The sequence below is a fragment of the Mustela putorius genome, unplaced genomic scaffold (assembly GCF_011764305.1).
Source record: "Mustela putorius furo isolate JIRA1106 unplaced genomic scaffold, ASM1176430v1.1 tig00000174_pilon_pilon_pilon, whole genome shotgun sequence".
NCBI classification, from domain to species: domain Eukaryota; kingdom Metazoa; phylum Chordata; class Mammalia; order Carnivora; family Mustelidae; genus Mustela; species Mustela putorius.
The window spans coordinates 43,463,271-43,735,513 of record NW_025421304.1 but is presented as its reverse complement, the minus strand read 5'-3'; the positions used below and the strand labels follow the sequence as shown (position 1 = coordinate 43,735,513).

Sequence of the window (272,243 nt, the reverse complement as noted above, 5' to 3'; positions counted from 1 at the left end):
CACCAAGCCCGGCCCGTGGCAGCATCCGAGCGCACGCACATCTCTGTGTGCTGGGCTCCCGGCCGGCGGACCCAGGTACGGTCTGCGCCCGTACACGTCCCCACGCCTGAGCAGGTTCGGTTCCCTAAATCCAGAAACAGCACACAGGCGGCGGGGGCGCCCCTCCTGGTCCCTGTGCCCTGGGGTCAGCGTGGCCTGAGCCTAGAGCCCTAGCGTTCCCGGCAGCCCAGCATTCCGCTCTCTCTGGAGGGTGCCCCGGACAGGGTCCCCGCGCTCAGGGCCAGCAGCAGACCCCACTGGGAGAGCCCCGCACTCACCTTCACCACGGACAGCACACCCTCGTTGGTCTTGGGGTCTGTGCGGACAGTGAAGTGTCCGCTGGGGTCGCCCTCCAGGATGGTGAACCTGGCCGCCCAGTTGGGGGAGCCTGGCAGGTCCCTGTCCTCCACCTCGAGCCTCCCCACGTCCACTCCGCTGACAGCCTCTGTGACCTCCATGAAGAACTGTGGGAGCCCAGCCCTCGTGACTGCCAGGGCTGTGGGGGGCGGGGAGGTACTCCGGGCGGGGCTGCTCTCCCCAGTCCCCCCCAGCCAAGTCTGGGGCCCACCCAGCCCTCCAGGGGTCCCCAAGAGCCCAACTCTGTGGGCGCAGCTGCACGCCAGGCACCCGGTGGTCCGCCTTCCCCTGGGGGGCAGGGCTGACTGCTCCCTCCCGCACAGCAGGCCTGGAGGGAAGGTTCCTTCCTGCTCCCCAAGGGCCGTGTCTCCCCAGGGCCTCTCTCCCAGCTCCTCCGACCGCTCGCGCTCATAGGGAGCGTCTCTGGCTGGGGTTTCTGCCTCAGCCACACAGGGCTCCTTCTCCAAAACCTCCCGTCTCTCGAAGTCCCATGTCCCCGCCAGGAGCCCAAGGAGGGAAGGGCGGTCCCTAGCAGGGGTGTGGACGGTGGCCCCACCTCGTCCTCCGTGAACCCAGGGGCGTTGTCATTGATGTCCTCGAGGGTGATGATGGCCGAGGCCGTGGCAGTGAGGCCGTCTCCAGACATGTCCGCCACCTGCAGGGTCAGATTGTACACGGCGACCACCTGGGGGCATGGGACATGCAGTCAGGGGCCTGGGGGGTGAGCTAGGAGCCCTCCCAGGAGAGCCCTGTGAGCACCTGGAGCCCCAAGTGGGCCCCAGCGCCCCACCCTCTTCCCAAGCAAAAGGGGCCAGCTGCTTTCCAGGTCTGACCACACCACTGCCGACCCCACGCTCTGCCCCAGCCTGGGAGGGGGCGAGATGTCAGTTACCAAGTTGGACACGATCCACAGGGCACCCTGCTGCCTGCTGGAGGCTGAAGGGCACCAGCAAGCTGGGTCACTGCCCTGGGGAGCCAAGTCCAGAGGCAGGGAGAGAGACAGACCCCTAAGATGTCCTAAGGCTGTGCGGGACCAGACAGCTGTGCGGGTGGCCATGGGGAAACTCCCGGAGGTATCAGAGCTGCACAGAAGGCCAGCAGCGAGGGGCCCCAGAGGTCTCCCCAGAGGAAGGCTATACAAGAGTGGCCCCAGAGCGTCACTGGTCACTGTGTAGCCCCTCGCAGGGCTCTACCCGAGGCTGGAAAGCCCGAAGGCTTTGTCGGCAACGAGGCAGGAGAAGCTTCTGGCAGAACACAGCCTGAGGACTTGTCAGGGCTGGCGTGGCTCAGACGGCCTTCCAGAGCCTCCGTGGAATGCACCCTACAACCAGCCAGGGGCAGAGGTGTCCCAGCTGAGCGTGTGCTCCGAGCCCCTGGGAGCGCCTGCAGGCAAGGGGGGTCCCCTCTGCAGCAGCGGGAGGCAGCTGGGGCGGGCAGGGCTGGGGCGGGGGCCCATTGCAAGTGAGCTGCCTGTGTCAGGCTCAGACGGCCAACAAGGTGAGCAAAGATAGGTCGGGGGGCCCTGGCTGCCCCGGCCCCCCAGCATCCGTGGCGGCACCCTGGGGTCTCACCTCACGGTCCAGACCCACTTGCACGGTGCGTATGTCCCCCGTGTACTCATCAATGCTGAACACCTGGGCACCGCCCTGCTCTAGGATGGAGTAGCGCAGGGCTGCATTGTCGGTTTCCGGGTCGTCAGCATCTGTGGCCTCGGCCCTGGTCACATAGGTGCCTGGGAAGACAGGGACGCACGGCAGCAATGCACACGGGCCAGCCCGGCCCCAGGGTGTGTCCCGACACTTCCCTGTGGCCCACCACGCCAGGTCCAGCCCCCCATTCGGCCTGCACAAACTTGAACACTCAGGCCTCGCAAGGAGGCCTGTGTGACCCAAAGAGCTGACACCCGTGTCCCCCAGACACGGACACAGCCCAGGAGGGGGTGAGAGCCCCAGGTCAGCTGGGGAGAGCCGGCTGGAATCCCTGAGGCCGGCCCCAAGGAGACAGAGGCCACGGGAACTCATGACTAACAAAGGTAGAGAGACATGTATGTACAGGCGCGAGTGGCACACACAGCACACAATACACACGTGCGCACATCTGTGTACAAGGAAGCACCTCGCCCAGCTCTGCCAGCCAGAAGGGCCAACATAAGCCTCCTGCTGGCCAAATGTGGGACAATTTGGGCATCAGAGTGATGTTTGTAGCGAATCATAACCCACTGAAGGAATCAGACTCCGAAAGTCCAGAGAAATTAAAAACAACAACAACAAAATAAAACATGTAACATACAATGGCACATGCATATACAGGGGTGAAGTGCTCCCATAGACCGGAGAGCCCACTGACAAAGGGAGGAGACACCCCGGAGGGAACCAGGGTCTCCCAGCCCGACGACAAGAGCCACCAGCAGATGCCAACATGGCTGGGGGAAGTTTAAGGAGTAACAGGTACTTGCCCAGTTTCAGAGTACCTTACAAAAGATACCTATTAGTTACAAAGGGAAAAAAATAAAAATCACAGTGGAGAAGCCTGGCAGACGCGTTCTTACGAGGCAGATCAGAGTCAACGTCTCCAGGGAGGGGACGTGGGTGCCTCCTGATACACGCACCAAGGAGAAGGCAGCATCGCCCCCGTGCGAATCCCGAATCCAGCCACACAAACCCACACTTTGACAAACCCATGGTCTTCAAGTAATAGTCTAAGTGCTTCACAGTGTCAGTGCCAGGACCCGGGAAACTACAAATGCTGCGGGAAGAAACTGAAGACGACACAACGAAATGGCAACACATCCCAGCTTCATGCATTAGGAGACTTTAAATACATCTCTAAGATTTTGTGTGTGTGTGAACCATGATACATCGTACGTATGAGCCACATTTGATACATTGTACGTATGTGCACAGGAGCCACGTATGATACATTGTATGTAACATTTTTATATGTTTAAATACATTCTTTTTTTGGGGGAGGGAGAAGCAGAGGGAGAGAGTCTCGAGCAGATGCCACACTCAGCGTGAAGCCTGACCCTGGGATCATGACCTGAGCGGAAGTCGAGAGCTGGAGGCTTCCTTAGCGGACAGCCACGCCGGCGCCCCGGGAGGCTTACTGTGGGGAAATGTCGGTACTACCCGAAGTGATCTACAGATTCGGCTCGATCTCTATCAAGATCCCAAGGACAATTTCTTTGCATAAGCAGAAAAACCTCTCTAAAGTTACAGAGAATCTCAAGGAAATCCAAATAACCGAAACAATCCTGAGAAAGAACAAAACTGGAAGCCCCATAATTTGATTTCAAAATGACTCCAAAGGTACAGCGACCAAAACCGTGTAGTGTGGCCATGAAGACAGACGATGGAAGACAGACCAATGGAACAGGTCAAGTAATTTTTGGCCAGGGGCCGAGACCATTCAAGGGGGAGCAGAGCAGTCTTTCCAACAAGTGCTGCGGGAAAGCATGGCTGTCCCCTGCGGAGGAACGAAGCCGGACCCTTGCCTCGTGCCGTACACACAAATTAACTCCAAGGAGATCGAAGACATAAACGTGAAGACCCAGGACAGTTACGCTCTTGGAAGAAAACAGACGGCAAACGTTTCACGACATTGGATTCAGTAAGGATTTCTGGATAGGACACCAAGGGCACAGGCCCCCAAAACTAGACACACTGGGCTCGTGAACATTGTCAAATGCTGCGCATCAAAGGCAATCCCGACCACATAAAAAAGGTAATCCACAGCATGCGAGAAAACATTTAGAAACCCCGTAGATATATCCGTAGATGTCAAGGGATATGCAGGCTACACAGAGAACCCATAAAAATAAACAACGAAAACGTGGCAAAATTCAAAACCGTGCAGAAGACCTGAAGAGACATTCCTCCCAATAAAATAGACGAACGGCCAATACGGACATGGAAAGAGGCTCCACATCGCTCGTCAGGGAAACGCGTACCCAAGCGACACCCCCTCGCCTGTTAGGGGGCACACACCTGTCAGGGAGCCTACTGCTGAGAACGACCACCTGAACAGCAACCCTGGCAAGGACGCGAGTGCGTGGGGGCCCCTCGCGCTGCTGGCGGGGGCGAGCGGCCCAGCTTCCAGGGCAAACAGCGCGGCCGTCCCTCGGCCGTCACTCACGGTCACCACGTGGCCCAGCAGTCCCACTTCTGAAAGCGGAGCCTGGAGACCTGCTGGCAACAGCAGAATCCACAAGAGCTAAAACGTGAAAGCAGCCCAGGTATGCGCCTGCGAGTGAAGGGGCGAGGCGTCCGCATAACCCAAGGGCATTCAGCTCGAAGGAGGAGGGAGGTCCCGGCGCCACAGGAAGGACCCGGAGGACAGTGGTGGTCTGCGAGACCAGCCAGTCGCAGAAGGACAGGACGGCAGGATTCCGCTGGTAGGAGCGCCGTGGACAGACTCACGGAGGCCGGAGCGCCCGGGAGGAGCGGGGCTGGGGGAGGGGCAGCGGAGTTGGTGTTCGATGGGGACACAGTTCGGGAAGGAGGAGAGCGCTGGGGACGGCGGGGCCGCCCGTGCAAGACTCTCGTACCCCTGAACTGTCCCTCAACACCGGTCAGGACGGTGACGTTTGCACGCATTTGAGCACAGCAAAATTTTCTTGGAAAAAACCGTCTGTGGCTTAAAGAGCTCACGGCTAAGGAGCGCGGCGGACGGGCCGTGCAGTCCCCGCTCGTGACGGGCGCGAGCCGATGCGGCGCAGAACCGCACTGGTTCTGAGTCGGGCAGGTCGGCCGGGCCACGAGGTGAGGAGGCATCCGGCACCCGGCGCGCCCAGCCCCTCCGAGGACAGGCGTCCCCGCCGGCGGAGCAGGGCCGGCCGGCAGACGCGGGAACTGGATCCGAAGGCCCAAGGCAGACTGTGGACGACCGCGGCGGCTCACAGTCCAGGGGGCCCGCACTACGGGGCTGTGCCCACGGTCAGGTCTTTTGTGCCGGCCCCGCAGCGCTCACAAGAAACGGGGGCGGGGGTGCAGGAGGAAGCCTGGGGCGCGGCCCTGTGGGTCAGGCAAGTCTCCCTGAGTCCGGGGCAAGGAGACCTGGCCACCCACTGACGCTCGGGGGTGCGGGGGAGGACGCCGCCCTGAGCTGGAGGGACAGAACCCCAATAACCCTCCAGGCGGAAGGCTCGGGTGCACAGGGACCAGCCCCTGCCCCTGCCCCAACAGAGCCTCGGCGGGTGCCACGCAGTGCTGGTCACCCTGGCAGGGGGCAGCAGCCGGACGGACGTCCTCCGGGCACGGACCCCGCGGGGCTTGCTGAAGCTGACAGTGTCCGTACCAGAAGCCCCAGGCCGGGGAGACCGACTCCGCCCGCTGCCGCTTCCCCAGGCCGAGCCATCCTGCGTTCGCAGACGTCTGCGACCTCCCTGCCTCGCTCCGGGGCTTCCACGCACAGAAGAACAAGAGACTGTCCTCAGGGATCCAAGAGCCAGGAGCCGCCCACCCAGGGCCCGGCCAGCGTGCAGCCGCCAACGCGCAGAGCCGCTCCGGAGAAGGGGGACTGGGGATTCGGGAGACGGGGGGACCCGCCCCCTGCTGTAAAGGCATCCCCGGGCTGAAACCCTTCGTATGTGTCGGTATTAACTTCCTGACACTGAGTGTTACGCTGTGCCGAACTTATTAGGGCGAATTCTTTGAGGGTATCCGGTCTGCACCCAGCAGCCCAGAAAAGACGGAGACAGGAAGAAAAAAAGAAAAAAAACAGTTTAAAGCAAACAAGATAAACTTCACATCTCTATCGCTGTACTTTGCCACTCTCGTGCAAGTCTCAGAATATGCCCGAGTAACAAGAAGTAGGGACGCCTGGCTGCGTCAGTTGGCGACGTGTCCGACACCTGGTGTCGGCTCAGGTCACGTGCTCAGGGTCCTGGGATCCAGCCTGCATGGGCTCTGCACAGAGTCCGCTCAGGGCTGTCCCTCCCCTGCCCAGGGCTCCCACAGTCTCTCTAAAGTGAATGAATCTTCTTAAAAGTAGAGATCAAAGATTATTTTATGTCTTCAAACACGAAAACTGAGATGAAGTAAAAGAAACGCGAGTGGCCAAGCAGGCGCCCACCTCCCACGAGCCCACGCTCCCTGCTCAGGCGCACGGCTTGCCCTGCCCGTGCTTCCACCCAGAGCTCTGGGAGCGGGGCGGGAAGGAGGAAGGAGCCGCTGTTTGCAGTGACGTCCGTCCCGCCTGGGACGGGTCAGGCAAGCGAGGCCATCCCGTAAAGACTCGGGAAGGACGGAAGGCTTGTTTGGGATCACAATGTCGGACTGGAAGCGAGGAGTGGGGTGACTGCTGGGGGGGGCAGGTTTCCTTCTGGGGGGCGAAGCACTCTAGAACTGGCCGCAGGGACCCGTGCCTGTGCCATTGCCACGGACCCGTTCCCTCCGTGTGGAGCGAGCGGCTGGGCCACGAGGACTCAGCCATCCCGGAGGCCTCTCCAGGGAGACGTTGGGGGTTGGGGATTCGTATTGAAATGGGAAGTGACTTGAGGTGACTTGTGGAACGTCCCTACTCCGGAAGCTCTGAAGGATCACAGAAAGTGCTGCTGGAAGGACCCCCGGGCCTTCGGACGGGCCCAGCGCCCCTCCGCCCCAGCTCCCCCTCACCTGGGACGGCCCCCTCCAGCACCCGGGCCATGAACGCCTCCTGCCGGAAGACGGGCCGGTTGTCGTTCTGGTCCACGACCACGATCTCCAGGTCCGTGGGCTCCTCCAGCGTGGCTCCTCCCCGGTCCAGAGCAAAGGCCCGCAGCTAGCCAAGCAGAGACCAGGGCTGCTGGACCACCCCAGACGAGGGTGGTCCCTGCTGGACCACCCCAGACGAGGGTGGTCCCCACCAGGCCGAGAGGAGGAATGACAAGTGACGACACAGGGCTGGAAAATGCCCCCCAACAGAGGAGAAATGGCATGGGGTGGGGTGTGCCCACGGCAGGGGCAACGTCCCTGTCCCTGAAGGCCAGCCTGCTTGCCCACAGCTTCTCGTCTTGCCTTGGCTGCTGGGAAGCTCCCGGCTGTGCTCCCTGCGAGACCGAAGGCGCACTCTCCCCAGCGCTCCCACCCCCTCCCTTCTGCCAACTGGGTTAGGCTCCTCTTGGAGCTTAATAAGTAGAAAACACTTGAAATGAAACCACGTCCCACACTCTTGGAGAGAGAGGGCAGGATCATTTCCAGGTGAAATCACGGTCCTGGAGACTCCCAGGAGCCAAGAGCTTGTTCTTAAGATCTGAGCGCAGGAAACCTCAAGTTGGAAAGTCTCCTCCCCCAGGACAGATTCCAGCATTTTGGAGAGACGGGGCTGGGGAGGGCTGATGACTCCGCGGCCTCCCTCTGCAGCCTCCTCCTGGCTTGGCTCTTCTCTTCCCCCGCCAGCCTTTGTCTCAAACCTCACCCGCAGGGGGTCAGTCCTGTGCCACCTGCCCCTGAGAATCAAGGCACAGCTGCCGTTGGCTACCATAGGATTCCTCACAACACCCCACTCCCACCAGACGCAGCGGGGCTGGGGGCAGCGCTGCCGTGGGGGGTGAAACCACACCAGGGTCCAGTGGTGTTTGCTGGGAGGCTCACAGCCTCCCTGGCAGGACCAAGCACGCCTTCCCGGGGCCTCAGTTTGTGCATGCTCATCTGTGCGATGGGAATATAAACCCCAACACCTTTGTGCTTCAGGTCCTAGTCCCATATCCCTGTGCCTACCTCCTCATGAAGGACACATGCCCTAATGTCCCAACCCTGGGCCCAGGAGCCCGATGGAAGGCCCTGCTTCCCGCCAGCCCTCCCCACAGCGGGCCCCACCCGGAAGCGGTCTGTCTTCTCCCGATCCAGCATGGCGTTCAGGAACACCTTCCCTGTGAACTTGTCGATGGAGAACACGCCCTGGGGCTCCTCGTCCACACCAGGACCCTGGATGCTGTAGATGACGCTGCCCAGTGGCTGCTTGTCCGATTTGATCTGCCAGGGCAGAGCATGGGCTGGGGAGATGCCGCGGAGGCAGGGTCCTGCCCCCTCCCGGCCTCAGCCCCTCCCCCAGCTGGGGGGGGGGACAGCTCCGCCTACAGCCCCACAGGGCACCTGTCCCCAGTCACACAGCTTCAGGGGCCCATGGGGGACAGCCCAGCCTCCACTCTGCCCAGGACCCCCCTGGCCCCTCACCTGCACCAGGGGGTACGGGAGGCGCTTGTGGTTCTCGGACACACTGATGGGGGGGATGACCCAGGCTCTTCGCACGCGGCCCAGCGCGGGGGCCCGGCGCCAGGGGTAGAGGGTACTGGGCCTCCTCTGCCGAGGGACCCCCAAGGACAGGCCCAAGCTCTGCAACACAGAGGGAGACAGCGGTCAGTCACGTGGTGTGCGGGCCAGGCCTCCGGGAAGCCCACCATCAGAGCCTGAGCTCGTGGCCCTGGGAGCCCCTGTGGCCCGGCACCCGTCTCCTGTCCTCGCGTGGGAGCTGCTGGGACCAAGAAGGCCCCGGGCCTGAGTGTTTGCCAACCGGCGGGGAGACATGGAGGCTGCTCTGTCCCATTCGTCCCCAACAGGCCCAAGGGAGGCTCCCAGGGGAGCAGGGGGTGCTCAGGGGCAGAGGCAGAATGGGGAGCAAACCAGCCGCTTGGAACAAGCTGCGGGAGGGGTTCTCCCAGGGACATTTTGTGCGAGAAGACTGTGGTCAGCCGGGTGGGGCCAGCAAGAGAGGCGGATGCTGGGGGTGTCTCTCCCCGTGTCCAAGGCTCGATCGGCCAGAGCTGGGCCGTGAAGGCATCGAGCAGTCCCCCCGGTCCTCCGCGAGGCTTCAGCTGGGTGCCCCGGGCTGACCACGCCACCGCGCCTGTGTGGAGAGAGAGTGTGTGGCCTCCACTCACAACACTTCCAGGAGGCGGGCCTTGGTGCTGGCTCTTCGGGGGTCCACAGGGGCTGCCCCCAGGGGCATCTCCTGGCTGCTCCGGGGGAATGGAGACTCAGGCCCCCATGCGGCCGCCCCCGGAGCATGGAACAATGCCACACCCACACCCTGGTTCCTGGAACCCCGGGAGGGCCCCCCTCCCTCTCCACACGTCCAGGGAACTGGGGTGCCTGGGCCTGTGGGACTGCCAAGGGAGGGTATGCCATATGGACGCCTCCCAAGCCCTACCTCAGGCCAGGCGTTGGGCTTGGAAGGGCCATGAAGGAGCAGGGGAGGAGGGGGCACCTGTGGTGCCGAGACTCTCTCCAGACCCGCCATCCGCTCTCGTGGCGACCACAGACAGGCCCGCTCCCCCAGCTCAGAAGGAAAACGGTGGCCCGGAAAAGGCACCTGTCCCGTGACTTACGGGCAGAGCCGGCAGCACCCCAGAACACACCCCGAGCTTCACATCCCGGGACGGCCCTGGTTCAGCTCTGTGGTCTCTGCAGCAGGGTCCTGGACAGTGTGGGCTCGGGCACTGTGGCCGCCTGGGCACCAGGGTATCCAGGGGCAGAGTCTGGCTGGACTCGGATCAGAGCTGTCAGGACCCGGGGAGGGGTCCAGGGGGGCCCGGGGGGAGGGGCTGGGTTGGTTGCAGGAGAATGTCAGCGACGCACTGTCCACTGGTCACGCCCACCCACACGACAGCACCTCGACAGCTGCCTCCTGCCCTTCCCCAAGCCCAAGGCAGGCCTGGCCAGATGGGGGTCTGCAGATGGACACCCCTGCCCAGACACCAGCCCTCGGTGCTCTGGGGATGTCCCTAGAAGCTCTCAGGCCCCACTGAGGGTCTCCAGGCCCCTGGGCCCTTCTGGAGGGGCGCTCTCTCCTGCTCAGGTGGACAATGTTGGCTCCCAGGGCACCTCCAAGGGGGCGGGTGTGCTCCGCGGCTGCACTTTGTCTCCTCAGCCCCTTGAGCTCACCCCCCAGCTGCCGCCTGGGGCCACACAGTCCTCAGAGGGGCATGGGATGGGCTGGCCTTGTGGCTCGGGAGGGGGCACCGGTGACAAGTGAGGGAGGTGCTTCGGGGCGGGAAGGAGACGCCGGCTGCCTCCACTCTTCACCTGGCCTCCCCTGCACCCAGCGAGGCTTTGTCTCGGCCCAGGGCTGGCCCACAAGGAGTTTGGACACACTTTGTAGGCAAAACAGCAGGAACGTTCAAGAGACCACTGATCTCTCCTTGGGGCCCCAGGCCACCTCCTCAGTTCTGGAATCCTTCTGCCTCCCCATCTGAAATCCCAGGGGCCGGGCCTGGAATCCAGGGAGCAGTGAACACGGATTAGAGAAAGGACAGAGCCAGGGCCAGGCCCCCAGGCTACCCGCAGCCTGACAGATGGCAGCGCTGGTCCCAAGCCTGCCTGGGGTGGCGGGGGCTTCTCGCCAAACCCAAGGAGCACAGACCTCTTCTATGTCAGCATGCTGTTCCTGCCAAGTGGAGACCTGTGTCATCACGCTAGCCAGCGGGCACAGGGTCTGCTTCCCGAGCGCCCCGAGGCCAGCACAGGGCATGGCATCCTCCCCGTCCTCCAAGCTCGCTTCCTGCCCCTCCCCTGGCCCTCTCTCAGCACTCACAGCCCCTGGGCATGGATGAGGGCTGTCTCACGTCCAGTTCCCCAGAGCGGAGCTCAGAGGGCCTGAGCCGTTGCTCAAGCCCACAGAGCCGGAGAGCCGGAGAGCTAGGGCACACAGCAAGCCGCCCAGCCTCCACGTGGAGATGGGGAGCGGAGAGCCCTGGGGTGGCAGGGTCGGGGGGACAGTCCGCACACAGTCCTTGATCACAGGCTCCTGGAGGAACAGTAGGTAGGGGACGCACTCTGCCCCGTCCAGCCACAGAGCCTCCGGCTGCCCCCTACCCCTGTCTCCACCAGTGGCCTGGGCTGATGCTCTGGGACGTCCACCAGTGTGCTGTGGGGCAAACGCGATCGCGGCACAGCCCAGGGGTCCTGGGTCCCAGGCTGTCCAGGGCCCAAGTCCAGGAGGTCAGCAGAAGCCACAGAGCCTTGGCAGGGGCCCCTGCCCAGATCAGAGGCTGCGGTGGGTGGGGTGGCTAGGCTGGGCCACAGCCCACTTCCGGCTGTCTGGGGCACTCAGCTAGTCTCAGTCCTCCTGTCCCCTTCCCAGAGGACGTGGCTAACTGCGGGAAGACCCAGGAGCCACCTCGGGATCATGGCACATCTGGTGCCAGGACAAAGCCAGCTCACACAGACCCCAAGCACACAGACAGAGGAGGAAGGCTGCCACGGAAACACCACGGAGTGGACATGGACCCACCTGCGCTGTCCACCCTCGCCGCTGCCCGGGTCGGGCCAGGGCCAACCGGTGTCGTGGACCCACTTCCCCACTTCCCCCAAATGATGCACGACAACACCCCGTGCCTTCCCCTTAACCAAGCCCCTGACAGCAGTCTGCAGGCTCTAAAGACACCCAGACCATTGTCCCCTTACTGGGCCGGCCCCCAGCCCTGACGCCGGCCCAGGGGCTCCTGAGCCCTGAGCTTCCCACTGCCCACTGTGGGAGTCCGCGCTGCCTGGGTTCAGCCGACGGCTCTCTGCTTCTCCCCCACAAGCCCCTGGCGGGCTCAGCACATGGAATGAGAAGGCACGGCCCGGTCTCCCGGGGGCCTGTGAAGCAAGCCGACGCTCTGCTGCCCTGGGTGGCCACCCTGGGTGGAGAAGCTGCTGACCTGGGGCTGGGGGCCTGGGTGTCAGGTCAGGAGAGCCTGCTTTCTCTCCCAGCACTGCTGGCCTCTAGGGGCCCCAGCTGTTCCCTGAAACCACTGCTGAGATTCAGAAGGCAGGCGCCAGGCCTGAGCTGGGGGCGGGGGTGGCACTGCCTCTGTGGCCCAGCTTCCCAGAGCCCCGTCCACTGCGGTGACGTGACTGAATCCGGGGAAGGGAACGTCTCCTCTTGTCCGGTGCAGCCGGGTTCTGGGGTTAACCCGACGCCTGGGGGTGCACAGGCCCCTCCCACGCCAGGTTTCTCGAGTTCTGGGAACCAGGCCGGAGGACTGCAGCCTGCTGGAGTGTGGCTAGGGTCTGCACTTCCCACCAGCTTCCCAGGCCCGAGCCCCTTCCCCCCAGGCTGGAATCTGGACCACCCCGTTCCTGGATGGCCCGGCAGGCATCAGGCATGCCAGGAATGGGCCCAGCTGCTGCCCTGGCCACAGACACCCCTGCATGTCGCCCCTACGTTCCCCTGCAGCTGCTGCTTCAAAGGAGGGGTGAGGGGCACAGCAGCGGGCTGCTGGACAGGGCCAGCTGTTGGCCTGGCCTGCCCTCTTACTGCGGCCCACACCACTGGGGGCCCCAGGTTGCCCTGCCCGCCAGGGAGAGGACAGTGGTCCCAGAGCCGGCTTCCCTCTGCTGCCCCTGTGACGGTCACACTACTAGGGGGATGATGACCCGTCTCCATGCTGGAGAATGTGGCCCCGTCTGCAGCTGGGGGCTCTGTCCCATGTTGCCCTGGAGGGTCACACTTTGCCAAGTCCCAGGAGCACAACTACACCCTTGTCTTCCTTCCAGAAGCCACATGTCTCACCGGACCCGCAGCTTAGGTCCCCTCCAGCAGGTCATGGCTTTGCCCTGGATCATCTGGGCTTCCCCATCTCTCCATCATACTCAGGTGGGGTGGGGGCGCAGGGCTAGGCACCGTGATGAGGACAGCGTGAGCCTGTGGAGGCTCTGACTGGCTCTGAGAGCACACACTAAGCCCACTGGCTGAGATTTTAGGGGACCCAGGCAGGGAAGGGCCATGCCTTGTCCAAAATCACCTATAAGCAACAGATCAATGCAGAGTCCTGTCCCCATGCCCCCACCTAGGGCTCCCCCGAGACAGCTCTGCCACGCCCAGACTGGCCCGCCGTGGGGGCTCACGGAGGCAGAGGAAGGGGCACCAGGAACAGCCGTCGCCTGCCATGTGGCTGGACTGGACAAACCAGAGCTGCGCCGGGTGGGGGCGGGTGGGAAGGGTCCGGGCAGATGCTGGTGCTAACCTGAGCCACGCTGAATGCAAAACTCGAGTGGCCCAGCCGCAGTGGCTGATCCCCCAAATCCCTAAGGCCTCCAGCTGTGGGGGAGGGCGGTCATTCTGCCATGGCTCCGGGGAGGGGGGAATCTGTGAGGGGACTACGCCCCTCCCAGCAGCAGAGTTCTCCTGGGGCCTGGTCAAGGGTTCACACCCCAAACCCCAAGCAGGACTCCAGCACGTCCCATGTACTGGGCCCAAAGGCAACGGGGGGTGGAATGCTGTTCCCGTGGGGGGTCCTGAGAGGTGTGCAGCCTTCTGGAATGGACCTCAGTGTGGGGGGGGGCATAGGGTCCTGCAGGGGGATGCCCAGAAGACCCCCAGCGCAGCGTGGCCACCAGCAGAGGGCTGGAGGAGCACAGGGGGTGCCAAGCCAGCCGGCCGCCGGCAGCCCAGGCCCAGAGGGGCTGCTGTGGAGAGGGTCGGGGAGGCTGAACGGCCGGGGCGGCGGGGACTGGAGCCGGGGGACAGGGTGCCCTGAGGGACCAGTGGCTGGGGGGTCAGCCGACGGGCACCTGAGCAGCTTTCAGCCAGAGCTCTGTGGAGGCGGGAGGACCCCAAGGCCTCCAGAATGGGAGCTGCTCCCCAGCGTCGGGCACTGCGGTTACCTGTGGGCGCGTGTGGCCTAAGCCCTGCCACGTGGACACTAAGGCCCGGCGTGATGCACAGCGGCCCCACCCCGGGCTGGCCTGGTCGCGGGCTGGGACCCTGACTCAGCCCCGTCCCCCTAGGCAGGCCACAGGCTCTGCTCCCAGGCCCCAAGGGCCACCCGGGGGTGGGGTGCCCATGCTGGGGTGGGCAGCGGCCTGTTCCTTCCACCCACCCTGCTCCCCCAGCAGAGGGAGGGGGGGGGACGGGGGGGGGCCAGCAGTGTGGGGGTGGCCGCCATAGGTCCCGGGGAGGGGCTCCTGAGCACTCCCCCAAGGGCCAGCGGGTTCCAGAGCTGCCCCTGCCTGCGGCGCACAGGGTGGGGGTGTCTCGGGCTCCAGCCACGACCAAGCAGGGTCATCTGCCAGCTCGGCGGGGTGTGGTCAGAGCTCAGGGCCCCCCAGCAGGGCTGCTCCCCCGCCGCCGGCGCTCACCAGGGCACCTCCGGGAAGGGCCGGGCGGGTGGTCTCCCGCGGCCCCCCAGCTTGGCGGGCCGGCCAGTCGGGGCGGAGGCGGTGACCCTGCCGCCGGAGAGCCACTCGCCGGGCACCCACCCGGGACTCCTCAGCTCATGGGTCCCCCCAGGTGGCCAGGGCTAGTCCGACAGGGCAGGGGGCGAGGGACCCCGCGCGGCCGGACGCCTTACCTGGGCCAGCAGCCCGACGGCGAGGAGCAGCGCGACGTCCATGGGCCGGCGGAGCAGGGGCCGAGTGTCCGGCGTCCCGAGGCGGCCTCCTGCTCCCACACAACCCGGGCTGAGTGACAGCACAAGTGCGCGGGCGGGGCGGGGGGCGCCCGAGTGAGTGACAGCACGTGTGCGGGGGCGGGGCCTGGACGAGAGTCAGCACGTGGGGGCGGCGGGGGCGGGGCCGTGTGGTGGAGCGACAGCTGTGCCTCAGGCGGTCAGGGGCGGGGCCTAGGCTGAGTGACAGCTCGTGTGCGCGGGACGAGGCGGGGCCTGGACGGAGAGTCCGCAAGCGCGCTTGGCGGGGGCGGGTCAGGGGCGGGGTCTAGGCTGAGTGACAGCACATGTGCCCGGGGGCGGGGCCCGGGCTGGGAACAGGAGGGCACGAGCGGACGGGTGGGGGGGCAGGGGCGGGGCCTCAGCTGAGTGACAGCACGTGCGCACGGGGGGGCGTGGCGAGGCTGGCCAGAAGCAGCCCGGAGGGCGGGCCTGTAGAGGTCGGGCGTCTGCGGTGGGAGGCAGAGCTCCCCCGGGTCCAGCGGTGACACAGGGAAGCCTGCCAGGGTGGGGGCTGGGCTAGGAGCCGGAGTGGACTGAGTCACTCATTCCTTCCTTTTTCCTGTTGTCGCCCCCGAATGCAGCAGGCCCACTCCTGCCTCCGGGCCTTTGCACTGGCTGTTCCCTCTCCCTGCGGTGCTCCTCCCCAGGCTATCCGCCCCCCCCCCACCAAGGCACGTTGTTGGCCGCCTTGAGGGCTCTGTCTAGAGGCCACTGCCACTAGACACTGCCATGCACCAGGCGCCCCGCATCTTAGGGCACATTCTGTCCCTGCTGACCCTCAGGGCTAGCACAGAGCAAGGTCCCGCATAAACCTAGCTTGGGGTTAGCCCTCCCCACCCAGCCGGAGCACTTCCTTTCCTTCCTCCTCTGGCTTGCTGGGTGGCTTCCCATCGGGTGGGCAGGGGTCTGTGTGCGAGCGCCCCCACGGACCCAGCACGCGGGAATGGACGGTGGTGAGTGAAGGAGGAGGACCCTGTGCGCCAACGTGTTTTCAGGTTTTCTTTGGAGCAGGAGGGGTGGGGATTGTCACGGAGCAGGTCCCTCTGCTCTCCTGTCCAGATCGTGGGCTGGTGGAGCAGGTGCTGAGCCATCTGTGCCCGTGGCCTGTCTGGAAGGAGGCCAGACTGCCTGCAGGAGGCTCTGGCAGGGACTCTGTCCCTGGCACTCAGTCCCCCAAGGTGGGGAGTTGGCGGGGAGCCCCTTCCATCTCCAGGCTCTGAGGCCTCACCATCCTGCCTCTGAGGTTAGGGACCCCAAACATGGGTGGGGCGGCCCTCTGAATGCTTTGGGTTTCTGCCTCCTGGGGCTAGTGTAGGGGGAGGTAGGGGGCAGGTGACTGAGTCCCCCTGGTTAACCTCAGGCAGTCTGACAGGGGCGAGGGACATGGCTGGGAGAGGTCTCTCTGTTTGCCGAGCCTTCCTCCACAGTGCTCTTGGCCACTTGTCTCTCATTCAACGGTCTCGGGTGGTCGGGGGGGTTCCCAAGGGGGAGGGTAAGTCAGGTCCAGTCATGCGTGAGCACCAGGGTCAAGGAAGGGCTATTGGGAAGCAGTGTGGCCCCCACACTGGTGAGCAATCCTTCCAGGGATGCCCTCCTCCTGGGTTCCAGTCCTGGCTGAGGCCCTGTCGTCTTGCTCTCTGCACCAGCCTCAGTTTCCCCTTGTGTCCAAGGGAGGGGATTGGGTTCCAGGAGCATGGATGTCTTGTCCATGGGCTGTCCAGGGCTGGTTCACTCTCCTTCCTAAAGGGGTTCTGGCCCCTCCAGAAGAGCCCTCTCATTTTCCCATGGACTTGGGGCATCCTAGCCTCTGGACCGTCCACCTCCTGCACCCCATGTCTGTAGCTCGGACCCCCCCCCCCGGTGGCTCGTCTTTCCATAGCTCTGCAGCCTCCTTTGGGCAGGCCCGCGGCGTTTGGTCGCCATGAGCTTCCCTTTGGGGGGCCTCGTCCCCTCCAGGACCCACGACCAGAACCCCGGCAAAGGCCAGGGCCACTCCCATGCCCTGCCCCCAATCAGGACCCCTCTGGGGGGGCCTGCTTTGCCTCTAGCAGCCAACACCATGCCTTTGGCCTTCTGTTCTCGGACATGGAGTGGAACACTTGGGGGGCCCCCGGGACACCTGACCTGAAGATCTCATTCAGCCACCAACTGTGCAGGAGCTTGTCCCAGGGGACAGACCAGGTCAGGGCCCAAGTGACTTGTCCCTACCAGCGGGTACGCACTGAGCGTCCAGCCTGGCTTCCTGCATGGGTAGCACCACCAGGTCTACGCTGCCTGCAGCCCGCCAGGAGCTCGTGGGGCACAGAGAGTCATCTTCCCAGTGAAGGTCAGTTCGGGTCTCGTGCCCAGAGAACTGCCTGGTGTGAACACAGCCCCTGGGGCTGCACTGGGGGGCACCTGCCCACCTGGGGCTCGAGCTTCCATGGGGGACGGGGACTCGGACAGAGGGTGGACACAGAGAGGAGCCTCTGGGGTGCTAAGGGAAGGGGGTGCCCTGACACCAGGTGTTGGCCTGGGCAGAGGGCGGCTTCCTCGTGGAGATGCCCTGGGGGTGGCTGGGTGACAGTGGTGAAGGACTCCCGGACGCCGTTCTCCCCCACACGCGGCTGTCTCTCGGGGGCCCTCACTTTGGAGGCAAGAACAGGGAGTCTGGATCCGTTGTCTGCCACGCTGGACAAGGCCGGGCTGGCCTCAGGGACCGCGGCGTCACGGCCGCGCAGGCCGCGCCTGCCCTCTGGCGGCCTCAGGACGCACTGCAGGCGGCGGCCCCCAGGTCTTGGAGGGACCTTGTCTTTGTTCAGAAACCCAGGGACAGTGCTGCCCACACCGAGTTGTCATTCCCACACTTGTTTTGAACGTCTCGGATGCTCGAACACCGGAGTTCAGCAGGCACACTCCTGCCGATGGCCGGTCACAGGCGGCGCTCGGGAGGGAGGCGGGGGCGGGCAGAGGTGCGCGGTGGGCCCTTGGTCCCGGCCTCCAAGCCCCCAGCCGCTGGGGCTGCGCTCCTGCTGCCCCGCCGCCGCCCGCCCTGCAGCTGCCCCTTGCTGATGCAGATTCCCGCCAGCGAGCGGCCCCAGGTCCCCCGGACGCGGTTACCCGGGCCCTGTAGGTGACAATCAGCCCTAAGGCCTGGGCGGGGTGGGTCGGGGTGGTGAGGGAGGCCAGGTGTCCTCACGGCTCCGGGCGCCAGCAGGGGGCAGCGTGGCTCTAGGGATGCCCGGCCCAGGCGGCGGAGAGCGGGCTGGTTCTCCCACTTGTGGCCCAGAGGCCGTCCCAGCTCGGTGCTCAGGGGCCAGGTCCTTCTCGCCCCCACCCCGGACACACCTGTGGCTCCCCAGGCTCCTCTGGAAACGGAGCCGCCCGTGAGTGACCCTGCAGCCCCTCAGCCGCCCCGGGGCAAACAGACCCCAGTGTGAGGCCCTGCCTGCTGCGCTCCCAGGAGGGATAAGGGGACACTGGCCATAGGGTCAGCGCAGAGTCCTGCCGGTCGACCCCAGAGACGGCCTTGGGCTGCCGGCCCCTCGCCCACCCCTGGCGGGGCCTGGAGCAGCTCGTCTGAGGCTGTCCCCGCGCTCGCTACAGGCAGCCTGGACTCCTCCCGGCGGCTGGTCTGGATGTGCTGGGGGCAGCAGGGCCAGCGAAGGCTTGGGGTATGGCCTCGGCCAAGGGGCCCTGACGTCGGCCGAGCCCTGCCACCCCACCAGAGCCCCAAGCTCCTGAGGTCAGCCCAGGAGTGCTCAAGAGCCCAGGTTCAAGGGAACACCCTGGGCACAGAGGCCAGAGAACAGAGGTCACGGTGCAGATGGTCAGGTTTTAAAGGAATTTGTAAGCTGTCTGCAGAAGGTCAGTTGTTGTTTTTTTTTTTAAAGATTTTATTTATTTGTCAGAGAGATAGCACAGGCAGGCAGAGACAGAGAGAGAAGCAGACTCCCTGCCGAGCAAGGAGCCCAATGCGGGACTCGAACCCAGGACCCTGGGATCATGACCTGAGCCGAAGGCAGCTGCTCAACCAGCTGAGCCACCCGGGTGTCAGTTTTGATGGAGAAACTCCCTTCAGTAAAAACTCACCAAGACAGACCAGGGGGCCCATGCTCCCCAAGCCCCTAGGGCAGGTGTGTAGCTCCCCCAATCCTGCTTGTTCAGTCTCAGGGTGCTGAGGACCCCGGAGAGGGGACGGTGTGGGCAGCTGCCTTCAAAGCCCGGCAGGAAGCCGTGGGAAGGCGGGAGGGAGAGCACAGGCCAGAGACTCGGGGAAGTCCACGGGCGGGGGCACGGCGGTGTGAGACCCTCTCAGGGCAGAGGCTCCAGGCTGGGCATCCTTCACCAGCGTCTTTGCCCCTGGCTGGCCGGTGGGCGTTGGCAGGAACTGGCCTGGTTTTGGCACACGGAGCAGGGAGCAGAGAGCGTGTCCTCAAGCAGGGACCAGGAGGGGGGACCCATCGGGGACTCGCCCCCTTCTTCAGAGTGGCCGGCCTGAGTGCGGCTGGGGAGGGTCCCCACTGGAAGAAGCTCCAGGACACCTGGTGGCCCGTCCTTCCCCACCTGGGGGGCAGGGAGGCCAGGGCCGTCCCTGGGGCCCTGTGGGCTGTCTGCAGGGCTGCAGGCTGTGCCCAAGACCCGTGGTCCCGTCTGCTCATCTTCCACGCGGCCCAGAGAAGCTGCCAGTGAAGTTGCGTGTCAGCCCCTCCTCCGTCCCGGGGCGGGTGTCCCTGAGCCAGCCCAGTGAGCACCAGCCCAGTGAGCACCAGCCCCGCGGCACTCCCAGCCCGACAGCTGGCACCGCCGTCTTCCGACCAGTATCGAGCAGCTTGGCGACAAACGCAGGCGTGGAGAACCCCAGGGGCTACACGAATCGCAGTAATGACCACTCAGCTGAAACCCGCCGTGGGAACAGAGGCGTGTGGTCCGCTGCTATGTTCGCCTCATTCTGGGGCCTCTGGGGCTGCTCTGGTGGACGCTGCGGCCGGAGGGGCTGTGCCCATGGGCAGGGGCTGCCCACGCCAGCGACAGGGCCCACGAGACAGACACGGGGCCGCGAGCCTTGTCGTTGGCACTTCTCTGCCAGACAGATGGACTCGGGGCAGCAGGGCCAGGCTGGGGCAAGATGGGGGGCAGGTGTCCGGCCGAGAAGCCCCCACCACGGCCAGGACTGCAGGCGGGTGAGCGGATTCCCCGCCTCCGGGAGAGAAGGGGCACGCCTCGGCCGTCCTCGGCCGTGCTCACGCTCCCTGCCTTCTCCTGGACACAGGGGCCTCCGTGCTCCGACCCCGGCTCCCCCAAGTCGGGGGCTCTGGTGGGTGTCCAGGCTTGCCCAGGCCTGAGCCCCACCCCCCACCTTCCCCATCCCTCTTCCACTTCCTCCCCAAGCTGGAAACCCTGGAACATTCCAGACTCCTCCTCCTCCACCTCCCATACTCAGCCTCCCCGAACTAGTGAGCACCTCCTGTCCTTTGGCCCTTCTGGACCCTGCTGGGACCCTGTCCCAGCCCCAGGCCCTCAGGGCTCTTTCCTGGGCACCCAGCTCACTCCCAGCACCTTCCCCAGTTCCAGAGAGGCCCTGCTTTCATGCCAGGCCACCACTCTGGCCCACTGTGGGGTTCACAGCCACGGAGGCATGTGGGCAGCCAGGGTCCAGCACCTCCGCCCCCTGAGTGAGGCTCCAGGGGGCAGGACTGTACCTGGACCTAGTTAAGGTCCGCGTGACCGCATCTGACAGAGAGGCCCCAGCTCCAGGAGCGCGAGGAGGGGACGTCCACAGACGCAGTTTATGACTTCGCAAAGTGCCCGAGTCTCCTCTCCTTGGGTGGTGGTCTAAGCATGGGTGATGGCCTGTGCGCAGACGTGTCTTCCCTGGCGGCTCACCCTGTCTTTGGTCTCTCCCTGGCCAGGGGCTCCATTCCTGCCTGGAATGAAGTCATGGGTGGTGGCATGGCCACTGAGAGGAGCAAGTTTCAGAACTTTATAGAGAGCCTGTCCACTAGCTGCTCCCACAAGATAAGCCAAGGCGTCTGCTGAGCTCCGGGCATGTCGGCGAGGCCGCGGAGGGTCCGGCCGGGCTCCTCTCTGCACAGAGGTGGGGCTGACTTCGGTGACCCCACGCAGCTGGGCTGAGTGGGCCAAGCGGGCCCGAGCCAAGCGCACTGCAGGCCGGGCCTCTGCTTCTCTGTCCGGGGGGCTGCCCGGCAGCGGGCGGGACAGGTGGGCCCGGGCTGCTCATGCGAGTGAGGGTCACGCCTGCTGGGGGTTTCCGTAGGGTACACACACCGTGGTGTCAAGGACAAAGAAAACCCTAACAGCACCATTAAACCAAGGCCCATGAACTGGGAAGACACAAAGACCCAAGGTACCAGAAGCAGAGCTGTAGGGAAGCGGGGAGGGGCGTCCTAGACCCGGGCAGCCCGTCATTTAGGAGTGAGGATGAGGCACCCAGGTATGTGAAGGCGAGGCCGTCTGACCGCTCAGACAGTCGCAGAACATTATTTATTACAAGGAAATGCCCTGAGCCAAGGTCACTAGATTTACCCACTGACTGTAAAGATAAAGCCTATTAATTTTCGTTTCCAAAACAAGAGAAGACAAACTCTGGAGAAGGTATCAGGACCACCGCGGGGCGGGGAGGAAGATACGTGCCGGCCTCAGGGGCCACATATGGCAGAGCCATAAACTCAGTGGGAAGAAGAACTCTCCACATTACAGCTTTTGAAATTTTAAGGGAACTCAACAGACATTCAGTATTTACTTATTTATTATTCGAAGTCCTCTCCATGCCCAATGTAGGGCTCAAACTCATGACCCTGAGATCAAGAGGGGCCACCAACCGAGCCTGCCGGGCGCCCCAGAAATTCAATTTATAATTCCCAAATAGGCAAGGAGAAAGAAGTAGAGAAGATCATCAATAAAACAAAAAAGAAGGCAAAACAAACTGAAAATCCGTAAGGCGGTGGGCAGAGAATGCAGACCGAGATTGCAGAAAGCGGTTCAACCATCGGTCATCCCGACCAACGGACGCAACGCAGTAATCGCGGGCGGGTTGTGACTGGATTTACAGACCCGCGCTCTGCTGCGCGCAGGAGCCACAGCCCAGCCCACCCAGACAGCGAGGACACGACACAGGACGGGGGTCTGAACACACGTTCCTGACGGGAAGAGCAAGGTTTCTCAGTGAAAGAAAACAGGAAAAAAGATAGAAATGTTAACTAACAATTCACCAAAAATAACTAATAATCGTGAGTAAACGGGCCAAAGAACATGGCACTGAGACACCCCAAGGACGGACAAACACGCCCGCCGTGCGGGGATTTTAATGGGGCCGCTTCCTGGGGGATGAGGGGGACCCCAAGGTGATCCCAAGGTGACCACACTGTCACGTGTTCCATCGCTTGGCCATGTAGGGGGCACGAAAGGCACCTTGGATCTCTAAGAGCCGGGCCCACAGGCCCATGCGCGGGATGCCGGGAGAGCAGCAGAACGGGGAGCCCTGGCCGGTCCCCACTAACTCCTGGATGGGGAGATTCTGTCAAAGTAGAAACGAAGTACCATGTAGCAAAGCATGACGACAGTCCCGGGGCGCAAGAACAAGCCGACGGTAGCCAGCGGGGGGCCCAGCTGAAGCCGCCCGGAGTGTCGGGTGGCCCTTGGGAGGCCGGACGGAGCGCGACAGCATTAGCTGCGCAAAAGCAACCACGGTGAGGACGCGCTAAACGGACTCCGCCGCCGCCGCCAACCGAGGAGACACGTCACCGGTGCTGTGGGGCAGGGCGCGCAACGGTGACGTGTCAGAGAGGACAACGGACCCGAAAGCCGGACGGCAGGGGTGACGCGGGCTCTCGAAGAAGCGACATGCGTGGACAAACCGGCAATCACTGAGGAGACCGACGGGTGATTAAAGACGCTCCCCCCAGCCTCGTGCCCGGAAAGCCCGCGGGCCCAGCACGCCTCGGGCCGGCTTTACCTTCCGAATCCTGGATGAAATGCAGGCCCAAGGCCCATATCCAAACCCCTAGGGGAGAAGGGTGTCAGGGTCCAGTTCTCCAGAGGTCTGACAGGCACAGGGGCCACAGCATGTGGCGCGCCACTGGGCTCTGGGATGGCACCGAGCAAGGCACAGACACACGCCTGGGGTCCAGAAGGACCGCAGCCCGCTTCCTGTCCGCTCGGGCGGCGGTGACCCGCTAATGACAGACGTCCCCGGGCAGAGGCGGGGAGTCCAAGGTGCGGGCGAAGGAGGAGGGTGGCTTGCCAGCGGCGGCGTTGGTGACCGTGGAAGAAACCAGGACCCGGCAGGGGCTGCAGACGGAAACCCGCACTCACGATTCCAACACAGCCCAAATCGACCTGGGACCGACCCTCTCCAGAGACGGGCCCAAGTATCACGGAGGGACTGTGAGCGGCCAAGGAGCCTGAGAACCGCTGGGCGGGCTGTGTTTGTGGACCGGGGGGACCCTGTGTGACGACATCAAGCCATTAGCTTATAAATCCCATCACCTCGGGGAACTCCTCGAGTAAGGCTTTTTTTCTTCTTTGAAGATTTTTACATATTTGGGGGCACTTGGGCGGCTCAGCTAGTGGAGTGTCTGACTCTGGCTCAGGTCATGATCCGGGGTCCTGGGATCGAGCCCCGTGTCCAGTTCCCTGCTCAGTGGAGAGTTTCTCCCTCTCTGCGTTCTCTCTGTCTCTCTCAAGTAAATAATTAAAAAAACCTTAAAAAATTTATCTACTTATTTATTTATTTGAGAGAGAGAGAGCACGCATGCACAAGTTGGGGGCAGAGGGAAAAACAATCTCACACAGACCCCCCGGCTGAGCGCAGAGCCCGACACAGGGCTGGACCCCACGACCCTGAGATCATGCCCTGAGCTGAAATCAAGAGTCAGATGTGTGACCCAGGGGCCTCGCCAGTAAGGTTTTTTTTCAAAAAGGACCTTTTCAGCTGGTCTTAAAATTCAGATGGAAAAGCGGAGGGCCAAGGACAGCCGCGACTCTCCTGAAGGACATGGGGGCAGAGCTGTGCTTGGGGACAGGGCAGAGTTCGGGAACAGCCTGGAGCACGCACACCTGGGTGCTGGGAAGAGTGGAGCCACGCAAATTCCGTGGACAAAAGGAAGAACCAGTCATTCCCACAGGACAAATCAGGGCCTTTCACACCACATGTGAAAACCATTTCCAGTGAACTAGGGGCTTACACGAACAAAGCAAAGCTTTGTAACTTTAGATGAACATATGGGAAAATGTATTTAAGAAGCTGGGGCAGAAAGGGACTTTTTAGACAAGGAAAACCAACCATAAAGAAGATGAATGCATTTAAACACATTAAAATTTAAAAACTATTCATATCGATAGATACCATTAAACAAAATAAAAGGCATAACCAATGCATAATCAAGAAAATTACCAACCAAATAGGAAATGGGCAAAGAACATGAACAGGAAATTCACAGAACAAAACCTCAAATGGCCAGTAAATGTTCTCAAAATACCCCACCTAAGCAGCAACTAGGGGAAAGCAAATTAAAATAAAGAGATCCAAATAAATAAAATAAAATAAAGAAATCCCATTTATACACATCCAGAACCATGGCAAGAGGCAAAGTCTGTCCCTCTGTATGGTCTGGAGGCAGTCTACGTGGCACGGCCTTTTTGGGAACAGGCCCATGCCAGTGACCACACAATCGGTGAAGGTGCCCCGTGGCAGTGGGTGAGCCCACCGGGCGACTCAGAGCTCAGGTCTGCGAACACAGTGGCAGTGGGATGGCGTGAGGCCGGCAGCGGGTCTGTGTCGACTCTGAAGGACACGGCATGCGCACCTGCATGGGCCCCCCTCAACTCCTGGAGGACGGGGGTGGGGAGTGCTGTTGTTACTTCCTGAGCAGGGTATGACGCAAGTCCCGCTGGAGGCTCAGACCTGATGGGCTGCGTGGACATGGCGCTGCCTGGTCGTTCTCAGTGTTTAAAATGATTAAAAACAGATGTTCTTGATCTCGTGTGAACAGATTCCAGCAGTCGGGGTTGGGGATGCTGGGATCCCGTGCAGGCTGCTTAGGGAGCATGGGGTCCCAGGCTGGAGCCTCATGCCTCCTGCTGCTGGCTCCCAGCATGGCCCTGAGCTCTCCTTGACCCGGCTCTGGGCCTCTCTGGCCACTGCGGGACCACGGGCATCTGACCCCGGCAGGTAGCTTCAGGACCTAGACCTGTGTTGTGTGTAGACATCTGTGTGCACGTCTGCGTGTGTCCGTGTGTGCATGTGCACATATGTACCTGGATGTGCGTGCACAGCTGCTCAAGCGTGTACGTCTGCGTGCCTGCCTGCGTGTGGCACGCACACCCGTCTGACTGGTGCCATCACGTCGCCTGCTCGCTAAGACGCGGCCCCTCCCGGTTGAGGCGGAGCTAACAGGTGTCCCAGGTGCATCAGACGCGGCTGGCGTTTCCACGGTTTTATTGTGTGCCGGCGGGGAGAGGCCGCTAGGCCGGAATGAAGCCAACTGACCGCTTCCCGGCCTGTAGCCGCCACAGGGCACCCGAAAGGCAGTGTGCCTGCAAGCGGAAGGTTATGGGGTGCTCCCCACCAGCCGACGACAGACACCGGAGCCTGGGAGGGCCGCCCCTCGAGGAAGCACGGACGTGCGGTCTGCACACAGCTCGGTCACGCCCAGAAGTGGGCACGCGAGCTCACAGATAGGGTCGCCCGTACGTCCACGTTCATGTGCTCACCCCCACGTGCACCTGTGTGCACACGCCACACGCCTGCGGGAAAGCCCCTGTGCCAGCCCATGCAGAGGGATGGAGCCTTCCGAGGGCGCCGAGGCCGCCTGACCCAGCTCCAGGCGGAGTGCCTTGTGGTCTCGGGGGAGACCAGGTTAGGTGGGACCATGGTCACAGTGCGGGGACGGCACCACCTCGGAGATGCAGCCTGGTCCCCCCACCATCCCGAGCCCGTTCCTGCACCCCAGGTTTGGGGCCAAACCCCTGAATGAAGGTCCTGGAACACCCGTTTGGGACCGAGGGCCACGTGGGAAACCCCCTTGCCGGGCCTGTGGCCTGCACCAGGCACAGGGAGCGACCTTCAGTGATGGGATTTCCCCCAAATCCTCCTGCCCTCCTGCGTGGGCGCCCTTGTCCCTGTCGGCCTGAGACAGACTCGGAGAAGCATGTGGGCTGGTGGGCCGGTGTCAGGGCTGTCCCCAGGCCATGCTGCCCACCGAAGTACTTTCCCCATAGAGGGGTCCCCGACCCGGAACCCAGAAGAGGGAGGGAAATCGTGGTCGCTGGGAGGGAAGGTTCATGTTTGAACAGAGGACACGCTGTCCCCCGCAGGCAGGATGAAGGGCTGCTCTGACCTCTGCGCAGAGGCTGGGGTGGGGACATGGGCTTGAGGGCACAGCAGGCCAGGGCACAGCGGTCCCAGCACAGTGTGCACTGGAAGGGCCGCCCAGCAGCCACGGCCAAGCATGCAGGACCGCAACCCTGAGCAACTGACCAGAGACGCAGGGTCCACGAGGAGACGACAGTCCACTGTGGCTGCCACGGACACGGGGACGCCAGCCGAGTGTCCGGCAGCCCAGGGCAGTCGAGGGGCGGCAGAGAGAGGTGGACACAGGACAGACGGTCACCAGGGTCACATGACAGTCAGGCCACGCTAACAACTAGAACCACAGTTTTCAAATTCACTGTTCAAGGCTTGAATCTTCTTCAAAAACCTTTTTATGTAGAAACCCCAGACGACACAGAAGGGAGCTGGAGGTTCAGAGCATGAGTGGATCCCAGGGGCCCTTGAGTAACTTATGGCTGGCCTACCCAGCCCAGGGGATGGGGGTGCGCAGGGCACCGTACAGGTGTGGGAGTGGTGTGTGCCCCCCCATGGGGCTGCTTCTGTCCATGGGGCACTGCTGTTTTCACGGAGATGCTATCCTCCCAACAGACCCGAGCAGAGCCCGGCTCCGATGCCGCTCCCCGACGGCAAGGCCAGCCTTCGCGTCCTAGGACCTGGCTCTCAGCGCCACCCGCCCTCTGTAAGGCCCTCCCACTTCGCCCCTCGGGGCACAGGGGCTCGGGGGTGGTGTCCCAGCCTCAATTGGATGGGCCGGGGCCACGGTGGCAGGCCACTCTGCCCACAGACACACCTGGAGCGTCCAGTCCCCAGGCCTCCACCCCCACCCCGACACCAGGGGCATCTGTCCTGACCCCAAGGGCCCAGCACGGAGGACTTCTCCCAGCTGGCCAGATGTCCATCTGGGAGCAGCACGGGAGGAAGTGGATGCAGATGGCAGACACAGAAGGATCTGAATGTGGATACCGTGGCCGGGGGCTAGCCACGCGCCTGGGTGAGTCCTTGACCACCAGGAACCCTGCACGGCTCATGTGGCCCCAAGGAACTAGACATACGAGGCCCGGCGGGCCCGCAGCTGAGCAGACACGGGAGGTCAGTGGGGCACGGCAGCCGGGCCTGCGCTGACCCTCAGCTGCCCCAGTCCCATCACCAGCTTCAGGGCTGCCTGGCACGGCCTGTGAGGGAGCTGGAGGGGCCAAGAGGTCTTGACCCACGGGAGGCCGTGCTGGGGTCTCCAGCCTCAAGGGACTGGGCCCCAGGGAAGCGAGGTCCTCAGGCCTTGGTCAGAGCCAGAAAAGCCAGCCTCAAGTCATGATCAGGGAGACCGAGGCAGCAATGATGCTGTTCGGGCCGGTTCCCCACCCTGGGGGCCCCAGCTCTGGCTGCCCTGGGGCTACCTGTGTGAGTGTGGACACCCCCCATCTGGACACGCCAGGCCCACAGGCCGTCTCCGCTCCCAGCAGGCAACATGCAGGCACCCTGGACCCGCCACCGCCTTCCAACAGGCTCAGCCCTGGGGTGAGTGGGCGGCGGACACCCCCGCAGGACCCCTCCAGGCGGACCGGAGTCACCGTGGCCCATCCCCAGGGCCCCTGTGCCTGGCTGTGCGCTGGAGTGGAGGGCAGGAGGGCCTGGGGCTGACAGAAAGGGTTGTGCCCGCAGGGAGCCTGGATGTGTGTGGGGGGAGGCCAGCCTGGCCCGGGGGAGCCTCGTGACGTGTGGCCGCACGGGTGCGGGAAGGGGGCTGCGTTCTGGTCCTTAGACACGCGCGTCCCAAAGACGAGTCAAGGTCCTTCTGTCGCCTCCTCAGCCGAAGACGACGACTGTTTGTTTTGAAACTTGATAAAAATCATAGCATAAACCAAATAATTACATAATATTTTTGGGAATCAAAATGTTCAGCACTGAGAGATACAATGTCAGATCAGCGGGATTAAGTGAGGACCCTGCACGGCTCGACCTGGTTTCCCCCAGTGGCATGTGGGTCTAGGTACCACGAGGAAGGCCACGGGAGCTGGAAGCCCGGCCACGTGGAGTGGGTGTGGTGCGGCCAGTTTCCTGAGTTTTGCTGGGAGGCCTGCTGCCCTCGGGGACACCACTGGGCACCACGGGGCCCGGCCGGCAGACGGTGCACGGGGCCAGGCGCCAGCGTGGGGTGGGGATGGAGCAGAGGTGCGACCGGAAGCCAGCCTGGGCTGACGAGGCCTCGCCGTGCCCTCGCTTCGGTCGGCCCCACTCTGTTCCCTCTGCGGGAGGCCTCTAGCTTAAAGGGGATGCTGGCTCACTGGTGCCCGGCCTCGGGGCACCCTGGTCACCCGGGTAGAACTGCCTGACGAGGTTCCTCTTGTTGATCTTCCCCATCTGGTTCCGCGGGATCTCCTCCACCAGCAGGAACTCCGAGGGCACAGCATACGGGGCCAGGACACCCCTGTGGAGATAAGCAGCCTCTGAGCATCAGGCACTAGGGGCCTGGACAGCTCCCGGGATAAGCATCCTCATCCCCCGGGACCCCGAAGCCTAAGCATATCCCGTGCCCGCTCTGTGTGGCTGCTGTGGACGCGAACACGGAGATGTGGCGGCCCGTGTTCCAGACCCACCCATGGGCAGAGGCCAGGCCTCCTGGAATGGAAGAGCAGGTCCCACTCTGGCTGTCACAACAGCAGGCCGCGGCCAGATGCGGGGAGCAGGCAGGTGGACAGAGCCCTGGGCTGGTGGTCCCGTGGGCTGGGGCAGCACTCCCCACAGAGCCCCGTGCTGAGCAGGGGGTGAGGCTAGTCTGTTGGTCCAACAGCTGCTCTGCTGCCTGTGCCCCCACGGGGGCCCTGTTAGATGGTGTGTTCTCCGGCGAGGGGCCCCGCGGACGGGTCTGACCACCCCCAGGCTCTACTTGGAAACGCCTCCTTAGGCGGCAGGCACTGGTTTTCTCCGGAGGCCCCGTCCAAACCACCAGGCAGTGGTGGGTCTGGGGCCGGCAGGTGCGTGTGGCCTTCCCGCCCGCAAACTGTGGGGGCGAGCTCAGCCACAGGGGCGGCACTGTGGTGAGCTCACCGTGGGTGGTGACAGAGACCCTGACTCTCCAGTCCTTGCCAGGTGCTCCTCCCCTTCGTGGACGGGGTCCACGCGCACACCAACGCGCGTCAGCAACAGCCCGCGGAAGGCATCCCTGAAGGCATTGTCAGCCTGGGGTGGCTCGCGTTGAAGGCAGCAGCTCAGGCCAGCACAGGGGGGGGGGGGGCGGAGCGGCTCGGGGTTCAGGTGCTGGCTCGTCAGGGCAGAGGGTGCCCCCACCCATGGTGCCGGCAGCTACGGGAAACAGCCGGCGGCACACAGGGGAGGGCTGGGCTGGACTTGGCAGGATAAGCCACGGGACTGTCCAAGGGACTCTGGTGGCACAGAGCTGGCATTAAGAAACAGCCCCTCGGAGCACCCTGGCCTCGCTGCCCAAACCCCGTGTGTCCAGGCATGTGTGCTTCCCCTGCAGCAGCAGCAAGCCGATGCCAGGGCCCAGGGCAGGAGCCCCGAGACTCTGCCAGCCCCGTGCTGGGCGGTCTGGTGAGCGGAGCGCCGTTCCCCTTGGCCTGGGCCAAGCACCCTCAAGAATGAGGCCAAACTTAAGGCATTTTCGGACAGAGATGCCGACAGTCCCCGGGAGGCCCGGCAGCAGAAATGAGCGGGCAGCTGCCGAGGAACCCGGGCCCGGGGGGCACAGGCTGGGACACACGTCATTTCCTGGGGACTGAATCCTTTTGGAGAGACGACGCTGGGGCAGAAACACGCCGGTTTGAGTCACGTGAATCCGGTCATAAGGAGACTTTTTGATAAACACCGCAGAGGACTAAAAGTGCATTCGGTCTCCCTTGTGACTTTCCCCGTGTCCTCTCCTGCAGCTTCCGCCCCTGCAAGAACCCGGGACAGGACACGCACCACGCAGAAGCTACGTGCCGATCGGCTGTTCTCGGTGAGCGGGAGAGTCTGTTCCAGGCCAGCCATGCTAGGAAAGAGGCGAGCGTCGGGGCAGAGCCGCGGAGGCGGGCGGCCTGCGCAGGTGGGGGCTGCACGTGAGAGCCCGGCGTCAGGAACCCTAACCGCGGCCGCTTTGGGGATAAGGGACGAAAGCCACAGGAGTTAGAAAGTGACGGAGAAGCATCGGAGGGATGGCCGGGGCCCGGCATTTCCAGAACGTGTTCGCACGGCAGACGCCAGGGGCGCCCGGGGCGCCTGTGAAGGGCCGAGCTCAGCGAGCGGCAGAGCGGAGCCGTTTGGGGAAAAGCGGTCTTCCCGGGGCCGCGGGCCGCGGAGCAGGTGCTCTCCGGGGAGGACGGGCGGCCTGCACACAGTGAGGACGGGACGCTAAGCCAAAGCCCACCACTCCTCTGGGGGCTCATCAGACATCAACTGTGGGTCAAGACCACGCATCCCGGGATTCCCTTTCGGACTTGGTATCTCAGGGATAGAGGGTAGTGGGTGGGCCGCGTCCCGGGCACAGACGTGCTGCTGTCTTGCTCTATGCCTCACTCACTGCCTCGCAGGGACATGTGGCCTGAGCCTCCGGCTCTTGGCCTGGGGAGCACCGGCTGAGGGAGGACTCGTCAGAAAGGAAAAACGTGGGAGAACAGAGTTGACAGAGAGGGCCACTCACTAAGGGCCACATCCGAGAGGCGGACCTGCCCCACCATGGGCTGTGTGGCCTCGGCGTCGCTGCCCAGCGGCTGCCTGGCTTGAGGACACAGAAGCCTGGACATCGGCCTCACTGTGGGACAGTCCTGGAGACAGCAGTCAGCCGCTGGCCCTGACCTCTTAGGGGTGTCGCCTGCCCCCACCCCAAGCGTACAGAGTACCCGCCTCAGGTCTTCCCGTGGCCACGGTCCCAAGCCTGACCCGTGTGCACGGGCTGCCCGAAACCGGACCCCAACTCTCGGCAGACAGCTCCGCACTGGTGACTGGCGTTTCATCGAAACCGCGACGGCGACTAGAATACCCTCCTCCGTGGAAGTCCTGCTCCCAGTGTGTGTCGGCAAACCCAGCGGAGCGCATCGCGCAGCCACGCTGGCCCTCACGGAACAAGGGCTTCTGCTCCTTGCGGAATCGTGCTGGACGAACCCAAAATACCTTCAGCACCAAGGAGGGAGGCACGTTGGGAAGGAGGGGTGCAGAGAGACAGCAGAGGAAGCAGAAACTTCCCAGACTGGAAATCAAGAATTTGGGGGACATTACTGCGTCCTGAGCTTGGGACCATGGCCACATGCCTGCAGCCCCCACCCCCACGATCCTTTGGGCTCTGGCGTGACTGGCCGTGGGGCACCGTAGGCACGGGAAGGGAGCCTCTGGGTGTCGGCACATGGAGAAAGCCTCGGAGCCACGGCGCGTGGGCACAGAGGCCTGGGGACGGTCTAACGTCAGACGAAGCTGAGCCCGCAGGGGCGCACGGTGCGGTGGGGGCGCAGGCCAGGGGAGAGCTGTGGCCCCAGCTCCCAACGGCCATGTTCAGCACAGGGTGGGTAGGTGAGGCTCTGTGCCTGTGGGTTCCTCCCGGAGCCGGGGGAACACCCTGTGCCCCTGTCCTGTGCCTGGGCCGCCCACCCTGTGGTCCTGGCTCTCTGTCCCTGGCGATCATCACACGGCTTTCCTGCAGCCCTTTGTGTGTTGGGGGCAGCCTTGGGAATGTGACGTGTCACCTGACCTCCAGGCACCCCCTGACCCTGAGATGGACAGCGGCAAGACCCAAGTCCTCCCCACCCCACCCCCGCCCATCCCGACCCCGCGACAGTGCGTCCCCCCGCGCCCTCCTCCAGCCCCCGCCTGCCCCTACCTTGCCCACTCTTTGAGCTCCCTGTGGGATGGGGAGTGTCCCTCTTGAAGGGTCACCACTGCAGTGACCCGCTGGCCCCACGTCATGTCTGGAACTCCAATCACGGCCACGTCTGTGGACAGAGGGGAGGCCGTGCTGACCACCACGGCCTGGGGACTGCCCACGGGGTGGGGTCAGCATGGGCTCAGCACAGCTGGTCCTCCCGAGGACGGGGCGAGGCTGGTCCCCACGTGTCTCCCAGGTGGAGCTCGGGGTGGGGCTGGTTTTCCTGAGTCCCTGCCCTCCCTGCACTGCCCAGGGGTGGCGACAACAACCAGTGAGCCCTGTGGGGGAGCCTCTGCCCTCTCCAGGGTCCTCAGCCTGTGACCTGAGGTTGGGGCAGGTCTGGGTAGGCCCCATGAGTCCTGGACCAGCAAGCACCAGTGCCCACTCTGGCACAGGCAGGGGGCTCAGCCCACGGTCACAGCGAGCAGGCCGGTGCTGCTGAGGTCAGGCCGGGACCCTGGCCACAGTGCCGAGGTGGGGGGCATGCAGCCGGCAGGCAGAGGGTCCCCACTGGGTGCAGCCCAAGGGCAAGTCACCTGCCCGGGTGTGTCCACAAGCAAGCACAGTTGGAGGCACGTCTGGATCGTTTCCAGGACGGGGGCTCTGCAGCCAGCTGGCCGTCGGGGGTCCCTGCCACGGGGCTGGGGGCCACGTACCTGTGATGCTGGGGTGCGCCAGCAGCAGCCGCTCCACCTCCAGGGCGCTGACCTTGTAGCCACCGCTCTTGATGATGTCCACGGACGTGCGGCCCCGGATCCAGTAGGTGCCGTCCTTAAACACTGCCGTGTCGCCTGAGGATGGGGCTCTGGTCAGCGAGACGTGCGTCCCAGGGCCCCGCCTGTTTCGAGGGGCCCACGCGTGGAAGCAGCGTCCCCGCTGTCCCAGGCCGGCTGCCCGCGTCTGCGGCACCGACACCCCCACACGGAGACCCGGGCTGGGACGGCAGGGCACGTGGGCCGTTTCGGGACAAGGCAGCAAGCATGAGGATCACCGGCTGTGACCTCAGCCTGGGGTCTGACCGTGGACGGCTCCGTGCAGGCAGCAGGGTCCCCAGCGGCTGACGGAGTGGAGACCAGGGCTCTGAGGTAGGACAGCCGCGCTGTCACCACCCAGCTCGGTCCCTTCCGGCCCTCTCAGGCCCGTGCAACAGAGAGAAGAGCCGGCGGCTCCCACCGGCCCACTGTGGGGTCCTGGTCATGGCAGGGTCCTCGTGGAGAGAACCTCACTGCAGCTCCTCCCATTCGTGGGGTCTCCCGGGCTACAAGCAGTCCCACGGACTCTCTGAGGCCCTCCTGTCCCTCCGCACTCACGGTGTGGTTTCCCACCGGGCTTCCCTGCATGCTGGCTCCCCCGGAAGCCCAACTGGGCCTATTCCAGGCCATGCTGGGCAGTGGGATGGTCAGTGGGATAGGGGCCAGCGGGGCCCAGCCCAGAGCAGGGAGGGTGCAGGGGCGGCCGGCCTGAGTGTGTGTGTGGACACACGTGGACGTGTGCACGTGGACATGCGTGTGGACCCGTGTATGGATGTGTGCGTGTGGCTGTGTGCACATGGACATGCCCCGTGCAGCCACCCCGCCGGGCCCCTGGGAACAGCTGGCACTGCCCACCTGTGCTCCCGCGGCCCGAGCACTGGGTCATCAGCTGGGACACAGCTGGGGTTTCATCACGAGTCACGGCACCCACGCAGGAAGGCACCACCCGTCACCTGCCGCTCCCTGACCCGCCGCTCCCCGGGCACGAGCCGGTCTACTAAACCAGACAGACGCGGTATGTGGGCAGGTGGCCGGCTCACTGATCGTGGCGTGGGAGGGCCAGGCTCCAAGAGGACAGGCCACGGGCGTGGCGGGTTCTCTCACTGACAGGAGGCAAAGGGAGCCGGAGATGCTGCAAGTGCCTCAGGGGCGTTGTGACCACAGGACGGCCTGACGGGGTGGCCGGCGGGAAGGCTGCAGGGGTGCGGGCCACAGGGAGGAGTGGGGCGGGCGACCTGCTGTGGGTGTCGCGAGGCCCACTGTGCTCCCCATAGCCGGGTGCAGCCCCTGCTCTGGCTGCGTCCCCTCCCCACTGGACGGTTGTGTGCACCCCCGAGAGCTTCCTGACCGCCAGGCACCTGCTCCTTAAAGGCACCAATGGGCCCAGTCCAACGGTCACTGGCTCGTGCTGTTGGACAGACACTGCACCAGCCCCGGGTCCCTCCAGGGCTTTCCTGGCCCTGCTCCCAGCACCTCCGCTCACCCAGAGACCCTCCTGGGTGAGGGACCCTGCCCCGGGCTCAGGTTCGTCTCTGGTCCTGCCAGCGACATCCCGCACTGCCCAGATCACGGCTGCTGAGGCTGGGGGGCATCTCCCCAACATGGCAGCTGCCCCCCAGGCTCTTCTTCCAGGCCTGCCCTGACCGCCAGGAGAGGAGGTGGCTGGCTCTGGCTCACCTCCCCAGGTGGGCCTGCCCTGCTCTCCGGGGACCCCTCTCCACACTGCCTGGAGACCCAGAGAAGCCGGCCACCTCAGTTCTGAGCGCAGGACCTTGCGGGGGAGGGGTGTGCAGGCTGATCAGGGGACACACTCGGAACCGAGGCCCAGTCCGCAAGGCTGCTCGATGCCCCGGAGACAAGGGCCCTCAACGGCCTTTCCTGGCCCTTCTGCTCTGTTTGCTGGATGCTAAATCCCAGCAGAGACGATGGCTGAAGGCCTGCGCTGTCCCTCGAACTCCCATGAGTCTCTAACCCACGGGCAGCCCACTTCCGGAGGGCAGGACGTGCTCAGGGCCAGGACAGGGGTCAGAAAGGGGGGTCCTGGGCAGCAAGGGTGGGGGCCGTGCGTGCGAGCCCGACATCTGGGTGCGACCGGCCAGCCACCTGCCGTGCTCCCCAGCGGGGCAGAGCCCTGAGCGCAGGGATATGGGGAGGTTCTAGGGAAACAGCAGAGCAGGAGAGTGGGGCAGATGTGCTACAGCATCAGGGGAGGAGCTGGTAGTCCTCATGGATTCCGTGGGCCGGGTGGCGCCTGCCACCCGCAGCAGGAAGGAACACTGCCTCCCAGACACAGGGGCGCGATGGCCACCCCGACCCACATACACACATGCTCAGAGGAGGCGGGATACTCCCTGACCAGCACACCCACCCGGGCTCCCGTGGGGACCGGAGCCTTCCCTCTGGCACCACGTGATGCACTTGAGGTCCGGCCTGGGGATGGAGGTCCCTGCCTCACCTGGGACACCAAGTCGCCTGCCCTGTGGCCAGTGTCTGGCCCTGCAGCTGGGGAGATGTGAGCTGAGCCTGGCCGGCGGCACCCAAGGGCCCTGTTTTGGGCAGTGACACCCAGCCTGCTCCGACCGCCGCAGGCCACACGGCTGGAACTCCTCCAGGGAGCCTGTCCCGTGCTTTCCCGGAGCGTCTGCCTCAGGAGAGATCAGGTGTGGCACACAGAGCCCCGGCCAGGGGACATGATCCCAAGGGAGTGACGCAGAGGGAAGAGGCCCGTCCCCAGAGGGTCTGCTTGTAGGGTCTGTCTTCATGCCGTTCTCTGGACAAGCAATGGGGGTGGACGGGACAGAAGCGAGGCCGCAGACCAGCACGGACACACACATGAGGAGGGCAGTGAGCACACACAGCTGGGCACACGCGTGTCAGGCTGGTGGGCCCGGGGTGAGCCCCAGCATGGGCTCTGGTGTCTTGCTGGGGACGAGGATGTGGACACTGGGCAGAGGCCGTCCAGCTCGCCACCCGCATCTGCCAGCGAATGTCTCCCGATCGCAAAGAAAACACGTTAAGAAACCGCTGTTCGGTTTGTGGAGAAGTCTCTGCCTCCCCTGGGGGTCCCCCAAAGCTGAGTCACCCCAGTGTCTGTACACACACGATGACTCCACGAGTCTCAGGAAGGATTCTGCGCTAACTCGGCACCCAGAAGCACGCACAGGAACCCCTGCTCTGAGGCCTACTCCTGCGCCACTGAGGTCATCTGTCCGCCAGGGGTCAGCACCCCATGCCTGCTGGGAAATACCCGCCCTGCTCTCTGGGGCGGAAACGGGGGTGCAGGGCGGCAGCTGCACCCCTCTGAGCCTGCACGTCAGGCCCCGTAGGCCCCGCGAGCCTGGCACGGGCTGTTCCTGGCATCGCCCCCACACAGGGCTGGGGGACAGGGGGCAGGTCGGGGGCAGCTTGTGTTGGGTCAGCTCCCCCTGGCCATGGGGCAGCTCGGCCTCCCCTGTGTCCCTCCTGCTCTCAGCCCTTGGGGGACAGCCAGGCTCTGCAGGGCAGAGAATCAGCCGAATGGCTCCCAGGACCACAGGCTGTAGTGTGCTGAGCGCCAGCAGGACGGACGTCAGAGTCAGAGCAACCAGGGCGCTCGGCTTGTTCGATGTGGACTCGGAATGAGAAAATTCTCCTCCCAATGTTCCTGGAGGGAAAGGTCGTATGGTGCCAGGAAGGACGGGGCCGCGGAAGCGGGCAACGGATACGGAGGGTTTCTAACCCTGGAGTCTACCTCGCCTGCCGAGCAAAGACACTACGGGACACACGCCCCCCTGAAGCGCATACCCACACGCCTGCCGTCAGGAGGCTCCTCGGGACACAGCCCCAGGCTCCGGAGCAGAAGGGCAGGAGGCAGCTGCAGAGGGGCCTGGGGGGGCGGCGAGCACAGGGGACTCCCAAGCAGGCAGGGTGGCCCTCAGGGAAACAAGAGGACAGAAGGACCCCGGTCCCCAGGAGCCTCGGGCCTCACGGTGCATACATGGCACTGGAGCCACGAAGCGTGGCCCCTCCGAGGGGAGGATGGGTGTGAGCAGCTACTGCTCTCAAGCTGGGAAAGCCAGCGGCTCTTCCGGCCATGCACGTCACTGGGCCTCCGCCCATTCCCCCTGCGCCCAGGGGCCTGGGACTGACGAGGGACGGTGCGGCGACCACGGGAGCCAGCCCGCGTGCAGCTGGAGCCTGATGTCGGCAGCGGGAACGCGGGTCTCGTCACCACTGGGCACCGCGTCACCGCACACGGAGGCCCGTTCCTGCGGGTCCAAGACCGGCTTCACGAGGGCAGAAGAGCCCGGGAAGCAAAGGACTTTGACGCCAGACGACACAGTACGGCCCCGCCCAAACCTGCGGGCACAGCGGCCTGGCCCTGTGCGCGTGCACCACCGGTCCCGCCGAGCGTCCCTGCAGGGGCGACCCTGCCTCCTGGGTCAGCGAGGCACATGGGGCGTGACGGCCGTGCCCTCCACGCACCCACACCTGCGAACACGCAGCCCGTGGCCCGGTTCCTAACTGTGACTCACCGGCCAAGATGGAAGCCCTCCTACCAGAGAGGGAAAGCAGAGCCTCAGCTGCAGCCAGACAGGGCGGGAGCAGAGCAGACCCCGCATCTGTCGGGGAGGCGTGATGTCAGCCCAGCCTGTGCCCACTGTGCCCTGAGGGCAGCGGTGCTCACGGAAGGAGGGCGGAGAGCTCCAGGGAAGGAAGGGGTCCTCCCCCAGGTGACCGCGGCCGGTGGCTGCGGGAGCCCAGCACGCTCACAGACGCCACCCGTCCCTGTTGTCACTCTCTGGGACCCGGTTTCTAAAGGCCTCCCAACCCCTGCGGCCGGACACCTCCCAACACGGGCAGCAGCCCCCACGGCTGGGCGCAGGGGTCTTGCCTCGCACTTCACAAGTGACACCGCGGATGTCTGTGCCTGGCTCTGCCCGCCTCTCGGCTGCCCCTGTGATGGGGTCCCTGAAACACTCCTGACCCACGGCCCACCTGCAGAGGGAACGCAGCTGCCTCCCAGTCAGGATCTTTTAAATGCGGTGACAGGGGGCGCCTGGGTGGCTCAGGGGGTTAAGCCTCTGCCTTCGGCTCAGGTCATGATCTCAGGGTCCTGGGATCGAGCCCCGCATCGGGCTCTCTGCTCGCGGGAAGCCTGCTTCCCTTCCTCTCTCTCTGCCTGCCTCTCTGCCTGTGATCTCTCAAATAAATTGAATCTTCAAAAAAAAGAATAAATTCGGTAACAGGAGTCCATCTCTGTCTCTGTATTTCTCTCGCTCGTTGTGAGGAAGTGAGACCGTGTCTTACGTATTTTCACGGCCAGCTGCTCTGCTTCCTGGGGATCTGCCGGTCGCCTCTGCCGTTCCCCCAAGGGCTGCCCGGGCCCCGCGAGTGAGCCACGGGGACACGGCTCTGGAGAGCTCTGGAGCGCTGACGCCCGCCAGGGTCCCCTCCGTCCCTGTGCCGGTCTCCGGGATGCCGGGCTCTGGGAGGGACGTCACGTGCGTGCCGTGGAGACGGCAGGAGCCTGTGATGCTCTAGCGGCTTCTCCCGGGGTCCTCGCTGCCCACCCTTGTCCCCTCCACCAGGGCACCGATGTGGAACAGGCGAGCCGTTCACCAGGCCACGTCCTGACGCGAGACAGTGGACGACGGAGCATCGTTAGAGGAAGTCACAGGCTGTCTGCGTCCTGACCCTCAGCCGGGTCTTTAACACAGAACCGCTCGGCGGGAGGCCTCAAAGGCAGCAGAAACTGTAATGTCTGCTCACTCGGTCCCCCTCCGTCCCGTGCCCGCGCCTCCGTGTCCTCCCGTCCGTGTCACCTCCACCCCGTGCTCTCATCCTCATGGCCTCACCTCTGTCCTGTGTCCCCACCTCTGTCCTCTGCTCTGGCAGCAAAGCCAACAAAAAGGGCTGAGGCTGAGGGCGCCCGGAATCCCCGGCCCACTGCCCTGGGCTAGCGCTGGGGCCATGCGTGTGTCGAACGGCTTCTCTCCGGGGCGCTGCTGTGCCCGTGAGTCAGGGTTGGGAGGAGATGCCTGTGGTGCTCGGCAGAGTTTCTGGGGGTGACGGTGGGTCTCCTCTGCAGCAGCCAGGGCTGCTGGGGCCTTTCCGAGGGGCTCCTTGTGCATCTGGGGAAGGAGGGGACGGCGGCGGAGCGGAGCGGGCAGGACTGGCTGGTGACCTCTCTGCTCCCGTCCCGAGGCGGGCCAGGCCCTCCCCCAGGCCCCCTGCAGCAGCTCTCCGGCTCCCGCCAGGATCCTGTGGCAGGAGGGCTGGCCAGGGAAAGGGTTAAGTTTAATTTATCCTGATTTCTACTTAATATCGCGTCTCCCTGCAGGAGCAGCAGCTGCGAGCTGATTGCGCCCGCACATTATGCAGCCTGTGTCGCTAATGGCCTGTGACAAAGGCACACGGCTTCCAGGCCTCACCCCCGAGAGCCAATTAAACACACACGCTCCCTTCCTGTTTGTGGCGCATTACAATGAAATTAAACTGAATTTCCAAATCATTTTCTCCTAAAGACATCTCTTTACAATAATTAATGCACGCTATTCCTTTCCAGCTCAAACATGCATCGGCAGCAGCGAATGAACGTTCTCATGTGGACAGCCCCGCACTTGGCCTTGGGGCCACAAGGTGCCAGCGAGCTGCGACCAGCGAATCCACAGGGCTTGGAGTCCCGTGCCCGTAACGAAAAACTCTTTTATCTGAATTTAAAAATAAAAGATGGTGGGCACAAAGCAAGTCGGGCTTGCACACCGGGACCACTCAGAGGCTGCGGGAGGGACGTCCAAACCCACATAATGGAGAGAGGCCCGCGGCCAGGCCGGCTCACAGGAACGCCGCGCTTGCCAGGAAACCAGCTGGGGGTGTTCCCATGCTGCCCGCACCCGTGCACAGGGACAGGACGTCCCGAGAACGGGACCAGGGCTCCCGGAGCCTGACCCCAGAACACTGCTCCCCCGTCAGGTTCCCAAGATCCAGCCTTGCTCTGAAGGCTGACACACGTCCACACTGCCAGCCCTCCCGAACCACCACGTGCCCGCGTCCTGTGCCCGGCACGGAGGGACGGGCAGCCTGGACACTGCCCCCAGCGGCTGCCGGGACGCGCGCTTGTCAGGCACAGGGCCGAGAACCCCAGACATGCCCCGGGACCACGGGGCGGACGCAGGACTGGCCAGGACCACCCCGTGTGGACCCAGTGCCACCGGCAGGGAGACAGGAAGGGGGTCCTTGACACCCCCACCAGGAAGACCCTCCACCGGCCGCCTTCAAACCAAACCCTCACCTGTGTCAGGAGCCGTCACAGACCCCGAGACTGCCAGGGTCCACGAGTCCCTGCTCTGCCACTCGGTGACCTCAGGACTGTGACAGCAGCAGAGGAGAGGGGACACACGATCTCCCACGCCGACCCGAGCCCAGCGAGGCGCCCGAGCAAATGCTGTGTGGCCGCGAGACTAAGAACACGGCCGCCGTCCCTCTGAGAGGCGCGCAGCCCCCGCCCCCCGCGGCCCCGCAGGACAGGGACGGAGGCAGACTCGACGGTGGGGCCGCGCGGTGGTGCGTGGAGCAAGCCTCTCTTTTCGGAAAATACTGTCCGGAGAGGACTGTGCGGCGGCGCGCTGTCCGCAGCGAAGTCGGACACACAGACGGGCGGGGAGAAAGGAGGAACCGCCCAGACCCACCACCGACCGGCCGGGAGGTCGTTCTCAGGGAGCTGCCACCGTAGAACCCCACCACCGACCGGCCGGGAGGTCGTTCTCGTTCTCAGGGAGCTGCCACCGTAGACCCCCACCACCGACCGGCCGGGAGGTCGTTCTCAGGGAGCTGCCACCGAAACGTTCAGCGTCTGCTGCCAAGTCCCCATTTCGGGACCACCGGGGCCAGGAGGGAGCCGGGGGACCCCGAGCAGCTCTGGGTCCTGCCGGGAGGGACTGCTGGCACACCACGCACGGGGCCCCGGGTGTTGGGGCAGAATAACGGAAAACGACCCAAAAGAACAAGAAACCATATTCTGCCAGAAGGACCTGGATCCTGGGGGTGGGGACGGGCGAGAGGATTTAGAAAGCGGCGGCTCAGGGCAGGCGGGGAAGGGCCGGGCGGCGCTCGACATCCAGGCCCCGTCGTAACCCTCCTTCTAGAGGGTGCGGGGGCCCTGGGGCAGGGGAGGATGCAGCCTCAAAGACAGGAGACACAGAGTGCATCCCACGCCCTCTCTGCCCTGGACAGAAGACCCTGGGGTGCCCAGGCTGCCCCCGCAGGCCCCTCCTACCTGTCTTGAACCAGCCATCCTCGGTGAAGGCGCGTCTCGTTTCTTCTGGTCTGTCCCAGTATTCTCGGAACACAGACGGCCCTCTGACCAACAGCTCCCCTTCCTTCTCCTTGAACCCCGGGGTCACCTGCAGCATGGGAGACAGTGGACCCCTCTCAGGAGGGAGGCTCCACCTGCCTTTCTCGTGACCCCCTCACCACACCCTCTTCTGAAACTGGACACATCGTTGGAAATGACTGAAAATGTATCTTTCAACACTAGACCTCAGGTGGACATCATGGCAGTGAGTGTCTCCGTGTTCACCCTCTAGACTCGAAGCCAGGAGTCGCTGACCCATGTCACAGGGCCTGGCTGGATTCGAGCTGCCCGTCCACTTCTCAGAGTGAGCTCCTGGCATCGAAGACTCTCCCTTTCCAGCGTGTTTCCTGCACACTCCATGGCACAGGGGAGGCTCGGGGACATGGCCAGACGCCACAGCACCCACAGAGGTCCGGCGGCTCCCATGGGGCCTTCCGGAGGTGGTCCCTTTGCTTGTGGAGAAGGAACCGAGCACGCAGCCACGCGAGAGAGGACGGGCCGGCCTCAGGTGCCTGGGACAGAGGGCGTCCAGATCGCGTGGGGAGCGGCGGGGGCGGGGGGGTTCACGTCTCGGCTGTGAACACAGGGCAGGGCAGCGCAGGAGGGAGACGGGGCTTTACAGGAAACGGAGAAGGGCTCCAGCGAAGCCAGGAGAAGGCACAGAGCACGTGCACATGTGGAGGCCCTGCGGGAGCCTGTCCTCACACAGAGCGAAGGTGACCGAACAGAGGCCAGGGACCCTCCGGTCTGAAGCTCAGCTCCCCCCCCCCAGAATGGAAGAACCATCCCTTCGAAAAGGCTGTCAGACTGCCGGGCTCATTGTCTGAGGCCTGGACGCAGGCCACACTTCCCAGGCCAACAGCCGGCGGCCAACCAGAGCCGGCCCCGCCCCTGCAGCTCTCCGCGGACACCGCAGCCCACTCCCCGCGCCAGGGCCCAGCCCTGTGCCCGCCATCCGGCCTGCCTGGAGGATGTGTTTCCCAACCAAACCAGACTTGATTTCACCTATTTTTCCCACTGCTGCCCTTGGTCTGATCCACTGCCAAGGTGAGACCATCTTCTTGCTGGAGATGGGGGACCTACTTCCAAGCATCAGCCTCGAATCCCAGATCCAGGGTAAGTAATGAACAGGGGACGCCTGGGGGGCTCCGTTGGTGAAGCGTCTGCCTTCGGCTCAGGTCATGATCTCGGGGTCCTGGGATGGAGCCCCGCGTCAGGCTCCCTGCTCGGTGGAGTCTGCTTCTCCCCCTCCTCTGCCCCTCCCCCGGCTCATGCTCTCTCTCTCTCTCACAAATAAATAAATAAAAATCTAAAAAAAAAAAAAAGAAGAAGAAGAAAGTAACATTCAGAATGGAGGAAAAGACACAGACCCGTAGATACAGAAGAAACAACAGAACCTTGGCCAGCTGGTCTCGGCTGAGGAATTACCAGGGAACGTTCCTCAGAAGGGAAACAGTGCCAGAGTTAACACGAAAACTCAGAAATGAAGTAAGAATCAGTAAATACTTGGGTGAGTAACATGGACCGTTCTGTTGCTCAGCAGTTCTTCCCAACAGTTTAGAAGGCAGAAAGCAAACACGGTAGCTCCGATCACGGGCTTTGCCTCCGTGCAGGATTCCACATGACAACCAGGCCGCACAGGGAGACAGCAAAGTGACCGGGATTCTGTGCCTGACCAGGCTGCAGTCGGGCTCCCGAAGCTTCTCCTAGGCCACCTGGGCCCCTCCTGTGACATCCGGTTCTAGCAAGAGCCCCACTCCGTCAGTTCAGCAGGAGCTCCCCCACCCTGATACCCCGTCACCCTCAAATCTGCCCTCACCCCCAGAGGACATCTGATCACCCCAGCCTGCCCTCAGAAGAGATCCTGGTGGGTCGGTTTAGCCAGAATCCCCACTCAGCCCTGATGTGTCCCCTCAGCAAGTCTCTACCCGCTGACCCCACCCGCTGCTCGGGAGTGAACGTCCACGGGCCCGTGCGGCACTCAGAACTGGGAAACCCGGCTGCGGGGGGCCCACAGCTTCCCCGGGGTCCTGAGTCCCTTCCGCATCACCACCTCCAACGAGGGTCACTGAACGTCTTCTCTCTGACCGTAGGAGTTCTGCTTCTCCAGGACTGGTGAGGACTGGTCGAAGCAGATCTCAATACGTATCATAGCCCCCAGAACCACAAAACCCGTCCAGGAGTGTAAGATCAGGAGCTCGAGTACCAAATGACCGTGTAACACTGAGGAATGAGTTCAGAGAGGCCTGAACGGGCAGCTGAGCGATGGGGAGCCGAGGGAGCTACTGTGGGGGGCAGCACACAGCGGCGGGAGACATTCGAGCATCTCAACCACCGGGTCAAATGTGAGCACTGCTCTGGACACGCCAATTGGAAGACTGCGGACTGGACTGGAAAGCCGGACGTGATCCAACCCTACACCGTCTGTGAGAAACTCACCTCCAGGGCAGCGCCACAGGCAGGTGAGAAGCAAGGGGACAAGACCACGCACAGCACGGACACCAATCAGAGCAAAGTACACTGACCACAGCTTTGTCAACACCAGGCAAAGGCAACATACGAGCAAAGGACTGAGGACAGAACGGTCAGGTCACCGACATGCCAGAACCATTAAACACGTGCATTCACCAAGGAAGAGACTTTCAAAATACATCAGCAAAAATGCAAAAGCAGAAACAGACAATGATGGTGGGGGAGTCACGTATATCCCCGCACCCCCCACCCAAGAACTGGACCGACGCTCAGGGAGCCGTGGGACCGGGCAGCACCGACCACGGTCCGTGGCCTGATGTCTGTGTCGCAGCACTACCAGAAGCAGGCGCGTCCACCAGGAAGGCCACATTTGGGGGCACACACACGCGTTCACAAATTTAAAGGAACTGGAATTGTATCCAACAAGCTTTGACTATAACAGAAATAAACTAAAAACGAGTAACAGAAAGATAACACTCTCCAAACACTTGGAAAACAGACAACACGCTTCTAAATAACCCATGAGTCCAAGATGTCTTAAGGGAAGTAAGAAAATTAGGAAATAGTTTGAACTGAATGGAAACGAGAACATCCGAATTTGTGCGGGGGACGGGCAAGCCCCCACAGCTGAGGAAGATCTGGCCGGCAAATGCGCGAACTGGGAAAGGGGAGAGTAACAGAGAGAACTCACGGAGTCCAGAACCAAGTTCTCTGAAAAAGGTTCGGTAACAGATAAACAACGCGGACGAGTAACAACAAAAGAAGCAGAAGACGCACCCCAGACCGCACAGTGTCCACGAGAGAACGGGCAGGCGCCACCCCAGACCGCACAGTGTCCACGAGAGAACGGGCAGGCGCCACCCCAGACCGCACAGTGTCCACGAGAGAAACGGGCAGGCGCCACCTCAGACCGCACAGTGTCCACGAGAGAAGGAGACACCGAGAAACACTGTGTGCAAAAATCCAACAACTTAAATGGATCAATTTCTCAAAAACCACGCTCTACCAAAATTCACCCAAGATGCATTAAAGGACCTGAACAGGCCTATAACGATGAAAGAAAATGAAATCATAGTTAAAATCTTCCAAAAAAGAAGCCTCTGGGCCCAGATGGTTTCACTGGTAAGTTCTAGTCAACATTTCAGTAAGTAGGTAATACCAATTATATGCAGAAAGCACGGGAGGGGAAATAATCCTCAACTCACTTTATGATGCCAGCACTACCGATACCCAAACAAGACAAAGAAGCACAACAAAAGGAAACCTTCGACGCAAACACCCTCCGCAAAATGCTGGCAGACCCAATCCAGCACATCTAAAATAAATGACACACCACAAGCAAGTGGGGGATGTCCCAGGAATGCGAGGCTGATTCAATACTAGAAAATCAACCAATGAGATCTACTATATTAGCAGCCTAATGAGGAAAAACCAGTTGATGTAAAAAAGCATCTGCAAATACGTCATCTAGGGGGGCTCAGCTGGATAACCATCCGAATCTTGATTTCGGGTCAGGTCATGATCTCAGGGCTGTGAGACTGAGCCCCACGTTGGGCTCCCTGCTCCTTGGAAGCCTGCTTCTTCCTCTCCCCTATCCCCTCCTCCAGGAAAAAAAAGAAAATATTTCATCCATTCATGCTAAGAACTCAACATATCATAAGTAGAATGGAATCTACAAAAAGTCTACAGCCAATGTTATTTTTTTTTTAAAAGATTTTATTTATTTATTTGACAGACAGATCACAGTAGGCAGAGAGGCAGGCAGAGAGAGAGAGGGGGAAGCAGGCTCCCCGCTGAGCAGAGAGCCCGACGCGGGGCTCGATCCCAGGACCCTGAGATCATGACCTGAGCTAAAGGCAGCGGCTTAACCCACTGAGCCACCCAGGCACCCGCCAATGTTATTTTTAATACTGTTCCCACTCAGCATCACACTGGAATCATCAGGGCAATTAAGACAAGAAGAAGAAATTAAAACACACAGATTGAAAAGGAGGAAGTAAAACTACTCCTACTTGGAGAAAACATGACTGTTGATATGAAAAGTCCTAAAAAACCTACAAAAATCCCTTCTAACTCTAAAAAGAGAATTTAACAAGATTGCTAAAGGACATGCAGCCAATATACTAAAGCTGATTATATTTTCATACCCCAGCAATGAACAGTTCAAAAACAAACCGGAAAGTCCACACCTGCCGTGACTGAAGAAGAAGGAGAGGAGAGGACGGCGGGAGGAGGAGACAAGAGAAGGACCTGGTTCTAAGCCCAGCGGGACACACAGCAAAGCAGACCTAAGTGAGCGCGGAGGCATACCATGTTCATGGATGGGAGACGTGGCATAGGGGAGATGTTAATTCTCCCTAAACTGATGTAAGGTTTAATGCAATTTTATTTTTTTAATTTTTTTTTTTAAGATTTACTTATTTGAGAGAGGAAGAAAGAGATAGAGAAAGTGAGCACACACACACACACACACAAAGAGAGAGAGAGAGAGACGCAGGTTTCCAAGGAGAAGAGCCCGACACAGGGCTCGATCCCAGGACCCTGAGATCATGACCTGAGCCGAAGGCAGATGCTTAACGACTGAGCCACCCAGGCACGTCGTTAATGCAACCGTAAAAAATATGTATTTATTTGAGAGAGAGAAGGAGAACGTGAATGATGGGAGGGGCAGAGGAAGAAGAGAACCTCAAGCAGACTCCTCGCCGAGCAGGGAGCCTGACGTGGGGCTCGATCCCACAACCCCGATATCATGACCTGAGCTGAAAGCAAGAGTTGGATGTTTTGAGCCAACCAGGCACCCCATATTTAATGCAATTTTGATCAAGATCCCAAGAGGACTTTTCTTTTTATTAAAGATTTTTATTTATCTGTTTCTCCTCTCTGAGAAGAGAGAAGGTCAGAGGGAGAAGCAGGACCCCCACACAGCTGGGAGCCGATGCGGGACTCGATCCCCAGGCAGTCGCTTAACTGACGGAGCCATCCAGGTGCCCCCAAGAGGACTTTTTATAGATAGAGACAAGCTATTTATAAAATTGGTTTGGCAGGTGGGGCTCCTGGGCGGCTCAGGTCATGATCCCAGGGTCCTGGGATCGAGCCCCACGTTTGGCTCCGCTCAGCAGAAGTCTGCGCCTCTCTCTGCCGCTCCCCTTGCTCATGCTTGCTTTCTCTCTCAAATAAGTAAATAAAATCTTTTAAAAATAAGCTGGTATGGCAGACAAAGTAACTAGAGTAGCGAGGACAACTGAATGAGAATAAACTTGGTGGCATAGCACCATCGTTCTGAGACTCACTGTAAAGCCACAGTGGTCAAGACTGGTGTTGGAGAACCAGACACACAGACCGATGGGGAGCATACAACCTGCGTACAGACCCTGCTGAACGTGTGACGCCCGCCACAGGTCCAACACCACAAACACAGACACTTCTACCACCCCTAATTCCTGCCCGATTTGCCAGGGAACCTTGGCTCGAGGCAAAGCAAGTACAAAGTAAGATACACCGTCATTTATGCACCTCTGCCCCGCAAAGGAAAAATACAAAGCATTTTATTTTTCAGGGAGAGAGAGAAGTCAAGCAGCAATATGAAGGTTGAAAGACATACCCCCCGTCACACGCTGGCTTACGTTCCCGACTCATCGCACAGACCCTGGACTACACAGTCAATCTGATTTCACTCACTGACGCTCATGAGTTTCAGAGACAGGAGAGCAGTGATACCACGAGGGAAGACGACCATCTGAGGGGAACACTGCCAGAAAAACGAGCGACGTGAATCCTGCACAACACAAACATCCGCTCACACTAACCCATCGCCTGGACCAGCAGGTCACAAGCAGAGCCAGAGCCCAGCAGGGGTTCCGACGGACTCAGCATTAACACCCACCTCTGCTGGGAAGAGAGAAGCTCTAGGCACCCCAGCTGTTCCCAAGGACATGTGGGTGAAGGCTGGAGGGGGCAGAGGGCCAGACCCGGGTGCCCGGCAGGCAATACACGCAGCTGCTGTTCTCATAGGGGCCTCTGGTCTTCGGGCATCGCACCTCTGCATGAGTGCCCCCCCCATCATACTCTGACCAGGGGCCGTGCTAGAGAAGCCCCAGGCCTGGAGGAAGCCTTCTCATCTGCAAGCAGCCTGACCGTCGTCTTCTCCATCAGCAGCAGGTTCGGGCAAGGCCCCAGACACCCACCCACGTTCCTGACAAGGGGTCTGCGGCGGGGGACGCACGGGACAGCGGGCAGGGGGCTCTGGACCACGGAGGCCAGTGAGGAGAGGCAGAACCCGAGGCAGAGGTCTCGGGCCTGTGGGCCTCTCCTTGGCTGTGGGCTCCTGCTGTGTCCTGGTGAGTGGCTGCCCACTCCTCAGGCCTCAGATGTGGGCTGCACCAGGAGGGTCCGGACACCCACGCAGGATAAGCCCACGGCAGGAAGGAGCCTCTCAGGGGTTCCTGGCTGTCGGGAACAGCGAGGCACGGGGTGGCTAAGTGCCCGCAGACGTTCATGGGGTACGTCAGGGCCACCGGCCTTCCTCTTCCTCGTGAAGCTCCCCCGTTGGGGGCAGGGCCACCTCCCACCTGTTTCTTGCTAGAGAGGGGGTCAACCCACCGCCTCCCAAGAGACCAGGGACGCACGGCTGCTGTCGGGCTGCTGTTCGTCCGAGGTGAGGGCCTCTGTGGGTCAGTTTGGTGGCCGGCCCCCGACCGTCACAGGGTCAGCGCCGGGCCCTCAGGCACTCCGCCCCAGCCCTGGCCCTGCTGTGGGTCATGGGCAGCAGCCGGTGGCATGCGGCGGGAGGAGACGCAGCTGGGGAGCCCGGGAGATGCTGGTGGCCGTCGGGAGAAGAAGCAGCTGAGCCGGCTGCTGACCACAGTGACAGCTTGCATATGGATGAACAAGATATTTGATTTTTAAGGGGAAATCGAGGGAAGCGGAGCTCGCTGAGGCTGCCCCGCTCCAGCCTGGACCCCGGCGCGGCGTGTCTGCGGCCTCAGCCACAGCAGATGTTCCTGGGTGACGGCCAGCAGCGACCTTCCGCTGTGCGGCGCTGGTCCGCTGACGCACCCGGTGCTGCCGGCGAGCACTGGGTTCTCTCGAGAGTGAACGAATGGAAGACAAATACATGGATAGAGACGTATTTTAAAGGTGAAGCCGGCGGGCGGCCATGGCTTGCGGAAGACGCACCCCGGCAAACAGGCACGGGGTCCCACGGGCAGCCGTGGGATTCACTGCAGCCCCGCAGGGAGAGGGGACAGAAGCCAGATGAGACCGTGGAGGCAGAGCAGGAGGCCCGTCCAGGTGGGGGGCCCGCGTCTGCAGCACCCCGACTCCTGCCAGACAGAGCTGTGCAGAGCAGGAAGGACGGGGTGCCCTGGGCTGCCACATTGCCAACCAGCCACAGTCGGAGCAACCCCACGGTGGGGACTCGGCTGAGACATGCCAGTTTTACCACACAGGGACCAACAGTGGCAGCCCAGACTATGCCCTCTGGGGCCCACAAGTGAGCCACTCTCCTGAGCCGTCCGGCCTTTCCCAGACTCCAGACCCACCCCGCGGCCACGGCCCTGGGAGCCCCAGGCATGTGCTCCTCCCCCTCCTGCTCTGGGGCTGTGGGAGCCAACGTGGATTCTCCCTCCTGTCTGGGAAGCACCGCTTGGCCCAGCTACCCCTCTGCTCCTGTCCTCCCCAACGGCTCCCGTCAGCAGGGCTGAGCCCCCAGAGCCCCCCGGCCACTCCCTCCTGGTTCCTGGTCCTGGGCTCTGGCTAGAGAAGCACCACGGGCTCCCGGGCTGCAGGGGCCTGGGGGAAACCTTGCTCCACACTGCCCCTGGGCCAGGTGGCTCCAGAGGACACCGTGCCTGGCCCAGAAGGAGGACCCCCGCCTGCCGGCTGGCCGAAAACAATGCATGAGAGAACCCGAGTCAAGGTGCCTCCGGCAGGCTGGCCCAGGGGTTCTCAGGGAAGGCGTCCTGGGCATTGCTGTGCTTCCTACTTCGTCAGCACCCAGTGTGCTCCTGCTCAGGCATCTCTGTCCCTGAGAAGTGTGGACATCACGCCTGTCCCTCAGGCCTTGGGTGGCATTGCCAAGCTCTGGGTCCCCTCACTGAAGAGCAAAGGCATCACCTGAGCCCAGACGGAACCCCCGTGAAGGCCCCGTACCTGACGTCACCTGCTCAACAGACAAGAGGAACTGATGGCGGTGGGTGAGAGACCCCAAGCATCCGACACAGGACATCCCGGTCGGTGAGGGACGCCCACGGTGCTGGAGGGGTGGGGCGCACGGATGGCAGGTGGGCCCGGGTGGGGGCACAGGCACGGCCGGTGTGGAGCCTGCCCCACGGCAGGGAGGGGAGCAAGTGCGGGCTTGGAGCCCTGTCACCACCAGGGAGGACCGGCCCTGGGAGCCTGGTGAGGGGCTACGGGCTGGCCCTCCACACGGGGCCCAGGTGAGGGGTCCCGGGCAGGCAGAACACCTTCCTCACGTCACTGCGAACGTTATCACAGGGTCACACCCAAAAGCACCCTGACCCGCCTGTGTGCTCAGCCGCCTCCTCGACCCCGACTTCGGACACAGACACGGAGACCACGGATGGGACCAGTGCCAAATGGGAGAGCCGGGGCCGTGGGGAGAGACGCGGCTCACCTCTCCTAGCAGAGGCCACTCCCACGGGGCGTCCAGCCCAGGCATCAGCTTAGACCGTCTCCTTCTCATCAGGATCCCAGCCCCCCGGCCCCCGAGGTCTTCTGTGATTGTTATTCACTTGCGATCAGCCGACTGTAGCTACGGGCGCTCTGCGAAAGACAGGGACACCCCTTCTCCTGCTTCACCCTCGTGAACTCAGAGGAGCAGCGAGAGCCCGCGGTCGTTCCAGCGGCCGGCGCGACCTTCACGTTCAGGGCTCTGGGAGTCGTCCACGCCGGCCTCGTGAGGCTCCCGGAGCTGGCACAGCCACCCCAGCTTCATTGAGTGGAGACAGGGCCCCGCCAGCACGGTACTTTGAACCAGATGGCGCCTACAACCACCTCCGTTTTCACAAGGGCTCTGTGAGGCTGTTTGACCCCACCTCATGGTGTCCCCGGTGGACGGAGCCTGGGGGCAGCGGGGCAGAGCCCTGGAGGTCGGGCCCAGCACCGTCCACACGGCCACAGTGCCTGGAAACACCAGCAGCTCTGCTGTCCGGAAGGAGCCATCCCCGTGAGAGGGGCTTCAAACCGGAAGCAGAGACCCTCACCCTCTGGGGCTGGGTGGCCACGGCCACAAGACGCCCGCATGCTGCCCACCTGCGTCTCCCTTTCGTTTCCTTCTGCGTGGAGCACGTAGGGGCAGCCTTCCTTCTTCGGGTTTTCTGAGACTATGCGCACCTCCACGGCTGGCAGCGGGGTCCCCACGGAGCCTGCGGGAGAGAGGAGAGGGCTGCACAGAACGCCGTAGACGCCAGAGCCAAGGGGACAGGGCTCAGCTCCATGTACGCAGGTGGCCACCCGGCTGCACGGCTGCCAGCGCTCACAGCCGCCCACAGCCCGTGAGGCCCGGCTCTGGACACTCCGCCAGCTTGGGGAGGCTCCCAGCACCTGGGCTGGAGGCTGGGGCTGCTGCTTCCCCACGAGTGGCCGGCTGGGCAGTAAGGGCCCGGGGGCATGGAGGACTCCCGCACACGGAAGCCCAAGAGGGATGGGGCTGGCCAGTGGAGAAGGCCGCCAGCATGCTGGTTCATTTATTAGGCACCTGCGGTTTGCTCCCGAAGCACCTGGTGGAGTCCCCATAATCCCCTAACAAAGGACCTACGTGGCAGAGGTCCCAACACCAAAGGTTCCGCCTCTGGGAGGACCCACATGAAGGACTTTAGGCACTTTATCTTAACCCCTGCAATCAGTGAGCGCTTGTCCCGGGACTAATGCCTGGGGCACTGACTCTACCACCTGACACCTGCTCAGGATTCCGGGACCCGGACTCCGGGGCAGCTCAGTCCCACGGCTGCGTGTGCTGGGATGGCACTGACTGTCCCTGTGGCCTGATTTCTGCATCTGAAGTCGGGGCTGGAACCAGAGGGCTCTCAGCTGTCCTATCCCCGGTGGCCTCATACCTCCACTCTGGTCAGAAGCCACATCCTTGCCGGTGGGGAGCACAGCAAGCAGCTCCCTCCCAGCCCTGTCTTCTCAGTGTGCTTCCAAAGGATTTGCAAATCCAAGTTAAATATACGTGAGACACAGTGAATCATCACAAAGCCGCAAAGCCACACAACCCATGGCTTTCTGCACATTCATGACACTGGGAACTGCCCCTGCCATCTGGTTCCAGAACGTTCCGTCACCCAGAAGGAAACCCAAGCCCTCAGCAGCTCATCCCCTCCCGCACCCCCCACTCCTGCCTGCGTGGACCTGCCTGGTCTGGACTTTCCCTATGGAGCCTGGGACCCGGCCCTCCCCAGGCCTCTGCCGGTGCCAGTGCTCACAGCCTGGGGCCACACAGGCACCGGGACACGAGAGACGCCGGCCGGGAAGCGAGGGAGCATCATCCGCAGTGTGCAAAGGAGACATGGGGACCAGATGGGACGTCCTGTGAGCCCAGCCCCTCCAGCCCCACTCGTGGCCTCGCTTGCACCGCCAGCAAAGACCAGACGCTGCTCCACACGTGGTCCAGACACGCGTTTGGGTGACCTCAAGGTCGTTTCCTTCTCTAGATTAAATGAACAGTTCCTTTCCTTGTGGATTCTTTTCAGCAACAAGCTTAACTCCTCCGTTGCACACGCTGCTGTCCCCTGGCATCGCGCTCACGCATAAGGGCTGACTGCGGCTCGGCGGTGGGCTAGGGCCCAGGGTCCTCACACGGCTCCCAAGTGCTGTTGTGTTAGGGCCGGAGCTCAGCATGACCTCGGTGTCAGCCCTCAGTGACCACAGTGTGTGGTGGTGACTCATGACGAAAACATGTTAAAGCCACAGAACAGGTTTGAGGGAGGAGGCCCGTGTGGTATGGGAGCCAGCTAGGAGGGGCTCAGACGGGCCATGTGGACCCCGCCACATGTCCTGACAAAGCCGCAGTTTCCTGCTGCTGCACCGGGACGAGGAGCCGGAGCGCCGAGGGCACATGGAGTGCAGCCGTCGGCTGATTGACCCAGTCACGAGGCCGGGCAGAGGCAGAGCCCCTCGGCCGCCGAGTAGGCAATCAGAACGAGCACCGTCCGCTGCAAGAGAACCTTCCGCAGGAGCCCGGCTTTGCTCAGAAATCAAGGCCGGCTCTTCCTCCCCTGTCCTGCCGAGCTCTGCAGGGGGAGGTACGTGGGCCCCGCTGCCAGCCGGAGAAGGGCAAGGCACCACCTGAACACCGCCTACTTCTGAGCCAGTCACAGCGGACTGGTCATCCCCAGATGACCACTGACCGGAGCGTCCCACGCGCCCTCTCCTGGAACCCCGCAGAGCTGAGCTGCCCACCACCACCTTCTGATGAAGGACCTGACTCAGGAAGAGCAGATGGGAGAGATGCCCAGGAAGGGGGGTCCCCCAGCTCCTGTGCCCCCAGGGCACCCCCCAGCACCTCCTCTGTGCACCAGCATCCTTAGGGTTTCTATGGAGATCCCACAACTCATGAAGCCAGCGGCCACTGACTCAGCCCGCAGCCCCTCTCCCCAGAGGCTCTGCCCCTCCAGTTGGCCCGGTGGTCCCACGTTGTCTCCTTCACACACACTCAGGTGCTGGGGAGGGGCTTCAGTGAACAGTAAGACCCCCTTGTGGCTCCCATCACCTAGAAAATTCCAAGGGTTCCAGGACCTCAGTACCAGCTATGGAGAGAGACCAAATGTCTATTTCTTACCAGAAGAGGGTCCTCTGACCGTCCCCCTGAGCCGAAAGCACCAGCCTCCGCACTCACGGTCCTCCTCCTGCCTTTCCGTCCACTGCCTTCTCCTTCGGACACTTTTTAAAAAGGAAGGAACCCTCTTCCCGGCTTCCTCCTGCTCGGCTCTGGCCCCTTCCCCATCTCAGGAGTGAACGCTGTCATGGCCATTACGACCTGCGAGGGAGGTGCTGACGGAACCCTAGCTGGAGACAGCATCAGACACGACTGACATCTCCAGGCAGAGACAATGGCCACAGTCCCGTAGGCCCGGGGTACTGCCAGGTGAGGGTCCCGCACGGCAGACGCTGCAGTCGGTGCGGGGCAGCCCTGGCTCCAGGCCACGCCCACCCGCCCGAGTGGGCCAGATGGAGCAGAGCCATCAGCAGCAGCAGTCTCCTGCCCCCGTGGGGACAGCACCCCCCTCCTGTCCTGTCCTGCCCCTGCGAGGACAGCACCCCTTCTGGTGTCCACCTGGGTGGCGGTGTGGGCCACAGTCAGATGTGCGTCTCGTTCTTCTGAATCTCTCCAAACCGCTGTTGGCTCTCCCCAGATAAGCGTAACTGGCCTGCGGCCCTGTCCAGCATCTAGGGAGGGAGGCCGCTCTGCAGCTGGTCCCGAGAGGATCAGAAGGGGCCGCTCGGGTCCTGGAGCCCCTGGCAGCGTGCCACGGAGCCCGCCGCAGGAGCTGTTCGCGCCTCTGATCTCCACCTCCAATTACTGCTGATTAGGCCTGGCCGCACGAGGCCATGAATTATTCATCCCCCTTCGTGGTACCCGCCAGGGACACAGAGAAGATCAGTCAGAAGATCCAACCCAGATCTTGGCACGCGGCAAACGATACTCTTCGTGCAGCAGGTCCCTCTTTCAAGGCTGGCTTTGCCCTATGCGCCCGTCAGCCTTTGAGCACCTTTAATGGACCCGGTGTTCACTGCATGGACCGTGACAGCCACACTCAGAGGCCTTGCAGGCAGCCGGAAGGAGAGGCCGGGCTGGAGTGACCCTGAGCTGGAAGCAGGTGTGGGGCCCAGGGGCGGGGGGCGTGGCCACGTCCCACCCGATACCAAGGAAAGCCCTCAACCAGGTTTCTCCAGAAACGACACCACTTTGTTCTCTAAACTGAATAACCAGCATTGTACTCGACCGCTGGTGGCCTGCTTCACAGACACGGTCACGGGCATCTGATCCCGAGGCAAAAGGAGTGACTGCACCCATGTCTGCACGTACCTCACAGTGTCCTTGAGGCCGGGTCACAGCTGTCGCCACCACCTCAGACCCAAGGATTTCTGCCTAATAAACCTTGGGAATCGGAGCCTTCGTGTTCTACTCTTCCTGGAAAAGGCCCCGTGAGTTGGGGACGCTCGTGGGACCTCTGTCCTGACCTCTGCTTTCCCCTCTCAGCTGGGGGTGCTCCCTCCAGCACCAGGGTGAGCCCCTGCTGGGCCTCCCTTGCACAGTGCTTCCCGTCCTGGCGCCTGGTCTTGTTTGCTCTTCCAATGAACCAGGGGGTTCCCCAGGCCTCTCTGCTCCCTCCCCCCGACACCATGCACTCCCGGCAAAGCAGGTGTCCCGGGGCAACAGTGCGGATGCCCGCTCCGCCCCAGGCCAGCCGCACAGCCCCGGCCACTTGTATGGTTGCCTAAAGCCTGTGTCAATGGGATAACGTCACCCGTGCGTCGGGGGCTGCTCTGGACACAGTGTGGCCGCTTTTGGGGAGGCTGAGTACTCACCCACCTTCTGACCAGCAACCCCACCCTGGGTGTTGACCCACGAGAAATAAAAAGGCACGTGTTTGCAGAGGACCTGCACACACGAATGTCTACAACAGCTCTGCTGGTTACTGTCCCCAGACACAAGCCCGTGTCCTTTGGTGGGGGAGCAGGCTAAGAAACAGTGGCCTGTCCATACATGGGATTCTACTCAGTGAGGGAAAGGAACCCACGTCCACATGGGTGAGTCTTGGACACATCCCGGTAAAGGACCCAAAGGCCATGTCCTGTACGAGTCATTGTATGACATTCCAGAAGCAGCCCGACTACAAGAGAGAACAGACGCGTGCTGGCCTGGCCTGGGGCGGAGGAGGTGCTGAGCCGTCACAGCCGACCTCACCTCAAGCCTGGGTCGGCTTTTCAAAACCTGTTTCCAGAACCTCATGGAAACAGACATGGGCAGGGTGAGCGTGACTGAGTGTGCGAGATGCAGGGACGTAATCACGGAGTCAGAGCTATGCTGCTGGGACTTCTCCTGTGCTGTGGGCTCCCAGGGCTGGGGGACACGCCGCGTGGAGACCAGGAGAGCGCCGGGAGCGGAGCGGGGCACATACACACCTCAGGCTGTGGCTCTGTCAGCAGGGTCCCTGCTAAGGAGCCAGGATGTGCAAGTCTGACTTAACGTTAAAGCATCTCAGGGAAGGCTGGACAGTGAGCCCAGGGCACGGAGCCCTGTCTGCTAGCAGATCATAGGGGACCCCCCTCCCCCACAGCCCGGGAGGCACTCTGCTGAGCACATGGTCCTAGTCATTCCTGTTCTTCCCATTTGTCACCCGGGAAGGACACTGGTTTCAAGGACACCTTTCTGTCCTGTCCCTGATGGCCATGTGGGAAAAATGTGAGTGCCCACGGGGGACAGGCCACAGCCGCCCCAAGTAAGTTCCCTGGCCCGGCAAGGCAGCGTCCTCCCCGGCCCGGCCCAGCTGAGGGCGAGGACACAGCCAGGAGGCTGCTTGTACCTGGCACACGCGTGGCGGTCAAGGGGTTGGACAGGGCCATGCCGATCTCCGTCATGCCGTAGCGCTCCAGTAGAGTGTGGCCTGTGATGCCCTGCCACCTCTCCAGCACCGGCAGGGGCAGGGCGGCGGACCCTGAGACCATCAACCTACGAGCACAAGAGAGGCAGCCTCAGCTTCCTGCAGCCAGCCCTGGGCCGGACAGTGCCGCGCTCTCCATGCAACACCAGTGTCCCCAAGCTCATGACGACAACGCCCGCCGGTGGCTAAACCCGAACTCTGTTCTTTTCAGAGTTTGTGGGGGCATCATCGAGCAAAACAGGTCTTCAAAAGAAACAGGTAGGGGCACCTGGGTGGCTCTGTGGGTTAAAGCCTCTGCCTTCGGCTCAGGTCATGATCTCAGGGTCCTGGGATCGAGTCCCGCATCGGGCTCTCTGCTCAGCGGGGAGCCTTCCCCCTTCTCTCTCTGTTTCTCTGCCTACTTGTGATCTCTCTCTGTCAAATAAATAAATAAAATCTTAAAAAAAAAAAAAAAAAGGAACAGGTAACTACAATAAAAAATTTTAGGGTCTTTGGAGGCGTTCTTTGCACACGACAAATACGTGGTCTGTAAGTGGCCCTAGACCACAGCTATGATAGTAAGAATTTGGTCTGGGGGGTAAACTGCTTCCAGGTCTGAGGAGCAGGAGGGGCAGCCATGGAGACCGCCCAGAGCCGAGCACCGAGGCAGTTGGTGAGCTCGCAGCACGACACTGGTCACTCGCACCACACCGAGCGCGGCCCGTTCACGCCAGCCAGGCCGTGGGCTCTGTGTGCCGTGAGAGGCTGTGCTTGCCACGGGACATGTGTCATGGGGCTCTGGTCCCAGCAGAAGTCGCCAGGCCACCTACCTGCGTGTGCACGGTCTCAGGGCTCACACCCGAGCAAGAATCAGGCCAAAGGGCGCTGTGTCTGTGAGCTTGCGAGAGAGCAGAACAAGCCTCATGCCACGGAAGGGCCCGGAAGGTCCAGCACATGTTTGTCAACGGGGCTTCGAGGGGCAGGGTAGGGGTGGGGGCGCTCCATGGGGGAGGGGGGCTCGAGGGCCAGAACGGGGGGCCTGAGACCTCGTCCTTCCAACTGGACCACGAGACAGACAGAGACAGATGCAGAGAGAGACAGAACACGGACAGACGCGCAGGAAACGTAGCTCGCTACAGCTTTAAAGGCTGGAGAATACTGCTTCCTACCACTCGGGCCTGTTTGGCTGAACATACACGATGTCAGCTGCCCTCTATGGCCTTCGGGGCAGGAGAGCGAGCCGCTTCCATTTACCTAATTCTCTGCTCACAAACTGCGCGGACAAAAGCCTGGACGTGAGGCTGGGTGAAATGTCTGTCGTAATAATCCGTCAGCTTGGCGTAGATCGTGGGCACCGCCATGAACACGTTAATCCGGGGGCTCTCACCACCTAAGAGCTTTTCCCAAACCTAGAGAGGAAGCAGGAGGGGTACCGGGAGCCGTGAGAAAACTCGCACAGGCTCCGACGCGGAGACGCGGCTGGCTCCCGCACGGTTCCCCGAACACAGACCGCCCTCCTCCCTCCGTTTTAAACCCCGGACGCGGCTCCCACAATGAGGCGTGTCACCTGAGTGACTCTGGTCGTTCTTGTGGGAGTCCCCCGTGCCGGACACTGGCGTCCGGCTGCAGGGTGACCTGTGAGGGGGGACAGTCTGCAGGGAGAGAGTAGGGGCACGGCTCTGGCCTCGGGTCTGCTGCCAGGAGGGGGGACGCACCTCCCCCGCTCCCAGGTGGCACTGGTGAGCCTGCGGGTCGGCCCTGGGCCCGGCCCCAGCCCCAGCAGACGTGCGGAGATGGTGGATGCGTGACCATCCGGTGAGGTGAGGAAAAACCACGTGCATTCTGTGTTTTGTTGGGTGGCAGATGCTCCCTGTGTCCATACTGATGAGATGCCCCAAGGCCTCCCTGTTGGCAGGTGTTCCCCAGTCTTAGAGAAACTGGCGCGACGTCCCTCTCGGTCTTCACCACATCACTGCCGAGTAAGCCTCCGGCGACCAGACCTCGCTCCAGAGTGTTCGAGGGGCCAATCCCGTGCGCCCTGACCCATAAGAGGAAGGGCTGCGTGGAGGGCGGGCGTATTGGGGGAAATAATACCATTCTTTTAAAGACAACGATCAGCACCGCCACACTGCGAAGCATTTAGGGAAACAGGAAAAAGTGACCCATGATCATGGAGAGAAAGTCAACAGAGGCCGACCCTCAGAAGATCCAATGTTGGAGTTAATCAGACAAGGGATTCGAGGTCATTACAACAGACAGGCCTATGGAATTTTGCAGAAAAGATGAACAAAATGAGGGAAAATCAAGGGTTTCATCAGCAAAGTGGAAATACAAAAGAGAACCATTACAAAACAGGAGACGTGCTTTCTGAAGTCAGGAATTCACTGGACAGACTCGGATGCAGACGGGGCAGTACAGAAGGACGGACAGAAATGGTGAGACACAGGCTCATGGAAAAGGTCCACACAGAAGGAGGACAGCACAGGACAGAGCAGAGGGAGGAACGTGCGGGCCACAGAGGAAGCACCGCATGGCACAGCTGTGGGCCTGGCAGGGACACCCCGCGTCTGTGGACTCGTGGCCTCGACATAGACCAAACAGTGCATCTCCCCAGCCTGAGCTGCAGCGTCAACGCGCCCCCCCAGATCCCCATGGAACCGTGGCGCAGAAACTGACCGGCTGACCCGGCACTCACACGGGAGGGTAGAGACCCGAGAGAGCCACGAGGAGTGTGAAAGGGGGAATAAGCGTGGAGGACTCGCACCTCAACTCCTGACCTTGCTCCGGATAAAACTGACCACAGCAGCGTGGTGCCGGTGGGAGGCCAGAGCCCCAGATCGACAGACCGACCAGAGCCCAGGATAAGCAACACTTGCACGGCCCGTTGTCTGTTTGTAAAGACTCTGTGTATTTATTTATCTTACAGAGAGTGCGCACGTGTGAGCGAGTGAGCATGGCGGAGGGGCAGCGGGAGAGGGAGAAGTAGACGCCCCGCTGAGCGCTGAGCCTTGTTGGGTGACTCAGCCTCACAACCCTGAGGTCACGGCCCGAGCCAAAACCAAGAGTCATGGGGCGCCTGGGTGGCTCATTGGGCTAAAGCCTCTGCCTTCGGCTCAGGTCATGGTCCTGGGATCCTGGGATCAAGCTCCACATCGGGCTCTCTGCTCAGAAGGGAGCCTGCTTCCCCCCCACCCCCTGCCTGCCTCTGCTTAGTTGTGATCTCTGTCTGTCAAATAAATAAATAAAATCTGAAAACAAAAAACAAAAAACCCCAAGAATCAGGCACTCAGCCAACTGCGCCAGCCAGGCGCCCTGTGGCCGATTGGTTTTTGACAAGAGGGAGAGCCCTCACTTCAGCTGGGGAAAGACTGACCTTTCCAAAAGACAGCACAAGGGGGACTGAGCAGCCACCTGCAGAGGGACGGATTCCAGACCTTTGCCCGACACAAAAATTCACCCAAAGTGAACCAGAGACTTAAATGCATGAGCTCAAACTAGACAACTTCTAGGAAAAAATCTCCATTATTTTGGATGAGCAAAGATTTCTCAGATATCACACCAAAAACATGATCTATGAAATTAACTGATACAATGGATTTCATCCAAACTAAAATCACGTGTTTCAGAAGACACCATTAAGAAAATGAAGAGACAAACCAGACTGGGAGAAAACACCTGTAAACATCCGTCTGACGAAAGACGGACGTGTGGAGTGTACACAGAAGGCCGACGATTCAATGACATCAACAACCCGACACAAACATGGGCCAAGGTCTGAAGATCTCACCAGGAAGATACAGAAATGCGACAGAGACCATGAAAAAACGCTCAGCATCACTGCTCATTAAGGACATGCAAATCGAGGGGCGCCTGGGCGGCACAGTCAGTTAAGTGTCCAATTCTTGGATTTGGCTCCGGTCATGATCCCAGGGTTCTGAGATCAGGCCCCATGTCGGGCTCTGCACTCAGTACAGACTCTGCTTCAGATTCCCACTGCCTCTGCCCCTCCCTGCCCACATACTCTCTCTCAAATAAATAATCTTTAAAAAAGAAAAAGAAATGCAAATTGAAAGCACAGCAGATCTCACCTCCTGTCCGCTAGAACTGGAACAATTACTTACCACAACAATAAGGACTGGCCTGACGCGGAGAGACTAGGGTCCTTGCAAACGGCTGGTGAGAATGTAAACAATAGCCCATGTGGAAAATAGTTTGGAAGTTTCTTAAAATACGAAACATAAACTTGCCCTATAATCTGACAATTCCATTACTGCATATCTCTGTAAGGTAAATGAAAACATGTCCACACAAGGGCCTGGGTGCAAATTTTCACGGCAGCATTATTCTTAAAAGACCCAAACTGGAAGCAACCCACAGTCCACGAGACAGTTGCTGGGCAAACAGAGCACACGTACCCACAAAACAGGGTGCTCTTCAGGAACAAAAAGGCAACCGCTGCCCCGTATCCTACAACGTGGGTGAAACTCTGAGGTGTTTTGCAGAAAGAAGGAAGCCAGACATAAAACACTGCAAGCTGTAGGACTCAGTACACACACATTGTCCAGGAAAGGGACTGTGCAGAGACACAGGCTGATGGCGGTCACCAGGGGTGGCGTGGGAGCAGGGAGTGAGACAATGGCTCTAGACAACTCTAGATTTATGAAGAATCACTGAATCATTTGCAACAGTGACTTCCAGGGTGTGTGAATCACACCTAGACAGAGCTGCAAGAAAGACATGACACTGGAGGGGAACACGCTGGGAGACTGGGGAGCCCAGCCAACGAGGACACAGCTGAGGAGCACATGGGAAGCGCCGCGGGAAAGGCCTGGCAATCGGTGTCGGCGCTACAGGCTCCGGACTGCTTACAGCAACAACAGTGACGACGTGTTGTGAAGATAAAGGACGGAGTAATGGACAGACATCAAACACACAGGAAGCACAGGTGCATTAGGGAAAAGCCTCTGACATGGCGATGGCCAAGAGATAAGAAGGGCAACATAGACCACCCGCTCGGAGCTACAATGAGACATCACCACAGACCCCAGAGGCACTAAATGCACAAGGAGAGAACTTACAGTGAATTTCACAATTGTGATGAGATGGACAATTTCCTTTAAAAAGCAAAACTTACCGAGACAGACACAAGAAACAAAATATAAACATTAGAAGTCTTGTATCTGTTAAAGGAATCGAACCCTTAACTAAAAGCCTTCCTGGAGAGGTCTGGCCTGGACGGCTTCCACGGTGAGCTCGAGCAGACACTCAAGGGAAGAAGAGCTTCAGCCTCACACAAACTGGCCCAGGAAGAAGCCCTTCCCAAGGGAGCACTGTGCCGACATGGAAGCCCAGCGAGAAGGTCCCGAGAGAGCTGCAGACCACGCCCCTCACAAACACTTGTGCAGAAGCCTGAGCAAAATGACAGCAAATGAAATGCAGCAATACAGAAAACGACAGTACATCCCAACCGAGGGCGTCTGCTGCAAGGCTGCCAGGCGAGGAAGCTGGAAACACGGAAGGAGTGTGTGAGCAGACCACAGTGACGGAGGAAACACACAACAAACGAAGGGGCAGATGCCACGTGATCATCACAGCAGACAGAGCCATCTAACACTCTATCCTCGAAGGTAAAAGCTCTCGGCAGACAAGGAGGCGCCAGGTAGGTCCTCCAGCTAACAGGCGGCATCTACAAAACCAACAGCTAGCGTCACACTTAGCCGTGAAATGTTAATGCCTTCCCCAAGACTCTGAGTAAGTCAATGATGGCCACACATTACTGCTTCCAAATCAGTGCTTCAAAAGTAAAAATTCTCTGTATCACAAGACACTGTTAAAAAAGACACTGGTTTGCGAAACAAAAACCAGACTGGAGATTCACAATATATCATTCTGACAAAGGCCTTCTATCCAGAAGATATAAAGAACACCTACAGATCAGTAACAAAGACATGGCTCACTTTGAAAAGATCTCTGAATGACCAACAAGCACACAGAAAGGTGCTCACGAGAAACGCAGATTTTATAACAAGAGTGAGGGCACCGCACACCCAGGAGGGCGGCTGAAATGTAACAAGTCCGAGCAGCTGAGCACTGGCAGGGTGGAGCCCTGTGGCCCTTGTCCCCACGGACAGAAGCACAGAACAGAAACGAGAGTCGACAGTTTCTCAAGTTAACCGCACAGGACTCCCCAACCCAGTAATCCTACTCCTGGTACCTACCCCAGAGAAATGAACATACACATCTCCAAAGAGACTTCCACAGAATGCTCCTGGCAGCTTTTCTCCGAAAGCCAAAACAGAGACCATCCCAAATGTCCAGCCACAGGACAGCGATGCCAGCTGCGGGACTGCGATCACGAGAAGGAATCGGCTGTTGCCGTGTGGACGCGGATCAATCTCAAAGGTATTACGGGGACGCACGAGACGCAGGAGCACAGTCACCGTGGGCCCATCCCACGCAAGCTTCAGAAACAGATCGGCTGCTCTTAGCAACGAGGTGGCGGTCTTTGGTGGGGCGGCTGGAAGGCGGCACCACAGACCTCCCGGCGGGCCGGGAACATCTCATGTCCAAGCTGGTGTGCCCCACACACTCACCATGACACGGTGAACCACACACTGAGATCTGTGAGTCACACTGCATGCATACCACACCTCAACAAAAGGAAGCGAAAACACACCTGCGGATGTGATGAGAACACGGAGCAACACAGAGCAACACGGTGCCACACGGAGCCACACGGAGCCAGCCCCACCCTCACTGTCTTGGAGGAGTCTGTTGGTCAGGCCAGATAGTGTCTGGCACCAGCAGGCACAGACCCAAGAGAAGCGCCCCCAGAGAGATCCCGATGAGAATGTCCATAGCAGCTTTATTCATAATGTCCCCAAACTGGAAACAACCCAATGTCCTCCGTGGTAGTAGGGATAGCGATGGAACACAACGCAGCAACACAAAAGACCAAGTGACAAGCGACGTAGCCCAAGAATGAATCCCAGTGCAGCGCCATGAGCCGCAGGGCACAAGGGAGCACGTGTTGTCGTGTTCATTCACACGAGGAGTACGCGGAATAGACCCACGGCAACAGAGCTGGGCCAGCGTCCGCTCTGGTGGGTGCGGGGGAAGGGTGCTGAGGCAGGAGAGGACCTGCCGGGGCGAGGAGAAGATCCTCTGTCTTCACCTGGGTGCAGGCAGCAGCACTGGGGGCACAGGCATAAAGGCAGATGCGGCACATGCCTGATGCACACACAGCTGAATGTGCGCACATCATCGTCCGTGGAAGCGAGCCTTCCCGCCGTTCAGACCCTGCGCCCGAGCTCTGGGCGGTGAGCCTCAGTGAGTGCGGACGACAGCAGGTGCCCTGGGGGACTGCTAGGCCGCCCACCACTGGGAAGTCTCCCGCTCACCACCACAAAATGGGAACCTGAATCCCATCTCTCAAGCCAGCCATGAAATCTCAGGGGATACAAGGGACAGGGAACATGTTAAATGACACCATCGGATGCAGTCTGCAAAAGGACACGCAGTACGACTTCTTCAACAACACACGCCAGGAAGACGCAAAGGGAAGCCCGCGGGGGGGGGGGGGCACACCCAGCAGGGGCCGGGCGTCCCCGGGATCCAAGCCAGGCACACTGGAGGCCACGGGCAGCCCTGGCACTGAGGACCTTGCTGGTGACACCTGACATTGGGGGTTCTGGCTCGTCACTCCATGATGACAGCACCGTCACAACTCTAAGAAAGAGCATCCTTAGCTTCAGGGATGCAGAAAGCATCTGACACGGAATGGAATCTGTGGTTCCTTTCGATCGACCTGACACAGGAGAGGACGTGTCCGGCCGAAACAAGAGCGACCCCAAGCCCGGAGCCGCCGAGGCCAGGTGACAGTGCGTGGGCAGTCATTGTGTCGCCGGGCTCTGAGACACAACCGACTTTAGAAAGTTTTAAGACTTGATGAAGGGGGTTAGATTAGGTGATCTTTCTCAAGGCCCCTAAAGCTGATACGGTACAATTCTCCCCAAGCACAGACGTGAACTAATATTTATTAGCAAGAAGATATTAAGAATTGATGTTCAATCAACATTTGGTATGACCGAGGAAGTTCACGTAGGTGAACACAAGCCCACTTTCTTATTACTGAGCAGAGAAGCAGAAGCGAAGATAAGAAATGGGTGTGGCGAGCTTCCTGCAGCTGAGCCGAGAGGAAAGAGCTCACGGCTCCGGACCACGGTGTACCAGCCACGAGCAAGGATGGAATCCGTGGGGACAGGACAGCTGCCTGACAAGGCCCCTGTGGCCCAGGTGTGGCCATGAGCTTGACCCGCCGCTCTCTCTCCCCCCACACACCATGGCACCGATCTCTGCGGCCACCACCGACCCAAGCTCTGGAATGCAGATTTGCTGGAAATTCTGGGTAGCCTCTTACTTCCCACAGGCTTGTAAAGCCATGGGTCCGCCAAATTGGCGCTGCCCATCACTGGGGAAGATGTGGCCTTGGATGAGGGCAGCTGAAAAGAGTGTGGCCATCCTGATCTGGCTAAGGTGGAACTGCCCAACGCCATGTGGCACTCCTATGTGGGGCCGAGCTGTGTGCAGACCCTGCCAGCTCCTGGTCTGATGAGCCCCGACAACACCCTCCCCTTGGCCAGGCCTCGTTCTGCCCCCCAAGGTCTCACCTGTTGCCCGGAGCATGTGGACAAGAGGACTCCCAACGGGACAGACTCCCACATCCCAGGGGAGGTACCAGGGCGGGGGGCTCCTCCCGAGCTCACAGGCTGCCTGGCACGAGATGAGGAAGGACAGGCCCCACAGGCGTCCGTCCACTCTGGGGAGCCCTCGTCTGGTCCCCAGGCTTCACACGCAAGGCTACAGGAAGGAGGGAACACGTGCTGACTGGTGCTGTGGTCCTCTAGCCTGGCCTCCGACCCCAGCACACAGGTACACACCAGATGCCACCTCCCGAAGGCGCCTGTCCTGGCACTTACCCAAGTCAGCAAAGGGGGCAGCGGCTGCCCTGAAATGCCACATTTCCTCCCCGCGGTCCCAAACCCCCAGAAACTAACACGCGTCCATCTCGGGATTCCGTGCGCAGAGCGAGCCCCCCAGAGCCTGCCTCTCGCTGGCAAGAGCGCTTCCGAGGCAGCCGGACCGCAAAGCCCTGCTGTGCTGTGAGCTGCCACAGCAGATCAGACAGTGGTTCCCAAACCAGGCTGCCCACAGGAACCCCCATGGGCTAGCAAACTTGCTGAGCTGGGACGCCGCCCATCACGGAGGCAGCCTTGCGAGGGGCCCAGGTACCTCTCTCACTCACCCTCTCCCCACTACGCTCTGCTCTGTCACCAGGACGGGAAAGAGAGCTCAGGTGTCAGCCCTGTGGGACTGCTGGGCAGGTGGGGGACCGCAGGCAAGGCTTAACCAGCTGAACACAGTGACCCCGAGGGTCAAACCATCACTCGTTTTTTGGCAATCCTAAACAACATGGAAAGCTGTTCTTGTGTTCTGAGGTGCTCCAGCCAAAAGTGGGTGATGAGGCCCCGGCTCCTGCGGTCTGTGCGTACACCCTGCCTGAGGAGCCCCCACACTACAGCTCCGACCTGAGACTATGGGAGTGTCATGCGCTCTGCCCCCCTCCCCCAACTCTGCAGACACCCTGATGTACATTCAGCCTGAAGACACCCCCCCAACCCTACCAAGATGCCCACTGCTCAGATCCCAGAATGAACTTGGTCTGGGGTCACAGGTCTCCTGGGGCAGCATGGTTATGCCAGGAAGAGTGTCCTGGGCAGGGGTGGGGACCCCAGCAGCCTACATGGCTGAGCCCCTGAGAGCCCCAACCCCACGTGACCAGGGTTCTGGGGCAGCTGGCACAGCCTCTGCCCAGTAGGCAGGTTCCCAGGAGGTCCCACGGCACCACCCTGATTTAGTGCCTTTGGCAGAAATTTCCCCCTTGGCCAGAGGCGGAGATCCTGGGGCATCAACCAGAGGAAATCCACGGAGACACAGGTGGGACACGGCCTCATCAGCAGCTGGCATGTTCCGCAGGCTGTGACGGCGCACTTGCTCACCCACCTCCCCGCCTGTCCTCACATCAAGGCCATCTCACGAGGCCCGATCATGGGCCACGGAGAGCCTGTTACCCCATAGCTGGTCCATGCCGGGCTCAGCGCAGGAGCCCAGGCTGTCTACCGCCACCGCAGAAACCTGGCCCCACCTTACACAGAGTTCCTCAGCAGAAGCTACGAACTGTCTCTTAAGCCCACATGGTGCAAAGCAAAGAAGCTGTCGCTGCTAATTTACACGGAAAACTGTTGAGCGTTTCCAGATCCCCCTCAAAACCTGAAGCTTCTCTGATACCTTAGAATTCATCTTGCTAAGGGATGCGCAAAATAAACTGAGAAGAAGCACAAACGTTCACAGACACAAATGTGTACACACCCAGACCTTTGCAGGAAAGTTACTGTTTCAAGGATGATAGACTTTAAGTGGACAGCTGTGTTACACTGTATCTACTTACATTCTTCTTTACTTGATACTAAAAACCTTATTAAACCAACAACTGTACCCCCTCCACGGCTGAATGCCTGTGCCACAAATCCACACACTCACAACGTCCTTAAGTGAGGCAGCACACCGCGGTTGTGAGCTGGCCGCCCACCAGCGCACCCTCGTTGTTGCTCGCACAGCGAGAGGGGTCCACGTGCCGTCCACTCGCCCACAAGTGCCAGACCCTGCACTGCTTTACGTCCTCGGGACACCCCACGAACAAAAGGGGCGACATCCCAGGGGAGTGAGGAGATGTGCAGGACACCTGGCCAGAGGTGGTGACCAAGGCAGGGGCAGAAGCAGGGCCGTGGTGAGGAGGGCAGAGGCCTCGGGGAGCACGGCTGTGGGCGCCTTTACTGCAAGAGAGGCTCGAGTGTCGGAAGCGGGGTGGGAGAGGCAAGGGGACACGGAGCGCCCTCGGAGACGAGACCCGGGCTAGCGGGCTGTGAGGGTACCAGGTCCGGGTGAGTTGCCCGGGGAAGCCCAGGCTTGGGTTGGGGGGTGGGCAGCGCTTTCTTCCTGTTCCTTGTCTGTGGTTTGGGGAAGAAAAGGTCTCCTTGGTCTCATACTGCTGCCCCGAAGGGTGTCCCTGCCACCCCCACCAGGCGCATACACGTCACTCCCAAATCAGGAGCTGGGACATGGGGACTTTCACATCGGCCAGTGTCGGCTGTCTGCCACTGGGGCTGCAAGTGAGGGTGGGTCAGCCTCTCCCTCTATTTAAAGGGAACCTGGAAGCTTAGGTCTCCAGAGATCGGGTGCTGCCCCGCCCTCTTCCTGCCTCTAAAACCAAGCCAAAGACAGGGGACCCTGGGCAGCACGGCGGTGGCTCCCGAGAAAGGCTGGCCACTCGTTCAGGTCAGGGCAGCTGTCCATCCAGTCAGGGTTGGGGAGAGCAGGGCCCTGGGTCAGAGCCCTGCCAAGAAGGGGCGTGTGCATGGGGGTGGGGGGGTCACACATCACATCTGCTGGGAGGACTTTATGTCTAAAAGCGGACAGCGCCCCAGCCTGTGGCCCCAAAGGACATCTGCAAGCCGCAGACACTCTGTCCACATAAGACCACTTGGGACCCTGCTGCTTAGGAACAGACGTGCGTGGCTAAAGGGACGCGCAGAAGGCCCCAAGCCCTCCCGGAGCCGTGCCCTGGGCTCTCGGGGCAGGTCCGAAGCAACCACCTGGGCCCGAGGGCCTCCACCCCTTCTGTCCAGTCCACGGCGGCTCCTTCTCTAACTCCTGCCCCCGGCCGTCAGCAGACAGGCTCACTGGCTCATCTGAGGTGAGCTCCTCCCGGACTGAAACTCTAGCGGCCGCCAGAGAAGAAAGGGTCCCCTTCTCCATGCTCTGTCTTCCTGGGAGAGGTGTCCGTGTCGGCTGCGACGCCCCTGCTGCGTGCTGGGCCCTCCGCACATCCCCGGGGCATCGCTCACACTGCTCCTCCTCCCCAGAAGCCGAGACCGAGGGTCAGAGAGGCCGAAGGTTGCCTGGGCTGTGCTGCTCCGTGCGGCTGAGCTGGGGCTAGGCCAGCCCGCCCCCAGAGCCTCCCTCTGGACACCCGTGGGGATGAAGGCTCTGGGCCGCGAGGGGAAGACGGGGCCTATGGCAGGCCGGAAGGCGGACGCTGCTGACCGCTGGAGACCGGGGCCCTGAGGCGCCTTCGGGAGGGCTGCCGGGCAGGGAACCCGGGCTCTCCCTAACAGACCATCCGCTGGGCCAGGAGCCTTCAGGCAGCTTGAGTGCTGGGTGAGCGCCTGCCGGAGCGCGAGCTCGGTCTCCTCCGGCTGGGACGGCCCCCCTCTGTGGGACAGCTCCCGCACAGCCATCAGTCCACACCAGGAGCCTGGCCTCAGGGGTGCCCTGGGCTCTTCACCTCGGCAACCTGGCTATTTGGTGTTTTGAAAAGTAGCACGGCATGACCTGACCGTACTCTTTTCAAGATCTTCCCTGTGACTAAAAGCTCTGTTCATCACATAAATTGTAGCAAAAGTCAACGCACATTTCAAAGCGCCAGGCTTCAGCATCTCTGCGGGGCGAACGCAGGCAGCCAGCCGTGCCGGGCAGCCCCTCCCAGGGCACAGGCCCAGCCGCTTTCTCTGGGGGCGGTGGGAGAAACCGAGGCTCAAACAGAGTCCAGTGGCAGGTCCGCACCTGACCAGGTCTGTCTCCCCTGCTGGGCTGACTGGGAGAGGAAGGAACACCACGCTACATACGCACACATCGGGGACCAACCAAGGGCCCCAGCTGCATCTCCTGCTCCAGAACAAAGGAGAGCTGGTGTTCTTGGCTGAGCAATGGGACCAAAATGTCCTGTTCTAATCCACGTGGATACACCCCCTCGTGTTCTAATCCACGTGGATACGCCACCTCGTGGGGCAAAGGGACTCTGCAGACGCAGTTAAGGCTTGTGAGAAAGCAGGGTGCCCGGGCCACGCAGACGGACCCCTGTGCTCACGGGGTGCAGAGGCGGTGGACAGAACTGTGGTGAGGCGGCAGAAAGGCAAGAGCATGGGGCCGCGGGACGCCATAAGCAGCAAGAAACGGCCTTTCCAGATGCAGGCAGCCCTGCCTACACTCTGATGTTTGCTCCCCAAGACTCTCAGAAGTCTGGGTGTTGTTGTAGGCTCTCCCAGTCTGGGATCATTTGTTAGAGCAGCAACAGGGACTCTCAGAGCTGGCAAAGTTGACACCACTGAGGAAGGCGCCTGGTCCACGGGCACCCGGATCCAGCCACGGCGTGAGCCTGACCCCCAACTTACCAGCTGTGCGCTGAACTCGGGGAGCATCACACAGGTGGCCCCCACCCAGAGTGGACACAGCAGCTTGTTGACCACGCCGTGCACGTGGTGCAGTGGAAGAACGTGGAGAATCACATCGTCTTTACTCCACGCCCACTTGTGGACCAGCCCCGTCACCTGTGGGATGACAGCACAGCCTCAGACGGGATGGAAGCCACCAGGCCAGCCAGGGCCTCCGCGACCGGGGAGACAAGCCAGGAGGCTCGCGCTCCGCTGGCCAGCCCTTCACAGCATCTGGAGGGGACGGGGGCCACGTGCCCAAGGGTTTGCTGGCTCGTCTGCAGACCCCCAGGTCCAAGAACAGAACTGGACACGGTCAGAGCTTTGAGGCGAGGGCCCCAACGCCTCCACATGCGCTCTTGGTGGCCCCCTTCCCAGGCAGGCAGGGGTGTGATCCTGGCTCCAGTGGGCCCTGGGGTTCCAGGCGTCTGCAGGGTCCAGGCCTGAATCCGCGCGCTCGCCCTACTGTGCCTCCTGACTCGGCGCCTCCCTCTTCCCAGCTGAACGGTCACAGCACCCGGAGGTGGGTTCCCACCACGTCCTGAGCTTTGAATGAGATGCACCGTGAAACATGCCCACTGGAATCTTCTGAAAGTCACCCGTGAGGATGCCGCCCACGAGCCTCCATGACCACTGTGGGCAAACACGGACATACGCACCCTCACAGGCGCTGGGCAGCAGATGGTCTCTGCAGACAAGAGGTACGTCTTGCAAGAGACAGAGAGAACCTACCAATGATGCCACGGCTGCAGTCAGCCCGGACTCACTTTACCCCGCCGCTGAGACTCAGCGGCACTGACCTCACACCTCCCCTCTGGTTCTGAGCGTCTCCTATTTTACTGCTCCTAGAGAACGAGAGTCTGGACCATGTATTTTGGAAGCACGGAGGACAGAAATGGCAGGTTGGTGAAGCAGCTGGGGAGCTCGACTGAGATGCCGAGCCCTGAAACACGAGAACAGCACCCGAAAACGGAACCCGAGTCCTGCACACAGATCTTGAGAGAAGGCTGGTTCTCAGTGCCGAACCTGCGTCTGAAAGTTCGCGCCCCAGCTGCTGCCTCTGAAACCCTCAGCATCATACACGGGCCACACTGTTCTTTGCTGGCTGCGGAGCCCTAAGGAGCCCTCGGGGGGCCCCCGCGTTCCCAGAGCCCATCCCCGGGGTCCAAAAGGCTGGTGGCCGCTTCTGGCCACACGTTTTAGGGAGGGCCATTAGAACGGGAGGCAGCCACAGGTGGTGGCCTGGGAAAGGCAGGACAGACCCCTCCCAGGGGCCCTGGTATCGCACCCCCGCCCCCACCAGCCCCCAGCACTCACCATGGCCTTGATGTTGCGGTGAGTGCTCAGCACGCCCTTGGGCCTCCCCGTAGTCCCGCTGGTGTAGATGATCATGGCGCCTCGGTCTCTCCAGTTCCGCTCAGGCACCCCCCACGCCCCAGGCTCCTCAGGGGCCGTACCATAGACCGTGGGTGGGAGGGGCAGCAGGGGGACACCCAGCTTCCTGACCACCGGGTGCAGGAGCTCCAGGTACTCCTGGCTGGCGAGGACCACAGCACTCCGGGAGTCCCGGATGAAATACTCCAGCTCCGCCTGGGGGTGCCTCCGGTAGAGGGGGACGGCGATGCCTCCGCTCATCCACGAAGCCCACTGTGCCACCACGTAGGAGACGTCGTTGGAGCACAGGAAGGAGACCCTCTCCTCCTGGAGGTCCCCGTCAGCACGCTCGAGGAGACGGCACAGCTCCCGGGACAGGCGCAGACTGTGGTTGTAAAGGTCCCTGTACGTGTGCTGGCCGTGCTGGTCAACCAGAGCAATCCTGTCCGCAAAGGCCAAGGCGCGGGTGTACACCGGGGCGCTCCCGTCAGCACAGACGGCGGGGGCCGTGTGCAGGGGGCTGCTTCCGCTGCCTCTCCAGGGGGCCAGCCGCTGGGAGGCCACAGCACAGAGCAGGCGCGGGAAGGACATCACGGGACGGGGCAGCATCATGCCAGCCTGATGGACCTGGGGCGGGGCCGGAAGAGAGGAACAGCAAGCACGGTCACCCGTCTGTTCTCACCTCTGCCCGCCCGACGGAGCGCGCCCACTGCACTCCCGAGGTAACCTCCCCCGGCAGAAGGCGAGGCACATCGCGTGACAGCTTCCAGGTTCACTCACTGCCCAACATTCGGGCTCTTGTCTCCTCTTAGGAACGAACTTCAAAAAGCAGTCAAGATGCTAAAACAATGAAACTTGGTAAAACCATGGAAAAGCGAATTCAGTGCCCTTAAAGCAAATTCTGTGAATAGTTCTTTTTTTTTTTTTTAAAGATTTGATTTATTTATTTGACAGAGAAGGATCACAAGCAGGCAGAGAGGCAGGCGGAGAGAGAGAGGAGGAAGCAGGCTCCCCGCCGACCAGAGAGCCCGATGTGGGGCTCGATCTCAGGACCCTGAGATCATGACCTGAGCAGAAGGCAGAGGCTTAACCCACGGAGCCACCCAAGCACCTTGTAGAATGGTTTTGAGCTGGAAAATGACTAGCCAAGAGGGGAAAGCCCCAAGGAAGGCTCAGCACCCCTTTTCTGTCCATATACGGGCCAAGCCCAGACACGTGGCTCACTTCTGCTCCACGTACCCCCCACAGGGAGGGCGTGTGGGGACATAGGTGTGCGGACACGTCCTGGGAGTGTCAGTCCAGCTTTAAGCTGAATCGGGACTCCTCCCTCTCCCCCTGCTAGTCTAACTATTAATATTAAAATAACTGCCCAGTGCGGCCGGCCAGGAGGAAGAGCCTGCTGAAAGGGGCCGTGGCCAGCCGGCGTCCGAAGGCAATGTCCTGAGTGTCAAGGCAAGAGAGAGCCAGGCAGGGCCAGGCAGCCTCCTGCAGTGGGTCGGAAGCTCTGGCCTTTGCAGGCTGGTGTGGCTCTGCGCCCATGTCCTGCGTGGGGACAGCACCTCACAGGAACAGCCACGGGCGTCGGCACCTAACAGAACAGACGCACGCTTCCCCCATTGCTTCTGCAGGCACAGCTCCATTCCAGAGTCGGGGCCACAGACACGCTGGACCCTGCCGCCAGCAGAACTGGAAGACTCCTTCCCAGAGCCAGGGTAAGGTCGGCAACTACCGTCCGCTCTGGTCTGCTCACTCTTGCCCACCGTTGCCTCTGGCGCGGGGTCACCGCATCTCCCTTCCTGGGCTCAGCCCCTGGCCTCAGCCCCTTTCTGGGCTGACGTGTTCCCCAGGGATTTCCAATGCGCACCATCTGACACGGCAAGTGAGACGCCCCTCCCACACTCTGCCGTGTTTGTGCCTCTCAACCTGACTTTCAACCACCCTGTTCAGTCAACAAGGAGACCACCTCTGACCCTAGCTCACGCAAAAGAAAATTCAAAACTGCTCAGCCAGCAGGTGGGCACAGACGGAGCCCAGCCTGGGGCTTCCTCCCCCGGCCGAGCACACCAGAGCCGGCAGCCCCGTCAGCTCGCAACGGCACACCCACCGCTCCCACGGGCAGCTAGGCCCCGGGGACCCCAGACAGCGCCTCTGAATGCCACCGGCCAACAGGACACCTGCCAGCCGTGAACGGCGGAACAGAAGCTGGAAGTGTTGTCCCCTCCGCGGCAGGCCCAGCAGCACAGAGGTGCTTAGGAAAGCCCAGGGCAGGCAGGGGCCAGGCTCCCCTGCTGCCTCCCTCCGGCGCAGGCTCCGTCTCCTGCGCTGCCCAGCTCCGCACGCTCTCTCCTCCAGAGAGCCACGCTTTTCTCTCCTAGAAACTTGTGTGTTATTGTTTGTTATGCGTACCAAACAGTTTTGTTCTCTGTTCTTAACAGATTATACACAACACTCTGTAATTACCTAACCGGACACACGCTCCAGGGCAGGGAGAGCTGCCGGAACAGGGTGATGCCTTGAACTCGAGCCGCTCAGCACGCTGGTTCTGGGGCAGCTGGGGCTCCGCACGGTCTCTGTGCAGGCCAGCCACGCCGCAGCAGGCCCCGCGGACCTCCGAAGACCCTCTCAGTGGCGGCTCCTTGCTCCAAGGTGCTGGGCAAATATTCATCAACACCCCACAGCCCCCACCGGATGGCGAGCCCTCAGATGCGCCAGAGCCACGCCACTCCCAGATGAGGGAGGGGGTCTTCCAGAGCCGCGGTGTCCTACCCCTTCTCTGTGCCCTCTCCCGCCCCCACACAGGGTTCAGAGGTGAACTGGGGGCTGGTTCCACATCTCCGGACTTCTGCTAGCATCAAGAAACCTGACACGCGGTCAGGAATCAGTAATGCCATGAGTGTGTCGGACATGCCAGTTTCGGGAAGAAAGAGAGCTGGCGAGGGGCAAAGCAGCGTAGCCTGACAGGTTTCCTGTCCCCCACTTCCTGCAGACCCTCCTGTTCCCCCTACTGGCAGTGGGGAAAACAAAACAGTGTGCAACTAGAAAACCTGCTACCCAGCCTCTCTGGCCGGATTCTTGTCGGGGAGAGTACACTGGAGATGTCCTGGAGTGTGCGGTGGAGGGGACAGTGTCCTCTGGGGTGCTAAGGAGCAGGGCACCCCGGCAGCTAGAAAAGCTGCTTCTCCCAGCCCTCTCCTGGGAGAGGTGGTGCCCAGTCCAGGTCTCCCCGGGAGAGGGAGGGTTCCCCTCCAGGATCTCAAAGCACAGACACCTCCTGCCTCCCTCACTGGGAGAGGGGAGCAAGCTGCCTGTGTCTGCCGGGGCCCGAGAAGCAGCACCATCCCGAGCCAGACGGCGGCCATGAGAAGCTGGAGCCCGGCGCTGGCGACACAGAACTGGAAAACAGGGCTGCGCCCATCTTCCTCCCTTGTGGGGCCTCGGCCGACTCCACAAGCAGGGCTGGGGGTGGACGCCGCGAGAGGCGGTCACAGCAACAACCGCCAGAGAACCCAAAAGGGAAAGTCCCCTGCCCTAGACCACAAAATAACGGGAGAACTGGCGATCCAAGTCCAGGCCTGGCGGGTCCCCCCACACTCCCATTCGGCCGTAGGACAAGCAGCAAGGAGTGTCCATGATGGGGAGCTGCCCGGAGAGGCTGACACCTGAGTGACTCAAGAGGTCTTGGCAGCCAGGCTGCCCCCAGGACCGGGGGGGGGGGGGGGCTCTGGCTAGGGCACCAACTCGGCCCTCCCAAAGGGTAATTCAGTGTTACTTCCAAGATAAGACAAAACTAAAAAACCTCAGAAAATACAAGCCCTTTGCTCCCTAAGATGTACCCTCAGAAAACAGTCAGAGATGCACCGAGGGGAGGTTCACGACAGCACTATTTATGATACTGAGAACTGGTTCTAAACCAAAGGGTCCAGATGGGGTCTACGGAGGTCAGCCAGGGAGGGCACGAGCTGGCTGCCAGGCCGTGTCCTGCAAGAGTAGCAGCCACGGGCAGGTAAACCCCGTGTTCGTAAGTCACAGGGGTGCAGGGGATGTCTGTGATTTCTCAGCACTTCCCCGTTTTCTCCAGTTTTTCGGAAATGAGCATGTACGACCTTCGTAGTCTGATTTTTTAAAAGCCTAATAAATGTCACTCGTTTCTTAAAACTGGAGATGCTTGAACTTCAGTATTAGTATTTTCTCTCGCACACACACACAAAAAATTTGCTCTGGATGGTGGGTCTCCAGGTTTGTAAGTATCTGTCGCTCTCCGATTTCTCAAATGGTAGCAGCAGACACCAGGAGAGAACTGCAGTGTCCTCTTGGCTAGGACTCCTGGTTCACAGACGTTTGTGTGGCCAGTGACGTGCGTCCCGCGGACACACAGTAGGCGCACGCACACACGCTTGCGGCCATCTGTTGGAGGGACCCGGCCAGGAGCGGGACGCTGCAGGTACGCCCTCCTGAGAGGGGCAGCGGAGCTGCCGCTGGGGGCCGGGGCAGGAAAGGGCCTCTGAGCCAACGCGGGGGCGCCTGAGCTCACAGGGGGTAGTTCCCAGAGCGGATGTCCAGAAGAGGCCCTCCCAGTGCTCACCGGGGGCCTCACAACAAAAGTAACTTAATTTGGGTAAATGGCCAGAGTCCCCTGCCAAGAGGCCGCCCTAACGTATTCTCCCAGCAAACATGTGGGGGCATGGGGCCCTCCCTTCAAAGCAGCTTCAAGTCACTCAGGTTAGTGACCCAGAACTCGCTCCGACACACACAGAACGGAGCTACATCTTCATTTTAGCTTGAACAGGCACAAATGCCAACCTCTGGAGGGCAGAGGGCGTGGGTGTCTCCCTCGCCAACGCCTCCAGGTCCAGAAAGACCAGGAGACGCCCCTCAGGAGAGCCCCCGCAGCCGACCCCGGGGCTCCTGTGGTCACGGGGTTCCTGCCGCTCCCAGCGGCACGGCCTGGAGGGAATGGCCACGAAGGACGCGCAGTCAGGCCACGGGCTCTCCCTGTCGCCGCCGCCCGGCCTCACCGACCCGAGCACAGAAACCTGCGTGCCGGGGAGCTGGGCCGGCCCGGCGGTCCCGGAGGGGCCACGCGGCTCTCGGATTCCGCAGGAGCCTGGCCAGAGGCGCGGCCGGCCGGGCAGCCTGACCCCGCACACCGCAGAGCACCGGCGCCTCGAGCGGCTCCGGGGCTGCGCGCGAGGCCGTCGTTTCGAGGGAGGCCTTCCCGGGGGTCGGACGCCGGCCCCGCACCCCGCCCCGCCCCGCAGCCCCGACCCCGGCCCCGCAGCCCCGACCCCGGCCCCGCACCCCGCCCCGCCCCGCAGCCCCGACCCCGGCCCCGCAGCCCCGACCCCGGCCCCGCACCCCGCCCCGCCCCGCAGCCCCGACCCCGGCCCCGCAGCCCCGACCCCGGCCCCGCACCCCGCCCCGCCCCGCAGCTCCGACCCCGGCCCCGCAGCTCCGACCCCGGCCCCGCAGCCCCGACCCCGGCCCCGCAGCCCCGACCCCGACCCCGGCCCCGCAGCCCGCCCCGCCCCGCAGCCCCCCGCCCCGGCCCCCGCAGCCCCCCCACCCCGGCCCCGCAGCCCCGACCCCGGCCCCGCAGCCCCGACCTCGACCCCGGCCCCGCAGCCCCGCCCCGACCCGGGCCCCCCGCAGCCCGACCCCGGCCCCGCAGCCCGACCCCGGCCCCGCAGCCCCGGCCCCGGCCCCGCAGCCCCGACCCCGGCCCCGCAGCCCCGACCCCGGCCCCGCAGCCCCGGCCCCGGCCCCGCAGCCCCGACCCCGGCCCCGCAGCCCCGACCCCGACCCCGGCCCCGCGGAAGGCGGCTGCTCACGGGGCTCGCGGCCCGCAGACCCGGCCGCAGGAGACGCCGGACCCCGCGGCAGGACCGACGTCGCGGCGCACGGGAGGCTCCGCTCACCGGGGCCGAGGCCGCCCGCGCCCCCACGGCCCCCGGAGCCGCGCCTCGGGCGGGTCCCCGCGCTCCCGCTGCGGCCACGGGGGCGAATCTACCTCCGCGCGCGCCGCCTCCGCCCTCGTCTCCTCGCGCGGGTCCGCGGCCGGAACCGGAAGCTGCGCGCGCACCCGCCGCGTCCGGCGCCCGAGCGCGTCCCCCGGCGCCTGCGGCCCCTCGGAGGCGGGTTCCGGGCGCGGCCGGGCCGGGGGCTGCGGTGGGGCCCACCCTCCGGACGCGGGCGGCAGGGAGACCGAGCGCGGGAGAGGGAGACGGAGGACGGGCCGGGCCGGGGGGCGGGGGTGCGGGGGTCGGGGGCGCAGCTGCCCCCGCGTGCGGCGGAGCGGGCCTGACCCGGGCTGGCCGCGGCCGACCAGGCCGACCAGGCCGACCCGAGCTGCCCACTCGCCCGCGCGGACCGGCCGGCAGCGAACGCGGGCGCCCCGAGGGCGCGGGCTGCGACCTGACGGCCCCGCGGCGCGGACCCGGCCCAGAAGGCCGAGGGACTCCGCGCGCTCAGCGGCGGACCTTTGGCACGGACCTTCCCACCCGACGGCAGGCCCCAGGGAGCTCCGTCGCCCTCGGGCTGCGAGGACCCAGCCGGGCCGCGGACCCGGAGCCGTCCTCAGCCCGCGGGAGGCGGGCCTGGTCTCCGGCTTGCGGGGCTGTGGGTTCCCGCAGACGGCAGCCCGCGGGACGCCGCCTCCGCGCTTCCCAGCGCCCGGCCCGTGGAGGCCGGACTCAGATCCCGGCGTCCGTCCGCCCCACGCCTCGCGGGACCCTGCGGACAGGTGGGAGCGCCCATCCCGGGGGCAGGTGACACCGGCAGCTTATCGGGTGCCTGTGCTCCTTTGAGAGATCGGAACAAGGGAGGGAGAGTTTGCGCGCAGAGAGGGACAGGCACGCAGGAAAGGGATCCGGAGAGAGGGTGACCGTCCCGAGGACACGGGCACGCAGCGGAGGCGGAGATGGCGGTATCCTGGACGGCCGTTCCCGCAGCACTTACAGACAGCGTGGACACATCTACAAGGTGTCCACTCCCTGCGAACGTCGACCTGACCAAGTGTGCGGCCAAGCCTCCGCAGGAGGGATGGGATACAGGAAGGTCACGGCTGGAAGGAGAGAGAGTGCGGTGTGTCCACCACAGCAGCCACAGGGACGGGCCGCGGGTGGAGGCGGTGCAGGAGGGAAGCAGCACCACCTCTGTGGGCAGAAAGGGGAGGGGGGTCCCTCCAACCGGGTGTAGCTGTGATAAAATCTTTTTTTTTCCACTATAAAATCATCTTAAAGGGGGGTGGGAACAGGAAGCACTTCATGCAAACTTGCTGGCTCTGAGCCAGCGGGAGCCCCTGCCCAGCATGGCCACGGGGGCTGTGTTCCTGCCTCTGGATCCCAAGTGCACCAAGAGGACCCCCGAAGGAGGGTGTCCACCAGGCACAGTAAATCCTCATGGCCCCTCAGTGTTTCCACGGCCTCCCCTTGGCCTTGAAGCAGTTCACAAGGCCGGGTGTGCAGATGCCCCCATGTCCCCGGGCACATTCCAGACACAGACATAGAGCCCCGCCCTCCTGTAGCTCAGGGCTTGCAGAGGTGGGGTGTGCAGGGGGTGAGCGGTGAGTACACGGACACATGAACAAGGCATATGCCACATGAGGTCATGGACTGACTGTATCCTCCCCGGCCCCCGAGTTCCTGTGTTCAAACTGTCCCTTATGTTAAGAAGTGGGGTCTTGGCAAGGCAGTTAGGGTAGATGAGGGGTGAGGCAGAGCCCCTGGTGAGTCCCAGGAGAGCATGCCTCCTCTCTGCTCTCTGCTGCGCAAGGACACAGCAGGTGACGAGTCCCGGCCAGGACGCCGGCTCTCAGCAGACGCTGGGCTTGGGCCGGCGTGGCTGCGTGACCATCTGGCAAGGGCTGTACTGTCCCCGTCTCGCAGATGAGGAAACAGGCTCAGAGAAGTCACGGTGCTCGTCCACACTCATGAGCCTACCATGCGCCAGAGCCGGGATTTCCAACACAGAACCCACCCACGTGCCGCACCCCTCCCCCGGCCGCTGCATGCCTTCCACCTTGCCGCGCAGAGGCTGACAGCCAGCCAGACACACGTGTCCCTTCGCTTCAGACCAGACTCCGTCCCACATGCCGCCACACCAACTTCCTCCGTAAAGAAGGAGTCCTCTCCACGAGCTGTGTCCTTGGAGCTGTTCACGGCCGCGCCACCCCCGATGGCCGCAAACCAGGAGACACCCCACATGGCCCACGGCGGGCCTGGCGAGTTCGGGGAGCAGAGCAACGAGACACTATGTCACCATGAAAAGGGTAAGAGGAAAGCCATGCAGAATCCTAGAATTGCCTACAACAGTCTGTGGGTGAATAAAAATAGCGTGAAAATACTTTCTGGGCACCCGGATGGCTTCTTCGGTTAAGGACCGACTCTTGATTCTGGCTCAGGTCGTGATCTCAGGGTTGTGGGATCGAGCCCCGAGTCAGGCTCTGGGCCCAGTGCAGTCTGCTCGGGAAGCTCTCCCCGCCCCACACCCCTCCTCCTGCTCATGTGCGCTCTCTTTCTAAATAAAATCTTTTTAAAAAAAGAACATTGAAGGAGTAGAACACAAAATGGCACGTGTAGTAGGATGTCCCACAGTGTGTGGCCTGAGTGCAGGATGGCATGAGAATCGGCGTCTCCCGACGGGGTGAGCTCCTGCAGGGCCCCGCGCCGCCCCGGAGCTCACACGTGCTCCCGCACCTGGAGTCCTGCAGTTGGCAGGCCCGCGTCAGCCCGGGGAGGCGAGCCCCTCCCTCTCCTGAAGCCCCTGAGAGGGAGGTCCCACCTGTCCCAAACCTGGGCTACCGGTAGATCTGATCCTGGGAGGAGGGTGCCCTGGGGAGGGCGTCTTCGGTGGGCAGGGCCTCCGTGGGGCAGTGTGGTGCTGACCTGCCCAGGCGGCTCCTGGGTCTCAGACCCCCCGCCCCGAGAGAGCAGATCATGACTGGCCCAAACCAGTCACAGCGGGTGCATTCTCCCTGTCGAGACTCTGGTCCAAGCCTGGGGATGTTGTTCTCACCCACGAAAATGAGATGCACTGTGAGAAGCAGCCGCAAGCCGTCCATGGCAGACGTGGTGTCTGTGATGTCTGGAGCCACCGCAGCCATTCTGTGGCCATGAGAAGCACCACCCCAAGAGCGAGCCAACAGCCTGACAGCCTGAGTCCTGGGACATGCAGAGCCAGGGCACCTGGTATGTCAGGAGCTGTCCTGCCCCTGAACTTGCGCAGCTTTAGCCACTCTGAGTTTGGTTTTCTGTTATTCACACTCGAAGTTACCTGAAGGTGCAGGGGAGGAAAGTTGACTCGTGGACACTCCGTCAACGAACCACCATCCTTGCTGAGTGGGGACCAGGGAGGAGAAGTAAGGAGGGCCATGCTGCTGGGGTTCAAACCTGAGGCCCGACAGCACCCCCCAGCACTGTGAGTACGGACTGTGCGGCTCCCCAGATGCAGGGTTTGGAGGCTGGGGAGGCTCTTGCCCGCGGCAGGTGGACCCTGTGTTCAGATGAACTCTTTCCCGAGCCATCCTTGCCCCTGCGGTGCCTTAAAGTGGGAGCTGGAGCCCAGTGGAGGCCACAGCCCCGGGCCCTCAGTGGCTTCTGTACGCTGTTGGGAAACTCGCTTCCCCCGAGACAGCCCTTGATGAGGCAGCCAGGAGGACCGGTTCCATGGCCTCATCCTTTAGGACCTTCTGTGACTAGCTAAGTGCACGCACACCACTTCTCTTGCTCTGGTGGTAAACTCCTATCAACCAGCCGGGGCTTGGGGACGAGCAGGATGGCGGTGACCCCTCTTTCCGGCTGGGTCGGTGAAGGTGCTCCAGAAGGCTGGTCTCTGCATGGGTGCATGGGGGTGAGCCCTGTCCAGTGCACCGAGGGCCCGTGTGGAACAGGAAGGTGGAGGAGGTGAATCTACTCACCGTGGGAGCGGCGACATCCACTGGCCCCGGCCTGCAGACGGCGAGGCTGCGGGGTCTTGGCCTCTGGCCTCACCCACCTCTGCGGCTCGGGCAAACAGGCTGAGGGCTGTCCCGGCTTGACGATTGCAGGCGGCAGTTCCAGGGAGAAGTGTCCTGGTGCACACACCCCTCCCACGGGCCCCGACCCCCTGGAGAAGCCAGGACACCCTGCTAACCGCAGCGGCTGTCCTGGGAGAAGGCGTGCACACAGGCCCTTCCAGGGCTGGGGTGAGGTCAGGGGCCACTGGAAGAGAACTTAGGAGCAGACTCCAACATGGTGTGCAAGAGGTCGGGGGTGTCCACAGAGCAAGCAAGGCTAGACTAGACACGTGTTCAGTGAGGGCACCTGTCCTGCTCGTCCGTCCTCCGGTCTCTCACGGAGGGCACGCCAGCATCTCCCTGCAGGTCTCTGCCCGGCAGAAGGAGCTTACCCAGGAGTTGGGTTGCCAAGGGACTCTGCTGAAGCAGAGGTGGGGTGTGCACAGGGGGCCCAAGAGACAGGTGAGACCAAGAAGCTTCGAGATGGTCACTTCGATCCTTCATTGTCCCTTGTTCCTTTTTTCTTGCCCCACTGGGCTTCTGAGGACGTCTGCAAGGTACGCTAGCCAGGTCTGCTGGTGGACTGTCCTTAGGCCCGGCCTCTTAACAGCGGACGTCCCGGTTTCCCCATTGTTTAGGAGGACTCACCCTGAGAGCAGATCAGAGACGGTGCGTGACCTGCCAGGATGCACAGAACTTGGGCCTGCCTCCGGGAAGACACACAGTAGGCCTGGTCGTGTGGAGCCGGGCGCCCGCGCAACAGAGCTGGCTGGTGTCACAAGGGTGGGCGCTGCAGGGCTCCTGGACGGCGGAGTGGAAGCAGCTGTGCCAGACGACACACCTGGACAGCTGGACACCTGCACGGCCCTTTCTCCTGCTGTCAAGAGCTCCGGAGGGGTGGAGCTGAGAGTCTACTCCACACGCCATCGTTCCTGGGTCCAGGAGGGTCTCAGGCTGCCCGGAGTGGTGCTGTGGGGCCAACGGATGGGGACATGGCGTGGGCTTCAGGGTCAACCCTGGTTTTCAGAGCCCATTCGCTGTCAGGAAGCTTCCCAGTTGTTCCAGAGCCCGGCCCCGCCTAACCTAGGCTCACACTCACATCCTGGACTCAGCATTGGCCCTGTCTGGCCCCTTGGGAGGCCCAGCGGATGCCCCTGTGGGGCCTGGCTTCACGGTCCCCGTCCTGGGCCTGGCCTTGGCCTCTCTCCTGGTTGTCTCTGCTGTTCTTCGAAGCAGCGACTGCGGAGCTCAGGCCGCTCTCCGCTCAACCCCCGTTTCCAGACCCGGAGCAGGTCCTTGGAAGATGTCCGCCACGTTCCATCCAGGTTTACCCGAGCCGTCTCAGCAGAGCGAGGAGACCCTGGGCCCTGAGCCGGCCCCTCCCTGGCCCCGGCCTTCCCACAGCCATGGGCTGTTGTAGTAACCAGAAGCCGCTGTCAGAGGCTGGCGGGTGCAGAGGCTGCCCCACGCTGGGCTTCTGTCCGTCGGCCCGGAGCCTGGGGCTTCCTTAGCCCGCTCTGTCCGTGCAGGGCCCCCGCAAAGCCCGTTGCCGGCAACTCTTCGCCCAGCCTTGCGTTTTCCGTTTCAGCAGTCCCAGAGCACAGGGGCGCCGGCCAGAGGCGCGTCTGACTCCACGAAACAGGCATCTGAGCAGGCTCTGCCCCGAGCCCCAGGCCGTTCCGGAGTAGGTGCAGGGCCAGCCAGCCCAGGGCGCTGTGCCGTACTCCCCCTGCCGCCCCCGGACCCTCTGCCTCGGTCACCCTTTCCCGAGTGCAGCAGGTGGGATCGGATGGTCCCGTCCCCTCCCAGGGCCCTTCCTGTGCAAGACTCTGTCCTGTCTCTCTGGAACCTCTGCCCCTAGGTCCCTGCGCTTGGGAGAGAGTTTGGAGGCCAACCACCACCTGCCACCCTTTGTCGCCACAGCCCCAGGGTCAGGCTGGTCCATGGCCCCACATAATGGCAGCCACAGAGGCTGCGCGCAGAGATAGCTGTGCCCTTGGGGAACTGGGCAAGGCACAGGAAGCACGAGGTGGCAATGATACAGTGACAACAGTGACATGGTAGAACACTGAGCCCTCAGCCTGGGACAGCAGGGGCCAAGAGACTCTACAAAACCATCTCGCGGGGGCTTCTCAAGCCCACAGAAGGGCTTGATCTCTCTCCTTTTACAGCCCGGGGGAGTGGCGTGGGGAGGACACTTGGAGTGGACGGCAGGCAGATGCTTCTGGTAAGGGGACATGCAGGCCCCACTGCAGTACAGTACGGACAGGCCCCTGACGCTCTGAGTCCCTGCACTGCCGCTGCCTGGCTGTAGGTCTTCAAGCAAGCTATTCGCTCTCTCATTATGCCTCACTGTCCTCTGTAATCATAGATGATCAGTAGCTAATATGAGAGTTAAATGAGTTAATATGTACAGACTGCTGCCGGCCATGGAGTAGGTGCTGTTAGATATCAGCACCACCACCACCACTGCCATGACCATGACCAGGACCACCACCACAACCACCACCACCACCACCACCATTACGACCACCATCGGCACCGCGGTCATTGCCGGCACTGTATCCGTAGACGGTCAGCTCTCTTCCACACGCGCTGCACGACCTCGGGTGAACTGCTGAACCTCTCAGTGCCTCAGCTTCCTCACCTACGTGTGGAGGTAGGATCGCGTTGGCTCCCAGAAGCCTGTGAGGATTCGAGTGCTAGCACGCGCCCGTGATACGCCAGTGCACACTGGGCTGCTGTCCTCTCTTGCCAGGCACGGGCATAATGTCTCATTTCATCTCAGGGACTGAGGAGGCACCTACTTTACAGATGGGAAAACTAAATTGGGGAGCACAGGGTCCCGCCGAGGCCTTAGGGCCAGTAGCAGTGGAGCTGGGAGAACCACCGGGGACTGACCAGAGCCGGCCTCTGTTCACGTGCCTTCCCTGACCTTCTCCCGAGTCCTCCCCTGTGACCCCGATGACAACTGTGCTGGCAGGGCTGGTCTGGTTGGGGTCTGGGCATCGGGACTTCCCTGGGCTCCCCAGGGCGACTCCAGTTCAGCAGCCAGGCCTGAGCGCCTCCGCATGAGCTCCGCGTTGGCACTAGGACCACCCGGACCCCTCTTTGTGATCCCTTGCTGATCGCCCATGAGTGGCTGGCGCTTTGGGCTTGGGCGGCGGGCTGTTCCCGTGTGGGCGGTGCCCTGGCGGACCCGGCGTGGGCCTCCAGCTCCGGTGGGGAGATGAGAGGCAGCGCGGACACGGTGGGGCCCAGCTCCTCTGGCCAACACACTCGGCCAACAAGGGCCACAGCTGTAGGGCAGTGCTGAGCACCTGTGCTCGGGGCCCAGGCTGCCCGCCCCACGTCTGCCTATGTGTGGCCGCACGCAGCCCTGCTGGGAATTGCGGCACTGGGGACACACACCAGACGACAGCCCTCCACAGAGGCTACAGCCCCGGGGCCTGGCCCAGCCGCGCCATCATTGGCCTGGTCTGGTTCATCCCCAGGGCTCCCCCAGCGGCTGTCCCCTCCCCAACCCCTCATCTTACTTTAGCCACAGGGATCACGGGGACACCCTCCTCCCAAAAGCCAGACACAATTCTGCCCCCGGGGCAGGTCTGTCCAGAACACGGGGTGGGCGTCTCAGGCTGGCATCTGCCGACGCTGGTGGGTGGGGTGTCCAGCCACACCTGCAGCGGACGCTCCCTCCACCTACGGACAGCGGGGTCAGGCCCGAGCTGCACGTCCGGTCAGACCCGGCTTAGAGGCGATTCTTCTGACCAGCACCATGAGCACGGTTCTTGGAAAGGTTATTTATTTTTGCGAGGAAGGGAAAAATGGAAGGAGCGCGAGAGCACGAGCTGGGGTGCAGCAGGCAGAGGGAGGGGGAAGCAGGCTCCCTATGAGCAGACGGCCTGCACGCGGGACTTGATCCCAGGACCCTGAGATCATGACCTGAGCCGAGGGCAGACGCTCAAAGGACTGAGCCACCCGGGCGCCCAATGATCAGATTTTTCAATGTGACTCTCTTTGGGTAAGGTGTGACCCCCGCCCCCACTTCCCTCCTCGGTCTGCACCACCTGCTGCGCCCCTGCTTCCCGGTCACTGCTCCTTGTCCTCGTCTGGAGACATGGGGACGGTGGCCAGGGGTGGGGGATGGGCTGGCCTCCTGTCATCCACCTCTTCCCCACCCAGGCGACCCCACAGACAGGACAAACACTTCAAGATGCATGGACACAGTCCCATGAAAAGGGACCTGTCAGTGGTTACACCCGAGGCTGTGTAAGAGCCACAGGGGGCGAACAGGGTGAGGGGCTCCCCACGACAGGGGCTATGGGGTAATTCCTGGAGAAGTGCAGACCAGCAGGGATGTCCCCAGAAGATGCTGATGTGGGGGAGCAGCTCTAAGCCCGTCCAGCGAGCCACCAAGGGGGAGCGGCACATGGGCCGGCTGGGGCACCTTTCTCACAAGCCCTGGGGCCCAGCCCTGCAGGATGCCCTGGTGAGGCCACCTGGGTCCACGCCGGTGCCCGGGCAGGAGACCAGCCCCCCGTGCCAGTCCTGAAAAACCCACCTGTGGCCTGCACAGCCTGCAATTTCACTTCCCAGTTCTGGAGCAGAACACCCCGGCGCCCACACCCTGCACACACGGGCTCCTGTGCAGAGGCCGCCGGCGCCCCGCTGGCACGGCTGGGACTGCCCCTCCGGGCTACAGGCAGAGCAGGCCCTCCCTCCCCAGGTCGAGGATGGGCAGCACAGCCACCACAGGCACATGAGGCCGTCCTAGGAAGCCACCACCCACCTCCCCGGCCACAGGGCAGGGTCAGCGTGTGCAGAGCAAAGCAAGTGAGTCCTAGGAGCATGCCTTCAAGTTCACAGACATTTCCAGTAGCAGGGCAGAGTGGCCTGGCTGGAGGCTGAGCCCTCTCATGGGATGTGGCCCCGGCCATCCTCAGGGCAGTTACTGCACGCCCCCGCAGTCTCCAGGCCTCCCTGGGCTTCCTAGGGAGGGATGCAGAGCCCAGAGGGAAACCCCTTCTGTGGGTTGCAAGGCCTGGTCCTAGTCAGGTGTGGCCTGGGATCTGCAGGGGGACCCCGGACAAGCCCTCGCCCTCTCAGGGGGGCTGGGGACGATGCACGGCGGGCGGCAAGGGGCAGCTCCCTGCAGGCTGGGCGCCTCGGGCCTGGAGTCACCAGGGGCAGTGGTGGGACCTCTGGGGTCAAGCTGTACCTCTGATGTCCCCACAGGCTCAGGGGCTCCCAGAGCTGAGTGTCCACCCAGAGGTCAACATCCACCCATGAGGTCAACGTGCCCAGGCCTTGGTACCGCAAACCCGCAGGGCAGTGGCCCAAGCCCAGGGCACCTGGGGTGGGGGGCTCTTGCATTTGCTCCACCCACAAAGGGGCGTGGCCGAAGGGCTCTGAGGCCATGGTCTTAGGATTGAGTTGTGATGCCCCTGCTGGAAGCCTGGGGCTCGCGCTAGGAGGTGTGCAGAGCTTTCAGGGCCACGCACAGCAGACACAGAGAAGATTCCCACTGGATGAAAGTTCCTCCTTGAATCACCACAGGCCCCCCCCGAGGGAGTTCACTCGGAGGGGACAGAAGGGAGAGCCTCCCCCCCGACTGTGCAGGGCAGGAAGGAACGGGGACGGGCACCGGCTCCGTCTCAGCCGCGCCGTCTGCGTGAGGGACCTCCAGTCCCAGCCAGCTGCAGAGACAGACAGATGCGGACAGTGGGCAGCAGGTCACGGGCTCTGATCACCACCAGCCCAGATGAGCCCCACCCCGCCCGGAGCCCAGCTAGGGCCAGGAAGGTCCAGCAGGACTCTTGGGGCCGGAGAGGCCCTGCCTTCCGGCCATTGGCTGCTCCCCACCCCCACCCCAACCGGCAGCGGAGTGGACAGGGCTGGGCTGTGGTCACTTGCAGAGCTCGGGCCCAGGTGCAGCCAGGAACGTGGGTCCTTTGACACAGCCGCAGGAGGGCCTGCGACCCAGGGCAGCCCTGTACTCCTCCCCCAGCTAGGCCCCTTGCTGAGGAGATGGGTCAGAGCTGGGGCCATGGGTGCCCCCGGTGACATGTGATCCCAGCCCGTGGACCGCTGTCCCGAGGTCTCATGATCTAGGGTAGGGGGGCCCGGGCGAGTCATGAGCTCGGCCTGAATGAAGGTCAACCTCTGTTTCTGGGGCCCCACTGGGTGTTTAACGGGGGAAACTCCCGTGACCCGAGCGGGCCCGTCCCCCGTCTCCCTTCCTCTTTCTCTGGCCCGGGCCTGGGCGGGCCGGACCACACCTGGGGCCACGGTGCCGACGCCTGGCCTTTCTCAGCCTCTTCCTGCCCAGTCTTCCCTCTGGAGGCTCTGCATTCCCTCCCAAGAAGGGACTTGGGGTGAGGACCCCTCAGACACCCAGTACTCATGGTGCAGAAGGGGAGACTGAGGCCCAGAGCAGGGGCAACACCTGCCTCCAGCCACATGGCCGGGGAGTAACCCCATGATGACCCACCAATCTTCAGACAGTGCTGGGCTTCGGGGACCCGTCCTCCTCAGGTGTGTGGAGCTGACCCTTTACGCCGGGGGTCCTGGCACTGTCCTCGGGTCGCCACACAGCTGTGATGGACCGAAGACACCCCAGGCCGGGCCCCCAGCGCGTCCCCCTGCAGAAACACTCGTCTCCACCCTGCACGGACCACAGCCCTCCACGTGGCGGGACGTCAGACGACCGCATCCGATGACCTCAGCAGAAAGCAGCGCCGTCCCTCTGGGGCGCCTGGCCTCTGAGGGGATACCCGCAGGCCAGCCTGTCACAGCTTCTCTTCAGGGCACGGGAGTCCCTACAGACGTCCTCAGACCCTGGCATGTGTGTGCGCTCCAGACCCTCCCTCTCTCTAGCGCCTGCCGAGCTCAGCGCCCCCTGGACCGGTTACAGACCAGCTCCGGCCACGAGCCAGGGCCGCTCTGTGACGGCCACACACATGGGGCGCTTTTGTCCTTCTGGTCCCTCCCCTCTGTGTCCACAGCACTCACTGGGGCCCTTTCTCGCCTGCTCGCCCATGAGCCACGAGCCCGCCAGGCTCCAAGCCTGCCCCTGGGTGGGAGATGGGTGTGGGGGGCTGCAAAAGGTGGCTGAGTCCCGTGTCTCAGCTGTGGCTATGGATCCATTTCTGAATGCGTATGTCAAAACTTAAACCCTACAGCATTACCAAGCGTATTTTATCGTATGTCGGTCGCAGCTCAGGAAAGCTAGTAAGAAATGGTGTTAGCACCCCCAGGGGAGCAAGCCTAAGGAGCCAAGCCAGAGAACCTCAGGACAGAAGGTGGAGAGTGTGTGGGCAGCAGGCAGGCCCCATACGGGTGGCCGACGTTCCCCCAAAGAGCCGAGGACAGTGGGACAGGGCAGCACGCACGGGAGGAACGGAAGGCTTCTCAGGTAAAGAGGAACCCGCTCAGAGAAAGAAAAATAACTCAGGTAATTCAGGGGAAACTATCTCAGATGTGGACGATGAAGAAAGGGTTCTATCAATTCTCTAGGCAGAGAAACACTTTAAATGCTACACGAAATTTGTCGTGCCCTTAAAATGAGTTCCGGAAACAGTAGGGCGGTGTTCGGTTTTGAGAGAAAAGGGGCTCGATTCCAAGGTTTTACACACAAATGAGAAAGTCAGAAATCATGCCGTCGGGGAGCTGGAACCTGGCAGGTGACGAACTGGGGGCAGATCCCACCCGAACACGGGACGGGTTACTGAGGACAGTCTGAGAGCGAAAGCTCCAACCCAGAAGCAAATCCAAACAATCACTCTGATGGGGTTAAAACACAGGACACCGTGGCCATGAACAATGTTCTTGAAGATTTTATCTTGAAGTCATCTCTACCCCCAATGTGGAGCTCGGACGCACACCGCGGGACCAAGAGCCGCACATCCCACTGACTGAGCCGCTAGGCGCCCCCGGAGCCACGAACGATTTCACAAAAGAGAATTCAATGTGTTAAAAGAACAGCATCAGCCAAGTGAGTCTTCCTTTTCCTAAGATTCCCCCCAAAATCCAGTAGGCCGGCCTCAGGAGGGCGGAGGGGCAGGAGCCATGTGGGTTGGGGGACTTGCTGTGGTGGCTGGAGGGGACCCGTCCCTGGGGCAGCTCGTTAGACCTGTGGGACAGCAGATGCGTCTTCTGCAATCAGCAGACTGCGGGGGGTGTCTCCCCGGCAGCTCGTGGCAGACGCGGCAAACACGGCGGAGCAAGACGGAACCAGAAGGGCAAGCGCCCACGACACAGGGGACAACGCGCTCGTCACCGGCCGGTGGGACAGTGACTATAAATACATCTAACTCCTTTTCAAAGACAAAGACTCTCAGGTTTGCTAAAAAAAAAAAAAGAAAGAAAAAAGAAAAAAAAGAAAATTGAACTCAGATGTGTAAGAAAAGGTGTAAGAGCAAGCAAACCAGAACGTTGACATTCAAGCTGGGTAAGACGGGCCGGGACACAGGCAGCAGAGGAGACGCAGCCCATTCCACACATGGGGCTATAACGGCAAGAGAGGCCGGCTCTTCTCGGAGTCGGAGCAGAGCGCGGCAGCGTCGTCACCACCGGGAACTCTCGAGCGGGTGCTCCGGACTCACACGCACAAGCCAGCCGTGGGGAGCGCGTGCAGCCTTCGGCCTGAACACGGGGCCCCGGACGGTCAGAGGCTCTCGAGGCCCTGCGGCTTGCGGTTGGCGGGGACCCGCACGCGGCTGTCAGGGATCACGCCGAGACCCCGTGTGGGCTTTCTCTGCTTTTCCCAGCGGTGCCACTTGCCAGCCGTGGCACCTCGTCCGCCCTCAGGCCGCCCTTGTGGGCTTCGCCGTAGTCCCCAGCCACCCCGGCCCGACCCCATGTCTCTAGTTCTGTCCCTTCAGGAGTGACAGACGGAGGGACTCACGCAGCACACCCCGCTCGCGATCGGGGCTGCTGCGCAGGGGAACGGCTGCTCCTCTGAGTGCCAGGGAGTGTCCCCTGCATGGCTGGGGCACACTGGTCTGACCATCACCTGCCGGAGGGCATCTGGGCTGGCCCTGGTTTCTGACTCCAACAAAGCCGCTCGGAACATCAGGGCACAGGTTTCACTGTGAACAGAAGCATCTGTCCCTCTGGGACACACGACCCAGAGGGCAGGGTCACCCAGAGTCGCCACCCTCCTGTCCCAAAGGCCACGTCGGAGAGCCCGGCACGTCTGCACTCTAGCCATCGGTCCTCTGCTGTCGCTGCTGGGCTGTGAACAGGGGCGTGTGACCGCAGCGGTACTCGGCTCTCCCTGAGGCTAACGGCCTTGGAAGTCCTCTCGTGGGCTCACCTGCCATGGCCTCTCCCTGGAGGTTTCTGGTCCTTCTCCCCTGCTTTCCCACCCACCGGTCTTCAGAGCGTGGGGTTCGGGGGCCGCCGGATGCCCGGCCCCCAGCCCTCCGCCACATGCCTGCGTTGCGGAGGCCCCTCCCCGCGGGCCGCTGGTCTGTCATCCTCCCAACGAGGGGCCACGGGGAAAAGGCTTTTAATGTTGACGAGGTTCCGTCTGCCAGTTTTCCCCACTAACGGGCCGCGCTTCGCTGGCGCATCTGAGGACAAGAAGCTCCGTGTAGCTGAGGAGACCCTCTCCCGTGCTTCCTTCTCCGAGTCTTGAGTTCCACATCCTGGATGGAGACCGTGATCCGTTTCGGAGTCATTGTTTTACTCTGATGAAACGCACGCAGCACGGAGCTCACCATTCTAAAGTGCGCCGTTTGGAGGCTCTCCCCACCTTCACCGTGTGCGGCCGCCGCCGCCCGCTTCTGGGGTGCCCAAGCGACCCCCCGGTGCCCATCGGCGGCCGCGCCCCAGCCCCAGCCCTGGGAACCACACGTCCCGTTTCTGTCACTACGGATGGGCCTGTTCCCACTCGATTTGAGTTAATTTTTACAGCGCGTGTGAGGCTGAGGCCAAGGCTCCGATCTCTGCCCTGGAGGCCCCGTTCTCCAGCTCCGTCTGTGGAAGAGCCTGCCGCCCCCCTCGAACGGCCCTCACACGTTGGTCAGCAACCATGCGGCGTGTCTGTGCGGGTCACTCCTGTTCACCCGCCGTCGTCGGCCTCTACACCAGCTCCGGGCGGTCCCGACTCTGTAGCTTATATGAGGGTTTTGGGTTACTTTCTTCCTTTCCAGGACTGTTTCTAACTATCTAGGTCCTCTGCTTTTCTACGTAGATTTTAGAATAATCTTGTCTATTTTATGTCTACAAGACACCTTGTGGAGTTCTAATGGATTCCTGCTAACCCTAAGGCTTCGTGGGGGATAGGACTGATGCCCTGATGGCTGGAGCTCCCTGTCCAGGAGCGGGACGCGTCTCTCCATGGACTTAGCTCTTTGATCCCTCCAGCTGCATTTTGGAAGACACAGCAAATAGATCTCGTACATATTTTGTCAAACTTATACCTAAGCGTTTCATCTTTTGGAGAGATCACGACCTGAGGCGAAGGTAGGTGCTTAGCCCACTGAGCCACCAGGTGTCCCCGAGTAAGGGCAGTTTTAACTCTTCCTAATTCGTGTGCCTTTTCTTTTTCTTGCCGTATGGCTCCGGCTGGGACCTCCAGTACTGTGCTGAGTGACGGACGGCGAGGGGACAGCCTCGCCTCGTCCTGGGTCTCGGAGGGAAAGGTTCAGTCTTTCATCATGAGCTGTACTGACAGCCGTACATTTTTAGTAGATGTTCTTTACAACACTGAGGTATTTCCCCCTTTACTCCAAATTTCCTGAGAGTTTTCTTTTTTAATCGTGAGTGGGTACTGAATGTTGCCACATGCTTTTTCTGTCTCTACTGACATAACCACTTTTTTTTTTTTTGGACTGTTGATCAGCTTTCTCACGTTGAACCTGTGGAGTTGAGCGAACCCTACCTGAGAGTTTTTCTTATACGCTGGATTTGATTTGCTCATAGTCTGTGGAGAATTTTTGCATCTAAACTCATGAGCGATATGGGTCTTGTGTTGTGCTGTCTTTGGTTTTGATAACCAGGTAGCTGTGGTCTCAAAAATCTGTTGGGAGAATGTTTCGTCTTTTGTTTTCCAAAAGAATTTGAGAAAAGTTAGTGTTAATTCTTTAAATTCTTGATAGAATTCTCCAGTGAAAGCATCTGGACTTGGAAATTTATCTTCTGGTTATGAATTTGATTGCTTAAACCGTTATAGGCTGTTGCGATGATCTTTTTCATCTTGGTTGCGTGGTGTGTGCTTTTCAGGGAACTCGTCCATTTCTTCCAAGGCACCGAATGTACGAGTGACATTTTTTCATAATATTCCTTTATAAGCTTATTTTTGAGAGAGAGAGAGAGAGAGAGAGAGAGCTGTGAGCATGGGGGGCGGTGGGGGTCTCAGAGAGAACCCTAAGCAGGCTCCACGCCCAGCAGGGAGCTGGAGGCCGGGCTCGGTCCCCTGTCCCCGAGATCATGAGCTAAGCGGAAGTCCAGGGTCAGACGTTTACCCAACCGAGCCCCCCAGGCGCCCCGATTCCTGGGTGAGCTTCTGAGGGGCTGGAAGGCCTGTGGAGAGCCCCTCACCCGTCCTGGTGTCGGGATTTGAACCCGTTCCGGGTTGGTCAGTCTTACTAGAGGCTTGTCCGTGCCACAGTAATGAACTTTCACAGGGAAGGGCAGTGCTGGACGGTAGCCTGGCTTGTAAACATGGAAACACTGACGTACAGTAGCAGTGGCCACACGTTAACACACCTCCCTCAGTTTTTGACTAATCAAATGAGCAAAAAAAAAAAAAAGGACATAGAGGAACTGAGAAATATTATTAATTAAATTAATTAAGTAGATCTAAATTTAAACTCTGTGACCTACACTCAGAAAACACGTTCTTGCCAAGTTCCCTTATAGCAAGTACTAAGACAAGTCCCACTTTAGGTGACACGGAAAGCCTCGGTGGCCAGCTTGTCCTGCTCGGCCTGGCACCACAGGATGCGTGTCCCGGGCAGCCCCCCAGCCCCACCCCCCAGGACGGCTGGACGCCTCAGACGTCACCCAGGCAGGACCCACAGGCCACAGTATGTCACAATTAATAATCACCAGGTGACGCTTGTTACAATTCCCTGCTGGAATTTGAAACGGAACCTAATTGAGTAGAGGAAAGCAAACCTGTCATTACAAAATGTTGAAACATAACACAGTGAGGTTTCTAGATGTTGACACAGCCCTGGCCATCAGCGACCACAGAGTAAGGGCCTCGGGATCAGAGTGACGTCCGTACGCACGAGCACCCATCACGGGACTTTACAAGCCCCTAAGACGGCACGCGCAGCTCAATACTGACGTAGGGACTTTCTAGAAACACGTATGTTATCTAAACAGACCCCCCCCCAAATGCAGAAAATCCAAATAATCACAACCAAAGAAGGAAGTGAAGACAGAACTCAGATATTATTCCAAGGAGGGCGCTGGGCTCCGAAGGCTTTGCTGCGAGCTCTTGTACGCAGACAAGGAAAGCAAGCAGATTTCTAATTGGTTTTACAGAGATCGCTTCACCCTGGTATGAAAACCAAGCCAGGAGAACCCAGAAGGACAGGAAGCTGGACTGCTCTTGCGGTGGCTGTGACGGTGACAGTGATCGCGGGAAGTAACCCCCAGAACCCGAGTGGACGGTGCACGAGGCCCGTCGGAGCGCTTGGAAACCCAAGGGCCGCTCCATGTCAGGAAACCCCACGTTCTGTGCAGCCACACGCGGAGGAGGAATCTCCGGGGGGACGTCCTCACCCACGACGTCCTTTGGGGGCAGAATATGCATTATTTTGCAGCTTTTTGTTTGGAAATTTCAAACTTACAGGAAACGCAGAGGAATAGCTTAGAGGACGCGTCTGCCTCTCAGCCCGTTTGCCTACTTGCGACTGTTTCGCTGTTTCTCCCTCACCCTCCGCGGCGTGCTGCGCTGTTCTTCCAAGCGTGGGAGTCACCACGGGAGCCTCTCTACCCCCGAGTCTCCCTCCCTCAAGGAAATGCAGCCGCTTCCTCAGCGAGCTCCCAGCAGGGCTGGGGACTCGGACGCGGCCGGCCGCCGTACTTCCCCGACGGGCACAACGTGAGGCTCGCCGACTCGCCCCAAGTTCTAGAAGTGGCGGCCACATGCGCACGCACACAGCGGCCATCGCACGTGCCGGGGCACAGGCAGGGCCGCCGTGATGCTCACCTAGTCCCCACTCTGCACTCGGGGCCTTACGCTGGTGGCCTGGCGTCTGCCACCCAGGGACCGCACCACGGAAGCTGGCACGCACTGCCAAGCGATGCTTCGGGAGCCCGTGCTGGGCCGCAGGCTGCCACGTGGCCCACTTGTGCACGCGCCCCACGCCCGCCGCGCCGGGAGGGCTGTGTCGGGGTCACGCTGCGGGTGCCTCGTCTCTACGCGTCGGTGTTCCCATGGGCGGAGGGTGGTGGCGTGGCACACAGCTGGACGCCTGCTCGTTTCCGCAGCTGCTGCTGCAAGGCCTGGACCTCCTGTCAGGGCCGCGGGCCTCCCAGCAGGCCCCGTGGAGTAACCTGCGGCCCCAGGGCAGCCCCACTGGGGCCTTCCCAGATGGCAGCTCTGCCCCCACCCCCCACACACGGGTGCCTCGATGGGAGTCAGTGAGGGGAGTTCCCCCGCCCCGTGCATGGGGACTGGCCACCATTCAGGCGTGCACTGTCTGCTGACTTATTCAAGTAACCGTGCCATGCTGGCTTCCAGACGGGCATGACACAGGCCCTGCCCCCACAGAGCTGCTGTTCCAGTCGGGACGGTCACCAAAGAGGACGGGTCTGCAAAAAGACTGTGTGAGTCACAACGAAGCAGGGCTGGCCGTGGGCTGACCCCGCAGCAGAGGTCTGGAACAAGTGCGGGGCCCAGCCATGCGGATTTCTGGAGGAAGAGTCTCCCAGGCTGACAGGACCGCATGTGCAAAGGCCCTGGGGCAGCAGCTGGCATCCCATGTTCCGGAAAGGCAGGAAAGGGGACGCTGTGCCTGCTCTTAGTCTCACTGTACCTGGCGTGTCCTCAGGTCTCTGGGGGGGCAAATCAGAACAGAAAGGGACACAAGCTGTCCCGTCCGGCCTGGGTGGGAGAGATGGGGACATGCGAAGCTCCAGGGAAGCAGCACCTCACCTGGCACGTCGCTGCCCGCAGGGCACCCCCCCAGCCCCCACTCCCTGCAGAGGCACACGCGTGCCCCCGGCGCGCCCCCTCGTGGGTCCACACACGCAGAGGTCACGTGCTCCTGTGTCCACGCGTCCACAAGTCCACCCTACACTCAAGGGTCGGAACGATGTTTTTCACCCGAGCTGGCATCCGCTCACGCCGTCCCGTTGACAGCCCCACTGAGCCCGCCCGGCCACGCGTGCTGTCTCACCCCCGGGGAAGCGGAGGAGCACAAGGACGCACAAGTGGACAGGCTGTGCCACAGGGAAGCCGGCTAAGGCCTCTGTCTCTGCACAAGGGGTCACCGCACAGCCCCCGACCGGGGAGTGGGCAGAGCCGCGGGCAAGCTGGGGGCCTGGGAACGGCCCCCCCCGCAGCTGCACCGCCACTGGAAGCCCCTCTGACGAGGCAGGCAACACCACAGGGCTCTGGGAGCCAGGGAAGGCAGATGTGACCCGGCCACCCGCCACACCCACTCTGGCTGAGACAGGGTAGGTGACAGGCACTTGGTGTCCAGCCAGCGGCCTCCAAAGGCACGCACCAGGCCACTCAGGCAGCTGCTATGGCTGGCCCTGCCAAGAGCCCCCAGTGACGGATGACACATGGGCCCAGTGGGGGGTCCCCTGGCTCAGTCCGTCCATCACGGTGGCAGGGGGAGCCCCAGGAGAGCTCAGGGGTGGGCAGACATGGGGCAGGTGGAGCCTCGGGCAGCTGCACACACAGGTGTCCTGAGGACGGGGGCTGGGGTCACTCTGGGCTCGGTGCGTCTCTGTCTGTGGCTGCAGGTCTGCTCTCCCCGACCCCGTGCTGGACGCCCAGCTGTTCGCCTTATGCTGGATCTGCTCCCCGTGGTTCAGAGGTCACTTTTGCACTAGTTTCGTGGTGAGAGGACCTTCTGCTGCCCACGTCTACAGGGGCGCACCGGTCCTGCCCGTCCCGTCCCACCGGAGGGGAACGCAGCAGGCAGCGGGCCCGGCGGGCGGTGGGACCGTAGCGGGGCGCGCGCCACGCCGGTAACGCAGACAGAGCGCCGGGCCGGGCTCTGCTCCCACCGCCGAGCCAATGACAAAGGAGCCAAACGGGCCCGAGAAAGGGAAGGAGGCTGACGCGGCCCACGGCGAGGACGAGCCTTGGAACGTGCGGCAGAGAAGCGCGAATCGAAGCTTCGGAGATGTGAGCCACACGGAGCCGGCCGGTCCCGACACACAGAGGGTCTGCGGTCCAGAAGCACCCGGGGCAGGTGGAGGCGGCCTGTGATGCCGCAGATGTGCCGATGCCTCCGCACCCTGCGCATCGGTGTTGCGTCACGGTGACGTCTACGTGGCGGATGTCGCGTGATGACTTCCTAAAAAGGAAAGATCAGGGAAGCCCCCCTGAGGAGGCGGCATGTGAGGAGGGGCGCCGGGCCTTGCCGGGGAGCATCCGGCAGGCAAGGAGCAGGAACAGCTGCTACCTCAGCAGCAGCTTCTGGAATATTCTGGAAGCAGCCAGGAGCCTTGGGAGGAGGGCTGAGTGGGCACAGGAGGAGTCAGGAGGGCAGCGCTTCAGGGCCTCTTTCCAGAACCGCTTAAAGCCTGGGGCCTGGGCACACCCTATGGAGAGGAAGACCCAGTACCTAGAGGTCAGAGGTAGCCTTGGAGGTCACCGCAGAGCCTGAATGCCACCTGCCACCAGCAGCAACCTGGTTGGTGCACAGGAACACCGCCCAGGTTGAGCCGAGAAGATGATGACCTGAGAGAGGGGACATCTGAAGGGGGTGACAGCTGAGGGACGGGCTGGCCCGAGGAGGTGATGACCTGAGTGACACCTGACGGTGACAACTAAGGAAGGTGACATCTTGGGGGGGTGACGACCCAACGGAATGATGGCTGAGGGAGGTGACATCTGAGGGGAAGACAAGAGGGAGGTGACGACCTGAGGGAGGTGACGACCTGAGGGGGTGATGACCCGAAGGAGTGACAGCTGAGGGAGGTGACATCTGGGGGGTTGATGGCCCGAGGGATGTGATCACGTCACACTGGGGCTTCACGGGCTCGTGAGGAGAGGGCCGGCGGCAGCCCCCAGAGCAGAAATCGCAGGCGGTGCCCTGTCCCTCCATGCCTTAAGCTTCAGAGCCCGGGCTGGGAGGTTCCGGAAGGGGAGAGGCTGCCGCGTGGGAGAGCAGGCTTCTGGCAGTGAAGCTGGGCAGGGGTTCGGAGCTCCCCGGCGGCGGCTGGGCTAGGCCTGGGGGGAGCAGGGGCACCCGTGGCGAACCCCCTCTGGTCCACGGGGGCTGTGAAGCCACCCCAGGCTGTCAGGTCCGTCCACCGTGGGTCGGACAGGACACAGAGAAGCAAAGCGACGGCTCAGGACACTCAAGGCCTCCCCACAGGACAGGAGGTCGTCTGCCCGGGGTGTTGCGGGGGGAGACACTGGAGCCTCACGTGAGGTCGACTGGGTCTCCTGCCACCCAGAGCCATCTGGGCACCAACAGAGCCGGCCCAGGGCCCCCTCCCCACGGGCGCTGGTGGCCCCGAACCGGCTGCTCACCCCGGTGGCCGCATCCATTGCCCCCGCCCCCGCCCGATGGCAGCCCCGCACACCCGGTCCCGCCCAGCCGCTGTCCTCCTGAGCACCCCGGGGACCCTGCAGCGCCCCACCCCAGCGGCTGCTGGAGGCCAGGGCCCGGGCCGGCGACCTCGGCGCTTCGCCACAAGTGCCCCTTCGGGAAGGGCCGGGGCCAGGCACAGCCACGTGGCCGCTGGCAGGGGACAAGGGGCGCCGCGTTGAGAGGCTCCCAAGTGCGACAGGACTCGGAGGTCCTTGTCGCTGCGCCGGAGGCTGTTTGGGGGGAGGCGCCGGGAGAGGACAGGCGCCGGCTAAGCTTCCACACGGGCACTGCCCAGCTCGCTGCCACTCGCCGCCGCTCTTGGCTGGGGCTGCTCCCGACAGAAGGGACGCGGGGCGGCCGGGCGGGGGCTCGCGCCTGTGCATGTGCGTGTGCGAGGCGGCGCGCGTTGCCAGAACAAACGAGCAGCCGCGGCGGCCGGGCTCCATCCTGCCAGCTCCCGGGCGCGGGCCCCACGGGCGCCGGAGGAGGGTAAGCCGCCGCGGAGGGGGCCGTGGACGCTTGCCACGGCGAGCGGCGGGCCGGGCGCCTCCCGGGGGCCTTGAGCACGCGGGGCCAGCCTCGCAAACAAAGCCCAGCGCCCGTCACCGGCTGCCCGCCCGGGAAGGCGGCGGCCGCTTGGCACCGGAGCCGTGGAGGACTGGCTGGGCGCAGGCGGCAGCACAGGTAACGGGCGTGCGCGGCTCGCTGGGCACGGGCTGGCTCTCGGCCTGGTGCAGGTCGCGGGGTGGCTGGCAGCCGCAGCTGCGTCTGCTGGGGGGTCTGGGCCCTAGGGGGTCGAGGCCAGCATGGGGGACCCCCTCAAGCCCACAGGACGCAGTGTCCCCCACCCCTCTGTCCCATCCCAGGGGCCTGTTGGTTCAGGCGCAGTGGCTGGAGTCGTCCTGGGGGCAGAGGACCTCTCCCGGCACAGAGGACTGAGGCCAGGCTGTGCAGGGTGAGGGTTTGAGGGGACACCCCAGGGTCCCCAGATTGACAACGCTTCTGGCTCTGGCGCTCGGGCCCCTCCCTCCGAGCTCTTGGCAGCACCACCTCCCTCTGATGCCCTGCGGACTTTGGGGCCAGGTCCCCCCCTGCCCTATGTGTTGGAAGGTGTCCCCAAATGTCCTTGAACGTCTGCTGTTTCTTCTCAAGGCCGACGCCGGGACTCGGCGTTGGGGGGACAGGGCTAGAGGAGCTGGGAGGCCCCGAGAGAAGCGTCTCGACGCCTCTCCCTCCTGGCTGCCCAGGCTGGCTTGGCGCACGGTGTCTGTGTGCAGGCGGTGGGACCGCAGCCAAACCTGTCCCGTCAGCAGGAGATTAGGCGGTGGTGCCAAGGAGCCCAGCTGCCGAGGGCTCGGGGGGCGAGCTGCCCGATGGGGAGCAGCCTGCTTGCTGAGCCGGAAGGGCCAGGACGGGGGAGGTGGAGGAGGGCGCATGTGCCGTGGGCCGGTGCTGGCCACCCTTCCCTGGCCGGGCGGGAGGGAGCCTGCCTTGCCCTTCACCGGCCGCCAAGCACATCTGCCGAAGGGACGGATGCCTCGGGCTGGGGCACAGGAACAGGTGGAACACCACGCCGCTCCAGGGGCTCTGGACCGGGCGCTCTGAGCTGCTGGTGTGGACCCGGGGAGAGGGCATCCGCAGGGCGGCTGGGGCAGGTGGCCGGGCAGGGGACAGCGAGAGCGCAGTGCCTGGATCGGGTCGGGGGTGGGGCTCAGCTCTGCCGACTCAGGAGCCAGGGCTGCAGGAGCCGGAAAAGCTGAGTCTGGAGGGGCCAGAGCAGCACCCCCCACCCCAGGAGAGCAGCAAGTGGTCAGAGCTGAGCTGCGGGAACATGGCGGGGGTGGGGGGAACACACCTGTGCAGGGGCCCAGGGGATGTGGGATGTGGCGTCGGGCTGCTGGAGACGGAAAGCTCAGGCAGGGCCCAGCCGCAAAGACGCTCAGGCGGAGGGCAGGGGCTCCAGTCGACGCCCTCTCCTCCTGGCTGGACGGGCAGTGGGGTGAAGCTCCGTGGCATCGGGCGCTGGATAGCATCCTGTCTGGGGTGTGCCGCTTGGCAAGGGCGGCCCCCGGTCTCCAGGCCTCAGGGTGGGTGGCTGTGAGGTGGGCCGGCGGGTATGGACCGCGTGGATGCTGTGGAGAGAGCCTTCCCAGGTCTTCCGGGGCCATGCCCTGGCTCTAGGGCGGGACTTCGGAGGCTGGGTGTGGGGCGGTCATTCTGTCCACAGCCCCTAGGGCTCTCTGTCCAGGGCCCTGACCCCCCCACCAGGTCTGGCCTGAGAGCCAAGCAGGGAACACAGGAAGCAAGAAGCCACGGGCTGCTGTGACCGTCCCCACCCCCGCCCCGGCAACGGGAGGGGCCCCGACCAGCTCCACTCAGTCGGGACGCGGCAGAGGGTGCAGCCGCTCCTATCTCTGTGGCCTCGTCCGTAAAAGGTGACGCTGCTTCCCGCCACTCTCCAGGCCACAGCAGCACAGCCTGGCACCGATCACCCCCGAAAGCGCCCGCTACTGGCTTCCAGGCTCCATTTAGCCAAAGCTGGGAGCTGCCATTGACCGCCCTGGGTCTGGACAGCCCCTCAGCCAGCTCTCCCCCGGGACCACCTTCGCGGAGGGCTGAGGACACCCAGGCCCAAGGGAACCTACCTCCCCAGCTGCCTTTATGAAGAGAGGACCAAGGCCTGTTCCTGCTGTTGGCAGGGAAAGGGGCTTGGGACCCTCGACAGCCCTGGCTGGGGGTCAGGGGTGTTGGGAGACCAGTGGGTTGCCCATGCTGTGCGAGCCCCCGGGCACGGCCTCACCCACACCCCCCACCTGGAGGTGCAGAACCGGCCCTCAAACATATGAGCTCAGGGATAAGGAGGCAGGTTGGGGGTTCCTGTCCGGCAGGGTCTTCATGTCCCTGGTCTAAGGAGAAGCCAGCACAGGTCTTCAACAAAATCCTCTGCCTTCCTGCATTTGGGACCTCTGCTGAGCCAGGGCCTCCCTGTCCCGGGGTCGTTGGGGACAAAGAGCAGCTCCTGAGCCCGCTACGAGCCTCGGGGAAGCATGGTCCTCCAGGGAGCCTGTGCCCACCAGGGCCTGGATCCTGCCCCCACGGGCTTCCCTGGGCAACGCGTGTCTCTCGTGCTTTCAGGGTCCTGACCCGGAGCCTCTCGGCTTCCTGGCCACCCCGACCTGGCTTCACTCTGACCACCTGCAGGGAACGGTCCTGGCCTGGAAGGGGTCCCCAGCAGGCCCAGGGCTGCTTCACCTTCCCAACTCTCCATCAGGGCCTTTACCCAGCTGCCCTGGCCTCTGGATCGAATTTTTGCGGTTAGCGTCCAGAACATTCACCTGCAGTGACCAGGCAGAAACCTGGTCATGGTACCACTAATTGAGCCACGTCTGAGCTCCGCCCGAGGAAGGGTCTAACTGCCGTGGAGGCAGGCACGGGGACTCAGGGAGAGGTCAGATCGCCTCCTGGTGCGGGAACAAACTGCGCAGGGAGGTCAAGCCTGAGCACGGTCACCAGGATGGGCAGAGAGGAAGCAGGACCCTCCCTGAGGGAGGACGCCGGCCCTTCAAGGTCACAAATGGGTCCAGGGCTCTCCCTGGTGTGGGCCGCAGGCCCTCGGGTCGGAGGAGCCAGAGGGCCCATGTCCCCTCCACTCCCAGCCTGACTAGCTCTCTCCCCACGCGGCCGGCGAGGCAATAAGCCATGCGTGTGCTGTAGAAAGAAACCCCGATCGGCAGAACAAATGGTGTTAATGTGCAGCGCGCTCCGCAGCCTGGCGTTACCCAGCACCGGGAGGGTGGGGGGCGGCAGCTGCACCGGAGCGAACAGCCGTGCAGACAGTTCATGGCCCATGCATCACCGTCAGAGGGACAAAGCACCCCGAGCCCAGCTACCAGCAGCCCTGCTGTCCCGGGAGGAGGCGGCTTCCAGGAAAGCCAGAGGAACAGCTTCCTGGCCCCACTCCTCTCCTGGAGACCCTTGCCGGAAGGTCCCATGCCTGGCACTGGGCTTGCCAGACGGTGCTGCTCAGCTCGACAGGGTTCAGGCATGGCCTGCCTCCTCTCCCCGGGACCAGGTCAACCCTGGTGGGGCGCTGGCTTTGTCCTGTTGTAGACACTGCCTCCTCCACTCGGCCCCCAAAATGCACTGGGGCCAGTTCTGCCTTGGGCCTTGTGCTCTCAGCCCCTCCCTGGTGGCCTCCCCAGACACCCCACGTCCCCTTTCCTCCCCGCCCGGCTTATGCTCCTGGCCCCTCTTCCAGACGCCCCCCACCGCCGCACTGGGCCTCAGCAATCTGTGGTCTCTCTGCTAGGACTTGCTCTTGGCGGCTCAGAGCTGCAGTTTCCATTGGCTGCGGCGGTGTGCACGGTCCTGAGGTGCACAGCTTTCCCCAGGCCGGTCGTCTTCCTCCACCGTCCCATCCCTCCGGCCGACAAGCGCCTGCCTTAGGGGCTGCGGAAAGCTGTGCCCACCGCTCTGCAGGCCACATCCCATGACTATTTCCTGCCATCCATCTGTCCCTGTCGCGGCTGGCGGGGACCCCACGCTCTTCATCCTTCTAGCCGGAGATCTGGGCTGTCTCCCCGGGGTGAGCAGAAAGGGGCCTGGTGGGGGGGGCGGGGGGCAGGGCTCTCGGTGGCCTTCAGAGCCGTAGGCCCGGTCTCTGCCCGCTGCCTTCTCTGTAGCCCCTGCTTCCCTCTCGGCCGGAGGAGCGGGGTTGTCCTGGATGTCTGCTCTCCGGGACTTTCTACTGAGGTCTGTGCTGGGCTCCTGGGCCTTCAGAGAATGCCTGAGGACACTGCGTGGCCCGAGCCACAGCCCCGGGGCTGGGACCCACCTCGTGCACTGCCCAGTCCTGTGTGTCCTTCAGAGCCTGCCCACACAGCTGCTCCCAGGTGAGGGAGCCCGGGTCACTCGGCCTGGGGCGGCCCGCCGGCCTGGCCACCACCCCACCACCCATCGGTCTGTCTCAGTGTCCTTAGAACCTCCTGGGAGCGGGAAGGGTGTCTCGTCACTGGAGCTTCTCACTCAGGGGCTCTGCCGCTCCGGGGTTTCTCGTCAGCGGACCCCGCGGCGATGAGCGGAGGGCCAGGGACCACGCATGCTCGAGTCCAGTCCACGGCACAGCTGTTCAGGGGCTTGGCCAAGCCCGGGTATGCTCTCAGACACGGGAAATCCACCCAGAAGTGGCCCCAGGGCCGAACGGAGGCTGCCAGCAGGAGGCCACAAGGATGGGCCGGGCCTTGTGGGGGGAGAACCAGCTCTCCCAGAAGAGCTCAAGGGTCTGGCTCTTCTTTCCCTCCTGAGCCCCCTGCTTCTCGCGGGCACCGTCCACCCCTGGTGTTCAGGCAGGCTCCCGTCTCCTGTTGTTCCAAGTCCCGCTTTGCAGAGAAACACCTTTCTGGGATGGAATTCACCCCGACCCACCACATGGACCGCAGTTTGTGTGCAGCGCTCCGCGGAGAGGCGGCCGCGGGGGGCTCCCCTGCCCGCCCTACACGGAGGCCTCCCGGTGCAGCCGCAGGCTCGTCCACGGTCCCACACCGTCCCAGCGGGTCCCCCTCTGCCCGGCTCCCGCCGCTGGATGGCAGCCATCACCGCAGCCCCTGCTCGCAGTCCCGGACCCGGCACCGGCACCGGCACCGGCACCACGGGGTCTCTGGGGGGACTCTTGTCTGAAGGGTGGGAGGTGGGCTTGGCGTGTGGAGAAGAGGGGCAGTGAGCAGGGTCCCCCCCCGCCCTCCGCCCTGCCAGGGGTACAGAGGGTGCTGGTCCCCGCACCGTCCGGAGCCCGGGTGGCCGCGGTCACCCCTGGGTCACATGTGCGGGGCGCCGCAGAAGGGCCACACGCGCACGTCAGTTTCCCCCGCGCCCTCTTGGCGCCAGAAGCCGCGGGTTCGCTTGAATGCGTAATTAGCATCTCCAGGCAGGAGAAGGGAGTGGAGGGGTGCAGGAATTTGCATATTAATTTAGCCGAGGGAGAGAAAATTGTTTACCACTTCCTTCTCGCAGAGGACTTAACTCTTTCCTGTTTGTGTGTGGAACCTTGGGGGGAGGGCCTGCGTGCTGCAGAGCCAGCGCACCCCGAGGCCCCAGTCGCCGGAGGAGGGCCCCTGCACACGCCCGGTCAGGCTGGGCCCCACAGTCCAGGGAAGCCCCAGCTCCCCCCCTCCGCGGCTGACCCCCACTACCGTTTTCAGGGCCTGGAGATACCCGGGCCCTTCAGCCACCGCTGGCCTCCACCCCTGCCCCGTGACCCTACGGCTTCTGCAGCACACACAGTGCTGGGCCACGGTGAGCACCCACGGCTGCCCCCCAGGGTCAGAGCCCAGCCCTCACCGAAGGGCGAAGGGCGGCAGAGGAGACACCGCAGAGAGCCCTCCAGGGTCAGAGGGAAGATGAGCCTCCAGGGGACTGCGCAAGGCCGGCTGCCGGGAGGAGGGCCCGCTTGCCCTGGGCCCTGTAGGAGACTTTTCATAGACAGAGGAGGATGTCCCTCCCAGGGATGGTGCTTGGGACAGCAAAGGCCTACGGGGCAGGACGCATGCTGGAGACATCTGGAGAGCAGGGTCCTCTGCTCTGGCCAGATTCAGAGCTTGGGAGGTCTTGGAGGAGTCCTGCTGAGGACAGAGCGAGGCCAGGCCCTGGACGGAAGCACGTTCCTCAGAGCCCCCATCTAGTTGGGAGGAGCTGCCGGGGGCCGGATGAGATGCCAGGGGCGCCCAGCACTGCCAGGACAGACCTTGTCTTCGGGCCCCACCACCACGTGCTCTGGGCGAGATGCCCACTCAGGACAGCAGCGCGTCCACCTGGGAAAGTCGGAGCACTGAAGCGAGCAGGGAGCTCCGGTTCCCACAGAGCCCAGGTTTAGCGGGGACACTGGCAGCTGGAGGCCTCGCCTTCAGCACAGCAGAGACCACTGCCCCCACCGTGAAGACCAGATGAGGCCGTGTGCAGAGCGCCAGGGCCACGCCCGGCCCACACTGGCCAACCCAGAGGAGAGCCGCCCCCGTCCAGCCCAACAGCAACCAGGAACACAGGCCGAGCGCGGGCCACAAGGGCGTCTCCTGCAGTCCACAGACACCACCCACCCACAGCTCTGGGGTCAGGACTGGGTGTCCCACGTCAGCACGCAGCCAAGTCTGGGGACTTGAGAGCAACGGCTGTGGGCACCCTGAGAGCCCACAGGGACCACGGGTGTAAGTCACACGCTGTGGGCGGCCCAGGCAGAGAGGGGATCACACAGACCAACGCTGGTGTCTGCAGGGGAATCCAGACCAGGCCTCGTCCCCTCCTGGAGACTCAGTTTCTCGGCATCACCAGGGGCCTGTCTTCATCCTGAGCTAATCCACCGCAGTGGCCTCTCCTACAACCCACGGGAATTCCACGGAGCCACCGGCTGCCAGCTGTTTGCCACCTGGACTCCACGTGCTCCGAGAGGCCATCTCTCAGGGCTGGTCTACACCCCACAGGCAGGCCACCGAGCAGCCGTGCAGCCGCCGGTCTGGAAGAGGCCTTGGCCGCAGAGCCGGGGACCTCCTGTTCCCGGCAGACGTGCTCGCAGCCCTGAGGCCCGCAGCAGCTGCTGGCTGGTGCGCTCCCTGGGCTGCAAGCTGGGCGCTGGCCGCCCACACCAGATGGGAGAGCTGCCCAGCACGTGGCTTCCTTCCTGCCTCAGCAGGGCACCGTAACCAAGGACATAGGCCCTGGGGTCACAGACACGTGGGCTCTGGAAGCCCTGAGCTGTGCTGCGGACCATCCTATGGCCTGGAGGGGAGGCCTCTCACGGGGTCAAGCCTGGAGGGGAGGCCTCTCACGGGGTCAAGCCTGGAGGGGAGGCCTCTCACGGGGTCAAGCCTGGAGGGGAGGCCTCTCACGGGGTCAAGCGCCTTCCCCGGCACACGGCACAGGCCCTGTGAAGTCAGCGCCAGTGGGCTTCACATACACGCCCCAGCACAGATGCCGACAATGGCCACAGGCGGCCAGAGGACACGGGGGTGTGCCGAGGCTAGGGGGGGCCGGGGCTATGAACACAGCAGCGGAGCCCATCTACAGAAACACCCGTGGGCACCAACAGGCCAGTAGCTGGCTGCAAGTCTGAGAGCCGTGGGCTGGAGGCTGGGGGCAGCAGGATCGAGGACAGACCCTTCAGCCATAGCAAGAAAAGGGCTGTCCAAGGAGGGCCGCCCCGGACCACCCACCACACAGCAGCAGGCGACACGGCTCCCCCAGAGCCAGTGTGGGTGTCAGGGCCTCAACGAGCGCCCAGACCCCTCACCGTGGCCCCCTCTGCAACAGTGAGGAGTGGGGGAGGGGGTATGGCCACCCCAGGGCCCTTGCACCCCTCAGCCAAGCTGCCAGGATGTGGTCGTGACGTGGGAAATCGCCCGCGCAGAACGGCTCGGCTCTCGGGGTCCCTCCCGGCGGGACACAGCCGGGCAGCTAGGCAGACCAGGGGCCGGAGGACATCACTCCAAGGGATTTGGGAGCACAGCGGAGGAAAGCCACCCCGCTGTGGCACCCCTTCTTGCCCATCACCACCGCTTCTCCCTGGGAATTAGGAGGGACCACCTTCCGCGTGGGTGTGGGAGCTGGCAAACGTCTCTTGTGTCTCTCGCTCCCCTGAGGCCTGAAGACCGCAGCTGCGCAGCCCACGGGCTTCTCAGGGTGGTACTGAGGCGCCTGCCCAGGCCCTGTGAACCCGCACCCAGCCTCCAGGGTCCCACTGCCTGATTGCCGGAGTCCTACGGTCCCGACCCACCCAGGGTCCAAGAGCTCCCCAGGCCTGCACCGCCCGCCTCAGGGAGCCGGGGAGATGGAACCGCATCGCACTGGGAGCTGCGCCGCGGCAGGCCCGAGCGGTGTCGCGGAGCGAGGGAGACCCCAGCGTGCCGACCCCGGACCATGGACAGGGAGCAGCAGGGAGGGAGGGCTGGGGCCGGGCTGCCTCTGGCCCGAGTCCGTGGGCTCTGCCCCTGGTGGGTGGGAGCTCCGGGAGGGCAGAAACAGCCTGCTCGGCCCCCGCGTCTGCGCTCACCCGTGAGCCGGGATGGCTCCTTTGTTTGAATCTGTGGGTGTCGTGGCTGGGTCTGGAGGTGATCGTCTCCCTCCCGCAGCTGGCTGTCAGCTCACATCTGCGAACCAGCTTCATTTTCCCTGTCATTAAAACCCCAGGTCTGACAGGGAAAATCTAACGTAAAAACCACCACCCAGTGCTCGCTTCGGCAGCACATATACTAAAACCACCACCCAGGGACCCACCACAGCTCCAGCAGGAGCCCAGCTTCCAGCCTAGGGGACAAGCTCTTCGGGGAGACGGGCTGGGGAGCCCACCCTGCCCCCACCATTTTGGGGTGGGCTGGACTGAGCCGAACAGGTGCTGACCTGCCACCTGTGTAGTGGGACCAGAGGAGAGAGAGGCAGGGGAGGAGGTGGGAGGTGCCGGCACGGGAGGGGGTGCAGGCCTCACCCGGGCTGCAGGTGCGTGTCCCGCGGCCCCACAAAGCCGGCCCCGCTGACAGATGAGGCAGGGAGAGAGCCTGCCTGCTGTCCCTCTGACCGGAGGCCTCCCTGCTCCTCTGGGGTGGGGGGGGTGTGCCCGTGCCCCATGAGGTCGCACAGGTCCTCGGGCAAGTCACAGGGACAGAGCGCAGCCCCATTCATCAAGACGTCTCCACTGCTCAGATCGGCTCCTCCACTTCGAGGGGCACAACTCTAGATGGCGGGAAGTGAGTGGCTCCCCTGCGGCAGGCCGTGTGGACGGACACAGGGCCTGGCCCGTGAGGGGTGTGGCACCCCCGCGGCGTGGGACCAGGCCCGGGGCTGCAGGGCCGCCTGCCACCATCTCAGAGCACAGGGTGGGTGCACCCACCACCCGGAGACCCTCTGACCCCGGGACGGGCGAGGTGGGCCTCGGGGGTTCTCTGCTGCTGTGCGTGGCCCAGGCTGAGCCTCACTGTCCCAGGCCTTGGCTGCAGCCCATCCTGGGCTGAGAGCCTGGGTCTCCCTGACCTCTGGAAGACGTGCAGAGAAGGCTCGAGAGGGCCGCGCCCGCCCACTCCTTTTGGAGACAGGGAGACTGCTGTGAGGCCCAGACCACCGCCTCCCCGCACCCCAGCATGGCTGCGGCCCAGGCGCAGGGGCCCGGCGCGTGCAGGGTTAAACACTGATTACAGCTTTGTCTCTGCGCTGGGTGCATAATGGGCTCATTTGCATACTGCAGTGTGCGCTCAATTAAAATGAACTTTTAATTTCTTCTAAGTAAATTACTTCTTGCCAGTACGTGACGCGCACAAATGTCAGAATAATGGGAGAGCCGTGATGAGCTGCGGAGCGGGACCCGCTGGGAATAGCCCAGGAACATGCATGACCACGTGCTCCAGACACGCACATGGATGGACGCACAGCCCGGGACCCAGCCGGCACACTCACCCTCCGCACGCAGCCCCACTCCCACAGGCCCTCGAGCCCGGGAACGCCCGTGCACCCACCAGGCACCGGGATACGGGCTCAGCCTCCCCTCTCCCCTCGGGCTGCTCATTTACGTGCTAGGGAAGGACGCACATGTGGACAAGCTATAACAAAAAAACGGAACCCGGGGCGGGAGTGGGGGGAGCCAGGGGGCCGCTCTGTTGCGGGGGCAGTCCTGGAGCTGCTGCCCGAGTGACAAGCACCATGAGCTGCACCATCCCCCCTTCTCCCAGCATCTCAGAGGGACAGTGGCACCCCCGAGCCCCAGACCCCGAGCTCCAGACCCTGGCAGCGAGAGAGAAAACCCAGGAGGTAGTGCACACTGCCCGGGCACGCGGCTCAGGCCTGGGAAGCAGCATGGGGACTGGTGTGTCTGCCCCCAGAGCCTGTGTCCTTTTCCCGCCTCGCCCTTCAGGAGCGGAGACTGGAGAACGTGGCAGCCTTTCACTGGCCACACAGGGAGAAGGCGTCAGGGGCGGGAAGCTGTAGCCCAGCCTGGGCCTGTCCTGGCACCTGGAAAGGGTGGCCAGCCAGCCTGAGCTGCCCTGCAGGGCCTGGGCCACCATCAGGAGCTCAGGAGAGGCTCCGGCCTCTGACAAGAGTCCCGCACATGTTCCGTCCCCGGCCAGAGCAGGCTGCAGACGGGGAATCAAGCGCTGGCTCCAGCCCTGAAGGGCCCAACGGCCCTGCACGTAGCATGAGTCTCGGCCACCCAGCTGTCTCCTTGGAAGCTGCCTGGCTGGGGGCTCGCTGCCCAGGGCCATGGGCGGCAGCCACACGGTGCGACCCAGCCGGAGCACCTCAGGATACCCATACACCTGCGGCACCGACGCCTGCGGGTAGCACCCACCAGCTGCCACACTTGATCTTGGACAGGCCAGTCTTGCCCGCATGTCCCAGGAGGATCGGAGGAAGGTGGTGATGTTGCCGATGAATCCCAGAACAAGAGGACGGGCCTTCCCGAGACGACGGAGCGCAACCAGGAGACTGTGGGCCCTGTGCGAGCCTGCAGTACCTCTCAGTGTTCAAACGGGCCTGCGGACCTGCCGGGAGGGGCAGAGACACCCCTGACAAGTCGAGACAAGTGCCTGCCTATTAACAAGTAGTCAGGGAGGGCTTCCTGGAGGAGGAAGGCCCTGAGCGGGCGGCATCAGGAGGAGGATGCGTGAAGGGAGCACAGGACCAGAATGGCTCAGGCCAGTGGAGAGCCCTCGTCCAGGCGTGTCGGAGGGTGAGGAGGAAGCAGCTGCGCAGGGCTCCTGGCGAGCCGGGACAACCACGAAGGGCACAGGGACACACAGCAGAGCTCCTGGGAGGGACATGTTGGAAACGGCCAGCAGAGAGAAGCGGTGGGAATGCTCAGCGTCCACAGGCGGTAGAGAGAGAGGCCCTGGGGGTCTGAGGCCCCGGTCAGAGCCTGCGAGTGGGGCTGCGACTCCTCAGCATTCGGGGGGACACGGAGAAGCCAGGGCTACCGCATTTACCAGTAACTCGCCACCGTTCCAGGTGAAGAGGGGCCATGGTGGCAGCCGGGGGAAGGCTTCCAGGGTCACCTCCTTCCCGGACATACCCCAGTGCACCCAGGGGGCAGGTGGAAGCCCTCACTGGGCAGGTCGTGCCACAGGCCGAAGGGTCCCTCGCTAGCCCAGCCGGGCGGAGGGAAGGACGCGGCGCGGCCTGGCGAGAGGCTGGGGGGCCGAGCCCCGCGCACGAGCCCCGGCGCGGCGGGAGAGGGCACGCCTGCTGCTCCGACCTGTCCGCGGGGCCTGTAGTCGCCTCGCAAGGGGCCACCAGCCTGGCGTCCGAGGTCCCAGCGATGGGCTGACGTGCGAGAGTGACGGTGAGAGCCCAGAGCCGGCGGCTCAGCGAGGCGGCGCGGCTCCCTGGCGCCGTGCAGACAACGCCCGGCTGGTCACTCGCCCTCGGACGCGCACAGGTGGTGACACCATGCCATCACCAAACCCGGGCCGTCAGCCTCCCTGTCTCTGCGCCCGGAGTCCGTGCCCAGACGGCTCCCACCGCACCCGCTGCCAGACTGAGTCCCCACAGTGCAGGGCTGGGCTGCGCGCCGCGGGGGTGCGGGTGCGTCTGCCCGAGCCAGAGGGCAGCCGTGGCCTCCTCGGGGGAGGGTGGTCTCCTCCGGCCCCTGGAGCCGCTGTGCCTTTAAGAGGACGCAGCCCACCCTGGCCCCTTCCTCCCTGCTTTTCATGCCAGCCTCTCCCCCTGGGTAGGTTCTGACAATTACCACTTCCCTGGCAGCTGGGCTATGCGTGCGTGTGTGTGCGTGTGTGTGCGTGTGCGCGTCGATCTGTGCACACGAGGTGACTGGAGCCCAGCGCTGAAATTTACATTGAACCACAAATTAATTTCATAATTTTTCCCTCTCTAATTATGCCAACATCTGCTGCAAAGCCAAGCTGTGCACATGCATTTTAATGTCGTCTCCCCTTCCCTGCTCAGAGCATCGCTGTCTGTCTCTGCACTGAACTTTTCAACAATGATCACAAGAGAAGATCTCGACTTCCGTCTCTCCTGCCCCCAGGACGCGGAGAGGGATGAGGAGGGCAGGGAGAAGCGGGGCGGACAAAGAGGAAGAGGTAGCGAGGGCAGGAGGGAGACGGAGAGGAGGGGTCCGTGCGCCGGGGCTCGGAGCAGGTGGGAGGGGCTGGAGGACAGCGGAGGGACTTCTTCGTTGCTGCAGGGAGAGGGGTCTCAGGGGAGGGGGAGAGAGAGCAGGTGGAACCAGGGGGCCACGGAACGGAGGGCTGGGAAGGAGGCATGGGTGGAGATAGCCAGCACCCCAAGAGCATGGCCCCCGGAGCCAGGGATGTGCTGAGGCGGACACATGGACTCTGCTGGACCCGTTCTTACTGACAAGCCACACGGCCCCTTCTCCCAAACGCCGAGAGGCAGAGGAGGGTCCCAACAAAGTGGTCTTCCGTTTCCTCCAAGCAGGAAGCAGGGCCAGATGAGGTCGTGGGGACCCACCAGCTCTCGGCAACCTTCCTGAGAGTCTGGCTACCCCCAGGCTGGGCATGCTTGGCCCACAACCTTCCCTGTGAGATGTCCTATCTGGGTCCCCAACAGAGGGGCTGGCCTGGCCCATGTCCGTGGGCACCCACGCCGGGCTGGCTAAGGCCCCTCAGGTTCGTACCTCACAGGGTCCCTGGGTGGACCTGACTTCTCCATTCCCTTCTCTCTCCCCACTCACCGCCTCCCCCAGCCTCAGATCGGGGGGGCCAGGCGTTTCCTCTCCAGCCTCACCATGCGGTCCGGACGCTCGGTGATCTTGGTTAGGTGACGAGTAATCGAGGGACTGGACTGAATGAAGCGCATTATCAGACTTCCCTCACCCAGAAAACAAAAGGGTTGACTCTCCCATGGTCCAGTGTGCTCAGTCTCGCCATTTTTTTAAAATAGTTTCTTTTTTTTTTTTTAAGATTATTTATTTATTTATTTGTCAGAGAGAGAGAGAGCGAGAGCGAGCACAGGCAGACAGAGAGGCAGGCAGAGTCAGAGGGAGAAGCAGGCTCCCTGCGGAGCAAGGAGCCGGATGTGGGACTCGATCCCAGGACGCTGGGATCATGACCTGAGCCGAAGGCAGCGGCTTAACCCACTGAGCCACCCAGGTGTCCCCTCAGTCTCGTCATTTTCAAGGTCCACTCCACCCCAGCCTGAGAGGTCAGCAGGGGAGACAGCAGCCCCTCCCCCCCGCAAAGCAGCAGGTAAAATAAGACCAAGTTCATCAAAGCTACAACACGCCAGGCACCACCAAGGTTCTCGTGGAGCTTCCGAACGCCGATTTGCTCTGCCGTGAGAATGGGATAAAGCTCAGGGTGGCGACGGCTCACCCCAAAGGGATCAGGGAGAAGGTTACTGACGACACAGCGTCCGGAGGGGTCACGAGGGTGCGGAGGGCTGTGACGGCACAGGGGTGTTCTCTAGAAGGGCACAGGAAATGGAAGGCAACAGGTGTAAAGTTAGAGTGGACACTGCCTTTGACCGTGATAAAAAGAAAGGTCCCCAGACTCACTCTCCTGCTACAGACGGCTCCTGAGCCAGGCCAAAGGTATGCATGATGGGCCGCTGCCCCCAGCTTCCTGACCAGAGCCATTCCCAAACCAGCGACGGTGAGCAGAGCCCCAGCACTGCCGCGGTCCCCAGAGGTGGAGGGAACAGAGGTCGAGCCGGACTGCTGAGGTGTCCGTGAGCACAGCGGGGAGGACGCAGGGCAGAGGAGGAGTTGCAGAAAGCTGCACGGCCTCCTCTGAATCCTTGAACCGTAAGCTGCACACGTTCAGGGTGGGCCCGACCAGACCTGGCAGAGAGCCAGTCCGGGCTGCGCGCCGACGGGAGTCCGGAGCTGGCACGGGGTGGGGAGACACCATGCGGTCCGGACGGCTGCAGCGCAAAGACCACACCAGACATGCCAGACGCACGAGCTACTTAAACCCTGCTTGAGATCCTGCCACCCTTAGCCAGATGAAGCCCAAGACGCCGGCACGCTAACTCTGCCCCGATGAAACTCCGCACTAGTGAACGCGCTCCGCACGAGCCCGACCACTGACGATCCAGGATCGACAATGTCCCGCGGCCAGTACAAAATCGCTGCATATGCAAAGAAGGAGAAACATCCAACCAGAAAAGGAAAACCCAGCCCAAAAAGCAGACCTGAGATGACGCCGATGTTGGAAATACGGAAAACAGAAGGAAGATGTGTGTGGAGACGGACACTCTTGACAGAGTGGACGCAGGAGGCTCATGTGCAAACTGCTTGTAGCCATAAAAACCAAGCAACGACGCAGAGCAGGAAACACCAATCTGAATGGAAAATTCACAGGACGAGTCTAACAGCAGACTTGGCTGCAGAAGAAGTGACTTGGGGACTTGAAAATACAAATGTCCCATAGAACAATCGAGATTTAAGAACAGAAAGTCGGGGGGGAGGGTCTCTGAATCAGCAACAATAATAACAAAAACCCTCAGTGACCGGTGGGACAAGGCCCTCTCGTGTGCACACACATACAGTAAGTCAGTGACCGGTGGGACACCGCCACCAAGTCCCTTCCGTATGCATACGCATACGGTAAGGAGTGCGGGGCTCAGGAGTCTACGTGAGGAAATAACACCTGAGTATTTCCCAGATTTTATGCAAAGTATCAATCAAATCAATCCAGTGCAAAAGTAGCCAGAGTGGGGCGCCTGGGTGGCTCAGTTGGTCGAGTTCCGACGCTCGGCTCCAGCTCAGGTCACGAGCTCAGGGTGGTGAGACGGAGCCCGGCATCCGGCCCAGCGTCCGACTGCACTGGCCCGGAATCTGCTTCGGCTTCTCTCTCCTTCTGGCCTCCCCCATCAAATAAGTCCATCTTTCTAAAAAGAAGCAGCCAGAGAACAGACACCTCATAGAGAAGGAAACAAGGTAAGACACACGGGCAACCTCTTATCAGAGACCCTGTGAGCCACAGTATCACGGAATGGCATCTTTAAAGTGTTTAAATAAAAATTCTATATCCTGCTCCAAAAAGAAGTCCTTCAAAACTTAGTGGACTATCGGTAGTTTCAGCTCATTGGGAAAGGCATAACAATCGTACACGAGCGTGCACTTACGACGACCTTCCAAGTATGGGCAGCAAAACAAGCAAATGGAAAGGGGACAGACAAACCCACAACAGCTGCCAGAGCTCTTGACGCGCGTCGCGGTAACTGCCGGGACACACACAAAGAATGCGCAAGGACATCAAGACCTGAACAGCACTATCAACCCGCATGAGCGAGTCAGGCCTGAAAAATCAGGAGAGACACAGCAGAAAGCAAGAATCAATAAGATATAAATTAATAGCGGAAGACACCCTCAAGTTAGCTCTTTGAAAGAATAACGTTACTCAGAAAGAAAAGAAACAGAAAACAAAATTTCCGACATCAGGAATGAAAGCTAGCACGTTACCCAGAGACATTAAAAGGGAAATAAGAAAACATTATTAACAACTTTATGCTGAGAAGTTTGACAATTCGCAAAAACAGGCAAACCCCTTGAAAGGGGCGCCTGAGTGGCTCAGTGGGTTAAGCCGCTGCCTTCGGCTCAGGTCATGATCTCAGAGTCCTGGGATCGAGTCCCACATCGGGCTCTCTGCTCAGCAGAGAGCCTGCTTCTCTCTCTCTCTGCCTGACTCTCCATCTACTTGTGATTTCTCTCTGTCAAATAAATAAATAAAATCTTTAAAAAAAAACAAACAAACAAACAAACAAAAAAAAAAAACCCCTTGAAAGACCCAAATTACCAAAACTGACAGAAGAAGAAACAGAAACTCTGAAAAGTCATACGTCAACCACCAAAATGAATTCCTCACTAAAACCTCCCCCACACAGGAGCAGGCGGCTGCTTCTGGCTCCAGGCAGGGTGGGGCACGGAAAGGCTTCCGCAGCCAAGAAGCGCCCGAGAACCACAGAGCTGCCTGTGCCTTCTGCCCCGTCCACTGCCCGGCGATGTGTCTAAGCGTTTCCTCACCTCCAACAACCTGACCTTGCAGGTCAGCAGAGCCTCGGAGAGGTGCCGTGTCTCGCCCAGGTCGCACAGGAGGTGGCACAGCTCCTTCCTGGTGCCCACGGCCAGGAGGCTGCTCGGAGCTGCCCGGCGCTTGCTTCCTGCGTCGCCTTTTCCTTCCCATCCCTGAGCCTTTGAGACAAGGGACCAAAGCCCCCATGAGCCATGCAATGAACCTCTGTCTTCAAAAGCGACATTCAGCAGACCCCTCTCTTGTTCCCTGGGGAAAGCAGCTTGTTAACCCTCTCCTAACATGCACCCCTGGAGATGCTGAACTTCATTAATACATCGGTGACTGAGCAGAAACACACACACACACACACACACACACACACGGTAACCCATGATGTATCCCTAAGCCAAGCCTCGTGAGACAGAAAGGGATCCCCCACCCATCAGGATGACAGAGAGACCAGCACTGACCTGGGAACTTCAGGCCAAGCAGTCTACCTGCTGGGCAGTGTGACCACACACCCCGCTGGTCGGACGCATCCTAGAATACAACACCCGCGCCAGGCAGGGTCTGCCCGCGCTCTCGGGCTTGCCCCCATCCCCGGGAGCAGGCAGCAGGCAGACACTCTCGTTACTCCTGCTTCAGGCAGGTTGACTGCTTTTCCGGTGGTCAGGGAGCGGGGAGACGTCCGCACCTATCACGGCTTTCCCCTGGAAGTGCCTTCCTCGCCGACACATTCCCGGAGAGTCTGAACGTGCAGACGTGAATCTGCGGGGACAAGCCCTTCTTGCTCCCCCTTTTGCCGCAGGCACCAGGAAGTTCAGAATAAAACTTAGGGCTGATGGGGAGTCCCGTAACCTACGGACCAGCCCGCCTCTCCTGCTCACACACTTCTGCGGTTTCCTGCCTCTCCCCACGCCCCTCTGGAAGCAGACGGGCATCAAGTTATAAACAGCGTTTTTAAAGGAACCAATCTGCGGGCGCAGGCGGACCTCCCAAGACACCGGCCCGTCCTGCCCAGCACTGAGCCTCCTGGACAGCACCTTCCTGGGGTGTCCGCACTGCCCCCAGAGCCCCCTGCCCCGCGTCAGCTCCATCCTCTGCCTCCTCACTGCCGACAGCTGGAAGGTGCATGTGCTGCGGCGGAGGGAGCACTGTGTTAGGAGCCAGGCACCTGAGAAGTCCAGCCCTGCAGACGGCTGAGACTCAGAACCCTCCTGGGACCCCCCACCCCCACCCCAGAGCCCAGGCAGGGGGCTCTGGGAGCAAGAGGGTCTGTGGCACCCAAGACCACAGGCACCTGGGGACGCTCTTTACTCCGTGGCTCTTCCCAGTCTCAGTTCTGGACGCCTCTGGTGGGAACGCCTTCGCCCGCATCCCCCTTGGAAAGTGAAGACACCGCCAGGGAAGCCCCTCCAGTTCCTCCACAGCAAGCCCAGCGTCCATCCCTCCCCCTCAAAGCACACTGCCTGCAGGCCTCCGTCGCAGCACATGGGTCACTCTGCCTGGACTCTGGGGACTCGCGAACATGCCAAGACCCTCCACGAGCACACGGGCCCCCACACAGCCTGGAGCCTCCCAGGGCCCAGGCCTTCTTACCTGGGCAACGGGGCTGCCTGGGGCCTGCAGACTGAGGCCACCATCCCGGGGGAGGGGCGCCGAGGACTGGTCATGGTGTGCCTGGACTGGCCGGTGACAGCCAGGACCTGTGGGCTAGCTCTGGGGGCCCCCCCACCCCCTGCTGCTCTTCACCCCAGCCCCTGGGTGTTTACTATTTTGTTGTTGCTGTTCGTTCCTCACCAGGTGGAAACCCGCACTGTGGGGCTTAATTGCGCTCAGCCAGCTGCTGCCGAACACGGGAACGTGCCGCGCGGCAGAGACAGCCTCCGCGGGTGGAGGCGGGAGGGCAGCCGTGGGGAGGGGCGGGCACCTGGGAGGCCGAGGGAGGCGGGAGCCCCAGGCCCAGATGGAAAGGGGTCCGAGTTTGGGGGACACAGAGGGGACTTTCCAGGTAGATGCAAAGCTGGGCGGCCCCCGGCTGGCACCCGTCCCCTGCTGTGCAGTGACTCCAGCTCCTAAGGACCGGGAGCCCGCAGGACAGAGGGAGACTCTGCAGGGGGACCATCACCCGGGCCAGTGCTAAGGACAGGCTGACCAGCGCAAGGAGCACAAGGTGGTGTGTGTGTGTGTGTGTGTGTGTGTACAATCGTGCATATGTGAGGTGGATACGAGTGTGTGTGTGTGCGAGTGCATGCGTGTGTACACGTCTGTGGCTCGTGCATGCGTCTGTAGTGTGCACGCGTGTGTGGCGTGTGCGCACGGATGACGTGTGTACACGGGACAGTGTGTCGGTGAGAACGTGTGGACGCGCGTGTGGCGTCTGTGCATCTCCACGGGGAGTGCGTGTAGAGGACCGTGTGCACCCAGTCTCCAGATCAGGATTAGGCTGGGTGGCGGGCGCGCGCGCACACACACACACACACACACACCCCGTCTCGGGACACGCCTCGCTACTTCCCCAGGACACTCACAGAGACTCCCTAAGACTGTGCTCCGCCGAGTGCGTGAGCGCGGGGTCCAGCGGGACGGGGCTGGTGCGGGCGCAGGTTCTGGGGGAGCTACACGGGCTGGGCACGGGGAGACCCCGGCGAGGAACACGCCCACCTCACCCCTCCCACGGCAGTCACCGCACTGCCCGGCAGACTGCCCCCCGCACACGCACAAAGATCCACACGTCAGGGAGAAGACACCTAGAGCCCAGTGACCGTCCGGGAAGTTCAGGTCTTGTCGAGACGTCACTGCTCACCCACCGAAGTGGCTGCACCCAAGAAGACCAAGGAAGCAAGTCCTGGCGAAGGCCGGGGGGCAGCTTGCTCGCTGGCCGGTGACCTGTGTGGTCGCCGACCTCCCCCGCTGACTTGGGAGCGCACCTGCCGACGGGTTTCTCCCCGCCGGCGCTGGCTGCGCAGACTGGGGGGCTCACAGGCCCCACTGATGTCTCACAGCCCAAGACCAAGGTCCCGTCGGGGAGGACCCGCTTCCCGGTTCAGGAGGCCGGGTCCTCGCCGGGCAGAAGCGGGGAGGGCGCGGCCCCGGGTCTCTGCTGTAAGGGCTCCAACCCCTCACGAGGCTCCGCCCGCTGACCTCACGGCCTCCTCCTGACGCCATCACACCGGGCGGGGGGAGTCCTGGGTTCCCGACATGGGCCAGGGGGACACAACCTTCGGTCTGCAGTCCCCCGCCGCAGGGCATCAAGTTCCTGTGCGTCCTCGGCCCTCTGCCTCCAGGTCTTGGTCCACCCCACACCCGGCAGCCCGGCCTTCCCAAGTTTCCCCGCCAGAGCGGGCTGGGGCGGGCGTCCTCCTCCGCACACCTGTCCCCGCTCGGCTGAGCAGCCCCGGGAGATGAGCTCCGACCCGGGGTGGAGGGGAAGGGGCGGAACCGTGTCTTTCTGCCACGCGCTCTGGCTTTCGGAACACGCTGTCCACGAGATCCCGCCGGCCCTCACCCAGCCCAGCACGAGGAGCACGGGGTCGGCCACGGGCCCAGACGGCGCGGCGGACGGCAGGGAAGACTGGGTCCAGCTGCTGGGACGCGCAGAGCGGCTGCCCCTGGTGGTTGGGGCGCAGAGAGTAAGGAAACGTGACGTCCCCAAACGTCGGCCCGCGGGGCGCGGGGCCGATCCGGCGGCTTCCTGACGGCACCCGAGACCCGCGTTCCTGCCGTGGCCACGGCTTCCCCGCCTGCGCCGCCGCCGCGCGTCTTGCCACCGGAGACGCTGACGGCCTCGGGTCCCGCGCAGCGGGTGGACGCCTGCTGGCCAACGGCCCCGGTGGAGGGAGCGGCGCCTGCGGAGCCGGGCGGGGCTGTCCGCTCCTGGCGTAGAGGTCAGGCCCGCGGCCGCGGCGAACGGCCCAGGCTCCGCTCGCCACTCCCCGGGCTCCCTGTGCGCACAGCGTCGGACCGGACCGCGCTCGGGGCTGGGGCAGAGGGGACGCCCACGAGGCCAGGACGACAAGGTCTGTGGCTCTGATCGGGAGCGGGTGTCCCGCCAGCCTCCCCTCCGTCCTCCGAAGAGGGGCCTGGGCTGCAGCCTCGCCCGCCCGTGCGCGCAGGTGCCGCCCTCCTCCGCCCGCCCGGCCCGTCGCGGCTCACGGGAGGCCGGCGCGCCCCGGTGTGCAGACGCCGTCCGGCCTGCCTGGCCCGGGGCCCCAGGGCTGGCCTGGCGGGGCGCGCCGGGGAAGGGGCTGTGCGCCCTCCTGCAGAGGCTCTCGCTGCCTCACTGCCCGGTGCGCTGCCAAGGTTGGGGTCAGCCGGCGCCGCAGCCCTTCCCTCCTCTCCTGGGCCCCCGCGTCCCTCCTCGGGAGGAAAGCCACGACCAGAACGCTGGCTGGACCAAGCGCTGGTCCTCATCCTCCAGGCACGAGGATAGTCCTGCCTCCTCCCCGCTGGGGGGCTGGGCCGGGTCCGCGCGGCGGGTTGGGGTAGGAGGGAGGGAGGCCCTTGTCCGCCCGCCGGCCCGCAGAACCTGGAGCTGGGCCGCGCTGTGGCTCCTGACTTTGCCAGGGCCTGCCCGGCTTCTCTGAAAACAGGCGGTGAGGGCCTGCCTGCCCCCAGAGGGCCAGCTGCCGGGGGCCCAGGCCGGCCCAGCCTCTCCAGGTGGAAAGCCGGTGGGACGCTCGTTGAGAGCGAGTCTGAGAGGCCTGTCCTGTCCCTGTGACTGTTTAGCGGCCGCTCGCTTCCTTCCCGGCCGACTTGAACGGGCAAATGACCACATCAGCAGCCACGCCTGCTGCCCCCTAACCCAGGGCGGCTTCCCCGCCTGCAAGCTAGAGGACCCTCACCTTCCCCCCAGTGCACAGGACTTTGTCTCCTGTTCTCCTGAACGGACTGACTGAATGGCCTGTGACCCACCCGGTCTGCCTCAGAAATTCGCCCCCCCATGCGCTCGCCGGGGCACGTGGCATCGCTCATGCCGGCTGAGGAATGACTACGGCTTAGACTCAATGGAAAAGGGTGCCTGGGTGGCGCTGTTGGGTAAGCCCCGGGATTGAGTCCCACCCACATGGGGCTCCCAGCTCCCGGGGGAGCCTGCTTCTCCCTCTGGCCTCCCCTCTCATGCTCTCTCTCTCTCTCAAATAAATAAATAAAATCTTTAAAAAAAATACAAACAAAAACAGAAAGTTCAATGTTCAAGAGAATTCTAGAAACAGACCGGGAAAAGCGGCAAGGCTTTGCACTGGATTCTAGCCGGGGTTTTCAGCACTGGCTGAATACTAAAACCATCTGAGGACAAAAATGGGAAGATTGCTGCCCAGATACCTCCTGAGTGGGCTCAGGATCTCTGGGATGGGGCTGGACTTCTTTCCCTGGGTGATTGCAATTCAGGCGACAGCCGGGACGCACAGTGCTGTCAACTGCTGCCCTAGAGGCGGGGACGGGATGGAAGGCACAGACACGCTCGTTGGCAGGTGACTTGCACACACACTCAGGTGAGTATCCTGTGACACCACGCAGTCACCCAGGTTCTTGCCTGTGCACAGCTGTCTCTGGGAGATGTGGGGACTCTGAGGCCCCCGGGGGTCGGGAACAGAGGGGACATTTCGATGGGTTTCCTGGAGGGCAGGTTGTTGGCTCTTTTGTCCTTGCTGTCTGCTCTTCATCTCCATTTAACATTATTTTTTTGTTTAATAGAAAGGATGCTTTTTCCAGACACTGCCTCCCTCCAAGAAGGGAATTTCTGGCCAGTGATGACCTTGGAACACTACCTGGGGGCAGACAGGCTCCCTTAGTCCCCTCTATGGCATTTCCATCCGAGCCCCAAGGACTAGGAGCTGCTCCTGGACAGAGTGCGGGTGACTGGCAGAGCTGCTCCTCCCAAGGCCTGTTCTGCTGACAGCCCTGAGCAACGCAGTCTCACCGACACAGCTGCTTGGCGCTGGATCCTGGAGAGATAGCCTCAGGGGACGGTCAGCCCAGAATTCAGTCCCCACTGGGCAGCAGCTGTGGCCACACATGATAATGGATGCTTCAGGGGAGGAAGCCCGTCCCAGCAAACCCGTCCCCCCCTCACATCCCCCCACATTCTGGCCCAAGAACCCTCCACCACACTCCGTCCCCCTGCCTCAGGCTCTCTGTGCAGCCTTGGGCCAGGCCTACTGTCTAGCGTCACTGGACCACATCCACCAGCCCCCACGATGGCCTGGGTTTGCTGTAAATTCAGTCCAAAGTCCACCATCCGGGACAGGCTGGAGCCGGCAGGTCGCGTGGAGAAGGGCCTGGGTGGGTTGGTGGCAGCCCTGACTGAGGGCATTTGGCGTTTGGCAAGAGTGAGACTCACCAGGCAGCCCAAAGGACGAAGGGAGCGGGCCTGGGGGAGCTCTGGGGGTGGGGAAGGATGGCGGGTCCAAGGGGCGCAGTGTCTGGGCCCTGAGGGTCTTGGGGGGTGCCTGGCCTTCTTCGTTGCACCTTAAAAGCCCCACTCATCAGCACGGGGAGGGTTGCCAAGACAGCGTGGAGGCAGCCTGGGCTTTCACAGGGAAGCCCCCAGAACTCCCCCGTGGCTGATGTTTAATTGGGTTTAATTATTTTCTATTTAATTGCATTTTTAAAAGCTTTCCCCAGTGGTTTCTTGATCGGAGGACCTCTCCTCTCCTCACTCTTCTCTGGGCTGGAGGCTTGGCCTGGGTGGGGGTGAAGAGACAGAGCCAGGTGGCTGTGGGGTCATGGTCCCGCTGAGGGTCTCTTGGGACATGGGGAAGGCCCCCTGGCTGGGCACTAAAGATGGAAACTGGGGGTGAGGCCAGAGCTGGGGCTGCCTGAGGTCCTCCCTGGGCCAAGCAGACGGGTGCCCCAGGCCCACCTGCCCCCCGCACGGCTTTGCCCTCATCCTCACGGTCCCCCCAACTCCCCACAAGCTCACGCGCCCCCAGCACCCCCCTGGCTAGCTCCTAACTGTCCTCCGCCTTCTGCCCTTCTAGAGCCTTCCCCGTTCCGCTCAGAATCATATCCAGAGTCTCTTGCTGCTTCAGCCCGTCCCCGTCCTCTTGCAGCCCTCCTCGGTGTGTCTGGATCTTACACGTGCCTGCACCTGTGCAGGCGCCTCTACCCGCCCCCTTCTCTTCCTGAGGTCCCCCACAGCAGGCGTTCTTAAACACAGGTGAGCGCGTCCCGGACACGGCTCCATCCCCGGGACACCCCATCCCGCAGATGTGGCTGCACAGGACTTGGCAGGATTGGAGAGCAGGAGGCACCCGGGCTGCGGAGCCTGTGTGAGCTTCGGACTTGCTTTAGCCAATAGGATGTGGCAGAAGTGATGTCGTTTGAGTTTGGAGCCTGGACCCTAATAGGCCACAGGCCACCACTTCACTCTCATGGAGTACCACTCGGAGAACACCAGGAAGGAGACGGGTCCAGCTCCTGGAGGCCTCGGGGCACCTCTGGCACCAACAGCCAGGCCCGGGAGTGAGGCCTCTGGGGCCTATCCAGACCAAAGATCTGCTGCATGAGCAGATGCGTACACAGAAACAGACCACTCGCAGTCGTGAGAAGTAGATCACCGTTCCTTCTGGCCACTGAGATTCGGGGTGCTTGTTGTGCAGCAAGTGTTAACCGACGCGCGGCCGCTGCAGGCAGCCCGAGTCCTGTGCTTAGCTGGATGCCCTTCCCGCCCCCGCGTGCCAGCGTCCCCTCCCCCCAGACCCTCAGAACCACACATACACCGTCCTCGAGGAGCTCTAGCTCCGTTGCCTCCTTCAGCAGCCCCCGTTGCCCCCGGGACGGAGTTAAGGCTGCCTGGCTTACCCACATCCAAGGCCGTACCAACCTCGCCCCTGCCCGCCCCTCCTCCTGCATCCCTGCTCCAACCCTCATAGCCCGCCGCCTCCCTGTTCTCGGGTCCTGCCGTGCGGCAGCTTACACCCCGTCCTCCTGCACCCGTCCTGCCCTCGTGGTGTCCTCTGCAACTTCTCTTCTTCCAAGACCCAAATGAACCCTCGCCTCCCCCGAGAAGACCTCTTAACTCTCTAAGCACCCTGTGTCCTCCGGGCCAGCTAGCAGGCTTGTCCGAGCTGCCGCGCCATTTGCTCACGCAGCTGAACCTCCCACGGGGCCCCTTGGTCACGGCCCCCGGCAGAAAGACGCGGCTGGGCACCGCGCTGGGCATGGCAAAACGGAGAAACAGAGGGAGTCACTTAAATGAGAGATGGGAAAGGGCGCACACGGAGGGACTGCTTCCTGCCTGCGCCGCGGGGGGCCCTTACGCAATGCCCAGGACGAGCGCACCCTTGCCTGGAGCCTTACCTTACACCGGAAGCTCGAGGGTAGACAGGGTGCCGTTTGTTGCTGTAGTTCCCAAAGGCCGGTACAGCGTCTGGGGACGTGACATGACCTCTGCGGATGTGTGGATGGATGGATGGATGGATGGTCCTGTGGGTGGCTGGCTGGGGGGCAGGGGGTGGGGGGTGAATGGGGGGGAATGAGTACTTTGTGTCCATGAGAAAAAAGTAGAGGCTTAACCTCCTAAACTGGTACACTTTCTACCACAAAATTCCCGCACCCAGTCTTGGACAGAGTGATCTTAGCCATGTGTGCCCAAGACAGAGGAAAGATGACCTAGGACCACAGTTCTGCAAATCTCTCCTCTCCTTGATGCGGGACAAGGACTGAGTCCTGGTTGCCTACTTGCATTCAGGACCTACACTGGACCACTCGGGACCAAGCCCTTTCCCCAGGGACAGCCTCTCTGTGTGTTTCCTCCAGTGCCTTTTCTGGGCATTCCTGCCATTAGGTGCTTCTGGGAATGGCTGAACCACTCTCAGGAGGGCAGCCCGGGGTGCGGTATGGGCAGTTAAAGGTCTACTTGAGCCACTTAGTCTCGGGGAGATGGTTGGCAGCGTTGAGGGCAAGGCGCCAGGTAGAAGTGGGCGAGGGCGGGGCACTGCAGGAGTCTTTGGGTCTGCACCATTCTGCATCCAGCCTTGCTGGCGGGCGGGGCCCCTTCCAGGGTCACAGAATCACCCAAGGACACCAACCCCACCAACCCAACTCCATTCCTCCCTGTGTCTAGCTCGCTCTGGAATACACGGTGATGTCTTAGGCAGAATCCAGAGTAGGACAGAGCAGGGCATGGCCTCCGTCCTACAGATGACTTGTCCCAGAACCCTGCCCAAGCCATTGCAACTTTCTGGACCTTAGTTTCCCGTAAGGCGTCCATACCTGGCACCCCCACGCTGTTCCTAGTACGCTGTGTAAGGCAGCCCAGACCAACCGGTCCCAGTTTTCTTTGCAGATGGTCTCACACACAACACCAGAACCTTTCTTGACACAGCATTCTGAGCAGGGACCATGGGCATGGGGACAGCCCCTGTTGGCCACACTGGATTTCTAAGGCACCATCAGGCTGTGAGAACGATGTGCGATAGCTACTGACCGCGTCCGTCTTTCCTCACGACATGTGGGCCCTGCGCTCTGGGCTGTTTCTTCATGTCTGCGCTTCCCTGGCACACAGTAGGCCCTGAATGCTGGTGGAGAAAAATGAATAGGTCACCATTTCTAATTCCAAGTTCTTTTGCCTCTGGACCTGAGGAGGATGTTTGCTGGGGTTCATCCCAGCACCCATACCCGAGTGGGCCATGGTCCCATAGGCTCTGTCCTTCCTGGCATCGGGAGGAGCCAGCAGACTTCTCACACGGGCGGATGAGCAAGAAGCAGCTTAGCTCCACTTGCCACAGTGGGCCCCGGAGGCAGGTGGTCTCCCTGTACTGGGCTGGGGCTGCCAGGACCCGCAGGTGGGGGGAGCCTAGGCCTGCCCTCCGAGGGGAGCAGTCCACCACACGGGTTGGCAGTTCCCATCCCAAGGATGATTAGCCAAGATACAAGCTTGGTGCCCAGGTGAACCCCTGCTCTGACCCAAGAGGACTGACCTCAAACCACGGCCGGCCCGCCAGGCCCTGGCTACCTGTCACCTCCTCGAAATGGCCGCCTTATGTCATGTCAGCCTGCAGGCCGGGCTGCATTTCTCCAAGTACCCTTCCTGTGGGTTTTGGATGTAGAGGTCCCAGAGGGAGAGCCCGGGGGGGGGGGGATTTGGAGGGGAAGCTACGAGTTGTCCCTGGTCTGTGGAGTCACCTGTGGCATGTGGCCAGGCCTGCCACTGTGCCACAGCCCCCCACCCTTGTTCACCAGCTCTGACCTGGCGTGGGGGGAGCGTATCCTGTTCCTCCGTTGCAGCCCAGCATCTGCAGAACGCCCCAGCCCCCAGGTCCTCGGCACAACGAGAGTCACTCGGGGCTGTCGTGGGGCTCTGGCTCCTGCTGGGCACTGCCTGCCCGCTTTCCCGCTTCATAGCACCTTCTCTTCCGGCGTCAGAGCAGCCCCACCAAAGCGCGTAGCCGGGCGCCTGACTGCTACATCGACTGTGTGGTCGATGGTTGCAACAAATCCACACACACGCGCGCGCACACACGCCCACAGACAGCCCTCCTCTGGCTGAGCTCTGGTGGACACCTGCGCAGACCTGCTCAGGGACCCACAGGCGGAGCACGTGGGAAGGAAACGGTGGCCAATAGCCGTAGGATCAGTGTCCTCCTGCGAAAGCAGGACCAAACAGAAGTTCCTCTTCTCTCCCGCGGATGTGTGGGTAGAAGCGCCGCCGGGTCCGAGGTCCAGCCCATGGCTCTGTCTCTGTGTGTGTTTCTCAGCATCTCTCTTCCCGCTCACCTGGCTCAGGCTGGGGGAGAAGGACGGATGCCTGGGTTCAGCACTGCGGACAGAGGCGCAGCCCTGCCCGGGGGGGGGGGGGGGGGGGGGGGGGGGGCTCCGCCCCCAGCCTCTCACCTACCTGGGCCTCATGGACCACGACTCTATTCATTTGTTCATCCCCTGGGCAGGCTTGCCCGGTGCAATGGGGCTGTGGTCACAACAGCAACAGGTGTGTGACGCCTGTGTGCCTGGCTTGCTGCGCTCATTCAGTCTTCATAATGGGCTGGGAGGGCAACGCTCTTGTGCCCAGTTTGCAGAGGACACTGAGATTTGGAGCAAGGAATGCCCTGCCCAGGGTCCCACAGCTAGAACAAGGAGGAGCCACCGAACTTGATACGTTCACGCTGAGGCCACCTTCCCGTCAGAACTACGCGTTATGAAGGAGCTGGGCCTGTCCCTGAGCCTCCGTGAGCCATCTCAGCCACCCAGAACCAGCCCATGGCCGGCCTGGCTGCAAAGGTGGAAGCCTGTGGCCAGGAAGAGGGGAGAGGCAAGTGCCTCGGCCAAGGGTCCCTGTGTGCCATTGGGCGCCCACTCTCCAGACCTTCCTATTACAGTTCTCATGTATGTACGTTTCCCTGAACGGCCGCTGTATTCGTGCAGAGCTTTCCTGCAGACGAGGCGCTCTGCACCGGGGGACCGGGCGTTCGCGCGTGAGTAAAGCCAGGTGCAGTGGCAGCCTGGCCTCAAGGGAGGAAATCTGGTGGCGCCGGCCTACCAGGAGACAAAGACCACGAGGACAGATGCTGGGAGACGCTGGCCACTGTGGGCCAGAGGGCCACAGCCCTGACGTGCAGGGTCTGGCACATCCAGAAGACTCTGGAAGGCTCCAACATGTGCCTCAAGAATTAGAACTGAGACTTTGGCCCTTCTTAGGCCCCCTGTGCGTTCCCAGGCCTCCTCTTCGTGCTCTGGACACTTCCTGTCGTCTGTGCTTGCCTGTCTTGGCTCAGTGAGGATGAGGTGAGGCCCGAGGCAGCCGGGGAGCAGGGAGGTGCCGCACGAGGGCCTGACAGCAGGGTCCGCCTCCATCTCCTGAGGGCTGTCCTGCTGGCACCGCACACTGTCCTTGTAGGGAAGCCCCCAGCATTATGTCCGTTTACAGATGAAGAAACAGAGGCTCAGAGGGGAGAGGGGACTGCCCAGACCAGGGGGCACACACACCTGCTCTGCTAACTCCAGAGTCCCAGCTGGCGGGGGGCAGGTGATGCCCTGTGCCTCTGTTTCCTTAGCTGCAGAACGCAGGTGACAAGAATGCCACCTCCCAGGGCCACCGTGCACACAGAGCACAGGACCGTGTGTAAAGCAGAGGCAGAGAGCATGGCGGGCCGCGAGAGAGCCGGCCATCCGTGACTCGTGTGCATCCCCAAACCCAAACGCTGTTTGACACGCAGCGTTCACTTTTTCCATATTCAACGCATCCTCATAGTTTAAAAAATATTGGCCCTGACCCACAAAGTCAATCTCGGACAGTGGCGGGGCCCCACCTGAAGAAGAGCACCCAGGGTCAGAGCCGGGCGCAGCAGCCCCTCCAACGCCCTGCTCCTGATGGAGGACTTCGTATCTTCTGTTGGGAAAAGGGGAGCTCCCTCTCCCCTGGGTCCATCCCCACAGAAACCTGGCTAAGGTAAGGCTTGATGGAAGAATCCAGAGAACAGTAGCACGCAGAGAAGCAGGAGCCAGGAAAGCGGTGACAGGGCAGGGTGGGGAGCGGCCTCAGGAAAGCCGTGCACGGAGCGGTGCACAGAGCGGCTTCCGTGTCCGGGCTCAGAGGTCCCAGTGAGGAGGCCGCCTTGTCCACGCAAGTTCCCACTCCAACTGGGACCCAACCTGGGCTGGAGGAGCCGTGGTGCTCTGCCGTGTCCTTCCCCTTGCTTTTCCACGCGTGACACCGGGGCGATCGCCCGCCTGTCCCATCTCTTTTCCTGGCTGCCGGAGCCCACCTGTGAGCCTGCCTCTGGGGAGCGTGGAGCTGAGCACGAGCTGTGTGCGTGGGTGCGGGATTGGTCAGTGTGCTGGGGTGCAGTCGGTAAGCGTCTGACTCTTGGTTTTGGCTCGGGTCAGGATCTCAAGGTCGTGCGATCGAGCCCCGAGAGGAGCACTGCCCTCAGCAGGGAGCTTGCTTGAGAGTCTCTCTCTCCCTCTGTTCCTCCCTCGTCCACCAAAAAAAAACAAAGGCCTCTCTGTGGAGGTGACATGTGACAAAGTCTCAAAGGAAGTGAGGGAGGTAGACATCTGGAGGAAGAGGGCCCCTGAGAGGCCATCCAGCACGTGCAAAGGCCCTGTGCATTGAAAACAAACAAGCCCATGGAAGATGAGGAAAGAAGGTTGGAGCCTCTGAGAGTCTTGAGATTTTCACTCGGGAGACAGGAGGCACGGAGGGGTCTGAGCAGGAGAGGGGTGTGGACAGCTTCTCTTCCTCCCCCCCACCACCCGCCTCTCTGCCCAACACGGCCCTTAACCGTCCCTTTCCCGTAATTGTAAATTTGTTTGTATGGTTGTGTGCTCAGCCTTTGTCTCTGCCAGCGGGCTGCCAGCCCAGCAGGACAAGGCCACACCCCCCACCACAGACGCAGAGGGTGAGGCTGCCCCGCCGCCCCCAGCCCTGCACATGGCAGAGCCCGGGGAGCTGATGCCCAGCCATTTCCTTCCAGACTCACTGTGGCCCCTGAGGCCTGCAGGGGCTGCAGCTGGCCTGCCTCCCCCAGCAGGTGTGACCTCCGCGGGGTCCCTCCCTCCATCGGCAGCCGGTCTGGACCTGCTCTCCCCTCCAGGTCCCTCGGCCGGCCGGGCATCCCTCCAAGAGAAACCAGAGGGAGACAATGGCCAGGGAGAGGGGCAGGCGGGCAAGAAAGTGAGGAAGCGTCAAGCTCTTGGCGGCCGCTCCCCGCCCCCCACTCCGCATCTTCCACGGCACTTAAATGCCTGTGAGCAGATTAATAAGGTCTCGGCCGCACGGGGGGCCCGTGTTCTATCTGGAGCCCCAGTCGCGTGGCGGCGGCGGCGGCGTGCTGACGGCGGGGCTGGAGGCGGCTTTATCTCACGGGCCCAGGCGGCCTCTCCCTTATCAGGCCGGGCCGGCCGCGCAGCTGCTTCTGCGGGCCTGCGCCACCCCCCCGCCGCCTGCTTTGTAATCAGAAGAGAAGTTGCTGTCTTGATATTTCCATTTTTATCTCTTTTATTGACTTCATTTTCATGTCTTTGAGGGAGCGTTTTCTTGGGTTGCCTACGTCTTCCCACCGCCCCTGCCCCTTGGCCAGCCTGGGGGCAGGGGTTGGCTGGGTGAGGAAGGGGGCCAGGGGCTCCATCCCTGGCTCATGTGCCCTATCTTGTCCCACGGCTCTGCAGGTGCACAGCCCTTGGCCAGATCCTCGCAGCCTGGGGAGCCTGCGCGGGTGGGGGACCACCCAGGCCAGCCTCCTTCCCCTCGGCCGTCGGCACGGATCTGGGGGAGACGTGGCTATCTCCACTGCCCAGGCGAGGAAGCCCAGCTTCCACAGGGTTATCAGTCACCGTCACCTTGCTCCACGCCGGTGACTCGTGACCGAGGGGGACTGCTGAGCGGCCCGGCCGTCAGAGACACGTCTGTGCCTGGGACGGAGCTGGCCCGGAGGACCGCACTGCCAGCAGCCGTTCACCTCGCTGACTCCGCCCCGCCTCTGCCGGGCAGTGACCGCCGGGGCAGTGTGTGTGCCGCAGGCCGGACGGGCGCCGGGCCTCCCCGGGCCCGGCTTACCGTCATCAGTGCCCTTGAACGGGGCTGAGCAGGGTCTCGCCCAAAATAGGTCCACGTCCTGACCCCGGAACCTGTGGAAGTGCCCTTGTTAAAAAAGGGGGTCTTTGCAGATGTGATCACATGGAGCCTCAGGATGACAGCGTCCTAGGTTGGGGCGGCCTGAATCCAGCCGCTCAAGTCTCCGTGAGAGACAGATTCAGGCGGGAGAGGCCACACGGGGATGGGGGCAGTGGGAAGGATGCAGCCACAAACCCAGATTCGCCAGGCCCCCAGAAGGACCGCTCCCCGGAGCCTCCGACAGGGTGTGTGTCCCTGCCGGGGTTGCGGGCTCCAGCCCCCCGAGCTGGGAGGGGGGAGCTTCCCGCCATCTCAGCCCGGCTTTGCTCTGCGGCCGTGAGCTTCCGTGGCTCTGGGCACTCACACCGTCCCCACCACGCCGACCCCCCTCCCCGGCTCCCTGCAAGTCCACGGCAGCAGGCCTGGCACCTGCCACCACGAAGAGGCTCCGCAAATGTTAGTTGAACGAGTGAGAGAGCCCCGATGGGGTCTCCGGCCCCACCACCCGGGATGGCAGGTGTGTGGGAACCCGGGCACAGAAGTCTTCCCGGGCGCTGGGCTCAGGAACCCAAAGCAGCAGGACAGCCGTGCTTCTCCCAACCCCCCGCGCCCCCACATCCTCCAGCCCCTTGTGGCTGGGCTGGGCGATGCCTCCCTGGTTTCCGGCTGCTCCCTGGAGATGCTGAGGAGTGAGCTGCCTCGGGCGTGGCCTCCTCTTACCCCAGCATCTCCCTGACTGTGCCAGGACCCCCACCTGCACTAGCACGGGGGTCTCCCCCACGGACCCAGGGACTCAGCCGTCCCGTGTTTGCAGGACACAGCGGGAGCTGCCCTTACATAGAGTGGGGTCACCAGAGGCCACTGCAGGAGGGGCTGGGGACAGAGGAGCTCTAAAGAGAGGAGATCCGACAACCCGCGCGCCATTTGGAATGTGTGGTTTTCCAGAATTCACACTGGAGAACAGAAAGGCCGGCAGCTGGTGTGGGCCAGCGTGGTTTCTGTCACTAAGCAGGGAGGGTCAGAGCTGGACACATGGCTTCGCCGGGAGATGCTGGCAGACCCGCCAGCCGCCTGAGCAGACCACTTGGGCCCCGGGAGCCAGGGGGAGGCACAACTGGAGCCTCGTCAGGGGCCTCCTGTGACGGACTGGGGGGTGGGGAGGCAGGAGAGAAGCCCTGGGGCGGGAAGGGAGGGACACAGGGGACGTGGGGCAGGCTGGGACCACGGTGTCCCTGAGGCAAGGGAAGTTTCCAGATTATCCCACAGGGCCCCTGGGAAGCTCGCCACAGGGGTCTGAGAAAGCTGCCCCCGCCCAGCTCCTCCCTCCCCATACATGGCCCCCACACCAGTAGGGCACTGCCCCCTGGGGGCCAGGACAAGACTCAGCAGAGCTGGTTGCTGGAGAGGCCCAAGGACAGCCAGGTCCCACAGGCTGGTGATGCCACGGCCAGACCCAGGCCCCTGCAGCCCACCAGCGTGTCCTTCCAGCCCCCGGGGCTGCCCACCCCACACAGTGCACAGTGGACCGTCTGCGGCCAGGAAGACTGAGGTCAGCCAGGACGAGACAGGGCCAGTGTGGGCGGCCCTCGTGCTCCCAGGAAAAGGCCCGGCCCCTCCAAGGTAGAAGCCGTTAGGCACCGGTGAGAAGCCCCGGGTCACAGAGGGTCCTTGTGCTCTCGGGTCTGTTCAAACTGCACTTACAGCTCCCCCACCCCAGAACCGCCTCCGAACAGCCCCTCGCCCTTCCTCCCCCTCTTGCTCCCCCAGGACGTGCCCCCCCCCCACCGTGGTGAGCAGAAGCTGGCAGGGGCCACTGCTCTCTCCCTCCAGCCAGGAGCAGCCTCTAGCCCTGCTTAACCTCATGGGACTTGGGGTGTTCTGTTCTAGCAGACCCCCAGGCCACCCGTGCCCTCCCAGCCTCCTCAGAGCCCACTCACCCAGCACAGCAAGGGCCAGCCACACTGCCCTTCCCCCTCACCTGGTCTGATCCAGGAACCTCCCTGGCTAATACCTTTGGTACTATCACCTCTCTGCCCCACTCCCAGGAGCCAAACCACACCTCCAGATGATTCCAACTTCCCTCCCACCCTGGGCAGCAAGACAGGGCCACACGCCAGTCCCGCAGTTTTGCCCTGGGGCCAACAGGCCTCATGATTCCCCTGCAAACATCCTTTGGGTCAACCCAAGCTCTCTGTCTCTGGGGCCAGAGCCCAGACCAGGTCCCCAAGAGAGCTCACAGGGGCCACCAACACCTCCCGTCTGTGGACCAAGAAGAGGCATCTGTGGTTTCCAGCTGCAGCCCGTGGGCCTCAGGACACTGGCACAGTGGGCGCCGCAGCCCAGACCGTGTGGCCCGGACGGCCCTGTCGGTGCACGGAACTCGGACACCCGAGCCCAGGTCAGGCTGTGACGAAGGAGGCCCCCCTCAGGGCTGGCCTGGGGTGTCACACCTGGTAAACGGGGTCTCCCCCAGAGCCCCTTAGCACAGGAAGTGGGTCCTGGACCAGTCTGTGGGAGCCAACGGCACGTGACTTCGGGGAGGAACGGGAGGCAGGCGGCCGGCCGAGAGTCCTCCGTTCGCACACAAACGCATTTGCTCTGGGAGCAAGAATAAGAGGATTTCATTAAAAGCAAAGCCCACGCTGGGTTCGCGGGCACCTGAAGCTGAGGCAAGTACTTGGGGAACTATCTGGACGCGACCTCGGACAGGAAGCACGTGGGTCCGTGGCCAGCAAGTCCCCCGCGGGGCTGCTTCCGGAAGGAGGGAGACCGTGCGCTCCCAAAGGCCTCTCGCACGAGGATTCGTGGTCACCTACCTGCCGTCGCCCCACACCCGCCACGCCGCCCGCCACGCCCCACAGTGTGTGGGCAGAGGAGGGGGTCCGCGCGCTGAGGCGGGGACCCCAGCGCAGACGTACCCCAAGATCTCCGGGAGGGGCTGCGGAAGCCAGGCACGGAGGTGCCCCGCAGGGTCCTGTCCCTGTGAGGCTTCTCTGGGTAGGAGAGAAATCAGGTGGGGGATTGGGTTGGGGGCGGGGAGAACTGATTCGAGGAGGAGCCCGGTGACGGTGACGAGGTGTTCTGCGTCCTGCCCAGAGAGAGGCAAGGGCTTGCCTAGGGGCTCCCTCCCGCTGAGCTGCGAGCTTGAGTCCCCAGCTGTCTGGGACTTCGAACGCGGGAAGCTGAGGCTGCTTGGTGTGGCCCCGAGCTTTGCCACCATAACCAACGCCCCGACCTGTGGCTTCGAACCAAACACACACACTCACAGCCGTGTGGGCTGGCACAGGCTGGCTGTGGCGGTTCTCATTCTGGGTCAGAGAAGAACCCCCTTGACACCCCCAAAGCTGCTGCTCCCACAGCAAACCTCAGCCCCACCACACCGCACTGGCCGAAATTCTGCGTGGCCCACCTGACAGGACAGGGCGGGAGGCATCCCCCTCCCCAGGGGTGGCAGGGGCGAGGAGTGGCCTCACCATTGGGGAGGTCGGGGAGTGACTCGTGGGAGACATATCCCCTGCCCCTGGGGAAGGCCCCCAGGGAGGAGGTGTGGGGTGGTGTGGGGGGAGAGAGGGTCCCCGCGCAGAGCCAAGGGGAGGGAGGCCAGCAGGCCGGGAACAGCGAGGAGGACACACGCCCGGAGCCCAGCTGCCCCGGCCCACGGTACAGTAGCGCCCCAGAGCCGCACTCGGCCCCCGGAGCAGGCGCTCTCCGGAGGGGGACATGGACCTGCAAAGGCAAGCAGGGAATGGAAAGCCGGCATGAGGCTCGGTGGCCCCGGCAGTGAGGTCCTTGAGGTGTGCACAGAAGGGGGCAGGCTGGCTTCCCCCAGGGGTGGCAGGCCAAGTGGCCGGCCTGCTCTCTGCTGGGGACTCCGCAGGAGGCAGCAGGCCGCGGGAGAGTGAGCCACAGCTTGTCTGGCCTCTGTCGGCCTCGGGAAGAGCCAGGCCAGCTGGCTGCGGGCCGGATGCTGGCGGCCCTGGGAAGGCTTCCCACCTGTCTCTCCCCCAGGTGGCTCCTATTTTTAGAGCCGACTCTTCAGTCAGGATGCAAGGTTTCAGAGCTGCGGCACGGGCTCAGGTCCAGCGAGGGGAAGCCTTGGCAGGTGGGAGCCCCCCCTCCACGGAGAGCCCAGCCCGGCCACAAGGCCACCAGGCCAGCAAGGGCACACTGCCGGCCCTGTCCTCAACCACCTGCCTGTGGCCCCTTCTCTCCCTGAGCCCTCCTCTGCCCCACAGACCTTAGAATGGTCCAGGACTGGGTCCCTGGGTCCCTGGGTCTCTTCCTACTCACCGGCAGCGTCTGATACGTGTCCCGTCAGTCCACCAGCTTCAAGCTTGGCCCTACAGGTCCATCTTGCCCAGAGGAGACCATCTCCAACCAAACGGGAGATGCAGAGGGAGCTAACCCTCCCCCTAGCCTCACACACTCCTCCCGCCTGTGCTCCACCTGACCATGCTGCAGGCCAGCCTCTCCCCTCCCGGGCCCCACCAGGCCCAGGACACCCCCGGCTCTCCTGGGACACTTGCCCACAGCTGCCCCGTCCCAGCTTCACCAGTGACCCCGCCCGGCCCGGCCTCACCCTTGCATGGTCCCGCCCCCGCATGAGCTCTGTCCCCTCCTCCTATGCCCGCTGCTCCGTGCCATCCAGCCACATGGGAGCACCAAGCTCGCGCCCCTGTCCCTCTCCCGGCTCCTGGCCACAACTCCCTGTGACTGCATCGCCAGCGGGCCTAGTGCTGGGTCCGGGGCAGCGGAGGTGAGCCGCCCCGCAGAGGCGCAGGGGCGGTGCAGGGGGCAGTGCTGAGGGCAGTGCAGGGGGCGGTGCAGGGGGCGGTGCAGGGGGCAGTGCTGAGGGCAGTGCAGGGGGCGGTGCAGGGGGCGGTACAGGGGGCGGTGCAGGGGGCGGTGCTGAGGACGGTGCAGGGGGCGGTGCAGGGGGTGGTGCAGGGGGGTAGTGCAGGGGGCGGTGCAGGGGGCGGTGTAGGGAGTGCTGCTGAGGGCGGTGCAGGGGGCGGTGCAGGGGGCGGTGCAGGGGGCGGTGCAGGGGGCGATGCAGGGGTGCAGCCGTCCTCCCTCCAGCTAGTGATGCTCCCCTGCCTGAGTTCCAAAGCTGAGGTCCTGCCGCTGAGGGAGGAGCCGTGGTACCCAGTGGGGCGGGGCCACAACAAGCCCCGCCCCCGCCACTGCTGCCCCCCCAGGCCTCCCCCCCAGCACCCGCCCTCTAAATCCGTGTTGAGGCCCTGACCTCTCCTATTCGGAAAAGTGACCTTACTTGGAAGTAGTGTCATCCCAGATGGGATTCATTAAGATGACGTCATCGGGGCGTCCTAACCCAGTAGGCCGGGGGTCCTCAGGGAAAGGGGGATTTGGACACAGAGACAGACGCACAGGCGGGAAGACGCGGCCCGAGACAGAGGCGGAGGAGGGTGACGGGTCTACCAGCCCAGGACGTGGAAGATGCCCGCAAGCCAGCAGGGGCCGCGAGAGGGGCCACAGGAGGAACCCGCCTGCTGGTTCCACCCCCCGCCCCGTACCCTTCCCCAGAGCAGAGCCCGGGGAGCCCACACAGGCCGGGACACGCTAGCAGCCACTCATGATGGTGAGGACTGGACAGCCCGGGAATGGGGAGACGGAGCTCAGAGACTCTCAGGAAGGCGCGTCAGGCAGGAAGGAGCCGCAGGGGAGCCGTGAGGGGCTGCGGGCCCACGGTGCACACGGGGTGGCCCCAGGGGCTTGTTTCCCCGTAGAAGGTGAGAGGCAGGGCCAGGCACGCAGAGTGCGTGTGCACACCCATTCGCAAGTCACATGTAAGCCGGGAGCAAGACAGGGTGCAGACGATTACTGGATGAAAACACATGATGCCTGTTCATTCACGAGATTCCCAGCCGACGGACGAGGATGCGGTCTCCAAGGGGCCCCCTGGCTCCCGCCACTCCTTGAGGTCTGCGAGAGCGCCCACCATGGCAGAGGACACAGCCCCAGGACTCTGGCCCCACATCTCAGCCCCCGGGCCCGATGCCTTGGACTGAACACGGAGCCGGGCCAGGATTGAGGAAGCTGCGCCTGGGGACCCTGGCTTCAGGGAGGGAAGGAAGCGTCTCCAAGGATGTAGCCCCCAGGGTCACCAGCAGGACCCCAGGCACACCCATGCCCAGTGAAAACTGTGGCTGAAGGCGGAGGACAGGGGACGGGGCCCCTCTGGGCTTTCCCCCTGCCTGGACGCCAGTCCCCCTGCCTTCTGGCAGATGTGATGGCTGATCTCCCTCTAGGCAGGCCCTGACTCCTATCCAGCCATCCAGACCCTGCACCTGGGGCCACCAGCCCTTCCGCTGTCCCCAGAACCGCGTAGGTGGTGACCTCAAGGCTTCCTCAAGAGGAAGGCGGCCGGGACGTGGCCTCAGATGCCTCCATGGTCACATCTGCCGGGCGGCCCTGCTGTCTCTTCCTCCAGCGACGGGGTCAGCCCCTCTCCCCACCCCGCCCAGTGCCTCCTGCTCCCGCCCAGCCTCCAACGGCCACTGCCGAATCACTGCTGGCTGGTCTCGCCGCTTCCGCGCGGTCCTCTGGTCCTCGAGGGAGGGCCCAGGGAGGAGGGAGGGAACGTGGGTCTATCCTCGTGCCCTCTTGAAACAAGACCAGAAGACGTGTTCATTCCGTAGAGCAAACAGGTGTTGATGTGGGTCCCAACGCGAGACAAAACCAGCAACATTTGTTGAGTCCCAGCCTCGTCGGAGCGAAGGGAGCAGCCCTGTGGCCCCCGGGGACGGTGCTCCGGGCCCAGTGAGTGGCAGGTGCGAAGGCCTTGGGGTGGCCCTGCCTGGCTCCCGGCCGCTGTTCTGAGAAGAGCTGGGCCCTGCTGCTGCTCACCGTGGGGTCCCAGGGCAACAGGATCAGCCGGACCTGGGGGTCTCCATCTCTCACCTGGTGGGCAGGGCTCTCTGTGGGTCCCATCCGGGGACACCGGTGGGGGGAGGAGCCAGCCCCTTCCGGAGGGAGGCTCCCGGGCCTGGAGGGGCTGGTGCAGGAGGGGGCGCGGGCAGCAGGTGCAGACTCCAACAGCTTTGCCTGGCTGGCGGTTGCCTCTGAGGTGCGGAGCACATCTGTGTTCATCAGTTGGCCGACAGATGGGCCCGGTTTAATATTTTTGGATTCAGTTAGACTCAGGGCCGCTGTGAACCCATACGGAGCGCAGGTGTGAGAAGCAGCGCCCTGGGGCGGGGCGGGTGGAGCCGGGGGGATGGGGTGGGGGGTGCGCCCTTGCTGGGGGCTGGGGACCCTGCAGGTGCCCCCGGGGAAGGACGCTCACCCTGTCCCTCGGGTTAGGCTGCAGATTTCGATAGGAGCTTCTTGTGAGGCTGTGGACACCATAATCCCACAGTCGTCCTGGGCGTGATAAGAAGCCGGCCAGCGGGGCCCGAGGAGATAACTCGGAAGGGGGCAGAGCAGGGCCTGGGCAGCCAGATGGCCGGTGTCGCAGCCGATTTTCCCACCAGCAACTGCTTTTGTTACTTAATCGCGTCACAGGCAGGAAAGCACCCGCCCTGTGCCCAGTATCTCCGGGGCCACCTTCTCGGCTGGCCAGGGGAAGTTTCCAGGAACCGCGATAGCGCCGCCGGATGTGGCCCGGACTTCTCAGCTCCAATCAGGATCCTGCAGACAGCCCCCCCCCCGCCCCAGCAACTGTTTGAGATGGGAGCAGGGGGCAATGTGACCTCTGGGGGGCACGGAGGGCCCGGCCAGGAAGGTGTCCTGCGGCCAAGGCCGTCCAGTGGGACCGCCGCAGCCCTGGCCAGGCCTCTTCCTGCACTCGGGGCTCTGCAGAGAACAGCCTGCTTCCCGTCAGAACCCCTTGTCATCCCGGCTGATGGTGGGGAAACTGAGGCCCCGGGCAGTCAGCGAGCTGGCCTCAAATCACAGACGGGCAGCCAGGGCCCCGGGCACCGTGGGCTGAGTGTGCGGCCGTGGCTTCACCAGCTCGCCAACCCGCTGCTCCCAGGAGACCCTGCGCACTCCGTGGGAGCCCCTGTTTGAAGGAACACGGGCCTCTCCAGGGGTCAGCCTGCCTGTCCGGTCAGTCCTCACGACTGCACCATCACTGCTGCGCACGAGGGTCTGGCCCGAGGGGCTCCCACCCACCTGCCTCCAGCACGCACACGTGCACACACACACTCACCGCACACGCGTGCACACGCACGCACAAACACACACTCACGCACGCACACTCACTCGCGCACGCACTCACACATGCACACACGCACGCGCACAAGCACACAGAGGCACAGCGGGTCACATCTGCTTCCTGGGCCGGAGCATCCGGCCATCGGCAAACAGTCGCCGGCCCCCAGCTGCGTGTCAGCCGAGGCTTCAGGAGCGGCGGCCCCGGCGGGAGGAGACCCCAGGTGCCCGCCCTCCGGCAGGCACACACCAGTGTCCGGTGCGTGAAGGGGAAGTTAGAGAAATCAGGATGCTTCGTTTGAAAAGTAAGAATTGAGATTCTGGCTGCAGACAACGAAAGCTAACCTCTCTAGGGCCCCCAGCTCGTGCTAAGCAGTGGACGCGAGGGCGCACGGATCTCCGCCAGCCCCTGGCGCCCCCAGGGGAAGACGTTGCTGAGGACTCTGTCGTCGCAGGAGGAGACGCGCTGGGTCTGGTGTGGCGGCGAGAACAGCCACCTTCCAAGAGGGGACTCTGGGCTCCCACAGCACACGTCCCCAGCCGGCCGCAGCCCAGTGCGGGGGAGGGAGACGGCCCCCACGAAGCCCCTGGGCTTGGGGCTCGTGTCTGCGGACCCTCCGCCCAGGAAAGGAGGGACGCCGTTCCCAGGCCCTTGTGCTTCCCCTGTGACGTCCTAGGACGGGCCCCCGCACCCCCCACCACCATTCCAGGATGTGTCCTCCGTGCCCAGGGTCCACGTGCCTGAGGCCTGGGCCCTGCCACCAGGCTCGAGCCCGCTCTCAGCCCTGGGACAAACCCGCCGTCCGCCGGCCTCCTGGGTGCTGAGCTCCCACACGGCCCAGCCTCAGGGAAATGCCACCTCTCCTTGTGGGTCCTGCCCCTCTGCCTTCTCTGACCCTGTGCCCCCATCCTCCCCCTCCCCAGTGCCCATGGTGAGCTCACCCTCTCCCAAAGGCCGGGGACCCCCAGGATGCCCCCCTTGCACTCAGGCACAGCCCCGGGGCCCTCTAGCCATGAGCTGGAAGGGGAGCCCTGCCCGGAGGTTCCGAGATTTTCCCCAGGCGCCTTTTCCTCCTTCCTTGAATGCGGTGGTAGCAGGAGCTACGGTCATCGCGTGGGGTCGGCGAGACCCGCCCAAACACAAGGGACAGCAGAGCAAGGGTGGCGGGAGCCCAGGAGCCCGAGGACGTCGGTGACCGGCCGTACCCGGTCCCGACCCACCAGCCTCCAGGCTGCCCGAGAAGTAAATGTCTGGGCTTAGAAAGCCACCGTTGGCCAGAGGCTCCGCTGCTGGTGGCCGAGGGCGTCCCATCGAAACACAGAGCTCTCCCTGGGAACCCCTGGGCCCGCCCGTGTGGGGGCCGACCTTGGAGAGGACGTGCAGAGCCGAGCAGGACAGCCCTGCCGCGCCTGGCCTGGCGACCAGGGCAGGTCACCAAACCTCCCTTCGTGGGGCCTCTGCCTCCCATCTGAAACTGGAGAGGATCCTCCTGGCCGCCCCTGGCGGAGGCCGCGCCAGCACACTCCAGTCCGACCCTCCTGGCAGCCCCCGGCGGAGGCCGCGCCAGCACACTCCAGTCCGGTCCAGTGAGTCGCCTCTGAGGCCTTGTCAGCTGGGTCACTGGGGACTCCATGACCTCAGGGGAGGACATCCTCCCGGCAGAGCGGGATGGGGCTGGACACCTTAGGGGAGGGAATCCTAAGAACGGCCTGGAGGCCAGCACAGAGACGAGGCTGGAGGATGGCGTGTTCCGGACCTGGGATGCTGGGCGGCACTAGCCTTGCTTCAACGGGAGATGGGCAGCCAGCGAAGGTTCTTGAGTGGAAGCATTCCCCTTGTCCAGTCTGAGTATTGACCTCTCCGGGGACTCACAAGCGTCTCCCAATCTGGTGCCAGGAGGCTCTGTATGGAGGGGGTGGGAGGCAGGTGTTCCTGAGGTCCTCTGTGTGGCCTGGGGAGACGTCTGAGCCTCTTTCTCCCCCGAGAAGACAATCCTGCCACAGGCACCTGGTTCACCCACGGTGGCAGCCAGCACAAGTCAGGGCCCAACCAGGTCTGTCAGAGCTCAGCCCTCCCCCCCGTGCCCCCCGGGGCTGCTAAACCCGGCAGGAGGAGACGGGCCTGGCGTGCACACTCCCCCTCCCCGCAGTGCGAGGAAGCCAGGCAGCTGCGACAGGAGCCATATGGCCCAGATTCCCGCTTCCAGGAGGCAAGCAGGACCAGGACCTCAGCTCCCAGCTACTCTCCGGGCGGAAAATATTTACATCGAAATACGTCCCAATATGCCGCATTTCTGCCTCCAGCCTAGGGTTCTGTCCTCGCCAGCTGGGAGGGAGCTCTGCCTGGCTGGGGAGGGTGCGCCTCCCTGGGGAGCTGACAGCAATGTCGCGAGCAGCCCCCGACGTCGGCGCCCGGCGAGCAGGTGGGTCAGACGCACACCAGACGCACACCAGGGCCTGTGGGTTCCGAGAGGGGATGAGGAGGCCAGAGCCCAGCCTGCAGGGTGCATCGGGCTCCCCTCAGAGCCGCGTCCCACGGCCTCGGCCCACGAGTGCCCCCCAGACTGTGTGCTCGCAGAAGAAGGCCTCTCCCCCCACCCCCGAGGCACACCCAGTCACCCCCGGCCCCTTGGGGCTACTTTCCTCCCCAGCAGGCCTCACCAGGTCCCGCGTGGACTCTGCCTTTGACTTCACGGTCTTCCCTACGCCAGCTGTGTGGGACCTGCCCAGAGGACCGCCTCGTCCCCTGTGTGCAGTGCGGGGACAGCCGGCGTGTGGAAGGACAATGCACGGGGCCGGAGGTGCGGGGAGGGGTCCGCCAGGTCCCATAAAATGGGGATAACCCGTAGCAACCACCACGCCTTCCTGGTGGTGTCCGTCCCTGGGGCTGCCTCACCTGCCCCCCAGACGGAGCTTCACAGGACAGAAACTGTCTCTGGACTGTGGTTCTGGCGGCCAGGAGTCCGAAGTCAAGGGGGCAGCAGGGCCACACTCTGCCTGAAGGGTTAGGGGAAGGATGCCATGGCCTGAGACATGTTCCCACAGAATTCCTATGCTGAAGCCCTGACCGCAGGATGTTTGTCATTAAGACCAGATTGATGCATGCATTGGAGAGAGAGGGAACCACACACGGGTGAGCACAGGGAGAGGGACAGAGGGCAGAGGCCAAGCCGCCGCCCAGGCGCTCTGAAGATACGGTCTTCCCAGTGGGGACTCAGTCCCAGTGGGGCTAGTGGGGAGGCCCAGCCCCCTCTCACGGCGGTCCCTCTAAGGGAGCTTTGGACACACAGTCCTGCAGGTGACATCTACAGCGGCTTTAACCTCGAGGAGCTGATGGGTAAGTGAAGCGTGGCCCGTCCACACCGTGGCTCAGAGAATGAGCTGGCATGACCCAGAGAGGCACGGCACAGCCGATCCGAAAGGCTGTGTGTAGTGGCGGTCCAACCACCAGCTCCTGGAAAAGGTCAGAGGGTCCGTGGTCCCCCGGGCTGGGGGGCAGGACGAGCAGGTGAGCACGGGGCACCGCAGGGCAGGGAAAACACTCTCCTGGTCTGACGACAGACACGTCTTCACCCGTGTGCCCAAACCCACAGAGCGTCCAGCCCCAGGCGTGACCCACAGGTAAACTGCGGCTTCTAGGAGACGACAGGTGTCCATGCAGGGTCACCGACCGTGGCAAACGAGCTGCGCGGCTGGCGGTGCGGGCGGAGGGCACGTGGGGCCTTCCTCTCAGTTCTGCTGTGAACCTAAAACTGCTCTAAAAAATCGTGTTTAAGACAAACAAAAATCTGGCCCCGTGGAGCTGACCTTCCCGTGAAGGGACAGGTGACGCATTAAACTGATCCATAAACCGTCTACCCCGTCAGAAGGTGACACCTGGCATTGGAGAAACACCAAGCAGGGGGAGGGGTCGAGGGCTGGGCAGGCTGGAGAGGGAGGGAAAGATTCACTGGGGAGGAGCAGTCCCGGCGGAGACAGCCATTGTGCCAAGGCCCTGGGGCACCGAGCCTCGCCTGTGCGTGGAAGTGACGAGACCAGGGTGAGTAGGGGCGGTGTGGCAGCAAATGCGGTCTGAGACCCACCCCCAGGTCCTGTCCCTCCGCCAGCACACGGCTGTTGGTGTCTGGAGACCCCAGGGCACGGCGGTTTAGTGAGACCTCTGCAGACTTCCTGGGGTTTCTGGTGTCCCAGGACCCCCAGATTCCCTGCCATGGATCCCAAGGCCCCTTCCCCAGGGTCTAGCTCCCGAACTTCCTAGGGACTGGGTGCGCTCGGAGAAGCTAGATAGGGGCTGGAGGGCGTCCCTAGACATGGGGGAGTCAGCGGGAAGGCCACTTGGGGCCGGGGCCAGCTTCCAGATGGCTGAATGACAAACTGGTCACATTCTGTGATAATGTGGGGAAAGGGGGTGAGCCAGCCAGCCTCGTCCCCGCCCTCCATGATCATTGTTTTCTCCTGGGAACACCACACCCGACCTCACAGCCCCACATGGAGAACCGGGTCACCTGAGGGACCCCTGAGGGGGTAAAGTGGGGGGCTCTGGGTGCTCTGAGCTCCGTCTGTGTCAGGGAGGCCCCCACCATGCACGCAGGCATGACGGGGACAGTGTCGGCGTCCTGCTGCTGACCTCATAGGACCCCTGCACGGGCCTGGGCCACACCCCGACCCTACAGGCGTGGCTGCCTCCTGCTGTGGGGCATGACAAGGGCAGAGGTGTCCTGCGGGCCTCATCAGCTGTGGCCCAGGGTGGACAGGAAATGCGACAAAGTTGAGCCAAGGTCAGGCAGGCCTCGTGAAATGCACAGGACTTCTGAGAAGTGGCCCGGACACAGAGACGAACAGATATGTGACTCGACCCTTCTTACTGTGGTAAGAGACCTGTCGGCTGGGGCTGCCTTAGTGGCCACGTCTGGAACATAATTCAAACTGGGTCAACCACAGGGATGTTTGAATGCCTGGAACACAGACATGCATGAAGGTTTCAGGCATGGCTGTATCCAGGGTCTCACCAAAGCTGTCTCATCAGAAGCTCCAGCTTCTGCTCTCCTGGTCTCTGCCCGTCCAGGCACAATGGCCACTTCAGCCTCAAAGTCAGCCCATCACAACCCTACCTGCAGGATCACGAACTCGGCCTTATCTGTGGGTCTGCCCTGGGGAAGGCTCCCACAGGCTGCTCTGGGTCACTGGCATTCTCTTTTGATGGTGGGGTAGGTAGCATGGCTGCACCCCCCTGGGAGGAATTCCCCCAAAAGAATCAGAAGAAGTGGGTGGAGGAGAGCCAGCCCCAGGTGTCCGACTCGGCAAGTCCCATGGGGCTGAGAATTTCTGACACGTTAGCAGGGGTGCTGGTGCTGCAGGCTGGGGCCACCCTGGAAGGGCCTGCCCTCTGCCCTGGCCCTTCCGCTCTGCACCCAGGGACGTCTGGGGTTCAGAGTGACCAGATGCAGGGCGGGGACTGCTGACCCGGGGTCGTGGGAGCCGCAGGAGCAGAGGGTCGCATTGAGGCTGGCGGCTGGGAACTTGGGGAAGTCGGCGCACGCTCGCGGGGCTTGGCGGACGCTGGCCAGCCACGTGGTCCGGGGTGGCTTCCCGTGGAGGGGCTGCCGTGGGAATTTGAACCTCAGCTAGAGAAGTTGGGGACTTAAGGCATCATGTAGGTGACGGCAGAGGGGGAGGGGCCCCTGCTCTGCTCCTGGGGAACTAGAGCCTCGAGGGCACCAACCTCCAGCCGCAGCCCACACAGGGGAGCAGGCCACCAGGACAGGCTCGGGCAACGGCCCAGGCTGCCAACACCCAGAGGCCACGAGGAGCATCGCCGCGACACGGGAACGCCAGATTCCAGACACGCTGGCCTCAGCGGGATGGCCGGGCCCCCTTCAGCGGGGACGTTCTCATCCTTAAAGTGAGGCCTGATGTCGGCAGCTCGGCCGTCTCAGTGAGGCTGGGGGGCTGTGCACCCGAGCATTGCGGTCTCGAAACTTGTGTGTGTTGGAGAAAAAACGTTAGCGTGAACTCAAATTTTTAATAAGGAGAGAGAATATAAAATACACAGTTTCTTTCCTGACGGATATAGGCCAATTTCTCCCGCAACCCAAGGAGAGACCCTTCCACGTGACAGAACCACAGTGACATGCTCAGGATCACGGGGCCTCTCAGAAGCAACCGGCATCTGCCGTGTGGTGCACTGGGGAAGGTCAGGCCTCGGCGTCTCTCGTCCCCAGGGTTCCGGGCACCTGGAAGAACCTCATTCCCTCCGGCCAGTCCTGGCAGGGACCTGCATTCCCCCAGCCCACAGCTGTCTGAAAGGTCCCCCCCTGGGCCCCCTGTGCAGCCCCTCCCCAGTCTCAGGGCCGTCCCCACGAAGGCCAGCGGACGCCTCCTCCGCTCCGAGGGCCTGGCCTGTACGCTTCTCGAGCCCACCCGACTCCCCCGTCATGGACCCCTGACCAGCTCCTGTCGGGACTCAGCTTTGGCCGGGTCTCTAGTAGTTCCCAGGCCCCAAACTCTATGGGTAGAATGTTCTGGAAGATTCTAGGTGGCTGGTCAGTGCACAGAGCCCATCTCCTCCCCTTTTAAACTGTTGCAAATCCCAAGGCAGGATGGAGAGGAGAAGAGAAAGGCAAACAGGAAAACAGCATGCATGCCCAGAAGAGGGGCCTCTCTCCTGGGACGCACGGTGCCCAGGCCAGCTGAGCCCGGACGGTCAGAGAGAAACCGGACCCCGGACAGGGCCCAGCGAGGTGACTCACCACCCTCCACCTGGGGCTCCTTGAAGGGAAAGTGGTGACGGAGGGGGGTTTTCCCTGTGTGGGAGGCACCCCAGGACCCAGAGGGCACACTCTGAAGCAGGCGGCAGCAGCAGGGACCTGTCCCCCAGGAGTGCCAGGTCATGTGGGGGTGATGGTCTTCCCTCTGTGGCCGGCTTCCCCCCAGCCCCGAGCCTCTGCTAGCTCCTCTGTGGAATGGGCTGCCTGGGCCGGATGCTCCTGGCTCGGCTGGGAGTGGGCAGGGAACAGAGGGCAGGGGCGGGGTGGGGGCTCACACATCAGGACCCTCCACCCTGTGCCTCTGGCCACCCTGGGACCCAAACCCCAGCCCCCCACACCCCTGCTGACAGCTTGACCTCTCCGAGGCTCAAGGATGTGACTGGCTCCAGGCTCACGGGGGCTCAGCCGACCGTCGGGGGGACTCTGCTGTCACTCGGTCACGCTCGAATTACACCCCCTCGCAGTCCGCCCTTGCTGGGGTCAGCCCCAAAGCAGCATCTTCCTCCTGGAGGCCATTTCAAGGGCGAGGCTGCCAGGCTCTCCCTGCACTACACCCACTGCCGGCCTCAGGCAGTCCGTGTCACCCCGGCACAGACCTCCCCGGTGTCGGGGACACTCTCAGCCCTGACCCAGGCTCCCGAGGCCTGGCCTGAGCAGCTGGGCCTAGAGCACACCCCACCTTAGCGCACCAGCCACCCCGGGGTCCTGGGCCCAGTGAGCCGCCTCTTCTGCCCCAGCCAGAGAGCAGGGGGTCTGGGGGTCGAGGATTACCGGCCATCCCCCTCGGTGCTCGTGTGAAGCAGAGGCCTGAGGGTGGGAGACGGTGGGATTCGAGCCGGGAGAAGTTACTGATGAGGGCAGGGGGCCGGCCTTCAGACGCGGGCTGGTGCACTCACTCACCTATCCGTCAGGCTCGGCCGGAGCCCGGGGCTGCGCGCCCAGGACACAGCCATCCCGAGAAGAGAGGGTCCGGGCCCGTGGCTGCTTTCCCGCTGGAGCAGGGAGATGCCCACAGCAACCGCACCACAGGGTGCTCACGCTGCGGGGGGCGGGTGGTGCCCAGGGGCTGTGGGAGCCCAAGACAGGTGCTTCCTGAGGGCTCTGAGGGAGGCGTCGGGGGGTACAGTGGGTGGGGCTGGGCAAAGCCGTGGGGAGAGAAGCTGCTCCCGGGAGAGGCTTACATCGAGGGGAGAGGGACCCAGAGTGGGGGTCTCCTGGGTCACCTCTGGAGTCTGGCCAGATCTTGAGGCAAAGGTTTAGGAGGAAGAGTTGGGGGACCAGACTGGGCTTTGGGCAGATCTCGCTGCTGCGCTGTGGGAGGGCTGGGAGCCACGGGGCTGGGGAGGAGAGGCTGCTGCAGACCCCTGGGGGGTGTGGGGGTGACAGGTGCTGTGGGCAACAGAGAGAATGTCCTTCTCTTCCAAAGGACTGTCCTGAACAGGGGCTTGGGTTCACCACGCAGAACCCCCAGAAGGACTGGCTGGGCTCCATTTAGGAAGTGCTTTCTCAGGGTAACACGCATTGGAGTTGACCGTTCAAGCCTTGCCCTGAGTGGCCCTTCCAGCAGGCGGTTCTCACGGGGGCCACCGCCAACTGAGACGGGGCAGGGTCCGTATGGGAACCGGGTCATTGACTCCTCAGCATCCTGCGAGGTGGCTACCCTGGTCCTCTCACGGTCCCGGGGAGGAAACAGAACCCCAAGAGCACCCAGGAAATAAAACCAATGTTGGGGAGCCTGGAGGCCCCTGACTCCTGAAGCCTCACAGTGACAGGGTCACCAAGGCTGGAGGGCCCTGGCTGAGGCCAGGCAAGAGAGGGGTCTTCAAGACGGGCTTGAAGCATAGTTCTTTACTTAGAAGTTGGGGGTCCATGGACTTGCATAGGAAAACAAATTGTATCTGAGTCCATTAACCTCAACCCAACACTTAGCATGCGTGTAGCCATGGCGCCCTGCCCAGGATTTCGGGGCCAGCAGCCCGTGCGCCTGCCGCGGTCCGGAGCCCGCCCGGAGCGGGGCCTTCAGTGGGTTCAGCCTGCTGGGTCCCTTCACGGTTCAGAGCGTAGTTAACCAGTTAACACCCCTCACCGCTCCAAACTCATGGTTGAACGGGAAAGTATGTATATTTGAAATTGTTTAACATTTCGGCAACTGTATTTGAATATAATGGTTTCCGTAATTCTACGAGCGTTTGTGTTCTCAAAACAGTATTTGGAGAAAAGGGCCATTATTTTGGTTCCACCAGTAAAGGGGCCTGCAGCACCAGGAGGGCTGAAGCTGGTGGTTCAGGGTCAGCCTCCTCCTGGGCTGTTCCCAGTGTGGGCTCCGGCCAAGCCGCTCTCCCCGCCACCGGGAGAGGCACCATCAAGTGACGGCAGCCAGAGACCCCTGGGGCCCTTCCCCGTGTGAGCATTTTCCACAATCTGCCCAGCCGAGCACATGCTGCCTTCCTGGTGGCTCTGGGTTTGCCCAGTGGCCCCTGAGCTGGGCAGTGGGGGGGCGGGGCAGTTAGTCCTCAGGTGGCCCCGTCTGCTGGGTACTCAGTAAGCACAGGCGGTCGGGATTTTTCCCGCCCCTCCCTGTTGTCCACCACCATTCAGCCATACCGCACTCAGGACTGGAAAGCAGAGGTTGGCAGCCATCTGGGCTCTGGGCTAGAAAGTGCTGGTCCTGTAGGGTTCCCATGGAGCTGCTCACACCCCCCCACATCTGACCTGTCCTGGAGCTTATATCGTCTGTGACTTCTATCTCTCTTTTGGGGGCTTTGCAACGGAGGACATCACCTTTGTGGGCCCAGTCCTCCTCTATAAAGCAGGCTACGTGAGATTTGCATAGAATCACGCTTCCACTGATGCATCCATCCACTCGAACATCCATCCATCCGTCCATCCATCCATCCACACATCCATCCAACCATCTGCCCATCCACCATCCATCCATCCGTCCATCCATCCGTCCATCCAACCATCCGCCCATCCATCCATCCATCCATCCACCATCCATCCATCCATCCATCCACACATCCATCCATCCGTCCATCCATCCGTCCATCCAACCATCCGCCCATCCACCATCCATCCATCCGTCCATCCATCCGTCCATCCAACCATCCGCCCATCCATCCATCCATCCACCATCCATCCATCCGTCCATCCAACCATCCGCCCATCCACCATCCATCCATCCGTCCATCCATCCGTCCATCCAACCATCCGCCCATCCATCCATCCATCCACCATCCATCCATCCATCCGTCCGTCCATCCGTCCGTCCATCCATCCAACCATCCATCCATCCAACCATCCATCCATCTGTCCATCCATCCGTCCATCCATCCGTCCATCCATCCATCCACCATCCATCCATCCGTCCATCCATCCGTCCATCCATCCAACCATCCATCCATCCGTCTGTCCATCCATCCATCCAACCATCCAACCATCCATCCATCCATCCATCCGTCCATCCACCATCCATCCATCCACCCAGCAGTCATGGGGGCTCCTATATATGCTGGCAGAGGAGGCAGAAGTAATGGAGTCAGCCTAACAAGGTCCTTGCCGACCTCCATTCAGTGTCATCTCCTTCATAGTCCCCCACTGGCCTCCCTCTAGCTCTCTGGTCATCCTACAGATTCCTGGAAGCCTGGAGGTAAGACTGCCTCAGGGCCCCTTACATGGAATGTTCTCCCCCAACATCCCCAGGCGCAGCTCCTAACGGGTCCCTCAGATGCAGCTTCCCAGCGACCCTCCGGGACTGCCTCACGGGCCACATCCATTGAGGACTTATTGATTGTCTCCTGTAGGTTCCCAGAAAGCAGGGCAGCTGCGTAACCTCCACGTGGCCCACAGGGACTTGTAAGGGAGAGGGGAAGGACCACAGGTCGGACGGCGGTGGTCTTGGAGGGAGTGGCGTGGGACAAGCCCGGGCAGACACAGCACCCCACCCCCTCCCGCTGCAGCCACTTCCTGCTTGGCTCCTTATCTCCCAGCTCTGAAAGCCACAGCCAACGTCTGCTTCCCCGCAAGCACCAACTGCCTGGCCAGGGAGGGGAGGGCACGGAGAGGGCAGGTGCCCCCAAGGTGCCCACCAAGGGCCTGGGCACTCCCTACCCCCCACTCGGGGAGACTACGCCTTCCAGCCCAACCCCCAAGAGCCCCGCCAACTAGAAAAGCAGGCCAGACAGGCGGCCTCTTCCCGAAAGTGGAAGTGTCCCATCTGTTGGGGGTACTCCCCGCAGGTGTGAGCCCCAAGCGTCTGACCCGGGGCGGGGGCTGTCCCGCCGAGGGGCCGAGCCGCTGGTCTCTGCCCCCAAAGCTTTCTCCCCACCAGCTCGGAGGGGCCTCGCTGAGCGCAGGTGGGAAAGAGCAGGAGAGACGAGGTCCCCGCAAGCTGCTGGCCGGGGGGCAGCCATGCGCGGGGCCCTCCCCTGCACACAGGCCAGGCCTGAGGCCCCGCCAGCACCGCCCTGGACCAGGGAGGAGACCAGCCACGCAGGGCAGGCAGGTTGGGCCTAGGACGCTCAGTCCTACCCTGAGTCCCAGCACCACGAGCGAGGAGGGGCCAGGAGGCACCGGTGGGGCTCAGGGCCAGGCCCGCTCACAGGACCCCTCTTTCCCTGGGACCCTAGGGGGAAGGGGTGGGGCGTAGGCCACCCTATGGGGTAGACATGCATGGGGCAGGGGCTTCCAGGAACAAGCAGGGTCTCGTCCCAGCACCAGCTACAGACGGACCCCCACAGAATCCGCCGTGACGACAGTGGGCCCAGGAAACGACGGCAGCCGGGAAACACCACGGGTGAGGGCCTCACTCGGGGCTGCCCCCCTTCTGTACAACTTGAAGGACTCACCACATGCAGGCATGACCCACGGATTCGGTGTGAGAGGGTCAGCATAGCCCAGAACCCTCCAGCCAGCCTTGGGCCGGCCGGCGGCACACCTCCGGCCGCCGGATGGAGCCTGCCGCTGCGACTGGGCGCTCAGGAGGGCCGCCCATGGGCCGGTGCTGGACATGGGGCACGCCATCTCCTGCACGAGGCCCCCTGCCCCCCGCTGCTGTCCCAATGCTGCCTTCAGCACGTGGCCTTTTTGTCGCCTGTGGTGGAATGTCTAGTGGGGACGGGGCTCCAGGACACAGGAGGTCTGAAAGGTCACAGAGGACTCTGATACGGTTTCTGGACCCTCAGACTGGGGGAATATCTCTAGTACCCTCAGCACATCCCAAACAAATGGGCCAGTCTTCTCCGAGGGCGCCCGTTGGGAAGTGGGGAAGGGTTTCCCAGGAGCCCCCGGCCAGGAGGCCAAGCACAGAGAGAGGTGTCTGCCTGGCCTGCAGCGGTCCTTCCCGGGTGGGAGGGGGCCAGGAGGCCCTGGGCAGCTGAGGGAGAGCCCAGGAAGCCGGGGTGGGGGGCACGGCTGGTCAGGGCGCCCCACCGAGTCCGCCTCGGGGGCAGGGCCAAGGCTCAGGGAAGTGGCCCCAGAAAGGAGCTCTGGGGAAAGTCTGGCTGAGGACAGGGGAGGAAAGAGGCATAAACCATGCAGGACGGACACTGTCCCCCAGTCCTGGTCGAGGAAGCATGGGCTGCCTGGGGCTCCAGGTGGGTGGGGTGTCCCCCGGCTGGCGGCAGGAGGAAGTTGTTGGAAGTCAGACCGGAATGGCCGAGAGGGAAGGCCGGGCCGGGCCGGGCCCAGATGGTTCCTGTTGAGGAAGCGGTGGGCACAGCTGCCTCCTCAGCCCCCAGCCGTGCTATCACGGTGACACAGCTGGCTGCCCCGCCTGGGCTGCGGGGAGACCTCCCCCACCGGCGCCTCCCCGGCCCGCCCTGCATCACATGAGCCCCTCCAGCCTCCCGCCCCTTCCCCAGGCTGGCGAGCAGCGGCTGCGAGAAGGCCCGGCGCTGTCTGTGGGGCAGAGGCCTCCGGCGGTGAGAGAGCCGGGCTGGCTGCACCCCCTCGTCCTTCCCTCAAGGTCCCTTGAGGTCAGGAAGGGCGCGCCCCACCTTCGCCGGCCCCTGGAAGGCGGCCCGCCTCTCGCCCGGCGCCAGGATTGTCTCCCAGAGCCACCCCCAGACCCATGTCCCAGGCCTCCCCGCAGCTGGACGGCGGGCTCCTGGCGTCCACCAGCTGCTCCGTGCCCCGGGGTCCCAGGAAGGGCGGCCCAGGTAAGAGGACGGCGGGGAAGGACCGTGGGAGCAGATGGCGGGAGTGTGACATCTCCGGGCTGCCGCCGCCGCCCAGCTCTGCTGACAGCAGGGGCTGGCCGTGTCGAGTCACCTCAAACACCAGCAGGGCCTCCCCCCGGGCGCCGTCCCACACAGCTGGGACAGGTGGCCCCGGGAGGACCTGGCAGGTGCCGGGCTGGGTGCGGGTGCCCCTCCCTGAGGCACGGGCTGGAGGGGGCCCTGCTCAGGCCCATCTAGGAGGGAGTGGGCTCTGTCCTCCTCAGCGGGCAGGGTCCCAGGAGTTGGTGAGGAAGGTGGTGTGCAGAGGAGTGGAGGTGCCCCTCCTTCTGGGAGGACCCCAGGATGTAGAGGTGGACGAGGACACTGAGGCCACATTGAAGAGGGCCTGGCCCAAGGCCCCTGGATCAAGGGACGGTCCAGGACCCAGCCCCGGTTCCCACCGATAAGCAATCTCTGCCAAGACTCCCGCCCTTTGGAGCCAGTGCTAGAGGGAAGGGGGGGCGGGAAGGGCCCAGGCCCTGCACCCCACCCTGGGCTGCGGCTCTGGGCGGAGGCTTCTTGGACACCCCCGGCCCCCACTACCAGGTCCCAGGGGCCTTGTAGGACCTCATCCCAGGACTCAGGGGGCGGCCCCGCTCCCCAGCCACGCCACGTGGCCATGCTCCAAGGAGCCTCTGGAACCTTCCAGAGCTCACAGCCCCAAGTCCCACGGTCACAGCCATGTCCGGAGTCCACATGGGCCCCTGACGCCCCCGATGCTCCTCTACAGGGATCACCTTCCCCACCCTGCTGCTGTCCTGGGGCCCAAGGCCAGCCCCTGACACAGGCCTCCACTGGTCACCTGGACTTCCCAGACGAAACACCGGCTGTGCAAAAGCCCACTTGGCACACAGCCACCAGGTGCGGGGGATCCGGAGCCACCACAGGGAGGTGCCAGGTGGCCAGCCCTGGACACGGTCCCCTGCCCCTCAGGCCGGTCTGCTGCCACGGGTACCACACGCCCCTCCCTCCCTGGGGCAGCCCCCCCACCCCGCCCCGGAGCTGGCAGCCTGCTTCTACCGCGGGGCCCTGGGTCCAGCCCTGCCTCACATGGGCCTCAGTTTCCTCGTGGGTCAGATCCTGGCCTCACACCCCGAAGGCGTGTCGGAGCAGCTTCCCCGAGGCTGGGGAGGGTGAGGGCAGACGGGGTGTGTGTGAGGGCCGCTGAGCTCTTCTGTGTGAGTGGGGGGCCGGGCTAACCCGTGGAAGGAGTCGGAGGCCGGGAGGTATCGCGGCTGTGCGCACGTCATCACGGTGCTGGAGGGCTGCAGGCACCGAGAGCCGACTGTCTGGGCGGCCCCTGATGCCGAATCCCCGCCACTGACTTACTGGCCCCGCGGTCCCCGTGCCCCGAGCTCCCTGCTCCCTCGGGGCCTCACGGAGCCCTGCGTACTTGGCTGGTGCGTCGGACTGGCGGCTTCTGTGGGCCCGGGGGTCCCAGCCCTGGTATGCTCTGACCCGTGGGAGTTCACACGCTGTCTTCCCTTAATCGCCTGGATCCATGGGATGGCCTCAGCCGTGCTGGGGGACATGGTGGCCCTCGGCCGGCCCATGCCCCTGGGGCTCTGCGACGCTGGGCGGGAGCAGCAGGTGGGATCCAGCCAGGGGGCCTTTGGAGGCCTGGGGGACAGGTCTATGGGCAGCACAGTGTGACCTTGAAGTTTCTGGGGCCCATAGGCACCCCAAGAATCCATCAAAACCTTGGAGACCCCAAAACATATGAAGTGCTTCTAAACTGTGAACAGAACAGAAAGTAACATCCCCTGTCAGTGAGCAAACGTCTCTGAACGCCGCTCGGTGGGAGGCAGGCGCCGGGGTGGGGGCAGGCAGCGCTGCACCTCCGGCCACCAGACCCCGCTGCTGGGCGCTGGGTTGGCCCCTGAGCAGCCTCACCAGGGCCCTGGGGTCCTGGCCAACCTGGCACCACCTCTGCTGGTGGCAGAGGTCAGGACCCCACAAGGTGGCGGACCCGTTCTGCGTTATGGAAAGGGACGGCCCCCTCTAGAGGAGTGTTTACTTTACTCGGATTTATTAGGCGCCTACTGTATGCACTGGGAGCTGTGCTGATTCCAGCAGCGCACTCTGCACATGGGGAGACTGAAGGCTGGACTGCCGTGACCCCTGAAGAGCAGGAGGTGGGAGCCAGGACACCTGCACAGGGGCTGGGACGGAAGCCCTGAAGGCCCCCGATGACTCTTGGAGCAGGGGAGGCTGGAGGGCAGCTTACCGTGACCAGCCTGGGGGGAAACTGAGTCAGGCCTGCTTTGTGTCACCAGAGAGGGACGAGGTGGGGTCTGCGTGGCAGAGCGCAGCCCGTGTGACCAGGGAGATAGCGAGCCGTCCCTGGAGGAGTCCAAGTAAACGCAGGCTGGGGCGTGCGTGGGTGTGGCCAGATCCCAGGGCAGGTGCCACCCTGAGTGGAGCGGGGCAGAGCTCGGGTCCGCGGGGAGGGGGGCTCAGAGGCCACCACAGTCGCCGAGAGCACAGGCTCGGCCTCCCCAGCACACGCGCCCGTCCCCTCACTGTCCCCTCCAGCCTCCCCAGGGGCCACGGCTCTGCAGCATCTCTCGGCTGGGCACGCCCTCCCCCACTCTGTCAGTTTCCTGGGACAAATTGCCTAAACCAGGTGACTCAGAAAAGAAGTCTGTTCCCTCCCAGGCCTGGAGGCCAGAAGTCCCAAATCGAGGCAAGGCCAGGCCCCCTACAGAGGCTCCTGAGGCTCCCACCGTGGCCACGTGCCTCCGCCTCTGCCGCTGCCTCGCACGGCGTCGCCTCTGTGTCCCTACGTCCTTTCCTCGCCCTGGAAGGACACTAGTCATTGGATTTGGGGCCCCGCGATCCAGGTGACCAGATCTCCAGCTGTTCCCTCTGCGTCCAGGCAGCAGGCTTGGGGAAAGGTGCCCAGAGCCCATACGGCCCACCTCTGTCAGCGCCCGCGGTCAGGACCTGGGCACAGAGCCTCCAGCTGAAAGGGAGGCCCGGGGCCCCGAGGGGAGCAAGGCTATCCCTGGCCTAGCCCACAGCATCCCCACTTATCACTCGGCCACGGTCCCTGGCCATGCTCGCGGGACTGTCAGGACACTGGCAGACTCCGCAGGGAGGCCCTGGGCATCTGGCTGGGGGTGTGCAGGAGGCCCTCTCTGCAGTGGCAGCCAAGGGCCAGTCAAGCCCCTCAGGGGCCACCTGACCTGTGACCCGGTCGTGGCTGTCCACCTGCGTGCGTCTGTGTACAAAGTACTGCTGACAACTTTTGGTTCCATATTGTCTGTGCTGTCACCATGCAAGGCTGGCCCGTGTCCCTGCTCGGCGCACACCGTGTGGGGGCTTTTCCCTTCACTCCGCCCCCGCCGAGACCCGAGGTGACAGACCCCATCCCCCACATCCCGCCCCCACAAACACAGCGCCAGGGGCTCCTACGGCAGGATTGCCAACGCCCGTGTGACAGAGTGACTCCCATCATGGAAAAATAAACCAAAGTTCCCAAGGGCACACAGCAGGCGAGAGCAGGGGTTCCGAGGCCCTGATGGATACAGGACCCGTGGGGGCGTTTGGAGTGGTCAGCCAGGTCGGTCAGTCCCGGCCGGGACCCAGCAGCCCTGAAGAGGGACAGCGTATGGGTGGTTTGAGGGGAACCGTTTGTCTAGGTGACAAACAGGTGACAAGCAGAGGTCTGGGGGCTGACACCCCCCCTTAGGGGTGAGGAGGGGCGGGGAAGGAGCTGGGAGAGAGCCCAGCAGGGGGTGCGGAGAGGAGCTGTCGGGAAGTTTCAGGAGACCCAGCCTCTCCCGCGGTCCCCGGGCCATCCCCAGGGCACAGAGCACGGTAGCCGGGCACAGCTCCGGGCAAACAGGAGCTCTGGACTCGGTCCCGAAGCCTGGTCCCCCAAGTCTCACGTCAGGACGAAGCTGGGGAGAGCAGACTCTGCTTCCCGGGGTAGGAGCTGGGGGGTGGGGAGGAGGGCTTCCTCCCTCCTGGTAAATGTGCAGGGTCCCCCCGCCCCCCGGGAACTTCCCTTCCTGCTGGAACGTGCCAGTCCCTTCCCTGGGCCATGCCCTAGCATCCTCGGGCAGGCCCCTCCACTGATCCCTGACTCTGAGCCCAGGAGGCCGGAGCCGCAGGGTGGGTGCGAAGAAAGAGGGCTTCCTGGAGGAAGCGGCCCCAAGGGGGCAGCTGGAGGAGGTGAAGAAGGCTTTCACTTCTCAAGGTATCTTGCCTGAAAAGAGAGGCGTCCTGCTCAGCCTGGCTCAGCACCCGGCTGTGCGGGGCTTTTTCACCCACTTTCACTTCCCGACAGTTGGTGGGGGAGGCTCAGCCAGGAAGCGTGGCCCCAGGGAGAGGCCAGAGCCGCTTGCCCCCAAGCCAGGACTCTCCCTCCAGTGCTCCTTCCAGAGACGTCGCTCTGGATGAGGCCGCACGGGCTGCCACGGGACGGAGAGGGCGGGGGCGGCTCCTGGGGAGAAGAGAGGCCTCTCGGAGAGCCCCCCACCCTCGGGGGAAACTCCAGGCCGGCCGAGGTGCCCGTGGACTCCGGGTCATTCGTAGCGATCGTCATGGGGCTGGAGGTCAGACTGCAGTGGGCGCTGGTGAAATGCTTGTTATTAAAGCGCCGTGTGTGGGGCGGGCCAACCCCCCAGGGGCGATCGCCGGACAGCTGCCCACGATGCCAGCGGGTGTCGGTGGGGACATCTCACATGGCACTTTGCCGAACTGCTCTGTCTTCAGTCGTCTGCGAGCGCCGGCAGCGGGGTCACCTTGCACTGGCACGCGTGCCTCCGGGGATTTCTCCGCCTGCCTTCCCACTCCCTTGCCCTTCCGGCCCCTGGGCCTTTGCATGTGCTGTCCCCCACCCAGAGCCTTCCCCTCAGGCACGTGCCCTGCTCCCTCCTCACCCCCCCTTCCCCGCTGCATTTACTTATTCCAGCGGCGAACTCAGCATTGCCCGGGGCTCTGGGCATGTCTACCGTCCCTCTCCCCAGCAGCACAGGTGGTCTGCCCCATGGTCTGTCGTCCCCTCGGTGCCCACGGCCGTGCCGGCTCACAGGGCGCTCAGCACTTGGGAGTGGATGCGTGCCGTGCCCCAGGACATCAGCCACCGCACCGCAGCGTGTGCCTGTTGACGCCACCGCCGGGACTGTAGGGGACGTCCGTGTTGCTTTCCAGATCCTGCGTCTGTCGTGACAGCCGCTGTCAGGCAAGGAACGGAGGCTCCGAGACAGAGGGTGACTTGCTGGAGTCACACAGCAAGGGGGCCGGGGCCCAGGTGGCACCCGGAGGCTGATCCTTCGGCCCCCAAATGGGAGGGCTCCCCACAGGGGGAGCCCTGTGGCCAGATGTTGGGGCACCAGGCATCCAAGCCTCCTGGAGATGGTAGGGGTGGGACAGCCACCTGGCACCCCCCACAGAGCCTGGGTGACCCTCCCCCACCCCACCGTGGCCAGCAGGGGGTCTAGGTCAGAGGTCAGCTTGAGGGCTGGTCCACAGAGAGGGCTGCTTTGGCCGAGGCCCTGGCGGGTTTCTGGAGCCCCCCTGAGCCCCCTGCACTGTGTTCACCTCCAGCCCCCAACCTGGCCAGGTCAAACCGCTCCGATCTGGAGCCGGCTCAGAAGCTGGCAGTGAGTCCAAGGTAGGGCCTGGCTCAGCGATCCTCTGGGCAGGGGGGAGCCCCAGGAGGCATCCCCGGGCAGTGCAGGTCTCTCAAGGGGGCCTGAGGCTTTCCTTGGGACACAGTGCTGGGGGCCCGGCCAGCCGCATCACTGTCCCTGAGAACAGGACGTGGGAGCAGGTCCCTGCTGTTGCCCCCCCGGCTGCCAGAGGGAACAGGGCTGATGGGGCATGATGGGAAAACCTACTCCAGACTCCCTCCTGGGCCTGCACGCGGCTTTCCCAGCAGCCTTCACGGCGCCATCAGCCTGCTTACAAGACGAGAACACAATCAGAGAGGTCAGGGAGCCGGCTCAAGGCCCCACAGCACGTCCTGGGCAGGGCCCACAGGGGGACCTCGAGAAAGGGATTCCCTTCTGCACCCCTGCTCCAGATGAAGGCTGTGCCCAGCATCCCACGGCCCCAGAAGGACCCTCTGCAAGCCCTCGGTGGGCTCGGCTCGCCCCACCTGGGGAGCCCAGAGCAGGTGCACTGACACCTGGGCCCCGCGCGTCCCCGCCGGTGCCTGCAGAGCTGCGCACCCAGCCCAGGGCCCCTCCAGCCAAGCCCCCTCCTCTGGCGGCCGCTGGGGAGCCCTTCAGAACCGCTGACCCGGGCCCCGGCGTATGCCCAGCACCCACGTGTCCCAAGTGGTTTGGAGCGCCGCTCCCTGCAGCTGAGGTCTGGGAGGGGTGCGGCTCGCGGAGGGGTGGGTGTGGAGAGAGGGGTCCCTTTCTGAGAGGAAGTGGTGTGGGCACCTGCCCACATGGGGCTCTCAGACTTGAGGGGACAAAGAACCCACGGGGCCGACGGCGGATCAGGGCCCAGCCCCGCACCACGGTCCTTACCCTAATGATGTGGCCTCCTCCGTGGTGACCTCGGACCGGGGGGGGGGGGCCGAGGGCCTGGTACCCAGGCCGGCCACGCCCTTCCCCCCGGGCCCGAGGAGCCTTGTGGACCCGCGCAGAGGTACGGGAGGTGCAGGGTGGGGAGGTCTAGGCAGGAGGAGGCCGCTCCGAGGACAGGGCCAGGGCCGGGTTCTGGGCGAACCCTGCGTGGCCTGGCTTCCCTGGTGTGGGGTGCGTGGCCGTAAGCCAACGGGGTGGGGAGACCAGAGCCTTGGTGGGAGGTCCGGGCTGGTAGCCCCGTGACCCCCCAGGCCCATCTCTGTCTGTGACGCGAGGAGAAGAGGCTGGGGGCTCTGGTGAGGGACCCCGGGGCCCTCTGCCCTCCTCCCCCACCCCGGCCCCCACGCTCCCTGCTGCCAAGGGGTTTGCCCGGGACCCCTGGCAGGTCCTTCCCTCAAAGGCCACTTGGGGCGGCTGAGAGGGCCTGCAGTGGAGAAGGAACTGGGCCGTCTCCCCCGCCCGCGGCTCCGGGAGCTTCCTCCTTCCCTCCCAAGCTGGGGTGCACTTTGAGTGTCGTGGAAAGCCCCGACCTTGTGGACCCTATGAGGGAGAGCGGGGGGAGGAAGGGCCAGCGGGAGGGCGGGAAGGGCCTCCGGCCATCGTCCACCCGCTGTGCCCCTCACCGCCAGCTGCCACGGCCGCGGATCCCAGGCCAGTAGGGCCAGCCTGACGCAGCCCTGATCACCCCCAGGGGAGACTCGGGGCCCCTCTGTGCTAGGGCCAGGCGCCGGGGTTTCCTCCCATCTGGGCTCCCCTCCTAAGAGACGAGGCGTAAGGGTCCCAGACCCCGGCCTGTGTGGGGCTCCACCAGCCAGGCCAGGGGACCCCGACACTCAAGGCTGGAGCTCAGTCAGAGCCCAGAAGGACAGCAGCCCGCCTCCTGCTGCCGCTTGCCACCCTCAGCAGCCCCTGCTTTCTGCCACTCCCCTGCCAGGGCCTTGCGGGGGTACTTTGTCCCGATGTTTGGCGAGGCCTGGACCCATGGACAGACAGACAGACGGCAAGCCTGGTCCTGCCCTGTAATACCACAACATTCTCTACAAGTCTGGAACCACACACCCCAAAAACAGGTGCAGACAGGTGACCAAAAATGCAAGTCAGAGCCCCCCCCCCCCAGGCCCCAAAGGGCTGCGCTCCAAGTGCTGGAAGGTTCAGGAGGCCTCAAGGGGCTCTGCTCGGCCCGGCCCCTCAACCAGGCTTCCTCGTCTGCAGCGGGAGGGGCTGTCCCCACCTGGGGACTCTCCGGGCGGGGCTGCCACCCCGAGCTCCGGGGCAGCGGGTGCAGCTGGGGTGAGGGAGATAGGAGCAGGCTGCTTCCTGTCGGAAACCGAAACGGCCAGGTGCTTCCCGCCTGCCCTCCCTCCCGGGGCCACCCAGAGACAGCCAGCCCCACCGTCCTGCAGCCCAGCCCTCCGCCCAACGACGAGGACCGCGGGGCCTCGCCTCCCAGCACGGGGCCCCTCTGAGCCTCGGTGCAGCCTCAGCCTCAGCCACCCTGGCGCCGGCTTTCAAGGTCTTTGTGCAAAACACAGGGTGCAGACCACCTTCATGATTTCTAGCTTGGGACGCCTGTGAGCATGGTCAGACTTAACAGAGCATTAACTCCAACGGTTCTGGCTTCCTTCTCCTTCCCTCCGGCTGGGGATCATGGCACATTCTGCACGTGGTCCCCCGTCCGTGGGCAGGCTGCCCCGAGTCCGTGGATCTGGGGGAGGAACCCGTCTGACCTGTTCTCGGGCCCCAGGCTCGCCCATGGTCCTTGCTTCTCCGTGGCCCCTCGTTCATTCAATCTGAAACAACTGGCAGGCACGTCACCCCGAACGCTGGGGACCAGCTGCGTCTCCTTGGGGAGGCTTCCCTCCCCTCTGCTTCTCCACAGCATCGGATTACCCCAGACGTCGTGGCGGCTCCCAGAGCCTGCCCCAGCCACAAGCGGCTTCAAGCCGGGCTGCGTGGGCAGGACACACTCAGCCAGCCCCGGTGGCGTCTGGACTGAGCTGCGGGACCCCAGCGCCTTCCCGCAGCCTCCTCCGTAGCATGGGACAAGGACACGTGAACCCCTCTTGGCTGGAGGCTGCAACCATCCAAGGGACTATGTCGGTCTGTGTGTGTGCTTCCCAGATACACTGTGATTTTTGGTATTTTACGTTGTTACATAAACATATCGTGGTCGACGTAGTCTTTCCAAGTTTCCCCTCCACGATAACATGACCTGGGTGCAGGCAGCGGGCTCCAAGAGCCCAGGCCGGGCTTTGGGTGAGGCTGGACGGAGACTCCTTCCCAGCGGCCATTGTTAAAGGCCTTCTGTACTGTGCGGGTGTCTGGCAATGGCACGGATGTTTCTGGAGGTCCTGAGCTGCTGAGGCTCCTGGAGATTTCTCGGGTGTGGAAACCAGCACCAGCCGGAGAAGGGAGGCAGGAGGCCGAGCACGGAGCGGAGCGCCTCAGCCCTTCTAGCCCGATCCTTTCCGAACATGGGCTCCTGGTCGGCTCCCGGGAGGCAGTGGGACGTGTCCAGCTGCAGAGGCCGGAGGCTCTCACTCGGGTGCCTCTCACCTGCGGCCACATCCTCTCCTGCCAAGGATACAGGGGAGGAAGGTCGTCGGGCAGGAGAGCCTGGCATCGTGCAAGGGTTGAGTGGGGACCTCTTGGGAGCACGAGGCCTCCGAGGACACTGGGAAAGCTCCACGTGGCGGGGGAGGAGCTGCCTTGGGCTCTCCAGCAGGAAGAGGCTCGAAGGGGCCTCTGCATCTGCCCAGGACCGCTGAGCCCCCGGGTCGTCCCCCCGGCCCCGTCGTCCTAGTGCCCTGCAGAGGGGCCGCCACGGGTGGTGGGGAAGTCGGAAACAGAATGGTGGCAGGTCCACCCCCATCAAGCCCGTAAGGGGACAGGGATACACAGCAGGGCTGCCCAGGGGCCCGAAATACCCCGAGGGCCGCTGACCCTTGGCAACCTGCTCAGCAGCAGAAGGACTCAGTCCATCGTGTTTCCTCTGGACGGCTTGGGACGGGGAGCCCAGCAGAGGAAGGTCAGGAGACCGGGGTCCCGGCTGGGCTTGATGCCCAGAGACAATGGCCCGTGATCAGATTCCCTGCAGGGGAGGTGCTGGGAGGAGCTTCGGTCTGGAGAGGTGAGGTGACACAGGGCCATCGCCAGCCCCCAGTCCCTTATACTCTTGCCAAAACAACGTGGCGCTCGAGGCCCACACCCGTTCCTCCCGGCCCCTGGAAAGCGGTCGTGGGCTCCCGGGTTGTAAAGACTCCGGCTATGGACACCGCTGCGGGGGGCTTGGCCTGGGGGGCCGGCAGGTTCTCGGTTCCTTTTCCCTGAAGCGGGTCTCTCTTGCTCCTGAGGAGACCCTGTGGGCCGACAGCCCTCCACACGCAGCTCGAGGACACGGCTGGTCAGAGGGACAAGAGCCTCACCACCTCTGTGGCTGGGCCAGGCCTCGAACCAGACCCGTGCTGACCCGCCCACCCCTGTCGGTTTGGGCCACGGCCCTGTGGGATCTGGCAGAGGCCGTTCTCACCAGGGTCTGGAGTCGGAGGTTCGCTGCCCCACGCGGATGGTGCCTGGCAACTGGGTGCTCTAGAAGTATCGGCCACAAGCGGCTCTGGGAAGGCAGAGCATGGGGCTGGGGAGCTTAGAACGAGGCCCCGGCATGGGGCCACCCCCGTGCCGTTCCCGGCGCCGACGCGGGGAGGCCACCGCGGACAGGGAGCGGTCCCCGGCAGCTGGCAGCGCGAGGCACTGCGTGACAGGTCGTGGGAACACGTTCCTACCTATGGGGCTGGGGCTGCACGGCACCGTCAGGACCCTGGCCGCCGCAGCCTCGTTCCTCTCAAAATGGTTACAAGGGGCACTTTTCCATTCTGGGTTTTTTTTACCACAGAAAATGTAGTTTTCTTAAAAAATAAAAACAAACCACCACTAAACCATCGCGAAAGGTGAGCCCTTCCTCAGCCTCAGGCCCTGCCGACCCTCCCGCACATGTCCCGCAGGCCGTGGGGCTCACCAGCAGCCTTGCTCCAGGGCACCCCGGGTTCCCTCCACCCAGCCCGGCATCCAGGGCCTGTGCTCCGTGACCTCCCGCCGGCCCTGGGCCTCGCCTCCTGCGATGCCGGCCGGAGAGCCTGCCCCAGCCCCAGCCTGCCGCGCAGCCGGGACTCAGGTGCCTCGTCGGGGCTGAAGACGAGCCACAGCGGCTCCTTTCCTTCCCTCCCCCACAGCCCACAGCAGGCACGGGCTTGTGTCGTGGGGGGTGCGCCCCGAGGTCACCCCGGGCAGGGACTGCGTCTGTGTGCAGAAATGGACAGAGGGTTGGTGCCATGACCCCCAGGTGCAGGGCCCTGGGGATGGCCTCCTGGGCTTACGCCAGGCCTCTGCGCTGGGGTGTGCTGAGCACCCCCAGGGCCAGGGGAAGACGCGGGGGAAGGTGCTCCGTGGCTCACGAGGGCCGCTCCTGGGAATGTGGTCCCGGAGAACCTGGACGTCGGTTCTCAGTCCTCTCAGGTGGACCTTCGGCCCCATGGAGGCGCCTGGGTAGCAGGCCACTGTCCAGGGACCTGGGTGCCCCTTCCAGGGCATGTCACGGGCATGGCCATACCTCACAGACAGTTCTCACTGCGTGTGGACCAGGCCTCACCATCTGGCACGACACGGAGTCCTTGATGGCCGAGGCACTCGAGCAAACTTGAAAGCCCCTTGCCTTCAAGCCCGGGTCAGCAGCCCCACACCAGCCCTGCAACCCGTGGGCCACCAACACTCTGGTCAAACGCAGGGAAAGCGTCGATGAGAACGCCCCGCTGCTCCCCCTCGAACACGTCTGCCTTCTGTCCTGGGAGCAGTGTGGCTTTCCTGAGTCTCCGCGCGTCCGACGGCGGCACACTGAGGAAAGTTCTAGAGACACCAGGCCGGAATGAACACACAGGCGGCCCCCGGGCTCCCACCCCCTGCTCCTGGTGAGACCCCAGACCCCTCTGGCTGCCATGACTTCTCCGTGAACGGAGCAGCAGTCTAGAGTCAAGCTTGAGGCCTGCGGCAGAGGGTGAGAAGCCAGTCCCCCATCCGCGCAGGGACCCATTTACACGGACGCTCGCTCATTGCAAACCCGAACCCCGAATGCCACTGGGCCTCCCGTGATTTTATTTCCTACCTCTGGCCACCCCGCCCATGAAGGGTCTGAAGCCCGTGTCCAGGAGGGGGGCGGCCGGGCACGTAGATGCGACGCGGACAGAAGCCCGGAGACGAGCGGCACAGGACCACCTCCAGTCACAGGCCTTTCCGCTCCCCCTCCTCCATCATCCTCTTCCTCGAGGCTTCCTAGCCGCAGAGTGGCTGCGCCGCCTCCAACCATCACATCTGCCTTCCAAGCAGGAAGAAAGAGGAAGAGAGACAGTACAGAGGACAAACCCTGGGCCAGCCCCTCCCAGCAGGAAAACCAAGGTTTCTGTAGATGCCAGCCTCCCCGAGGGCTGTCCCACCACAACAGGGCTCCTGCCCCCATCCCTGAGGCTCCTTCCCAGACCAGGACAGTCCGGCTTCTGTTTCTTCTCCGTGGCCTTCTGGAGGCACCTGCTCCCACAGCCCCATTGACCCAGCTCTGGCCGCTCGAGGTCTGTGGTGCAGGTGACCCTATGACCAGCCTACCGGTGGCCATCCTTGCTGGCCGTGGAGGGCGAGGGGTGAGCCACCCTGGCCTCAGCCCCCGTGCCAAGACAGCGGTGCAAGTACCACATGTCTCTCAAGGGCCTCCCGCGGGCACAGGCTGTGGGACGGTGACCTGGGGTCCTGGACTCGTCCTCGAAGGGTCTCGTCTTAGCCCTGCAGGTTTCCACTGAGCGTGACCCGAGGGGTTGGCAGACCTGTCCTCCTGGGAGCGTTTATTCTGAGAGCCAGCCTTTCCTCCTGGGGCCTGGACGGGCATTTCGCTGCCCTGTCTTCTCTCCATCATCCCTACGAGCCTCCCGGAGCCCTCCTCCCCTCTCTCCTCCTGCTGGTTCCCTCCGTCTTTCTTCCCCGCAACCTCTCTGACAGTCACAGCGTCGTGCTAATTTACTTGTAGAATATTCTCTCCTGTGCCGAAGCTGAACAGGGACAGCACACCCGTGCCGTCTCTGACCTCTGTCCTCACTCCCATCTGAGACCTCTGGGCCGCCGCGACAGCCCCGAGGCCTGCTCTGGGGCCCCGGGCACCCACCCTCCTCCCAGGCCTGGATTTCCAAGCCGGTCTTCTCTGCAAACCCGCCATTATCTGCCGGGGGCTCTAACTGTGTGCTGGGGATGGAGAGGCACCCCCGTTTGCCAAAGCCGGTCAGGGGTCACAGCAGTTATCCGTGGGACTGTCCGGTCACCTTGGTCAGAGCAGGACCAGCTTGGTCCCACAGGCCAGTGTCCTTGGCGCTGGGCACAGAGCCTGCTCCAGGGTGGCTTCAAGTCACCCAACCCCTTTATCGGTGGAAACAGGGTAGGCCTTCTCACGGCTGCTAGAACCAAACGCCACGAGGCCGGCTTTTCAGCCTGTTCACCAGAACCCCCACGCCCTGGGCGGTGCCGGGCACGGTGTGGGCCCTCAGTCCACGATGGTCAAGCACATGAGCGCCTCAGAGGGGGTTGGGGAGAGGTTGCAGAGAGGACCCACGCGGAGGCCCGACAGAGCTCTGACCCGGAGACGCTGGGCCTGCGTCCACATAGCCTCCGGAGACCGCGGTGGGCCCAGCCTCAGTCTCCCCATCAGGAGAACGGGGAGTCCTCGCTCGCCACAATCAGATGAGGCCCCTAAACCGGAGTGTTTCCGCGTGGGGGTCCTTCCCCCGAACCCCCAAGATAAAACTTCTCCTTCCCTCCCTGCACGAAGAGTTCCCATTCGAGCCGACCACAGCTCCCCCCACCAGCTTCTCCCTGGAGTTTCAGGTTCTTAGAATTATTTTAGGTCTCCTTCCCCGTGTGGCCTGCGCTGGGGCCTTCCCTCTCAACGGGCTCCGCCTTGGCTTCTGGGGCCCCTTACAGCCCGAGCGGTTCTGCCAGGGCCTCCCGGGCACACGGCTGCCATCGGCCCGGCCCCTCCCTGGCCCTGCCCCCTCGGACAGGGCGGTCGCAATGAGGCTCGGAAGGTATCTGGGTCCGGCTGGACTCTGGAGCAGCTTTCCTGCGGTAACTCAGGCCGAGTGCCTGCGAGCCGGCGGCTTTCAGCCGAGCTGTGCCGCGGTCGGCACCACTACGGAATTTTAGAACATTTCCACCCCCTCAGCAGACACCCGACACCCCTGCGCCGTGCCCCCGGCCTCGTGCCCGGCGACCTGCCCTCAGCCCCTCAGTCCGCGGCCTGCTCTCCCAGATAGTCCGCAGCAGCGCGGGCCGATGACAGAACGGGGACCGCACTCCTTTTCCTGGCCGAGTCGTGTTCCCCGTTGGCACTGGGCCTTCTTCCGCGTGAACGTTGCCGAGCTGGGAGGCAGGAGAGCCTGGCGCGAGCCCAGCCCAGTGCCCACACGCTGTGCGTCTCGGGCGACTGACCACCGTCTCTGGGGCTGCGCTCGCCAGCTGCCACAGCGGACCCGCGCAGGGACGCAGAGGGGTGCCGCAGAGGGCCCTGCAGGGGAGGGGTTGACCTCTGGGCCATCATCCTCCCTGTGCTGAGGATGGCAGGGAGAGGCCGACGGCTCGTACCACAGGCGCTCTGCGCCCAGCACTGTGGTCCCCGTCTTGTGCCGGCCCGACAGCGGGCAGGGATGCAGCCCTGAAAGGCCGCGCTGTCGGCCCAGGGAGCAGCCCAGGAGGCAGGCTGGGTTTCTGGATTTGTGAGCCGTAGAATCTTCCAGAACCCTAGATGAGAGCAGAGATTCCCGGCTCCCCCCAGAGACCCGTCCTCTGTAGGTCTGGCGCCCAGCTGCCTTCGGGCACAGCCGCGGGGGCTCAAGTCCCAGGGGCGGCTTCGGCTCCCAGGGAGAGTGTGCTCAGACGCAGAGTTGGGGGTGCGCCAACTGCCGTGCGATGCGGTGTCGGGCCCCAAAGGGGAGCTGCGCCGCGAGGAGTCACACACGGGGCGCCCTGAGGCTGGGGCTCTCCCTGCCTCTGCCCCGGACAGCATTACCGGGGTCTGGCCCCGAGGCTCCCGGGAAAAAGCTGGGCTGGCTGTGTGCTGTCCGTTTGGCTGGGAGGCAGGGGAAGGGCTCCTGCCCAGCGAGGTCGGGAGCCCGGAGCAGTTCAAGGTGCCCAGGCCGGGAGCTGTGCATGGCCGGGCGTCCCAGCTCTGACCCGGTGCTTCTACTCTGTTGTGCACAGAAGCAGCCAGGCTCTGCTGCCCCAGGTGTCTGGACCTCCCCACCCCGACTTTCTGTTCCCTCTGGGACCGGGGGCCAGGTGGGAGAGAGTGTCGGAGCCCGGGCAGCTCCCCTCTCAGTCCCTCTGGGCCACCTGGCTGACGCCCCAGGGCCCCTCCCCCAAATTCTCAGGGACCCATATGTTGTGCTCAGGGACCAGCCAGCTGTGGCTGAGGGGAACCTGAGGGGTCGCCAGGATGGAAGCGCCCCACTGTGGTTGGTGACGCGTGTAAGGTGTGTGAAGTGTGTCACACACAAGAGAGTCGGGACTGAACGGGACTTGGTGGCATCAGAGGGAAGAGAGGGCGGCTCATCCCGGGGACAGAGCAGAGCCCGAGTGTGCAGGAGAGTCTGCCCCCTTCTCCCCATCTCTGGTCCTGCGGCGGCTCCGCAGACCCGGGCTGGCTCTGAGGCAGCGGGGTCCTGGCTCAGCAGCACGGCTCTCCTGCCCTCAGCATCCGCCCCAGGAAGGGTGCCCGTCGTCGCTGGCCGGCCCAGGGGGTCCTCCCCTGTCTGGTCAGGGATCCGGCCTGTGGCCAGAGGCAAGTCTGTTTCCAGAAAGGGGGGCACTGTGCCGTCTGGGTCTCCCCACTGTGCGCGGCGTCCACATCCAGGAGCAGGTCCCCACGCGTCTCACACGGAGTCTGAGGCTGGGACCTGTAGCAGGTCTTGCTTGGAAGGCCAGCGCCAGGGCAGGAGCCTGTTCCCTGGAGGGAAACCCAGAGACCTCACGCTGTTAAGATTCATGCGATTTAGTCGCAGCAAATGATCCCAAGGGTTTATTTTCCTGGTGGTAAATTATGACTTCAACAGGCAGAAATTAGGGACCCCGGCACCGAGGAGCCATGAAAGCCATCAGCAATCCCATAGCCGGAAACAGAGAAATCGGAGCCTGTCTCTGCCCCGGCACCCAGGGAGCCCAGGGAGCCCCCAGTCCACTGAGCCTCACGTCCACCCCCTCGGCCCCTCCACCGGCCTCACCCCTCGCGGAGCCTGGCAGGGCGAGAGGCCTTGGGCTGCTGTGCAATTCCGCCCCAGGGCAGAGACTGGGCTTTGAGGGGTGCAGAGGTCTCAGGGTGGGGGGTGGGGGAGTGCACTGCAGATCAGGGCCCTGTTCCCTCCCTCGGTCCTCCCTGGGGCACGTGCCTGCTCTGGTGCACTGGTGCCGCCAGACAGGGAACCCGCCGCGGGGGTGGGGAGGGGAGAGCAAACCGGTGGATCTGTGGATCGCAGCCAGGGTGACGCCCTCTCCTGGAGACGGGGCCAGTGAGGCTGCGGAGGGGGTGGGGTGGGGGGGGGGTGCGGCAAGCACTTGCATTCAGGCCATTGTGGTAGCCTTTGTCTCACGGGGCCGGGCGGGCAGGGGGGCCGTGGGGGGCTCTCACCAACCACAGCCTGTCTTCCCACCAGGAAAGCCCTGTTGTCCCTGCGGTGCTCAGCAGCCTCCGTCCGCGTCTGGCCTCAGAGACGCTCCCTGGACCAGCCCTGCACAGCAGGTGGGCGGGCGAGGACAGGCTGGCTCCCACCTCGGGCTGGGTGGGCTCCACGTGCCCCTGAACGATCGTGGCCTCTTAGCCAGAACACATCCCTTGGGGGTCAGGGTCCGCCTGGACCTGGGGGATAAGCAGAGAGGTCCGGACGTGGCTCCCCTCTCTGAGGCTGTCTCTGCGTGTGTGAAATCAGGGGCTCGGTCTGGTGACATCTGTCCTCTGCACCCGGCTGTGAAAGTCACAGTTCGAGGAAGGGCAGGGTGACCCGGACAACTGTGGACAGAATGAGGGACAAGGGAGGGCTCAGCGGTGTCCAGGGAGCCCGAGGGAGGCTGCTCCCTCCCCGGCACACACCCACAGCCTGGAGACTTCTCCCATCCCCTGGGGGCACGGGGCTGTCTGGTGCAGAGTTAATGGACAGCAGGATGACAGTTAATTCCGTCAGCGGCGCACACAGTAGCAGACACGGGAAAGCCGTCTTGACGTGGGTGTGGGCTCTGGACAGTGCGTACCCCAGGCCACGATGATGGCAGGACACTGAGGCCGTGGCGCCGAGGGCCCCGGCTCCTGGGAGAAGCCATGGTGCGGTAGGCGGGCTGTCGTGGGGAACAGAAGGAGGCGCCCCGGCCCCAGCAGGATTTGCTTGGCAGAAAGTTCCAGGTGGCCACAGGTGGTGGCAACTGCATGTGCACCTGTCACTCCCTCTGATGCGGGAGTGACAGGACCAGACTCTCAGCTGTGCCTGAGCCCTGCTGGCGGGGGCCTGGGCCTCAGTGATGGCCGCACCCCATTATCAGAGCAGAAGATGCGTGTGGACTTGGAAACCGTCCGTCCGGCGACAGCGCCCCTTTCAGGCTGACACCTGGGCCTGTGTGCCCTGGCACCGCAACAGGCTGCTCCGTCCCCTCCTCTCCCGGGGGCCGTGGGGTGAGGCCGTGTGCCGGCCAGGATGCCAGGGGCAGGCGACAGAAGCCCCGGGGGAGCTCAGGCAGGACAGGGCATAACAGGCTTGGGTAACAGGCTGCGGGGAGAGAAGGGTGTGCTGCACACGGGGCCGTGGGGCACAGAGGCCCCAGAGAGACGGGGGTCCCCAAGCCGCCGGCAGGGTTCTGAGGTGCAGCCGGGGGACGCAGCCGCGGGGAGCAGAGAGGCCCCGGAGGGCCAGCAGGGGGCTGCCCACAGGCAGGGCTGGTCCTGGCTTTCGGGGGAGTTTCAGAGAAAAACCCTAAAAGTGAAGAAGTTTATGGTCTCTTTGCTATGTCTTCCTGTGGGACGTACCTAGTCATACACTCGGCCCGTTTTTCTTGTGGCTGTAGACCCGCGAGTCATTATCACAGGGGTCACTCTCTCCTCTGCCGGACGCCCCTTACCCTCCAGGCCCCTGCTCAGCCCCTCGGGGCACAGCCGTGACCACTCAGAGAGCCAAGTGTGTCCGTCTGTTTTCCTCCGTGTTTCCTTCATCAGAAGCAAGTGTCCCCCAGACGCCTGGGATTCTCCTCTGATCCTGGCCCACTTTGTTTTTCACATTTTATTCCTTCACACACGGAATTTCTTTTTCAAAGTGAGGTGAGGCGCATAGAAAAATTTCCCCCGAACCAGGACGGCGGTTGGCCTGGCACCTCCTGCCAGGGACTGCACGGCTCCCTGGGGATTCACACGACCCTCGTCCTGTGGACATTGCCTGTGATGTGGCCGCACCGGCCGCGCTTCCCGCGGCACGTGTCCACGGCCCACCCGATTCTCACCCGAAAGGGAACGAAGACATGCGAGAACTCAGAACTCATCTTCGGGCCGAGATGCGTGAGCCGCTCCGTGGCTACTGTCCGAGCTCCGGGCCAGCCGGGCTGCGTCGCGGGGAGGAAAGGCGAGCGGATGAGGCTGCCGCGTGGCAGGAATGTCAGAAACTTAGAGAAGCAGAAAGCGGGGTCCCAGCAGCCACTGGCCGCCCTGCACCTGCTGGGCCCCTTTCGGCCCCTTCCTGGGACCCCTTTCGGCCCCTTCCTGGGACCCCCGTTCCCCGACGGCATCTGTACCGTCCACCTGCCGATGGAGAGCCAGGGCCCTCCACTCCACTCCCCTGCTGAGGAGGCAGGGCGCCCCGTGGCGTGTCGGTGGCCACGGCGGTCCGCGGACGTCCCGTTGTCCATGGTTACACGGCGCCGTCTCTGTAACAAGCATCTGTGATAGAGAAATCTGGCCATAGAAGCTGCTGGACCCGCTCACAGCTCTGGATGGCCGCTGCCAACGTGCCCTGTGGGGAAACAGTGCCCGTGCACCACCCCCGAGGAATGGTGTCCTTCTCAAAATCTGACCTTTTCTGTGGGCGAGAAACAGTGCCTGATGATTTACCCTGGGCCTCTGATCCCCAGTGAGGTTCAGCCTCGCGGTGTGGGGCCCTCTTGGGTGAGCACCAGTGCCCGGACGCGGTCCTTCCCTGACTTCATCCGGAGTCTCAGGAGAGTGGGGACAGGAATGCTGGAGAACCGAGGGCCGCAGAGGGAGCGTCTGGTCCCCCGACGGCTGCCTCGGGGTCAGCGGCGGAGCACTCGGGCTCTGTGCCCAGTGATTGTCCAGTGCCCGGGCCCTCCCCAGCTTTCCAGCAGCTCCCCAGGAGCCCCTGAACTGCACACCCTGATGGCGACCTTCTCCTTGGGCGGCTCTGTCTGGTTGCTGCCTGTGGTCTGGCAGGGAGGTGGGCCACCCGTCTGTGTCGTCCTTCCTTGTGACCTGCGACCGTGGTGCGGACGGGCTGGCAGGCAGGTGGGCCTGGGGCGGGAGCAGGCTGTGCCAGGCCAGATAACAGGGCACAACTGAGCGGGGAGGGCCGGCAGCACAGCACAGAGGGACATGGGCGGGTGGGCCCTGGGCAGAGCTGCCCGCCACGCGGTGCACCCCCACACGAGTCCTGGGTCTCCCCAGGCCTCGGTTTCCTCAGCTGCAGAAACATGGGGTGTCACTTGCCACAGGGGTTGTTTCAAGGTTTGAACGAGAGGGAGTTAGAAAAGTGCCCATCACGGCACCGAACCAGTGGGAGGAGGCGGGGGCGGTGCTCTGCCGGAGGGCTCCACCCGCCAAGGCCAGCCGGTACCTGCCCAGCCTGGGACGGGGGCTTTAGCGGCTCGGCTCTGCGCATGGTCGTTGCTGATGCCACTGGAGAGCTTGTCTTCACAACTTTCCCAACTCAGCTGTCGTCCCGAGTTGGTTTTTTTTGTTTTTTTTTTCTTGAGATTTTGTTTATTTATTTGAGAGAGAGAGAGAGAGAGAGCCTGGGCAGGGGAAGGGGCAGCGGGAGAAGCAGACTCCCCGCCCAGCAGGGAGCCGGACGCCGGACTCGATCCCGGGACTCCAGGATCAGGACCCGAGCCCGAGTCTGTCTTTGGTGTTCCTAAGCAAGGCTACACCACAGATTTGAAAACACAAATGACCAGGAGTAACGTGGTGGGAGTGCCCACGGAACGTGCCGGGACTCTGCGCCGCGGAGGCGCCCCGAGCCGGGCTGGGAGAGCCCTGGGGCATCAGAGCCAGGTCTGCAGGGTCCGTCCAGGCGTGGCCAGTGCCCACACTCACCTGCCCACATCCCCTGTCCCTCTTCTGTGCGTGTCCTCTGGCTCCAGGCCTCCAGCCCCGGCCACCCCCATCTACGGCCCGCTTGGCCGCTGTGTGGGAGGACCAGGTGGGGTGCGTCCCTGCGGCAGGGACAGGGTGTCACACGAACGCTCCAGTCCCCGGCCTCTCAGCTCTTTGCAGATCTCCCCGGGTGCCCAGAGGACAAAGCTTCCGCGGCCCTGGGAGAATGGGCAGCTTTTGTACGTTTGTTGCACCCGCAGCCCAGGGCCTCCAGGCAGCCCGTCCGAACCATCCGCCAGCCTCATCTGCGTCCTCCTCCGGGGGAGCCCAGGAGGACCGCGCCAGCCGTCCGTCCGGGCCCTGGCCCAGACCAGGGCCTATACCCCATTCTCAGAACCCCGTGGGGTTAGCTTGCCCCTGCCCACCTGCGTGGCTGGTCCCCTCCGTAGGGATGGTCTGAGCACAAAGACCGGTGAGTGGCTCATGCCGTGCCTCGGGTCCCTGTTTCTCCAGCTGTGGCCTCAAACCCCCGGAGTCACCTGGGGGAAAAGTCATCAGTGACTACAAGGTTCAGGACGCCTGGCTGGCCAGCCCTCCGACCCCATCTCGGGGGAAGGAGCCCGGGCAGCGCCCGGCTGACCCCAACGCGGGGAATCGGCCATGGGAATCCTGTCTTTATTTAAGGCTCTGGCATTTTGCTCACCGTGGACTTTTCTGTCAGTGATTGTAATATTTTTAAATATCGGATTAAAGTGTGGTTTATCTCGAATACTGAAGTTTTTGGTGCTGCCTTAAATTTTGGGCCTGAGCGTGGGCCACCAGTCCCGATCCTGCTTGCACAGGGACTCGATGTGCTCCTGGTGCGTGGTCGAGTTGGGGGTGACCAGTAAGCCTTTGTGGCCCTTGGACAGCTGAGATAAAGAAAGACCCTCCAGCAAGGAAATGCAATGATTAGACTGCTTTTGGTTGCGAGAAACAGAAACTTTGGGTAAAACCAGCCTGAACATGAGGGCAATTAACTATTGAATTAGCAAGTGAAGGGGTGCCTGGGTGGCTCAGTGGGTTAAAGCCTCTGCCGTCGGCTCAGGTCACGGTCCCAGGGTCCTGGGATCGAGCCCCGCATCGGGCTCTCTGCTCCGCGGGACGCCTGCTTCCCCCTCCCACTCCCCCTGCTTGTGTTCCCTCTCACCATCTCTCAAGTCAAATAAATACATAAAGTCTTTCTAAACAAAGATCGAGCAAGTGCCGCATGGAGTCCGTGGGTTTTCGGGTCGGCCAAGCAGCAGACGTGCACCGAGGACCCCGTCCCTTCTGTCCATCTGCCCCCAAGTCAGCACCTCTCAAGCCGGTAGCTCTGGGCAGTGGTAGGCCCAGGTCACCTGGAGAGCCCCCAGGCTGGGAGAACATGGGGCAGTTTCTCCCGCGGGAAGCAGGCCGACTTTTGGATCCCATGTTCACGGCAGAACCCATCACCGGCAAGGGAACTAGCCTCCTTGTGAACCGGCGTACGGGGCGGGGGGTGGGGGCAGGCAGTGTCCAGGGCTGGGCAGGGGCTGGGAGCGTCTGCAGTGGGGAGGAATGTATCCCTGACCTCCTTGGGGGTGTGCTTGTGAGGAAGGAGCGGGGGATGGGGGGCGAGGCAGTGGGCCCCAGCCTCAGGCAGGCAGGGGTCCCTACGGAGAACTCACGAATTCTTCTCAGAGGTGGGCCGTGGCAGACAGGAGAGCTGCACACAGGGGCGCACCTTCCCTCCCCAAGCCCCCAGCACCGCCCGCGCCCCTGCTCACTGGTGCAGTGTGCCCCCTGCCCAGCCTGGCAGCCCCCATGCCGGCAGACCAGATGACCCCCAGCCCACCCCTTGGCCTTCCTGCTGTGTCTCTGCCTGGGGTTTGGAGTGGGGCTTTCCTTGGCAGGAAGGGTCACTCCTGGATAGGAGCTGAGCCGATCTTGGGTGAGGGGGGTGAGCCGAGGGATGCTCTGGGGGTGGGGAGGGCTTCCTGGCTGGAGCCCCAGCTTCGTCTGCTTTCTGGTTCTTTCCCTGCATGGACAACATAGAACCCCAGAATCCGCTTCCACACCAGCCACAGCGGGTGGCCGGGCACCGACCTGCTTCCCAGCTCCCCTCGAGGGGCCCCTGCCTCTCACTTCCCAAAAAGGCACAAGTGTCCCCGCCAAGGCCCAGTCCTGACACCCCACCTGCGCCGTCCGGAAACACAACTTTTTGCAATTCTAGCAGTCTTCAGGGCTCGCTTGCAACAGGATTGGAGAAGGACTGCGGACTGGTCCGCTGACTAAGTCATTTTATGACGGTCACCATGAGGCTCGGGCACCGCGCCGTCCGGAGGAGGCCACAGTGTGTCTCGGGGGCACAGAGGCCTTCCTTCCGGGTCTATTGTTGACATGACCGGGTTTCTCCGGCTCTCACATGAGAACATGATTCGCGACTAACTGCCACGGTGACCTTCAGCTCCCCTGTTAGGGGTGGACGTTCTGTGGGTTGGGACAAGTGTACAGGGACAGATTTCCACCGTCACAGCATCAGACAGACCAGCTCCTCTGCCCTAAACCCCGCAGTGCTCTGCCCACACCTCCCTCCCCCAACCTTGGCAACCATGGATGGTTTGACCAGCTCCGTAGTCTTGCGTTTTCCGGCTGTCACAGGGCTGGGACCGCACGGCAGGCGGCCTTTTCCGATTGTCTCTTTGACTCCGAGATGTGCGTGAGAGGTTCTTCCAGATCTTTCCACGGCATGACAGCTCCCTTCTGTTCAGTGCTGAGTAATGTCCCCCATGGTCTGGACGGACCGCGGTGTGGGTGTCACTGAAGGACGATTTCATTTCTCCCAAGTTTTGACAGGTTTTTTTTTGTTGTTTTGTGTTTTGGTTTTTTTTTTTTTAAAGATTTTATACATTTCTTTGACAGACAGATCACAAGTAGGCAGAGAGGCAGGCAGAGAGAGAGACGAGGAAACAGGCTCTCTACGGAGCAGAGAGCGCAACGCGGGGCTCGATCCCAGAACCCCGGGATCATGACCCGAGCCGAAGGCAGAGGCTTTAACCCACCAAGCCACCCAGGTGCCCCAAGTTTTGAGTTTTGAGCAGAGCCGCCATGAACACCGGCGTGCGGGTTTCTGTGGGGACATCGGTCTGTACGATGCTCCGGTAAACGGCGACCTGCCTTCCCCGGTGTCCGTGCCGAGCTCCTTCCCCGCGGCCACGAGTGAGTGCTCCTGTGGCCACGGGTTCTGGTCCCGGCCCCCTCCTGGTCTGCGCCCGCGGCGGTCGGCGCCCTGGGCTTCGGCCACTCGAAGAGCAGGCTCGGGGTGTCCCCCGGCTGTCCCCGCGTGTGTCTCCCCGGTGCCGTGTGACGCGGGCCATCTGTTCACACCGGATGCGCCACCCGTGTGTCCTCCTCCGTGAGGTCTGTCCGGGTTTTCCCTGGACTGTTTTTCTCCTCTTGTTGACATTCAAGCTCGTTCTCCGTGTTGGGCAACGGCCCTTCGTGAGACGCGTTCTTGCCCTTCTTACCCTCGCGACGTCTGTCGCGGCGCTGACGCTTCTCATCGTGGGGAGGCTCCGCTGACCAGATCTTTGGTGTTGTGTTGAAAAGGTGTCTGTGACAGCCGGGGACCTGTGTGAGGATGCAGGTGCTGAAGAAGAGTTTGCGTATTTTTCATGGCTGGTGCTGGGCACGCCTGGGGGCTCAGTCTGTGAAGCGCCTGCCTTTGGCTCAGGTCAGGATCCCAGGGTCCCAGGATGGAGCCCCAGGTCGGGCTCCCTGCTCAGCGGGGGGTCTGCTTCTCCCGTGGCCTCTCCCCGCTCTCGTGTTTTCTCTCTCTCTCAAATAAATAAAATCTTTTTAAAATTTTTTTTAAAAATGGGTAAGGGCAGCTATCAAACTGCTGTGATATCTATTCTCCCCACCCTTTTATCTTAAAAAAGTCCACGTTTATGGTACGTCAGATTTTATACTCTTGGCAGCTCTCTAAATCTCTGTTCCATCTTCTGATGAAACACAAGCATGTTCAAAGCGGTCCTGAGTTGTGCAGAATTCTTTATGAAGACCTGTGAGTCTGCAGCAGCTGACGGCCTGGACCCCCAGGCCAGGCTGACCCAGTGGGACTCCAGTTCTGCCAAAGCCATACAAGAACCCGAGCTCTCTGGGCCCCACCCTTCAGGCCAGCGAGGCCGGGGGCAAGACCCACCTCCCGGGCAGCTGGGGAGAGCCATGAGGACCTGGCAGGTGGCGCTTGGGGCCCCTGGCGAGGGCCCAGTACAGGACTGGGTGTGAGGGTGAAGGGGCTCTCGCAGCTCGAGGGGTCTTTGGCAGGTGACCCCCAAACCACACTGGTTCAAAATGCGCGGGTCCACTTACCCACGGATTTCTCTTCCATCAACACAGCTGAGTTCTGCACGTGTGTTTTGTCCCCCTTTTGAGTATCTGAGTGAGATTTTCTTCCCCCCAGAGACCTGCTGTAAGACAACGCACGTAACACATGGGGTGTGTGTTCACCGACTGTTTACGCCGTCAGTAAGGCACTGGTCAGCAGCATGCTATTAGCAAAGGTGGGTTTTTTTTTTTTTAAGATTTTATTTATTTATTTGACAGAGAGAGAGAAAGCACAAGCAGGCAGAGAGAGAGGGGGAGAAGCAGGCTCCCCGCAGAGCAGAGAGCCCGACGCGGGGCTCGATCCCAGGACCGTGAGATCATGACCCGAGCCAAAGACAGAGGCTTTAACCCACTGAGCCACCCAGGCGCCCCTTAGCAAAGGTTTTGGAAATCAAATGTCATGTGTGGATTTTCAACTGCACAGGTGGGGGAGACCCAGACCCTCATGTTGTCTGCCCCCACGCTGTTCAAGGCTCAAGTGTACAAACCGCGTGTGTCTTTGTCAGAGCCCCGAGCCTGAAGCTGTCGGGTTAAGACGGGACTCGGTGGGGGAAGCCAGTGCAGAGGCCCTGGAGACAGCGGCTGGAGAGGACTGGGTGTGAGAGGTTACTTTCCTAAGAGGCAGTGGACACAGGGCCCCACAGTGAGCCCCAATGGGTAGGTCAGAGACCCTGGGTGCTGTCCCCAGCTTTGCCGCTGGGAGCCCCTGGGCAGGGCACAGTCCCTCTCTGTGCGTGTGAGCAGGGAAACGAGATGCTGGTGGGGCGCTCTCTTCACTCGGGGGCCGCGCTGCCACAAGGTAGGGGAGGAGGTTCCTCTTCCTCGAGCTGGTCTCCTGTCTCTGCAGACGCTGGCACGTTGGAGGCTGCCCAGGGGCACCGACCCCCACCGCACTCTCCCCACCCGCCGTCCCTCCTGCTCTGTGTCCCTCTGCCTGGCCCTTCAGTGCGGCACCGGCCTTGGCACTGACTTGCCTGTGGTCTGGTCTCCTGGGAGGGGCGTCTGGCCTTGCTGGTCCAACTGCATAGGTCTCTTGGGAAGGGGTGGGATGCTTTTCCTTCAATGTCACCTTGCAGTGCCCAGCAGTAGTGCCTGAGCCTCTTCCAATGTCAGAAACTGTCTGCGGGAGACCCGGTGGGTGAGAGGCAGTGTGGGCATTCAACCTCCACCCAGGTGGGCCCCTGTGACCATAGACAAGCCAGGCAACCTGTCCGAGCCTCATCCCGCCACCTATGAAATGGGGCTCCGGGAGCCCCTCTCTGGCAGATGGGTGGGAATTAACTGGGAAAATGCTGAGACGGAGCCCAGCCTAGGGCCGCCTTTGGCGAACCCCCACGGCATCCGCACTCACCACGGCCCTGATGTGGCCCTTGTCTGTCCTGTTGTACCCCAAGCAGCAGCCCTCCCCCCGTGGCCCCTTCCCTCCAGCCACAGTTCCCTCAGGCCAGGAGGAGGGAGACAATGGGACGGACTCCAGGACCTGGAGCTCTGTCCCAAGGAGCACAGCTTCATTCTCCGGGTTGGGGACCTCTTGCATCTCTAGTGGTTCCCAGTCTCCTGCTTCACCTGATGACACTGTGATTGGTCATTTAACACTCGTCTATAGGGGGGCCGGTTCAGCGCCCCCGGGCCCATGCTGGGCCTAGCTTGGCCAGTGTCCCATGTGAGCACAGTGCTGTGCCCGGGGGACAACTCCCAAGGCCAGCTTCTGGGCGTCGGCTGACTGCCCACGCGACCCCTTCCCTGCACGTTGGCATCTCTGAAATCTAGAGGCATCTGGGGGTGATGGTGGGGAGCTGCTCTGCTTTCTTAGGGACACATAAAGGGCATGGCGCATTTAAAATCAATGCTGTCTCAGAACCGGTGACATAAAGGAGCCGTTGTCGGTCAGTGCCCGTGCGTGAACTCTGGGACCTTCCGCAGCACACCTGCTGCCCACTGAGCCACATTCTTCTGTGAAATGGGCTCGGGACCCCCTGCTTTCCCGCAGGACCGGACAGAGTCCACATTTAAGCACATGAGGAAAGCAACGGGAAAGAGATGCCAGACATTCGTGTTATCCTTTAATCAGTCACCACACCCCCTCTTACCTCTCCAGGGACAGAGGCCCAGGAGGTCAAGGGTGACCCAGCGCCCCAGGGGGCGGCCACGGGAGGAGGGGCAGGGACAAGTCCCCTTCTCCTCAGGCCTCATTCTGAGCCTGCGCAGGCCTCCTCTGCCTGGCTCAGCTCCCGTGGGCCGTGCTCAGTCCGGAGAGGTGGGTCTGGGGCTGGGGAGAAATGGGCCTGGAAAGCAAGCCGGGGAGGATGGGGCGCTTTTTGGCACCTCGCTGCATTTTTATACTGGGAATTAGGGACCTTGGACCTTCACATGCAGATTTATGCCAAATAAGATGCAAATCAGGGCACTGCTCTTCCCAGGTTCTGGTCCCCCTGTCTGCGAGGACACCCTAGGACCCCGGTTTGTCTCTGAGAAACAAAGTGCGCGCGGTTCGGGGGAAGAAGGAAAGAAAAAAGCGCCGATGTACTACCACGTACGCACCAGGCAAACGCATCCGTTTCGCCACAAAGCGCTGTGAGGGAAGAAGCAAAACGGGTGGGTGGGGGGGAGCCAGGGCAAGGGCTGCCCGCGGCGGGGGCATTTCTGCAGACGTTCAAAGAATGATATGCAAATACATGCAAAGTACATGCAAATGTCCCCAGGCCGAGCGGCCCGGGAGCTGGAGACCCTGCGCCCCCCGCACTCTTGCCCGGGTGAGCGCCGGGAGGGGGAGCGCGGGGCGCGCGGTGCCCGGGGCGCGCGGCGGGGGGAGGGCGCCCCCTGCCGGCCGAGCGCGGGGCCGACCCGACCCCTTCCCGCCCCGCGCGGCGGGCAGGCGGGGGAGTGGGGGGGCGCGGCGCCCGGAGGAGGGGCGCCCGCTGCTCGCCTCCCGCCCGGACGCCAGACGCGCGTCTCCCGACACCGCGAGGCCGGCGGCCGCCGACTGCTGCGAGGGGGTGCGCGGCGGCGCGCTCGGCTCCAGCCCCACCCGCCCGCCCGGGGCGCGGCCTGCGGAGCCGGCGGGGGCGGGCGCGGGCGCAGGCGAGGGGCGCGCCACGCACGGGACCCGCGCTCCCCGCGCGACGCCCACACCGCTGCCCCTGCCGCACCCCGGCCCCCGCACGCCCAGCGGGCACTACCCCCTCCCTCCAGAGAAGCGCGCGTTGCCCCCAACGGCACCCCTCGTTTCGCCCCCCGCCACGGCCCCGCGCCCCGCGTACACGCCCCGCTCGCACTCGCACCCGTGCCGCCTGCCGAGGTCGCAGGGCGCGCCCCGGGCTCCGCGGCCGCCCCACCGGCGGGGTCTGCGGTCGGCCTCGAGCGGCGGCGGGCGGAGCCCCTCGCCCGCGCCGGCCCCGCACCGAGCCCGGGCCCCTCGCCCGCCGCCCGCCGCCCGCGCCCCGGGGCGGAGCCGAGCGCGCCGGGCGCGGGGCGGGAGGCAGGTGGCGCAGCGGCGGCGGCGGCGGCGGGGGGCAGGAGGCGGGGGCGGAGCGCGCGGGGCGGGGGCCGCGGGGCCCCGTGAGACGCTCGGGCGAGCGCGCGGCAGCCGGAGCCCGGCGCCCGCGAGTCAAAGGCGCGGCGGCTGGAGCGGCGGCCGCGGAGGCCGGAGACCGCCCGGGGCGGCGTGCGCGCTTTGTTCCCTCGCGGGCGGCCGGGCGGGCGGAGCGAGCGGCGGGAGCCGAGCCCGGGCATGGCCCAGGCGGCCGCCCCGCGCGCCCCGGCCCCGCCGCGCGCCTGAGCCCCGGCCCCGCCGCTCGCACCGCCGCGCCTTCGCCCCCAAGTTACGCGGGCGGGGACCCAGTTCGAGGAGGAGCCACTCGAGGAGCCGGGCCGCCTCCGCCGGACCTCCGGACCGTAAGTGCCCCGTGCGTCCCGCGCGCCGCCGCCGCTGTCACCCGACTCCGCCCGCGGCTGCCGTCTGGGGTGGGGGGCTCTGCTCGCCGCCGCGCGGAGCGTGCGGGCAGTCCCCGGGCGCCCCCTCCCCACTTCGGAAAGTTGGAGCCCACGGCGGGGTGGGGCCAGGCCAGTCAGTGCCCACCCACTTCGGTCCCTGCACCGCACTGGGCGAGCAGAGCTTGACCCGCGGGGGGTGTGGTCAAGCCTAACGCGGGGACTGCGTGCGGGAGGTGGGGTGTCCCGCAGCCCCCCCCCCACCCCGTCTGGCGCCTGGGCTTCCTGACAAAAGGCCTGGTCCAGGTGACAGGGGACAGGGAGGGGCCGCAGGAGAGATGGGGGGTGGGTCTCCTGTCCTGTTTTAGTCCCTAGCCCTGCCCCCAGGTAGGTGGCCGGTTGGTTAAGCGCGGTGAGGTCTGCCCAGAGCCTGGGGGAGGGGGCTGCCCGCCACGCCGTGTGCGGGGATAGGGGCTTCACGGGCCCTCCGTGGGGTCCCAGCAGGCAGCCATGCCTGGGACGCAGTGATTCTGCTCACAGCCGTTGGGAACCGTCCATCTGCGTGTTGGGCAGGCCGGGAGCCAGGCTGTGGGAACGGCTCCGCTCCGAGGGAGGTGTGAGCCGACGTGGAGGGACAGATGGCTGGAGAAGCAGCCCTAGACGGGCTCGCGGAGAGCAGAAGGCAGCGGGGCTGGTGGCAAGCCACACTCTGAGCTGCTGGGCTCTGAACACACAGCCTCGGGCTGTGCCTCCTTCCCGCCCCTGGGAGCCGCATGGGTGTGTGTGTGTGTGTGTGTGTGTGCGTGCGTGTGCTGGGCCCGGCAGCCACAGAGGAGTGGGCAGACCCCAGCAAGTATGCACACTCTTCCTCCAGAAAAATTACTGCATTCCCCACATTTGGACCTTGGCTGGCGGACTCCCGGCTGCTCCAGATTGGGGAGAAGAATATTTCCTTTGAGAGCAGCTGAGACCCTGCGCTCCTGCATCAGGCCGGGGTCTCTGGCCCAGCAGCCAGGATGCTGCCTCCGCATGGCCCACAGGCTTGCGTTTCCTCTCCTGGCCCTAGACATGGGAGGGTCCGGGGATGGCCCCTAAGAGCACTGGGGCTGGCCGGGGTCCGCTGGGCAGCTAGTCCGTACCCTAGCTTTGCTCCTGCAAGTTGCTGCAAGGTTTGAGAAACTTCTTGGGGTTGGAGCCGGGGGGGGGGGGGGCAGGGCTGAGAGGCCCAGAAGTGGCTCCCAGCAAGGGCAGGGGCAGGAGGGCCTGGCACACAGTCCCCCGGCACGTTTGCAGACAGCTGGCGCCGTGACAGGCATTTGCCCCACCCCCCTTCTGCCCCCAGGATAGGAGATGGGGGAAGCGGGAGACTCAGCCCAGCCACTGGGCAGGCAGAGGGCTCTGCTCCGTGCAGCCATGTGCAGCCGTCAAGCGCTCGCCTGGAGCTGGCCCAGCTGTGCTTCCCCACCGCTCCCGACACTGAGAGGGGAGCAGAGCAGGAGCAGATGTACGGCCCGCGCTGCGCTCCCGAGAGCTAGACAGGCACAAGGCAGGAGGAGGAGGTCAGGTTAGGACCAATTATCTGGTGGAATCTGGCTTTCTCTGGAGGTGCCTTGGTCTCCGGGGGCCCAGGGAGAAGGGACAGGCCTTTGGTGCTCCAGGCTGTCCACAGGCCAGCCGGGGCTGGTAAGCCGGGGCGTTTCGGCCGCACCTGTCCCTGCGGGACGCTCTGGGGCTGCAGGGCCCCCCCGCACTCCCTTCCGGCCTAGAGCTCCTCCTCGGTCACCGGGTTATCTGCGTAACTGAGTTCCCACCTCCAGGAAATCTCTGATTCGGCCTCACATATTTTCATTTCTGCATGACTGGAAGAAATTAATTTTCCTTCCTACGCAAGGATCTGGAGACGCCGGCAGGCTGGGCCACTAATCCTCAAGATCCAAGCCATCGGGGCTGCCAGGTCGGGGCGGGGGGGACGGACGGCTGCTCCAGCCCTGGGTGGGGTCCCGGCGATGCCTTTCCCTGCCACCTTCCGGAACTGTCGCGGCCGTTGGCTGGGCTTCCCCGCCCGGCTGCCCCACCAGTGGGCTGAGCTCGGCGCCGTCTGATTCATCCCCAGCCTCCCACGGCGCCCGGGCCTGCAGGATGGCTGTTGGTTCCCGTGGGTCCCAGGTCCTTTTCTGAGTCATGTATCACTGCGCGTGCACACGTGTGTGTTCAGAATCCCAAACACGGAAGAGGCTTTGCGGCCCATGGCCCCGGCCCGTGGCGAAGAGCTGGCATCCAGTGGGTGCCTAACGAGCGTTGCTTGCGAGGAGGAACCGGCACTCCTGTGGGGCAGCCCTGTCCTGCCCCCGCACTTCCCCCACCTGCAAGGGTCCCTGGGCCTGGCTGAGCGGCTCCCGCTCCCGGAGGCAGGGTGACAATGGGTGGGGGTGTGGGAACCGTATCTCCCTGATGCCCAGAGAGGTGGGGGCCCATCAGGGAGGGGGACCCACGCCTGCCTGTAGGCCCCCGCTCCTTCTTCGTGCCGAGACTGCAGGTGACGGCTGCTCCTCCTACCGCGAGGGCCACCTGTGCCCCGGCCCCCGGCCCCAGCCTGACTGCTGACATTCCTCCCAGCCTGACTACCGGGTGCTGACCAGTGGTTAATGCCCCGGTGCGAGTCCCTCCCCTGGACAGGCCCATGGGGCGCAGCGGTGACGGCCATCAGCGTGGCACTGCCGAGAGTCAGAGTTCCCCTGGGTTCTGGGATGGGGAGGAGGAACACCTCTATCCTGTCTGGGTGATGGAAGCCCAGGGGCAGACCCCTACCCCACCCTGGCGCCCTGGGGGAGGACAGGAGCGGAAGGGGGCATTGTCGTCGGACACCATTGAGAACCCCATGGACATGGTGTGTCTGCTAGTAGAGGAGGGGACACAAACTCCGTGTCTGCTGTGGAGCTGGTGTCCCCTCCCGTGTGGAGTGGTAGAGCGGTGCGGCGTCCTGCACCCCCAGACTCCGGCACGTGAGACGGTGGGCTTGCCGTGGACTGGTAACTGCAGAGGACCGGCCCCGGAAGGAGTTGGTCATCCGCGGCTCAGCCCCCAGGCAGGTCGCAGGGAGCCCTTGCTTCGTAGGGGACGGGCGCAGAGCGGTCCTGAAGCAGGAGTGACCTAAGTCACATCAGGGCCCGCAGGCTGGGCAGGGCCGGGCTTCCTTGTGTGTGACCTTGCGACAGACCTGCATGGGGGCACTCTCACTGTCCCATCTTCCAGGCGGGGACCCAGAGGCCCGGAGAGGTTCACCAGAAGCAGGCGGGCAGGTGCCACACTGCTCCAGTGACCGAGGGCAGACAGGCCCCCGTGTGTGGTGTCCGTCCCTTCACTGTCTGCACACAGTGCGGCCGTCCAGAGGGACAGAGTGGGGCCACTGAGTCTGGAGGGGCAGGAGGGGCCTGGGAACTTGGGGTTGGTGGATGTCCATCTGGGGTGCAGCCTTTGGGACCCAGGCTCAGTGGGGGGCACTCAGAGGGTTTAACCAAGGCTCCTTCTCTGGACCCGTCACATTTTGGGGAGACCGGGTGTCTGGAGTCCCAGCCAGATTGGGCGGGCAGCATGCTGGGGGCTTCAAGGGGTCAGTCACCCTCTGGACCATCTTAACCCTGCAGCTCCCGGTCTTCCCAAGAGGACTGTTGGGGGTGGCGAGCCACACCTCCAAGCCCTTTCCTGGGGTCGTGACCCCAGACTTCTGGGCAAACAAGCAGGTCTGGTTCTATGTCCAAGGTACCCCCAAAGCTGGGGTCCCCTTCATGTGGGGCTTGGATGAGGCCATGCAGAAGGTGAGGGCTGCAGGGGGTGGCTTGGCCCCGGCTGCTTTGGTGGGCTGCCTTTAGCCAAGGACACAAATGCAGGTGCAGGCTTTGGTGTCTGGAAACACATTCTTAGAGCAGAAACCGCCCTTAGAGCGTCAAGGGAAGGACCCAGGCCGAGGTCTGGCTGTGGGATGGAAACTCAGGACGTAGCAGTGATACTCAGTTCCCAGTTCCCGCTTCTGGGCTCACAGCTCGACCCAGGGCGTGGGGCACACAGCTGAGTTGCAGCCTCAGACGTGCGAGGAGACGCTTCCCACCCGTGCTGTTTGCAGCACGAAAACAGAAGTGAAGACTTCTGCTTTTCGTAATTCCTGGGACCTCACGGTGAGCCAGACGTCCCTAGGAAGGAAAGCAGAGATGCATTTGGCAGTAATAAGGAAGCGGTCTCTTCCGGCTCTGCTGTTCACCCACACGCTCAGCGGCTGCACTGGTCCTGTTCGCAGTGTGCACACTGCACAGCTGGGCACCACCGGGGGCCTGGGGTGCCTCTGAGGCTGGGAGCCTGGTGGACGTGGCAGGGGAGATTTGGGGAGGATTCCGGGCACAGGCTCGTGCATCTCCGTCCTGGGGCAGAGAAAAGTCTTTGGCAGGGGCAGGGCAGGAGGAGACTGTGGCTGGTGGGGAGGGGTGGGCAGCACACGGGCTTCTCTGAGTTCCGCTGCTTGGACGGGCTTCCAGGGGCTGTGTGACGTCCGCAGGTCGCTCACCCCTCTGTGTCTCAGTCTCAAATGCAAAACGCAGTCCCAGGACCTCGCCCCTCTTCAGATGGCGCTGAGGCGTGCAGTCTCTCCTTGCTCCCCTCTGGCCTGTGGACGTGGCCGTCACGTTCCCACTCTGCGGTGTCCCCGTGGCCATCCTGGGGTTTGCTGGTGAGTGCGGGGACCGGGTGGCTCTGCGGAGGGGGAACCCTTCTTTCTGCCCCTCCCAGACAGCCCTGTGCGGGCACTAACTCTCCCCGCACCTGTGTCCCACAGTGCAGCCCAGGCCCCCACTGCTGACCCTCTGGCCTGCGTGCGGGGACACCAGTCCTCTCCCCCTTCCACTTCATGGAGGGGACACCGAAGCTGAGGTCATCATGTCCCACGGCTACTTGGTGACAGAGGTGGGATTCCAACCCAGGAACCCCAGTCACCTGACTCTGTCTCTGCCGCTCCAGGGTCCCCAAAGAGCGGGGGGCCTTGGGGTCCCGTGGCTCCCTCTTCTTCCCTTGGGCAATGCTGCACAGCCTCAGCAGCCCAGCCTGGACCCCTTCCTGCTGTCCTCCCCTGTGCCGAGGCGTCGGAATAGGACCTGCCAGCCCTGGGCAGAGGGTGCCGCTCGCATCTGTTTGGCCGTGTCCCTGGCGCAAGGAAGAGACGGCTCCTGCGCCGCTGATAGAGTGGGTGTCCGCGGCAGGCATGGCCACGGGTGCCGCAGGGTGGCCCTTCTGCCGTCTCGGAGACCGCATCCTTCTGAGCATCTGGCCACCCACTCCTCCCAGGGCCTCCAGGGCCTGTCCCACTGCCGGGTTCTGGTCTGCAGGCAGGAAGCAGGATGGACACCGCCCAGCTGTGGGGTGTCCATCCGCTGTGGCCCCCGTGGGTCGCGCCCCTCTGAGCTTCCCGGTCCGGTGGGTCCCCCACCTCGGCTGGTGGGGTGTCCTGCGGAGGGGGCGGCTCCGGCACTCACAGGGGAAGCGCGCCCTCTTGTGGTGGCTCGGGGTGGGGTGGGGTGGGGGTCTGGGCTGCGACCCTCCCCACCCAGCCGCCGTCTGATTGGGTGCCAAGAGTCCCTGTCACCAAAATGTGGCCCCTCTGGGTGCCTCTCGCAAGCGTGGGGTTTCACCGGCTTCTCCCGTGGGACGTGTGTTAGAGGGTCGACTCCCCGTGCGCCCCAGGCCGGAGGCTGCACCCGCAGCACGTGTTCTCAAGGGCCGCTCCCTTCCAGAAGCACCGGCTCCCACCAGCCTCGGGGGCCCCGGGGCTGTGCCCAGCACCCCTGTGCAAAGCAGACGTGTCTGTGACACCAGGTGGCCACATGTGACTGTGGCCCTGTTAAAAACAGGAAAGGGAGACAGGGTGATGTTAGCCGTACGACTTACTGAACCCGACGTACCCACAATGTCTTTTCACTCTGCTATTGACTTTTTAAATAATTGAGACCTTTTTTTTCTAAGAGACTTTGAAGTTCCGTATGCATTCGACGTGCCGGGCATTTCAGTTCTGGGGAGCCACGCCGGCCGGCTCACGGCCGCACGGTCCCACAGAACAGGGCAGAGGGCACAGGGTATTCCCAGAGGACCCGCCGTGGGCACGGCTGGGGTGGCACTGTGCTGCGCGACGTTGGGGACAGCCCCGTGGAAGTGGCGGGCCGCAGAGGTGGGCGGGAGGGGCTCCAGGCAGGGAGAGGCTGGGTGGTAAGGCCAGATGGCAGGACCCTGGGCAGAGGGGAGGCACAGGGGACTCTGGCTTTTGTCCCTGGAGCCCCCAAGCCTGGCTGCACAGTGTGGAGATGGGTCGGATTTGCATTTTGAAAAGGCCGAGCAGGGCAGAACTTGGGGAGACCAAGGGGGACCGTGTCCAGACACAGGGCCCTGGGAGAGGGTGGTCAGGGCCGGACAGCTGAGGGAAGCACCCAGGGCGACCCTGTGTCCGGGTCAGTCTCCAGAAAGTGCGTGTGTGCAGGGAAAGCCGCACCTTCTGGCCCTTGCCCTGCATGTGCCACGTGGAGGTCCCAGCACCGGCTCAGAGGCTCCTTCTGCCCCACAGTCTGTGTGTCTGGGAACACGCGGCCCAGGGAGCTTCTTTCCTAAAGGGGGTCCTTCTCAGCCACTTTTACTTCCTTCTTTGCCTTGTGAGGACGGCGGGGAGGGCCCTGTCCCCGGAGGGGGGGTGTCCGGCCAGAAGCGGAGTGCCACACTCCAGGGATCGTGACTGAGCTGTCCTCCTGCCTATGGAGTCCTCGTGTGTCTGAGTGTGTGAATGAGAGTGCATAATGGGTGTGTACAGGTGTGAAAACCAGACCAGAAGGAAGCGTGACTTCTGACCTGGCTGTCCAGAGGGCGGCTGCCCTCACGCACTTGGGGGAGCCCATGTGCTGGCCTGTGTGTCCAGGAGGAGGGACTGGGAGCCCACGGGCTGACTGCCACAGCAGGGCCCAGCAGCATCGGGCCCCCAGCTTGTCTTCCCAGGCCGTCTGCACTACAGCCCCTGGGAGCTGCGTGTAGAGGGTCCCCAGGCTCAGGGGAACCGGCTCAGAAGTCCGAGTAGGCCAGCCCCTGCCAGGACCCCGCAGACCGGAGACCCACGTTGGCGTCCAGCGAGATGGCTAGCAGAGGACTCACAGATGGGACTTTATCCCCAGGACACCTGTCACCACACACCTGCACGACTGTCCCGGGACACCTGTCACTACCGTCTACACTACACGGACTGTCCAGGTTGACAGTCAGCGTGTCTGTATAGGCTGTCCCTAGACACCTGTCGCCCCGTGGCCCCCGCACCAACCTTCCTCGGCTTATCGTGTGGGCGGGCCCTTCCGGCTCTTCTGCGTCCGCGTGAGCCCGCCTTTCTGCATCGCAGCGGGCCTGGCAGTCAAGTACCTGGTCGGGGGACCCAGCACAGCACCTGGCCCTGTCAGGCTGGGGTGGACACAGTTTCTCTTTCCAAGTGAGGTCAGAGCTTGCCCAGGGTCTGGGGCTTTGAGGTTGAGGACACGGGTCCGGAGGTGGCTGTGAACTGGACCTGACCTCCCTTGAACACGTGTGTGGAGGGCTTCGTGTCTGCTTCTCGAAGGGGCTGGGACCCCCGAAGCTACTGCCCGGACCCCTTCCTGTCTGGTAACCCTCACATTACAAAGGCCTTCAGCCCAGTGAGACCCCCCGGGGCGTGCCTACACGTACTGGGTGTGGGGAGCATAGACAGAAGCCGCATGTCACCAGCCTGCCCAGGCCTGGCCTCTGCCCTCCTCAATCTCGACGCCAGCAGCCCCAGGGGAGAGCCAGAGCAGGGGTCGGCGAGGGCCGCAGCCGGCCTGCCGCCTCTAGGGTCTAGAAGGGCCTAGAGCCTGGGAAGAGGGAGGCTGCCGTCCTTCCGCATTCGAGCCGCGGTTAAGCCGTGCCCAGCCTGTGCTGTTAGCAGTGTAGACGGGCTGCTAGAAGGCAGAGGTGGGGAAGTCCCTTCATGCCTGGCCTCAGTCTCCCCACTGGGTGTTTTATTTAATTGTGGCCAAACACACAGAGCGTCAAACTGCTGGCCTGCGCCATTTCTCAGGGTCAGTCCAGCGACGTTAAATACATCCACACTGTTGTGCACTGGCCGTGCCGTCTGTCTCCGGACCTTTCTCATCTCCCCTAGCCGGAGCCCTGGCCGTGCTGCGCCTGCCAGCTGTTTCTGTGTCTGTGGGTCAGACTCTTCTGGGGACCTGGGAGAAGGGACTCTTGCCGTGTTGGTGCTTCTGAGACCGGCTGACCTCCCTGAGCCACTGCCCTCCAGGTCCACCCCCGCGGTGGCCCGTGTCAGAACGGCCTTCCCTGTGACAGCTGAGTCACCGGCCACCGGGTGGATGGACCGCGTCTGCTCACCATTCCTCTGCGGGGGGCCCTCGAGCTGCTTCCACCCTTTGGCTGCGGCGAGGCTGATGCTAACACGGGGCGCGGCCGTCACTTCGAGTCCCTGCTCTCACGTGTCTTGTCCGTACGGCTACAAGTGCAGTTTCGTGTTTGGAGGCGCTGCCCTACGACACCTCCGTGTCACTTAGAACGTTCACACCGTCATGCAACCGTCACCACCCTCTAGCCTCCAGACTTTGTCATCCCCCCAGAGACCCTGTCCCCGCTAGGATTCACTGCCACCCCCGCATCCAGCCCCAACGACCGCAGATCCGCTCCCATCCAGGAGGCCCGGCTCGCGCACCCTGTGGCCTTTGTGGCTGGCTGCTGTGCTCAGGGTTTGCACACACGTCGCTGCGGCCACACGTCCCTCCTCACGGAGCGAAGAGCGCTGGCTGCCGGTGGCGCACGGGCATCAGGTTGTCTCCGCCTCTCGCCTCGCGGGTCCTGAGCCGTGGACACACCCGTGGACACTCGCGGGTGTGTCCTGTGGGGCCGTGGACACTCGCGGGTGTGTCCTGTGGGCGCATCTACAGCCCATCTTCCTCCTGTGCTGTTTCTCGGGGCGGCACCTGCAGAAGGACCGGCAGACCCTCGGCTCCCCCAGCCAGTCTGGACACAGGGCAGAATTTAAACCCCCGGGTCTTGGCCTGGGTGCACAGTTAAGACCTCCCCCTTTCTCCGAGTCGGGAGATAGGGTGCTCTCTCGTGCCGTGGAAATCCAGTCCCCCCATTAAGGCTAGCCGGGCTTCTGTGGTTGACACACATTCAGCGGAGGCCAGCACAGGGACTGGCATGGGGATCCACCCGCTCAAAGGCCCTGGGGCAGGAGGATGGGCAGCGCACGTGAGGACCAGCCGGGGGACTCGTGGGTGGGCTGTGCGTGGGAGGGCGACGGGAGGGGGCTGGAAGCCTTGGCTGCCCAGAGTGTGTGACATGGGGTCTGGCCTGAGGGCTCATGGGAGACAAGGTTGCAGCGGCCCCAGGAGCTCGGGGCGGCCCCGAAACCCCCGGAGGTAAGCCAGACGCTCCACCAGCAAAGGGCACTCCACGGGCCCTGCCCAGCCCATCGGGCCGGAGGGGCACCCCCAGGCCCGGGACGGGTCCTCAGGCGTGTCCCCAGCCTCTCTGAGCCCCAGCTTTCCCTGCTGCCAAAGGGGAGACGTCCTCCACCAGCCTTAGGAGCCACCCCTGCAGAAGACCCCCCGGGGCTGTTTTGACTCAGCAGGAACCTACCCCAGGTCCCCTCAAGCTTCTGTGAGACCATTTGGTGGAATGCGTCAAAACATGCAGAAGGTTCCTGGAGGGAGGCGGCTCCTCGCGTGCCCCCCTGCTCCCCCCACACACAGCTGCCACCGCGGCTGCGCCAGCCCCGGGCCCATCTGCCTGCCTGGTGCCTTCCCACGGCGAGGGAGGGGGCAGGGCTGCACACGGGCACTCTGCCCGTGGTGCCCATGGCCCCCGTCACTGTCCAACGAACACCAGCACCAGGCTCCTGCCCTCCCTGCCCCCCGAAACGGCCCAGCTTGGGGCTGGTGCAGGGTGGGGACGCCGCACCCCAGGCTGGACCCCAGTGAGTGCCCACTGGCCGGTGGCGTCCTGTTCTCTCAGGACCGTGTCTCTGTTACGAACGTCGCCCCGATGCCCGTCTTACCCGTGGGATGTGATTCTGTGGTTTGAGGCAGAAATGATTCAGGTTTCGGGCAAGCTCCCCCCCCCACCGAATTCGTTCCTCACACAGAGAGGGTGAGTCTTGGCCCAAAGTCACTGGGGTTCAACCCCGGGGCTCGGCCATGTCTGTGGCCCATTCGGCCTCTCAGGAGCGTGTGGGGTCCCCACTCTTGACCCTGAGCCGCGGCCCCCGGGGTTGGGGGTGTGCAGGACCGAGGGTCTTCTCCCGGTGGTTGTCTCGCAGGGGACCACGGCCAGTGGGCAGGTGGACACCACCTTGTGGCAGCGTGAGCCCCCGTGTCTGGACCAACCATGGCTAGCGAGGGACGGGCCTTGGGGACGGACTCTGCTTCCTGCTGCCGCGAGGACAGTCACCGGGCTCAGCCGGCCTCGGGCTGTGTGCGAGCGAGCCAGCGTCCCATGTGCTGTGGGGAGCCCTGCCCCCGATGAGTCCCCGCCAGCAGAGATGCGTCTTCTCGCTCATGTTGGCTGAAGGCCCCAGAACAGCCACCCAGATCCTTAGGATGGCTGGTGGGTGTGGGAAGGGGTAGTTTGCGGCAGAGGGTCTGAAGGAGACCCTCACCCTAGGCTGCGGTCTGAGCGTACAAGGCCACTGAGAGCATGAGGGCAGGTCCTGAGAAATGGGGTCTCGGGCCCAGTGGCTCAGGAAAGTACCAGACAACACATAGGAGCTCAGCCTGGTGGGCTGCCTGGAAGGGGAGGCAAGCGGGAAGTAATCAGCAGAGAGGCCTGCAGGAGAGCCCAGCGTCCTTGGGCCCTCGCAAAGTGGAGGCAAGTCCGGGAAATGCTGAAGCCTCGCACTGCCAGGGGACTAGCCCACAGCCCGCAGCCAGTAGGGGGACACCCACGGGACTTCAAACCCAGAGGCTGTACCCACCCCGCCCCCAGCTGCTGTGTCCGGGGCAGGCTGTGAGTCCCCTGCAGGTCCCCCCACCCCGTCCGCCGAATTGGGGGGACTCGGGATGTTTGGAGGAACCAGGCTGGGGTCCCGACGGGGCCGTAACCCCGCTCTGTCCGTCTTAACTGTGTGCTTCACGCTGTCTCGTGACCCCTCTCGGCCCCTGGGAGGAGTAGCAGGTCTTAAGTTTTCACCATGGCCGTTCGATAACAGAACAGCGTCCCAGGCTGTCGGAGGAACTCTGGCCTGTGTGTCCCTGTCGTCCGTCTGTGGCTGGGACCCCAGACAGCAGCCTGTCCCCAGCATCTCAGGCCTGCCAGCAGGACCGGCTGTGGAAGGGACTTGCCCCTGCGGATGGCCTGTCCGTTTGTGTGTTGCTGACCTCCCGGGGAAGCCCCACCTCCCAGTGCAGGCACCTGCAGATAAGAAGACAGGCGGAATGTTCTAGAACACTGTGAGCATCAGGTTCCCCACCTGTGGAGTGAGGGGTGGACTGACATCCACAGAGAATGGACCCCTCTGGCCACGCTGGTGCCCAGGGCTGAGTGGCTGATCGATCTGTGTCCACACCGATGCCCAGGGCTGACGTGGCTCGTGGATCGCCATCCTCTCTCTCTTTTGAGCTGGCCCAGAGCTCCCAGGCTCGCTCGCTCTCATGAGCGGCCCTGGTGGCCACCACGTGGCTGGACTCGGCGTGTGGGCGGAGACCTTCAGGTCTCTCAGCCTGGACAGGCTCTGAGAGCCAGCAGCCCTGACCCTCTTGGCCTCTACAAACCAGAAACCCCAGGGGAAGGGCTGGGGCCAGCCTTCCACAGCCACACGCATCTGAGGGGGGCAGGGTGAGTGGGGACCCCGAGATGCCCCAGGACGGAGAGCCAGGACGTGGCTGTGGGATGCAGACCCCGCACAGGCGTGAGCCATAGGACCTGGGACAGGCTGCGTCCTCCAGAGCCTCCATGACCATGTGGCTTCGTGTGTCCTCGGCGGTCACCTGCTGCATGCGCTGGGCTGGACGGGGGGACGCAGGCAGGCAGGCTGTGCGATCAGACCGTGGTGCTGGCTGTGGACGGGGGTGGTAGGCCGGGCTGGGAGGGGTCGGGGCAACGCCCCCTGCGAGACGGCTCTGAGCGGGCTGCGAGCTCCAGCAACCAGGGCCTAAGACAAGTGTCCGTAAGCAGCGGCTCGCTCCGATCCCCAGCCAGGCCTTCCTGCGGGAGGTCCAGGCCTCCATCCCTCTGGCCGCCTCCCTCCCCAGCAGAGTGGGGCCAGGAGGGGAGGGGACGCCCTGAAACCCCACCATTCCTGTCCGGTGACAAGGCGGAGTCGTGGGGCCACAGGGGGCCTGTGGCAGCAGGGTGGTGGGCACCGGGCATGCTGGAGGGGCCCGCACCTTCCCTGCTGAGAGCGGGGGGCCCCGGGGAGCGGCGCCCACTCTCCAGGCCGGGTCGGGGAATCCTGGCTGGCTCCGTGCCACCGCCCCCCGCCGCCCTCCTCCACCAGGAGCCAGACGCACGCCGGCTCCGTGCCAAGCTGGGGGAGGGCGGCGCTCGGCTTCCCCTGCGCCCTGCCGTCCTCTCTGCTGCCTGCGTGTAATTAACAGAGTAATTAAAAACAGGATGAGTTAATTGGTATTCATTTATGTGGCAGATGTTTTTAATTGAGGCAGGAAACAATTTACCTGTTTACATAAACAATGGCAAAGCCAGGCTTGTAAAACACATTTTTTAAAAATATTTTCCTCCCTCTTCCTAAAAAGAATTGCGGTCGCTTGGTCTCCCTGCGCCTCGGCGTGAGGGCGTGAGAGCGAGCCGCGGGGCCGGCAGGGGAGGCCCCGCCAGGAGGAAACATCTGTTTAAAGGGCTGGCTTCCACGGGAGCCTGTTTTCTTTAAATTCACAGAAAGGAGGTGTTGTTCCCGGGTCGTGGGGACGCCGGCCCCCGGTGGCGCCTCCCCGGGTGGCTCTGGGGCGCAGGGGACCCCGGCCGTCCTGGCAGAATGGGGGCGGCTGGTGTGGCTCCCCGCTGCGTGGGGAGGGCAGGGCCTCCCTTGGCACCTGCGGGTTCCGCGGCCACACCCTGGGGGTGGGGCTGTGCCTCCGTCGTGGGAGCCTGCGCCACGTTCGGGAACACGAAGTGAGAGTCCAGGGTCAGGTCTGCGTCACACGGCCACCTTGCTCGTGGTGCCTGGGATGCACAGTTCTAGAACCTTCCATGGTCACAGGCGCTCTCCACGAAGAAGGGGGTAGGTGGTGGGCTCCGCGTGTGCTGGGGGGACAGCGGCCAGGGTGCCGACCACCCCCTTCTCCACCTCTCAGGGTCGAGGGCAGGACAGAAGAGCCAGTGCGCGAAGGGTTCGGGGAGTTGCCTGTTCATAGGGTGGTCCTAAGTTGGCACTTACTGCATGCCTGGCGGCTGTGGCAGGCTGGACAGGTGCTCGTTCTTGCTTGGGTCCCCGTTGACTCTCCGAAGAAGAGTGCATCAGCCCCAGGGGGCAGGTGTGCGGGGAGGGGGGGGCGAGCCCTGCAGCCTGAGCGCGGCCTCCTGGTCGTCTCTGGAGAAGAGGCCGCGGCCCCAGCGGGGAAGAGCTGGGGTCGCACGGGGTGGCCTGGGGGTGCCCGTGCTTGTCTTTCCCTAGTAAACACACGCCGGATTCCGTGTACACGCGCGTGTCTGGAACTGTCTGGAGGGCTCCACGAGGACTGGCCACAGAGGCTGCTTCCCGGGGGCGGGGGTCACCTTTCCTCACCCAGTGTCCTTGCTGGTGGAGCGTTGCGGGAGCAGGGGTCCCCTACCTGCCGACGTCCGCCCCTCTGGCCCCCGGCGCAGGCCCACCCCGGGCACGAGGCAACTTCTCTGGAAGAGGTGGAGACGGCGGGGCAGCTGGCGAGGCTTGGCCAGAGGCTTCCGAGAACGCATGGGAAGATCTTGGCCCTGAGAACCGGGTGTGTGAAGCCCCGAGGCCACTGGCCATACCTGCATGGCAGGAGTCCGGGCTGTGCCTTTTTGGCACCTGGACTATCGGGGGCATTTTGACGGTTCCGAGGGCAAGAAGACAGAATGTTCCAGAATCCACCAGGGAGAGGGCCCTGGGAAGACAGTTTCCCAGAGCTCCCGGCTCAGGATGCCCAGCAGGCGCCCTGACACCAGCTGTCTTCCCTCCCTCCTGGATGTGGTGTGAGGCCACCCGCCCGCCCCCAGGCCTCTCCCATGTGACGGAGCTGAGAGCATGAAATCAGCCACGGCCATGGATACTGGAGGAGGTGAGCAGGGGACCCAAGCCCTTCTCCAGTGCCGTGTGACCTGGGGTCAGGACCTGCCCCTCTCTGAGTGTCTGGGAGTGAGGGCAGAGAGGGCCCCGGTGCTGGGAGCTGTGACACATCGGGGCTGCCCTCCTGCCCCGCCGGAGGAAGTGCAAACCCCGCCAGCAGCCCCCTCCCCCCTGTGACGGCGGAGGCAAGAGGACCACCCTCTGATGTCAGGGATCGGAGCCCCTGGAGCCCTGGGGCTGCTGTCCCCGGGGTAGTGGGTCTTCCTTTGCTCCTGCGTGGGGCCGAGACAGACACAGGCCTGCCCCTTCCCCCGTCCCGGACCCACGGGTGCTTGGAGGCAACCCCATGGGGGCAGGCTCACCGCAGCTCAGGAGAACCTGCGGGCAGGCTGTCCTTGCATCTGAGGTGGGGAGCCTCAGAGCGTTCCCGCAGCCCGGCCGGCCCACCGGCCTCCCCACGCCCCGGCCGGCCGAGCGCCTGCTCTTTGCAGCTTCGCCTGTTCCGGCTTCTGCTTGCACGGTGTCCCCCGGGGCCGCTCGGGGGCCGCTGGCAGGGCGCGGGGTCTGCACCCACCACGGGCGACCGGGAGGCTCCGAGAGGCCGCCAGGTGCCGGGTGCCTCGGGCCAGTCCGCATCTCTGCCTCCCGTGGGCAGCGGCAGGTGAAGCAGGTCCACACGGGTCACGCGTAGACGAGGCCGCTGCCGTGTGCGGCTGGGCCCGGCAGGACACGCACCTGCCCCTCGGGAGAAAGGCTGTCAGTGTGCGTGGGCGAGGGCGCCCGTCCCTCGTTTCTGTTCACGTGGGCACCACCGCTATTTTCAATTTGGGCAGCTTTCCTTTGGCGAGTTCAAGGTGGTAATGCGACCAATTTGCCCATTTTTTAAACTAATGAGGTTTAGGGGCCCCTGAAGCCTTCCGTGGCGTCTCCCTCCCACCTTGCAGGGTCCTCACCACGGGGTGTTCCAGACCCGCCGCAGACCCGCCTTCTCACGCGCTCCCCGCGAGGACGGGACACAACCCGTGCTTGCTGGCGGTCCCCCTGCCGTCGGAGAAAGACCCGGAGCCTTTCTAGGGTGTGCAGACCCCACGGCCGTCTGGCTCCAGCGGCGACTCCACCTCTCCCTAGAAGCTCCTCTGACACTGGACACCCACTGTGTCCCCACACAGCCCCCTGTGTGCCCGGGGCCGTCGGTGGCACTGCCCACCTGACCCCCCCACCTCAGAGCGCAGCCTGGCTCCTGACGTCCACGGACCCAGGGACCCAGCCACCATCCAGCCCCGTCCACTCACCCATCCGTCCTTCCGTCCACCCGCCCGCCTGTCTGTCCGTCCGTCCGTCCATCCCTCCTCCCCCGCTCACTTATCTTCCCATATCCGCCCATCTGCCCGGGCAGCTGGGCCACCGCACTCATTGTCACAGCCCGGTCACACGTGGGTGTGCCGGCACGCAGAGGGCTCCCGGAGCTCTAGGACCAGTGCGGGACAAGGAGGGCCCCCCTTCCTCCCACTGCCCCTCCCCCAGCAGGCGGCCAGATGGCAGGGTGCCTCCCCCACAGCTCTTAGGGGGCCGCTGGCCGCAGCAGCTGGGCGAGGAATGTGCTTCCTTTGTGTTGCCGGCCACAGGGCAAGTGGGCCCGGCATCTGGATGGTGCTCGTGGCCCTTCGGAGAGCAGGAGAGCAGGAGAGCACGGAAGGCTCTCACTGCAGCAGCTCTGCGCTCTCCCGTCCCCGGCCTTTTAACTTTCTGCTGGCTGCCGGGCTGCTGGAAGGCCTGGGATGCAGAACCGTCCGCAGGGCTCAGGGCTGAGGACTCGCCTCTCCCGCTTGTCTGAGGCTGGCCTGAGGCTTCTGCAGCTGGTCGGAGCTCTGAGCTGTGTGGCCCAGCGGAAATCCCACGCTCTTCCGGAAAACAGAGGCAGGGAATGTGCTGGTTCTGAACTGTTTTTGACCCAGAAGCCACGGTCACCTTCGTGTCTGGTCATTCTTCTGTGCATGAGTTTGTTTTCAAGATAGAACCGCGTGTGCTTGTCCCCTCTCAGTGTGCGTGGGTCACTGTCCCGTCCATCAGAGTGGGCCCCACGGGCTCATTTCTGCAGTTAGTGGCACCCACGGAAGTCCACGGCTTGAACTCCCGAAGCGTGCCCGGTCACAAAGGTTGCCTGGCCCGCCCCAGTCCGGGCCCCTCTCGGGCTCTCCATCAGAGGGACGTTTCCTGACTCCTACATTAAGAGTCAGATGCCCCTTGGCCTGTTGCCGAACTTTGTGAAAATGGCGTTGCCTGGCATGTGGGTCGTGGCTCTGGCATCCGTGGCTCTGGCGTCCGTGGCTCTGCTGTGGTGAGAGTCGTCTGTGTTGGTACACGTGGCTGTCCGGGGAGCTGGCCCCCTCGCTCTGTTGTACACCGCAACCCCGTGCCTCACGCCGCAGCCCCGTGCCCCACACTGTAGCCCCCGTGCCCCATGTCACAACCCCGTGCCCCACGCTACAGCAGGTGGGGACGCTCGCTCTCATAGGCCAGTCAGTAAAGCTTCAAAGTCTGCTGGAGACCTGCCAAGTGTCCGGCGTGGTTCTGGTTAGCGGTGCACAGAAAGACCAGAGCGAGAACCAGCACGTGAGTGCAGGTGCAGACCAGTGTTCCAGGGGAATGGAAGGCAGGTGTCGGAGGGCACGTGCCATGGGGCAGCTCGGGCCTGGGTGTCGGGGAAGGCTTCTCGAGGAGGGACATCTGAACCAAACCTGACTAATGAGGAGCCAGCCCTGTGAAGATCTGGGGTCGTGTTCCAGCAGGTGCAAAGGCCCTGCGGCAGGACGGGAGGGCTAGACAGGAATGAAGGAGGGAGGAGGAAGTTGCCCGAGTCAGGGAACGGCCAGACGTCTGCCCATCCGCCTGCCACCCATGGGGCCTGAAACAAGAAGGGACAGTCGTGCCCTCCTCCCAGGCCTTGATGAGACCAGGTTCATCTGGACAGTGTACAAGTTCCTGCTTTTCTAGAGATGCTGGGAGCAGGCAGGCCTGCTGTGTCCGGGATGAGGTCTCGCAGCCTGGGGCCTCGTAGCTGGGTCCGAGGCGGTGAGTGGGCCCGGCCTGGAAGGGACCGCTGGGCGGGGGCCGGAAGGGACTTCCGTGAGTGCCGCGCCTGGCCCGTTGTGTTTATCTGGTTAGTGGAAGGGACCTCCCAGGCCCACCGTCTCCCTGTCACTGCTGAGCAGATGTCAGCAGCCCGGCGGCTACACAGGGTGATCCTCTGTCACCCTGACACCCCTCTGACACTCTCCTGTGGACCCCGTCACGCTTGGACAGAGGCTCACCGTCCGCCTTGTGGGTGGGCTCTGCGCACGTCCACGGGAAGGGACAAGCTCCTCTGCCAGCAGGTGCGGACGTCAGCCTTCGAGCTGGACCCATCTGCTGTGTGATGGCTGTGTGACCGGGGCCGGGGACATCACCACTCTATGCCTCAGTTTCCCCCACTCTACCTTGGAGCTCTAACAACACCTGCTGGCCTTTTCAGGAGGAGTTGAGTGACAGATGGCTTCAGAGCCGGGCACAGGGGCAGCTCTTGGCAAAAGAGAGCCAGTTGAAATTCAGAGCTGGGCAGGTGGGTGGCGTGCAGAGGACACCCCTTCCCCCGGGACCCCCACGGCAGGGCCTGCTCTGGGCCCTAACAGCTTGTTGAACTCATGCCCAGTCCACGAGCGCTGGATGTTTTCCCCGGGCCACCCGCTGCGACCCCTCCAGGTGGGCTCTGCCCTCCCTGTGTCACAGGTGTGGACAGCGAGGCCCAGATTAGAAATGTCACTGATGTTCCAGCCAGGAGACGGAGACGGGCCTGGAGGAGCGGCGGGCTTGCCACCTTGAGAAGCCCTCCTGGGTTCCTCATCCAAGACCACCCCCGCCCCAGAAGCGGGAGTTACAGGCTCCATTTTATCAGCCGGTAAACCGAGGCTCAGAGACATGCTGGGGTCGTCTTCCCGAGTTCAAGGTTGTTTGCGGAGCCAGAGGGGAACCCCACTCTCCTGCACCTGGCCCATTTTTGTCACCATGGTGACCTGTGACCTCTGCCACCAGCCCCACAGCCGCAGGGGGTCGCAGGGTCCTGGGAACAGGCATTCTGGGGGCTCAGCACGGAGCAATGGGAAGGGCGCGAGCGGGCAGATTCCCAGCCAGAGGAACGGCCCCGAGAGCCTGGCGGGAGGCTCCGGAGGAACATGCTGGGCTCCTGCACTCGCAGGCAGGGAGGCTCACCCCGCCCTGTGCAGGGGAAAGCAGGAATCCTGTGTTTTTGTACTGTGACTTCATCGGGCGGCGGATGCCTGCTGGAAAGCAGACACGGGGAGAGCCTGGGACTCATCAGGGCTGCCCCCGCTGAACGCCCCGCGTTGCTTTGCTGGGGGTCAGAGACAGGGCTCCCGTCTGACACCGGCCTCGGTCAGCCTCCTGGTCAGACCTGCCGTCCGGGTCAGCCGCTGTCCTGGGCTTGCCCGGGAGGCAAGCAGCCCCCAAGCCCGTCACCCCAGCCTGGTGCCCCCCACCGCCCATCACTGCTCAGACCTTCCAGAATGTGTCTCTTCCTGGGGGTTCAATTTTCCTCTTGGTCCCACACATGCCATGGGAGGCCCCAGGAAGTTCGCCCCTAATCAGGGAGGCCTCTGAGAGACCTGGGGCCAGAGGAGACACCGGCCAGGCCAAGTTCAGGCCGCCCAGGGCAGCTGTGAAGGAGGGGTTCGCTGCGGGGGCAGGACCGCGTGTCCGAGGTCTGGGCTCCTGCTCTCTGCACCCCACACCCGGGGTGCCCAGCCAGCTGGCCGCTCTGGCCTGGGACCCACACCAAGCTCAGCGGCCTCCCAGGGGGTCTCTGTGTGCCTGGTGGGTTCAGGTCAGGGTGGGGACCGCGTGGGACGCTCTTCCTACGGCCTGCGGCCCCTGCCTCCACCTGGCTCTCCCATGAGGCCCTCGCTCGCGGACGGGGAGACCCCAGCGGCGCTGAGCACTTTGGGAGGGCTCCCCAAACCCACTGCCGCTGCTCGGACCCTCACAGGCCGGGCCCCCGTCCGGTGGGGCCTGCCCTCGGGGCGTGCGCGGGAGCAGCCATGGCCTCGCCGTGGGCCCCTCTGCCTGGTTTCCCTTCAGACGCGTCGCGGTGTTTTATCTGTCGGAGCTCGGTGTCCGGCTGGTCTGGGTGGCTTCAGACCCGCCAAGTGGGGAGTTCTTGGGACAGGAGGTTGGACGAAGCCTCGCCCTCGCTGTCCTCATCCTGTCAGTGAGCGGCGCGACCCGGCGAGACAGGGCTTTGCCCCCCGGGGACCATGCCTGGGAAGGAGGGGCACTGGGGGCCGGAGGCTGGGCAGGCAGCTCGGGGAGGGTCGTGGGTCTCCCCGCAGGCCACACCACGGTTTGGACCCGATGGGGAAGGTCGGGAGCCGCATCAGCCTGGACCCTGGGTCCCCGTGGGGCGTTTCCCCTGCTGTGTGCGTCTGGGCCTCAGTGTCCCTGTGTGTCGCGCAGGTGATAGCTTTCCTCGGGGGTTTCCAGGAGAGGAAGGTGAATGGACACCAGTTCAGGACCCTGGAAGCCCGGGCGGGGCCTGGACGGGCAGAGGATGGGCTTCCGACGGGCAGATCCACCCCCACTCCGGGCTCAGGCTGCCCAAAGCGGGGGCCAGGAGGGTCTGCGGGGGACGGGTCGCGGCTCTTCCCTCTGGAGTTACCCAACCTGAGCGGGATGTTGCGTGCTGGGACATAGCGGCTGTGTGCACCCCCCACCCCACCTCCCGCTGCACCCACGGGCTCTCCCTGCGGGGCAGGCAGGCAGAGTGGGGACAGCTGACACCGGCCTGCTAGGGCAGAGGTTCCCTCCCCACCCCCATCTCTGGCCAGCCCCACCGGGCAGGCAAGGTGGAGAGTCGGGGCTCACATCTGCTAGAAGGGAGCCGTGACACCAGGGAGGCTGCTGTCAGTGAACTGGGCCTCCCTCGGTTGTCCTGTTTTTCACTCAGTGAGGATTTATTGAACACCTACTGTGTGCCTGGCACTGTTCTAAGCACTCGGTTATACAAGAGAATGTCGCCTTGAGGCAGAAACGCAGAGGATGTGAGCAAGCCCTAACAGAATCCAGGGAAGGAATCCCCAGCAGAGGGAATGGTCTGTGCAAAGGCCCTGAGGTAGGGGTAGCTGAGTAGTCTGCATGAGGGAGGGTATGGGAGACGAGGACAGAGAAGGGGCAGGCCAGGCACAGAGGACCCCGTGAGCAGGCTCAGGAAATATGTCTTAGAAGGACCAGCTTTCCCCTCTGGTTCCCGAGAAAGCCAAGTGCATGGGTTTACCTTGGCTGGGGTGTTACAATGTTGGCCTGCTACCCGGCTGAGGGCAGAAGCTGGGAATTCAGAGACAGACCCTGCCCCTGGCTCTGCCCCGTGCTCCCTCCCCCTCTTGGAGGATAGGGAAGACAGGCAGACAGGCTCACTGTGTCACAGGGGTGTGGCGCACCCAGGGAGACTGGCCTTGGCCCGCGACCTCGAGGGGGCTTTCTCCTCCTTGTGTTCCTGTAAGGAAGCTATGACGACTGGGTGACAGCCAGGAGCCCAGTCAGGCCCCGTTGGGGACGTGGTCTTCTCGGCCTCAGCGATACTCAGTGGTCCCTGTGCACGCTTTGTGCTCACTCCCCACCCCCATGTACAGGTGTGGACACGGAGGCTGAGGGCAGCGTGGTGTCCAGACCCCTTGCTCTAGCCCCGTGTTCTGCCCTTTACAGAGGAGGGCAGGACCCCGGCTCTGCACTCCCAGACCCCTGCCCGCCAGCAGCCCCAGGAGCCTTCTGCTCTGGTGCTTCTGAGGCTAGGCCCTGTCCTCCTGGGGATGCAGCGGGGGCTCAGAAAATTGGGGGCCCCCAGCCTCCCGCAGGCCTCAGGAACCCCTGCCTGCTTGCTTGTCCGCTCCAGGAGAGGGGTCTGGGGTGGGGCTGTGTCCATCCTAGGACAGCAGACCCCGGAGCAGGGTCCCAGCACCCTAAAGCCCCACAGAGAGAGTGCCTCCTGGGGCCAGATGGCCTGGGTTCGAGTCTGGGTTTCCTCCTATGCCTGCCTCGCAGGCTTGTTGCCGGGTGAGCTGAGCTGAATCGCAGGAGGCTTTGGCACAGGCCCAGCACACAGTCAGGGCTTTATCACCGGGGCTTCCTGACCTACCGTCGGTGCCCACCCCTCCCTGTGCAAAGGGCCCGATGCGGGTGACCTGCTCAGCTTCCTACTTTCCCACGGCCTTTGCAAGGGTCAGTAGAGGTACCAGTAGGTCAGACCCTACATGATCAAAGCAGGACCTTATTATTTCTGGCCGCTTTGCAGACTGGAGGCGGGCAGAAGAAGGTTCTAGAACCCCAGGGCTGGGAGCTCTGGGCTGTGGCCAGTTCTCAGCCAAGCTGGGCGGGCTGGGAACCACAGGCAGACAGGGACAGTGATGGATGAGGTGGCTTGTTCCGGCACATTCCATGTTCTTTCCCACCGGCTCCGCCCGGCCTTGGAGAGCTGCTTCCTCTGTGGACAGATTAGGGACAGTCCGCTGGAGGCTGGCTACGCCGTCTGGGAAAGAAGCAGGGTCTCCCACGGGCCTGTGGCATGTGGGCCGAGGGCTGGGAGCGTTCTCAAGGGGAGGAGGCAAGGCTGGGGGTAGGGACCCCTTTGGCTCCCTGCTCACTGGGACGCCCTAGACGTGACTTGCCTCTTGCCCACCCAGACGCGCACCAGCACCAGCCGCCCAGCGCTCACAGGCCTCCAGCCCTCTGGGAGGCCGGGTGGAGACTGCCACAGAGAAGGCCCCCTCGGGGCGACGGATGGGGTGGGCAGGGTACCTGCAAGCCTCAGGGCTGTGGGCTGGGGGAGAGATGCCTGGCTCCCGGCTGGCTCCCCATTCCACTGTGTGAGCCCAGCAGGTCACGGGCCGCTCTGAGCCTCGGTCTTCCCCCTCGAGAGAGCAGAGGAGCGCCATCAGCCTCCGAGGGCTGTGGGAGGGTCACACAAGCCGGTGGGCTGGGCCCTTCCCATAAGGAATGTTCTTTTCCATGTACGTTGGAGCTCCCTGGCTACGGGCCCCTCACTTCACGTCTGCCTACCTCAGAGCCAAGACTGTGGGGTGGGGGCCCGGCACTCCCCTGGCTGTCCCCACCCCCCAGGCTGCTGCTCTGGCTGAGACCCTGCTCAGGCTCCAGGATGGCTGGTGGGGACCCCCGGCATCAGGTGACGGGGCTCAGCGTCCCCGCTGCAGAATCTGGGCTTCCCTCCAATCACGGGACTGGCCCCTCACTTGGCTAAGGCAGCCTTGTGCACTCACGCAGCTGGGCCTGGCGGGTGGCTTGGAAAGAACCATGATGCCTTTGCCTTTGCTGCCAAGGGACCCGAGGTGCTGGGCAAGGGGACGGGGACGCTGGGCACAGGGCACGTGAGCGTGGTAACCAGTCTGCCTGTGGATTCCTAATAAAAACCCGTCACTTCACGCTTCCTGGTCTGAGGGGTAGACAAGCTCCCTCGTGCGGAGCCCCACGGGGGGCAGTTGATACCCTTATTATTATATATTAACATTGTAAGGCTTGACCTGATCTGCCTAAACAGAGCTCCCTAAAGGCACTTTGTCTGGGGAACCCCAGCTTCTACCAGATACTGTGTGCAGAGCATGGCGGGGAGGCCCTGGGCAGAGGCACTGAGGGGACCTGAGGGGGGGGACAGCATCCCAGGGCCCACCCAGGGTCTCCAGGCGGGGTCTGGCCTTGTAGGGAGCAGAGCCAACCCTCGCTCACAGCCTCGGCAGGAAGCAGGACCGTCCCCCTCGCCAGCTCCTGGCACTCAGCCTCTGACGAGGGACCCTTCTCCTGCACCCACACACCCTGAGCCCAGCCAGCCTCTGCTCCTGCTCGCTCTGGGCACAGGATCCTACCCAGACGGCCCCATGCTGGCCACCTGCCCGTGTGACCTCCGGGGAGTCTGAGCCTCGCGGGGGTCCCGGGAGCCAGCGGTGGAGAAACCAGGCCTCCCTGTCCGACAGCGCATTACTGTTTGCTTCCAGGCTGCAGGGGCTGTGGGCCAGTCAGGCTGTGCGGGCTGGTGGGCCTGGGGCTTTGGGGATGGGGAGGAGTTGACAGGTAGTGAAGGTGACCGTAGCCCATGCCGCCTGTGGTGTGACCCTGGCGGGCGCCAGGTCTCTGCTAAGTGTGTTTCTCCCTCCGGCTCCTTGGGTGCATCCCACACACCGGGGAGCGGGGCCGTGCGCCGGCTTCGGGCGAGAAGTAAGTCGCTGGGCTCGCAGAGGCAGTTACTCATCCTGGGGCCCAGCACCCAGCTCCCTTCGGTCCGCGCCGAGTGGACCCACCTGCTGTCCCTGCCTGGCCAGCCTCTCCGCTCCCACCAGCCCCCTGCAGCCCCGAAGCAGGGAGATGCCCTCAGAGCCCCCGTCCGCCCCGCGTCCTGCTCCTGCATCGATGTGCACACAGCCCAGCCTTCTGGACGCCCGGCCCCACGTGCCCCTGCAGCAGCGAGATCAGGAGGCAGGGGCACCCCAGAGAGGGCCGACGTCCCCGAGGGCGAGGGGCGCCTCAGCAGAGGACATGAGGCCAGAGCCGAACCGCCAAGAGGGAAGCAGCGTTCCAGGCGCCGTGGAAGCTGCTGGCGGGTGTGGGCAGGGGCGTGGACATGCGGGCCAAAGCTCGCTCTAGCTGCTGTGCAAGCCTTCGGGGCTCCCTCCTGCCCACACAGCGGGTCCGCCTGTGCCTGCCCGGCCCCCGCTGACCCTCCGTCCCGGGGCCCCTGCCCACGTACTTCTCGCCAAGACTCCCAAGCCCTCTGAGCCTTCCTGCCGCAGGAACGCTGTTTCTCACCGTCACCAGGTCACCTCTGCCCTCCCCGGACGGCCTTCGTCATTCCCGGGGCGGGGGGGTCTGCACTGAGGGCAGCCTCCAGAGCAGGGGCTGGGCACCCAGTCCTTCCGGAAATCTCTGCCAAGTTTCCTTGAGCGCATGCCCAGGCTGCTGCCCCTCCACAGAAAAGACTCCGGGAGGTGCAGCCAGGGAGCCGCAGAGCCACGACCCAAGACACAAGGGACTCAGGAGGTCCCACAGGGTGACCCTGGGACGTGAGGCCGCCACCCCCACTCCACCCTGCAGCCTCGGTCTGCACCCCACCCAGGGCCGCCTCTGGGAGAACAGGGTGCCCTGAGGCCACACGGCTCACAGACCCACGGGCCCCCATGGAGGCGCGCCCGCCCCCGCTGAGTGACCACGGCAGACACGGCGCTGCTCGGTGCCTGGGACCCAGGGCTGGCGACGGAACCCCCGCCCCCAGCGCCTCTGCCAGAACCGGGAGCTGGGACGGTGGGGGGGCCGGGAGCGGGCGTGTCTGCTCAGGGAACCAGCAGCCTCGCCTTCCCTTTCTGCCAAAGGAGGTCGGGGGCGCCAGTGGGCACGGCCGGTTCCCTCCTTGGGGCTCAGCGGGCGGCCCTTGGCAGAGTGTGCCCACCAACCGGATTCTCCGAGGGCCCTGCAGTGTTGGCCTTGGCGCCCGCGGTCCCCCCACCGGCTGTGGAAGGGGCGGGCGGTGGGCCTGCTGGTTTCCTCCGCCCTCTCCACACGGTTCGTCCTCAGCGGCCGGGCTGGGACGAAGCCCCCAGCGGGGAAGGGCCGGCCACGTGTCTGAAACACGCACACCCAGGTTGGCCCGGGGGACTGGCTGTCCCGGGATGCCCGGTCCTTCCCAGGGCTGGCTGGGCCACGTCTGCTCCCTGCAAAGGTGGCCCAGGGCTCACAGGGGCCGGCCACGTTTGCCTTCTTTGGTTGTCACCAGGGGCTGGCGGCCGGCCGTGCCTCCAGGCCCGGCGTTGACGGGCGCCCACAGCTGCGGTGCACGTGTGCCCAGCCATCAGCTCCCTGACAGGCCGCAGGGGGCAGGGCGCCTGGCAGGAGGGAGGGCCGTGGCTGCAGCTGAGGACAGCAGGTGCGGCGTGGCCCGGGGGGCTGCTAATGACCGGCTGCTTCCCTGCCCCGGGGGGGCCTCGCAGGGAGGGGCGTCCTCACGGCCAGCCCTCGGGCCCGCAGCGCAGAGGGCTGTCAGAGCCCACCGGGCGGGTGGACAAGGGGCATCTCCGCTCTGTACAGTGGGGGGGGAGGCAGTAATGCCATCTGTCGCCATGATTCATCTCCAGCCACAGAGGCTCGCCGCCCCGTTTGCACATGTGCGTCCTGGGCCTGCGGGGCCCCCGGGAGAGAACGGGGAGACGCGGAGGGCAGGCGAGGTGTAGTCACACAGGGACAGCCTACAGGTGGGCCGCCCGGGCCCCTGGCAACACCCCCCGGTGTTAGCAGGGTGAACTCGGGGCCGCACCTGGGGCAGCACGGGCTGTCCTTCCGTAGCGGGCAGAGGACGCCCACCCTGATGGCCTCGAGCCGCTGGGCCACCCCGCGTTCCCTGCAAGCCTGCTGTGGTATTTGGCCCTGCCCGGGCGCTGGCTGCCCCGAGTCAAGACAGAGAGTGAGGCCCAGGGCCTGCCGTCCTCCAGCTGCGGCCATGGCTGGCTACGGGCTCAGGCTTTGTACAGTTGGTCAGCTTCCCCCGGAGGCCCTGCTTTGTGGGGGCCTGGGGCTCGGAGCCCCCCAGGCCCTGGTACGTCGCGGCTCCACAGCCACCGTGGACCACATGGGAATGTTGACAACGTGGGAGGCACGTGCCCCACCGTGGGCCACAAACCGAGTGACCAAGCCTGGAACAATGTGGAATTGACAGTGTCTGTCGCCTGGTCAGGCCCAGGAATCACCCAGGCTGCCAAGGGCTCATATAAGGGTTTGCCACGGCAGAGGCCCTGCCCCCCAGGCCTTCCTGGGAAGGGCCCCCCCACCGCGCCAAGACGTGATGCCTGAGAGCTGGCAGGGCCCTGGGAGCCATGGTTCCTCCGGAGGGGGACCACCTGCAGCCCCACACCAGGGAGCGTGTTAGGGACACAGGTGCTCCGGCCTCCCCCAGACCTCAGGCCCTCCGGGGCGTGTGGACAGAGGCTGTGTCTGGTAGCCGCTGCCGGGGATGGGGGCCACCTGCCCCCTGATCTGCAGGGGAGTCCACACCAGCCCCCCCAGAAACAGCCCCCGAAGGACCCCAGTCCCGTTCCGACGGCCCGGATTCTCCCGGCTCCACCCTCCAGCCCACCTGAAACGGCCGCCCTCGCCCGCCCTCTGAGCCCAGTGGGTGGGAAGCCAGCCCCGGGGAGCACAGCTGAGGCTTATCTGCTGCCCACTGGGGCCTGGGATGGGGCCCGGCTGCACGCAGAGCCAGACGTCCCCCGGGGAACCAGCAGTGCCAGTCCTCACCCGGCGTGGGTGCCTCGTGTCCTGTCAGCCCGCTTCACCCTGCCTCTCTTTGTCCCCCCCACGGCCCCCGCAGTGGACAGGAAGGACGAGACAGGAAGGATGCCTGACTCGCCGGCCGAGGTGAAGACGCAGCCTCGCTCCACACCCCCCAGCATGCTGCCCCCACCGCCTGCCGCGGCCCAGGGGCCCACCCGGCTCCCCTCCTTCCCACCACACACAAGTGAGTGACCAGGGCTGGGGCACCGGGTGGGCTGAGCTGAACCCCTGGAGCTGCGTGAGGCTCGTCCGGCGGGTGACGGGGGCACCGCCACCCCAAGCCCATAAACGCCCACCGCTGGACCCTTGAAAGGGACGGTCCCAACCGGAGCCTGGAGGTTCACATCCTGGCTCTCCTGCTTTGTGGCTGTTTGGCCTGGGGCAAGCGACTAGAGCTCTCTGGACCTGGAGTCCTCGGCCACGATGCAGCGCTGGCCCCTGTCCCTGCCTCACGGAACCCCTGTGAGGACAAGTGAGTTAAGGCAAGTTCTCACCCGGGGAGTGTTGGAGGCCAGAGAGGGACAGGGAGATCCCTACTAGCGCACAGCAGCTTTCTCGAGGGCCGGGGTCCGTCAGAGGGGCTCTGCAGCTGCCGTGGGGGTGGGGGTTGCTCAGGACCTGGGGTCAGCCGGAGCCTGTGCTGCCAGGGACATCGGGGAGGCCAGCATCTCTCTGGCCCAGGACTGATCTGGGCTCAGCCTCGGGGCACACACGGCGTCACGGGGAAGCCTTCCACAGTCCACAGACACCACTGCGGACCTGTTCCTTCGAGCCAGAAAATTCAGTGACTCCATGACTTTGGGGTCCTGAGTGTTTGGGAAGGAGACGTTAGCCTTGGCCCGATGGGGGAATTGGCCGATGGGGGTATGGTATCCCGTGCCCCCCAAGATTAGAGGCTTAGCAGTGCGTCCTAACCATTTCTGGTGGGCAGTGGAGAGAGTCCACATGGCATCTTTGCCCCCCACGTCCCGAGGCCAGGAAGCCCCACACCTGGGAATGCTTCCCCACGTTTGAAATCCAAGCAAAGCTCATCTCTGGGAAGGGAGCCTCGAGTGCCTCAGCATGATGGTGGATATGGCTTCCTCGGACACTCCTCTGTCAGCCCAGAGCCCAGGCCACATGGCAGGGCCCAGCTCCTGCCTCCCCTGTCATCCGAGGGCAGGCAGCCAGGGTCCCTGGGGGCTTGGCCGGACCCAGCCTACATCTGGAGAAAGGTGCTGCTTTCAGTGGTCAGGTAGCCCAAGTTCAAGGCCAGGCTTGGCCCCTTGTCTGTAGGACGCTGGCTTTAACCGTCACTAGGAGCTCCCAAGACACAAGGCCATGGGCCCTCCACCTAAAATGACGAACCCATCCTCCAGTGTCCGGTTCCCGGCAGAGAAGGCAGCAGGCTGTCTGCCGGCATGACCGAGGGCTGGGAGCCGGTTGCCCAAGTATGAAAGGCACGTCGCCCTCGGCCTACTTTCCTTCTTGGTTCAGGACCCATGTTCCCAAAAGCACTGGTCTGGGAACCAGATGTTCCAGATTGGGGGCAGGGGTGGGTCCCATGTGTAGCTCAGGGTCCCTCCCGGCCATTCTGTCCCCCGCACACCCCAGGACACCATGGGATCACATTTCTGGCTCCATCTGGAGCATGGAGGTCACGAGAGGCTGGTGGCTAGCACTTGGATGTCTCCGGCCTGCTGGGGTGTGCTTCTGGGCCCCTGGCCACCTCCAAGGGGCCTCGGTGTTGTGCCCTCACCCGTGGAACTCCCTGAAAGCCCTGGTTAACTGCACCGTGGCCCTGGCTGCTGGGGGCGGGGGCCTGGGAGCCATGCTGGCCAGACTGACCTTGAGCCATAGCCTGAGGGCTGTGGTTTCCCTTGACTGATGACCGTCTGGGCACAAACTCATCCTGGAGTGGAAGCTGCGGTATGTCTGTGGCAGTGGTCAGGATGGCTGAGATGGCTCAGGATACCCTCAGAGGCCCGTCCTTTCTTGATTACCGCCTGTGACAGGGGGCTCTGTGCCTGTCTGCAGTGTTCCAGCCCATCTTGCCGCGCCTCGTGCCAAATAACTCCAGCTGGGACAGATCATATCTCTGCCTGCTGGTGTTTCCCCCTGCACAGTGGCTCGGTCCTGGGCCTTGTTTTCGAACTGGCTTGTCTGCCAACAGACCTCATGCCCTATCAGCTTGGGCTTCGGGTCCCTTGAGGACGGTCCAAGCAGGGTCACTGGGCACCTTCCAGGAAGAGAGCTTTTCAGGATCCTAGCGTCCCACCCATGCTGTTGGAGATGACACAGTGCTGGCGAGCTCTGAAGATCCCACAAGAAATGGCCCTAAGACCCCCCAGTACACCCCCATTATTTCACGGTGGAGGAAGTGAGCCCCAGAGAAGGGACTGGACTGACAGAGTCCCAGCCCCAGAGCTGCAGGGAGAGGCAGAGGCGAGGGGCGGGCCGCGGGCGCCCTCGGAGGTGGCCTTGCCCACCCCCGCGAACCTCCCCGGCCTGCTCTTTCCTGACAGCGTGTTTTTCTTATTTTGCTTACAGATCGAGAGGACGGGCCCCCGATGTCCTTGCCCCCCGGCCGTTTTCATGGCTGCTTAAAATGGTCTATGGTCTGTCTCTGTAAGTAAAATAACAAAAACTGTGGCCCCTGGGAGGTGCTGGTCCAGCATGCTCTGCTCTGGGAAGGCCGCGGCAGTGCCCCCACAGCCTGCACCCGTTATCGCTGTGTCTGCTGTGTTCGTGAGCCCTGCCTCCCTTAGACAGGAGGGGGTTAGGGGCAGGCCCAGGAGGGCAGAGCGTAGCGCCCCGAGTCAGACCCGCGTCCACAGCCCTGCACTCACGGGCTGTGTGGCAGGTGGGGGGCCTCTCTGGGCTCCCTTTCCTCCAGCCACAGGACAGGGAGAATAAGGCAGGCTCAGATCCTGTGGGATCTGTGAGATCCTGTCAACAGCAAGTTGGTCGCTCAGCCCCAGCGCCCACAACCCCTCCTCCCCGCCCCGCCAGCTGGTGCGGCACCTGCTTCTCCACCTGTGAAACGGTGGTCAGCCCAGCACCCAGTGCCACCGGCAATTACAAGGAGCCGTGAGATGCGGCTGGTCTCACATGGGGTCTGGGACACGCTGGGCGCTTGGTGGCCAGTGGATGTTTCTGCCGTTGTCGTGGGACCCTGCTGATGCCTGTGGCAGGAAACACTTAAGGGCCATGCTCAGGTCAGGCCCAACTCTAGGTCAGGGGGCTGCTTGGCCCGGGGCGGCCCCGTGGAGCCCCGGGCTGTGATCAGGAGTGACATAACGGTCCTGCACTGTTTACCTCCCAGGAGGCCATCGTCCTGCTGTCATCGTTGTGTGCTGGGTCCAGCCTCGGGGCCCAGTGTGTCCCAGGAGCCGCTGTGCTGACGGGAGAGGGGCTGGCAGGAGGGGCTGCTTGTGGGTTCCATGTCCCAGCGCGACCCCCGCCCAGGCCCCAGGGCCAGGGGAGCCACAGGGGTGCTCGCGTGTGCCCCCAAACCCCAGCCGGGGACACGTGTGCGGTCTAACTTAGTAACACACCTGTTGTGGGAATGAAAGCGCTTGTGGCCGGGGGTTATTTTCGGCGTCTCTTTAGCAAGTTGCTGAGACTGCCCAGGAGCCCGCGGGAGGGAACACAGGCGCCGAGGGCAAGCAGGCCACCGGGAGGACCCAGGCGCCGAGGGCAAGCTGGTAAGAGAGCTGCAGGGGGGTCAGGGCCAGGCCGGGCCGTGTGGGGGCCCAGGAGGTAGAGAAAGCCGCTGGTCTCAGAGGCCTCGGGAAGTTCCAGACCCCAGGTGATGGCCCAGCTCTGCTGCAAGGAATCGGGTCCTTGTGGCGTGAGCTCCCTGGGCCAGCAGAGCCCTCTCCTGGCCGGGGCGTGGGGACGGCCGGCGGCTGTCATCACTCTCGACCAGGGTATCAGCTGCAGCCATCAGGGAGAGAGAAAACGGGCCCAGCAGTGGGGTCCCCTGCTCTTCCGGAAGGTCCTCCGGACAGCACCTCGGAGAAGGTGAGGGCGGGGATGCTTCCTGCCTGTGTCCGGCGTTCACTGCCCATCGCAGAAGCGAGGGGCCCAGGGGGGCTGGTGTGTCCCCTCGAGGCCCGGAAGGTGCCCCTGAGGCCGTTCAGACCAGGGGGCGAACGGGCTTCGACTGTGGGTGTCTCCTGGGGAGGGGACGGCTGACGCCAGCACGCAGGCCCCATATGGGGACAGGAGGGGGTGCACGCCGACCGGGCAGTGCCTTCCAAACTCCTGCTGAGCGGCGGCCCGTTACTGACGAGGGGCCCCCCACACGGGAGCCGTCAGGGCCAAGCCTTCCCGCTCCTCCCGGCGGTAGGACAGCCGAGGCCACAACCCAGGAACCGTGGAGGGGAAGGGGACTGACCCCCGTCCTCCGGGTCAGGCCAGGTCAGGCCAAGGGCCACTTGCAAATGAAGAAATGGAGTCCAGGCCCCCACTGGCACCTCCCCGGCAGAGGTGAGGCCGCGGGCAGGATGCCCCCTCCCAGCCACGAGGGCAAGGCCCAGTGTGTCTGCCGCTGAGGGCCTATGGTGTGCGGGGGTCAACCCGCCGGGGGCAGGCGTTCTGGGGAAGTGCATGGAGTGTGCGTGGTCCTGGCCACCTGTGGACTGGGGACCTCCTGGCCCACTCAGGGACTCACGGATTGACATTTGCAAGTGTCTCTGGCCAGCGGGTCTGGGGGAGGAGGCCGGCGTGGAGGGAGGTGTGAGCAGTGTCTGTGGGGCCAGGCCCGCCGACAGCAGCCTCCGGGTTAACCGAGGGCTAGCGGGCTTGGGGGCGGGCAGGCATGGGCCCAGGGGAGAGTGCAGGCCTGGGCCGAACTCGGGGGGAGCCATGTCCCCCAGCCCTGCAGGGCAGGTGGGGGGGGTGACGTGGACCCGGGAAAGCCACAGCTGGGGGAAGGCCGAGGCCCGGGGAGGTGGCTGGCATGTGAGCCCGAGCCTCCGGGCCAGGTGAGGCCGAGAGCATCTGCAGAGGACACTGCCCGGGCCCGATGAGGATGGGCTGGGCAGCCGTGGTCCGGAGCGGAACCCCCACCCCCATGGCCCCGGCCAGCGGACGTGCCGGGTGCTCAGGAACAGCCACTCACAGAGCCGACCCTGGTGGCATCCCCACCCTGGCCCCTAGAAAGGAGCTCCTGTCCCCCGTCGCACGCTCTCCGGCTGCTGGGCCTCAGCCAGAGGCCCCTGGAGGGGCCAGAGCCCTGAGACAGTCTGTCCCAAGGGAGCAGTGGCCCTGAGCACCCCCCCCAACTCCCCGGCTCCGGCTTCGTGCACAGCCCAGCGGGAAGGGCGGGCGGGTGGGGCCCTCAGGACGGCACTGCACGCGGGGGCGCAGGGCTCTGTGCTGGGCACGTGGGTGCTCTCGCGTGCGGGGCTGTGTGTGTGTGTGCGTGTGCCTGTGTGAGTACACGTGTGACGGGTGCGCGTGTGTCCGCGTGTGTATGTCCGTGCACACGTGTGTGTGCCTGCGTGTGTGCACGAGCACCCGTGTCCCCTTGTGTGCACGTGTCTGTGTGTGCACGCGGGCCTGAGAGGACATGGGCACGTCCGCGTGTAGGGCACACGCGCAGCTGTGTACAGACACGAGTGCGTGTGCATGGGAGAGCGGGCAAGGATGCTGAGGCGGGGCGCGGGGCGGGGAACGGAGCGTACGTGTCAGGGAACGGGGATCAGGGGCCGGGGGCTGCCCTGAGTAGTTGCCAGAGGGGACAAGGTGTGAGTGACCGCTGGGCGTATCAGACAAGCCTCAGGAACCCAGACGTGTCCGTCCCCTCCCACATCTGGAGCCCCTGCCACCGTCCCCACGGGCCCCAGCAGCCCATGCTCTCTGCCATCTCTGCAGGCCCTGGTCATTGCGGTCAGACTCTGAGGCCGGGAAGCGGGGTGCAGGCCGGCCGGGCTCAGGCTCAGCCTTTCCCTCTGTCCCTCAAAGCTGAGGAGTGAGGTCTTGTCTCAGGACATGGCACAGTGACCCAGGTGTCCACCGTCCTGGAACACTGCCCCCAGTGTTGGGGCCATGGGGACCGCCGGTGCCACTCCCCTGACCCTCCCCTGACCCGGCGCACTCATCACAGCGGCCTCCGGTCCGGGGTGTCGCAGCCCCAGACAGCGGCCTGCACAGCCCGAGGCTCCCGCACATTCACCTCCGGGGTGTGGCAGCCCCAGACAGCGGCCCACCTGCAGCCTCCGGGCCAGGATCCAGCCCTACCCGTGCAGGGTGTCCAGGCCCCTCTGTGCCCCCACAAGCCCTGTCAGCCCAAGTGATGGGGCCTGTGGAGGCCACGGGGCACCACTTGGGCGGTCATGGCCGAGGTGAGGGTCATGGCCTTTCTGGAATGGTGAGCCCCTGATCCCCTGAATGGGGATAGAGGTCTGCAGGTCCCTTGTGGGGGAGAAGCCTCTCTGCCCGCTCCCAGCAGACCCCTGAGCAGCCTGGCGGGGGTCCTGGTGTGGTGCACCCCCGGCTGTGGAGGGCCTGGCCATGCAGCCCAGAGCAAGGCCAGAGGCCTGGTGCAGTCAGGGAACCACGCCTGCCCAGGCCCACCCACTGCTGACCTGGGCCCGCTTGCCCATCTGTGCGGGGTGTCCAGTGCCCCCATGCCCCCGCTGCGGGCTCTGGCCCTGCGGCCCCCCCGCGTCTTCAGTCCACCTCTCCCTCCTGCAGTGATGAACGGTGGTCACTCACCCACGGCCGTCAACGGGGCTCCGTCCACGCCCAGCGGCTTCAGCAATGGCCCGGCCACCTCGTCCACGGCCTCGCTGTCCACGCAGCACCTGCCCCCGGCCTGCGGGGCGCGGCAGCTCAGCAAGCTGAAGCGTTTCCTCACCACCCTGCAGCAGTTCGGCACCGACATCTCCCCGGAGATCGGGGAGCGCGTGCGCACGCTGGTGCTGGGGCTCGTGGTGAGTGGGGCGGCCGGCAGGGCCGGCGGGCTGCGGGGCCGTGCCGCGGGGCTCGGGCTGACTGTGGCCGTGTCTCCTCGCCCAGAACGCCACGCTTACCATCGAGGAGTTCCATTCCAAGCTTCAGGAGGCCACCAACTTCCCTCTGCGTCCCTTCGTCATCCCCTTCCTGAAGGTGAGCCCGCGTCCCCGTCCCCCAGCGGCGGGGCCCCCGCGCCGTCCCGTGTCTGTCCCCCGCCTGCTGTGACCAGGCACCGCGCTCGGCCCACCCCACGGGCTCCTGTGTGGGAACAGCACTGACCAGCCAGGCCCGACTCCTCCGCGTTGTGGCTGCAGACCAGCTCCTCCAGCCCCAGGGCTCCGAGACCCTGCCCCCCCGCTCCGCCGTGGCCAAACGCACCCCTCCTCCCCGCAGCACCTGCTGTGCGCCCGGTGGCCCGCAGGAGGCCTGGGGACGCGGTGTGAGGGAGCTGAGCCAGCCAGCCAGCTACAGATCAGCAGGGGTGAGGAGGATGAGGGAGGGGGCCGGTGGGCCACAGGGCACAGACCAGCAGGGACTACACGCCCCGCGGCCCAAGGCAGGGATGTGTCTCCTGTGTTTGCTGTGAGGCTGGAGCAGATGGAGGGGAGAGTGACCGGGACAGATGGAGGGATGGGCTGACGGACAGACGGGTGGTGTCAGAATGAGGGCCGTGTGGCCAGACGGGGAGGGTCGTCAGGGGACCAGGGCCTCGGCGCAGGGAAGGGTAGTGGCAGGCCGACTGCAGCAGTACTGTGAGGGCTGTGAGCCATGGAGCTTCCTGGGCCCCAGCCCAGAGCCCCGGGGCCGGAATCTGCCTTGTGACAAGGGGCCGAGCCCATACAAAGTAGGACAAGCGTAGTGCTACAGCCCGTGGCCGTTTTCTCCTTGCGGGACTTCTCAGGGCCTTCTCTCCAGCAGGAGGGCCTTGTGTCTCTGGAGAGGGCAGAGGTGAAATGCTTCCCAAATGCATGTGACCCTGTGACACTTTACTTCTGAGCCCCTCTGGTGGTCCCAGAGCTCACTTAGGCGCTGCCGTCTCCCCAGGCCCTGCTCACCAGCGCAGCGGGCCCTGGCCAGGGCTGCCTTCCAGGGTCTTGAGGACAGAGGAGGGCAGATGCTCCTGCCTTTGAGCCCCGCCCCTGAGCCGCTGCTGTTGGCCTGGGCCAAGCTAGCTCAGCCCCTCGGACTTAGTTTCTGCAAACGTGCCATGGACGTGGCCCCATTGCCATTGGGAAGGCGGCAGATGCTCGCTTCATGGGGGCGTCCTCATCGGGGCACGTCAACGTCTGTGGACGAGGCCTGCTTAGAAAGCTCTTCCCCGCACCCCTGCTGACCCCGCCCCCACCGCAGCCCTGTGAGCGGACGGCACAGGACCCCCCACCGTTCTTGGCTCGCAGGTCCCCACTGTAGAGAGCTGCAGTCCGGACGCCCCGGGGCCATCAGACGCCCTGGGCTGGCACCGCAGTCCCTGCAGTCCCTGTCAAGAGGACCCTGGGTCCCGCCCCACGCCCGTCCCCTCGCCCCTGCTTCCTGCCCTCCCGCCCACACCCTGCTGGGCTCACACCCTGGGCCGGACGCCTGCGGCAGCGCCAACATTTGGGCCCATCCGGCCGTCGTCCGCCAGTCGTCAGGAGCCCTGCCCTGCCCTGCCCTGCCCTGCCTCTGACCCACGCTCTCCATCTTTGGGGACACAGGGCGCCTGCTTATCCGTCAGATCAAATATTTACAGCAGATGTTGCAGTCTGTGCAGCTGCCCTCGTTGGCGGGAGGAGCGGGGCACATCCGGGGGCCCCTGCTCTGGGCCCAGCCAGGCCCCTGGCCCCCCGCCCCCGGCCCCGCCGCCCCACACAGGGTCCACCCAAAGTCCCCTCAATGTGGCACCAGGCGGGTCACACCAGGGCCCAGCACCAGCTGTGACGGTGCCCTCTGGCTCTGTCCCCTTGAAGGGCTCCCGGGGCTCTCACACCAAGACTGCTCTCATGGTCACCAGGCAGCCACTGTCTGTGCCTGTCGCCCCCCCCCCAACCCCAGGGCTCGGGGCCAGCACGCCGTTAAGGACACAGAGTCTGTCTCCCTCACCTGGAGCTCCAGGGTGCAGCCAGTTCTGTCTGCAGGCCGAGCCCCCCAGGTCCTGCCCCCACGCCACTCCAGCGGAAGCCCCAGCCACTTGAGAACACGGCACTGTGGGGGTGCACGACCCTGATTTCCCGTCTGGGACCTGGGCTGGAGGTGGGGAGCCTCTTCCCACGGATTCACCACCCACCAGGCCCACCGTGGGGCACGAGCTGTCACAGGTGTCTTATCGCCTGCCGAAGAGGCAGGAACTGTCGCGGGCCTGGCTCAGAGCCCAGAGCTGGGGTCTCGGCCTCTCCCCCAGTAACCCTCACTGGGGCAGGACTGCCTGAGGCCGGGAGAACAGGCAGCTTCGCACGGCCCCGCTGGGGGGGGGGCCCTGGGGGGGCCCCAGGGTCCCGAGGCGGAGGCGGGGTGGCCTGATCGCCGGGCCCGTAGCACCCCAGCCGCGTAGGCAGCAGGGAAAGCCCTGGACGGGCCACAGAAGCAACACAAGCCCTCATGAGACGGGGGGCCCGGTTCAGCCAGGCCCACAGTCGCACGTGTCCGTGCAAACATTGATTTCCCTTTGGCCTGAGTTCCCGCCTGTGAAGAAGGGGCTTCGGGGCCTTCCTGCAGTTGTTGGTGTTCACGGGGCTCTGGTGACGAGCTCAGCCTGTCGACATCGGGGCTGGGTCTCCCCTGTGACCGGGGCCCTGGGAACACAACGGGGATGACTGCCCCAGAGGCACGTGTGAGACCAGCTGCCCCACAGCCCACCCTCGTTCTTCTGGCCTGTGGCTCCGCTTTCCCCACCCCCACCAGGCCCCGAGACCCCTGAACCCTCTTCAGCCTGACATGCAGCAGCTTATGTGGCGGGGCTTCCCAGGAGCTGGGAGGTGCTGCCCCACCCGACCAGCCCTCCGCCCTCGGGCCGGCTCCCAGCTGGCCCCAGCCTGCCAGGAATCCAGATGTTTCCACGGCCTGAACAGCGACCAGCCGGCCAGCCGGGGCCCCAGCAGTCCCCACCCTGCTGAGGGGAGGCCGTGGGGGGTGGGGAAGGCAGCGGAGGGTGTTTGGCGTCTTCAGACCTCCCGGGACCTGCCTTCCCAGCTCCTGCTCCTAACGTGTCCGACAGATGGCGGGCTGGCCGCTGTTCAGCTCTCCAAATAGAAAACAGGCCTGGCGGCCGGCTCTGCCTCACAAACCCTCGCCGGCTGCTTGATCGGGTCTGGTTGGACACGCCCACGGGGGGCTGGAGAGCCGGCCACGGGGAAGCTGGGGGGATCCTGTGTATTTGCAAAACCCTGGGAGCTGCCGGCTCTCCCAAGCAGCCCTCCTCTGGGCCCCCGTCCGGCCTGTCCCCTGCCCGCCGCCGTGCCGTTGGAGGAGCCCACGTGCAGCCCAGCAGCCCACGCCAGGCGGGGGGTGGGAGCAGGTCTGGGGCGGCAGCGGCTGGGACTGCCCCGGGTCCCGTGCCCCCCCGGATGTGGGCTGTGCTCTCCTCACCCACAGACGCGGAACCAAGTGGTCACGTGTGTCATGGGTGGTTGTAAGGATCGCGGGAGAGGACGCGTGTGATGGTGCAAGTGGGGTGGGCACGGGCCCACGTGTGCTCTGGGTTCCAGGCTGCTCGGGGCTGGGCTGGGCAGGGCACCGCAGGACGTGGGAGAGCCAGGGCTGCACGTCGGGGTCCGGAGCGCACAGGCAGGGCGCGGCTCCCAGCTCCTCCTCTCATGGTCTGGGGGGGGGGGGCTGCTTCCTTGCCTCCCTGAGCCTCAGCTCTGCCCTCCACACCGCAGCTGACTGGGTGCCCCCACGGGTGAAGGCAGAGCCCTGCTTAGGAGTCCTTCCTCCGGATGCCCTCAGGGGAGGAAGCTCACCGAAGCGGGAAAACCGAGCCTGGGGGTCCAGGATCTGGGCTCAGGGCCCCCCAGCACCTCGATCACTGTGCCCACCCCCATTCCCAGACTGTACTGGAGGAACCCCAGAGAGCTCGTGCAGTGTGCCCGGGGTCCCAGAGCAGGGCTGGCTGCCAGCCTCCCGACCGCGCAGCAGAGCACACTTGGGCCTTGGCCCCTGTCGGCAGTGACCGCCGCCGTCTCTCCCTGCCGCAGGCAAACCTGCCCTTGCTGCAGAGGGAACTCGTGCACTGTGCCCGCCTCGCCAAGCAGACCCCCGCCCAGTACCTCGCCCAGCACGAGCAGCTCCTGCTGGACGCCAACGCCTCCTCCCCCGTCGACTCCTCGGAGCTCCTACTGGACACCAACGAGCATGGCAAGAGGAGGACCCCTGACAGGTGGGGGGGGCCGAGGGGGGAGGCCGCAGAGGGACGGGGTCCGGGGAGGCCACAGAGGGACAGGGTCCGGGGCTTGGCATCCCAGTGACTCGGGGGGCCCCTGGGAGGACAAGGGAGTGTTCAGGAGGGAGTCCGTGTGCTGGGAACGAGGTGGCTCTTCGCTTTGGGCTGCAGGTGGACCCGAGCGTCCAGGCACCTGAGGTCTCCAGGTGGCTGGGCTGGCCCTCAGGGTGGGTCACAATGCCAGACGCTTGTCTGGCTGCTGGAGAACGCATGGCTGTCTTCCTAGACCCTCAGCAGAGGCTCAGGCTCCCTGACCGCAGCCCCAGGAGCCACCAGCGGGCAGTGGAAGCACGACCCCCACAGGAGGAGGGGGAGTGGGGGGCTGGGCTGGGCCTCGTCTCTCTCCTTGTGCATCTGTCTCTGCCCTGTGGCTCTTTCTCCTTCTCCCTGCCCGTGCCTGTCTCTCTTTCACTCCTCCTGCCCGGGCTTCTGTCCACGGTTCGTGGTCTGTGACCCCACCTGCTCTTTGTGTCAGGACCAAAGACAATGGGTCAGACCGTGACCCACTGCACCCCGACCACCTCAGCAAACGGCCGTGCACCCTGAGCCCCGCCCAGCGCTACAGCCCCAGCAACGGGCTGCCTCACCCCACGCCTCCCCCGCACTACCGCCTGGAGGACATGGCCATGGCCCACCACTTCCGCGACTCCTACCGCCACCCCGACCCCCGGGAGCTGCGGGAGCGCCATCGGCAGCTCGGTGAGCAGAGCACGGGGGGCCGTGTGGGCCTGCACAGGCTGGGGAGCGGCACAGAGCCGCGGTGAGAGACAGGCAGATGCCTCTGGGCCTTGTCTGTCCAGGAAGGATGCTGAGGAAACAGGTGTGGGAGAGAATCGGAATGGAGTGGGGCGTGCCCCTGGCCTTCGTGAGGGCCATCTTTCCCAGCCCTCTGTCTTGGGGGTCTGACATCCCTGATGGGTGGGGGGGCCTCCCTCCCCCAGGGGGAAGGGGTGTGGTTGCAGAGCTGCCTGTCCCCTGGGACCAGGCATTCCCTCTATGGGAACCTAGAAAGGTGTTGGCCGTTGGCCAGGTCCACACACAGGATGTGCTGCCTGGGGGTTGTGGGTCCCTAGGGGCAGCAGGAGGCTGGGGGCCCGGCCAGCCAGCAGGAGACCCCCTGTTAGCCTGCTTCCAGGGACTCCCACACTCTGGGCCCAAGATCCCGAGAGAAAATAAATGCCCCCCTAAGACTCACGAGCCCTCTCCGAGGACCGCCGACGACACCGGGCGAGTCCAGCTCTCTGAGTGGGAGAGTGAGGCCCACATACCAGATCCCAGAGCGTGCAGGAGGGACGTGCAGAGCCCGGCTCTCGGGGGACAGAGGGAGCCTCGGAGAGGCACCAGCTCCCACCCCGCAGCCTCCCGTGCGTCCGCTGACCTCCCAGGCTCAGTCTCTTCCTCCGTCACCGACAGGCGCCCCACCCCTCCGGCGTCAGGAGAGCTCACACAGGGCCTGGCACAGGGGAAGGCCTGGTACTGACGGGAGGGCAGGCCCACATCACAAACGAGGAGACCCAGAAAACCCAGTGCATGTGCCCAAAGCCTTCTTGTCCTACCTGCCTGACTCTCTGACCCCTTCTGTGCTGAGGAAAGAGAGATGAAAAGAACCAGCCCACACCCCAGGGCCCCCAGCGTCCTGGGGAACAGCCTGGAAACAGCTGCCCCAGAGAGTCCCAGGGTGCCCTTGGGGGGCCCAGAGGCAGGGTCAGCAGAGGCCTCGCCCTGTACAAGGCCATCTCCCCACCCCCACTCTGCAGAAGCTTCCAGGGCCTGGGCCCAGGCAGCAGGTGACAGCATGGGGCAGGTGCTAATTCCCACCCGCTTCTGCTAATGCAAAAATAAACACCAGCTGTCAGGCACATCTCAGCCACTATTTTGGTTGGGGTGTGGGCACGGGCCCTGGTTCCGCGGGTGGCGGGGCCCGGTGGGGGACGGCAGGCTGGGCCACCACCTCTCACGCTCACTCCCGCCGCACTTTGAAGAGGCATTTCAGGTTTGGGGAGGCTAGAGGACCCTCAGGGACTGGACAAGGCCTAAACCGTGAGAGCCCCGACCAGCCAGCCCCGGCCAGCCCCGGGTTACCGGCATAGCTCGCGGCCCCGCGACGGGAGCATCCGAAGCAGCGTGCGGCCCAGAGCCTCCAAGCTGTCAGGACAGCCCGAGGACAGGCAGGCACTGCTGCATGGGTTCAGGGCTGTGTCTCACCACCGCTGGGAGGCAGGGTTGTTTCAGTCGCTGGCGCTCTGCCGGCCAGTAGCTGAGGGCACACTTGAGGCTCGGGCTGACCTTGGGCGACCTTGGGACGTCACACCCCCTGAGCCAGCCTCGGTGTTCTCGTCTGTCGGATGGGAGCGACAGTAGAAGCCACCTTGGGGGGCCCTCCCCGCCCGTGCCCCTCTGGAGAGCCTTCTCACTCCCTGGAAGGTCAGCAGGGTAGGGAAATGCACACAGAGCGCTGAGGAGAAGGGGCCTGGGAGCCTGTGGGGAACAAGGGTTTCCCAGACCTCCGTCTCCCAGGGGACCCCCTTGGACCCAGCCCATGGGCCAGACCCCAGCCTCTTGTGCCGCTGGACTTGGGCCCAGGAGACTCAGCAGCCCCGCCCAGGACAGAATGAACTGGGCAGCAGCCAGGACTGTTTCGCACGCAGATCCCTGTGGGGCTGAATGAATTCTCAAGGGCTCAGGACTGCTGAGGAGGGGGCCTGGGACCTGGGCTTTGAGGGGTGTGTAGGAGTCCAGCTGGCTACCAGGGCATAGAGCAGCATGGGCTGGAGAAGGGCTGGAGCCGGGCAGCGGCCAGTGACCCCTGACAGTTTGGAGGAGGGACAAGGCCATCAAAGTGGGGCCTGAAGCAGCTTCGCGGGCAGCAGCAGGGAGAGGGAGATACGCTCGGTTTGGAGACAGGGAGGTGGGGGAGGGGTGGCCCAGCCTGGACTGAGGGATGGGACCCGACTCTTCCTCCCAAACACGGAGTAGAGGCCAGACCTGTTCTTGACCTCCCCCCAAGGCAGTGGACAGAGGGTCCGTGTTTAGGGTCCTCCTCCTCATCCTCTTCACTTCCTTTAGGCAGGCAAAGCCGAGCCCCAGGACGGATCCTGGGGTGAGGGGCGGGGCTTGGGGCACTGGGCGGGGCCTCGGTGTGGGGCGGGGCCTGGAGGGCTTGGGACTGGGGAAGGGACACAGGAAAGACCATTGCCGGGCATGAGGGCGGGGTCTGCGGGCCTGGGGGGCCTGGGGGGCCTGGGCCGGGGGTCTGGACTGAGCGTCTGCGCACCCTGCAGCGGCGCAGGGGTCCCGGCAGGAGGAGGTGATCGACCACAGGCTCACGGAGCGGGAGTGGGCAGAGGAGTGGAAGCATGTTAACAACGTGAGTGTCCAGCGCGGCGCCCGGAGACTCCCGGGGCTCCGCCCAGCCCGCGGGGCCCTGGGGCTGCGGGGGGACAAGCTCCCTGTGCGCCCCGCTTTGTACCTGCCTGGGCCGTCAGCCCCTCAGAACCTTCGCATCTCCGCCCCTATGGAGCAGCTCTGCCTCTGGGAGAAAGGGGGCTTGGGGCGTTGGGACCCCTTCCACTCTGTGTTCAGGGTCATCCCTCCCCTGCTTCCTTTGTGGGACGGAGCCCCGGCAGGTGTGGTTCCCAGAGCAGCTCTGGCCCATCTGCTCTCCCCCGGCAGAGCACCCCTTGGAGCATTGAAAGAACGGCCCCAGATGGAGAATCCGGCCGTCACCCCCCACCCCAGGCCTGGTGCCCAGGCAGCGGGAGGCAGTTTTCACACCATGGCGCTGAGCGCACTGTGGCGGGCCCTCGTGGCCGGCGGGCTGGCCCAGGCCCAGGGCGTAGGAGAAGTTCCGTGGCCGTCCCCCGCAGAGCAGCCCCCCAGCCCCACACGCTCCCTGCCCCCACCTGCCCGCCCACAGCTTCTGAACTGCATCATGGACATGGCCGAGAAGACACGGCGCTCGCTGACGGTGCTGCGCCAGTGCCAAGAAGCAGACCGGGAGGAGCTCAGCCACTGGGTCCGGCGCTGCAGCGACAGTGAAGACGCCAAGAAGCGCCCCGCGCCTGCCCCCGCCCGGGCCCTCAACAGCTCCCCGGGTGCACAGGGGTCTCCGCTAGGTGCGTGCGAGGGGGCACCACGGGGGGCAGGGTTGCACGGCAGCGGCGTCGAGGACGGAGACCAGCACCGCCGTTCTGGCACTGCAGTGTAAGGATACAGCCCAAAGCCCCGGAAGCCCTGACTCAGGGCAGGTGACCGCGGAAACCGAGCGAGGCCCAGGTCCCAGCCGAGGCCAAGGGGCCCCCGAGGTTCCTCCTTCCTGGCAGTGCCTTGCCCACCCCACCCCCCCGGCAGTGGGTACAGGGTTCCGACCCAGGGGCGTGCCAGGAGACCCCCGCAGGGACACACACTGTGTTCCCCTTACCCGGCTGGGTGTTGCCCCTTCTGTGTGTGAAGCGCGCATCTCTGTGTTGCAGACGCCCACCGGGAGTTCATGCCTCGGAGCCTCTCTGGCTACATGCCCGAGGACATATGGAGGAAGGCTGGTGAGTGCGGGGGAGGGGCAGGGGGGCACCCGGCGTGCCCTCCGTGCCCTGCGGTAAGGCTCAGGGCGCACTCAGTGTTCAGTGTAGGACGGTGGCGACCTGCCGTTTTCAGGCCGCTCAGCAGAACCGACTTGGTCCCTGGGTCTTGCACACACACGCGTGTGCACAGACACACGTGGCGGAGACAAAGAGCTGGGGTGCCTGTGGCCTTCTGGGTGTGGCACAGAGTCCCGTGGCCGGGGACACTCCCTGCACATGGGGACACACTGTGGGGAGGGCCAGGTAGAAGTAGGAGCCAGTGGGCAGCTTGAGAAAAAAAGAGGGGGACGGGGGCTCCCTTGGGGGGCGCCCGGGGAGAGAAGCAGCAGGGTCCCTGAGATGCTTTGGTTCATGGGTGGATTCGAGGAGAAGTGTAAGGCAGAGGGAGAGTCTCAGACTCTAGAGAGCGGAGAGAGGGCAGCATCCCTCCCCAGACTCAGACCGAGGGGCCACAGACGGGTAGCAGCTGCCTGGGACGAGATGGCGGAGGCCCAGGCCTGGACAGTGAGGGGGGTCCTCGTGTCCCTCGGCCTTCCCCTCTGCCTCCGTCTGTCCCCGGGAGACCCTTGGCGACAGCTGCACGGCACTCCCGGGGTACCCTGGGGGCGGGCAGCTCTCGGGAGCTCCGCCGGCAGCCGGCCACGCCCGGCGTGCAAAGGCTCGCACAGAAGGCCCCTTGAGCCCTGGTCACCCCTACCCGCATCCCCGCACCCACCGCAGGAGGAGCAATGCCAGGTACGCTGAGGCAGGCCTGAGCGGCCGTGGGTGGTTGCCAAGGCTGGAGAGCACCGTGAAACCCAAACACATTCTGGGCTCAGCCAGACAGCTGAGCTCACGCCGCAGCCCCAGGCCGGCTTATCTTCAGGCGGGAGCAGGCCAGAGGCGGCATGGGTGGGTGACCGCAATGCAGAGCCCTAGAGGGGGCGACCCTGGACTGCTTCAGCACGGCCCAGGAGAAGCAGACCGTCAGGGGCAGAACTGTATAGCTCTGGTTCTCGAGGTGGGTGCCGGCACCGGCAGCATCAGCGTCCCGTGGAGCTCACGGGCTCCGAGGTCCCAGGGTTCCTCCTCTCATGCTCACGGGGTCCACATCAGGGCGGACTTGGCCACACCCCCCAGGACAGTGCCACCACACACTGAGGTTTGGGAACAGCAGCGAAGGGCCAGGCTTGGGAGACGCCCGCACACCAGTCTGCCACACGCGTGCCCGGTCGCAGGTGCACGCGACGCGAGGAGGCCGGCGGGGCCCGGCCGCGTGTCGACAGCCCGCGTGTCGTTTGCAGAGGAGGCGGTGAATGAAGTGAAGCGGCAGGCCATGTCCGAGCTGCAGAAAGCCGTGTCGGACGCCGAGCGGAAGGCCCACGAGCTCATCAGCACAGAGCGCGCCAAGATGGAGCGCGCCTTGGCTGAAGCCCGGCGGCAGGCCTCGGAGGACGCCCTGACCGTCGTCAACCAACAGGAGGACTCCAGCGAGGTACGGCTGCCCGCCGGCCCCCCACCCCGGCCCCAGCCTCCAGGTCCAGGCCCCGAACCCTCACCGGGTCACCTCCCAGCCTCACGACCTTGGGCAGCTGGGGCTCCCCATCGTGTGGGTGCGGACACTGAGGGCTCCAGGGCTAGGTGGCTTGCTCTAGGCCACACCCGAGGCCTCGTGGGCCAGGATTCAAACCCAGGCCGGCCGACGCCTGTGCTCCGGCTAATGGTGACAGCAGGGGTGCCAGGTGGGTGGAAACCACAGGTGCACACAGAGCGCCTCCCCGGCTGCCACCCACGCATGTGCCCAGCAGGGGCATGAGCGCCAGCATCCTGCTTGTACAGGGGCATCAGGGGCTGGGGGGAGGGTCCAGCAGAGCAAGGGCCGGTTGCCTCTTGTCTTTGTCCAGAAAGAGCTCTCGTGTCAGAGGAGTCAGGGGAAGGGAGACAGCTTGCTCAGGGGGCTCCTGGAACTGCCCTTTGGAAGGGACCCACCTCTAGAGGCCTGGTGTGTGTGTGTGTGCGTGGACAGGCCCCGAGGGTCAGCTCGTGTGTCTGCAGCGGCTGCTTCCGCAGACACCGAGCTCGGGAGGAGCAGGCGGGTAGAACAGGCAGACCGCTCGGGGCCGGGGCAGGGATGTGTGAGCAGACTGCTGGAGGAGGGGAGAGCAAGCCAGGCAGGGACCTGGGGGAGCAGTGCCCCCACGAGGAAGGGGTGGTGAGGACACAGGCAGGGGCACGCCGGGCCAAGTGAGGATGGTGTGGCCGAGCAGAGCAAGCCTAAGAGGCTCTGGGGGCTGACTAGATGCTGGGCCTTCCTCCTGGGGCAGGCATGGGCTCCCCGACCCTCGGCCTGGCTGCCAGCTCGGGTCCCTGCTGGTATCCCTGCCCACCTTTTGCTCACATGCACGCCTGAAGTTACTGCTCATCCCACAGAAAGGGAGCAGATGCCCGGTGGCCTGGGGCAGGCCTGGCCGTGACCCCACACTGGAGCCTGGCAGTCTTTTCCCAGCCAGGGCGCCATGTTCTGGGGTTGGAGTCCAGCTAACCCGGGAGGGCTTCCTGGAAGAGAGGACAGGGTGTGACTGCCTTCCCTCCTGAGGACCCACAGTCCTGTAAATGCCACGTGAACCTGACCGCAGCTGGCTGGAATTGGGTGCCTCAGTAGTGCGAGCCCGATCCCCAGAATGGCCTAGCCAGGTGGCCGTGGTCATGGCTGTGGCCGCTGAAGGCCACCCACGAGCTGCTGCGAGTCACTGGTCAGGGCTGTCCTCTTCTCGCTCTGGGATGCCGTGGCCGGACCAAGTGCATGTGTTTGCGGCGTGTGCCACCCCTATCGGCCAGGCCAAGCACCTGGGTGGACGGGGCCCAGCGTCCGCCCCGTAGCCACCCCCTGACTGTGTCCCCCCCCCCCGCAGAGCTGCTGGAACTGCGGACGCAAGGCTAGCGAGACGTGCAGCGGCTGCAACGCGGCGCGCTACTGCGGCGCCTTTTGCCAGCACCGGGACTGGGAGAAGCACCACCACGTGTGCGGCCAGAGCCTGCAGGGCCCCGTGGCCGCCGTGGCCGACCCGGGGCCCACACCGCCCGACGCCACGGCCAACTTGGGCCCCTGCCTGCCCGCGGGCGCCGCCAGCCCCAGCGAGGCCAGCTCTGCGGGGCCCTCTCGCCCCGGCTCGCCTGGCCCGCCGGGGCCCCTGGACGCCGCGCCCCGCTGACCCGTCCCCGCCCCTGCCCACGGCCCCCCAAGCCGGCTGCGGCCCATGGATGCCGAGCCCTCTGGCCCCGCCCGGCCCCGGGCGCCCCCCGTCCCCCGGCCCTGGGAGCCACTGCTGCTACTGCTTCTCTCCAAAAGAAAACAGAACCAACAAAGACTGCATCAACGCAACTTCCTCAGCAACCTGGCGGTCTCAGCACGACCGCGTGTCCTCAGAGACCCCCCTGCGACAGAGCGGCCCAGCCGCCGCCCACTCGCACTCCCCGTGTCTCTGTCTCTGTGACCCTTGTACACTTTCTCTTGAAGATGAAACCTGTTTGGTGGCTTATATTTTCAATGAAGGATTTTGGGGGGTTTTGTGGAATAGACCTACTGAGAGGTAGACTAAGGAAACGGGCTTTTGTCCCCTCCGTGATTAAAAAGGGAAACAGAACATGGACATGTTCCAGCAGGAGGTCGGAGCTGCCGTGGCCAGGAGCTCTTCCAGGGGCGTGGGGCCGACGCGGTGAAGACGGTAAGAATGATTCCCATTTCCAACTCAAGAAACATTTTTCAGAGTTTTTTTTCCTTTAACGTTAAACTCTTTGGCTTTAAGTAGAAATCCAAAAAGTTTTTTTTAAAAACAAAAAAAAGGAAAGGAACCATTCCTGTAAGCTACCTTGCCAGCTAGCTAGCCAAGGACGCCGGACACACCTCTGCTCCAAAGGAAACCCAAAAAGCAAACACAAGACATCAAAATCCAAAATGGTTTCGTCACTGCCAAAGTATTTTGTCCACGGTTTTACTCTACTCTCGGACTTGTTCAGGTGTCGCCCGTTCTCTTGCGTTGCCTCCGTGTCTGGAGTGTGAGGACCGCGGGTCTGGAGGGCTTCGCTCAACGAGAGGTCCCTTGGGTTTCTCTGCCATGGAGGGCGCCCTGCCCACTGCCCTCCGTGAATCTTCATCACGCTGCATTTTTCCACGTGTGGGAAAGCGCTAACGTGTCCTTCCCAGGAGAGAATAACTCTGAAACAAAACTGTGACAATCTTTTGGGTTGATCCTTGACTGCTTCTGGAAGCTCGAGGAGGCGGCCTCTGGGCCTTGGAAACGCTGCTTCGCCGCCTCTCCTCCTCTCCCTGCCCTCACGCCCCACGAGGCTGCCCGCCGCCACCCCGGCCCGGGGTCTGCTGCCCCCACTCTGCTCTGCACGCTGTCGCAGAAACGGAAGGAAAGCTGCAAACCAGGATGCCCTCGCCGGCCTGCTGGAGGCTGGGTTGGCCGCAGGGAGCCCCGCGTTTCTGTGCCGCTGCGGGGCCCCCAGCCCCGTCTCCTCACCCCACTCAGCTGCCCCGACCCTCTCACAGAGGACGTGAGAGAGTAGGGAAGCCCTCGCGGGGACTCCGTGGGAGGACCCGCGGTGGCTCGGCTCGCGGTCTGGCGTTCTCTTGCATCTCTGGGAGGGGTTCCCAGGACCGCAGTACGGGGAGTGACCAGCTACTGAAACTGGGGCTCTTGGGGGCCCCGCCGAGAGGCAGGAAGTCCTAGTATATGCTAATGTGAATGTATATAGTTTTCGAAGAGGTCCAAATCATGATGTTCATGGTGGTGATAACAGAGAAGGGTTGTTTGCCAAATAAAAACAGAGAAACCGCCGGAGCACAGAAAGCTCAGAAAATAGATTTTCAAAGAAATCAGAACTGTGGTCCTGTGGGGAGCAGTGGGTTTGTGCGATCGCCGTGATCTCTCCCAGAGCTGTAGGAGTTCATCGTGCGGTCCTGGGAAGACAGGTTCCGTCCAGGAGCCGCAGCCCGGGGACTTCCCAAGTCCTGCCTGATGGTGAGCCTGAGTCTCAAAGTCGAGACAGGCCTACCTTTCCTCCGGAAATGTCCCTGGGCTCGAGCCATGGGGCCAGGCACCTGTCAAAGGTCCACTTCCATGGGTTTCGGAAAAGCAAGGACTGGTGTGGGATTTGGGCTCTCGATGAGACTCTGGACACGCCTGCCGTGCGTCCAGGCTTCCGTCTTTCCCTCTGGCAAGCGCCGAACCTATGAAAACAGCCGTGTGGTTGGTGTACCTTGGAGGCAGGTGCTTTTGGACGCTGTTCCCCAAGGTTGTGTCCAGAGTGCATCTGCCCTGGGTAACCGGGGGGTCTGGGTGAGCAGGTCTGAGGCCCCGATGATCCAAGTCCCTGACGTCAGGACTAGGCTGAGGCCACAGGTCCGAGGCGAGGCGTGCAGGAGCCCTCCCCCGGGGCCCGCTGGCTTGCGCTGCCAGCCTGTGTCCCCGCTCCTCACAAGGCCCCCCTCAGGGTCAAGCAGGTGCACCAGGGAGTGTAGTGTGTCAGCTGGCCGGGGGTCTGAGATGGGGCAGCCCCTCCCCCCCGTCGCTGTTGGGAACAGGTCCCTCTCAAGCCCGTCTTCCCAGTGTTGTTCCCCCACCCGTGTCCCGGGCTGCAGGAGCCCAGCATGGAGAGCCGACCGCAGGCCGCAGGCCAGGCCAACAGTGGAGCCCCTGCGGGCTGAGCGGCTGGGGCAGGCGGCCTGCGGGGAGGAAGCTGAGGCTTGGCGCCAGCCACGGAGAGCTGTCCCGGGAAGCTCTGTGTCTGCCAATGCCTGCAGTGCCTCCCACCCAGGGACTGGGGCTGGTCCAGGTTGTGGGAGCTGGTGTTCCTGTCCGTCATGTGCTCAGGCCCCATTGGGCCAAAGACCTCACAGCAGCACCAAACACAGAATCAATAACTTTGGGGAGGGGCTGTGGCAGAGTTTCTGCCTTTAGGAGACGGGCTGGAGTGTGCGCCTGCCTTTCTCACGCAAAGAGGGGTCTGCTCTCTGCTCAGAGACCCTCGTGCCCTGCTACCTCCTGAGCTTGTAAACCGCTGGCCAGTCTCCTTCCCGCCAGCCAGCGCCAGGGTTAGACACACAGGTGACCCAAAACTTCAGGGAGACGCTGGTGCTCACGGAGCCTCCCTCCCCCTAAATCAAGCTCAGAGGGCTCCCATTCTGAGCCCCAGGCTACCGCAGCCAGGCAGCAGCCAGAGCTCCCTCGCCCCAAGCCCAGGCGCATACAGTGCGCAGATGGGGCGGGGGCGGGCAGCGAGAAGGGGACGGCCCCCCAGGCCCTCCCACCTCCCGTGTTTGACCCTCCACGTTCCCACCTGCTCCTCTACCTCCGTTTCCCATCTTGCCGTGGACCCGTTAGGACATGTCACCATCCCCAGGTGGTGTCTTGGGGGGGGTGTCCCTGCAAAGATGAGTGCCTCCTACTCCACGTGTGAACAGGCTGGCCTACCCCAGACTCCACCAGAATAGAGGGTCCCCATCCCGACAGCTCATCACAACCAAAGGGAAGCTGTGGGTGTTCCCAGGGCAAAGAGGAGAGCTGGGAGTCAGTCTCGCAGGTCCAGGAGCGTCAGGGGCGGGATGAGCGGAGGCAGATGCCCAGGCCAGGGGCTGCCGCAGGCGCTCCACGGGGGAGCCACTCATCAGGGTTTCTAGAGGTTCAGCAGCAGAGGGAGCCGGACAGGCCAGGGGCTAGGAGGTATTGGTTTGCTTTCATCTCAGTGACGTGGTAGAAAGAGATCCCAAATTTCTGTTTGCCGGTTTTCTCAAACATATCTTCAAAACGACACCAAAGGCCCTTCACTGTTACCCGGCTGTCCTGCAGGTTCTAGCCTGCTGTAGCCGGCGCGGCTGGCCGTTATGCTGCGCATCCCCCAGCCAGACTCCAGTTGTTCCTCAGTTCTTTTATTACGTCAGCTAACCCTTCTGACCAGTCATCTCTCCGGCCGTCCGTCCACTCACTCCCCCACCCACCCATGGACTGACCCATCCGTCCACCTGTCCATCCATCCGTCCACACATCCATCTGCCCGTCTGTCCAGCCATCCACTCATCCGTTCACACTCCCCAACCTGCGCATTCAGCCAAACACCCACCCAGTGCTCTGTCCGTCCGTCATTCTATCTCAGCTGCCACGTGATTCCACTGTCCCCCATTCAGACTTTCTCCTAATCACCTGTCTGCCCACCACCCACCCCAATACACACCAGACGCATATACGTCCGTCTGTTCTCCAATCTAACCCACACAACTATGCCTCAGTCCATCCATCGTGTCCGCCTCTCCATCCCTTGAACCCAGAGTAGCATCACCTAATCCTGCAGTGTTCCAAAACTACAAGGGCAATTTGGATGTTTCCATGACCTCAACTGCCCTAAAGGAATCTGCCTGTGAACTCAACTGGCCTCCCCCAGCTCCTCAACCATTGGTCCAAGCCTGCTCCGGGCATTGTGAAGAGACTGGACCGATGTCCTAGCAACAGGTTTGGCCAGTCTGAGACCGCTTGGCAAGTGTGGTGGCCACGGGCCAGGAGCACTCATTGGGAGATGGCCCACACACCTGCTCGGGGGCCCCGTGACCAGGGCCACCAGTCAGGGTGAGCACATTCCCTGGCAAGACCCCAACATTGTGGGTGTCCTGTCCTTGTCTCCAAGGCTCACTGCCTGGAGGAGGTGTCCTCAGGAAGGGAGGGGGGCGGGGAGAAAGAGACCAGTGCCCCGGAACCCCCTACCTGGGCGTGCATGGCTTGCTGCGCCTCTTTCCCGCTCCCGTCTTCCATCCTGGGCCGGCAGACTCTGGAAAGGAGCCCCTCAGAGCTCCAGAGAGCTGCAGGGACAGCCCCCGCCCAAGCTGAATGGCGGGGGATGTTCTCTGGGACACTGGAGGCACAGCACTTCCTAGCCCCAGGCTTCACGCCACATGGGATATTTTCCAAAATGGGGCTGGGAGCAAGGCCCCCAGATGATGGTCCCGCGGGCAGGACTGGAGGAGAAAGAGCATGAGGCACAGGGCCAGGGCTACGTATCTGCTCGTCCATCAACCCACTCACGGTTAAGGCCTGGGGAGCCCAGCGTCTGCCACGGCACCTGTCTGAGCCCCCACAGTTCTGGAAAACTCCATTTTGCATGCTTTCTATGCCTTTTGTTTCAACTTGACTGGCTCTCGGAGTCCCACCCCAAAGACGCCTTGTGAAACAATGTCCGGACTCAAATTGGAGCCCGTCTTTGTAGGACAGAGGCCATGGACACCCTTGCTGTCCACCAGGATGAGGGGGCCCAGCCAGGCTGGCCTCCAGGGTGTCAGGTCCTGGGAACAGGCTCGTGGGGTTGGATGGATTTTCCCGCTTTTTTTTTTTTTTTTTTTTAAACTCCCCGGAAGGAGTTGGAGCGAGTGTTGGTCCGTTTTCCATTTTCCTGTGACGGGTCTTCCTCAGTGCTATGGGACCCATGGCATGCCGTCCCCGTCGCGTGTCCCCTGATGTGTGTGTTTGGCCTGGGTGCTGTGGGACGTCCGGATTCAGGTCACACCCATTATCTGTGTCATGTAATAAAGCTAACGTTTGCCATCACGGGGCTGTGCCTCTCCTTGGTTCCTGGTGACCGCAGGGAAGCCGCATCTCGTGGGGCCGCTCACCGTCTCTGTAGGAGGGCTCTCCCGGTCCCAGGCAAGAGACAAGGCCCTGCCCCATGGGGGTGCTGGACAGATGGGTGACGTAAGTTGGGGTGTGCGTGGTGACGGACACCCTGGCTCAGTTCACCCACAGCCTCCTGTGCTCTTGCCGAGCAGAGTGAACTTCCAAGATCTGGGTCCTCAAGGTGATCTGGATGACCTTGGGCCCCGGGGACACCCAGGCTTGTGGCTGTGCCCGGCACCTTCCCCAAGACCCTCCCAAGGGAGGACACTGAGGGAAGGGACACCTTGACCCCAAGGAGCCAGGGTGTCGCGGCCAGAGTGTCCCGGCTCCCAGGGCAGGTCCTAGCCAGATTCGGATGCCCAGGGCTTGGCATTCCTGGTGTGCTGGCAGCCCCTGGGAGGAAAGGCTGTTATTAATACTTGGGCCCAGGCTTGGAACATGATGTATTTTGAAAGGTGTCATTGGAAAGGCCAGCGTGGGGGCGAGTCTGTACCCCCGCCAGGCGGCTGGCGGGAGCCCCAGCTGGGCCTGGTGTGTCAGCCGTCCCAGCAGAGAGCAGGCTGACGGCGTTTTTCCATTGCAGAGATCTGAGCTCAGACGGAGGCTGGCGGGGGGCCCAGCCTGAGTCCAGCCGGCTCTTGGCTCGGACACAGCCACCGTGGTGTTCCGCCTCCCACGTGGAAGTGGAGGGAAGGGCCCGGGCTGCAGGCCCTCCCCGGGGCCTCGGACCCCCAGGAGGCAGAAGACCCGGCGGCCTCGTGTTTCAGAATGGCTGTACTTCCATCCTCACCAGCCAGCCTTGGGCCAAGGCCCTGTCCTCAGTGCAGACACAGATGCTGCCCTTGAGGCACCATGACCTGCCCGGGGAGACTGAGGGGGGTCCTGGCGGAAGGAGGAGCAATGAGGGAGGCTTCCCGGAGGCGGCGGCGCAGAGGTTGCGCCCACCGTCAGTGTGCGTGGCTGTGTGGCCTCTGGAATGGAGGCAGTGTGGCAGCAGGGAGCTCCTGGAGACAGTGCAGCAGCGACAAGCGCTCCCACGCCCTCTGCCCCGTTGCGGAGAGAGTCTGTCCTGGGTCCAGGGCCCGCAGGCCAGCATCATGTAAGACGCAGCTCCCCACAGTTCAAGTCCCCAGGGAAGAGACTCCAATGAGCCCAGCGTGGACCTACCAACTATGGCCTGGGGTGGGGGGCTCTGGGCCAGGGTGAGCAGATATGCCCAGAGGAGTCCCCCATAAACACGAAGCAGGAGCCCCACTGAGGCCGAGGCAGGCTGAGGCCAGCCAGAGCAGTCACTCCAGCGAAGACAGATGGGAGGCCAGGGCACATGGGGACACGGGCCCACAGCCGCCCTCCAGAGGTGACAAGTGAGGACCAGAGGCCAGCCCGGAAGCCAAGCGGCCTTTGGGCCTCCAGTGTCCATCACAGGTCTGCACCTGACTCGACGTTTACGACCTGTAGTCAGGGAAGGACTCCGGCTCCCCCCTGCCATCGGGTCCAGAGTGAGGGCGCGAGAGGGGCGTCGGTGGGGTATCCGTCGGCGTAGCAGGAGCCGGGACGGGGCCCTGCCCTGTGCACACCATGGGCCTCCGACCTCCTGTGGCACACGCCCTGCCCTCACCCCCTGCCAGGCCTTTGCTCACGCTGGTCCCTCTGCCCACACCGTCCTCTGCCCCAGCTCTGCCTGACCAGTCCCTCTAGGGCAGCCCGTCTCTTCCAGGAGGCCCGTCCTCACCCCAGTGCCGTCCTCGCTGCTTGTGCGCACTTAGGAAGCCGCTTCTGCCCGTGTCGTCCCACCCGTGTCGGCCCCTGAGCAGGTGTGGCGCGGAGCGTGGCAGAGATCACGCAGTGCAGACCTGCCCAGCCCTGCCTCCCGGCGCCCTGGGGGTTCCTCCTGGGTGAGGAAGACGGGGAAGGGCCCAGAAGCCGGGGCTGGCGGTCAGCCCCGTGGGAAGCCTTTTAAGCGCTCTAGTGGGAGCAGCTGGCCTGGGGAGGCGCTTAAAGCCCTGGGGGAGGGCAGGTGCTGGCGCAGAGCCAGGCGGGCAAGGGAGGCCGCCAGCCGCCACCCACGTGGCGTGTTGCCGCGGCCACACTCTCTTCCCACCCCCTACTGAGGCCTGGCTGCAAAGCCTTTCCAGGGACCCTGAGGCCCAGGACCGGGGAGCCCGGAAGCCCGCTCTGGGGTCAGGGGGTGGGGACAGGAGGGAGGAGGAGCCAGGGGAAGCGGAGGAAGACCAGGAAGATGAAAAGGCGGGCTCCCTCCTGTCTCTCTGGAGCGGGGAGGACCTGGCTGAGCGCCCCAAGCCTGACCAGGTAACGTCCACGGGGGGCCCAGCGACCCTGGCAGGGGCGTCAGGTGCTTCACAGATCAGAGGCACCGATGGCTGCAGCCCTGACCCTTTTCCAGGCCACTGTTCGTGACCCCGAAGAGGGTCATGGGTACGTCCACCCCTGCAAGGCCAGGGAGGAAGGCAGGGCCTCAGCCCACACGGCCTTCCTGGTCCTCCCGGCATGTCCCCTTGGAGCCAGACCCTGAGGACAGACAGGGTCAGGCCTGTTCCCCCTCCCTCCCTCAAGAGGAGCCTAGGGGCCGTCATGCCTCGGGCTCAACCCGGGGTCGTGCAGGCAGGAGCTAGAGGCCATCAAACTCAAACTGTGAGCCATGGAGCAGACCCAAGGGCCGGAGACGCCCGGGGCACAGGGGCCGCAGTGGCCCCGCAGCTGCTGAGCCCCGAGGCAGGTAAGAGCCGGTGGCCCGGCTGCCACCTTCCCTGGTGGGTCGGCCACGAGTCCTTGGGCACTTGGCTCTGAGCCCCTTGCCCCACAGTGCATCTGGGTGGGCTGCAGCTGCTGGGGGCTCGGTGCCAGTCCACGGGGAGGGGCCGGGGTGCGGTTAGCCCTTCAGAACAGTCCCTGGGGGTAAGCCTCTTCCCCAAGGAGCGAGAAGTAAGCCGTGAACGTGAGGTGTCTGCCCTTAGCACCTGCCTGGAGCCCATGCCTACAGTGAGACCCCTATCCTGAGGTCCCTCTCTGTAGGTTGCCTGTGCCCCTGGACCCCCATGGAGAAGGTGGAGTTGGACCACAGGTCCCTCCATGCGGGCAATGTGAGTCCGGGCAGGGGCAAGATGGGGCCCCTGCCGTGGGTGTCCAGAGTTGGCCACTTCCTCCTGGCCTTGAGGATTAAAGAAAGGAGCCACAGGCCCAGGAGGGGAGAAGCCAGAGGACAGGACCTGACTGGGGTTGGGCTGCCCAGGATGGAACATGGGGCCTGTGTCCTCAGGCATTCTGGTGTCCTGACAGAAACCATTCCATGGGAAGTCTCCAGCTGGCCAATCACTGTGGCCACAAACCCCACTTTAAAAAGGCCCACGTTATCTGGGCAGGCCAGATGAACTTAGGGGGTCATCTCCCACATGGAGAGCACACGTCTGTCTCCAGTCCACCCACAGCAGGGGTAGGGAACCGAGACTGTGGCAGCCACTTCCACCTCTTTACTAAGAAAACTTGCGGTGGGAGCCCCTGGGGGGGAGGGGGACAAGGCTTCTGCAGAGGCCCCTCCACACCGGGAGTCCATACCTGTGGCAGGTGGACTACGGGGGCACAGCAGAGGAGCTGGTAGCCTACTTCAGCCCCCGCGAGGAGGTCCGCCGGATCACCATCCTGTGTGCCAAGTTCTCCGGACACCCCAAGGGGTCAGTGCCAGCCAGGTAGTGGGGAGCAGAGGGGGGGCTCTGGGAGGAGACCTCCGGGGGCCCAAGCGCCCTGGGGTACTACAGAGCCCGGACATCCTGGGGTGACTCCCACTCGCTCTGTCCATCCGCCCCAGCTATGCATAGAGTTGGATACCAAGAGCTCAGCCCAGGCCGCCGTGGGGCTCGATGAGACCTTCGTCCTCGGCCGAGTGATCAAGGTGTGTTCCCTAAACCACATGAACCTCTGACTCCCTGAGGAGGCAGGAAATTCGGGCTCAGGGAGGCCACGATCCTTCTCCAAGTCCCCAGTGTCTGTGCTCAGGGCCCAGCGGGTCTCCACTGGATGGGGCACGGGCGGGGAGGGGGTGCTGGGGGCTCCCTTCCCCAGCTGGACCCCTGGGGGATGCTGGGCCCACAGGGGCACATCACCCGCCCCTGTCTGCGGCTGGACAGTTCAGGTGTGAGTGGGAATTCTGGGAAGGTTGGAAACAGGTTAGGGTCTGACGCCCCAGAGCTCCATGCCCAGGAGCTGCGGGTCGTAATTACCGCTGCAGTACCCGCAGCGCACCTGCCTGGGAGCCCCCAGCGAAGAAATCCAAGAAGTCTTCCTGGAGGCAGCTTTAGCCCTGGGCTCTGCCGCGCTGCGGAAGAGGGAAGGAGAGCAGGTGTCTCCGAGGGAGTCCGCCTGCGGCGCCAGGTGCTGCCCAAAAGGGCCAGTTTGCCGGGGACCCGCCCCACGGACCGCGGGGGCTTCCGAGGACACCCAGGCGCCGGAGGCGGACTCTCCCGCGCAGCGGCGTCCGGGGCGGGACCGGCTTCAGATCGCGAAGGCGGAACCGGGGGGCGGGGCCCGGGCCTGTGCGGACTCGGGGGGGGGGGGGGGGGGGGGGGGGGGCCGGGGGGCGGGGCCCCGTTTCTCCCCGCTGGGGCGGTGGAAGCTCTCTCCGAGGTGTCCGCAGGGCAGAAGGGCGGGTGCGGTTTTGAGCGCGGCCGCGGTGGGTCCGGGGTCCACAGCTGCGCTCCCCGGGACTCACTCCGCGGCGCCCCAGCCCGAGCCACGGGTCGTGCGTGGAGCCGGGCACCGTGGGGTGGGGGTGGGGCCGGGGCTGGAGGTGGAGGTCGGGCTGGGGGCGGCGGGGTGGGGGGCGGTGTCCTGCGCCGCTCCGGGCTGCGGAAGGCACCGGGTAACGCTTCGGGCAGGTTGCGCCGAGTCGGCCTGGAGCTGTCCAAGTCTTTTTAAGAAAAATAGAAACATATCTTGACGGTAAGCGTAAGATTACATCTGAATAGTTTTTTAAAAGCTCATGACAGCAGGCCTCCCCTTTATTCGCCTCTTCATCGGGTGCAGGCCTGACCGTGAAAGGCCGGTGATGGGTCCCAGACTGGGCCCTGCCCAACTTCCCAGCCAGGAGCCAGCCCCCTGCTCCGTGGGGAGCCCGGGGTTAACTGCGTGTCCAGCCCAGGCCTGGTGGCCTGCGTGGTCGGTGCTGCCCCCCCCCCCACGGTGAGTGACCCAGCATGAGGCCCTGTGGGAGGGCACGCACCTTGGGCGCCTGGCCGCAGCCTGGCCCTGGTCAGAAGTTCAGAGGGCAGAAGGGAGGTCCCCATGCTGGGCACTCCGACTGCCGGGGCTCTGAGGCAGGCACAACCCACATCCCCCCTGAAGGGGCAGTACGTGCTCCTTCCCAGTGCAGGGCTGGGCGAGGAAACTCTGGAACTAGGTAACTAACTGCCAACCAGCCCTCACTGGGCTCTTCTAAAGCCTCTCACCTGGTTGCCCTACCTACCTATTCCTGACCCCAGGGACAGAGCTGCCCCCGGCTGCCAACCACCAGGGGTCCACAGGTGGGGTCAGGGGGACTGGCCACCCCTTGGCTCTCCACCGCATTGGTCTCTGGCATCCTCTCTCAGACCAGCTTCATAACCCCCATGATCTGGGGTCAGGTCTGCCCTTGAGTGGGGTGGAGGATTCCCCTGCGAGAAAAGGTCCATACCCTAATTTCCAGAACCTGCGAATGGGACCTTATTTGGGAGGAGGTCAGGATCATGCTGGGTCACCTGGGTGGGCCCAAAATCTAATGAGACACATGCCCCCAGAGAGGCTGCGGCGACGGGCCGGGGGTTGCAGGGCTGCATCTGAGCCAAGGAACCCGGGTGGCTGTCCAAAGCTGCGGAGGCCTGAACCACATACCCCCTCAGACCAGCCTGGAGGAGTCGGCCCTGATGACCCCTGGATTCGACTCTGGCCTCCAGAACCTGGGAGTACCGCTTGTGGCTCACGCACATGTGCGCACCCATGAGAAGGCAGGAAGGCGGGGCTGTCAGGGCAGAGCCCGGGGTGGCCCTGGGCGGCGTGCTGTCAGGGCGGTGCAGAGGAGGCACATGCACGGGACAGAGTCCCCTAGGCTGGAGCTTGTGTGGCACCAAGCAGGAGACACGGGTTCCTGCCCGCTAAGCACCCAGGAGCTTCTCCCCTCCTTGGTGAGGGGGGATTTGCTTCCATCTTGAGGCACTCACCGTGCATGCTGGCCTTTCTGCAAGGTCCTGTGGGCAGTCTCCCCACCCCGCGTCGGGTTCCTTTTCAGAGTGTTTCCTGACCCCTTCTGTGTGGCCGCTCTGCGGAGTGACCTAGGAGCTCCTCCTCTCCCTTGGATTTCGGGCCGAAACAGACCAAGACGGAGAGGGGATGAGGAACACTCCTGACCCGGGAGCCGCACGGGTGGTGAGGGCTCCAAGAGGTGAGACCTGCTGAGGGGACTCACGTGGCTGTGCCTGGAGAAGGCCGAGACACACAGGCTCCCTGTCTGGTCCGGAGCAGAGGGAAGGACAGGGAACCATCTCCCAAGCAACCCCAGCACGACGGACTGACCGGGCGCGGCCCAGCTCCTGGCTGCGGGGACGGGCAGGCGGTGGCCCCCAAGGAGGCTGGCCTCAAGGCAGAGTGCTTGAAGGTGACAGGAAGCCCCCATCGGACGGTTCCACGGGCGGTGTGTGGGCCAGCTCGTTACCTCTGAGCCCTGCTTCTCTCAGGCTTAAAATGGGGATGCCCCGCAACCACGGGACAGAAAGCCTGACTGCAGAGTAGGATTAAGGGCTCATCTGGCTGCACCTACGGAAAGACCCGAATAGCGGGGCCTTCCACAACACAGCGGTTCACTTTATCTTCCTCTACAGGATGCTGACTGTAAGAAGACCAGGCCCCGGTGAGCAAAACCCACGTTCCCTCTGGCTTTCTGCTCCCCATCTGTAGGAGAGAAAGCTCGTCCTCATGCGTTCGAGGGGGCTGCCCTAGCGTCAGCCATCACATCCAGGACGCAGAAGGAAACGACGAAGGCCGGGGACTCCGCCTGCTGGCCGAGTCCCCATCCAAGTATCTCCAGTGCCATCCGCTCACGTGCCGTGATGACCCCCGTGGTGGGTACGGAGAAGCGGAACTATCTTCCGTCAGTCACCTGTAGCCAACAGCAACTGTAGCGCTCTCAGCAGGGAAGCAAGCCGGCAACGTGCGGCTGCCCGCGGCCACTACGCAGACGGGAGCAAATACTACGGAGCGTGGCCGAGAGGGCACGGCTGGCACGAGAACCAGTGCCCACCGGTCGGTGCCTCAGCCCTCCGCTAGGCCTCCCGGTCCACCTGCGGTGGGGGGGGGGGGGGGGGGTCCGGGAACTTGGGTTTAATACCCGCTGCTGACTGAGTTCTCCCTCTGCTTCCGACCTGCGAGCACGAGTCCTGTGCTCCGCCGGCAGGAAGGGCAGACGATGCGAAGGTGTCTGGCTTCCACCCAGACGCAGACCGCCTTCCCCGCTGCCCAGGGGGCCCCCAGCTGCCTCCCTCCTGTCACCTTCTCTGGCGCACTGAGGAGGGGAGGGAGGGACTCGAAGCTGTCTTGGGGCCCGTGACCCAAAGCCAGGGTGCTCAACAAGCGACTAAGGGCACGAGAGCCGGGCCAACCAGGAAGGCACAGTCACGTGCACTTGGCCGGACAGGCCTCTGGGGAAGCAGAGTGCAGGAATCCAGTCACCTTCAGCTCCGTCCCCAATGGGACCCTCCCCTCCCAGCTCAGGGGCCTGCCAGGGCAGCAAGTGAGCGGGGACTCCTCTAACCCAGCCAGGCCCCAACCGAGAAAGAGGCCTCTGGGGCTTGCTTGCTCCGCCCTCAGAGCCGGTGGCACCTGACAACCCACGTCAAAGCTCCCGGGCTCTGTGAGGGGGGCCTCCCGAGGCCCGGCGCAAAACCAGACCCAGGCAGGCCCCTCTGTGCAGGGGGAGGTGTGTGGGCTGGGCGGGGGTCTAGACCTGGCTCTGGCCACGGAGGCCTGCCACACCTCCCCGCCAGGTCAGCCTCCGAGCACAGCCCACCCCAAGTCTCCCTGCACCTCCGTCAGCTCCCCCTGCAGCGGCAGCATCTTCAGGGCCGAAGCGCCGTGGGCCTCCCACCGCCCTCCCTGCCCCTCCCCGAGCTGTGCGGTGCCTCAAGTGCCCCGTGCCACCCCCTCCAGCTAAATCCTCCACTGACACAAGGAAAACGCCAAATCCGATCCCAGAGGACATTTAGTCTGCACGCAGCACGCCGGAGACCGTGCCCCCAGCAGCAGCACGTCTGTGAGGCCCAGAAACAGGCAAGCGATCACGGATGTCCGCACAATGATACAGTCATGTCCCCAGGGCCTCTCCCCCACGACAGCGGCAGGGCTGTCACTCAGCACACCTGGACCATCATGGATGTCACCATGCTATCGAAGGCCCTGCGGAGAGAAACAGCCATCAGAGCAGCCCCACCAGGGACCCAGGACCAGGACAAGCCCTCCGCAGTCACGTACTTCTGGGCTGCGAGGCCAGTGTCCCGCCACCCCGGCAGGGGGAGGCTAGGTCTGTGCCGTTCCCGCAGTCCCGCTGGGGCTGGCTCTCCAGGGAGGGGAAGGGGGTGGCGGCTGTCCCTTAGCCGGGCAGTCTGGGAGACACAGGAGAGACCAACACCTGCTTCTCTCACCCAGGACCCAGGATGAACTGAGACCAAGTCCTGGCTGAGGGCAGGTGCCACGGGCAGGGGTGACCCCGCGCTGGGCCATGCAGGATCCTCTCATCTGCTGGCTCGGAGGAGCCCCTTGGGAACCACGTTTAGGAATGTAGGGGATTCCCGGGAGCAGATTCGGAGCATGCGCACCAATGCTTCCTTGTAAGATCTCTGTGGAGTCCCCCGTCATGCCTGCATCTCTCAGAGGACCACGTGCAAGACCCCTATGATCCGGTTCCCTAACCCCCCAAGTGCAGCACCAAAGACAAGAGGGCATTTTCTCACAAAGGTCCGGTAACACGCCTGGGCCCCTACTGGGTTCCGTGGGGGCCCTGGGACTGACTGGGCACACCTGGGAAACCAAGAGGGCAAGGTGTGTGCCCTGCACCCAGTCCTCGTCTGTTTTATATGTCGGACACCCACGTAAGAGTTTACTGGAAAAACAGGGTTCTGCTGCGTCAGCGTCACTGCTTAGAGACACGATGCCCAGCACGGACACAGACCTTCCCTCCCGCATGCTGGTAACTGCGGCTCTCCGCAGGGAGGGGCTGCACCGCAATCGGCTCACCGGGACTGAATGCGGTCCCCGGGGTTGTAGAAGGGGTTGCACATCACGTCCGTGTACGAACTGTGCAGCTTCCGGAACATCTGCGACAAGAGCCAACGGTGTCGGTTCACGGTACACATGGCTGCTGCGACTGTCCCGACTTCTCAGCATTTGAAAACAAAGTGGGAAAGAGAAGGCGCGCGCCAGCCCAGGCACGGCCGCAGACCCCCCACTTACGCCGTGGATCTCGCTGTCCGGCAGACCCCCACACTCCCACTGCGGGTCTCGTCCCGCAGACCCCCCCACACTCACACTGCGGATCTCGTTGTCCCGCAGCGCCGTGTTGGACGAATCCACCACCATGACGAACTTTACCTTGGAGTTGGTCACATAGCCGTACCTGCAGAGCTGGTTAGGGAACATGCGTTTCTCACAAGGACTCTGCGACAGTACAAGACACGGCATCACCCGGAGACGGTATGAGCCAAGGGCCATCTGTGCACAGCCCCTGCCTGGCTCCAAGGCCGCTTTGGAAAAACAGGACACCATACAAAGACCCCAGGCTGGACCTGTCCCACAATACCAGGAGGACCCCACGGGACCCTGCCTAAGGCACCCACGCCACGAAATCCCACTTTATCCGATAGAACAGCGGCTCTCGGGCAGATGTCCCGGAGGGCAAGCGACAATTCTACTCATGGAGCTGTCTTTGCACTCCATGGGTTTCGTGCCACTTACCCCCAGGGACTGGTCAAGCTGTGATGGTGGCCTGTGGGCTGGGCCTGGTGACAGAACTGTCCCTCCTCAGAAGCGGTGGCCCAGAAGACAGAGCCTAGAAAGCCATCCTCACGGGAATGGAAGCGGAGAGGCCCGGTTCTTCAGTGTGCAGACTGCCACACTTCTCCAAGGAATTCATGCCCAGTTTCTCCCACATTATCCCCCAAATAAAGTAAAAAATGGCGTGAAGTCTTCATTGGTCTCAAGGAACCCTAATTTCCTGTTGGGTAAAGCTCTTTCTTTCTAAGCGATATTGCGTCTTTCAAGGTCACCTGATCCTAAGTGCCCTTCAAAACGAGAGGCGGGATCTCCAAATATGGAACCCTGCTGGGGGAGACCGCCTGCCCGCAGGCGCCCCACCAGGTATGAAGGATACACCTTGTGGTCCTCCGTGGGGTACAGCAGGCCCAGGTAGAGCTCCCTCTGGTCCACCAAGGCCTTCCCCATGGCAGAGATCTTCTCGTCCACCACATCTAGGGACGTGTGTACCATGTAGTGGAATTTCAGCTCATTCTCCGTGGGGCTGCTGCGGATGTAAAGAGGGTAGTTCTGCAAGAAAGGATGCCAGGACTGAGGTGCCGAGAAACCACCCTGGGTCACAGGCCTCAAGGATGAGGCCTCAGCACACTCAGGACGGGGGACTGGCCAAGAGCCCGTTAGCCACAGGGGGACACACTCTCATTCTCTAAAACCTATGGCTTACTCCTCCAAGCTGCTACAGGGGTGTCTCTGGGGAACTCAGTCTACGCTGGAGGTTTACCTCTTGCCTGCACGGGGCATCCCTGGTGGGCAGCAACAGTGGGTTTGAGCACAGTGTGACAGCAACCCTGCGGCTGGAACAGTCACTCAGCTTCTGCGCAGGGCCCAGTCCTCGCATGTGCTCTCCACCCGGCCGGTAAATACTGACCATCCCCCATCTGTGCCTACTGCGACGCCTTCACCTCGGCACAGGCACTGCTCTGCCCTCACTAAAGCTCGTCCAGGCTCAGCTCCGACTTCCCTTCATCTCTGCATGGCCAGTTCTTTCCACCCTAACGCCAGGGGTCAGTAGGGTCTTCCCAGGTCTCCCACATGCCCCATTCACGGATTCTGTCCCGTACCTGGTGCTACACAGACACCATAAACACGATGCTGTCCCTGAGCTAATGGACAGTCCACAAACCCACCAAATAAATAACGTCACGTGCCAATACGGCAGAAGAGGCCCTTGAAGAACTTCTGTAAGGCCCGCCCCACGGGCCTGGTCTTAGAGAAGACACCGGACACCGACGCTGTGTGCTGCAGGGAACCGTGCGCATGGCCGCCCAGCTCAAGCTGAGGGTTCCGACACAGCTCTCTGGAGGAAATGACCCCCACGGTGGCCAGCTAAGGCGGCGGCAGCGGGTTCCCAAGCGCACGGGCCCAGAGAAAGCAGAGCCCGTCGCAGGAGCTGCCGGAATCCCACTGGGCCGAGCGGCTGGTTAGGGGAGGAGGGGATGGGGCGACTGAGCTATCCCGACGCTGCCCTAAGGCCAGGGGAGCCACTGGGGAGACCCGGGGCCGGGCCGGGCCACGCTGCGGCTTCAGAACGGCACCGCGGCCGCTGCGCGGAGAGGAGGCCGTTCGCCGCGGGGCGGGCGACGACGCGGCCGGACGCGCACGAGCGGACAGCCAGGCTGGGGAGCGGGACCCAGCGCGGCCCGCGGACGGACGGCGGCGGCGCAAGCGGGGTCCGGGGCGCTGTGCTCGCCCGGGGCTGACCCTCCAGCCGCGGCAGACGCGGCCCGGGCGGATCCCACGCCCCCCGCACCGTCCCCACCTCGGCGCGGCGGAGTCCTCGGGGCAGGCGGGAGGCGGGGGCCAGAGCGGGGGTCCCCGGGCCGCCCCCGGCCCCTCGGCGGCCGCCCGCGCACGCACCTCCTTAGCGATGACCGCCACGCACACCGCCATCTTGGAGGCCCGGCGGCCGCGTCACGTGACCCCGCCGCGAGTCACGCGGCCGCCCCGGCCCCGCCCCGCCCCGCCGGCCCCGCCCCGCCCCGCCGGCCCCGCCCCCGGGAGAGCCGCCGCCGCGCGCCCGCCGCTTCCTGCCTCCGCGCGGGCTCCGCGGCTCCCGCAGCGGTTGCCATGGCGCGGGTCGGCGCGGGCACCGGGGGGCGGCTGCTGCTGCTGCTGCTGGGCGCCGCCGGGCTCGCGGCCGTGGGCGCGCCCAAGCCCCCCAACCTCGTGCTGCTGCTCATGGACGACGTGAGTGCGGCCGCCGCTCGGGCTCCCAGGGGCGGCCCCGGGCGACGCGGGGCGGCAGGGGCGGCCGGCGGGGCGGGGCGGGGAGGGCGTGGGGCTGGGGGCGCGCCCTCGGGGCCGGGGAGCGGTGGAGGGCCGTAGCGGGGCGGGCAGGAGGGAGGGTCCGTGCGGCGCCCAGCGGCCCCCTGGATCCGGGTCCGGCCGTCGGCGGTCTTGCCCCGGCAGCGCCGGACGGATGTGAGCCCCGCTGGGCTGCCCGGGGACGAGCCCTCCAGCACTGCCCCCTGTCCCAGCGCGGACCGACAGAGGGGTGGCCCAGACCAGTTCCCCAGCACCCCCCCCCCCCCGGGCCCCTTGCCTTCCCCCCAGGCACTGGGTGCGGAGCTGACCGGGACCCAGGCCCGTCTGCCGGGACGTCCAGGATGTGCCCTGCCGGGGACTGTTGCTGTCTCCCCCGCCAGGCTGCCCTGGGTGGCTGGGAGTTCTGGCCCTGGGTCACGTTTGTCTGGGTCCGCTGCTGGGTGTGTGTGCGGCCCCGCGCGGGCTCGCTCTGGTCACTCTGCGGACCGGCCCTGTAGAGGTTAGCGGGGTGCCTGCAGGGGCCAGAGCCGTCCCGCTGTCCTTGTGCCTTTGTCACCGCCTCTTGGTCACAGAGGTTGGCAGCGAAGTGCAGGTTTTGAACTCGGCGTGAGGTGTCGGGGTAGAGCGGAGCACAGACACACGCCCGGGCGCCTGGTGCCCCTCAGGGCCTGTCTCCCGTGCGGGCCTGCGCTCCTCAAACCCTGAAGGACCCCGCCACGGTAGCAGAGCTTGGGCGTGCCTGGGCGGGTAGTGGAGGCCCCTGGGGAGGTTGGGGACGGGTCTGCGGAGAGCCTGAGGCCTGGTTCCGCAGGGGTTTTCAGCACGGCCCTGACCTCCGGGGAAGGCCGCGGCCTGGGGCTTGAGTTCCGGCACTGAGGGCCGGTGACGTGATGAGTTCTGCGTCTGTAGCCAGACCTCCACGAAACCCTAAGGAGTGCGTTTGAGGGCTTCCAGGTTGGTGAACTCACGGAGGTGCTGGCCGTGGGACCTCCCCCTCCCCTCGCCCTGGGTGTCTCCTCCGTCTGCTGTTCCTGCCAGGCGTCCTTTATGACAAACTGGTAGTAGGAAACAGGGCACGTCCCGGGGTGCACAGCAGATGGTTGAGCCCCACCAGAGGTATGGACACTCTGGGGGCACCTGGGTCGCCCAGTCAGTGAGGCACCCGCCTCTTGGTCTCAGCTCAGGTCTTGATCTCAGGGTCGTGAGTTCAGACCCTGCTCACCGGGGAGGGCCAGTTGGGGGGCAGAACGGGGGCAGTGGTGACGGGGCTCACCAGCCCCTTGACTTTTCTGGGGGCGCCTGTCAGAGGCCAGGCCGGCAGCTGTCTCACCGTCCTCGGTGCGCTCAGGACCGGACGGGTCCCCCACGGCTGTGTGCTGAGTTCAGAGGATGCTGACACTGGTCTCCCGTGGATCTTCCTCCCTTCTTCGCGTCTGGCAGGGCTGGGGTGGGCAGGGGCTTAGAGGCCTGCTCCCGAGCGCCTGGACACTGGCTGTGTCTTGGTTCTTTATGTGTACGGCTGGGGGAGTACAGTCGGGCTGAACAGAAGCAGCTCCAGGGGGAGTGCAGCGGGCCTGTGGGTGGGGACCCGCGGGAGCCGCCGGAGCTGCTGAGCCACGCGCGTCCTTCTACACGTGTTGATGTGAGTCTGAGGGCCCAGGGTGGCCCTTCACGGGCAGCAGGGAGCAGCTGACTCAGAAGTCTCCAAGCTCTAGGGGAGGGGAGGCCGGGCCGGGCCCCAGGAAGGGAAGTGAGTCCCATGGCCTCGGCCTGCCCTGTGGGCAGCTGGGCCAGGCTCCAACCGAGCTCGTAGGCCCTCCCTCACCCAACTGGGGCATGTGAGCCCTGTCCCTGCGTGTCCGGCCTCCAGACTCTTGTCACTCAGGGACATCGTCTGCCCCCGGCTCAGCCTCCATCCTTCCTGTGGCCGCACCTCCCTCGGGGGCTTGCTCCGTGCCAGTGCCTGTGGCCCCCGGACAGAGCAGGCATTTCAGAGATGTCAGGATAAGCCGTGCCGGAGGAATCCGGAGCTAAAAGGCCAAAGGGACCAGCTGCCGCTGACTCAGGAGAGCAGGCCACGGCCTGCAGGGGCCTGCGCTTCGCTGACAGCTGTGCTGGGACGGCGCGCGGGCTGCCGGCCTGGGGTCACGGGCTTAGCTGGGCAGGTTTGTGGGCTCTCGTGAGCTCCGCGCCCTGTGCAGCCACATACAGTCCACTTGAGGCCATGTTCATTGGCCCCTCGGCAGGCACCTGCCTCCTCTCCCCAGCTCCCACGACCCACCTCCTGGCCTTCTAGACCTGCCTGTTCTGGCCTTTCCCGGAAACAGAACCCCACGGCGCGCGGTCCTCGAGGTGACCGTGGCCCCCGGTGTCCTGATTCCCGGCCCAGCCGTGTCCAGTGTGCCTGTGCTGCTGCCCAGGGCATCACCACTGACCACAAACAGGAAACTCTCCAGCCCCAGTTTGAGGGCCCAAGTCTGAAGTCAGGGTGGCAGCAGGGGCTCCCGAGGCTCCGGAGGAAGGCCCTTCCTGCAACGCCAGCTCCGGCGGCTCCCGGCGGTCCGACTGCGTAGCCGTCCCCCAGCCCCTGCTCTCCCGCGCTCCCCTGTGCCTGCGTCCCGCCGCCCCCTGTTCTTCTGCATTGGATTTGGGGTCTGCCTTAGTCCCATGAGTCTACCCAGGCCGGTCACACCAGCAGCATCTGCTTTTTTTAAAGTGGGCTCCGCTAGCCGGGCGCCCAGTGCGGGGCTTGAACTCACGACCGTGAGGTCAAGGTCTGAGCTGAGATCGGGTCAGACACTTACCTGACGGAGCCCCCCAGGCACCCCTACACCTGTGTTTCCACATACGGGGCCATGCATAGGTTCTGAGTGGACATGACCTTCGGCCCGGACCGCGCGGCTAGACTGCGGTCTGTGTGTCCACCAAGCGGATGTCGTCCGTGTGTCCACGGAGCAGCTATCGGATGCCCAGTGCGTTTGCTCTGGGCTGTCGCCAGTCATGCCTCTGTGGACACTCATGTTGTTTGTGTCGTTGTGCCTGGTGCTTGTGTCCTGTTCTTGCGGCTAGACCTGGGAGTGGAACAGCCAATCACGTGGCCGCACTGCGTCTCCCTGGGAGTGGAACAGCCAGTCACGTGGCCACACTGCGTCTCCCTGGGTGGGGGCCTTGCCGCGTGTTTTCGGTCTCAGTTTGTGCACCAGCTCCTTCCTGCGCTGTGTTGGTTTGTGTCCCGAGTTGCCGGTTCCCGGGGAGCCGCAGGTGCTGGCGTCAGAGGCTGAGGAGCAGCGAGCATGGGGCCGTCCCCAATAAGCCGGCCACAAAGCCACTGACAGTGCCCACGGCCCACGCCGGGCACTGGGGTGTAGTGAGGATGCTGTGGCTCGTGGGGCACAGGACGAGCAGCTCCTGGCTGAACTCTCACCTTCCCCCAAGACAAAAGGAGGTCTGTGCCACCTGTCCATGCTCTTTTCTGCAGATGGGGTGGGGCGACCTGGGAGTATATGGAGAACCTTCGAGAGAGACCCCAAATTTGGACCGGATGGCTGCAGAAGGGATGCTTTTCCCAAACTTCTACTCAGCCAACCCGCTGTGCTCGCCGTGTAAGTTGGGGCTGGCCCACGGGCACAGGGAGCGGGACCAACACTCGGGCGCCTCCCGGCTTCCTTCCAAGCAGAGCACCAGGCGGGCTGCAGGTGGCTGTGGCAGCCCTAGCCCTTTCCCGTCGGGGTCTCAGCACGTTGGGGCAGCTGGGCTCCGTGCTGTCACAGGCCGCCAAGGGCACGGAGCATGTCGGGTTTGGAGGCAGAAGTTGCTGCCAGTGGCACGTGCTTTCCTCCTTTCCCAGAGTGGAGTGGCTCGGGGTGGTTCGAGACAAGCGCCCCCTCCTCCCAGGACAACCACCCGTGCTGGGAAGGTTCCCTTCCCCCAGGAAGGGAAGGAAGGCCGGTGTTGGGGGCGTGCTGTGCCCTGCGCGTAGCCCACTAGGCTGGCACTCTGGAGCTGCCAACGGGAGGAGGAGCGTTGCGAGCTGGCCGTGGACGCTCATGACATTTCTGTTTCCTCGGTGTAGCACGGGCAGCTCTGCTCACTGGACGCCTGCCCATCCGCAACGGCTTCTACACCACCAACGGGCACGCCAGAAACGGTACGCAGTGCTGCAGGCAGCACCCGCAGCACAGGGGACGCGGGCCCGGGTGGGAGGGATGTCTGCCACCATTCTCATGCGTGACCTGGCGTCCGCCGGCCAGCTCTGCGAGCGCCAGCTGCTTGCCTGGGCTCAGAGGCTGTGTGTGGAGGTGGCCCGTCCTTCAGAGCAGGCCGCTGTCAGAAATGCGCGTCGTCAGTGGAGAGGAAACGGGCTGAGTGCTGGTCCTCCTGGGGACTTGGTGGAGAGTCCAGGCTCCTTCCCGGCCACTGCTCTGCCAAGGACAGTCTGGGCAGACACCGCTTATGGCTCCTTCCCTGCTGCTGTCCTGTGCCCAGGGCAGCCCAGCACCTGCGGCTCTGAGCAGGAAGTGTGCCAGGCCAGCCGTGCCCTGGGGTAGGAAGCAGAGGGAGCCCGTGCTGGCCGGTCATGCCCCGGGGTAGGATAAGCAGAGGGAGCCCGTGCCAGGCCAGCCGTGCCCTGGGGTAGGAAGCGGAGGGAGCCCGTGCCAGGCCGGTCATGCTCTCGCAGCCTACACGCCGCAGGAGATCGTGGGTGGCATCCCGGCTGAGGAGCGCCTGCTGCCCGAGCTGCTGAAGGGGGCCGGCTACGCCAGCAAGATCGTGGGCAAGTGGTGAGTCCTGATGCTCCTGTGGGGCGTGCGCAGCTGGTGCGTGAGTGCAGGGTGCTGTCTGGGGGGGACACGGAGGGGCAGCCAGGAGGCGGAGGACAGTCCCTTGGTGGGGGATCGTGAGGGCCCTACGGTCATGACGGCAGAGGCCCCCGTGGCGTGCATGTGTGTCGTGCCTGCCACTGGGAGCAGGTTCCACAGGGATCCCCAGGTGTGCAGCCCGGGAGGCAGATGTGAAGGTCACAGGGTCTCTGCTCCCTCTCCCGAGCTGTGGGGCTTCTGGAAGAGAGCCAGTCCGCCCTCCCCGGGGAGCCTTTCTGATGTCCAGCCATCCGTCCCTGTCCATCACGGCACCGTGGCCCCTCTGCCCTTAGTTCTTCTGCTACTTGCTGGCACTGCCTTCTCGAGGACGGGCGCCCCGTGCACAGCACTGTGGTCACAGCAGTGGGAGGTCCATGGAAACCAGGGCACTGAGCGTCGAGAATCCTGGTGATCCAGGGGCTGCGGGACAAGTGCTTTCTCGCTCCTGAGTCTCGCCAGGAGCCGTCCTGCCGAGCGGTGCTTGGAGGAGGTGGTGGCAGAGCACAGCTCTGGGGATGCTTGTCACCAGCCCAGGCCTGGGCAGTGCCCAGAAAGCCCGGGGAGACTGCCAGGGCCCTCTCTGTGGGGAGCCCATGGGAGGGATGGGCCCTGTGATGTGCGGCCCGGCAGCTGTGCCCTGGGGCCAGCAGACTTCCCGGGGACGGGGGGTGCGTCTCAGTCTCAGCGGGGTCCGTCACAGGGCTGTGGCCTGCACTGACCTCCTTCCTCCCAGCCCAGTGCCACGGAGCCAGACTTCCGTGGCTTGAGCAAGTCTGGGGATGGGTGGAGGCTGGATTCACATGAGAACCCCCTCCAGCTGCCCCTGTCCCAGGGGACTGTGGGGTCCCGAGGGACTGCAGCCTGCTCTGGCTCACCGGCAGGCGGTGCCGGCCCCACTGCTGTCGGGAGCCGACAGCCTAGCAAAAGCGGCCCTTCCAGCACCTGTGTGTCAAGGGAGGCCGCCTGAGCTGGTGGGTGTGAGCGTGCAGCCACGTTGGCTAGCCAGCGCGTCCCCCTCCGGGCCAGTGCTGGTGGGTGTGCGGAGAGCTGACCATGCCGGAGCAGCGGCCCGGGCTGACCTGAGACGCGGAGAGGGAGCACAGAGCGCAGGGCGGGTTAGGTTTCTGCAGCGAGCGGCCGTGGTAGCGCCCATGGCCCTGCCCCCAGCGGAGGGCCCTGCAGAGGCCAGAGCCGCACCGTGGCCACGCGGCAGTCGGGAGGCAGAGTGTTTGAGAACCAGCCATGGGAGCCGAGGCCCCGAGAGACACACTTACCGGCACCTTCTTAGACCCTAGCACTGGGCACCTCAGTTCTGGCCCCACGTGGCCTACCCACCCCACCACGCCGTGCCGTGCCATACCACCTTGACCAAGTGACCAGTGCCTGGGCATCTGCGCGGGCCACCAGAACACCTCTGAGCGGGCAGTGGGGTCTCCTGGTCGCCTGCTCCAAGGCCTCCCCAGGGCAGCAGAGGAGGGAGACCCTGCTTTCCAGCTTGTGTGGCCGTGAGAGGCCCGTGGGAGCCCACTGGCCCTCTAGAGTTGCTGTGCTCCCCAAGAGCCCATGGGCGGAGCGGAAACCCCCGTGCATCTGCACCGTGTGTTCTGAGGAGCAGACGACTCTGGCTCAGGGACTGCTGGGTCCTCCCTCGGCTGCTGCTTGTTGGCAGAACCGACAAAGGGAGGGTCGTGACGCCCGCAGTCCGGAGAGCCTAGGCTGGGGAGTGCTTGGCCCTGGTCACCCTGCGGGCACACGTATCCCCGAGCGGGGCCCGGGCGCTGGGTTAGTGCGCGGCCTTGGCAGGTCCTGGACTGTCCCAGGCTGTGATGAGGCCAGGCGAGGACGGTCAGCTCCCCCAGGGCCGCGCGGCCGTCTTTTGGGGCGTGATTATGCGTATCTGGGGGAAGAGGCTCTTGAAGACCTTACTGTGAGGGCCGGCGACCGGCTCAGTCCCGGAGAAGGCGGAACCTGTAGAACCGTCCCCAGAAATGGAAGAAGGAAGAAGCCAGAGTGCAGAGAGTTCTGGGTGGTTTCTGGCTGCTGTGAGACAGCTCACTGCGTGTCTTCCCTGAGCTCTCGCAGCACTCCAGAGGGATGCCTGAGCATCTCTGTGCCCAGACACCCGCTGTGGCCAGGGCCGTGGGCTGTCGGTGGGGGTGGGCGGGGTCCTGGCGCCCACCTGGAGGAGGACGTCTCAGGGCGCCTGGGGCTCAGCACACACAAGGCAAGGAGCTATCTGTGCTCAGGACTTTGGGGTACCCTGAGAAGGGGTCCCTAAAGCATCTGGGTTCCCGTTTCTAGGCATCTGGGCCACAGGCCTCAGTTCCACCCCCTGAAGCGTGGGTTCGACGAGTGGTTCGGGTCCCCCAACTGTCACTTTGGACCATACGACAACAGGGCCAGGCCCAACATCCCTGTGTACAGGGACTGGGAGATGGTCGGCAGGTAACGGGTCCCTTCCTGCCCCGCCCCGCACGCGGCAGAGCTCAGCCCTGCCCTCTGATGCCCTGCTGGGGGCGGGGCGGGGGTTCTGGAACGGCTTCCCAGCGCTCGGCTTTGTCCGCTGGCGGTTCTGCCGCAGGGAGAACCACGGCCTAGGGCTGCTGTTCGAGCCGCCCACAGGGGACTTTAGCGTGGGAGAGGTTAGGACCCCCGAGGTGTGTCACGCAGCACCGTGTTCTGCTCCTGAGGTTTGGTTCCTGAAGCCGTTGGGCGGCCCTGGGCTCCGGCTCCGAGGCCATCCGCCTGCACCAGGCTGGCCCGTAGCCCTGTGCCAGGAGCCCCCGGGGCTGCTCCTTCCTCAGGAGCCCGCCTGGAGCTCTGCTGCCTGAGCCGGGCGGCTCCCCAGGCTCCGGTCTGGCCGTGGGCCTGCCTTCACGGCGCCACAGCGTGTCCCCGCTTGGTCAGCTCCGTTCTGTCTCCAGCTTCGTCCCGCCCACCTTTTGTGTGGCTTCACGGTTTCGGTGGAAGTTCTTGCATCGGGGCCAGAAAGCTGGGTTGGGCCCGTGCGTTTCCAGGACAGCCTCGTTGAGGGAGAACGTGCCCCATTGGAAGCGGGATTCGGGGGTCCTGGCGCGCTCGTGGTGCCGCGCAGACACGGCCGGCTCAGAGCGCCTGTGCCCATGAGCTGCTGCCGGCCCGGGGTGACCGCGGCGCCGCCTCTGTCAGCCTCCCTGTGTCCTCACACGTGGCCGCTGCCAGGTGGGGGCTGCCATGGGGCCTCGTCCTCGACCGGCCTGGGGCCTCCGGAGTGGCGCACGCCTCTGGGTCGTTGACGCGCGCGGGCCGCGGTTCCCTCGCCCTGTGAGCGGGGCCTCCCCGCCTGGGACTTCAGGGAAAGGAGCTCGCTTGGCTTCCGGGAGGCGGATTTTTGTCTGGGTCTGTGTTACTTTCAGATACTATGAGGAATTCCCGATCAATCTGAAGACCGGGGAAGCCAACCTGACACAGCTGTACACGCAGGTGACGGACGCGCGGGCTGGGCGGGCGCGGGGGAGCCTGGCCTCCGGGCAGACGGGTAAGGCAGCATCTCCCCCAGGAAGCGCTGGACTTCGTGCAGAGGCAGCACGCGGCTCGGCGCCCCTTCTTCCTGTACTGGGCCATCGACGCCACTCACGCGCCCGTGTACGCGTCTCGGCCCTTCTTGGGCACCAGCCGGCGAGGGCGGTGAGTCCTTGGTCCTAGAGACGTGGACCCACCCCGGAGAGCTCGGCTGAGCGTGATTGGCTCCAGGGACGGGGCCCTCGGCCATTCGGTGTCAGTTACCCTGACGGGAAGGGAGGGCAGCTCTCGTGCTTCCCCGAAGCTGCCGGCCAGCGCGATCTGCGTGGAGGCGGCTGCGCGGTGTGGCGTGTCCCGTCCCGGGTTAACTCTGGGGACTGACTTCTCTCCCTCTCCTCTGAAGCCAGCCCGTCCGGTGTGCTGTCCGTCCCTGCAGTCGTCACTTCTCTGCTCACGGACGCCCTTTCTCCCCTTAGGTATGGGGACGCTGTCCGGGAGGTTGACGACAGTGTGGGGAAGATCCTGAGCCTTCTCCGGGACCTGAGGATCGCAGAGGACACGTTCGTCTTCTTCACCTCCGACAATGGCGCTGCTCTCATTTCTGCTCCTAAACAAGGCCAGTGTTCCAAGCACCTCGCCTCCCCAGATGGGGCTGCCCTTGGGACACTGGGATCTCTGAGGCTCCGTCAGGGCCACTCAGCCCTCCTAGGGGCCCCGTCCAATGGGGGAGATGCCCGCTCCCTTCCCAAGAGCCCGTGTCCAGTGGGAAGACTGTTGCCCAGGAGACTTGCTGGGGCATCTCCAGAGCTCCTGGGAAGTGGTGTCTTGGTGTCTTGGACCCAGCCCCTACCCCAGAGTGCGGGCTTGGCTCAGCGAGGGAGCCGCCGCAGGGCCGTGAACCCCCGGGGCTGCTCGGCAAGCTCGTGGACTGTTGCACCTTGGGGAGCAAGGGGTTCCACCTGGTGTCCTATGTCCGTCCCCCCCCCTTGTCATGGTACCATATCTTTTTGTCCCATTTTCCCTTAGCAGGGCCCTGAGTCACTCAAAGGGCTCTGGAAGGAAGGCCACGGGGAGCAGGAAACCCCAGGGGACAGGCCTCGGCAGGGAGGTGCTAGGGGACCATGCAGTCGGGGGAGCCCCGTGGCTGGTATGGGTACAGATGGGGTCAGGTGAGAAGGAGTCTGCTGACACCGAACAGCAGTTTGGGGTCTGTGTCCGGCTGGTCTGGGGCCCCAAGGGGCCATTCACGGCCCATGGAGGGACCTCGTCCTCACCAGGCGCTCCCTGCACTGCTGTTGGTCCCAGAGGTGAGGGTGGGACCCTCTGCATCCCTCCCAGCAAAGACCCGGGACCTGGCTGGACGCCGCTGTCCCTGCTGTGCCTCCGGCTCTGTGCCAAGAGCCCCAGACGCGCAGCCGTTGCCGGGACCACCAGCGGTGCCCCATCTTCATGCCTGAAGTAGGCGCCGGTTCCCACGCACGCAGTCCACATGCTCGGTTGTAAGAACACAAGTTTGTGTGTTCGCCTCACCGTTTGCGACGCGAAGTAGACAAGCAGTCGGGCCTCGTCGGTGCGTCTGAGCCCCGCGAGACCCCCGGAGGAGCCGCGTCTGTCCTCGCCGTCCTGCGATGCCCTGCCGCACGCTCGCTTGTCGCCCGGACACACCCTTCCTTGCTCTCTCTCGGGCTCTGCCTGCGCTAACGCGGGGGGCCGGGGTGCGGGACCTGCGTAGGAGCAAGAGCACCGCCTCTTCTGTTCCTCCCGGGGGCCGGGCTCGTGGGAGCCCCGGGCAGCAGGCGGTGGCGGCAGCAACGGCCGTTCGCCCTGGACTCTGGGAGGCAGCCAGCCTGGCCAGGGCCCTCCGCCCTCCAGCACTTTCCACGCGTGTGGTTCAGGAACCGAACCTGCCCCGTCCCCAACCCACTGCTGGGCCCCGGGGGGGACACATTTTGATTGGACCCCCCACACACACAGAGGGGATGCTCGAGGACGAGAACACGTATGTCTCACAGTCCCTGAAGGCAGCCGTGAACCCCACTGAGCTGCTCCCACTGAGCTGCCTCAGGGACATAGTGTCACTGCCTGACCGTGTCCAGGCATCTGACCTTGACCTTGAGGCCTGAACTCTGTGTCTGGTCCTTGCAGCAGTGTCACCCGAGGACCCAGGAAGGTTGGGGGCCGTGGCAGATCCCTCCTGAAAGCAACAGGCCAGCAGGGGGACGCCCTGGGGACTCGGGGTAGGCGTCTGATGCACGACGACTCTGTCTCCCCAGGCGGTAGCAACGGCCCGTTTCTGTGTGGGAAGCAGACCACGTTTGAAGGTGGGATGCGGGAGCCCGCGATCGCGTGGTGGCCCGGGCGAGTCCCTGCGGGCCAGGTGAGTGGCGCTCCGACCGGCCGTTCCACACCGGGAGGCGGCTGGTGAAGGGCAGGTGGGGCGGGCAGGGGGCTCAGGGGCGGTGTTAGCACCTGCCGCCCACTGACGAGGCTGCCTTCTCCGTGAACGTGGCGGTCCTGACTTCAGCCAAGTTAAGCAGGTTTCTTTTCTGCAGGACTCGTCAGAGCTTTAGTGTGCTAATGGACCTCAACGAGCACCCGCAGGCACAGGGCATACCGAGTCCCTAAAAGCTTGCTTGGCCCCAAAGGCTCCCCCGGCCACTGGTCCCCTAGCAGCCTCCCAGACACCGGAGCCCTTTCCTGCCCCAGAGCTCCGTGCTCTGCCCCTGCCTCCACCAGGAACCCACACGCAGGGCCTTCTCTCCCAGGGCAGCTCAGTTCAGACTCCAGAGGAATACGGGGTCTTAGGGCTCCCGTTTTGAAATACTCCTTTCCCGGTCTCTGAACCGGTCTCTCCCCTTCGACGCCCCCAGGGAACGCTGGTATTGGTGCGGCCCTCACAGCAACAGTGCAGGGGCATTGACTGCCCCGCGGTCTCTGTCACAGGGCCGCGCTCCATGCCTTCACGACACCCTCCTCCACTCGGGCCGGAGGTCGGGAGACCGGCCGGGCCTCCTGGGCCAGGCTCACAGCGTCACAGGGCTGCTTCCTTCTGGAGGCTCCAGGGGAGGGTCCGTTTCCTCGTCTTTCCAGGGTCCTTGAGGTGCCCACGGCCCTCCCTCCGTCGTCCAGGCCCGTCGAGTTCACCGGTCCCTCTGACTCTGGCCCCCGGCCACGTCCCGGGACCCAGAATCCGCCCCACCTCCAGGCCCGCTGCTGCAGCCTTGATTCCCTCTGTGCCGCGTGGGGAATGCGCGCGGGGTCTGGGAATGGGGCCGTGGGCCTCAGTGCGGGGCGTTACCTGTCGCCGTCGCCGTCGTCAGCACTCCCACGCCACGTGCTAGCAAACGGGGCCCGAGGAGAGGAAGTGACTTGTCAGGACCGCTGGCGTCCCCTGTGGCGCTGGGATCAGGTGCCAGGCATGGGGCACGGAGCCCACCCTCCTGCCCAGGCTCCCCCACAGCCGCACCCTCTGGGACGGTCTCCATGGGGACTTCTCTCCCCGGGGCCAGCTCCAGTCTTTGGGAGCCTCCGCCTCCAGCCCTCGTCTGCCTGGCTCCTCACCCCTCAGCCCTGTCCCTGAGGCAAGAATCCAGGAACAGCCGGGCAGCCTTCCCCGCGCCGGGTCCCCTGGCACACGCTGAAACTGAGCCTGACGAGCGGTGAGGCCTGCGCCCTGCGGCGACCACGGGAGGGCTTCGCTTACCCACTGTGGTTTGCCCACTGTTTCCGGTACTCAGGCCCCTCCTGCCTGGGGGAGGGACCGCCCCCGCGTGGGGTCTTAGCAGTGCCGGTGGCACCAGCAGGGACTCCGTGTGCCCACAGCAGTCTGATGGCGTTTTCCTAAAGACGTGACGCATGTTGAGAGGGTTTGTCCTTCAGGAAGTTTCTCTGCGTGCCCCCAGCTGCTCTGTGCTGACAGGAAGGACGTCCGCTGTCCTACCCCCCCCACACGCAGTCTCTTCTCTCTTTATTTTGCTTGGCAGTTAAAGTATTGGGATTTCTTGATTTTTCTTTTCTTTCTTCTTTTTCTTGTTGCAAAACAAGCGTTAGGGGAGAAGCCGCGGCAATGAGATGATGCCGCCGGCTCCTGCCTCTACAAGCCCACGCGGAAGGTTCCAATCAAACACCAGCTTCCCATTTCCCCACACGGGGCTGCTGAACCCACAGTGCAGGCGGCCGTGGCCTGTGCGCTCCCCCACGTGGCGGGGGCGTCTCACGTGATCCCAGGGCAACCGTGAGGGACCCCTGGGGACTGGGAAGAGCGGCTGGAGGTCCCAGCCAACAAGATGCCCACGGATGCCCACCCCGCCAAGCTGACTCTCCGGCCTCCCCCGAGACGGCCCTCACCCCAGCTCCAGGCTGCTGACGCCGGGTGGTGGGGTGAACCCGGGGGTCTCCAGATGAGGCAGAGCCGTGTCCAAGGAGCAGACGTGCATCTCGTGGAGACCAGCATGTGGCCCTTGGCTTAGACTGCTCCTCTCAGACCCGTCTCGCTGGGTGCCTCGACTGAGACCATCCCGTTCCGGCCCGGGTCGTCCCCAGCCAGCCGCCCCTCCTCCGTGCTGCGCTGGGCCTCGCGGTCTCCTCTCCGCCTGTGCTCCCACCTGACTCGGGAAGCTCCCAGTGGTTCCGTGGTGACAGATGGGCTCAGAGAGGCATCAGCAGGCCGGACCCCACCGGTGTCTGCCTGCCCGTCTTCTCACCTCTGTCTCATTCGTAGTCCCCACCGACACGAGGACTCGGGAACTGGGGATGGGACAGTTGGAATCCCCACTCAGCCCTAACCTCCTGAAGCCACTCTCCCGAGGAGGAGCTCGCCCCTCCCTTGCAGGGTTGTGAGGCCTGAGGGTTCGTGTGGCGGCCCACGCGCACTGACCTGACCCTCCAGAGCGTGTGGGGCTCCGGGACGGCCTGGAGCGGGGTCAGACTGCAAAGGCAGGGCCCGGAGGAAGGGCCTGGGCCCGGGGCGTGTGCACCGCATGTGGACATCGGGCAGAGAAGGCCTCTGCCCCCTGTGTGTCCCTGGCTGCCGTCCGGTCAGGGCGGGCTCTCCGAGTGCCCCCGCGTCCTGTCCTTGTCCCTGTGTGTCCCCGGCTGCCGTCCGGTCAGGGCGGGCTCTCCGAGTGCCCCCCGCGTCCTGTCCTTGTCCCTGTGTGTCCCCGGCTGCCGTCCGGTCAGGGCGGGCTCTCCGAGTGCCCCCGCGTCCTGTCCTTGTCCCTGTGTGTCCCCGGCTGCCGTCCGGTCAGGGCGGGCTCTCCGAGTGCCCCCGCGTCCTGTCCTTGTCCCTGTGTGTCCCCGGCTGCCGTCCGGTCAGGGCGGGCTCTCCGAGTGCCCCCGCGTCCTGTCCTTGTCCCTGTGTGTCCCCGGCTGCCGTCCGGTCAGGGCGGGCTCTCCGAGTGCCCCCGCGTCCTGTCCTTGTCCCTGTGTGTCCCCGGCTGCCGTCCGGTCAGGGCGGGCTCTCCGAGTGCCCCCGCGTCCTGTCCTTGTCCCTGTGTGTCCCCGGCTGCCGTCCGGTCAGGGCGGGCTCTCCGACGGCCCCCGCGTCCTGTCCTTGTCCCTGTGTGTCCCCGGCTGCCGTCCGGTCAGGGCGGGCTCTCCGACGGCCCCCGCGTCCTGTCCTTGCAGGTGAGCCACCAGCTGGGCAGCATCATGGACCTCTTCACGACCAGCCTGTCCCTCGCGGGCCTGGCTCCGCCCAGCGACAGGGTGATCGACGGCCTGGACCTGCTCCCTGCCATGCTGTGGGGCCAGCTGACAGACAGGTGCGTGCCCGCTGGGCGCCAGCCCCCTACACCAGGGGACAGAGCCAGGCCTGGCTGACAAGGCCGTTTCCTCCCCAGGCCGGCTCGGGGCAGGGGGAGGACCTGAGAAGCGAGAGCCCTGGCACCCCGAGACCTGGCTCCCAGCACCCAGGGCATGGGGCCCCAGGCCCAGCGCTTGGGGTGGAGGGAGTTCTGCCTGAGTGTCTGGCTGTCCGGACCCCTGGGGCCCGGCCGTGGCTTGGGCTTCACCGGTGCCGGACGCGGCTTCTTCCCAGCTTGAGACCAGGTGCTGTTGTGCTCACACAGAGTCAGGTTCCCAGGTTGCTCAAGGGACGGGAATTGCGAAACGCGAAGTCTCGCGGCTGGGAAGGCCGCCGCCGCCGCCTCAGAGCTGCTGAGGCCTGGGTCTGGGCTGGTGAGCCAGTGTCCGGCGTTTTCAGCCGTGCTTGTCTTTGCTGTCTCGAACCCTGGACAAGAGCTTGTTGACTCGCAGGGGAGGGAGCGCCGTGGTGGGGGGGGCTCAGCAGGCCGTCTGCCCCACGGCGAGGGCCAGAGCCTCTCTGCCTGCCGCCAGCTTCACGCCCGGGCCAAGGACCCAGGGGCCCGGCCACCCCCCGCGGCCTGGTGGACCTGTTCCCCACTGTGCTCAGTGGGAGCCCAGCGTGGTCGTTTCTGTGACAAGTTTCTCCTGACCCTTCCCTCCCTCCGCAACAGGCCGATATTCTATTACCGCGGCAACACGCTGATGGCGGTCACCCTCGGCCAGTACAAGGCCCACTTCTGGACCTGGACCAATTCTTGGGAGGAGTTCAGACAGGTGAGGGGGCTTTGGGTACCATGAACTCTGCAGACCCACCACCTCCCTCTTAGGAGGACACCTCTGGACAGAGCGGGCCAGGACCAGAGGCCACTGCGGAGGACAGGTGGCCACAGGCCTCTCGTGCTCGCCACCTGACTCGTGAACCCCCAGACTCGCTGTGGCACCGGTCCCCAACCTCTTCCAAACCACTGTCAGCACAGGGCATGGCACAGTCCTGTCCCCTGGCCTACGTGCTTAGCACTGGACTCTCTCGGGCCCACTCGGCCCTCCCGCTCGTGCCCAGGGTCCCTGCCCTTGCTCTCCGTCCCACAGCTGAGCCTGCCCGCCCTTCAGGCACGATGTCAGCCATCCTCAGCACCTGGCCCCATGTCCTATCAGGCAGGGCTGCCTGTGGTTTGCCCTTTAGGTGCTCAGAGGCTAAGAGGTCGTAGGAGCCCCCGAAAACTCAGAGCTTGGCTCTGCGAGCTTGGGGGCAGCTGTGTGGCCTCACTGTTCCCTCCCGGGGCTTTCTGCGGCCCCGCTGTCGGCTGCCCAAGATTCCAGGTGGCATGGGAGCAGGCTTCCGGGAGCCACACTTCAGGCCTCCCTGTGGCTCCAGGGGCTCTCGAGGCAGGGTCTGGGCAGCCCCAAATGAGACCCGTCCCAGCTTCCACCCAGGCCAGACCCCAGAAGAGCAGGGGGAGCTTCTTTCAGAAGGAGTGTTGGGAAAGTCCAGAAAGTTCTGCAGGTGGAGCCGTTGCCTGTGTGACCTGGGCAGACTGTGTTTACGGTGGGGCCCCGATCGGGAGAGGCCGCTCTGCTGCGTGGGCCCCGCCCTCCTCCGCCGGACACGTGGCTCCTGCTGCCTCCGGGCTCTGCTCGACACCCTTCTGAGTTCCCAGGAAACGGGGTGCTGCTGCTCTGCTCCCCAGGGCAGTCCCTCCCTGGGAGGCAGCTGCCCAGGAGGAGAGTGGGCTCACTGTCGGCTGCTCTGATGGCCCTTCCAGGAGGCTAACGTGCTAGGGCCAGCTTTGTTCAGAAGTCACGAGGCTGCCCGGCTGGGGCTGCTCAGCCAGGCCCGGGCCGGCTCCCAGCCTAAGGGAGAGGCCGGGGCTGCGTCCCTGCAGGGGCGTGCGGGTCTGTGGTCCTTAGCTTGGGAGTCACCCGCGTGGACCCTGCTAGCTTCCCAGCTATACTCTTGTCCCTGGGGCCCAGTCACGTCCCAGGTCAGGCTTTTCCATTCCCCAACGGCTGGCTGAGCGGGGCAGGCCGAGAAGGAGGGACGAACCCGTTTCCCTGTGGCAGCCCGTGGCACAGCAGGAGTGGGGTACACGTGCATGTGGTCCTCTGCACTTGGGGGCCACTCCCAGACTTAGACTAAGTGCATGGCTCCAAGGGCCAGGGCCGCGGAGGGACGGGTGCACCCTGGGCTGGCACGTGGGCTGGCTCGGCGGTGATGTCCCAGGGACAGCAGTCGTGAGGGAAACCCCGTGCTGGTGAGTGGAGTGTTGGTAAGTAGTGTACTTGGCTTGCATCCAGGTGAGGATTTGTGTTTTTTGTCTGGACTGGTAGCTGCCAGCTTTTTCGTGCTGGAGGCTGTGGGCTCTCTCGTGGTCAAATCCCCATGTGTTCTCCAGCACTTCTACTCCCGGAAGGTCAAGGGGCCACCCACTCTGGAACCCACTTGGGCGCGCATCACTGGCTGTCTTCTCCGGCTTCGAGTCTCCTTAATTTTCAGCCACTGGCTCAAGAGTCACAGCTCAGTGCGGATGAATAGAATTTCACGGGTTCCTAACCTCCCTGCTTTATTGAGAAGCAGAATGTTGCCTGCTCCGCTGACCAGCTGTCCGTGACAGACGCAGGGGGGTTGGACACGGGGTGTGGGGGGCGCCCGTCGACGGCACTGACCGCTGCAGAAAGCCTTCCCTGGCCGCCGGTTCTGGGGTTCGTGAGCACCGTGTACCCGTCTCTGTGTACAGCTGCCTCTCCAGACCCTCCCTTAGGCCGTGTCCTGTATTGGCTGAAGACTGCAGCTAAGCTGCTTGTGGGGCCCTGGGCTCACCAGGGTGTCCTCGGGGTACAGCTGGCTTTTCCTGTTCCCAAGTCGGAGTCCCACGGCCTGCGAGCCTTGGGGACACAGCTCCAGGCTGTGAGCGCAGTAGCTTTGGGAAGGGGCCTAGGGCCGTCCCAGCACCTTGGACGGGGCTCGTGCCACACGCTGACCTCAGAGGCTGAAGCTGCCCCGCAGTGTCCCCCCAAAGGAGCCCCGAGGGCAGAGGTGGTCTGGGAAATTGCAGAACTGGGCCTGTCTGGGGACCTGGGGCCATACACCTGAGCCTCGATGCACACGGTCTGCTGTCCTGTGTCCTCGGACGCGTCGGCAGTGGTCTGTTTCAGGCCCTGCTGTTCCCGGGCGTCTGGGCTGCCGCCGTGGGCTGCCGCCGTGGGCTGCCGCCGTGGGCCTGTCTTTCCTGGCTCCCGGGCGGCCTGCAGGGAACGGTGAGCAGCACGTGCTGGGGTGGCTTTGCTCTGGAATTCAGTGACAGGCCGGCCGCCAGACGGGCTGGAACAATTTATTCAAGGGGTAGCGCTTTTTTTCCTTTTTCTTTGAGATTTCATTTTTTACCCAATCTCTACACCTAACGTGGGGATCAGACAACTCTGAGATCAGGAATTACATGCGTCACCGAGTCACCAGGTGCTTCTAAATATCGTAAAGAGATTTATCTCCCGGGGTGCTTGGGGGGCTCAGGTGATAAGCGTCTGCCTTCGGCTCAGGTCAGCGTCCCAGAGTCCTGGGATCGAGCCCTGCATTGGCCGGAAGTCTGCTTCTCCTTCTGCCCCTCCTGTCACTCGTGTCATTTCTCTCTTTCTCTGTCTCTCTCTCAAATAAATAAGTAAAAATCTTCAAAACAAAAAATCACGTCCCTGCCCGAGAAGGGGCTGCCGGTGGGATACAAAGACAGACACAATGGCTCCGCGGCTCCGGGGCCAGGGCGTGGGAGAGATGCCATCCTACAGGAGGCCGGCCCTCGGCGTGCTCAGCCTTGGGACACTCTCGTGGCACGTCTAGGGATGCAGCAGGTGGCAGGGAGACGGGCTGGCTTGCCTCGGGGAGCTCGAGGCCCCTGCCTCCTGGGCTCCTGGGGCGCATCCGTGCCCACACGCGCGCACGGCCCTCACGGCCCTCCCGGCCTCCCGTTTCAGGGCATCGATTTCTGCCCCGGGCAGAACGTCTCAGGAGTCACCACCCACACGCAGGAGGACCACACGGAGCTGCCCCTGGTCTTCCACCTGGGACGAGACCCCGGGGAGAGGTTCCCCCTCAGGTGAGCCGGCCCCAAGCAAGGGCAGATGCTCGCTGGCGGGCTGGGCACTGCCAAGCAGAGGCACGTCCTGAGCTCTTGAGAGACGCGCGGCGGCAGGTGGGGTGGTTCTCCTGCCCCCGCAGGTGGTCCAGGCCTGTCCTCCGTGTCTGCCTCGGCAAACTGGTGTGCGTGGCCCGCCTCCTCAGGTTTCCCATCCGCCTGGTCTCTGTCCCTCCACCACGGGTTCGCGTGACAGTTACATGACCCCCGCCCTGAGCAGCCTCTGCGTGTGGGGTGGACGAGCCCCTCGTGCCTGGCGGGCAGCACCAGTGTGAAAGATCCACCCCGGGGCTCCTCCCGGCGAGGCTCTGGGGCGGGGCCTTGTGGTACCTGGACGCTTAAGACACTTTGGTCCCTCTGCCGAGCTCAGATCCCGGGGATGTGGGAAGGAGCCAGACGGGCCCCACTCCAGAACCTCACACGCGGCTTTCCTGGCAGCGGGGCCTTCGTGGGGACAGTGAAGGCGAGGTCGCGGGGAGGTCATCCTGGATCAGGGTGGCGTGGCCTGCGGAGAGTAGCCCTGGGAGACAGAAGAGGGGACACACATGGGGGAGGGGCCGCATGAAATCGGAGGCAGAGGTGAAGGGACACGCACCTCCGCAGGGGGTACGTTCCTGCCTGGATCTCGGCCTGCAGCCTCCAGACCTGGGAGGGAAGAGACCCCGGGGGTCTAAACCCCAGTCTGTGGCCGCGTGTCTCTGGGGCCCTAGGACACTGCACTGGGAGCTGGGACGCCCTCACGGGTATCAGCAGCCACAGGTGTGGAGCCCAGGGTCGTGTGCGTGGGGGGCTGGGGATCAGGCTAAGCCAGGGGGAGCCTGGGAGGAAGCAGTCGGAGGCCTCTCCTGTCCCCGGAAGTAACTTCAGAGCCAACACCGAGCGGGGCCATGGGAGCCGACGGCAGGGCCTGATTGCGGAGGAGCCACAGGCTGCACCTCTGCCCATGAGGCCTCCTGCAGTCTGACTGCCCCCAGCGTCACCCAGAAGTCACATATGTCCCCAGCACACTTGAGCTTCAGAGGACAAGAGCCAGGCAGACCTTGCTGCTGAGACGAACGACCTTAGCTTAAGCCAGTCCTTCACAGTGCATTTGGCCAGAGAAGGGGAAAGACTTGACAGGGTCTTGAGGCCTCACGGAAAAGCTTGCAGGCCGTCTGTGCGGTGAGCGCGGCCTGCAGGATGGACTGGAGGGCCTGAGGTTCGGGGCAGCCTGGGAGTCCCACGGCTGCAGACCCAGAGACCGTGGGGAGCAGGGCGGGATCCCTGCTCCTGCCACACAGATCTGGGTTGGAGGGACTGGGAAAGCGGGAAGGCCCCAGGTCTGCTCGGGGGCGCCCGTGGTCCTGTTGGTGCCCTCGGTGGTGCTGGCCGGGGCTCAGGCCCTGAACGCTGACAGGGGTCATGGCTGCTGTGCCTGCGGCCTCATCTGTGGGGCAGTTGCTGAGGTGCATGCCAGCCCTTGGGCACAGAGGGACAGAGGTAGGGGCCACCAGCTGGTGGCTCCACTGGGGCGGTGGACCCCTCCCTCCCCAGGCCCCTTCCCCTGCTGCTGGGGTGGCCTGTCCTGCCGGCCGGCCTGGGCCTTGCTCCCTCAGTGACCTGGTCCTCTTGCCTCTAGCTTTGCCAGCCCCGAGTACCTGCGTGCCCTGCGCAGGGTCACCCTGGCCGTCCGGCAGCACCAGGAGACCTTGGTCCCTGGACAGCCCCAGCTCAACGTGTGCAACCAGGCTGTCATGGTGAGTGCTTGATGTGCCGCAGGTCGCCAGTGCCGGGAGGGTGTCCCAGGGGCCGTGGAACGTCTGTGCAGCCCACACCCTCGCCCCCCTTCTCAACTGGGAGCTGTCTGGGATTGCAGAGACTTCTGGCAGCAGAAGCGACTGCTGGGCAGTGTGGCAGGACGCGGTAGACCACGGGCCTCCAGAGGCTGCCGGAGCTGCGGGCTGGACCCCTTCCCCTCCTGCTGCTCTGCGCAGACCCAGCAGGGGTGGCTGGGAGTCACTTGGCCCAAGTCACTCCCACGTGGGGTATGGACACAGTGGACTGATGGCCTGAAGGTCCTGTCCCTGGAGCTGAGGGTGTCTGGCTCCCTGCTGCGGACATGGGTGATTCAGGTGTCCCAGTATCCGAAGCTTTGGCTTCAAAGCCCACCAAGCACCGTCAGGACGGGGTGGCCCAGCTTCCCGGCCTGACGGCCCCTCTCCCTGAGCCGCGCGTCCCGCAGTCCCGCACGGTGGTTCAGAGAGCAGCCGGACACTGTTGACCTGCCGTGTGGAGTCTGGTCTGCCTCAAGGGGCCAGGGCAGCAGGTGGGGGAGCGCACCAGGAGCAGAGTCAGCCACGTGTTCCGGGCGCTGAGCGTGATCCTGGGGCGGGCAGGGCTGCCTTGGTAGCCAGGGCCAGGGTGGGGTGGCCTGTCGCTGCTGTCCACACCTGCAGCTTCGTGTCCTGAAGTCCCCCACAGAAGGACGTTCAGAGCAAAAGCCCCCAGGGCCTCCTCCCTCCCTCCGTGGAGTGGTCTGCCTTCTGAACGCACAGAGTAGAGCAGGAAGGTACCCGTCTCAGGACCACCAAGGTGCCTGGGGTCCCAGGAGTCTGAGAGCCCCACGTGCCCACTCCACTTTAATCTCACTGGGAAGGCGAGCTGTCCCCACCCCCAGCATGCCCTCTGTCAAGCAGTGCGTGTGGTGCCCGTGTCCCTTCCCACTGCCTGATATAGTGGGGGAGGGCGTGGAGGGAACTGGCCGGGGCATGACCACAGCCACCTGACCCCTGGACCTGCCCCCCCAATCCCGCAAGTGAACTGAAGGCAGCCCAGAGCAGTGTGGACCAGCCTCCAGAGTCGGGTGCTGGCTCCCCACACCCTCAGTCAGGCTGGCTGGGCGGAGTCTGTTCTGCACACACCCTGTGCTTTGCTCTGTGACCGAGGTCAAGAGCAGCTTCCTTCTCCAAAGCCTGGCCGGCCCCTCTCCCCATCTGGGCAGCCACAAGCCAGGTGATGCCTTCCAGGGCAGGAGAGACCTTCAGCGCGGTTCTCACTGCCCTTGGTAACCTGATTCGGGAACAGCCTGGGAGGCCCGCTCAGGGGGGTACGCCTCCAGAGTGACTTGGAGTCTCCCTTCTGAGGTGCAGAGACCCCCATGGGCAGTGGGAGGCCATGGCGAAGCAAGGAGGGCCCATCCTCCGCACCAGGAGAATACGGCCATATGGAGGCGTGTGGACGCTAGGTAGAGGGGCCGTCCGTGCTCCACTGGAACGGGCCAGCTCTCCCCGCAGCTGACCATCAGAGAGCTCTTTATGGATGGTCTTGAGCAGGCTGTGAGGGCCCTCCAGGGTCAGCCCTTGCTGAAGTGTGTCTGGAGGAGATGGGGCGGGGAGGGACTCTGGCCACGGTGGAGCCCAGACGTGCTTAGAGTAACTTGCTGTTCTCTCTCAATTCTCACTGCCAGAACTGGGCGCCCCCAGGCTGTGAAAAGTTAGGGAAGTGCTTGACGCCCCCAGAGTCCGTCCCAGAGAAGTGCTCCTGGCCCCACTAGTGCCTGCCGCTAGGAAGACTCTGGCCTTAGGGCTCCCTGCTGGACGAACCCTGAGCCGCGGCAGCCGTGCCCACACGGACAGACCTCATCTGCAGCCAGCAGCGGGATCTGCTGGCTCCACGTGCCAGAGACCCAGCCCTGGCGTTCCTCAGCCCTCCTGGTCGGCCTGACCCTGCGGTGAGGACCCACAGCCTCACAGCCCGAGCCGGATGCTGCCCTCCGACCTCCTGCTGGCCTCCTCCAGGGCCCTGCCTCCATCCAGCGATCCAGAGGACAGGGCTGCGACCTGAATCTCACCGTCACAGCTGGCCTCGCCAGTCCTGTGTTGGCCCCTTGGCCCCTGCACCCCACTGAGTGGGACTGTGAAGGCGGAAGGAGATCCTGACAACCGCCAAGGGAGGCCTCCCTGGTCCGGTGGGGACCTTGACCTTCCCCCTTCCTTAGGGATCCTGACCCCAGGGCCCTGTGGCCAGTCGGTGCCTCTCAGCTGCCCTGCCGCCAACCCTCTGGCGCGGGGAGCCTGAGCGAGCCGGTGGAGACGCCACCCGTACTGCGCCGCACTAAGACTTGGGAAATGGCGAAGAGGAGTTTTAGAATAAAGGAGCCGGCACTTGGGAGTTCTTGTTTTTGCAGAAGCCGGCCAGAGGGCAGCGGTGCGCCGGGGTGGAATTCGCTGCGTCCCGCCCCGCGGCGGCCGAGCCACCGCCCACCTCCGCGGACGGGGCGGGGCGCTCGGGTAGCCCGGGCCCTTCTTCCTCCCGGACTCTCGCGGGCCGGCCACGCCCCTCGGCACTTCCCCGGGAGCCCGGCCGGGCCTGCGCGGTCGCCGCGGTCGCCCTCCGGCCGCGCAGCCCCCCGGATGCGGACGCGTTTGTTCAGGCTGCAAAACCGCAAGCGCGCCGGAACAACCTTGGCACCTCAGATTCGGAGAAATACGGTAGTTCCGGCGAGCGGCGGGGAGCCCGCCCCACGGTGCGGCCCCGCCCACGGGCGCCGAGCGCAGGCGCAGAGCCGCCGGCCCCGCCCCCTCGCCGCCGAGCCCGGTTCCCCCGCGCGCGACACGCGCCGGCCGCTCGATGGCGGACCCCGAGCTGCAGCTGGTGGCGCGGCGCATCCGCAGCTTCCCGGACTTCCCCGTCCCGGGGGTGCTGTTCAGGTGCGGGCGGGGCGGCCGCGGGGGCGCGCGGGGCGGGGGGCGCGGGGCCCACGCGCGACGCCCGGCCTCACCCGCCCGCTCGCGCGCGCCAGGGACATCTCGCCGCTCCTGAAGGACCCCGCCGCCTTCCGCGCGTCCGTCGGCCTCCTGGCGCGCCACCTGAGACAGACGCACGGCGGCGACATCGACTACGTCGTGGGCAAGTGAACCGGGGACGCCGCGCCCGCCCTGCCGCGCCCGCGCCCGCGCCCTGGGGTGTCCGGGGCCGCAGGGTCTGCGCCAGGAGGCCGTGAGCGCGGAGGGGCTGGGGGGCGGCCCCGGCGGACGCACTGGACGCCGCACCGGGGTGTGGGCGGGGACCCTTGGTGGGTGGTAGGGACGGACCCGCTGCGCCGCACGTGGCAGCCGGACGTGCGCCCCCCCTGGGGTGGCCCGGCGGACCGTAGCGCCCCGCCCCCCGCCGCAGGTTCCTGGCCTCCAGCTCCGGACACGTGGGGCCCCGCGGCCCGGTTGCCCAGGGAGTGTCTGACCAGAGTCCACGGGCCAAGCACGCTGGTGTTCTCCCCTGGAGAGCCCTGAGCCCTGGGCCGCGCCCTTTCCCCGCGGCACCCTGGCAGGTCTGGTCCCTGTGCGAGTCCCCTCGCCTGGGGCTCCCAAAGCTCCCCAGGGGCCACAGCTTTCCACTTGGCTGAGTCCTCCCGGCCAGGGCAGCCCGCCCCCACTGCTCTCCTGGACTGCGTCGGGACCCCGCTCCGCCCGCTCCAGGCAGATGCTGCTTTTAAGGATGAGGAACGGCCGAGTCCCTGTCATAGTCCCCGCTAGACCGGCAGCAGCGCCGAGCGGGGGAGTCAGGTCACTTCCTGAGGCGCAGCACGTGTGTGCTGGGCTGGTCAGCGTTGCTGAGAGTGTGATGTCCTGGTCTTCCAGCTGCAGCCGACAGACCCAGGAGCCTGTTGTCTTTGCAAAGGCCCCGTGTCACCTTCCAGCACTGGCTCACGGGGATCTAAGGCTGCTGTACCACACAGCTGCCCCTTGACACCCCAGCTCTCGCCAACAGGCCTGGACTCCCGAGGCTTTCTGTTCGGCCCATCCCTGGCCCAGGAGCTTGGCTTGGGCTGCGTGCTCGTCCGAAAACGAGGGAAGCTGCCCGGCCCCACTGTGTCTGCCTCATACACCCTGGAGTACGGCAAGGTGAATGGGCTGGGCACCGCCGCCTTCCCCCCTCGGGGACCCCCCCACCCCAGGACAGTCATGGGGTCGAGGGGCACTGCCGTGGTTGGGGCTCAGCCTCTGTGTCTGGGACGCCAGGCCCGCCAGGAAACCGCTGGGTGGTTGAAACTGGGGCCCAGACATCCCCGCCCAGGCCATTCCCAGACACAGGCGGACCATGCACCTGCTTCCCGTTTGCAGGCGGAGCTGGAAATCCAGAGAGACGCCTTGGAGCCAGGGCAGAAGGTGGTCGTCGTGGACGATCTGCTGGCCACTGGCGGTGAGGGTCTTCCCCTGACCGACCCCACCAAAGGAGGGCCTGGTGGGGGCGCTGCTAGGGCTGGTAGAATGTGCCTCACAGGGGGAGTGAGAAGCAGACCAGGCAGCACTGTCCAGCTTCCAGTGAGCTGCGGGACTCCGCAAGGGCCACTGGGAGCCTCGTCACCATACCGACCCCGTCTCCCCCCGCCCAGGAACCATGCGGGCAGCCTGTGAGCTGCTGAGCCAGCTGCAGGCCGAGGTGCTGGAGTGCGTGAGCCTGGTGGAGCTGACGTCGCTGAAGGGCAGGGAGAAGCTGGCTCCGGTGCCCTTCTTTTCTCTCCTGCAGTTCGAGTGACGGCGCCGCGGCCGCCAGGGGGCACCAGCCATCGGCCTGGACTTTTTTTTTTTTACGGTTTTGTGCATGCAGTTGCCTTTTCAAAGTGCCTAGGCCGTGGTCTCGGTCCTTCCTATGGGCTCTGGATCTGCAGGTGCCAAGGCCTGGAGCTAGCAGTTCAGGCCGGGGCCCAGCCCCCTGCAGGTGCACTTAACAGACAGACGTGAATAAACTGCTTTGTTAGAGTGCTTGCTCTCGGTCCAGGTGCTGGGGCGGGGCTGTGGGGCGACATGCAGGAATCCCACCTGGCCGGCTGCCCAGGCCTCCTGTGGCCCAGAGCAGGCAGGAGACCAGGCTGCCCGAACTGCTGTCCAGTCGTGGCTCCGATAGGTCATGCTCTGGGCAGCTCACAACTTTGTCTTCAGGTTCTAGATGGTGGAAGTGCCCATCTGTGTTGCTGGGGCCAGTTCCTTCTGGGGGCTCCAGGGAGACCGTGTCCATGGCTTTCCCGGCTTCTAAGAGCCTCAGGGCCGACCCTCCATCCTGAGCCAGCAGCTTGCTGCCGTCCAGGTTTGCAGTCTGCTGCCCTCCTACAAGGGCCCAGGGGGACACCAGGCCCACTGGGCCATCCAGGATTCCCACGTGCACATCTCGAGGGCATTCTGCCCACTGCCTGCCCTCCGGCCTCACTTCCCTACACCCTAAACACTGCAAAGACCAAGTCCCCAACAGAAACCAGTTTAATGACAAAATGCTGCCCCAGGGGAGGCCTACCGCCTACGCTGGCCAGGGAGCCTGGTGGGGGGTGCAGAGGGGGGAAAGTGCATCTTGTTCCTAAAGAGAGTAAAAGACACAGCGGGCGAGGGCAGGGACCGGAAGTCTGTGGCCGCGAGGTTCACAGCGCCACCTCTGCCCGGGCAAGGCAGGCCAGCCGTGTGAGGACACCTGCCAGGTCAGCAGCCTTGTCCAGCTTGATGTAGGTGTCCGCACGGACACGGTGCAGACTGAGCCAGTCGGGCAGCAGCTCAGAGAGGAGTTGCACATGCTTCTCCATCTCCCCTGTAGAGGGAGGGGTGCATGAGGCGGGGGCCCAGGCCCCGTCAGCAGGTCTGCCTGAAGGCCAACTCTGCCCCTCTCCCCCTACCTGCCTGTCCATGCCCCCGAGAAGCAGAGTGAACGCTGAAAAGATGAGGAACAGCTTTGCCAAGGAGCTGACCCTCCCACTAAGCCCTGCACAGGTCCCAGTCCCAGGGAGGAGCTACCCTGGAGCTTGGAGGGAGCCAAGGGTCCAGTGGGCCGTGGGGCCATCTGAGGGGCTGCAGGGCACAGTCGGGTTGTGAAGGCAGAAGCTCAAGAGCTGACCTCCAAGGCACTGTGCCCACCCAGCACACACCACAGACGCTCCACAAGGATGTGGAGCGGCCGATCCCCGGTGCCCACCCTCAACCGGGAGTCAGGGACACAGGGAGGGCCCCGCACACACCAGGGCTCAGGGCCACGGAGTAGCTGCCCAGCAGCCGGCTGCAGGCCACGTCCATGGGCAGTGCCGGCTTACGCTCCGACACGAAGATGCTGCGCAGTACACGGGCCAGCTCGGGCAGCCGCTCGAGCCGCTGCAGCCGCTGCTCCTGCTCCGGCCGCCGGGTCATCTGTGCCAGCTGCTTCTGTGCTTCCTTGCATCGAATCTGCGGCGGGCCCAGGCCACAGTCAGTGGGAAGCCAGGCCCATGCTGCCCCCGGCTCTGCCCCACTGGGACCCCCAGCACTCACCCTCTCTAGCAGGTCCTGGGACACCCCCTTCAGGGCCGCAGGCGGGGTGGCTGGTGGGGTGGCCGGTGGGGCGGAGCCGGGGGACCCAGGGCTGCTGGGCTTGGCGGTACGCTGGGCCAGGTCACTCAGGGCCTTTTCCATCTAGGGCAGGTCAGAAGGGAGGAATGAGGAGCAGCCTCCCCTCCCCGGGGCGTGGGGGGCAGTCTGTGCAGCCCAGCAGGGCCGAACCTGCTGCCCCAGGAGAGAGCCGGCCAGCCTGCACACTGTGCCTGTGTGGAGGGACAGCCCATCCCACCACCCCGAGGCATGTGGCCCAGGACAGAGCCTACCTATCAGGTGCCTGCGTGGAGAGGGGGGGGGCTGCCCCGCCCCACCCTCCCAGACTCAGTCTCACCCTGGGTGACAGGAGGCCGCGGGCACGGGCCAACACCTCCTGGGCAGTGGCCGGCTTCTCCACGGTGGGCGGCTGGGGCAATTCAGCCGGCTCGATGTCAGGCACGCTGTCCACATTGAACCGGGGGTGCCAACGTGTGAGCTGGTCCTCAGGCACCACCACGGGAGGGTTCAGGGAGGCCAGGAAGGCCTGTGTGTGAAGGGGACAGGGAGTGTGGGCTGATCCCGGGCACGTCCGTGTTGGGGTAGGCAAGGCTGTGGGGCTCCTGTCCCGGCTGGACGACCTTGGATCCAGCACCCGAGCTCCAGCTGCTCAGCCGGGCAAGGACAGGACACCGCAGCTGGCAGCCCCCACTGAGCCCGTCGTGAACCTCCAGGGGCCTGGGGTTGCCACGCCGAGCTCCTCCCGCTCAGCCACCAGGGGACCAGGGCCCGGACCCTCGCCCACCCCGCATCCACCCTGCAAGAGGCAGCCATGGGAGGGGTCCAGAGAACTTGAAAGGTCAGCCTCTCAAGAAAACCTGTTTCCTGCAGGCAGGACCGAGCTGTCACAGGAGGAGGGGATGGGGTGCAGAGCAGGCTAGGGACAGGCCTCCCGCATGGGCCGGGTACTCACCCTGTGGTGCTCACGGACACGCTTCTCCAGGTTCTGGCTGAAGAGCCGCCGGCGCTGCAGGAGGTGTGAGGCCGTGAGCTGGGGCGCCGTGCTGCCGGCCTCTGCGGGCAGAGTTCAGGGCTGAGACCCCGGTCTTGGAGGAGGCCGGGGCCCAACGCCTCACACCCACGCTCCAAACCGTATCCCTGGCAGGGAGACAGGCTCAGAGCTGCGTGAACTCAGCCATGGCCCCTCACCGTGGTCCAGCAGTGGCTCAATGGTAAGCTGGTAATCGGACCTCTTGATGCCGTCCTTGAAGGTGGGGATGTTGCGCTCCTGGCGGAAGCGGTAGGAGGTTGGGTACACGGTTCTGATCTGGCCCACGTTGCGCTCTTCAAAGCGCCTACGGGACAAGGTACTGGGCTCAGAGAGCGCCAGGCAGGGCACAGGGTGGTCTCCGCAGGCAGGGGGAGTCCCCTGCCCGCTGGCCGTAGGGAGGGGGAGGCCCCGGCCCGCTGTGGGCCACTCACTTGCGCATCATGTCCTGAACGCCCTGCTTGACTTTGGCAAACGTCACGGTCTCCGAGCGGTTGTACAACAAGCCCACGATGGCGTCCATGCTGCGGAACATCTCCGCCAGCACCTGGTACTTGTAGGGCAGCACGAGGCCTGGGGGCCCCGGCTGGGCCAGGGCGTGGAAGCGCTGGTAGGCAGGTGCCTTCTCTCCACTGCCATGGAGGGAGCCGGGCTCAGGGGAAGCACCAGACCCATAGCCCTCCAACACCAACCGCAGGCAGACAACGTGGCCCGGGAGACCCCAGGGCCGGGGAAGTCCCAAGCCACCCCCAACCCTGGTTCCCTCATCTCTAAAAGGCACACGATACCACAGGGAGCAAAAGTGGACGCGGGGCTGCGGGACACACACACACCACAGCGGCAGCCTTTGAGAGCGTCCCAAATTCACAAGGGCCCTCACGGCAAGAGCTGGCACGTCTCACAGATGGAGGTCAGGGTGCGGAGCTAGCCAGTGGCAGAGCTGGGATCTGAGAGCCCCGTGCCTGCCTCTGCCCAGTCCTGTCCTCCTACCAGACTAGCCTTTCCTTTGAGGCCTGAACGCCCACACAGGACTCACCATGGCCCAGCTGGGTGCCCCTGGTCCTCCAGCACGCTGGGCTCCCCAGCATCCTTCCTCTGGGCACTTGCCCTCAGCTCCTGGGCCCGGGCCCCTAGCTCCCGGGCCCGCTGTAGGCATGACTTCAGCTCAGAGAATGTGACTTTTGAGGAGGCCTGTGGACACAAGATGCCGTCAGCTGGCCAGTCACACCCACATCACTCCACCTCCCCCACCCTGGGTCCAGACTCACTTTCTTCTCCGGGGTGGCCAGGCAGGGCTGCAGACCTGCTGAGAGAGAGGCCTGCTCTGGGGAGCCAGGAACAGCCAGCTCAGCCGGGGCAGTGGGGTCAGCCGGGGCAGCCGGGGCAGTGGGACCCGAGACCTGGCGGGCAGGCCGCAGAAGGTGAGTGAGGAACCAGACTGGGTGGTGAAAGACTGGTTCCTCCCTCCCTGGCTTAGGGACAAAGGGGGCACAAGGCCGGGTTTTCGCTGCAGTCAAGCCAGAGGGGCCGGCCGTGGTCTGTCTGGGCTTCTTGCTCTCCCGGGCCTGACCCCTCGCCCAGCCTGGCCGGCAGGCTGGACATCTACCAGCGCACGGAGCCCGGGCCCTCCTCCGGCCCCTCCAGCAGCTCGGTCCAGCACCTCCGCGCCCTCGCTGCGGAGCTCTGCGCCCGGTTCTCGCGGCGCCCACGACACACCTGCCCCCGCCGCCCGCGGGGACTGGGCCCCGGGCCTTCTCCAGTGTCCTGCAGCCGTTCGGGGCCGGTTCTCCGCCCCGTGCCCCGTGGGCAGCCCGCACCCCGGTCCGCGCCCCCCGCCCGCACCCCCGCCCCGGCCTGTCTCCCGCTCACCGCGTCCGCCGGCAGCCGCAGTCTCCGGCGCGCGGGCGGCGCGGGGTGGTCGCGCGCGGGCTCTGCGGGCGGGCGGGCGCGCTTGCGGCTGCTGCCCGGGGTGCGGGCCGGGGCGCCGGGCGCGGGCTTGGCGGGGCTCGGGGTGCGCCAGGCCTGCTTGACCCGCGGAGGCACGGCGCGGAGCCCGGGGCGGCGGCGCGCGAAGAAGTCGGTGAGGCGAGGCTGTGCCATGGCGGGAGCGGGGACAGGGACGCGGGCTCCGGGAGGGACGCGGGGTCCGGGCGGGACGCGGGGTCCGGGCGGGACGCGGAGCGAGCGGGAACCCGAGGCACAGAAGTGGGGCCGCGCGCAGCGCCGATTTTCCCGCCGCGCCTGCCCCCGCCCCCCGCGGGCGGAACCACCGGCAGGGGAGCCGGGGGTGCCCGGGAAATGGGCCCGTCCGGGCGCATGCGCACTGACGCCCTCGCGGCTGCGCCGACGCGCGCATGCGCCGACGCGCGGCCCCGCCTCCCCCTCCGGCCGCCGGGCTCCGGCAGGGGACGAGCTCGCCCTGGGAGGGCGGCGGGGCCGGGCGGTTTCGGCGAGGAGAGCGATGGCTCGCCGCTTCTCCTGAGGTTGACGGCAGTCACCGTGGAGTGACGCTGGCCCTCTCGGCGGCTGCCAGACCCCGAGCCTCTCCGCGGGTGCGGGTTCTGTGTCAGCGGCGCTGTTGTACCGGG

At 64.1% G+C, this 272,243-nt stretch overlaps 8 protein-coding genes and 1 long non-coding RNA gene across 21 annotated transcripts in view; 4 read left to right on the top strand and 5 right to left on the bottom strand.

The window, feature by feature from the left end:
- The window catches only part of CDH15 (cadherin 15), a 19,284-nt gene extending 4,414 nt beyond the window's left edge, over positions 1-14,870 (bottom strand). Inside the window, exons 1-7 of one of the 3 annotated variants that reach the window (XM_045076456.1) lie at positions 14,651-14,870; positions 8,550-8,708; positions 8,193-8,348; positions 7,011-7,155; positions 1,968-2,128; positions 953-1,081; positions 318-503 (exon numbers count right to left, since the gene is read on the bottom strand). In XM_045076456.1, the coding sequence (XP_044932391.1) occupies positions 318-503; positions 953-1,081; positions 1,968-2,128; positions 7,011-7,155; positions 8,193-8,348; positions 8,550-8,708; positions 14,651-14,692 (978 nt within the window). In that variant the 5' untranslated portion in view covers positions 14,693-14,870. The remainder of the gene's footprint in view (positions 1-317; positions 504-952; positions 1,082-1,967; positions 2,129-7,010; positions 7,156-8,192; positions 8,349-8,549; positions 8,709-14,650) is intronic. The other 2 variants (XM_013056907.2, XM_004753803.3) reach the window with 2 other exon arrangements.
- Positions 14,871-27,944: 13,074 nt separating this feature from the next.
- Positions 27,945-76,869, bottom strand: ACSF3 (acyl-CoA synthetase family member 3). Of its 5 annotated transcripts, none has more exons than XR_006605649.1 (11): positions 76,806-76,869; positions 70,742-71,425; positions 69,386-69,541; positions 57,351-57,505; positions 56,040-56,185; positions 50,764-50,876; positions 40,942-41,068; positions 32,589-32,723; positions 31,888-31,999; positions 29,127-31,263; positions 28,393-28,506 (listed from the first exon to the last, which is right to left on the bottom strand). XR_006605649.1 is itself a non-coding variant. In XM_004753804.3 (10 exons), the coding sequence occupies exons 2-10, from the start codon at positions 71,408-71,410 to the stop codon at positions 28,338-28,340; spliced, it is 1,782 nt and encodes a 593-aa protein (XP_004753861.1). In that variant the 5' UTR covers positions 71,411-71,425; positions 73,259-76,065; the 3' UTR covers positions 27,945-28,337. The 5 variants fall into 5 exon arrangements, 2 of the variants coding, with proteins under 2 accessions (XP_004753861.1, XP_044932390.1); XR_006605651.1 differs by having other exon boundaries at positions 76,714-76,817; XR_006605648.1 differs by lacking the exon at positions 76,806-76,869 and adding an exon at positions 73,259-76,072.
- Positions 76,870-119,711: 42,842 nt separating this feature from the next.
- Positions 119,712-133,866, bottom strand: LOC123391009. The gene is made up of 4 exons (XR_006605647.1): positions 133,337-133,866; positions 123,709-124,013; positions 122,794-122,933; positions 119,712-120,495 (listed from the first exon to the last, which is right to left on the bottom strand). It is a non-coding gene; the product is annotated as an uncharacterized LOC123391009 (long non-coding RNA).
- A 15,786-nt stretch (positions 133,867-149,652) lies between these two features.
- CBFA2T3 (CBFA2/RUNX1 partner transcriptional co-repressor 3) lies at positions 149,653-229,625 on the top strand. Of its 7 annotated transcripts, none has more exons than XM_004753806.3 (12): positions 149,656-150,146; positions 205,148-205,294; positions 207,640-207,717; positions 211,795-212,033; positions 212,119-212,208; positions 216,225-216,406; positions 216,945-217,168; positions 219,751-219,836; positions 220,386-220,584; positions 220,942-221,010; positions 222,333-222,523; positions 223,941-229,625. In XM_004753806.3, the coding sequence occupies exons 1-12, from the start codon at positions 150,059-150,061 to the stop codon at positions 224,238-224,240; spliced, it is 1,893 nt and encodes a 630-aa protein (XP_004753863.1). In that variant the 5' UTR covers positions 149,656-150,058; the 3' UTR covers positions 224,241-229,625. The 7 variants fall into 7 exon arrangements, with proteins under 7 accessions (XP_044932388.1, XP_044932384.1, XP_004753863.1 ...); XM_045076451.1 differs by lacking the exon at positions 149,656-150,146 and adding an exon at positions 178,134-178,415; XM_045076453.1 differs by lacking the exon at positions 223,941-229,625 and having other exon boundaries at positions 149,653-150,146; positions 220,386-220,672; positions 222,333-222,462.
- A 1,390-nt stretch (positions 229,626-231,015) lies between these two features.
- On the top strand, positions 231,016-239,911 carry PABPN1L (PABPN1 like, cytoplasmic). The gene is made up of 10 exons (XM_045076583.1): positions 231,016-231,055; positions 231,592-232,001; positions 232,314-232,428; positions 233,274-233,395; positions 233,515-233,598; positions 233,935-234,077; positions 234,729-234,884; positions 235,478-236,331; positions 236,555-238,248; positions 238,374-239,911. Exons 1-8 carry the CDS (start codon positions 231,016-231,018, stop codon positions 235,518-235,520), a joined length of 1,113 nt encoding a protein of 370 aa, XP_044932518.1. The 3' UTR covers positions 235,521-236,331; positions 236,555-238,248; positions 238,374-239,911.
- TRAPPC2L (trafficking protein particle complex subunit 2L) lies at positions 237,913-241,699 on the bottom strand. The gene is made up of 5 exons (XM_045076454.1): positions 241,614-241,699; positions 240,094-240,266; positions 239,253-239,340; positions 238,962-239,041; positions 237,913-238,124 (listed from the first exon to the last, which is right to left on the bottom strand). Exons 1-5 carry the CDS (start codon positions 241,644-241,646, stop codon positions 238,079-238,081), a joined length of 420 nt encoding a protein of 139 aa, XP_044932389.1. The 5' UTR covers positions 241,647-241,699; the 3' UTR covers positions 237,913-238,078.
- Positions 241,700-241,749: 50 nt separating this feature from the next.
- On the top strand, positions 241,750-264,459 carry GALNS (galactosamine (N-acetyl)-6-sulfatase). Its single transcript, XM_045076444.1, has 14 exons — positions 241,750-241,943; positions 245,500-245,623; positions 246,094-246,168; positions 246,700-246,802; positions 249,182-249,325; positions 250,276-250,342; positions 250,419-250,546; positions 250,858-250,997; positions 252,655-252,758; positions 256,007-256,143; positions 256,858-256,960; positions 260,150-260,271; positions 261,929-262,046; positions 263,756-264,459. Exons 1-14 carry the CDS (start codon positions 241,824-241,826, stop codon positions 263,840-263,842), a joined length of 1,572 nt encoding a protein of 523 aa, XP_044932379.1. The 5' UTR covers positions 241,750-241,823; the 3' UTR covers positions 263,843-264,459.
- Positions 264,460-264,838: 379 nt separating this feature from the next.
- On the top strand, positions 264,839-267,047 carry APRT (adenine phosphoribosyltransferase). Its single transcript, XM_045076446.1, has 5 exons — positions 264,839-264,998; positions 265,091-265,197; positions 266,056-266,189; positions 266,409-266,487; positions 266,681-267,047. The coding sequence occupies exons 1-5, from the start codon at positions 264,919-264,921 to the stop codon at positions 266,821-266,823; spliced, it is 543 nt and encodes a 180-aa protein (XP_044932381.1). The 5' UTR covers positions 264,839-264,918; the 3' UTR covers positions 266,824-267,047.
- A 477-nt stretch (positions 267,048-267,524) lies between these two features.
- Positions 267,525-271,960, bottom strand: CDT1 (chromatin licensing and DNA replication factor 1). Its single transcript, XM_045076445.1, has 11 exons — positions 271,825-271,960; positions 271,525-271,788; positions 270,924-271,055; positions 270,692-270,846; positions 270,090-270,287; positions 269,817-269,962; positions 269,581-269,681; positions 268,966-269,154; positions 268,572-268,712; positions 268,286-268,487; positions 267,525-267,861 (listed from the first exon to the last, which is right to left on the bottom strand). The coding sequence occupies exons 2-11, from the start codon at positions 271,753-271,755 to the stop codon at positions 267,698-267,700; spliced, it is 1,659 nt and encodes a 552-aa protein (XP_044932380.1). The 5' UTR covers positions 271,756-271,788; positions 271,825-271,960; the 3' UTR covers positions 267,525-267,697.
- Positions 271,961-272,243: the final 283 nt, after the last annotated feature.

Coding starts and splice junctions, on each gene's coding strand:
- TRAPPC2L (XM_045076454.1), bottom strand. CDS start 241,646: ATGGCGGTGTGCGTGGCGGTCATCGCTAAGGAG. Junction 240,267..241,613: donor TGGCGGTCATCGCTAAGGAG/GTGCGTGCGCGG, acceptor CCTTTCTTGCAG/AACTACCCTCTTTACATCCG. Junction 238,125..238,961: donor GGGGACCGCATTCAGTCCCG/GTGAGCCGATTG, acceptor TTCTCTCCGCAG/GGCCTTCGATAGCATGGTGA.
- CBFA2T3 (XM_004753806.3), top strand. CDS start 150,059: ATGTCCCAGGCCTCCCCGCAGCTGGACGGCGGGCTCCTGGCGTCCACC. Junction 150,147..205,147: donor TCCCAGGAAGGGCGGCCCAG/GTAAGAGGACGG, acceptor CGGCCCCCGCAG/TGGACAGGAAGGACGAGACA. Junction 205,295..207,639: donor CTCCTTCCCACCACACACAA/GTGAGTGACCAG, acceptor TTTTGCTTACAG/ATCGAGAGGACGGGCCCCCG.
- CDT1 (XM_045076445.1), bottom strand. CDS start 271,755: ATGGCACAGCCTCGCCTCACCGACTTCTTCGCGCGCCGCCGCCCCGGG. Junction 271,056..271,524: donor TGCGGCTGCCGGCGGACGCG/GTGAGCGGGAGA, acceptor CCTGCCCGCCAG/GTCTCGGGTCCCACTGCCCC. Junction 269,963..270,089: donor GTTCAGGACATGATGCGCAA/GTGAGTGGCCCA, acceptor CTTGTCCCGTAG/GCGCTTTGAAGAGCGCAACG.
- ACSF3 (XM_004753804.3), bottom strand. CDS start 71,410: ATGATGCTGCCCCGTCCCGTGATGTCCTTCCCGCGCCTGCTCTGTGCT. Junction 69,542..70,741: donor ACCGCAACATCAAGGCCATG/GTGAGTGCTGGG, acceptor GTCATCCCACAG/GTGACGGGGCTGGTCCACAA. Junction 32,000..32,588: donor GGCGCACCCCAGCATCACAG/GTACGTGGCCCC, acceptor CTCTGTCCACAG/ACGTGGCCGTGATTGGAGTT.
- GALNS (XM_045076444.1), top strand. CDS start 241,824: ATGGCGCGGGTCGGCGCGGGCACCGGGGGGCGGCTGCTGCTGCTGCTG. Junction 250,343..250,418: donor TGACACAGCTGTACACGCAG/GTGACGGACGCG, acceptor CATCTCCCCCAG/GAAGCGCTGGACTTCGTGCA. Junction 256,144..256,857: donor TGGGGCCAGCTGACAGACAG/GTGCGTGCCCGC, acceptor CCTCCGCAACAG/GCCGATATTCTATTACCGCG.
- APRT (XM_045076446.1), top strand. CDS start 264,919: ATGGCGGACCCCGAGCTGCAGCTGGTGGCGCGGCGCATCCGCAGCTTC. Junction 264,999..265,090: donor GTCCCGGGGGTGCTGTTCAG/GTGCGGGCGGGG, acceptor CGCGCGCGCCAG/GGACATCTCGCCGCTCCTGA. Junction 266,488..266,680: donor CGATCTGCTGGCCACTGGCG/GTGAGGGTCTTC, acceptor CCCCCCGCCCAG/GAACCATGCGGGCAGCCTGT.
- PABPN1L (XM_045076583.1), top strand. CDS start 231,016: ATGGGGACACGGGCCCACAGCCGCCCTCCAGAGGTGACAA. Junction 232,429..233,273: donor GCTGCTGAGCCCCGAGGCAG/GTAAGAGCCGGT, acceptor TACCTGTGGCAG/GTGGACTACGGGGGCACAGC. Junction 234,885..235,477: donor GTGCTGCCCCCCCCCCCACG/GTGAGTGACCCA, acceptor ACATGCCCCCAG/AGAGGCTGCGGCGACGGGCC.